The sequence below is a fragment of the Bufo bufo genome, chromosome 9 (genome assembly GCF_905171765.1).
Source record: "Bufo bufo chromosome 9, aBufBuf1.1, whole genome shotgun sequence".
NCBI classification, from domain to species: domain Eukaryota; kingdom Metazoa; phylum Chordata; class Amphibia; order Anura; family Bufonidae; genus Bufo; species Bufo bufo.
Window position 1 is genome coordinate 11,739,161 of NC_053397.1, and position 288,358 is coordinate 12,027,518.

The 288,358-nt window shown below is 45.0% G+C and overlaps 4 protein-coding genes and 1 long non-coding RNA gene across 7 annotated transcripts; 2 read left to right on the top strand and 3 right to left on the bottom strand.

Annotated features, from left to right (window-relative positions):
* Positions 1–24,156: 24,156 nt before the first annotated feature.
* Positions 24,157–41,673, top strand: RBSN (rabenosyn, RAB effector). Its single transcript, XM_040408366.1, has 12 exons — positions 24,157–24,289; positions 25,724–25,922; positions 26,455–26,598; positions 26,895–26,995; positions 27,698–27,743; positions 27,852–28,013; positions 28,192–28,436; positions 29,200–29,270; positions 29,662–29,748; positions 31,694–31,796; positions 32,035–32,139; positions 39,942–41,673. The coding sequence occupies exons 2-12, from the start codon at positions 25,760–25,762 to the stop codon at positions 40,992–40,994; spliced, it is 2,280 nt and encodes a 759-aa protein (XP_040264300.1). The 5' UTR covers positions 24,157–24,289; positions 25,724–25,759; the 3' UTR covers positions 40,995–41,673.
* An 8,976-nt stretch (positions 41,674–50,649) lies between these two features.
* On the bottom strand, positions 50,650–55,286 carry MRPS25 (mitochondrial ribosomal protein S25). Its single transcript, XM_040408380.1, has 4 exons — positions 55,065–55,286; positions 52,703–52,809; positions 52,316–52,403; positions 50,650–51,050 (listed from the first exon to the last, which is right to left on the bottom strand). Exons 1-4 carry the CDS (start codon positions 55,196–55,198, stop codon positions 50,858–50,860), a joined length of 522 nt encoding a protein of 173 aa, XP_040264314.1. The 5' UTR covers positions 55,199–55,286; the 3' UTR covers positions 50,650–50,857.
* Positions 55,287–64,637: 9,351 nt separating this feature from the next.
* On the bottom strand, positions 64,638–89,684 carry NR2C2 (nuclear receptor subfamily 2 group C member 2). Of its 2 annotated transcripts, none has more exons than XM_040408375.1 (14): positions 89,378–89,684; positions 84,651–84,740; positions 83,658–83,855; positions 83,471–83,573; positions 82,641–82,820; positions 77,453–77,600; positions 76,923–77,016; positions 76,713–76,846; positions 76,273–76,444; positions 76,031–76,152; positions 75,434–75,573; positions 75,216–75,353; positions 74,785–74,890; positions 64,638–65,687 (listed from the first exon to the last, which is right to left on the bottom strand). In XM_040408375.1, exons 2-14 carry the CDS (start codon positions 84,720–84,722, stop codon positions 65,513–65,515), a joined length of 1,782 nt encoding a protein of 593 aa, XP_040264309.1. In that variant the 5' UTR covers positions 84,723–84,740; positions 89,378–89,684; the 3' UTR covers positions 64,638–65,512. The 2 variants fall into 2 exon arrangements, with proteins under 2 accessions (XP_040264309.1, XP_040264308.1); XM_040408374.1 differs by having other exon boundaries at positions 76,713–76,849.
* On the top strand, positions 89,057–102,219 carry LOC120979568. Its single transcript, XR_005774319.1, has 2 exons — positions 89,057–89,133; positions 99,207–102,219. It is a non-coding gene; the product is annotated as an uncharacterized LOC120979568 (long non-coding RNA).
* Positions 99,852–218,351, bottom strand: FGD5 (FYVE, RhoGEF and PH domain containing 5). Of its 2 annotated transcripts, none has more exons than XM_040408361.1 (21): positions 218,103–218,351; positions 211,272–214,299; positions 174,994–175,120; positions 156,270–156,325; positions 155,780–155,810; positions 143,136–143,287; positions 141,698–141,854; positions 141,089–141,176; positions 128,686–128,736; positions 127,866–127,924; positions 124,800–124,871; positions 122,624–122,692; positions 119,096–119,179; positions 117,028–117,107; positions 113,763–113,859; positions 109,353–109,490; positions 109,028–109,130; positions 108,633–108,766; positions 104,417–104,545; positions 102,754–102,908; positions 99,852–101,239 (listed from the first exon to the last, which is right to left on the bottom strand). In XM_040408361.1, the coding sequence occupies exons 1-21, from the start codon at positions 218,152–218,154 to the stop codon at positions 101,203–101,205; spliced, it is 4,899 nt and encodes a 1,632-aa protein (XP_040264295.1). In that variant the 5' UTR covers positions 218,155–218,351; the 3' UTR covers positions 99,852–101,202. The 2 variants fall into 2 exon arrangements, with proteins under 2 accessions (XP_040264295.1, XP_040264294.1); XM_040408360.1 differs by having other exon boundaries at positions 104,384–104,545.
* Between the last annotated feature and the right edge of the window lie 70,007 nt (positions 218,352–288,358).

Sequence of the window (288,358 nt, forward strand, 5' to 3'; positions counted from 1 at the left end):
TATATAACCACCGAGCCAGCTCACTACACCTTATATACCCACCGAGCCAGCTCACCACACCTTATATACCCACCGAGCCAGTTCACCACACCTTATATACCCACCGAGCCAGCTCACCACATCTTATATACCCACCGAGCCAGCTCACCACACCTTATATACCTACCGAGCCAGCTCACCATACCTTATATGCCCACCGAGCCAGCTCACCACACCTTATACCCACCGAGCCAGCTCACCGCAGCTTATACCCACCGAGCCAGCTCACTACACCTTATATACCCACCGAGCCAGCTCACCACACCTTATATGCCCACCAAGCCAGCTCACCACACCTTATATACCCACCGAGCCAGCTCACCGCACCTTATATACCTACCGAGCCAGCTCACCACATCTTATATACCTACCGAGCCAGCTCACCACATCTTATATACCTACCGAGCCAGCTCACCACACCTTATATACCCACCGAGCCAGCTCACCACACGTGACCTCCTTCATGAGCTACGAGCTGCCGACTGCAAAAGTACTCAGAATAATGGGATACAATTGTGTATGTGTATATGACACTGATATTAACAAATATATTAACAATAACTGCTCAGCAGCAACTATCAAAGTAAACATGATAATACAAGTAATAATAATAATAATAATAATAATAATAATAATAATAATAATAGTAGTAGTAGTATTAATACTAATAATACTGATAATAGTAGCAATAACAGTATCAATACTAATAATAGTGATGATGATGATGATGATAATAATAATAATATAAATAACGGTATTAATACTAATAATAGTGATAATACCACTAGTAACATTACTGTAATCAGCTTCTTCCTGTCACGTGACGGAGCTGACATCTGGGGCCGCCCTCTTCTGCCAGGCCTGACAATGGATTGCTCGGCACTCTACTTTCTCTGTCAGGCGACCTAAGGTCGAACGTCGAGTGACAGCTATGGCGTCGGTTGTGACTAAATACTATACTCCGTAAGGACCTGGTCCTTACCAGTGATAGTAAATAGCCGCCTCAGTGTGAGCTGGCTATTTCCTATCACCGGGAAGGACCTTTTTGCCCCCTAGTGGTCAGGTCCTGAACTGAAATAGTATATAGCCAGTTCACACTGAGTCGGCTATTTACTATCACTGGTAAGGACCAGGTTTTCCCCCTAGTGGTCAGGTCCTTAACTGAAATAGTATTTAGCCAGTTCACAGTGAGTTGGCTAAATACTATACTTCGTAAGGACCTGGTCCCTGATCTGGTTATTGAACTGTGTTAGGATTTAGTTGATTTTTGATGACTTGGTGAAATCCCCTTGTCTATTAGGACCTGGTCAGTAACTATGTCCAGTAACACATATTCTACATGGATACAGTGTTATAGTCTCCAATGAAGTTATATAGGTGACTATAGTAGTAGAATGAGCCTCTTTTATGTTTATTTTTATATTTGAAAAATCTTTAAAATAACCAAAAAAACTGTCATGTGACTTTGGAGTACTTGTATTGGTAGAAATGTCTGGTCCTATGATATTCATGGTAAAGCGCTTTCCAGAAACATCTGCCCATGTGATCTCTGTTGGCTATTTCCTATCACAGTTAAGGACTAGGCCCTTAAGGAGTATAGTATTTAGCCAACTCCCTGTGAACCGGCTATATACTACTCTGTAAGGACCTGGTCCTTGCCAGTGATAGTAAATAGCCGACTCAGTATGAGCTGGCTATTTCCTATCATGGGTAAGGGTACTTTCACACTTGCGGCAGGACGGATCCGACATGCTGTTCACCATGTCGGATCCGTCCTGCGGCTATTTCGCCGTGCCCCCGGGCCGCCGCTCCGTCGCCATTGACTATATTGGGGACGGAGGCGGAGCTCCGGCGCAGCACGGTGGTGCACGGCGGCCCAGATGCACGGCGAAATAGCCGCAGGACGGATCCGACATGGTGAACAGCATGTCGGATCCGTCCTGCCGCAAGTGTGAAACTAGCCTAAGGACCTTTTTGCCCCCTAGTGTTCAGGTCCTGAACTGAAATAGTATATAGCCAGTTCACAGTGAGTTGGCTAAATACTATACTCCATAAGGACCTGGTCCTCACCAGTGATAGGAAATAGCCGACTGTAGAGGAGCTGTCTATTTCCCATAATTTGTAGGGAACTCTTCTTCTGCTTCGTTGATCTGGTTATTGAACTCTGTTAGGATTTAGTTGTTTCTCAATGACTTGGCTAAATCCCCTTGTCTATTAGGACCTGGTCATTAACTATGACCAGTAACACATCTACAGTGTTATAGTATACAAAAAAGTTATATAGGTGACTATTGTAGAATAAGCCTCTTTTATGTTTATTTTTATTTCTGAAAAATCTTTACAATAAAAAAAACCTATCATGTGACTTCTGAGCACTTGTATCTTCAGAAATGTTGTTCTTGTGATATTCATGGTAAAGCGCTTTGCAGAAACATCTAATCATGTGGTCTCTGTACTTTCCTTGTATGTATTATACTTACCTGCTCATTGGCACCCGTGTCGCTGTGGATTTCTGCATGGCCACTGCTGCTTCTCCATGTCGTTCGGATAAAAAGATTCAGTGACGGGGGAGCAGCCAATAGCAGGCCGCAACGGTGACCAGACCCAAGGGGGCTCGTTCCAGTCGCGGCCTGCTATTGCCTGCTCTCCCCGTTGCCAGATATTTTGATTTGAGTGACGGGGAGATGCAGCGGCGGCCATGCAGGGATCGGGAGCGACGCGGGTGCCCTGAGCACGTATAATCCATACAAGGGGCCCGGGCATTAGCGGAGATATTTTCGATATCAGATAACCCCTTTAACATTATTTGTTTAACCACCTCAGCCCCCAGTGCTTAAACACCCTGAAAGACCAGGCCACTTTTTACACTTCTGACCTACACTACTTTCACCATTTATTGCTCGGTCATGCAACTTACCACCCAAATGAATTTTACCTCCTTTTCTTCTCACTAATAGAGCTTTCATTTGGTGGTATTTCATTGCTGCTGACATTTTTACTTTTTTTGTTATTAATCGAAATTTAACGATTTTTTTGCAAAAAAATGACATTTTTCACTTTCAGTTGTAAAATTTTGCAATAAAAACGACATCCATATATAAATTTTGCTCTAAATTTATTGTTCTACATGTCTTTGATAAAAAAAAAATGTTTGGGTAAAAAAAAAATGGTTTGGGTAAAAGTTATAGCGTTTACAAACTATGGTACAAAAATGTGAATTTCCGCTTTTTGAAGCAGCTCTGACTTTCTGAGCACCTGTCATGTTTCCTGAGGTTCTACAATGGCCAGACAGTACAAACACCCCACAAATGACCCCATTTCGGAAAGTACACACCCTAAGGTATTCGCTGATGGGCATAGTGAGTTCATAGAACTTTTTATTTTTTGTCACAAGTTAGCGGAAAATGATGATTTTTTTCTTTTTTCTTTTTTTTCTTACAAAGTCTCATATTCCACTAACTTGTGACAAAAAATAAAAACTTCCATGAACTCACTATGCCCATCACGAAATACCTTGGGGTCTCTTCTTTTCAAAATGGGGTCACTTGTGGGGTAGTTATACTGCCCTGGCATTCTAGGGGCCCAAATGTGTGGTAAGGAGTTTGAAATCAAATTTTGTAAAAAATGACCTGTGAAATCCGAAAGGTGCTCTTTGGAATATGGGCCCCTTTGCCCACCTAGGCTGCAAAAAAGTGTCACACATCTGGTATCTCTGTACTCAGGAGAAGGTGGGGAATGTGTTTTGGGGTGTCATTTTACATATACCCATGCTGGGTGAGAGAAATATCTTGGCAAAATACAACTTTTCCCATTTTTTTTATACAAAGTTGGCATTTGACCAAGATATTTATCTCACCCAGCATGGGTATATGTAAAATGACACCTCAAAACACATTCCTCAACTTCTCCTGAGTACGGGGATACCAGATGTGTGACACTTTTTTGCAGCCTAGGTGGGCAAAGGGGCCCATATTCCAAAGAGCACCTTTAGGATTTCACAGGTCATTTACCTACTTACCACACATTAGGGCCCCTGGAAAATGCCAGGGCAGTATAACTACCCCACAAGTGACCCCATTTTGGAAAGAAGACACCCCAAGGTATTCCGTGAGGGGCATGGCGAGTTCCTAGAATTTTTTATTTTTTGTCGCAAGTTAGTGGAAAATGCTGATTTATTTTTTTTTTTTTTTTCATACAAAGTCTCATATTCCACTAACTTGTGACAAAAAATAAAAACTTCCATGAACTCACTATGCCCATCAGCGAATACCTTGGGGTCTCTTCTTTCCAAAATGGGGTCACTTGTGGGGTAGTTATACTGCCCTGGCATTCTAGGGGCCCAAATGTGTGGTAAGGAGTTTGAAATCAAATTCTGTAAAAAATGACGAGTGAAATCCGAAAGGTGCTCTTTGGAATGTGGGCCCCTTTGCCCACCTAGGCTGCAAAAAAGTGTCACACATCTGGTATCTCCGTATTCAGTAGAAGTTGGGGAATGTGTTTTGGGGTGTCTTTTTACATATACCCATGCTGGGTGAGATAAATATCTTGGTCAAATGCCAACTTTGTATAAAAAAATGGGAAAAGTTGTCTTTTGCCAAGATATTTCTCTCACCCAGCATGGGTATATGTAAAATGACACCCCAAAACACATTCCCCAACTTCTCCTGAGTACGGAGATACCAGATGTGTGACACTTTTTTGCAGCCTAGGTGGGCAAAGGGGCCCACATTCCAAAGAGCACCTTTCGGATTTCACTCGTCATTTTTTACAGAATTTGATTTCAAACTCCTTACCACACATTTGGGCCCCTAGAATGCCAGGGCAGTATAACTACCCCACAAGTGACCCATTTTGGAAAGAAGAGACCCCAAGGTATTCGCTGATGGGCATAGTGAGTTCATGGAAGTTTTTATTTTTTGTCACAAGTTAGTGGAATATGAGACTTTGTATGAAAAAAAAAATAAAAAAAAAAAATCATCATTTTCCACTAACTTGTGACAAAAAATAAAAAATTCTAGGAACTCGCCATGCCCCTCACGGAATACCTTGGGGTGTCTTCTTTCCAAAATGGGGTCACTTGTGGGGTAGTTATACTGCCCTGGCATTTTCCAGGGGCCCTAATGTGTGGTAAGTAGGTAAATGACCAGTGAAATCCGAAAGGTGCTCTTTGGAATATGGGCCCCTTTGCCCACCTAGGCTGCAAAAAAGTGTCACACATCTGGTATCTCCGTATTCAGGAGACGTTGGGGAATGTGTTTTGGGGTGTCTTTTTACATATACCCATGCTGGGTGAGAGAAATATCTTGGCAAAAGACAACTTTTCCCATTTTTTTATACAAAGTTGGCATTTGACCAAGATATTTATCTCACCCAGCATGGGTATATGTAAAATGACACCCCAAAACACATTGCCCAACTTCTCCTGAGTACGGCGATACCAGATGTGTGACACTTTTTTGCAGCCTAGATGCGCAAAGGGGCCCAAATTCCTTTTAGGAGGGCATTTTTAGACATTTGGATACCAGACTTCTTCTCACGCTTTGGGGCCCCTAGAATGCCAGGGCAGTATAAATACCCCACATGTGACCCCATTTTGGAAAGAAGACACCCCAAGGTATTCAATGAGGGGCATGGCGAGTTCATAGAAATTTTTTTTTTTTGGCACAAGTTAGCGGAAATTGATATTTTTTATTTTTTTCTCACAAAGTCTCCCGTTCCGCTAACTTGGGACAAAAATTTCAATCTTTCATGGACTCAATATGCCCCTCACGGAATACCTGGGGGTGTCTTCTTTCCGAAATGGGGTCACATGTGGGGTATTTATACTGCCCTGGCATTCTAGGGGCCCTAAAGCGTGAGAAGAAGTCTGGAATATAAATGTCTAAAAATTTTTACGCATTTGGATTCCGTGAGGGGTATGGTGAGTTCATGTGAGATTTTATTTTTTGTCACAAGTTAGTGGAATATGAGACTTTGTAAGAAAAAAAAAAAAAATTCCGCTAACTTGGGCCAAAAAAATGTCTGAATGCAGCCTTACAGGGGGGGGGGGGGGGGATCAATGACAGGGGGGTGATCAATGACAGGGGGGTGATCAGGGAGTCTATATGGGGTGATCACCCAACTGTCATTGATCACCCCCCTGTAAGGCTGCATTCAGACGTCCGTATGATTTTTACGGATCCGATCAGTCTATCAGTGGATCCGTAAAAATCATGCGGACATCTGAATGGAGCTTTACAGGGGGGTGATCAATGACAGAGGGGTAATCAATGACAGGGGGGTGATCAGGGAGTCTATATGGGGTGATCACCACAGTCATTGATCACGCCCCTGTAAGGCTGCATTCAGACGTCCGTATGATTTTTACGGATCCGATCAGTCTATCAGTGGATCCGTAAAAATCATGCGGAAATCTGAATGGAGCTTTACAGGGGGGTGATCAATGACAGAGGGGTAATCAATGACAGGGGGGTGATCAGGGAGTCTATATGGGGTGATCAGGGGTGATCAGGGGCTAATAAGGGGTTAATAAGTGACGGGGGGGGTGTAGTGTAGTGTAGTGGTGCTTGGTGCTACTTTACTGAGCTGCCTGTGTCCTCTGGTGGTCGATCCAAACAAAGGGGACCACCAGAGGACCAGGTAGCAGGTATATTAGACGCTGTTATCAAAACAGCGTCTAATATACCTGTTAGGGGTTAAAAAAATCACATCTCCAGCCTGCCAGCGAACGATCGCCGCTGGCAGGCTGGAGATCCACTCGCTTACCTTCCGATCCTGTGAACGCGCGCGCCTGTGTGCGCGCGTTCACAGGAAATCTCGCGTCTCGCGAGAGGACGCACCGGCGCGTCCACCCAGAACAACAGGACCGCCGCAAAGACGCAATCCTGCGTACGGCGGTCCTGAGGAGGTTAAAAAACTAATTAGAAATGTCCTATATTCTCAAAAGGACCTTTTCCATCTATTTTGTACTAGGGAGGAATCATACTGCTGAGGTCCTTTTCAAGGATAGGATTTAGCCGACTCGCATTGAAGTGACTATTTCCCATACCCCAAAAGGACCTTTTCCCCTCTATTATGGAGGATTCATACTTCTGAGGTCCTTTGCAAGGATAGGATTTAGCCGACTCAGACTGAAGTGACTATTTCCTGTACTCCAAAAGGACCTTTTCCCTCCATCATGTACTAGGAAGGATTCATACTGCCGAGGTCCTTTTCAAGGATAGGATTTAGGCTCCATTCACACGTCCGCAAAATAGGTCCGCAATTTTGTGGAACGGGTGCGGACCCATTAATTTCCAACGGGGACGGAAAAGATGCGGACAGCACACTATGTGCTGTCCGCATCCACACTTCCGTTTCCGCCAAAAAAACATATTACTTACCGGTAATTTCCTTTTCCTGAATCCTCCATGATGGCATACCGTGAGAGATGACCCGCCTCCAACCAGGTAGGGACAGGAAGAATAAATTTGATCCTCCTCCGGCTCCTCTTCAGTGTCTTTCTGAACCGACGGCCTAGAGAGTTTTTCCCTTCTTTTTTTCCACACCTATATATACCAAATATTTTTTTTTATTTTTTGGGGGGAAAACCATGCCATCATGGAGGATTCATGAAAAGGAAATTACCGGTAAGTAATATGGTTTTTGCCCTTCATCCTCCATGACAGCATACCATGAGATATAACAGATTAATCCTTTAGGGAGGGACTATAGCCTGCAAAACTTTCCTTCCAAAGGAAAGCTCTTGGTTTGCCGTAGTATCCACTCTGTAATGTCTGGTAAATGTGTGAGGACTTGACCATGTTGCAGCCCTACAAATTTGTTCTATGGAGGCACTTGCTTTTTCCGCCTAGGATGTAGAGACTGATCTTGTAGAATGGGCTTTCAGATTTCCTGGTGGGGTCTCACCCAGGGTATTGTAGGACTCAGATATAGGCATTTTTATCCATCTGGACAAGGAATTTGTTGTGGCTTTATGACCCTTATAAGTCCCTAGGAACTGTACAAATAGGTAGTCTGATCTCCTGAAGGGTTTTGTGGCTTCTAGATAAGCCGGGATGGCTCTCCATACATCCAGTTTGTGGAATTTAACTTCCCCTTCAGATTTTGGATTAGAACAGAAAGAGGGAACCGTCATTTCCTCCTGTCTGTGGAAATTAGTAACAACTTTAGGTAGGAAGGAATTGTCTAACCTGAACACTACTTTGTCAGGGAATACCGTAAAGAAAGGGTCCACGATTTTCAGGGCCTGAATTTCACTTACCCTACGCGCTGATGTAATTGCCACTAGGAATAACGTTTTCAGTGTAATATATTTTAACGGGACTTCTAAAAGAGGCTCAAAGGGGCCTAAAGTTAACACAGACAAGACTAGATTAAGATCCCAAGGGGGAACCGCGGGTCTTAATCTATCTGCTCCTCTCAGATATCAGATGACCCAAGGATGGTCTGCAATATTTTTATCAAACACGGAACATAAAGCTGATATGTGGACACTTAAAGTATTTGGGCGCAACCCTTTCTGAAATCCAGAATGTAAAAATCCCAATATAGTTTGAATAGAGAACTCCTGGGATGAATATTTGGACCGGTAACACCAGCCGCAGAATCTTTTCCAGATCCTGGAATAAATCCTGGAGGTAATCTCCTTCCTGCTGGCTGCCATGGTGTTAATTATGGAATCTGATAAGCCTTAAACTCTTAAAGTTAGCCTCTCAGATTACAGGCAGCCAGATGTAATTTTTCCACTTTGGGTTGGTGAACTGGACCCTGGGACAATAAATCTTGCTTCCAGGGAAGTATCCACGGGCTCTGTACTGACAGGAGTTTTAGAAGAGGGAACCAGCACTTTTTGGGCCATAATGGCGCTATCAATATCACATGGGCTCTGTCCTGACGTATCTTTTTTAGTACCCTGGTTGTAAGGACCGTTTCAGCAGACAAGGGGTTTAAAATCCGTTTAGGCGATAAGCCCCTTTCTGAGAGACAGGCACAGCTACTTGCAGTACACCAAACTCCTGAACTGGATACAAAGTAGCACTCCAAACTGGAACCTCACGAATAGCTGCTAGCAGACGAACAGGAAAAGCATACAATCCTGGCAATCGGTCCTCTAACAGCATACAGCGAATCCCCCCAATAACGAGACAAGGCTCCGTGTTGAGGGTCAAACAGTGGTCTGACTGTACTTCACGTACAGCCTCTTTTATTCATAAACCACAAACATAGTACTGCCCACAGGGGTTTGAAATACAACCAATCAGTATATACAAGACATACAATGTAACTACAGCAACCAATCGTTCACGCCCCCAGAGGACCAGAATGAAGACTGTGACATAGGACAACATATCCCCACAATGCATCATGGTCTCCTCCTCTCTGTCCCGGAGACAACCTGAGGAGCAATCCAATTATCTCCGAGGACAAAGGGAGATCGCCAATACACATGTGAGGACAACAGAACAGACATCACCATTTTAAACACACAATGGGACAATAGAAACACACCCAGCATATTCCCTCCCCTTATCCTGAGAGGAGACTCAATTATACATACAGTTAAACATACTTTCTACCCAACTTTCATAACTCTAAAACCATACATCACATTCACATAAAAATTACATATTCGCAATCAATCCATTCAGGGGAACAACATATTAAAAAATGGCATGACTCAGACCAGGGGTTCAAAAGTTAGTATATGGCCCATAATCCAGGGGCAAGAGGCCAGCAGCCAGTCCTCTCCAAAGCCCAGTGGCGAGGTTGGTTTCGCCACACTGGTTATCAGAGGAAAAGCATATACCAGATGAAAGTCCCATTTTTGGGACAGGGCATCCATCCCTATGTTCCCGCCGAAGGGGTTTAGGGAAAATAATGTTTTTAGTTTTGTGTTCACTGCGGAGGCAAACACATCCACCTGCGGGATCGCCCCTAAGGAGGTTATCTGTAGGAAAACCTGCTCCTCTAGACTCCACTCTGTCGACTTCAGTGATACTCTGCTTAAAAAGTCTGCTTTTGTGTTTGAAGACCCTTTTAAATGTATCGCTGACAGGGATTTTAGATGAACCTCTGCCCAGGAGAATATTTTTCCACTATTTTGCTTAGCCCCACACTTCTTGTTCCTCCTCGATAGTTTAGATAGGCTACTACGGTTGTGTTGTCCGATCCTATTTGTATGTCCTTCCCCACTATATATTGGGATAGTACTTTTAGAGCTTTCCAAACCGCAGAGAATTCCCTCTGGTTTGAAGAGAGATCCATCTGATCTCTGGACATCTGGTCTTGACAGGAGTGATGAGAGCACTAAGCTCCCCATCCCCATAGACTTGCATCGGTTGAAACAATCTGTAGATGATCGGGAGACCAGGCAACTCCTTCCCTCAGGTGATCTGGATCTATCCACCACTGTAGGGAATGGTTTACCCAAGAGGGAATTTGAACTATCTGATATATAGATTCCTGATTTCTGTCCCAACATCCCAATAACCACTGCTGGAGGATCCGAGTGTGGAATTGGGCCCATTTGACTGCGGGAATACATGATGTTAGTGTGCCCAACAGTCTCATAGCTTCTCTGATCGTACAAACTGACTGATTTTGGAAGTTTGAGACCTTTCCTATTACTCCTGTCACCTTTTCGGTTGGAAGAAAGGTTTTTTTGATGGGTGGACTCCAGACGAACCCCTAGGAAAATTAAACTCTGTTAAGGGCAGGGGCTTGATTTCTCCCAGTTTATCACCCCACCTGTTTGAAACAGAGTCTGGCAAGTCTGAAATAAAGTCTTCTCTAGACATTCTCTTGAATCTCCCACAATTAGAAGATTAGGGGATTATTAAGACATTTCGTCTCCTCAAGTGAGCCACTACATCTATCATTACCTTTGTGAACACCCTCGGAGCTGAGGTGATCCCAAAGGGGAGGACTTGGAACTGAAAATTATATAACTTTGTTCCCAGAAAGACTGCAATACAAAGACATTTTTGAGCTCTTTCACATACCGGAATATGGTAATACGCATCCTTCAAGTCTATTGATGTTAAAAAGTCCCCTTCTTTTAACAGGTTTATGGTGGTGTTTATGGATTCCATCTTGAACTTTTCGTATTTTATAAATCTGTTCAGACTCTTTAGGTTTATTATCAACCGAAAAGTTCCATTCGTTTTTTTTTTACCAAAAACATGGTTGAATAGTAACTCAACTTTTATTGATGAGGAGGGACTGGGATTATGTCCCCCGTCCAGGATTTCAACCATAAAGCCCTTCTGGCCACTACTGTTAACCCAGTGGTTCTTGCCGCCATCCTAACTGATTCTGCCGTAGAATCAGACAAGAAATCTACCGCCTTTAGTAAGAGAGGACAAGAGTCTTTCAACGTATCATAAGACGTCCCTTCTCTAAGAAGAGATTCTAATTGTTGTAACCACTTTTTAAGGGACCGAGACACAGAGGTGGCGGCTAGATTGGGTTTGAAAATACCCGTGGCAGCTTCCCAAGTCTTCTTTAGGCGTGAATCTACCTTTTTATCCATGGGGTCTTTTAAGGACCCCATGTCCTCAAAGGGAAGGGCATTAGAACCTTTAACCAACTTGGAAAGTGACATCTATTTTAGGGCATGAAGTTAAAGGGTGTCTATCATCACAAAATTCGTTATGTAGCTGGCTGACATTAGCGATGTGCTAGTGTCTGCAGTACATAACTGTGTAACTTATCTCCCTAAATGCTGCTGTTCGCCCAGAAAACTAACTTTAAAAAAATGCATATGAGCCTCTAGGTGCTATTGGGGCGTTGCTGCAGCACCTAGTGACTCCGTCTCCTCACCGTTCGGCACGCCCATTTTGCTTTGATGGACATCTTTGCTCTTTGAAAGTAAAATCCCACGTCTGCGCCGTCCCGTTTAGTATTCGGCGCAGTGAGTGAAGGACGCTCACCTGCTTCCTCACTGCGCCTGTGTCGAATAGGTCACAGAGCTCCCCGGAAGTGAAGACAGCCGGCAGCAGGCGAGCGTCCTTCACTCACTGCGCCGACTACTAAATGAGACGGCGCAGGATTTTACTTTAAAAGCGCAGAGCAGAGATGTCCATCAAAGCAAAATAGGCGTGCCAAACGGTGAGGAGACGGAGTCTCTAGGTGCTGCAGCAACGCCCCAATAGCACCAAGAGGCTCATTTGCATATTTTTAAAGTTAGTTTTCTGGGCGAACAGCAGCATATAGGCAGATAAAAGTTACACAGTTATGTACTGCTGACATTAGCACATCGCTAATGTCAGCCAGCTACATAACTAATTTTGGGATGATGGAAACCCTTTAACAAGGCTTCATCTTCCTCACTAAAGGGAAATCTACGTCGTATTGTTTGGGAATAAATAATTTCCTATCTGGCGTCTTCCATTCCCTTTTTATCATATCATGCATATTTTTATGGACTGGGAAGACTCGTTTTTTCTTATGTTCGAGTCCACTAAACAGTTCGTCCTGGACGGACCTATGGACTTTTTCGTCTGAGAGGTCAATGGTCGCCCTAATGGCTTTAATCAATTCTCTCAATTAAAATCTGTATCAGATCCAGAGGAATCAACAGAGTCAAAACTTCCTTGGTCGGCATCCTGCTCTGAATCTGAGGAGCTAGAATACATCATTTTTTGTTCCCTACGTTTAGAGGTAGACGGACCCAGGCTGTTTGGATAAAGCTGAGCGCATCTCCTCTCTAATTACGTCCCTTAATTCCTCCGATAGATGGAACCAAATCTTTGGCCATATTTGTAGTACATGTTTCTGGTAATTTTACCAAACACACTACACATTTCCTAATTTTAGGGGTGGAGGTTAGAATAAGTACAAGATATACAGCATCCCCCAAGTAAAGTACCCCACAGCAGCAGGACCCATGGCGGACTCCATCTGGCCTGATCCCAATTCCAACGTACTGTCAGACCTCTGCCATGTTTGTCCCCCTTTTTATTTCTCCTTACCTGCAGACCTCAGATCAGAGGGTGACTTCCGCCTTGATCTCCACCCCCTACGTTAGTCACACAACCAGAAGTACCGCTGGAACGCATGCGACTTCCTGTTACGTCATAGTCATGCACCGAAGATTCGGGATGCCATGAGGAGCGCTGAAAAGACAGGAGGAACTAAGTGTCTGGTTGGCACATGGACCTCCACCCCGGCACGCAGAGCAGGGTCCCTTACCTACAGACTTCCAGCACCCCAATGCCCAACTAGGGAACGGGTGCTGCCTGCATCCCTCATGTGCCTAGGCATAATGACAGTAAAATCGCCACCCCGCCTGCCGGCACAAAAGTGGACCCACAGCAAGTGCCGTGAGGAATAACCCGTCTACCACCAGGAGGGACAGGAAGACAGTGAGGAGCCGGAGGAGGGTCAAATTTATTTTTCCTGTCCCTACCTGGTTGGAGGCGGGTCATCTCTCATGGTATGCCATCATGAAGGATAAAAGGGGAAAAATAGAACATGTCCTATTCTTGTCCGCAATTGCGGACAAGATTAGTCATTTTCTATTATAGTGTCGCGATGTACAGTCCGCAAATTGCTGTGTCCTGCGGATCCGTAAAACACTTACGAACATGTGAATGGACCCTTAGTCACTTCAGTGTGAGTCGGCTATTTCCCATAGCCCAAAAGGACCTTTTTCCTTTATTATGGAGTATTCATACTGCTGAGGTCCTTTTCAGACATAGGATTTAGCGACCCTGCCTGGCATACTGTGCAGGAGCGACAGTGTAAATGTCTCTCCCAGTATTGATTTTGGTGGAATTTGGTTATTGATTTGTGTCTGCTGTTTCCATGTGTTTTTGTCTGTCCTGGCTCATTTGGTTTCCGCTTAGTTTTTACTTGATTTTGGCTGATCTGTCACTAGTCAGTTATTTTGACCCCACTGTACCTTCCCCGTATAGGGGAATTAAGGAGTGACTGTGGACTAGGAGAGATTGTGCAGTTAGGAACATTGTTAGAGTAGGTGAGCATCAGAATTGTCCTTTCTGTGACACATGATTGAAGCATCGTACAATGCAGGGAGTCCCCTCGTAGCAGTAGATGCTGCTCCCTAGTAGCAAAGGTCACTAAGGCTGTGTAATGTGTGTGTCTGTTACATCATACATAGGCCCTGATTTATCAGAACTTCCCTCCAGAATTCTGGCATCAAAAAGTGCAAAATATGGCTTTTGCAACTTTTGTTTGCCATTAATTGCGCCAAATTTTGCATTTTTACACAACTCATGCCAGTTTTGTAATATGGATGGAAAAGTGGGTGTGGTTAGCTATGTTAATGAGCTTCACTCCAGATTTATCATTGAGACTTTTTTTTAAAAGTCGCAATCTCATTCCAGGAGGGAAAAAATAGGAAAACGGGAGGAGCTTCTCTAGAAGAAGTGTTGGGTGTAAGAACAAGCCACATTTATCAGACAACCTGTGACGTGTGATGAATGTGGAATAAAGTTCTCCAACCCAGACTCAAGCAAAACTGACTTCAAATATTCTCCTCATGATCAATTCCCCCAGAGTGTGCCATCGGAGACACATGCACGGCTACAGTTTCCCAAAGTATATAGTTATTAAAAAATAAAAAAAAATACAATTATTTGAAATGTTTACATATTTTATTTATCTAAAAATATTATTTATTTAACCACAAATTATGGTTATCCCTATAAAAAAAAATATGCAGGATTAAAAATAGTAAACTAAACAGCATTGTAGGGCACGTCACACTCTTTCAAGCAGGACTTTTTTTTATCTGGTGAGATGCTCCCATATTGAGACATATGTGCCGCCCGTTCCATGCACTGGGGACCGGAATAACCAATGTAATCTTGCCCATGTCAGCGATTTGTAATCTTCTACAGAGGAGTGGCAATATTCTAACACTTCTGGTCCCCCATGTACCCCCCACCCCACTGGTCCCCCATGTACCCCCAGACTACACCCACTGTTGTCCTCCTCCCTCTGGCACCTCTGCACCCACAGGACCCATTCCCTCTAGCTTTGCTACTCCAATTCCATCTCCTTTTAGTGCCTCTGCTAAATAGCCCTCTAACCTCAGGCCCTCTTACCTATAGTTGCCCTGCTCTAGGGTGGTCCTACATGTTGTGCCTTTACTAGGTACTGCTCACCCTAGTACCACTACAGCAGGATCCCCTCTAGTATCTCTTCCCTCGAGTGCATTTGTTCCAGATCCTCCTCCCTGTGGTACATCTGCTCTACACCCCCCTCTAATACCTGTGCTCTAGGTTCCTCACAGCCTTAGGCCTCATGCACACGACCGTTTTTTTTTGCGGTCTGCAAAAATGGGTTCCGTGTCCGTTTTTTCTTCTGTGGGTCTTCCTCGATTTTTGGAGGATCCACGGACATGAAGGAAAAAGTCATTTTGGTGTCCTCCTGGCCGTGCGGAGCCAAACGGATCCGTCCTGACTTACAATGCAAGTCAATGGGGACTGATCCGTTTGACGTTGACACAATATGGTGCAATTGCAAACGGAGTCCCTATTATACCATCGGATCTGAGTTTTCTCCAATCCGATTGTATATTTTAACTTGAAGCGTCCCCATCACCATGGGAACGCCTCTATGTTAAAATATACCATCGGATTTGAGTTAAATCTGAAAACTCAGATCTGACAGTATATTCTAACACAGAGGCGTTCCCATAGTGATGGTGACGCTTCAAGTTAGAATATACTAAGAACTGTGTACATGACTGCTCCCTGCCAGCACCTGATCTCTTACAGGGGGCTGTGAGCCGCACAATTAACCCCTCAGGTGCCGCACCTGAGGGGTTAATTGTGTGGATCACAGCCCCCTGTAAAAGATCAGGTGCTGCCAGGCAGGAGGGGGCAGTAGGGGTTAATGCAGGGGTAAATAGGGTTTGGTGGCAGTAGGTAATGCTGAGCAGGGGTTACTTATTCCAGTCCAAGGATATCTTCTGAGCGCTAACTGCGCTCTCCTTCTTCCTCCCAACCTTGAGTGCTGCTTGCGCTCTCCTTTCTTCTGGGGGCAGGTCAGGGTTCTCCTCTGAGAGCCTCCTGCACTCTTCCTCTTAGGGCTGCTTCCTGAGCGCTGCCTGCGCTCTCTTATGGGGAGGGGGGGTGTCCGGAGCGCTGCCTGCGCTCTTCTTCTCTCAAGAGCCGGACGCATTTAAATTCATTGGTGGCCAGTGCGGTCCCCCTCCCTCCCCTGTATTACATGTATTGGTGGCCAATGCGGCCCCCCCACCCCCCATCATTGGTGGCAGCGGAGAGTTCGGATCGGAGTCCCAGTTTAATAGCTGGGGCTCTGATCGGTTACCATGGCAACCAGGACGTTACTGCAGTCCGGGCGCTCCTCCTACTGGTAAGTGACAGGTCTGTGCTATAAGCAATGCACCGCACAGACTTTTCACTTACCCAGTAAGAGGAGGGCCCGGCCGGTCACAGACAGCGCAGGTAAGTATAATGCTTCTAAAATTGCTAAGTAACCATGGCAACCAAAGCTGCAGTAGTGTCCTGGTTGCCATGGTAACCGATCGGAGCCCCAGCGATTAAACTGGGACTCCGATCGGAACTCTCCGCTGCCACCAATGATGGGGGAAGAGGGGGGGGGGGGGGGGCTACCAATAAATTAATACAGGGGGAGGGAGGGAGGTGGGGCCGCACTGGCCACCAATGAATGTAATACAGGGGAGGGAGGGTCTGCCCCCTCCTGCCTGGCAGCATCTGATCTCTTACATGGGGCTATGATACGCACAATTAACCCCTCAGGTGTGGCACCTGAGGGGTTAATTGTGCGGATCAGAGCCCCCTGTAAGAGATCGGGTGCTGCCAGGCAGCAGTCATGTACAGTTCTTAGTATATTCTAACTTGAAGCGTCCCCATCACCATGGGAACGCCTCTATGTTAGAATATACTGTCGGATCTGAGTTATCACGATCTAACTCAAATCCGATGTTATATTCTAACAGAGGCGTTCACATGGTGATGGGGACGCTTCAAGTTAAAATATACCCTGACTTTACATTGAAAGTCAATGGGGGACGGATCCGTTTGCAAATGCACCATATTGTGTCAACGCCAAACGGATCCGTCCCCAAGAAAAAATGGACGGTTGTGTGCATGAGGCCTAATACCGCCGATGAGCAAGCAAAAGGCAGATTGTGCTAATTACAGTCTGCCGCTTACAAATAACTGTACAGCATTGAGACAAGCGATGGTATAACGATCGCTGCATGTAATAGCAGTGGTCTCCTCAGCAAGCAGGCGATTCCTTCCTTAGTGCCTGGAAAATCTGCCTCTGTAATACAGCCTTTACACACACTACCAACAACATACAATCCCACACACTGCTGTCCCCCTTCACATACAACCAGATACCCCCTCCCTCAGCATCCACACAGCTGCCCCCCCATACAAGATACCCCCTCCCTCAGCATCCACGCAGCTGCCCCCCCATACAAGATACCCCCTCCCTCAGCATCCACGCAGCTGCCCCCCCATACAAGATACCCCCTCCCTCAACATCCCCCCATACAAGATACCCCCTCCCTCAACATCCCCCCATACAAGATACCCCCTCCCTCAGCATCCACACAGCTGCCCCCCATACAAGATACCCCCTCCCTCAGCATCCACGCAGCTGCCCCCATACAAGATACCCCCTCCCTCAGCATCCACGCAGCTGCCCCCTAATACAAGATACCCCCTCCCTCAACATCCCCCCATACAAGATACCCCCTCCCTCAACATCCCCCCATACAAGATACCCCCTCCCTCAACATCCCCCCATACAAGATACCCCCTCCCTCAGCATCCACACAGCTGCCCCCCATACAAGATACCCCCTCCCTCAGCATCCACGCAGCTGCCCCCATACAAGATACCCCCTCCCTCAGCATCCACGCAGCTGCCCCCATACAAGATACCCCCTCCCTCAGCATCCACGCAGCTGCCCCCTAATACAAGATACCCCCTCCCTCAACATCCCCCCATACAAGATACCCCCTCCCTCAGCATCCACGCAGCTGCCCCCCCATACAAGATACCCCCTCCCTCAACATCCCCCCATACAAGATACCCCCTCCCTCAACATCCCCCCATACAAGATACCCCCTCCCTCAGCATCCACACAGCTGCCCCCCATACAAGATACCCCCTCCCTCAGCATCCACGCAGCTGCCCCCATACAAGATACCCCCTCCCTCAGCATCCACGCAGCTGCCCCCTAATACAAGATACCCCCTCCCTCAACATCCCCCCATACAAGATACCCCCTCCCTCAGCATCCACGCAGCTGCCCCCCCATACAAGATACCCCCTCCCTCAACATCCCCCCATACAAGATACCCCCTCCCTCAACATCCCCCCATACAAGATACCCCCTCCCTCAGCATCCACACAGCTGCCCCCCATACAAGATACCCCCTCCCTCAGCATCCACGCAGCTGCCCCCATACAAGATACCCCCTCCCTCAGCATCCACGCAGCTGCCCCCTAATACAAGATAGCCCCTCCCTCAACATCCCCCCATACAAGATACCCCCTCCCTCAGCATCCACGCAGCTGCCCCCCATACAAGATACCCCCTCCCTCAGCATCCACGCAGCTGCCCCCCATACAAGATACCCCCTCCCTCAGCATCCACGCAGCTGCTCCCCATACAAGATACCCCCTCCCTCAGCATCCATGCAGCTGCCCCCCATACAAGATACCCCCTCCCTCAGAATCCACGCAGCTGCCCCCCATACAAGATACCCCCTCCCTCAGCATCCACGCAGCTGCCCCCCATATAAGATACCCCCTCCCTCAGCATCCACGCAGCTGCCCCCCATATAAGATACCCCCTCCCTCAGCATCCACGCAGCTGCCCCCCATACAAGATACCCCCTCCCTCAGCATCCACGCAGCTGTCCCCCCCCATACAAGATACCCCCTCCCTCAGCATCCACGCAGCTGTCCCCCCCCATACAAGATACCCCCTCCCTCAGCATCCACGCAGCTGTCCCCCCCCATACAAGATACCCCCTCCCTCAGCATCCACGCAGCTGCCCCCCATACAAGATACCCCCTCCCTCAGCATCCACGCAGCTGTCCCCCCCATACAAGATACCCCCTCCCTCAGCATCCACGCAGCTGTCCCCCATACAAGATACCCCCTCCCTCAGCATCCATGCAGCTGCCCCCCATACAAGATACCCCCTCCCTCAGCATCCACACAGCTGCCCCCCATACAAGATACCCCCTCCCTCAGCATCCACGCAAGATACCCCCTCCCTCAGCATCCACGCAGCTGCCCCCATACAAGATACCCCCTCCCTCAGCATCCACGCAGCTGCCCCCATACAAGATACCCCCTCCCTCAGCATCCATGCAGCTGCCCCCCATACAAGATACCCCCTCCCTCAGCATCCACGCAGCTGCCCCCATACAAGATACCCCCTCCCTCAGCATCCACACAGCTGCCCCCCCCCATACAAGATACCCCCTCCCTCAACATCCCCCCATACAAGATACCCCCTCCCTCAGCATCCACGCAGCTGTCCCCCCCCATACAAGATACCCCCTCCCTCAACATCCCCCCATACAAGATACCCCCTCCCTCAGCATCCACGCAGCTGCCCCCCATACAAGATACCCCCTCCCTCAGCATCCACACAGCTGCCCCCCATACAAGATACCCCCTCCCTCAGCATCCACACAGCTGCCCCCCATACAAGATACCCCCTCCCTCAGCATCCACGCAGCTGCCCCCCATACAAGATACCCCCTCCCTCAGCATCCACGCAGCTGCCCCCCATACAAGATACCCCCTCCCTCAGCATCCACGCAGCTGCCCCCTAATACAAGATACCCCCTCCCTCAACATCCCCCCATACAAGATACCCCCTCCCTCAGCATCCACGCAGCTGCCCCCCATACAAGATACCCCCTCCCTCAGCATCCACACAGCTGCCCCCCATACAAGATACCCCCTCCCTCAGCATCCACACAGCTGCCCCCCATACAAGATACCCCCTCCCTCAGCATCCACACAGCTGCCCCCCATACAAGATACCCCCTCCCTCAGCATCCACACAGCTGCCCCCCATACAAGATACCCCCTCCCTCAGCATCCACGCAGCTGCCCCCCATACAAGATACCCCCTCCCTCAGCATCCACGCAGCTGTCCCCCCCCATACAAGATACCCCCTCCCTCAACATCCCCCCATACAAGATACCCCCTCCCTCAGCATCCACGCAGCTGCCCCCCATACAAGATACCCCCTCCCTCAGCATCCACGCAGCTGCCCCCCATACAAGATACCCCCTCCCTCAGCATCCACACAGCTGCCCCCCATACAAGATACCCCCTCCCTCAGCATCCACGCAGCTGCCCCCCATACAAGATACCCCCTCCCTCAGCATCCACGCAGCTGCCCCCCATACAAGATACCCCCTCCCTCAGCATCCACGCAGCTGCCCCCCATACAAGATACCCCCTCCCTCAGCATCCACGCAGCTGCCCCCCATACAAGATGGCCCCTCCCTCAGCATCCACGCAGCTGCCCCCCATACAAGATACCCCCTCCCTCAGCATCCACGCAGCTGCCCCCCCATACAAGATACCCCCTCCCTCAGCATCCACGCAGCTGCCCCCCATATAAGATACCCCCTCCCTCAGCATCCACGCAGCTGCCCCCCATACAAGATACCCCCTCCCTCAGCATCCACGCAGCTGCCCCCCATACAAGATACCCCCTCCCTCAGCATCCACGCAGCTGCCCCCCATACAAGATACCCCCTCCCTCAGCATCCACGCAGCTGTCCCCCCCCCATACAAGATACCCCCTCCCTCAGCATCCACACAGCTGCCCCCCATACAAGATACCCCCTCCCTCAGCATCCACACAGCTGCCCCCATACAAGATACCCCCTCCCTCAGCATCCACACAGCTGCCCCCCCCATACAAGATACCCCCTCCCTCAGCATCCACGCAGCTGCCCCCCCCATACAAGATACCCCCTCCCTCAGCATCCACGCAGCTGCCCCCCCCATACAAGATACCCCCTCCCTCAGCATCCACGCAGCTGCCCCCCCCATACAAGATACCCCCTCCCTCAGCATCCCCCCCATACAAGATACCCCCTCCCTCAGCATCCACGCAGCTGCCCCCCCCATACAAGATACCCCCTCCCTCAGCATCCACGCAGCTGTCCCCCCCCCATACAAGATACCCCCTCCCTCAGCATCCCCCCCATACAAGATACCCCCTCCCTCAGCATCCACGCAGCTGCCCCCCCCATACAAGATACCCCCTCCCTCAGCATCCACGCAGCTGTCCCCCCCCCCCATACAAGATACCCCCTCCCTCAGCATCCCCCCCATACAAGATACCCCCTCCCTCAGCATCCATGCAGCTGCCCCCCATACAAGATACCCCCTCCCTCAGCATCCACGCAGCTGCCCCCCCATACAAGATACCCCCTCCCTCAGCATCCACGCAGCTGTCCCCACCATACAAGATACCCCCTCCCTCAGCATCCACGCAGCTGCCCCCCATACAAGATACCCCCTCCCTCAACATCCACCCATACAAGATACCCCCTCCCTCAGCATCCACGCAGCTGTCCCCCATACAAGATACCCCCTCCCTCAGCATCCACACAGCTGCCCCCCATACAAGATACCCCCTCCCTCAGCATCCACGCAGCTGCCCCCCATACAAGATACCCCCTCCCTCAGCATCCACGCAGCTGCCCCCCATACAAGATGGCCCCTCCCTCAGCATCCACGCAGCTGCCCCCCATACAAGATACCCCCTCCCTCAGCATCCACGCAGCTGCCCCCCATATAAGATACCCCCTCCCTCAGCATCCACGCAGCTGCCCCCCATACAAGATACCCCCTCCCTCAGCTGCCCCCCATACAAGATACCCCCTCCCTCAGCATCCACGCAGCTGCCCCCCATACAAGATACCCCCTCCCTCAGCATCCACGCAGCTGCCCCCCATACAAGATACCCCCTCCCTCAGCATCCACACAGCTGCCCCCCATACAAGATACCCCCTCCCTCAGCATCCACACAGCTGCCCCCCATACAAGATACCCCCTCCCTCAGCATCCACACAGCTGCCCCCCATACAAGATACCCCCTCCCTCAGCATCCACACAGCTGCCCCCCATACAAGATACCCCCTCCCTCAGCATCCACACAGCTGCCCCCCATACAAGATACCCCCTCCCTCAGCATCCACACAGCTGCCCCCCATACAAGATACCCCCTCCCTCAGCATCCACGCAGCTGCCCCCCCATACAAGATACCCCCTCCCTCAGCATCCACGCAGCTGCCCCCATACAAGATACCCCCTCCCTCAGCATCCACGCAGCTGCCCCCCCCCATACAAGATACCCCCTCCCTCAGCATCCACGCAGCTGCCCCCCATATAAGATACCCCCTCCCTCAGCATCCACGCAGCTGCCCCCCATATAAGATACCCCCTCCCTCAGCATCCACGCAGCTGTCCCCCCCCCATACAAGATACCCCCTCCCTCAGCATCCATGCAGCTGCCCCCCATACAAGATACCCCCTCCCTCAGCATCCACGCAGCTGCCCCCCCATACAAGATACCCCCTCCCTCAGCATCCATGCAGCTGCTCCCCCCGGTGTAAAATCCCTCACAGCACATCCCCAACAGTTTCAGTACCAAATAAGTTACTTAATCAGTAGGCTCTGCGCACTTCTACAACGCTGCAGGAGTTTTTTAGTTCACTCCCCGCGCTGCTGACCCTAGCGAGCGCCATGATACATGTGAAAAAGAGCGCGGCTCTCCTATTTCCGATCCACGTGATCTTGGAGTGCCACCTGATGCAGTGACGTCAGGAGGTCCTTACGGAGCATAGTATTTAGCCATTACCGTCCGTCTGGTCCGGAGCCCCAGACGCAGTAGGTTCTCTGCACTGTTGTGTTAGACTCACGTCTGGTGCCCCTGGGTCATTTTGGGGTGAGCTGCTCCCCTGTAGGGTGTCCTCCGCCCTCACGCAACTTCATAGCTTACGTTCACACCTTATATACCCACTGAGCCAGCTCACCACACCTTATATACCCACCGAGCCAGCTCACCACACCTTATATACCCACCGAGCCAGTTCACCACACCTTATATACCCACCGAGCCAGTTCACCACACCTTATATAACCACCGAGCCAGCTCACTACACCTTATATACCCACCGAGCCAGCTCACCACACCTTATATACCCACCGAGCCAGTTCACCACACCTTATATAACCACCGAGCCAGCTCACTACACCTTATATACCCACCGAGCCAGCTCACCACACCTTATATACCCACCGAGCCAGTTCACCACACCTTATATACCCACCGAGCCAGCTCACCACATCTTATATACCCACCGAGCCAGCTCACCACACCTTATATACCTACCGAGCCAGCTCACCATACCTTATATGCCCACCGAGCCAGCTCACCACACCTTATACCCACCGAGCCAGCTCACCGCAGCTTATACCCACCGAGCCAGCTCACTACACCTTATATACCCACCGAGCCAGCTCACCACACCTTATATGCCCACCAAGCCAGCTCACCACACCTTATATACCCACCGAGCCAGCTCACCGCACCTTATATACCTACCGAGCCAGCTCACCACATCTTATATACCTACCGAGCCAGCTCACCACATCTTATATACCTACCGAGCCAGCTCACCACACCTTATATACCCACCGAGCCAGCTCACCACACGTGACCTCCTTCATGAGCTACGAGCTGCCGACTGCAAAAGTACTCAGAATAATGGGATACAATTGTGTATGTGTATATGACACTGATATTAACAAATATATTAACAATAACTGCTCAGCAGCAACTATCAAAGTAAACATGATAATACAAGTAATAATAATAATAATAATAATAATAATAATAGTAGTATTAATACTAATAATACTGATAATAGTAGCAATAACAGTATCAATACTAATAATAGTGATGATGATGATGATGATAATAATAATAATATAAATAACGGTATTAATACTAATAATAGTGATAATACCACTAGTAACATTACTGTAATCAGCTTCTTCCTGTCACGTGACGGAGCTGACATCTGGGGCCGCCCTCTTCTGCCAGGCCTGACAATGGATTGCTCGGCACTCTACTTTCTCTGTCAGGCGACCTAAGGTCGAACGTCGAGTGACAGCTATGGCGTCCGGCGGAGGAAAAGGGAGGGACACCGATAACCGGGGGTAAGAAAGGGATGATACGGAGAATGAGGGCACAGCTCAACGGCAGGAGAGACGGATACCGAGAGTGTACAGCGTATGGTGAGACAGCCGTGTGACTGGAGAGACTGAGGGTGTATGGAGAGACAGCTGTGTGTATGGAGAGACTGAGGGTGTATGGAGAGACAGCTGTGTGACAGGAGAGACTGAGGGTGTATAGAGAGAGACAGCTGTGTGACTGGAGAGACTGAGGGTGTATAGAGAGAGACAGCTGTGTGACAGGGGAGACTGAGGGTGTATAGAGAGAGACAGCTGTGTGACAGGAGAGACTGAGGGTGTATGGAGAGACAGCTGTGTGTATGGAGAGACTGAGGGTGTATGGAGAGACAGCTGTGTGACAGGAGAGACTGAGGGTGTATAGAGAGACAGCTGTGTGTATGGAGAGACTGAGGGTGTATGGAGAGACAGCTGTGTGTATGGAGAGACTGAGGGTGTATGGAGAGACAGCTGTGTGTATGGAGAGACTGAGGGTGTATGGAGAGACAGCTGTGTGACAGGAGAGACTGAGGGTGTATAGAGAGAGACAGCTGTGTGACTGGAGAGACTGAGGGTGTATAGAGAGAGACAGCTGTGTGACAGGAGAGACTGAGGGTGTATGGAGAGACAGCTGTGTGTATGGAGAGACTGAGGGTGTATGGAGAGACAGCTGTGTGACAGGAGAGACTGAGGGTGTATAGAGAGAGACAGCTGTGTGACTGGAGAGACTGAGGGTGTATAGAGAGAGACAGCTGTGTGACAGGAGAGACTGAGGGTGTATAGAGAGAGACAGCTGTGTGACTGGAGAGACTGAGGGTGTATAGAGAGAGACAGCTGTGTGACAGGGGAGACTGAGGGTGTATAGAGAGAGACAGCTGTGTGACAGGGGAGACTGAGGGTGTATAGAGAGAGACAGCTGTGTGACAGGGGAGACTGAGGGTGTATAGAGAGAGACAGCTGTGTGACAGGGGAGACTGAGGGTGTATAGAGAGAGACAGCTGTGTGACAGGAGAGACTGAGGGTGTATAGAGAGAGACAGCTGTGTGACTCTCGGCATATTTGGGGTCACCCCATTTTTGGGGGGCACTGGGTCTGATGAGAACTGTACTGACTGTCGCCCAGCTTGTGTGTCACTGACCCCTCTGGATAGACAGATGTGCCCTGTCCCCCTGTAAGTGAGGTGACTGCCCCCCCCCCCCCCCCCTCCGATCAGTGCTCCTTGGCGGGGCTCCCCGACATTGATTATTTATACTTACAGCCTGGCAGCGTTCATCTCAGCGGGCACCCGTATAGTACACCCCTCTGCAGCACCCCTGCCAGTCCCAGCAGTGCCCAAACAGGACCGATATGGTGACCCCATAAATCAGCCCCCGGACCCCATAGCTCTGTACAGTGACAGGACTTTACCTTCTGCCTCCGCAGGTGCGTCTGAAGAGGTGGGGTGCGCCCGGGACACTCATGGCGGCGCACTACAATGCCCCGTTTGATGAACAGGGTGAAGTGCGTGAAGGGTTCCTGTGCCCGTTGTGCCTGAAGGATCTGCAGTCCTTTTACCAGCTGCAGTGCCACTACGAGGAGGAGCACTCCACTGAAGACCGTGAGGTCAAAGGGCAGCTCAAAAGTGAGTGTTACGTCCCCGGTATAGAAAAACTCTGCTGCTTTCTTTTACAAACAGCGCCACATCTTTCCACAGGTTGCACCTGGTATTGCAGCTCAGTACCATTCAGTAGAACTGAACACAAGCCATAGACCAGGGATGGTCAACCTGCGGCTCTCCAGCTGTTGCAAAACTACAACTCCCAGCATGCCCAGTCTGCCTACAGCTATCGGCCTACAGCAGGGCATGGTGGGAGTTGTAGTTTTACAACAGCTGGGGAGCCGCAGGTTGGCCAGCCCTGCCATAGACCAACCCAAAGATCCTGTCCACTAGGGACCTCTGGGGGAGTGCTCGTTTCTCCTGCAGCAGCCCCTACAGGAGAAATGTGGTATTACATGGCATGGGTTGAATTCATTCAATACATGGTCCTCTAGAGTCCTCCACTCTTTGTAGCGGCGCCTCTGGGGCTTCCATATGACCTGATAGGCAGGACCCTCCCTAATCTTGTATCGTGACTCATGGCTCTGTCTGATGGTATTCTCTTCTGCTCTTTAAGATCTGGTGCAAATTGCTAAGAAAGCAAAGAACAAACTGCTGAAGAAGGATGGAGGCGAGCGGGCCGAAGGTGGATCCCAGGATCGCTATGAGGCATTCAGCTATGGAGGAGTGGACCCGTGTATGTGGGACCCACAGGAAATTGGTGAGTTCATTTAAAGGGGTCCTCGTGGCTGGAACTCAAAGAGGAGGCAATCCAGACTCTACGTCTGCAGACTGGAGTACACTGGACACAGCACAAAGGAGCAGGGGCAGGATGGGGGTGTATCTTTTAAATGTGCACCCCCATCCTGATTCCAGCCTCGGTGGCAGTGCTGTGTCACAGGCTGGTTCTCTGTACATAAAGGGTCATGGTATCTCGCCATATTGCTTGCTTGCATCCCCTCTCCTGCGATTTTGGGGGATTGACTTCTTTAAACGTTTCCTTTGGCCTTTTCTCAGGGGCAATGCGGAGTCACCTGTCTGACTTTAAGAGGCACCGAGCTGCTAGAATCGATCACTACGTAGTGGAAGTCAACAAGCTAATCATACGCCTAGAAAAGGTGCGTTTCATCTGGGTTAGCGCCGAAGTTCACCTTCGCTACTATTTTTATTTATTTTTTATTGCCTTAATGTCTCTCCGATGAGAAATGAAGCCGCTTTATGATAAGTTCCTCTTAAAAATTTCCAAGCGTTTTGTGTCTACAGCGCCTAAACAGACCTGTGTGTCTCCATGGTAACAGACAACCAACTGTGTAGTCTGATCTTGCAGACACGGCCCTTTCTGTCATCATAAAGTCGCAGATTTTTGTGCAAGCATCATTTATGCAAAAATACGCAGCTCTCGTCTCTTTTTAAAAAGTGGGTGCCGCTTAGAAGGAGGGCGTGACCAACCACAGTCTAACGGATTTACTATAACTTCTGCACGAAGTTGGCGTGAATTATAGGGCAAATCAGCGCCAGCGTTTCTGGCTCATGGACTATCAGAAGATACATCAATGTTATTAAGAGGACTGATACTCCACCTCTGCTGTTCAGACACTGCCCCGGTCCCTGGTGCTCTCTACTTCCTGCTTCCTTCCTACGTGCAGGAAATGCCTGGAAATGGCCTCTTTAATTTTTGCTTCCTGTCTGTCTGTATTATATGGGAATGAGTAAATAAATAAAAGGAATAAAAATTCATCTAACGTATATAAGATCATAAATAGAACTTAGCAGCAGAGTCAGCATTCAGTCATTAACGCTCCCTGTCTGTTTGTCTCCAGCTAACATCGTTTGATCGCACTAATACGGAGTCTGCCAGGATCAGAGGTACGGCTCTGCTCCTCTAAGGACTGGGGTAAAGGGATATTCCGATGACTAATGTTGATGTTTTTTTGCCTGACAACCCCTTTAACTTGTGTGTTGCTTCTCTCCCAGTAATAGAGAGGTCTGTGGTGCCGTGGGTCAGCGACCAAGATGTGCCCTTCTGTCCAGACTGCGGGAACAAATTCACCATCCGCAACAGGCGCCACCATTGCCGGCTTTGTGGGTCCATTATGTGCAAGAGATGCACAGAGCTTATCACCATTCCATTTGCCAGTGAGATATGAGATAATTTTGTCCGTCGTCTGTGTCCGCCAGCCGCCTTCAGGCTCCGTGTGTTGATGTTCTTCCAGAATTAGTCTATATTTTCACATTTTTACCGCTTGTGACTGTGATAGAAGAATTTACAGTCTCAGTAAAACTTTAGTTCTGTCTCTTGCTTTTGCCTTGACAGATAAATTGACCAGCGCCAGCAAACACTCCATCTCTGCCCACGGCAGTCCTAACTTATCCCCCAACACTAGCGCTCAGACCTCCCGTCGGGGCAGCATCAGCAGCCTCAGCAGTGTCAGCTCCGTCCTGGAGGAGAAGGATGATGATAAGATCCGCTGCTGCCAGCACTGTAAGGACACACTACTAAAGAGGGAAATGCAAATGGATGAGAAAGAGCACACACCAGAAATCGTCAAGATCTACCAGGTAAATCTGCATGTGTCAGATGGGCAGGGGAGCAAAGAAAATGTGCATCACCCAAGTGTTTTCTAGTTATGGGCTTTATGGTGCTTTAAGATCTGATACAATGACACTTGGGGTACAGGATAAGGACACTGACACTTGGGGTACAGGATAATGACACTGACACTTGGGGTACAGGATAATGACACTGACACTTGGGGTACAGGATAATGACACTGACACTCGGGGTACAGGATAATGACACTGACACTCGGGGTACAGGATAATGACGCTGACACTTGGGGTACAGGATAATGACACTGACACTTGGGGTACAGGATAATGACACTGACACTTGGGGTACAGGATAATGACACTGACACTCGGGGTACAGGATAATGACACACTGACACTCGGGGTACAGGATAATGACACACTGACACTTGGGGTACAGGATAATGACACTGACACTTGGGGTACAGGATAATGACACTGACACTTGGGGTACAGGATAATGACACTGACACTTGGGGTACAGGATAATGACACTGACACTCTGGGTATAGGATAATGACACTGACACTTGGGGTAAAGGATAATGACACACTGACACTTGGGGTACTGGATAATGACACTGACACTCGGGGTACAGGATAATGACACTGACACTCGGGGTACAGGATAATGACACTGACACTCTGGGTACAGGATAATGACACTGACACTTGGGGTACAGGATAGTAACATTTGGGGTACAGGAAGATGACACTTTGACTTTTTATTACAGAGACTCCGGGCCTGTATGGAGAGGGTGGATGAAAAGGCCCCTGAATACATCAGGATGGCGCAGTCTATAAAGTACGTGTTCATTATATCTCTGTCTCTCCTTAGAGGTGACATGATTTCCTGATGTGTCCATGGGATGTAATAAAAACGTGATTAGCAGGGATTCAGCCATTCGGACCCCAGAAAATCCTTTTTTTCCCCCCATATTCCCATTTATGTGTCTTTTTATGGCCTCTGGTTGCCTCAGCCGTGTGCCCGGACCCCGGAGCATGGCGTTCTCTAATATCTGTTATATTCCAAATCAAAGTCTGCTGAATGTAAACTAATCTGTGAAAGTCTATGTGGGTGGGAGCGGGGGCCGGCCGCATCTCTCCTGCTCTCCCTCATATTGTGCACCCGTGACAAGGGGTAATTATCTGACAAACAGTCTGCAAAATGTTTTGTGTTTTATTTGAATCCGCAGCGCTGGCGAGACAACCTACAATTTGGGCCATGCCAACAACCTGAGAATCGAGGTGCAGAAACTCTATGAGTTAATAGATGCTTTAAGGTGAGACGTGGGGGCACTGCTGAAGGGGCCTGTAAGGAGGGGGCTGTGTACGAGAGGCATAAATATCTAGTTTCATTCATTAATGTTCATGTCGCCAGTTGCACCTCAATCCTGTTCTGTTTTTGTCGCGTCTTTTTATAGGGCTTCGTTCACATCACCGTTCAGCCTTTCCGTTCTCCTGCTCCGTTTAGATGCAGGAGAACGTAAAGGACAGAAAAGGCACATAACTGACGCCAAACTGAGTCAAACTTAGCCCTTAGGACCCCATAGACTATAATCGGGTCCGTTATGTTTCCGCTCAGAAGATGATTTTAAATCTGAGACAAGTCCTGCGCGCACAACTTTTGTCTCCGCTTCAAAATCATCTTCTGAGCGGAAACATAACGGACCCCATTATAGTCTATGGGGTCCTAAGGGCTCAGTTTGGCGTCAGTTATGTGCCTTTTCCATCCTTTACGTTCTCCTGCTCCTAAACGGAGCAGGAGAACGGAAAGGCTGATTGGTGATGTGAACTCAGCCTAAATGGCATCAACCCCACACATGTGAATACATAGTTGTGACCTTTTAAAGGGGTTTTCCCAAACAAGACTTAAATATTGATGACCATCAGTGTTTATTTCTTTGGGGGGAGTGGGGGGGGTGGATTGACCTCTGAACATCCACAAATCGGCAGAATTAAGAAACCCAAGTGCCGTCACTGGTACCACAGCTCCGTCACATTGAAGTAAGTGGGACCAGGTTCAAGTGACCCTATGGCCATGCTGCTGTGCCCCTGTGTGAGCAGTAATGGGGACAACTTCATTCTACCAATCACTGGGGGTCCCCACCGATCAAACATTGATGGCGTCTCCCTTTTAAAGCCATTTACATTCTCATACTATAGAATACTATAGAATTCTCATACTATAGAATGTAACATTACAATAAAGGAGTCTTAAAGATTAGCAAAACACAGCTGCTTCTTCTGAAAAATAGCACCACACTTGTCCACAGGTTGTGTGTGGTATTGCAGCTCAGTCCTATTCACTTCAATGGAGTCAAGCTGCAATACCAGACACAGCCCCCGGGCAGGAGGGGCGCTTTTTTTGTTGGAAAAAAGCAGCCATGTTTTTCTATTCCTGTGTTGCCCTAGGAAGGAGTGAAATCCTAATGCAAATTATTTGTAGCAAATAAGGGGAAAAAAACATAAAACATTTAGGATGTAATTTATCAAGACTGGTGTTTTAGACGCCGTGTGCGCTGGCGGTGGATCCGCCGTATGAAGAGGCGTCGCCCGTCCTTGCTAGCTTAAGGTACTTTCACACTTGCGGGAGAGGATTCCAGCAGGCAGTTCTGATGGAACTCAATGCCGGAAAAGAATAACGCTAGTGTGAAAAGTACCCTTAAATGTAGACCTTTTCCTACACGTAGAAAATGATAAATAAGATGGACCTGCCGGCTCGTCCCCTTCCCCGCTCTCGCCACGCCCCCCTTTGTTTAGATCTGATGTGAACAGGTAAAAGTCGCAGATTGCAACGCAAATAACCATTGCAACGCAATCTGTGCCAGAAATATGCCAAAGATAGGCAAACTTCTGCTAGTAAATGACCCCCTTAGTCTTAAAGAGGTTGTCCAGGATTTTTTCTTTAAATCCACCCTGCGGTACCAGTGAAGTCTATACCTCCCTGCTCCCCGCAGCTTCGTTCTCCCTTGGTGGGCCGTGGGCTGTCTACACTGGACATGTCCACAAGCAGCATATCGCCGCTGGGTCATGTGATTGTTGGTCCAGGGGCCACGGAGACGGAACAGAGCAGTGGGGACCAGGTAAGTATAGGTTTCTTTACAGGTACCTGGAAAACACCCTTTAAATAGTTAACTCTTTCAAAGCCTCAGCATTCTTACCTGAATTATTTGATGCAATGACTATAATTTATAATTCTTTTTTTTTTTTTTGTATTCGTCACAGTAAGAAAATACTAACCCTGGGACTGAATGAAGAATCCAAACCTCACCCCAAAAATCTACAGCTGCAGAAGATGATCAGATACTCGGCGACGTTATTCGTGCAGGTAAATGACCTTTACATCAGGAATGGAAGACATGTCTGATGATCAGATTGGCTGTGGCTGTATGTTTACATCAAATACCTAACGATTAGGAAGCTCAATATGTCCCTATTGGGGTAAAAGTCACACTACAAACACAAGAATTACGACATGATTACCCCAATTTCAGAAGATCCCCATCAACCAGTCTGACTCCAGGGATTTTTTTTGTGTGACCTTTTTAACTGTTTTATATCCTCAGGAGAAACTGCTAGGATTAATGTCACTGCCAACGAATGAGAAGTATGAAGAGTTAAAGGAAAAACGCAAGCAGGAGAACGAGCAGAAACTACAACGGGAACGACAGGTGAGGTTATACGTCTTTAACCCCTTCAGGACACAGCCATTTTTCACCTTTAGGACGCAGCCTAATTTTGCAAATCATGTGTCACTTTATGTGGTAATAACTTTTTAAAACGCTTTTACTTATCCAAACCATTGTGAGATTGTTTTCTCGTCACATATTGTACTTCATGACAGTGGCAAAATTGAGTCAAAATATTTCATTTTTATTTTAGCAGAGATGATGGGCGGGTGCTGAGAGCCGGCGGCATTTGGGGGGCGGGGCTTGTGTTCGCCCCGCTCCAAGCCAAGAGCAGAGGGAGAGTAGGCTCCGCCCACTTCCGGGATTTTAAGCACCTGGCGGGACGCTGATTGGAGGGACACAAGCTGGGTGAGGGTAGTTTGTCCCTTCTTACAGGGCCTAACCTTCCCTTTTTCCTTATTGGGGTGCCAGGGGTGCCATTATGTCTGAACCCAGGTCCAGAAGCAGGCGGTCCCTTTGGTACGTAATTTTTGCCTGTGCGTCTTGTCACGCAAAATTTCCATCCCCTCAGTCAGACTCCCTCTACTTTGCGTGTGCTGCGCCGCAATCAAGTGGCTCTGCTCCGGAACCGTTGCTTCCCGCTGCCCAAGCTACGGAAGAACCGGAATGGGCGCGTTCCCTGTCTAGGGTGGTGCAGGATGTCTCTATTACCAACAAAGCTATTGGGGCGTTTGTCGGCAAGGCAGTTCTCTGACCGGTCCGAGTCTGGGGATCATGGGGTGCGTGCCCATCGCGGCCGTCCCACAAAACGGGCCAGAACATCCTCCCACAAAACGGTGTCTGTGTCTCCCGTTTCCTCGGCCTCTTCTCCTCCTACTAGAGGGTCTCACTCCGACGTGTCCTCAGTTGAAGAGGCATGTTCCGAGGAGAGAGGGTCAGATGAGGATGTTGTCTCACCGGAGGTTCAGTCGTCCAAACTGTCCTCCATGGTGGACAATTTAATTACGGCAGTTATTGAGACGTTGCAGTTTGAGGATCCAGCTCCGTCATCGCATCATTCGCACAAGTGTTTCCCCTGCCACCAGGAGTTTGATTCCTTTCTCTCCAAGGAGTGGAATTTCTCTGATAGATATTTCATGTGGCCAAAACGCTTGAATGTCCTTTATTCTTTTCCGGAGGATTTGACTAAGAAATGGTTGGCTCCACCTATAGTGGACCCGCCAGTTTTCCGCTTGGCTAAACATACTACCTTGCTAATGGCGGATGGGGCTTCTTTTTCTGATATCAAAGATAAGAAGCTGGAAGAGTTTGCAAAATCTGCCTTTGAAGCAGTGGGCACAGCGCTGCAGCCGGTGTTTGCCTCTACATGGATGAGCAAGGGTATGGGAGAGTGGGCATGTAATTTACGTCAGGGTCTCGACTCAGGAGTCCCCTCGGGGGAACTTGCAGATGTGGCCCTGCAGCTCTCGCATGCCAGTGAATATATTTGTGAAGCATTTTTGGACGCGGCCAGGTTTATGGCTCGCGCGTCAGCCCTGTTGGTGGCTATTCGCCGTACCCTATGGCTCTCCTGCTGGGCGGCAGATAATGCTTCAAAGCGGACCCTGACGGCCCTTCCCTTTACCGGCGGCAGACTTTTTGGTAAGCGCCTAGATGAGATAATTTCGGACGCTACAGTTGGTAAAAGCACCCATTTATCACAGAACAGGCGGTCTAGTAGGTAAAAAAAAACTGTCCTCAATAGACATCAAGGACACTTATCTTCACGTGCCCATATGCATCAGAGGTTTCTCCGGTTCGCAGTGGGTCCATTTTATAGCCCTCCTGTTCGGCCTGGCCACGGCTCCCAGGGTCTTTATGAAGGTTCTGGCAGCAGTCATGGCCCTGCTCCATGCCAGGGGGATCGTGGCAATCCCTTACTTAGACGACATCCTGGTGAAGGGTCCGTCGTTCCGGAGGGGTTGTCCGGTGCGGGTGCAGTCCGGCAACTCCACGGCGGTGGCGTACATCAATCACCAGGGCGGCACCCGGAGCCTGGCAGTCATGGAGTCGGAGCTGATTCTCAGCTGGGCAGTTCACATACCCAGCGTCAACAACTGGATCGCAGACTTCCTCACGAGTGGGCTCTTCACCCGCAGGTCTTTCGGGACATCTGTGAGAGGTGGGGTCAGCCGGATGTGGATCTCATGGACTCACTCTTCAACAACAAGGTCGAGGACTTTGTCGCGCGGTCCAGGGACCCCATGGCCCTGGCATGCAACGTGCTGGTGATCCCGTGGAGTCGGTTCATGTTTCCTTACGTGTTCCCGCCTCTTCCTCTCATTCACGGGTCTTCTCCGGAAGATGAGGTCCGAGGGACTGCCCGTCATTCTCGTGGCCCCAGATTGGGCACGCAGGGTGTGGCACGCATCCCTAGTCGCCCTTCTCGCTGACGAACCTTGGCGTCTTTCTCTTCTGGAGGATCTGCTGTCGCAGGGGCCAATCTTCCACCCGAATTTAGGGTCGCTACATTTAACGGCATGGCTGTTGAAGCCGCCGTACTGAAAGCTTGTGGGTTTTCGGATGTAGTGGTCCAGACTATGATTCGGGCCAGAAAGTCGTCGTCTTCCAGAATCTACGACAGGACCTGGAAGTCCTACTTTAGTTGGTGCGAGAGGCGACAGCTGTCTCCCGTTCGCTTTTCTTTGCCGCGACTTTTGGCTTTCCTGCAGTCGGGCATGGACCTAGGGCTGGCTCTCAGCTCACTTAAAGGGCAAGTGTCGGCTCTCTCCATTCTTTTTCAACGAAATTTAGCTTCGCTTTCAGCAGTTCAGACTTTTCTGCAGGGGGTGGTGCATGATGCGTCCTCCATTGGATCCTTGGGAACTTAATCTAGTGCTCAACGCTCTCCAATCTTCTCCGTTTGAGCCTTTGCAGCAGGTGTTGCTGCGCTTCCTGTCTTATAAGGTTGCTTTTTTGGTTGCAATTATTTCTATCCATAGAGTTTCAGAACTCGCGGCTCTGCCATGTCAGTCGCCCTTCCTGATCCTCCATCAGGATAAGGTGGTCCTTCGCCCTGTGCAGTCCTTCCTGCCGAAGGTGGTGTCGGCATTCCATCTAAACGAGGAGATTATTCTCCCTTCATTTTGTCTGGACCCGTTGGAAGGCAGATTTCACTGGGATAATTTTCAGTTGCCATGTCACATTTGATGACCCCCTGATGCACCCCTAGAGCAGAAACTCCAAAAAAAGACCCCATTTTGGAAACTACGATATAAGGTGGCAGTTTTGTTGGTACTAGTTTAGGGTACATATGATTTTTGGTTGCTCTATATTACACTTTTTGTGAGGCAAGGTAACAAAAAATAGCTGTTTTGGCACAGTTTTTATTTTTTGTTATTTACAATGTTCATCAGACAGGTTAGATTATGTGGTATTTTTATAGAGCAGGATGTTACGGACGCGACAATACCAAATATGACAACTTTTTTTGTTGCTGTTTGTGTTTTACATAATAAAGCATTTTTGAAAAAGAATGGCTTTTTTTGACACACTATTTATTTTTATTTTTTTTGACGGTGTTCACCTGAGGGGTTAGGTCATGTGACCTAGAGCCGGTCGATACGGACGCAGTGATACCTAATATGTATACTTTTTTTATTTTTTAAAGTTTTACATCATAATATTTTTGAAACAAAAAAAAATCATGTTTTAGTGTCTCCATATTCTGAGAGCCATAGTTTTTTTTTTTTTTGTGTGATTGTTCTAGGTAGGGTCTCATTTGTTGCAGGATGAGATGACTGTTTGATTGGTATGATTTTGGGGTGCGTATGAGTTTTTGGTCGCTTGGTATTAGGCTTTTTGTGATGAAAGGTGATTTAAAAAATGGCTTTTTTTACACCGTTTTTTTTTTTTTTTTGAGGGGTTAGGTCATGTGGTATTTTTATAAATCAGGTTGTTACAGATGCGGCGATACCTAATATGTAAACTTTTTTTTATTTATTTTTTTTTACATTTAACACAATAAAAGCATTTTTGAAACTAAAAAATCATGGTTTTAGTGTCTCCATAGTCTGAGAGCCATAGGGCCAGATTTATCATTAGCTCAAGTCAGAATAATGGAGTGAAAAAGTCTCTAAAAAATGCGCAAACGCTAAAACTGCGCACAAATTTGCGACTTTTTTTCTGCTCTGCACTATGCTCGCCAGTTTTCTGAAAGTGGGCGTGTTTTCTTATGTAAATGAATCTCTAGACAGATTTACTATTGGGACTATTTAAAAAGTCGCAAAAAAATGCGCAATTTCACTCCAGTGAGGACCATGCTTATGAGACTTTAATAGAACATGCGACTTTTTCATAAAAACGTGCGACTTTTGTAAAGCTGCTTACTGACGGATAAACTGCTACCGTCAAACCACATTTATTACAGTCTTAGGCTACATTCACACGACCGTATGTGTTTTGCGGTCCGCAAATTGCGGAGCCGCAAAACACGGATACCGGCCGTGTGAATGTAGCCGGCCCTATGATAGAAATGCCTATTCTTGTCCGCGATTGCGGACAAGGATAGGACATGCTCTATCTTTTTTGCGGGACCGCGGAATGGATCTACGGATGCGGACAGCACATTGTGTGCTGTCCGCATCTTTTGCGGCCCCGTTGAAATGAATGGGTCCGCACCCGGAACGGATGCGGAGTAAAAAATACGGTCGTGTGAATGGAGCCTTTAAAGGGCCGATCATAAATCTGACTTGGCTAAAACTGACTTTAGCCATATGTGAAAGTGGAGCGAGCGGTCAGTCATGATAAATCTGGCCCATAGTGTTTTAATTTTTTTGGCGATTGTCTTAGGTAGAGGCTCACTTTTTTTTGCGGGATGAGGTGACGGTTAGATTGGTACTATTATGGGGCATACGCCTTTTTGATCGCTTGTTGTTGCACTTTTAGTGATGTAAGGTGACAAAAAAAAATTTCATTTTATTTTTTTGACGGTGTTCACCTGAGGGGTTAGGTCATGTGGTATTTTTAAAGAGCCGGTCGATATGGACGCGACGATACCGAAATATGTCTACTTTTCTTTTTTGCCCTATTTTATCCTTTTTTTTTTTTTTTTTTTTTTTTTTACTTTTATTTTGGGAAAAGGACGCTTTTATTTTTTATTTTTTTACTTGAAACTAATTTTTTGATTATAAAAAAAAAAAAATATATATATATATATATTTTTTAAACTTTTTATATTTGTCCCACTGTGGGACTTCACGTTTTCAAGGTTTGATCCCCGTTTCAATTCGGTACAATACATTTGTACAATTGAATTGAATTGTCAGCGTCTTACACAGTAAGACGCTGACAGTTGCCTAGGAGACCCAGCACTCAGGCTGGATCTCCTGGGCTTCCGTAGCTGGCAGGCTCTGATGCCTGTGTAAGGCATCGGGGCTGCCATGGCAACCATCGGCCCCCTGCCAGCGCAGCGCGGGGGGCCAATGGAGTCGGAGGGAGCCCCCTCCCTCTGTAAACCCTGCACGTGACCGCGATGCCGGCGGATGCAGTAGGGGCCTGGCTATCAGTAACAGCCGGGCCCGTGCTGCAGATCGCATCACGTACATGCACGTGGGAATGCGGTAAGGCACCACATTCCCCCGCGTACTTGTACGTGATAATGCGTGAAAGGGTTAACGGGATTGTCCTACAGTCACATTTATAATTTATCCTGTGGAGAGGTGATAAGGAGTCTGATTGCTGAGGGTCCGAACATTTGACCCCCACCAATCACCGGTCACATGCACCCTGCTGCTCCATTCCTATGGGACCGGCAGAGGTGGCCCAGTGCAGCGCATCTTCATGGAGTGACAGTAGACATGTATGAATGGGAGACATGTGATCACTGTGAGTTCCAGCATTGGGACCCCCCTGCGGTCAGAGACCTATCACCTATTCCGTGAACCCCTTTAACCCCTTAGAGACCAGGCCTATTTTTTCATTTTGACATTTTTAGATTTTTCCTCCTCACGTTCCAATAACCACAACCCATAACTTATTTTTTATTTCTCCATTCTCATAGCTATATGAGGGTTTATTTTTTGCGAGACAAGATACCGTACATTTTTTTTATTTCACCATTTAATTTACCATGTCTTGTATTGGAAAATAGGAAACAAAATTCTTTTTGGGGTAAAATTGAAAACAATTCTGGCAAGGTTGTGGTTTTGTCATTCACTGTGCACTAAAAATGACCCGACGCCCTTATTATGTGGCTCAATGCGATTGCGGCGATACCAAACTTTTAAATAAATAAAAGCCTTTGAAAACATCCATTTTTTTTTGGCATTGCCGTATTCTAACAGCCATAACTTTACAGAGCTGTATGAGGGCTTGTTTTTTGGCGTAATGAACTGTAGTTTTTATTGCTACCATGTTTGTGGTAGGTATGACTTTTTAATCACTTATTCAATTTTTTGCAGGGGACAAGATGACAAAAAATGTCAAATCGCATTTTTCTGTTTTTATATTTTAATAGTTCAGACATTTTCGGACGTGGCGATACCTAGTATGTTTGTTTATTTTTTATATATTTTTTCATGTAAAACTGGGAAAGGGGGGCGATTTAAACTTTTAATATTTTGCTGCTTTATATTTTTTTTTTTTACTTTTTATTCATTAACTATTAGCCCCTAGGGGGCAGAACCTGGGGTCTTTTAATCCCTTCTCTCCTATTCACCCTAATAGAGATCTATTGAATAGGATGTTACACTGTCCCTCCTGCGCTGTGCCTCGTGCACAGAGCAGCAGGGAACTTACTTTTCACTGTGGAGCCTCCAAGTCAGGATTCATTGACAGAAAGCAGAGTTCAGTACTGAATTTAAAGGAGGAGATTTATTAAGACTGGTGTTTTGTTTTTTTTTTAAAGATTTTTATCAGAAAAGTTTAAGTCCCAGTTTGTGTCAAATATGCAACTTTTTGCCACATTTCTTAAAAAAATAAAATTGGGTGGGAAAAGACAGGCAAGACCTAAAACACTTAACAACGTGCGTCAGACAACTGGTGCACATTAGACCTGAAATCTACTCCAGCTCCTGGCTGCAGTAGATTTCAGCTCTGGTGCTTGGATGACCTGAAATGCATCACAACTATTAAAGGGCATCTGTCAGCAGTTTTGTACCTATGACACTGGCTGACCTGTTACATGTGCGCTTGGCAGCTGAAGGCATCTGTGTTGGTCCCATGTCCATATGTGCCCGCATTGCTGAGGAAAATGATGTTTTAATATATGCAAATGAGCCTCTAGGAGCAATGGGGGCGTTACCATTACACCTTAGGGCTCAGCTCTCTCTGCAACTGCCGCGCCCCCTGCACTTTGATTGACAGGACCAGTTGTGATCACATTTACACTGATTGGTCCTATCAATCAAAGTGCAGAGGGTCAGCAGTTACAGAGAGGGCAGAGCCTCTAGGTGTAATGGTAACACCCCCGTTGCTCCTAGAGGCTCATTTGCATATATTAAAACATAATTTTCCTCAGCATTGCACATATGAACATGGGACCGACACAGATGCCTTCAGCTGCCGAGCGCACATGTAACAGGTCAGCCGGTGTCATAGGTACAAAACTGCTGACAGATGCCCTTTAATAGTTGTGATGCATTTCAGGTCATCCAAGAACCAGAGCTGAAATCTACTGCAGCCAGGAGCTGGATTAGATTTCAGGTCTAATGAGCACCAGTTTTCTGACGCACGTTTCCGAGCCAATTTTTTAACCTTTTTTTTAAAAGAAATGTGGCAAAAAGTTGCATATTTGACACAAACTGGGACTCAAACTTTTCTGATAAAAATCTGCAAGGTTTATTAAAGACCCTGTTTATTGGCAGGCTGCTCTTGAAGTACAGCGGAGAAGAGATGAGAAGAAAAAGGACACCCTTCCCCGCACCTCTGACGCACTGAACGGAAAGCCGAAGCAGACAGGTCGTATTCGGAAAGTGGAAGGATGGTTGCCAACATCTGGTGTACCTCGAAATCGGGAGACCTCTGACCCTCTCCTTCAACAAATCGAGAACATTACTTCCTTCATCCAGCAGGCTCAGGCGGCCGGACGTGTGGATGAGGTTCATATGTTAGAGGAGAATCTGAGGCAACTGCAGGATGAGTACGACCAGCAGCAGGTGGAGACGGCCATAAGGATGTCCACAGAGCTAGCAGAGGAGGAGGCCATGCAGAGAGAACAGCTGGACTTGCTCAGGAAGAGGGAGGAAAGCAGGGAGCTGACGAAGGGTTTGTCCCAGCACAGTCGAGCTCACTCCCTGGACTTTCGAGACCATCGACAGCTGGCGGGATGGCAGGATAAAAACACAGCAGCGCTAGATCTGCAGCTTCCTAGACAAGACCTCATCCCTGTGCAGCCTCAAAGTCCTCCAGACGCAGGGCCGGTCCTCCCCTTACGTATCTCTCCTGTTCTCCCCAGCCAACCTGTGACCTTAAACCCCTTTGAGGATGAAGAAGAGGAGTCTGAACCGGCCCCTTCAGACCAGATCCAGCAGAACGGCAACAAGGAATACAACCCATTTGATGAGGAGGATGAGGAACATCCAGAAGAGCAAGCAGTAGGTGCCCATGAGGTCACACAGGCCTCGTCCAATCCCTTTGAATCGTCGCCAGATCGTGACTACACGCCACCAGTTCCAAAAAACCCATTTGAAGAGGATGATGGAGCCTGCGCCGGGAATCCCTTCAAGGAGGCGAATGATTTGAGGGCAATCGAGGAGGAGGTGATTGAGGAGGATCTGCTTCTACAACAGATCGATAACATCAAGGCCTATATATTTGACGCCAAGCACAGTGGACGACTGGACGAGGTGGAACTCCTAACGGAGAACCTGAGAGAACTGAAGAAGACGTTGTCCAAACAGAAAGGACAGACCAAGTGACCAACCCCCCAAAGCTCGGGGGTCACCCTCCAGTTCTCCTTTACAAGTTTCTTACCAGCAAAGCCTGTGTTGTATCGGCGTGCTTCAAAATGACCAACGGAACCGCTATTGGATCAGTGCAGTGAATCTCTGGTAAATATATATATATATACCACAGAGGAACGGAGGTAGGAGGGCTGGAACATTAACCCTTATGCTGCCTAACCTTATCGCCACTGAATGTGAAGAGCCTTTTAGAGTTTTTGTTAATCTCATGAGCCCATTATGTGGATCAATCTGTAGGGAAATTAGCGACTGCCCATAGGAACAAAGCTACATGGACCATAATATGGTGTGAAGAGATGTGAGGTGTGGATGAATGATCTGTGATTATAACACTACAGGACATAGGATGCTATACGGCAGGAAGCTGCTGGCGGTGGAAAACATGAATGATGTCTGGTATAGCCTGAAGCTGAACTACAGGAAAGAGTTGTGACATTTAAAGGGTATGTCCACCTTTTGAACACCTCATTTCTATATAAAGTCTACATAAAAAGGGAAGTCACTGTACAAACATTTACATTACTTATCCTGTACTGATCCTGAGCTACATCCTGTATTATACTCCAGAGCTGCACTCACTATTCTGCTGGTGCAGTCACTGTGTACATACATTACTTATCCTGTACTGGTCCTGAGTTACATCCTGTATTATACTCCAGAGCTGCACTCACTATTCTGCTGGTGGAGTCACTGTGTACATACATTACTTATCCTGTACTGATCCTGTGTTACATCCTGTATTATACTCCAGAGCTGCACTCACTATTCTGCTGTAGGAGTCACTGTGTACATACATTACTTATCCTGTACTGATCCTGAGTTACATCCTGTATTATACTCCAGAGCTGCACTCACATTAGATAAGTAATGTTTGTACACAGTTACTCTACCAGCAGAAAAGTGAGTGCAGCTCTGGAGTATAATATAGGATGTTAGGATCAGTACAAGGTAAGTAATGTTATTTACACAGTGACTTAGGCTATTTTCACACTAACGTTAATATTTTCCGGTATTGAGATCTGTCATAGGGTCTCATTACCGGGAAAAAACACTTCCGTTTTGTCCCCATTCATTGTCAATGGGGACAAAACGTAACTGAACAGAACGGAGCGCTCCAAGATGCATTCTGTTCCGTTCTCATACTGGAGAGAAAACCGCAGCACGCGGAGCAAAACGGATCCGTCGTGACCCACAATGCAAGTCAATGGGGACATAATAGAAAAAGGTCCCCCGACGAATTTCAATGGAGTTCATGACGGATCCGTCTTGGCTATGTTAAAGATAATACAACTTCCGTTCATAACGGATGCAGCCGGTTGTATTATCAGTAATGGAAGCGTTTTTGCTGAACCCTGCCGGATCCAGTAAAACCTCTGGTATACCACTGCCACTGCACCCATGTCACGTGACGACTGTGCTGCACACGGGGCTTCGGAGAGAGATAGATGCATCATGTCGTCTAAACGCGTTCGTTCTGCGGTGCCCAAACCTGTACGTATTTGGTCCCTGCATAATTCCCTGCCCTTTATATTCATCCAGCAGCTTCCTGACAGTGGATTATAAAGGGGTGGTGTCACCAGGATCCCTTTAAATTAGGCCATCTCTACAATGATTAGCTGAGCTGCACTACTAGGCTTTGCTACAATGTATCAGTCCAGGCTTTTTTACCTGGTAGGAGATTTGTCTAGACTGGATACAATTGTAGCAAACCCTCACCACCAACAGTTGGTGTCTAGAATGTTCCGATTCACTGACAGCTAGCAGACAATTGAAATGTAAAGAAATTCAAAAGTTTTATAACTTTATGCAGTATTTAAACACTTAATTTAAAAGAACCTGCCCTCAGGACAAGTAACTGGAAATGAATGAATTAAAGTGAAGACCCCCCCAACATTGAGACTATTAGTGAGGTCCCTGAACTGACACCTCCACCGAGTGCTACAATTAAGGGGGTCGGTGGTCGTGCTGAGCGTGACCCTTCTGTCCCGATACAGGCGGGCCCTCACTTTACTGCCTGTTGTGCTGCATGTGATTGTGGTATCTGAAGGAGATTTTGCAGCGTTTTGCTTTGAAGCACAATTTTATCTTTCGTCAGTATTTTTTGGACTGTATTATTCGACGCGCCAGTATTACTGTGTGTACGTGTGTGTATAACGTCTGTGCCCGTCGTCGGCGTACTTGTACTTCTTCCTGATTGGCTCGGAGGCCCGCTCTCTGTCAGAGAATCCCTGAGGCTGGTGCGGAAATAGACGACTACGGGAAGGAAGCTGAGGAAGGGCCTCGTCGTCCCGTTCATAGATCAAAGCGCCCCGGCCATGACTGTACAATGCCCTTCTCCCCCCTTCCTCATTAATGGAGAAGAGTACGAAACCCCAATAACTTATGTTTAATATATTATGGCTTATACTCCGGTTCCATCCAAAGCTGCTTTCAAAATTCCGTAGGTTTTCTGCAACCTCCGCCCAGCAGGTTATGCTGTATAGCATTGCGGGAGATGTAGTGTTACTATGTATACCGGGCATTTTTCAGTAAGACGTAGCACTACCCCTCCCTGAATGCAATGCATTATGGTTAGTCGTTAGCATTGTGTCTGTCATATGAACAGTGTTGAACTATTTCTAGCGGCAGCTACCAGCAGAATTCGGAATGCAGCTCTGGATGTGACTGGAGTGTAAGACAGAGTTTCCCTGCTACCAATTTTATGGCTTGCAGAAGAGGTGGGGGCAAACATTTCTAAAGGGCCCTTTACACGGGCCGAGAATCCTAAAGATAATCGCTAACGACCGTTCATAGCGATTATCTGGCAGTGTAAATGTACCGCTGATTACCCGATAAACGAGCGTAACGGTCATTCATCGAGTAATCTGATAGTTTGTGCACACACAAAAATCGTCATTTGCCGGCAGCAGATTGTGCTGTGTAATCACGCTAATCTGCTGCCGGCAAACAACGACTCAGTATGGGGACGAGCGATGGCGTAGCGATGACTGCTCCCTATAATGTGGAGGAGATCGCTGCAGGTAATAGCCGCACTCTCCTCCACTAACGAGCAAGCGATTGCTGAGAAGAAACGCTTCCCTCCCGACAATCTGCTGCTCCGTCTTCCCGTGTAAAGGGACCTTAGGGTCCATTCACACGTCCGTTGTGCATTGCGGATCCGCAGTACACCCGGCCGGCACCCCCTTAGAAATGCCTATTCTTGTCCGCAATTGCGGACAAGAATAAGACATTTTCTATTTTTTTCCGGAGCCTCCTACCGGAAGATCGGCGGCGCGCTCCGGAAATGTGGATGCGGACAGCACACTGTGTGCTGTCCGCATCCATTCCTGCCCTATAGAGAATGAATGGGTCCGCAATTTGCGGAACGGATGCGGACCCATTATTACGGACGTGTGAATGGAGCCTTATCGAGGAAGTACTCTAGTAACGTAGTTTGGTGGCCCTTGTCCTCTTAGGGCTAAACTCAAGGAGAAAGGAGTATTATTTCTGACGTTATTATACTTTGTGCCGTCTGTTGCTGTTAATAGGCGGCCTCTCTGATTTCATTACCCAGCGCACGTACACGTTACACGACGGACGACCTGCGCCGCACAAATCGTTACAACCAATCAGCATGACGATGCAAGGTCCACGCTGCATGCTGATTGGTCCCTGTGCAATGTAGTAAATGATTGGCAGATTATTATTATTATTGTTAACACTTTTTATATATCATATTATGCTGAGCTGCGTGCGGTGCTGCTGTACGGAGACTCTAGGGGGCGCTGCTTCCTTTGTTGAGATGCTGCTTTGCCTTTAAAGGCTGTGTTCACATTTGCAACCATAACATTTTCTTTCCTCTAATTCGTAATTTAGAATAAATAAAGTAATTTAGTTTTGATTTAAAAAAAAAAAATAATCCATTGTTTTGGGTACACAGCCACTCTGAAGAACTGTGTCTCCATGGTTACAGACTACAAAAAAAAACTGTATATAGTCTGTATTCCTCCTCCTGCAGGACTCTGTGGACAGTGCCGATCAGCGTTTGATATCTGAGCCGAACTGTCCCCCTGGAATTGCAGCTAGCAGAGCCATGTTAATGTGAGAGCAGGCAGGAGATGGAGGCGAGAGCAGAGAGAGCAGAGAGAGAGGAGGAGAAGTTGGGAACACCCACTGAGCTCTGAACCTGCAGCTCCATAAGGAGGGAATGCCCACTGAGCCCAGAAACTGCAGCTCTACAAGCAGAGAACATATACTGAGCTAGAGAATACCCACTGAGCTCTGAACCTGCAGCTCCTCAAGAAGAGAACTTAGGCTACTTTCACACTTGCGTTTTGTGCGGATCCGTCATGGATGGATGCGTTCAGATAATACAACTGTCTGCATCCGTTCAGAACGGATCTGTTTGTATTATCTTTAACATAGCCAAGACAGATCCGTCTTAAACACCATTGAAAGTCAGTGGAGGACAGATACGTTTTCTATTGTGTCAGTGAAAACAGATCCGTCCCCATTGCCAGAACGGATCCGTTTGGCTCAGTTTCATCAGACGGACACCAAAACGCTGCAAGAATGGAGACTAAACTGATGCATTCTGAGCGGATCCTTTTCCATTCAGAATATATTAGAATGCAAACTGATCCGTTTTCGACCACTTGTGAGAGCCCTGAACGGATCTCGCAAACGGAAAGCCAAAACGCCAGTGTGAAAGTAGACAAATACGGTTCTCTAAACCTGCAGCCCCATAAGGAGGGAAGAGCTGCTGAGCTCTGACCCTGCAGCTCCACAAGCAGAGAACGCACAATGTGCTATGAACCCGCAGCGCCACAAACAGAAAGCACTCTCTGAGCTCTGACCCTGCAGCTTCACGAGCGGAGAACATATACTAAACCTGCAGCTTAACAAGCAGGGGACACTCATTGAGCTCTTCCCCTGCAGATCCATAAGCAGGAGTCAGCCACTGAGCTGTGAAACGGCAGACCCACAATCGTGGAGCATCCACTGAGCTGGGAACCTGCAGCTCCAGAAGCAGAATGTCAGAGGAGCCCGATCTAGAAAATAAAAGATGCAAAATATGAATTGTCTCCTCTAGCTGAGCGCTCAGCTCTCTGCCCTAATAAAGTTCCCCATCCCGATCGTCACCTAGCAACCATGGGTGAAAATCGCACCGCATCCGCACTTGCTTGTGATTTTCACGCAGCCCCATTCACTTCTATGGGGCCTGCGTTGCGGGAAAAACGCACAATATAGAGCATGCTGCGATTTTCACGCAACGCACAAGTGATGCGTGAAAATCACCGCTCGTGCACAGCCCCGTTGAAGTGAATGGGTCCGGATTCAGTGCGGGTGCAATGCGTTCCCCTCACGCATTGCACCCGCACGGAATTCTTGCCCGTGTGAAAGGGTCCTTAGAGTTGATCGTATGAAAACGCTCAATGTCGGCATCAGATCTGCACAGATCTTGAAGAAAACCTGCAGCGAGACCTAAAAACCTCATCATAGTTGAAATGCAGATCAAGAAATAACAGCACAATAACTGCAAAATGTGAACCAGGCTCCAGCAGAGAAGTTCTCGGTGTATTGTATTAACATAGAGCAGCAGCCGCCGATGGCGACGCCGCACCGCTGCTCACTAATAAATCAGCTACTTACTAACGAGATCTTCACTGTAATCAGCCCTAATATCCCTAATTTATTGATCAAACGCATTATCATCCTCAGCTTTAAAGGGTCTGTGCTCTACAGTATACTCTTTGCTTCATTTTCTTGCCAGTTTCAATATCTCTGCTTGCAGTCTGTGAATGGGAATACTTCTCACACAACTGAAGCTTTGATACAATAGTATCCAGTTTTAAACAATCGTCCCTGAGCTAATTCCATACTGATACATTGTAACAGACATTTTTGCTGGCTGGATACAATTGTAACAAGCGGTGAGACATATTAGGCTACATGCAAAACGGACATCACGTGTCTGTTTTAAGACCAATGATCGTCTATGGGGTTATTCACACGGCAGTTTTTTGGACTGTCAGTGAAAAACGGACGTAGAAAATTAGAACGTGCGCTATCTTGTCCGTTTTTCACTGACAGACTGCCCCCATACAATTGAATAGGTCTATTTTTAACGTCCATTTCTCAGAAAGGCATCGGTGAAATAATTAAGTTTTTAACGGACGTTTTTTTTTTTCACGGTCGTGTGCGTGTAGCCTTAGGGTCTGTTCTGTGTGTTCAGCCTCTGAATGTAAAGAGAAATGTTCCTATTCCTTGAAAGCAATTAGAGATCTTGAAAAGTATGTGAAGAAGTTGCATAACTTTTCATTATCATAAGACTGGACTGCACCTTTAAGAGTCTGTTTAGTCTATGGCTTGTGGAGGCCCTAAATTAAAGGGGCGTGTCCTGGCCCCGGCCATGGTCCGTATCACTAGTCCTAAGGACACTATACGGCTCCGCCGCCCTCCGCTCTTGTGCGGTGAACATCCCGTAGTGACGCCGTGAGAGTCTGAATGTGAGTTATGTATTTATGCTGCAGACGATGCATGTGATAACTTCTCCGACTGCTGGAAACTTTTCTATAATTAAAAATAAAATAAAAGTTAACTAAACCATGTTGGCGTCATTAACAAAACCTCGGAAACGTCAAAACGAATGTGTAACCCGTAGATGTAGGGTAAGTCCTGGATTAGAAAAACAGCGCCACACCTGTCCTCAGGTCGGGGGTGATATTGCAGCTCAGCCCCAGAACTGCACTACCAGACACAACCCGTGATCAGAGGTGGCGCTGTTTCTAGAAAGGCATGTTTTTCTAATTCTGGAAGCCCCTTTAAGGTGGATTTTTGTGCCTGTTATTCCTTAAAATCCGCCTTCTATTGTCAGTGGGAAATTTAGTCCTTACTGCACACATTAAGTGGATTTTTCCGTGCTCCGATTGGATATGTCCCGTCTTGGTGCGGAATCCATGCTGGGTGGTCACGTGCAGATTAACCCCTCTGAAGAGGACTAAATCCATGTGTGGATCCGTGGCATGTGTAACTGCAAATCCGCAGCAGAAATCCATGGAACGTTCGGTGGTGCTGAATCGGCGCTCCCTCACTCTCAGGATCCAGGTCAGATCCCATACCCCTTTAAGACTGCAGATAGAGACTGTGGACTCCCCCAGGACCTACGGTCGTGAAGCGCTAAGACCATATCCAGGCCGGGCATGTATCGCGGCCCCTGCAGGGTAAATGTATAGTCAGTAGGTGCACCCATCTCCCCCAGACTCGTCTTGCTTGACCCACTGCCACAAATTGTGCCGCCAGCCCCAATATGAACCCCAACGTGCCAGTCAGGTAGCTTCTCATACATGCCCGATCAGCCTCCTTAGTCAGACGACACTTCCCAGACTCCATGAAGAAGTCGGTTTAATAGGAGCGGTGGGAAACGCCCCGACTTATTTTCTATTTTTATCTAAAAGGATCCTTCCTTAGTGACCTAGTCCCTTTTAAACAATAATCAGCCAAAAATATCCAACATGGGGGCAATGCAAATATTCAACTGGCCACACGGGGTGATCTGCTGGGGCTTGTAGTTCTGCAGGAAGAGCAGAAGGGGTTAAAGAGCAGGATATCTGCGGGAATAAAGAGCTGCCCTACTTGGAGAGGGAGGCAGAAGGTATCTCTCTGATCTACCTCCGTATCTGCGGCCCCTTTCACTCTAATTTACTGAGCGCCAGACATGGAAATGAGACGGTAATTACTGCTCGCTGCGACATCAAAAGACCCCGGAGAAGGCGCTGATCAAAAGCATCGGAGGATTCAAATGGAAATCGCCCGGATTACCTGCCATTACTCCAGCGTCGGAGGTGTCACGGGAACGACTGACGGAATCCGGGAAAACTTCCTTAATTACATTTCACTCCAGACATTTCCCCCGTAATAATATATATAGATGTACAATTTCACCAACTCTATGTTTTTACTCCTATCACACGAAGTTGGTGGTCTCCAGCATGGCGACAGATCTTCAGGCTAGTAGGCTGAGAAGGGAGACTACGGCTGCGGCGCCATGATATAAGTTGGATGGGGGCCAATGCAGCGGTCCTCACCCTGCGGGGGGCCAATGCAGCGGTCCTCACCCTGTGGGTCTCTAGATGATGCAAAATAGCAACAGCACAGAGTCCTGTCAAATTCTCATGCGTCTCCTTTCTTGGTCCTGCAGCTGTCATGTCAGGGCATGCTAACACTAAAGCCCCACTGCACAGGGTCCTATCAAACCTGTCTCATGGGACTGCAGCTCTGGTCTCCCTTCTCCGCCCACAAGGATGCAGCTAAGGCATGCTGGGAGTTGTAGTATTGCAATAGGTGGAAGAACACTGCACATGGTCCTGTCAGACTTGGTCTCCCTTCTCATCCTACAAGCCAGTGCCATAAAAGAATATTCCCTGGGCTCACCTGCCTGCTTTCCTGATGGGAGAGAAAAATGGTGGAGCTCCCCAGCTGCTGCAGAACTTCAGCTGCACAAGGTCCTGTCTAACTGCACAGGTCATGAGTCTCCTTTCTCAGCCTACAATCCTGCGGCTGTTAGGACACACTGGATGCTGTAGTTTTGCAACAGCTGGAGAGCCGCAGGTTGGAGACCACTGCACAGGGTCTTATCAAACCTGTGGTCTCATGGGACTGCAGCTCTGGTCTCCCAGTCATCTTTCTCAGCCCACAAGCCTGCAGCTGTAAGGGCATGCTGGGAGTTGTAGCTTTGCAGCAGGTGGATAAACACTGCATATGCTGCCAACATTGGTATTTCACTGAGTTGCAAGCCTAGGTCTCCTGTCTCATCCTACAAGCCTAAGAGTTAGGCCTCATGCACACGACCGTATGTGTTTTGCGGTCCCGCTAAAAAAACTGATGACATTCCATATGGCATCCATTTTTTTTGCGGATCCATTGTAATAATGCCTATCCTTGTCTGCAAACTAGAAAAAAATAGGACATGCACTATTTATACTGATGCGGACAGCTGTCCACTTTTTTTGCGGATCCATTGAAATTAATGGGTCCGCTATCCACAAAAAAAACCAGAACGGAAACAAACAACGGTCGTGTGCATGAGGCCTTATCAGAATATTCTGTGGGCCCACCTGCCTGCTTTCCTGATGGAGACAGCAAAACCTCAACTGTCAGACTTGATATCTCATGGGTCTCTTCTCTGCTGACAAACCTGCATCTGCCAGGACATGCTGGGAGTTGTAGTTTTCACTCAGCTGGAGAGCCGCAGGTTGGAGACTTTATAAATCCCGGGGTTGCAGCCTTCTTCTCCTGCCGGCAGCTGTTTGGACACACGCTGGGAGTTTATAGCTAGAGACACTATACAGGACCCCGTTAGATCTTCTCCCACGAGGCTTCAGCCTTGGTCTCCCGCTCTTCTTCCTCAGCCTACAAGCCTGTGTGATATACAGAAAGCTTTCTGGGTTCTCCCCCTTATGGAGAATCAGAGGCACAGACAGAGCCAAGGGCTGCAGAACATTTTCGTTTTTCCTGGTGAGGTCTGTGAACAGCCTGGTGCTAAGATATTTCCAATGACATGGAATACAAAAATCACAAAACAAAAGTAAATGCCCCCCATCCATCATGTACTGCTACAGGTGTTTTTTTATTTTGAGGGTCCCCTCCTGAAACTCTCATTGATTGCCCCTCTTTCACTAGATATTTCTGACGAGGCGGCGCACGACCCGCCACCAGAGGATAAAATAGTCGTGAAAATAACAGTCTTTTAATTTATAAAACAAAACAAAAAAAAACAGCAGTGATGACAGCAGGTAAACCGCCCCCGCCGCGGTGCCCCCTGCATCGATACGGGCGGGTCACACCTCAGTCCCAGCTCTCAGTTTAGCTTTGTACTTCCCAGTCATTTCTTTTGGCAGCGGCACCAGCCCGGGGCACGGGACCTGCCCATCCACCTCACACATGCACTTGCGCAGGTAGTACTTTTTGGGGCCAAAGTTGGCGGGATTGGACGACACCATTTTTGCCTTTTCTTCTGCTTTTAGAGTCTCTCTGTGGGGAGAAAATACAAGATACTTACATGAAATAAACCTGGTGGAGGGTCGTGGACAAGGGCCAATTGTGAGCACCCCCCATATTGGCCTAAAATCTGTGCTCATTTAAGGGCACTTTCACACTAGCGTTATTCTATTCCGGTACCGAGTTCCGTCCCAGGGGCTCAATACCGGAAAAGAACTGATCAGTTTTATCCTAATGGAGAGCAATCCGATCAGGATGCATCAGGACGTCTTCAGTTCAGTCACTGTACGGTTTTTGGACGGAGAAAATACCGCAGCATGCTGCGGTATTTTCTCCATCCCAAATCCCGGAACACATGCCGGATCAGACATTCTTTTCCATTGAAATGCATTAATGCCGGATCCTGCCCCAAGTGTTCCGGAAAAACGTATCCGGTTTAAAAATGTGAAAAAGATAAATACCGGATCCGTTTTTCCGGATGACAACCAGAGAGACGGATCTGGTATTGCAATGCATTTGTGAGACAGATCCGCATCCAGATCCGTCTACAAATGGTATCCGTTTGCATACAGGTTGCCGAAACGGCGACGGAACTGCCTGTCGGAATCCAACAACGCAAGTGTGAAAGTACCCTAATCTGTAAAACATAATTACAGCGGTCGGAGTTACGTTTTTCTGATACACAGCTCCAAATCCCCTGCATGGCCACAGTGTTAGATGACTGAATTGTCTACCTGCGGCCACCACTAGGGGGAGCTCACTACATACTGTGCTATGATTGATAATCTGCATACAGGGAGCTCCCTCTAGTGGTGGCTGTAGGAAGTCAGGATTTTATCAGGTAACGGTGACTATGCAGGGGATTTGGAACTCTGTATCAGGAAAATGGAGCTCTGATTACTATGAAGATAAGTAAACAATTAACCAGTATGACACTGGCTCAAAATTGGATCCAACAGGTTTTGTGTGTGATATTCCTGCGGTCAATAAATCCCGATGGAAAGTCGATAATATAAGTGTGAACAGAGACTAATTGTTCTCACAGCAGGATTTGTTACTACTGTATCCAGTCTAGACAATACTCTGTGAGCTAAACGGTCTGAACTCCAGACTGATGGTTTGTTACAATGTATCAGTGCAGATAAAATGTATCAGTCTGGAATCCAGACTGTTGAGCTCACAGCGAATTGTGTTAGATTGGATACAACTGTAACAAACCTTCAGCTGTGAGGATTCCAGCTTCTGGATGTAAAAGATGAATTCACTGACAGCAAGCAGAGAGGTATTGGTGGTCTTACTCTGTCTTTCCCAGGATTTTCTTCACATGCTCTAAGATCTCGGTCCGGCTTTTGTCTTCGATATCCACCAGGACCTGATCCCCGTCATCTGCCGAGACAAGACACGCGGACTGTAAGCGAACGGGGCGGAGACTGCTCAGGGTTTATACAGAACCCCCCCCCCAGAGATAACAGCATTGATACTGGGATTAATACAGTGCAGATTAATAGGATCATTCAGTGTATTGTCCAGAAGGGACTCGTACATCTCTTCATCCTGAGCTTCCTGGTTCATGAACAGTGAGGACTGCCACAGTCAGGGCAGCAGTACAGGGTGATATAGTAACGGTGACCACCCCGCAGATATCAGGGAAAGCTGATTAGTAACTGAGCGGCCCCCGCACTCACCCAGGTAGAAGCGCAGGAAGGGCGAGGGGGTCATGTTCTTCAGCAGCATAATCTGCAGCCAGGGGTTCTTGTACTGGATCTGAGGAATGTTAAAGAAGACAAATTTCCTGCAAGAAGACGACGAGAATGAAAGGGAAAATGTGAACAACCCAAGGTCTCACCCACCTCGCCCCAATATTATTATACCCCTAAGCCTGTGCCATCAACACCCTCCTCGTACCCCTCATCCCACTGATGACCCCTCGTCGCCCTGTCATACTCCTCAACCCGTTACTTCAGGTGCTCTTTCTCCACTAAGCCTGTCTGTACACCCCTCACCCTGTGCCCCAAAATATACATGAGCCTCACCCTCTGTTACCACTCTGTGCCCCCAGTGTCCTCACCCTCTGTTACCACTCTGTGCCCCCCAGTGTCCTCACCCTGTTACCACTCTGTGCCCCCAGTGTCCTCACCCTCTGTTACCACTCTGTGCCCCCCAGTGTCCTCACCCTCTGTTACCACTCTGTGCCCCCCAGTGTCCTCACCCTCTGTTACCACTCTGTGCCCCCCAGTGTCCTCACCCTCTGTTACCACTCTGTGCCCCCCAGTGTCCTCACCCTCTGTTACCACTCTGTGCCCCCCCCCCCCAGTGTCCTCACCCTCTGTTACTACTCTGTGCCCCCCCCAGTGTCCTCACCCTCTGTTACCACTCTGTGCCCCCCCAGTGTCCTCACCCTCTGTTACCACTCTGTGCCCCCCCAGTGTCCTCACCCTCTGTTACCACTCTGTGCCCCCCCCAGTGTCCTCACCCTCTGTTACCACTCTGTGCCCCCCCCAGTGTCCTCACCCTCTGTTACCACTCTGTGCCCCCCCCCCCGTGTCCTCACCCTCTGTTACCACTCTGTGCCCCCTCCAGTGTCCTCACCCTCTGTTACCACTCTGTGCCCCCCCCCAGTGTCCTCACCCTCTGTTACCACTCTGTGCCCCCCCCCAGTGTCCTCACCCTCTGTTACCACTCTGTGCCCCCAGTGTCCTCACCCTCTGTTACCACTCTGTGCCCCCCAGTGTCCTCACCCTCTGTTACCACTCTGTGCCCCCCCCAGTGTCCTCACCCTCTGTTACCACTCTGTGCCCCCCAGTGTCCTCACCCTCTGTTACCACTCTGTGCCCCCCAGTGTCCTCACCCTCTGTTACCACTCTGTGCCCCCCAGTGTCCTCACCCTCTGTTACCACTCTGTGCCCCCCCAGTGTCCTCACCCTCTGTTACCACTCTGTGCCCCCCCCAGTGTCCTCACCCTCTGTTACCACTCTGTGCCCCCCCCCAGTGTCCTCACCCTCTGTTACCACTCTGTGCCCCCCCCCCAGTGTCCTCACCCTCTGTTACCACTCTGTGCCCCCAGTGTCCTCACCCTCTGTTACCACTCTGTGCCCCCAGTGTCCTCACCCCTAACTGTACATTTTTTATTAAATTTTCTGAACATGATTATGGGGGCGGCCATCTTGCCTGAGCTGTTCTTAACAGCATTAAGGAAATTGCTTTACGGCAGCCCCATGGGCTACAAACACAATGGTCAGGAGGGGACCTCATTGACTTCTATGGCAGAGTTTTCTAGGCTCTGTGACCTGTGCAGAGGTCATTGTGCAGGGAGGTGGAGTAGACAAGCTGCGATATCACCTATTGTTAATGGTGGATCCTGTCTTATCTGTCATTCTAATCCTGCCTATAATGATAAGCAGATAACTGCAGTAAAGTGATCCATACAGACCAAGAAGTGGCGCCTATTATTAGGCTTAGTGGCCGGTGCTAAAAACTGCAGGATTTTATAGTTATTGTTTTAATATAGACAGTGACCTGGAAAATAATGTCACCAAAAATTCTTTAAAAATGTTAAACACATTTCCTTTAAGTGTCTGTACACCCCTCGCCCTGTGCACCCATCATCTGCATATCCTGAGCCCCTCACCCTCCTAATACCCTCAACCTGTGCCCTAAGTATCTTGACACCCCCTCTCTCACCCTGTGCCCTCTATCAGTGCACCCCTCGCCCTGTGACCTCTCCTCACCTGGTGCCCTCTGTCCCCCTCACCCTGTGACCTATCTATGGGTGCACCCCTCACCCTGTGACCTATCTATGGGTGCACCCCTCGCCCTGTGACCTCTCCTCACCTGGTGCCCTCTGTCCCCCTCACCCTGTGACCTATCTATGGGTGCACCCCTCACCCTGTGACCTCTCCTCATCTGGCGCCCTCTGCCCCCTCACCCTGTGACCTCTCCTCACCTGGCGCCCCCTGCCCTGTGACCTCTCCTCACCTGGCGCCCTCTGCCCCCTCACCCTGTGACCTCTCCTCACCTGGCGCACCCTGCCCTGTGACCTCTCCTCACCTGGCGCCCTCTCCATGCTCCCCCCGGGTGTTGTAGTTGACGGTCATGATCTTGACGCTGTTCTTGAAGACGACCTCCCCGCTCTGCAGATACTGCAGGGTGCGGCGGATCGGGAAGGGCCCCTTCATCGGCATCTTGGCGCTCGGCCGGGGACACTTACAGGAGCATGGCCGCACGGCACGCCGGGAACTGCAGCTCTCACACGCAGTGCATGCTGGGAGGAGCGAACTGTCAGCGGCCGCCGCACGGCACGCCGGGAAGTGTAGTCCTGTCCTCGGCTCAGTGACGTCACGTGCGCTCTGCTCTGCGGCCTGACCATTGCGGGGCGGTCACCTGTCCCCTGATCACGTGACTGCTCAGCTCTCCTAAAGATCTGAACAGAAAATCTAATTATATGGCGATTCTGCAGACCGGGAGCCCCCGTCACATAGTGAACCCCCGCCCGCATCACTTCCTAGAGAAACGGGGGCCCTGTTCTGACTGATATGCTGAGTAGCAATCTGCATTGAGTTTGTGAGTTCTCATAACAGTGCCTTATAGGTTATTTTCTGCTCCAGAGCTGCATTCATAATTCTGCTGGTTGTCATTGGAACCAGTCAACATCCCTCTAACACCTAGCCAGGAAATCACCAAGTTCTGTGCAGACCAGAGGGAATGCTGGAAGATTTCAGCTCAGAAGAATACAGTAACTCAGGATCAGTACAGAATAAGTAATGTATGTACCCAGTGACTGCACCAGCAGAATAGTGAGTGCAGCTCTGGAGTATAATACAGGATGTAACCCAGGATCAGTACAGAATAAGTAATGTATGTACGCAGTGACTGCACCAGCAGAATAGTGAGTGCAGCTCTGGAGTATAATACAGGATCAGTAGAGGATAAGTAGTGTATGTACACAGTGACTGCACCAGCAGAATAGTGAGTGCAGCTCTGGAGTATAATACAGGATGTAACTCAGGATCAGTACAGGGTAAGTAATGTATGTACACAGTGACTGCACCAGCAGAATAGTGAGTGCAGCTCTGGAGTATAATACAGGATGTAACTCAGGATCAGTACAGGATAAGTAATGTATGTACACAGTGACTGCACCAGCAGAATAGTGAGTGCAGCTCTGGAGAATAATACAGGATGTAACTCAGGATCAGTACAGGATAAGTAATGTATGTACACAGTGACTCCTCCAGCAGAATAGTGAGTGCAGCTCTGGAGTATAATACAGGATATAACTCAGGATCAGTACAGGATAAGTAATGTATGTACACAGTGACTGCTCCAGCAGAATAGTGAGTGCAGCTCTGGAGTATAATACAGGATGTAACTCAGGATCAGTACAGGATAAGTAATGTATGTACACAGTGACTGCACCAGCAGAATAGTGAGTGCAGCTCTGGAGTGTAATACAGGAGGTAACTCAGGATCAGTACAGGATAAGTAATGTATGTACACAGTGACTCCAGCAGAATAGTGAGTGCAGCTCTGGAGTATAATACAAGATAAGTAATGTATGTACATAGGGTACTTCTGGGGCTCTATGGTGATTGTCACCCCGCGAGTCGCCACCATCATGAAATAAATGAAAAGACGCTGAGATTTGTTAAAGGTTATTATCCACTTTAATAGTATAAACCGCATTCAGGAAGTTATTATGAAGCAACGAGAAAACAACGCCACAAGGAAAGAGCATTTAATGAAATGCATCAGCTAATCCATGCACTGCAATACTCTATATACAAAACAACAATGCAGATCTCTCCGAGACGAAGACCATGATTAGACAGAAAATAGATAGAAAATGAGAACACACATGCCGTCATCTACAACATCACAGAAAGAAGGCTGGTGACAGGAGGACTGACGGAGGGGCCGTCGGGGGGCGCGATCAGACCTCCTGGCAGCGTATAATATACAATGCAGCAGCTGACAGATAGCGGTTCGGTCCTCCAGATCCCGTAGCCACTAGAGGGAGCCAGAACCAACAAACACTAATGCAGCAAAACCTCGGCGGGCTCGTAATACGTCTGGTAGCAAATTGTAGAAAACAGTACGGAGTGAAAATGACAGGAGCAGAGTCCTCAGTGCAATCAGTCCGGGGGGTGGGGTGACAGGTTAGGAGTCCCTATGGATGACGGTGACCACCTACAGGGTGGGATATGTGTGTATCTGGCCCCATACATCACAGGCTTCATCTGTAGCCCCAGCTTTTGGCTGACCACCCCCTATATTGGCTTCAATATGGAGCCCGAGGTGTAGTCTGGAGTGTGACTGCAGGATCAGGGAGTCAAATAGCTATGCATAGGAGCTGCATACACAAAACGGTAGGGGCTTTCCTAACCTCAGCCAATGTCTCCTGAGCCTCATTTTGCAAGCCTTGGCATATGCACTTAAGCCTAGACACATGGGAGGTTGCAGTATGGGAATTGTGGACCCCCCTCCCCCAGTCATCAGACCCCCACCTATGTTATGTCCTGTGGATAAGATGGGAATGGAGTCTATGGGGCTGACGCAAACTGCAGAGAGCTCTACTTGGCTGTGTCCGTGGGACCTTGTTGGGGGTCTCCATCAGACGTGGACAGGTGATAAATGTCCATCTTGGGACACGTGATCTAAATGCAAGACAAAAGCTTGTTTTCCGTCCCCCGGTCTTATATGGGGTGTTACAGACCAGCCCGTGGGTCGTGCCCCAGACATGGCTTCTGAGCAGCGCTCATGTGTAATGCAGCAGATAAGGCACATTACTGTCCTGTGAATACTGCCCCCTTCTGGCTGCACCTGATGGTCGCAGGGAGTAACAGAACAAGTCATGGCAGTGCTTAAATAACAACTCCGAAGGGCTCAGAGTCAAGACAAGGCCAAGTGCCCAGGCCACGGGGTGCCACGTGCTGCATAGGTGTCTCCATAGGACACTGTATCCCCCGCTGCATCTTTCTTTTACACTTTATGTTTTAATAATTTCCCACGTTCTCTGCTTACTGTCAGGGAATAAAACATTCTGCCATACAGTCAAAAGTCTGAATATCAGCACAGACCCAATATATATTTTTTTTACAGCTGAGGGTTTGTTACAATTATATCCAGCCTAGACATGTCTCTAAACACATCTCTCCCGTCCTGATAGTTTGTTACAATGTATCAGTGCAAGTAAATTGTATCAGGCCAGAGTGCAGGCTGTTTAGCTCACAGAGGATTGTCTGGACTCGATACAACTGTAACAAACCCTCGCTATGAGAAGTATAGGGTCTGTACACCAATGTTCCCATTCACTAACAGCAAGCAGAGATCTTGAAGATGCAGACTATTCCATTATAACCAGGAGACCTCATTTAAAGGGGTTTCCCAGGTGTTAATATAGAGGACTTATCCTCAGGTCATCGATATCAGATCGGTGGGGTCCAACTCCCGCCACCCCCGGCGATCAGCTGGTTGAGGAGGCAGCGGCGTCCTGTCAGCGCCCCAAGCACAGCGCCGTCCATTGTATAGTGGCTGTGCTCGGTATTGCAGCACAGCCCTATTCACTTGAATGTGACCGGGCTGCGCCGAGGCCACGTGACGTCACTGGCCTAGAAAGAAGCCGTGGCGCTCAGCATCAAATAGCTGATCGATGGGGGCGGGGGGGGGGGGGGCAGGAGTCGGACCCCCACCAATGAGATATTTATGACCTACCTTGAGGATAGGTCATCAATATCAAAATCTCAGAGAATCCCTTTAATTTATTCGATAACCTATTCTACAAGGCGTCCCCTGACCCCAAGAAGGGTACGAAACAGAAAACAGCGATGTGCGGCGCCGCTCGTCTCTTCCTTTCGTTGACATTGAGCTGCCCTGTCCATTAACCCTTCCAGTGCTGCTGGGAGGCAATTTCACATTCACTCTTTTCATTGCCAGTGGTCGAACAATACTAAATGCATCTCGCAAACAGTCACGCTATGATGGGAGTTGTACTTCTGCAACAGTTGGGACGGCCCGCTGGGGACCATGGCGGGGGAGGAAGGGGGGATGACGATTGTCAGATGCATCGTATGGACTGCTGTATATACAGAGGTTATTCGTGCGGCAGGTCGGCCACGGCCGGGTCTGGGTAACAGAAGCTGCATATTAAGAAAGTGCTCGAGTCGCAAGGTAAATAACAGTTCAGAGAAGAGACGGGGGGTGGGGAACGACAAAAAGTCTGCAGATGATCCGGGGAAATGTAGCGTCACCGGACCCCGGGCCCCTGTCAGATCAGTGGTAGCCTGTGACTCTCCAGGAGGTAGCAGCTTACTAACAGTTAACGTTTAATCAATTAAATAAAATACTAGGATGCTGCCCGTTCCCGTATTGCGGACCGCATTTGCGGATCCACAATACACGGGCACCGTTCCGTGTGCATTCCGCATTCACTTCAATGGGTCCGCAAATCCGGAGATGTGGAACGGAAGCACAGAACGGAACACTACGGAGTGCTTTCTGAGGTTCCGCTCCGTGCCTCCGCACCGCAGAATGATAGAACTTGCTCTATCCTTTTGCGGAACGGACGGATCGCGGACCCATTCAAGTGAATGTGTCTGCAATCCCCATGCGGCTGCCCCACGGACGGTGCCCGCGCATTGCGGACCGCAGGCTTCACACGGTCTTGTGAACGAGCCCTACGTTTTAGTAAGCTCTCACCTCCTATGTTTTTCAGTTAGTGATTTGTTGTGTTCACAGAGAAAGTCTTCATTATACCTCCTGGTATAACTCCTCTGGTGGCATCTTTCTGTTTGAAAACTACAACTCAAGCCACTGACTGTCAGCGCACGTTGGGAGTTGTAGTTTTCAAACCGCTGGAGAGACACAAGGTTTGGATCTCTCAAAACAAGTAATGGGGTGCAACAGACAGATCCTGGTGCAATAGACAATGAAGTTCCTTTTATCCGGTGCCCAATAATCCAGAGACCGGAGAACCATTAGGAGACCATATATCAATTTCTCACTGTCTTTACTAACTCTGTTTCCTGTCAATGAACAGAAATTTATTGTCTCCATCCAGAGCCATCCTGACTTAGGGCTCATGCACACGGCCGTGCCCATATTGCGACCCACAAACCCATTCTCTATGGAGCGCTTCCGTGGGGTTTCTGTCCCTGCCTCCGCAAGTACTTTATTGCGGTATGGACTGTCGGATGCGGATCGCGATGGGGCACATTTATCAAGCTCAACTTTTTTTTGGAGTGATGTCTGTCTTTAATTTGAGCCTCCTTTATTATCCCTTAATAAACCAGGCTTTTCTTTTTTGGTGTAAGGCCTCTTTCACATGTCCTTTTTTTTTTTTTTTGTTTGCAGGCCGTTTTTTGCGTTCCATATACGGTCCGTATACGGAACCATTCATTTCAATGGTTCCGCAAAAAAAAACCGGAATGTACTCCGTATGCCTTCCGTTTCCCTATTTCTGTTCCGTTGAAAGACAGAACATGTCCTATTATTGCCCGCAAATCACGTTCCACGTTCCGTCGCTCCATTCAAGTCAATGGGTCCACAAATAAATGGAACCCATACGGAATGTACTCCATATGTCTTCCGTATCCGTTCCGTTTTTGCGGAACCATCCATTGAAAATGTTATGCCCAGCCCAATTTTTTCTATGTAATTACTGTATACTGTATATGCCATACGGAAAAACGGAACAGAAAAACAGAGCGGAAACGGAAACACAACGGAAACGGAACAACGGATCCGTGAAAAATACTGAAAAAGCCGTACGGTCGTGTGAAAGAGGCCCAAGTCTGACCTCTTGTGGTTGTTTTCTTGTAAGACAGGTTCATATTCACTAAGACTGATCTAATTAGAATGCGCATAAAATTGTGGCGCAAGTGAGCTGAAATTAGGCATACGTCTCTATAAAAGTAGGCAAATCGTGGCGCAACTCACCACTCAAAACAGAGGCAGAAAAGTACGCCAGCCCTGGGGTGGAGTAGAAATTAGACTGTTTTTACGACTAAATCAGGCGCAAAATTAGGTGCACGGAAAATAGACGCAAACATGGCTCCTATGGATGTCCTTGCAAAACTTTATGAACCCATAAAGTGTGACTAGTACCCCCCAGACATCTTGAATATTTAAGGAATATATTAGGGGTCATTTACAAAGTCTTTGTCCCCCCTGCGCTGCTGGAGGATTCGGCTAATTTATGACGCGGTCCATGCGCCTGGAGTGAAAACTACTTTACTTGACTGGTAAAGTTTTTGCTTCTATTTTGCGTAAAATATGGTAAATTAGTCTGGGCCGAGGCACCAGCACCGGCCCGGCTCCAGCCACTCCCAGGTAGCAAGGACGGCGCAAAACATGCCTGTGCTACAGAACACTGTAGTACAGGCATTAAAAAAGTTGCAACGCAGGGTCTGCCGATTTAATAATATATATTAAAAAATCCTTTCTATAAAAATGCATTAAAAACAGCGCTATGCGTCACTACAAATGGCGCAGACATTATTCTGGTACCTAATATTATACAAGAAACAGGTGGAATTTCCACCGTGTCCCAATCCGCAGCGGACCGCTATACGCTTGCTGTATTGCCTGCCTGCATTGCACACAGGGTAAACGGACACGCTGCCAGTTTGCATCAGAGGTAAATTTCCGCTGCGGGTGTTTTTCTGCGCCGTGTGGACGCGGCTACTGCAATATGCCACGGATCTTTCGACCTGCAGTTCCACAGAGTGAAATCCGCGGCCACGTGTGAACATACCTTCAGCGTATCAGAGCTCAGCAACTGCGTGAGCAGGACTAGGGCAGGGTGGGGTTTCATCCTCTCGATAGAAACAATCACGTTCCTAATCACTGACAGCAAGCAGAGAGCTTGAAAACTGTGAGGTAGCAGGATACAAAGCTGAAAGACATCTCGTGATACAATGAATGAACTTGGACGCATCACTGGTGCCGGATTCAAGGAATATTTAAAAAAATGATATTACATGGAAAAAAAAAAGACCAGAGTCTTATAAGTGCATTTGTCTACAGAACCCTTGTCCATGAGGGGTTAAAGAAATGGGAGTCAAGTGCATCATTTTAAGGGTCAAAATGTTCCTCAGCATTTTAAGTGGACCTCCGTAGTCCTTTATCAATCTTCAGTTACAGCTTCCCTTCTCCTGTCACATCCAAAGCTAAATTCAAGATTCCGCCTGTTGGAACTCCGCCGACTGTTCCCCAAGTCACATGACCTACAGAGGGAAGGAGCTAAATCTCTGCCTGTTTACAGGTTAGCAGCAGATTTTTTTTAAAGCAGCTTTGGATGTGAATGGAGAAAACAAGAATAACTTCTTTTTTGCAGGACTGCATCTTGCATTAGTTTACACCTTAGTAAATAGCCTTCGGTGAGAAATGCCCGGTATGAGAAATGTCTGAAGGAATCTGAAATGAGACTGACCAACGGAAATGTTTCACCAAGATGGACACCACTGCCCGTCTCCAAGGCTGTGGCCCGAGTATGGTGCCCATCCCCAGTGCTGGACTACAACCCCTGGTGTGTGCACTACATGTCCATAATCTCCACAGTACAAGCAGTATGTGCAGGTCGTGTCCAGGGAGTGACGGTTCTCTGACCGCTCCATCTAACGGCGCCCCCTACAGGCAGCAGGATTTAATGCACTAAATGGGCTGAAATCAAAGTTAAATCAGTTATCCAAATTGCCCAATTTCAAATCAATAAAGTTTCATCATGGTGCAAGTTCTGCATCAAGATCTCTGCTTGCTGTTGGCAAACATTCTAGTTTACATCTGGCGGAAGAAAACCAGTCTTGCCCAAATATATTTTATAGCTGAGGGTTTGCTACAATTGTATCCAGTCTAGACACTCCTCTGTGAGCTGAACACAACAGCGCCACAAATCTCCTTCCTGTCCTGATGATTTGTTACAATGTATCAGGGCAGGTAAAGTGTATCAGTCTGGAGTCCAGGCTTGTCAAGGCTGGATACAAACCCTCAGTATCGGGGGGAGTTCACACATGGCAGATTATGTTGCAGAAATGATGCTACCGGGTATCGGAATGTGCTTGACTTGGAAGCAGGTGCAGGGATTACTGCATTGATAACTGACATTTCTGCAACAATTATGTCTTAGGTCACTACAGGTTTTCAGCCTCTGGGCATAAACAGGAATATTTTTTTCACTGACAGCAAGCAGAGTTATAAAATTGGTGAGGAATTGGAACACAAAATATCTTAGAAAGTTGTTGAACAGATTTAAAGGGGTCGTCTCACTTCAACAAATGGCATTTATCATGGAGAGAAAGTTAATACAAGGCACTTCCTAATGTATTGTGATTCTCCATGTTGCCTCCTGTGCTGGCTGGATTCATTTTTCCATCACATTATACGCGGCTCGTTTCCAGGCGTTACGGCCACCGTTGCGGGACAGATACGGGAGCTGCTGCGCATGCGTGCCTATGTGAGTCCCATGGTCCAGGCCAGCGCTTTTTCCTATAGTGTGCAAGCACGACCACCACTGCTGATGGATTTGGAGGGTGGTCGTAACCCCTGGATATGGGCCATGTATAATGTGATAGAAAAATAAATGAAGCAATATGGAGAATCACAATACAGTAGGAAGGGCCTTGTAGTAACTTTCTCTACATGATAAATGGCATTTGCTAAAGCGAGACAACCCCTTTTAAGGGTTTTTCAGGGCTCAGAATACTGATTGTCTACCCTCAGGATCAATATCAGAACGGTGGGGGTCCGAGTCTTGCTGTTTGACGGGGTCCCAGTGCTTGTGTGACTGCTGCAGCCTCTTCGCTCTTTCTGTGGGTCTGCACGACATCTATTTAGTAGCTGCAGAGCCAAATACTGCAGCTTCATCCCGAGATGAAGCTGCGGTATCCTGCACCGCCGTCAATAAGTAGATGCCTTGTCCACAATGAAGAGGCTGCGGTGGTGGCACAAGCACTGTGGCCCCTTCAAACAGGCTCTGACGGAGAGTCGGACATACTGATAACCTATTTTGAGGATACTCTATCAATATCCCAAATCCAGAAAACCCCTGTAAAGGATTTTTTTCACTGATGATCTATCAGTCTCTGATCGGTGGGGGTCCGACACCTGGGACCCCTGCTGATCAGCTCTTTGAGAAGGCTGGCAGTAGCACCGCAGCCTTCTCTCAGCTTTTCCTAGGCCAGTGATGACATGTTCATCGGCCACATTGCCTAGGAGCAGCTCAGCCCCATTCAAGTGAAGAAGGCTGAGCTGCGATACCGAGCGCGGCCGCTATACAGTGTACAGCGTTGTGCTTAGTGAGCGCAGAGAAGGCTGTGGCGCTCACAGGTGAGCCGGTGGCTTCTCAAATAGCAGATCAGCGGGGGTCCTGGGTGTCAGACCCCCACCGATCAGATACTGATGACCTATCCTGAATTTTAAAAAAATCCCAGAAAACCCTTTTAAGCATTCTTTAGGTAAGAGCTCATGCAAATGACCGCGATCGGCCCGGGAAGCATGGCCCGTGTGTTGACTACATCTCCCCTGACCCAAACTGACCATCATTATGATACAGTCAGTTTATATGTGTTAGTACACAACAGGGGTGAACTGGGAACTTAAAAAAATGGCCCTGGGAAAAAAAATAAAAAAGTGGCCCCATGTTGTAGGCAGGGCCAGCAATACCATAGGGCAGCACTAAATACTGATGTACCCCGCTGCAGTATTCAACTGTATTATCGTCTTATGGATGGTGATACAGTGGAATTCATGAGGGCACCTGCCAGCCGGGTACAGAAGTGCTGATTCATGCTGAGAGCAGCAGATCACTATGTACCCGGCGGTCGGCAGCAGTAAGGAAAGCTTGGGCATCACTTACCTGGCTGGCGGCTGTGACGACCGCCACGGCATCAGCCCACAGGGAAGTTCCCCTGTCCGCCCCTGGTACACAGCATTAGCCCTGCGATCAGATAGAGACTGACTGTGTGTATCATACATTCGGGTCAGGGGAGCTGTAGTCTCAAGACATCGGCTGTGTTTCCAGGAACATCTAACTAAAGGGGAAAATGTGACTGGAAATGTAAAGGATTGGAAAATAATAAGTGACCTGCTTCCCTCTGTGAAATGACGGGTTTACCTCTAATACTGCCTTTCTAAGGCGCGCTTCTGCAATCCTGTCCCACATATGGAATAATACATAGTCTTATAGTTACAATAAAAAAGGGGGGAGGGGTAGCTGGAAATAGTCACTGATTCTGTTAGGATATACAAAGGTAGGTACACGCCTAGAAAACATTGACCTGTAATAGATGAACGCTCCTACCTGATCATCGGATTATGGCTGTTTACATGGTGTCTTTGCGGTAATGGAAAAAGGGTTACGGCTACTGAAATGTTCACTGGCGGGGGACGCGTTTACTCCTGAATGGGATCTAAGTACATGTTCCCCAAGTGTTAGTGCGCTTTCTCACGCCCTGGAAGGTACGTTGAAAAGTGCTTGATCCGTGCACAAGTGCTATTTCCGGCTATACGCTGGTCCCTGTGATCTGCCCGTTGTATTCCGCCGTCTCCATCTTCAGGATGTAGGGGATGATGCTGTCAATGGGAACGTTGCCAATAAGGCCGGTAAAAAAAAGTTCCTCCGTAATGCTGGAGCTCATAAGCCTGAGAGCTGGGAGCCGCACCAGGATTCGGGCCAGTCTGCGGGGGTGAGGGGAGACGATGAGAGAAATAACAGAGAATCAGAAATTACCCTCGTTATAGGTTATAGAAATAATATACATAAAAATAGGATAACTGTACACATACATTCCATTATATATCCTGATTTACATCCTGTATTATACTCCAGAGCTGCACTCACTATTCTGCTGGTGCAGTCACTGTGTACATACATTACTTATCCTGTACTGATCCTGATTTACATCCTGTATTATACTCCAGAGCTGCACTCACTATTCTGCTGGTGCAGTCACTGTGTACATACATTACTTATCCTGTACTGATCCTGAGTTACATCCTGTATTATACTCCAGAGCTGCACTCACTATTCTGCTGGTGCAGTCACTGTGTACATACATTACTGATCCTGAGTTACATCCTGTATTATACTCCAGAGCTGCACTCACTATTCTGCTGGTGCAGTCACTGTGTACATACATTACATTACTTATCCTGTACTGATCCTGAGTTACATCCTGTATTATACGCCAGAGCTGCACTCACTATTCTGCTGGTGCAGTCACTGTGTGCATACATTACTTATCCTGTACTGATCCTGAGTTACATCCTGTATTATACTCCAGAGCTGCACTCACTATTCTGCTGGTGCAGTCACTGTGTACATACATTACTTATCCTGAACTGATCCTGAGTTACATCCTGTATTATACTCCAGAGCTGCACTCACTATTCTGCTGGTGCAGTCACTGTGTACATACTTTACTTATCCTGAACTGATCCTGAGTTACATCCTGTATTATACTCCAGAGCTGCACTCACTATTCTGCTGGTGCAGTCACTGTGTACATACTTTACTTATCCTGTACTGATCCTGAGTTACATCCTGTATTATACGCCAGAGCTGCACTCACTATTCTGCTGGTGCAGTCACTGTGTACATACATTACTTATCCTGTACTGATCCGGAGTTACATCCTGTATTATACTCCAGAGCTGCACTCACTATTCTGCTGGTGCAGTCACTGTGTACATACATTACTTATCCTGTGCTGATCCTGAGTTACATCCTGTATTATACTCCAAAGCTGCACTCACTATTCTGCTGGTGCAGTCACTGTGTACATACATTACTTATCCTGTACTGATCCTGAGTTACATCCAGTATTATACTCCAGAGCTGCACTCACTATTCTGCTGGTGCAGTCACTGTGTACATACATTACTTATCCTGAACTGATCCTGAGTTACATCCTGTATTATACTCCAGAGCTGCACTCACTATTCTGCTGGTGCAGTCACTGTGTACATACTTTACTTATCCTGTACTGATCCTGAGTTACATCGTGTATTATACGCCAGAGCTGCACTCACTATTCTGCTGGTGCAGTCACTGTGTACATACTTTACTTATCCTGTACTGATCCTGAGTTACATCCTGTATTATACTCCAGAGCTGCACTCACTATTCTGCTGGTGCAGTCACTGTGTACATACATTACTTATCCTGTGCTGATCCTGAGTTACATCCTGTATTATACTCCAGAGCTGCACTCACTATTCTGCTGGTGCAGTCACTGTGTACATACATTACTTATCCTGTACTGATCCTGAGTTACATCCTGTATTATACTCCAGAGCTGCACTCACTATTCTGCTGGTGCAGTCATTGTGTACATACATTACTTATCCTGTACTGATCCTGAGTTACATCCTGTATTATACGCCAGAGCTGCACTCACTATTCGGCTGGTGCAGCCACTGTGTACATACATTACATTACTTATCCTGAACTGATCCTGAGTTACATCCTGTATTATACTCCAGAGCTGCACTCACTATTCTGCTGGTGCAGTCAATGTGTACATACATTACTTATCCTGTACTGATCCTGAGTTACATCCTGTATTATACTCCAGAGCTGCACTCACTATTCTGCTGGAGCAGTCACTGTGTACATACATTACTTATCCTGTACTGATCCTGAGTTACATCCTGTATTATACTCCAGAGCTGCACTCACTATTCTGCTGGTGCAGTCACTGTGTACATACATTACTTATCCTGTACTGATCCTGATTTACATCCTGTATTATACTCCAGAGCTGCACTCACTATTCTGCTGGTGCAGTCACTGTGTACATACATTACTTATCCTGTACTGATCCTGAGTTACATCCTGTATTATACTCCAGAGCTGCACTCACTATTCTGCTGGTGCAGTCACTGTGTACATACATTACTGATCCTGAGTTACATCCTGTATTATACTCCAGAGCTGCACTCACTATTCTGCTGGTGCAGTCACTGTGTACATACATTACATTACTTATCCTGTACTGATCCTGAGTTACATCCTGTATTATACGCCAGAGCTGCACTCACTATTCTGCTGGTGCAGTCACTGTGTGCATACATTACTTATCCTGTACTGATCCTGAGTTACATCCTGTATTATACTCCAGAGCTGCACTCACTATTCTGCTGGTGCAGTCACTGTGTACATACATTACTTATCCTGAACTGATCCTGAGTTACATCCTGTATTATACTCCAGAGCTGCACTCACTATTCTGCTGGTGCAGTCACTGTGTACATACTTTACTTATCCTGAACTGATCCTGAGTTACATCCTGTATTATACTCCAGAGCTGCACTCACTATTCTGCTGGTGCAGTCACTGTGTACATACTTTACTTATCCTGTACTGATCCTGAGTTACATCCTGTATTATACGCCAGAGCTGCACTCACTATTCTGCTGGTGCAGTCACTGTGTACATACATTACTTATCCTGTACTGATCCGGAGTTACATCCTGTATTATACTCCAGAGCTGCACTCACTATTCTGCTGGTGCAGTCACTGTGTACATACATTACTTATCCTGTGCTGATCCTGAGTTACATCCTGTATTATACTCCAAAGCTGCACTCACTATTCTGCTGGTGCAGTCACTGTGTACATACATTACTTATCCTGTACTGATCCTGAGTTACATCCTGTATTATACTCCAGAGCTGCACTCACTATTCTGCTGGTGCAGTCACTGTGTACATACATTACTTATCCTGAACTGATCCTGAGTTACATCCTGTATTATACTCCAGAGCTGCACTCACTATTCTGCTGGTGCAGTCACTGTGTACATACTTTACTTATCCTGTACTGATCCTGAGTTACATCGTGTATTATACGCCAGAGCTGCACTCACTATTCTGCTGGTGCAGTCACTGTGTACATACTTTACTTATCCTGTACTGATCCTGAGTTACATCCTGTATTATACTCCAGAGCTGCACTCACTATTCTGCTGGTGCAGTCACTGTGTACATACATTACTTATCCTGTGCTGATCCTGAGTTACATCCTGTATTATACTCCAGAGCTGCACTCACTATTCTGTTGGTGCAGTCACTGTGTACATACATTACTTATCCTGTACTGATCCTGAGTTACATCCTGTATTATACTCCAGAGCTGCACTCACTATTCTGCTGGTGCAGTCACTGTGTACATACATTACTTATCCTGTACTGATCCTGAGTTACATCCTGTATTATACGCCAGAGCTGCACTCACTATTCGGCTGGTGCAGCCACTGTGTACATACATTACATTACTTATCCTGAACTGATCCTGAGTTACATCCTGTATTATACTCCAGAGCTGCACTCACTATTCTGCTGGTGCAGTCACTGTGTACATACATTACTTATCCTGTACTGATCCTGAGTTACATCCTGTATTATACTCCAGAGCTGCACTCACTATTCTGCTGGTGCAGTCACTGTGTACATACATTACTTATCCTGTACTGATCCTGAGTTACATCCTATATTATACTCCAGAGCTGCACTCACTATTCTGCTGGTGCAGTCACTGTGTACATACATTACTTATCCTGTACTGATCCTGAGTTACATCCTGTATTATACGCCAGAGCTGCACTCACTATTCTGCTGGTGCAGTCACTGTGTACATACATTACTTATCCTGTACTGATCCTGAGTTACATCCTGTATTATACTCCAGAGCTGCACTCACTATTCTGCTGGTGCAGTCATTGTGTACATACATTACTTATCCTGTGCTGATCCTGAGTTACATCCTGTATTATACTCCAGAGCTGCACTCACTATTCTGCTGGTGCAGTCACTGTGTACATACATTACTTATCCTGTACTGATCCTGAGTTACATCCTGTATTATACTCCAGAGCGGCACTCACTATTCTGCTGGTGCAGTCACTATGTACATACATTACTTATCCTGTATTGATCCTGAGTTACATCCTGTATTATACTCCAGAGCTGCACTTACTATTCTGCTGGTGCAGTCACTGTGTACATACATTACTTATCCTGTACTGATCCTGAGTTACATCCTGTATTATACTCCAGAGCTGCACTCACTATTCTGCTGGTGCAGTCACTGTGTACATACATTACTTATCCTGTACTGATCCTGAGTTACATCCTGTATTATACTCCAGAGCTGCACTCACTATTCTGCTGGTGCAGTCACTGTGGACATACATTACTTATCCTGTACTGATCCTGAGTTACATCCTGTATTATACTCCAGAGCTGCACTCACTATTCTGCTGGTGCAGTCACTGTGCACATACATTACTTATCCTGTACTGATCCTGAGTTACATCCTGTATTATACTCCAGAGCTGCACTCACTATTCTGCTGGTGCAGTCACTGTGTACATACATTACTTATCCTGTACTGATCCTGAGTTACATCCTGTATTATACTCCAGAGCTGCACTCACTATTCTGCTGGTGCAGTCACTGTGTACATACATTACTTATCCTGTACTGATCCTGAGTTACATCCTGTATTATACTCGAGAGCTGCACTCACTATTCTGCTGGTGCAGTCACTGTGTACATACATTACATTACTCATCCTGTACTGATCCTGAGTTACATCCTGTATTATACTCCAGAGCTGCACTCACTATTCTGCTGGTGCAGTCACTGTGTACATACATTACTTATCCTGTACTGATCCTGAGTTACATCCTGTATTATACTCCAGAGCTGCACTCACTATTCTGCTGGTGCAGTCACTCTGTACATACATTACTTATCCTATACTGATCCTGAGTTACATCCTGTATTATACTCCAGAGCTGCACTCACTATTCTGCTGGTGCTGTCACTGTGTACATACATTACTTACCCTGTACTGATCCTGATTTACTTCCTGTATTATACTCCAGAGCTGCACTCACTATTCTGCTGGTGCAGTCACTGTGTACATACATTACTTACCCTGTACTGATCCTGATTTACTTCCTGTATTATACTCCAGAGCTGCACTCACTATTCTGCTGGTGCAGTCACTGTGTACATACATTACTTATCCTGTACTGATCCTGAGTTACATCCTGTATTATACTCCAGAGCTGCACTCACTATTCTGCTGGTGCAGTCACTCTGTACATACATTACTTACCCTGTACTGATCCTGATTTACTTCCTGTATTATACTCCAGAGCTGCACTCACTATTCTGCTGGTGGAGTCACTGTGTACATTATCCTGTACTGATCCTGAGTTACATCCTGTATTATACTCCACAGCTGCACTCACTATTATGCTGGTGCAGTCACTGTGTACATACATTACTTATCCTGTACTGATCCTGAGTTACATCCTGTATTATACTCCAGAGCTGCACTTACTGTGTACATACATTATTTACTTATCCTGTAGTGACCCTGACATACACCCTCCAGAGCTGCACTCACTATTCTGCTGGTTGTCATTGCAAATATGCAGCCAGTTTGTGTACCACTGTGCTCCTAACAGCTGTTCTGAGCTCCTACAATGCTGAAGGGCAGTGAGCTTCATTACATGAGAGGACTTTAAGGTCTGGTGTAAAATTTGCGCATCACCAGGACAAGCTCTGTGCGGACATTGAGGGGATGCTGGAAATCTACTCTGAACTCTGCAGAATTCAATGCAGCTCTGGAGTCAACTATATAAACTACTGTCTACTTAATGTATGATTCAACTAGATCGACACAGCCTGTTATATAACAGGGATGTACCACCTAAATATATATCGACATAATGAGGACCGGTACTATGTAGTATCCATTAAATAATTTCTTTATTATTAAAATGACATAAAAGACATAAACCAATACATAAATTAGAGACCATTCAGAGTGCCAACAGAGGCAGTCCACATGTAAATCACTATACCAGCAGCAGATAGTAGCTATACCATCCAGCTGTATTGCTCAGGAAGGGCTATGTGTCAACCGTCAGGTCAGCATAAAATATCCAAGCTGGCTCTGGCAGTGTGTGCAGCTCCCTAACTCCAAAGACACATACAGCTGGGGTATAGACAGGGTGTAAACAGTGTGGTTATATTGAGGCAGACATCTTATACAATGTATCACAAATACTATTATGGATGTAGTCAGGCCGATCAACGTCTCATCTCTTACCCTATATCCAGTGTGGTATAAGTGTGGGCTAGCTTCGTTTGGCGTGCTCCTCGACGCACGTTTCGCCTTTAATGCTTCATCAGGAGGGGCTAGTTTTTTAATGAATCCTGAGGTCTTTTAATATGGTACTTGACCAATGGCGCAGTCGCTCTAGTGTCACGTGACTCCACTGACGTAAACTTCTTTTCCGGCGCGGCATGCGATGGCTGGATTGGGAAGTATAATGGGGCTTCCGCCCTTCCGTCTGCGCGACTCAAGGCGAGGGCAGAAAGCGTCTGACGTCACCCGAATCTCGCCTGACGGGACGGCGAAAGCCCTCCCATCTGCAATCCATGACGCGCACTGAAGTATAGGTCTGGGTTTCCCATATACATGTATATATATAGAAGAAAAAGGGTAACATATATATTCAGATAACATAAGATAGGGTAAGATAACATATATATTCAGTAGGTGTTTTATATTGAAGACTTAGATCGCCCCAACTACAGGCAACCACATATGATATCGCCATATCAGCATACAGTCTATATAGTTATCAGCATACATATATCAGCATACAGTCTATATAGTTATTACATGCTCAATGCATATAAAAAAAGGTTCAGAAGTGCATATTTGCAATTATATAAGTGAAATATCAAGTACAAATATAGTGAATACAACAATTCAGCATAAAGTGTCCTGTGCATATATATCCTATATGATATCGTGTATAAATCATCAAATTTTATTTGATATAGTATCGTGTATATATCATCAAGTTATATTTGATATATATCGTTCAGTGCAATAATATTATTATAATCGTATTAAAGTGATATGTGTCAGTGTGGTGTATTTTAGATACATTTATCTATTATTATTAGTACTACTAAATAAAGTGTCATGTGCTAGTGGCAGTCTAAAAACATGTACATATCTAATTTATATATAGAGTGTACATAACCAGTTAATATATAAGGTGTCCTGTGCATGCATATCAATCAGTTCATTATTATTTTCAATATAGATTTCATATAGTAAAGTAATACCTCAGATAATTTAATATGTTTGTTGGATGTCCAATTTTTCCTATTTTCTATATACATTATTACATTCATATACACATATATATACATGTACACATATATGTCCTTCTTATCTATTTATCTTTTTATCTGAGGTATTACTTTACTATATGAAATCTATATTGAAAATAATAATGAACTGATTGATATGCATGCACAGGACACCTTATATATTAACTGGTTATGTACACTCTATATATAAATTAGATATGTACATGTTTTTAGACTGCCACTAGCACATGACACTTTATTTAGTAGTACTAATAATAATAGATAAATGTATCTAAGATACACCACACTGACACATATCACTTTAATACGATTATAATAATATTATTGCACTGAACGATATATATCAAATATAACTTGATGATATATACACGATACTATATCAAATAAAATTTGATGATTTATACACGATATCATATAGGATATATATGCACAGGACACTTTATGCTGAATTGTTGTATTCACTATATTTGTACTTGATATTTCACTTATATAATTGCAAATATGCACTTCTGAACCCTTTTTTTATATGCATTGAGCATGTAATAACTATATAGACTGTATGCTGATATATGTATGCTGATAACTATATAGACTGTATGCTGATATGGCGATATCATATGTGGTTGCCTGTAGTTGGGGCGATCTAAGTCTTCAATATAAAACACCTACTGAATATATATGTTATCTTACCCTATCTTATGTTATCTGAATATATATGTTACCCTTTTTCTTCTATATATATACATGTATATGGGAAACCCAGACCTATACTTCAGTGCGCGTCATGGATTGCAGATGGGAGGGCTTTCGCCGTCCCGTCAGGCGAGATTCGGGTGACGTCAGACGCTTTCTGCCCTCGCCTTGAGTCGCGCAGACGGAAGGGCGGAAGCCCCATTATACTTCCCAATCCAGCCATCGCATGCCGCGCCGGAAAAGAAGTTTACGTCAGTGGAGTCACGTGACACTAGAGCGACTGCGCCATTGGTCAAGTACCATATTAAAAGACCTCAGGATTCATTAAAAAACTAGCCCCTCCTGATGAAGCATTAAAGGCGAAACGTGCGTCGAGGAGCACGCCAAACGAAGCTAGCCCACACTTATACCACACTGGATATAGGGTAAGAGATGAGACGTTGATCGGCCTGACTACATCCATAATAGTATTTGTGATACATTGTATAAGATGTCTGCCTCAATATAACCACACTGTTTACACCCTGTCTATACCCCAGCTGTATGTGTCTTTGGAGTTAGGGAGCTGCACACACTGCCAGAGCCAGCTTGGATATTTTATGCTGACCTGACGGTTGACACATAGCCCTTCCTGAGCAATACAGCTGGATGGTATAGCTACTATCTGCTGCTGGTATAGTGATTTACATGTGGACTGCCTCTGTTGGCACTCTGAATGGTCTCTAATTTATGTATTGGTTTATGTCTTTTATGTCATTTTAATAATAAAGAAATTATTTAATGGATACTACATAGTACCGGTCCTCATTATGTCGATATATGTCTACTTAATGTAGCAGAAGCTTTCTATGCGATTACCGCGCTGTCTACCTGTATGTGTCTTCTGGGTATGTTTTCTGTACATAATCTTGAAGCTCCATTTGTGCCTTTTCCTGAAACTTCTCGATTTGCACCGTACTGCTGAGCCCAGGGTGATCTGTAGAGACGAAAAGCAGAGGATTAAATATTCAAGTCTCCAAAAAAGAAGCTAAAACGTTCAGGACTAAGTCAGTATAAAACAAAACCGTGATAGCAAGAAAACAGCAGCTCGGGGCCCATATCTGCACCGGTCTATGGCATGGCGACAGGCATTGTTGTCTTAGGGGCTCTAGTATTTGTTAGTCAGGGGAAGAAATTTAGCGGACATCTTGCCCCTCATGTTTTGTGAGTGCACAGACTGCAGCCTGCAGCACAGACCTGAGTTTTTGGAACTCATGGTAGTGTGTGTTTTGCTGCAAACCAAATGGAGGAATACTTCTAACCTGGACTGAAGAGGACCACAGCCTTCAGATAGGCATACTCGTAGCCATCGATGTCCAGTTTCGCCATACTGTTGCAGAACTCCTGCAGCTTCCATATGTGCTCCATCACCTGCTTCACCCGCTCACCAGACAGTTTATCTGAAAACAGGAAAATGGATGAAGTGAAGCTGAGACGCCATCTCCTCCTCAGCTAGCGGCTGGACGCAGCCAGGACCCACCTTCCTGTATGCTGTTTTGCAGGTGGTTGACTATGGCGGCCAGAATGGTGGAGAGGCTCATCACCTGCGAACACTGCGCGAGACCCAAGGTGAACAGCTCGTTCCAGCAGGCACGTACGAGGCTTGTGTTACAGTCCTGCCTGCAAGAAATCAAGGACAATGCATATAAGATATCATGGGGGTGACATGGGGGAGTTTGGATATCACAAAGGACAATATCTATAAATCATGTTGAAGGCTTTGGACATGGAAGAAATGATTTATACATAGGCTAGCAGTAAGTTTCAGGCTAATCTTTATTCATTCTCAGACCCCATGATGTTCGGTTTTCAACCTTCTCCTAGTTTCAGTCTTTTGTCATGTTGACGTGTCCCTCCCAGTAATACAGTCTGGGTGTAAGATCTGTGTGTCCAGGATTCTGCTGTCTTCACTAGTTCTCGTGTATCAGCAGAGCCTTATTCCTAGACTGATTCCCGGAATGGATACCGGAGTTATGTGCCAGAGATGTGAACCTACCCTTATACAGGTTTGTGCTCAGAACATGTATGACCTCTTGTGCATTGTATTTCACAGGACAGGCAGGAGGAGAGTACTTACCCCAGAACCTGGAAGGCAGGTATGGACCGAGCCCAATGCATGGAAAGGAAAAGCAAACGAGACGCAGACTCACATATATAGTGTACGTTCAGGTATTCTGGCATCGGGCTGGGCATTGTGAGCTGCAAGAGAGTCAAAATATCAGAAGACCTCCCCACAGTTCTTAGAGAGGAAAGCTGAGACGTATGATGCTGAACAGTAAATGGTTAATAATTCATGTTAATTCTTACTATTAGACTGACCTTGAAAGTGACATGCGTGTCTGAGAGGAGCGGTCCTTCCACTTCGAGGATAGGGGTGGCATGATCCCGACTAATTACATGAATGTTCCCTCCTGACACCGTGTCCGCCCCTTCCGACAAGTTCTGTCCGGCGTCTGTTGTGTTAAGTGCTTTTGCTAAGGTGTCAAACGCTCTGAAATAGAGTCAAGTCTTACACCAAAGTGCCTCACTACAGTCTGCCCCTAAAATTTGAACTTTGACAACCCCTTTAAGTCATCCTTACATACTGTGCAGGCAGAAATCCATTATAACTAGCCCCGGGTAGTAACAAGGTGGCTGATGCAGGATTTCTACAATGGTCATAGATCTGGTGACATGGTCCAGACTCATGTAAATGACTGATACCCAATACAGGCAGCACTGACTCTAATCACGGTGCAAGACAATTCTGAAGGGCTCACCGGGTGATCTCACTGGAGAATTGGTCCTCTTGTTGGACATCCAAAGTGTCCCCGTTATTCAATGACTCTGACAGGTTGGCGAGAGACGTTACCACGTTTGCCAGGGTTCCCAGCCCGCTCTGATTCGACTCTGACTGTTGGTGACAAGTTCATGGATTCTTATAATCTGTCTATAACACAATCTAGTGAAGAAAGGGAGATTCTCCTCACCTTGGAATCTGCAGACAGGACCATGGTGCCGTCATCACGGATTAGAGGCTGCTGGATATTCACCAACATCCCTGGATCTAGGAGTCCGGCTTGTCTGTGACGCATCAACACAAGGAGAGAAAGCAGCATGAGGACGGGCTCATACTAGGACTGATAAAATCGGTGCTGATCTCCACTGGTGGAGACTGGGTAATACGCCGTTGCCCAACTCCTTATCACATGGTGCAGCCAGCCGCCCACCACATGTCCTGGAGATGGATAGTATGGATTCTTATTCTATGCTCCCTTTTGTATGTAACCATACATACTGATACAGTGGCAGCCCATGCACGCTTGCCATACCTGCAGCAGGCCATGATTGGTGACATCGGTATGTAGGGTACATCGTAACATAAGCAGAAGCCGGCAAGCACAGATAGTGTCAGCAAAGGTCCAAAGATGATTGCATGCATATACACTGACAGCACCAGTTACAAAGCAGGACAGCCCATCCAGAAGAGCACATATGATGCAGGGCAGAGGACACTCACCTCCCTCCTTCTTTGTCAGTCACAAATGTGGGTGTTGCTATGAGAGGGCTCCTAAGGTCCTTTCGGATGTAGATCTTCTCTGTTGAGGCTGCACAGTTTAAGGGTTTCTCCCGTTGTATGTCAAAGGGTTTTCTCTCACTCTGCACCGCTGAAATACACAAGCACAACGGTAGCATATCAGGATCATGAACTGTACAGGGACTGGGCATCCAGAGCCGGCAATGTAAACGCGAGGTCCGTGAGAGCGCTGTACGGGTTCAGAGAACGTGGCCGTCTAATGTGAGTGGAGCCGGGCATTTATACTCTCTGCTCCTGTCAGAGTGGAAGGGGTTCAAAATACACAAGGACAGTATAGCCAGCAAAGGATTCCATAGGTCCAAAGGTATAAATGCCAATGTGTTTTATAAAGCAATGTGGCCCCCTCCTGAGTTGTATCTGTATTATACTCCAGAGCTGCACTCACTATCCTGCTGGAGTCACTGTGTACATACATTACATTACTTATCCTGTACTGATCCTGAGTTACATTCTGTATTATACTCCAGAACAGCACTCACTATTCTGCTGGTGCAGTCACTGTGTACATACATTACTTATCCTGTACTGATCCTGAGTTACATCCTGTATTATACTCCAGAGCTGCACTCACTATTCTGCTGGTGCAGTCACTGTGTACATACATTACATTACTTATCCTGTACTGATCCTGAGTTACATCCTGTATTATACTCCAGAGCTGCACTCACTATTCTGCTGGTGCAGTCACTGTGTACATACATTACTTATCCTGTACTGATCCTGAGTTACATCCTGTATTATACTCCAGAGCTGCACTCACTATTCTGCTGGTGCAGTCACTGTGTACATACATTACATTACTTATCCTGTACTGATCCTGAGTTACATCCTGTATTAAACTCCAGAGCTGCACTCACTATTCTGCTGGTGCAGTCACTGTGTACATACATTACTTATCCTGTACTGATCCTGAGTTACATCCTGTATTATACTCCAGAGCTGCACTCACTATTCTGCTGGTGCAGTCACTGTGTACATACATTACATTACTTATCCTGTACTGATCCTGAGTTACATCCTGTATTATACTCCAGAGCTGCACTCACTATTCTGCTGGTGCAGTCACTGTGTACATACATTACTTATCCTGTACTGATCCTGAGTTACATTCTGTATTATACTCCAGAACAGCACTCACTATTCTGCTGGTGCAGTCACTGTGTACATACATTACATTACTTATCCTATACTGATCCTGAGTTACATCCTGTATTATACTCCAGAGCTGCACTCACTATTCTGCTGGTGCAGTCACTGTGTACATACATTACTTATCCTGTACTGATCCTGAGTTACATTCTGTATTATACTCCAGAACAGCACTCACTATTCTGCTGGTGCAGACACTGTGTACATACATTACATTACTTATCCTATACTGATCCTGAGTTACATCCTGTATTATACTCCAGAGCTGCACTCACTACTCTGCTGGTGCAGTCACTGTGTACATACATTACTTATCCTGTACTGATCCTGAGTTACATCCTGTATAATACTCCAGAGCTGCACTCACTATTCTGCTGGTGCAGTCACTGTGTACATACATTACTTATCCTGTACTGATCCTGAGTGACATCCTGTATTATACTCCAGAGCTGCACTCACTATTCTGCTGGTGCAGTCACTGTGTACATACATTACATTACTTATCCTGTACTGATCCTGGGTTACATCCTGTATTATACTCCAGAGCTGCACTCACTATTCTGCTGGTGCAGTCACTGTGAACATATATTACATTACTTATCCTGTACTGATCCTAAGTTATATCCTGTATAATACTCCAGAGCTGCACTCACTATTCTGCTGGTGCAGTCACTGTGTACATACATTACATTACTTATCCTGTACTGATCCTGAGTTACATCCTGTATTATACTCCAGAGCTGCACTTACTATTCTGCCGGTGCAGTCACTGTGTACATACATTACATTACTTATCCTGTACTGATCCTGAGTTACATTCTGTATTATACTCCAGAGCAGCACTCACTATTCTGCTGGTGCAGTCACTGTGTACATACATTACTTATCCTGTACTGATCCTGAGTTACATCCTGTATAATACTCCAGAGCTGCACTCACTATTCTGCTGGTGCAGTCACTGTGTACATACATTACTTATCCTGTACTGATCCTGAGTTACATCCTGTATTATACTCCAGAGCTGCACTCACTATTCTGCTGGTGCAGTCACTGTGTACATACATTACATTACTTATCCTGTACTGATCCTGGGTTACATCCTGTATTATACTCCAGAGCTGCACTCACTATTCTGCTGGTGCAGTCACTGTGAACATATTTTACATTACTTATCCTGTACTGATCCTGAGTTACATCCTGTATTATACTCCAGAGCTGCACTCACTATTCTGCCGGTGCAGTCACTGTGTACATACATTACATTACTTATCCTGTACTGATCCTGAGTTACATTCTGTATTATACTCCAGAGCAGCACTCACTATTCTGCTGGTGCAGTCACTGTGTACATACATTACTTATCCTGTACTGATCCTGAGTTACATCCTGTATTATACTCCAGAGCTGCACTCACTATTCTGCCGGTGCAGTCACTGTGTACATACATTACATTACTTATCCTGTACTGATCCTGAGTTACATTCTGTATTATACTCCAGAGCAGCACTCACTATTCTGCTGGTGCAGTCACTGTGTACATACATTACTTATCCTGTACTGATCCTGAGTTACATCCTGTATAATACTCCAGAGCTGCACTCACTATTCTGCTGGTGCAGTCACTGTGTACATACATTACTTATCCTGTACTGATCCTGAGTTACATCCTGTATTATACTCCAGAGCTGCACTCACTATTCTGCTGGTGCAGTCACTGTGTACATACATTACATTACTTATCCTGTACTGATCCTGGGTTACATCCTGTATTATACTCCAGAGCTGCACTCACTATTCTGCTGGTGCAGTCACTGTGAACATATATTACATTACTTATCCTGTACTGATCCTGAGTTATATCCTGTATAAAACTCCAGAGCTGCACTCACTATTCTGCTGGTGCAGTCACTGTGTACATACATTACATTACTTATCCTGTACTGATCCTGAGTTACATCCTGTATTATACTCCAGAGCTGCACTCACTATTCTGCTGGTGGAGTCACTGTGTACATACATTACATTACTTATCCTGTACTGATCCTGAGTTACATTCTGTATTATACTCCAGAGCAGCACTCACTATTCTGCTGGTGCAGTCACTATGTACTGTACATACATTACTTATCCTGTACTGATCCTGAGTTACATCCTGTATAATACTCCAGAGCTGCACTCACTATTCTGCTGGTGCAGTCACTGTGTACATACATTACTTATCCTGTACTGATCCTGAGTTACATCCTGTATTATACTCCAGAGCTGCACTCACTATTCTGCTGGTGCAGTCACTGTGTACATACATTACATTACTTATCCTGTACTGATCCTGGGTTACATCCTGTATTATACTCCAGAGCTGCACTCACTATTCTGCTGGTGCAGTCACTGTGAACATATTTTACATTACTTATCCTGTACTGATCCTGAGTTACATCCTGTATTATACTCCAGAGCTGCACTCACTATTCTGCCGGTGCAGTCACTGTGTACATACATTACATTACTTATCCTGTACTGATCCTGAGTTACATTCTGTATTATACTCCAGAGCAGCACTCACTATTCTGCTGGTGCAGTCACTGTGTACATACATTACTTATCCTGTACTGATCCTGAGTTACATCCTGTATAATACTCCAGAGCTGCACTCACTATTCTGCTGGTGCAGTCACTGTGTACATACATTACTTATCCTGTACTGATCCTGAGTTACATCCTGTATTATACTCCAGAGCTGCACTCACTATTCTGCTGGTGCAGTCACTGTGTACATACATTACATTACTTATCCTGTACTGATCCTGGGTTACATCCTGTATTATACTCCAGAGCTGCACTCACTATTCTGCTGGTGCAGTCACTGTGAACATATTTTACATTACTTATCCTGTACTGATCCTGAGTTACATCCTGTATTATACTCCAGAGCTGCACTCACTATTCTGCTGGTGCAGTCACTGTGTACATACATTACTTATCCTGTACTGATCCTGAGTTATATCCTGTATAATACTCCAGAGCTGCACTCACTATTCTGCTGGTGCAGTCACTGTGTACATACATTACTTATCCTGTACTGATCCTGAGTTACATCCTGTATTATACTCCAGAGCTGCACTCACTATTCTGCTGGTGCAGTCACTGTGTACATACATTACATTACTTATCCTGTACTGATCCTGAGTTACATCCTGTATTATACTCCAGAGCTGCACTCACTATTCTGCCGGTGCAGTCACTGTGTACATACATTACTTATCCTGTACTGATCCTGAGTTACATCCTGTATTATACTCCAGAGCTGCACTCACTATTCTGCTGGTGCAGTCACTGTGTACATTACATTACTTATCCTGTACTGATCCTGAGTTACATCCTGTATTATACTCCAGAGCTGCATTCACTATTCTGCTGGTGCAGTCACTGTGTACATACATTACATTACTTATCCTGTACTGATCCTGAGTTACATCCTGTATTATACTCCAGAGCTGCACTCACTATTCTGCTGGTGCAGTCACTGTATACATACATTACATTACTTATCTTGTACTGATCCTGAGTTACATCCTGTATTATACTCCAGAGCTGCACTCACTATTCTGCCGGTGCAGTCACTGTGTACATACATTACATTACTTATCCTGTACTGATCCTGGGTTACATTCTGTATTATACTCCAGAGCAGCACTCACTATTCTGCTGGTGCAGTCACTATGTACATACATTACTTATCCTGTACTGATCCTGAGTTACATCCTGTATAATACTCCAGAGCTGCACTCACTATTCTGCTGGTGCAGTCACTGTATACATACATTACATTACTTATCTTGTACTGATCCTGAGTTACATCCTGTATTATACTCCAGAGCTGCACTCACTATTACATACATTACTGATTATCTGGAGTATAAGACATATTTATACGGAGACTCGGATTTCGCCTGGAACTCACATTCCATTTTCATGCCCATTTCTAAGCATTTTTTAAGCCGGCAAAACTGGCAGCGGTTCCTGTGGTGTTTGTTGATGACGCAGTCCTGGCTGCTGCGGCAGCTGTAGGTCAGGCTCTTGCGGACGCTTCTCTTAAAGAAGCCCTTACATCCTTCACAACTAACAGCGCCATAATGACGGCCTGCGGGAGAAGAGCAGAACATGAGAAGAGGAAACGAACACTTATTTCTAAACGTTCGGTTGAAGCCACTTTGCAAACAGACTTCCTGCAAACTCTGCTACTATTTTGTGTCTACAGCTTCTGTGCAAACCAATGTGTTTCCATGGTTACAGAGTACAAACAGACCCTGTGCAGCCTGCCGCGGCACACTCCCTCCTGCCTGTCCCCGGCTTCTATCCAATGTAATAATGCATAGCAGCCACCGGGACAGTGTGCGGCCTGTTAGCCTTGGTGTTACATGGTTCTGCATAGGAGCTGTCGACACAGAACAGTAGGGGATTTTTTTTATCAGGACTGCTTGCAAAGTTTCTTCATCTTTTATTTTGGATGTGCCGGACCAATAAAGTAAGGATGCAATAGCTCATGGATCCAAGATCTCTGCTAGCTGTCATTGAGTGATAGAGAAATCTGATCAGTGTAAGGAGCCCTGCATCTGAGAGATCATCACATGACCAGGACTGAGCATCATCCTCTGGAAAAGTTCCCATGTGTAGACAGCAAGCAGAGATCTTGAAATCCATAAAGAATCGATGCACGAAGCACATAACTTTTCCCAGTTGTGCCCCCCATCTCCCTGTGATCGCCCCGCATGATGCCTGCTCCACCCTCACCTGACGCTTTGTCCCCGCAGACGACGCAGTACTCTACGATCTGCGGCCGCTGGACGTCTGCCTTGCCCAACAGTCTCTCCACGGAGGCGGCATCTGTCACTATCTGCAGAAACCCGAAACAGAGAAAGTAAGAACCCCGACAACAGACCTCTGGCGAGTGAGCGGCCTCCTGAACCTCGCCCGGTACCTGGATCCTCCCTGGCACTAGGTTTTCCGTGGTGAATATCAGCTGCTTGGCATTTGGAGACTCGGGGGTCGCCAGGATCACCTTCCCTGCTCCAGATCCATCGGGGCTGGCCAAGATAAACTGCTGCTTGGGCGACACAGAGGAGTCGACGGCCGTCACGATCTGGATCTTCTGCCCGGTCTGCTGATCCGTCACAATCTGCAAAGGTTACAAACCACCGTGAGATTCGGGGGTGCTGCTCTGTTACCCCATGGGTGAAGTCAGTGCTCCAGATTACACACATTGTCTGCTGGAGTCTGAGATCCACCTCCTGTATCATTACAAGCGCAGGTTGCTGCTCTGCCCTTACACCATGCTTTACACTGCAGCTCTGGTTCATTAGGACACAGCTATGATCTGTGACTACAGCTTATTTGCATTGCCTATTGGAGTCTGAAATTCACCTCCTTTCTTAATAGAGGCTCAGGCTGCTGCTCTGCCCTTACACTACGCTTTACACTGCAGCTCTGTTCCATCATGAATACAGCTTATTAGAATATGAGGCCTTCTTTCTCATCAGAGGCTAAGGCTCCCTCTCTGCTTATCCCCCATGCTTTACACTGACTGCATCTCTGCTCCTCTAGGACATAGCTGTGCTCTATGGCTGCAGCTTAGTTGCGTGATCTTTTGGAATATGAGGCCGTCTGAAATTCTCCCTCTGTCTCATCAGGGGCTCAGGCTCCTTCTATGTCCATCCCCCATACTTTACACTGCGTGTCAGATTACCAAGAGGTTAGCGTATAAGAAAGGGGTTTGCATCACAGCAAGGACCGAATGATTACATAAGCTACAGACCACCTGTGAGAGAATCAGGAGGAGGAGCTTCATGGAGGGGGAGGAGCTTGGAGATAGGCTTTACTATTTGGGCAGTGGGAAACCTACCAGGTTTTGCCTTTAACCCTTTATGTGTTGAGTTACAATCCTGTTCCCGAATCTGTGACTCAGGTAACTTACCTGGATGCGCTGTGGGGTGGGTACGGCAGAGTCGGTGGAGATTATTTGGATGCGCTGGGAGGAGCTGGTCATCACTGAAGATTCCTGAACCTGCAGAAGAACATTGGGATGGAAACCATCAGCAAGAACAACGCGTCCAGCAGGAAGTGCAATGTGAAAGCACAATGTGTGGTCATCTTCAAGGGTATGAACACTTTTGAAAAAAAGTTTTTCTGAAAATGAAGCAACTCTGTGCATAGTGTAGATCAGGGACCAGCAACCGCCGGCTCTCCAGCTGTTCAGAAACTACAACTCCCAGAGTGCTTCATTCACTTCTGTGGGAGCTAGAAGAACAGCCGAGCATGTTTGCATGCTGGGTGTTGTAGTTTCACAGCAGCTGGAGTGTCGAAGGTTGCTGATCCCTGGTGTAGATTAAAAATCTCCTCCTGTTTTGAGTCCACAGCTCTGATGCAGAGCCATGTGTTCCTGACAACCTGCAGACGAGCGTTCCTCCCGCAGCGAGGCCGCATCTGACCTCCCAGCACTGACGGGATTCACATAGCATTATGCCAGCGTTATCCAATACATTCCAGAACTGTAAGGGTTACACAGCATCATAAATCAATATAATTAGGGCTGCAGCTAACGATTATTTGAATAATCGATTAGTTGTCGATAATTTAATCCATTAATCGGGAAAAAACACCAAAATTACAAAACATTTACTTGAAAAATTATGTTCAAAGGCCATATTAAAACAAATTGTGGATGGCGCTGTTATGGGGGATCTGTGGATGGCACTATTATGGGGGATCTGTGGATGGCACTGTTATGGGGGATCTGTAGATGGCACTGTTATGGAGAGGATCTGTGGATGGCGCTGTTATGGGGGATCTGTAGATGGCACTGTTATGGGGGATCTGTGGATGACACTGTTATGGGGGATCTGTGGATGGCGCTGTTATGGAGGGGATCTGTGGATGGCACTGTTATGGGGGATCTGTGGATGGCACTGTTATGGAGGGGATCTGTAGATGGCACTGTTATGGAGGGGATCTGTAGATGGCACTGTTATGGAGGGGATCTGTAGATGGCACTGTTATGGAGGGGATCTGTTGATGGCACTGTTATGGGGGATCTGTGGATGGCACTGTTATGGAGGGGATCTGGGGATGGCACTGTTATGGAGGGGATCTGTGGATGACACGGTTATGGAGGGGATCTGTGGATGGCACTGTTATGGAGGGGATCTGTGGATGGCACTGTTATGGAGGGGATCTGTGGATGGCACTGTTATGGAGGGGATCTGTGGATGGCACTGTTATGGAGGGGATCTGTGGATGGCACTGTTATGGGGGATCTGTGGATGGCACTGTTATGGGGATCTGTGGATGGCACTATTATGGGGGATCTGTGGATGGCACTATTATGGGGGATCTGTGGATGGCACTGTTATGGGGGGTCTGTGGATGGCACTGTTATGGAGGATCTGTGGATGGCACTGTTATGGGGGTCTGTGGATGGCACTGTTATGGGGGATCTGTGGATGGCACTGTTATGGGGGGTCTGTGGATGGCACTGTTATGGGGGGTCTGTGGATGGCACTGTTATGGGGGGTCTGTGGATGGCACTATTATGGGGGATCTGTGGATGGCACTATTATGGGGGATCTGTGGATGGCACTGTTATGGGGGGTCTGTGGATGGCACTGTTATGGAGGATCTGTGGATGGCACTGTTATGGGGGTCTGTGGATGGCACTGTTATGGGGGATCTGTGGATGGCACTGTTATGGGGGTCTGTGGATGGCACTGTTATGGGGGGTCTGTGGATGGCACTGTTATGGGGGGGTCTGTGGATGGCACTGTTATGGGGAGGGAGGATCTGTGGATGACACTGATATGTATATAGTGTCATCTATAGATGACACTATATAGCATCTTATGCTATATGTGTCATCCACAGATCCCCCTCCCCATAGCATTGCACAGATCCCCCTCCCCATAACAGTGCACAGATCCCCCATAACAGTGCCATCCACAGACCCCCCCATAACAGTGCACAGACCCCCTTCCCCATAACAGTGCACAGATCCCCCTCCCATAGCAGTGCACAGATCCCCCTCCCATAGCAGTGCACAGATCCCCCTCCCCATAACAGTGCACAGATCCCCCTCCCATAACAGCCCCGGCCCCGCTGCTCACAGCAGACTATTCCGGCAGTAACTTTTACTCAGCGCATCTTTACTACCTTACAATGAAGCTCCAGTAACAGGCAGAGCGGGCGGCGGCGTAACGTCACTCACTCACGTGACGCACCTGCTCCGCCCACTTTATGAATGAAGGAGGCGGAGCAGGTGCGTCACGTGAGTAAGTGACGTTACGCCGCCGTCCGCTCTGCCTGTTACTGGAGCTTCATTGTAAGGTAAAATAAAGATGCGTTGATATAAAGTAAACCGCCCGCCCGCATAGCAACGAATCGACGATTATTCGATAACTGGATTCGTCGACAACAAATCCCATTATCGAATATTATCAATAGAGTCGATTAATCGTTGCAGCCCTAAATATAATGCTAAGTGACCGGCGGCAGTGCTGGGAGGTCAGGCCGGACTCGCTGCGGGAGGAACGCTCTTCTGCAGGGGGCCTAACAGGTGAGCGCAGGATCTGACTGCACGCAGGGTTGTTGTCTGTAACCTCAGGGACACATCGGCCCGCACAGGAGCTGTATGCACAAAACGATAGGACATGTTTAATCAAGGCCGTTTGCATCGTTACAATTTCTTTCTTTTTTTTATATTCTTTTTAATGTTAAGTTTTTAATTATAATCAATAAATCATAACATTTGCATTGTTACATTTTCAAACATAATTGGCGAAAAGGGAAAGAAACGGGTTGTGTGGACAATTAATGAATCGTCTGTGATGGAAAAAGCGCAAGACGTGAAATGTCCAGTTCAATGACCGCACTGTAGAGGAGCTTCCGTTTATCTGCGCAGTCCATTCCCGCCCCCCGGCGCCGTATAGATGTTTTATTTCATGGTGAGGAGAATGTAGGACGAGCCTGGGGAGCGGTGAACATCAAGGTCTCGAGCGGAGTGTTACTCTGGCGCCCGTCACACTCGGAGTCCTCCAGAGATTCTCGCTGATCAGGGAGAGGCTAATTATCGGCTGAGAAGAACCGGCAGACGACTCGTTACTGCTCAACCATCCCGATGGAACGAGAGGAGAGCGGGGAGGGGGGCTGGTTATAGCGCCAGATATGCAGCTCTGCAATAGTACATCTGTGGGATTCCCCTTATAACAGTGGTTCTTCAGCTGTTGTGAAACTACAACACTCAGCATGCCCTGACAGCTTGCAGGCTGGGAATTGTAGTTGCATAACTGTTGGAGACCACTACCCTAAAATAATAGTAAATAAGGGCAGTCCTCACTTATTAAAGGACTTTTATTGCTTCAATTCTTCACCATTTTCATGATCTCTGCTTGCTGTCGGGGAATGGGAAGACTCCTGTTTGCATCCAGAAGCTACGATCTTGCCTTGACATAAAGCGGTTGTAACATGACAAACACGTATCCCTTGTTCACAGGACAGATAATAATTAATAGGAGGGGGTCTGACCTCTGGGGCCCCTGAATGAAGCTGTGGTCACGTGTGCATTCAAATCAATTGGACTGCAGGAGGTAGCCAGGGGCTCATGATCTGTGGGAGCCCCCACGGGTCAGACTCCAACCCATAGGACATGGAACAACCCCTTTAATAAATCTCACATCTTGCCTTTTTTTTTTTTTAGGAGGTGCTCTGCATCTAAGGATCACCGTGGGTCAGACTTTTAGCCACAGCATTACATTTGCATGAAGGCGCCCATGATTATGTCACAACATGGTGGGCAGCACGGTGGCTCAGTGGTTAGCACAGGGATTCTAGGTTCAAATCCGACCAAGGACACTTTCCTCCCACACACCAAGGACCTTAGATTGTGAGCCCCATTGGGGACAGTTGGATGCTAATGTCTGTAAAGCGCTGCGGAATATAGTAGGGCTATATAAGTGCATAAAATAATAAATAAAGTACAAGTGTGATCATCACAGATGTGACCCCTAAATCTAATGTCAGGAGTACTGAGCTGTGACAAACCATCATATAACCCCCTCCCCTTTTTTCCAGCAGTTCATCTGAGGTTACATGCCCTGAAAAAAAAAACAAAAAAAAAAAAACCTAGTTGCAATGATAGCTACCACCACTAGATGGCGATAATCACAGCCTCAGCGGTAGACAAACTAAGCAATTACGCCACGCCCCCGAAGCACATGATAAGTCAAGTGAACCGCCAGTTGTCAATAGACGCCGCCCACTTCCAAGAATCCGAAAGCTAATTGGCTGGTTGAATGTTCCCACCCACCTATCACGTCACAAAATAAATAAATAAAGGAAGCGCGTTTCGCAGAGAAATATGGCGGTTATTGGCGAGCTGCCAGCCGAGGAGACGGCGGGCACGGGCAGAGGTGAGCGGGCGGCACAGGCTCCGGGAAGGCAGATGGGGGAAGGGGTCGCTTAGAATGGGACTGTAGCTGAGCAGGTTGTCGATTAACGGAGTTGTCAGGTCAACTGAAAACGGTTGTCAGGTACGCCCGGTGTGAACGGAGGGATAGCAGCGTCCGCTCAGGCGTTCAGTCGCTTAGTAGAAGCCGTTTTAGGTCAGGCGGGCCGCTCCGGGGAGGCCTCTGAAGCGGCGGAGAGTCGTCTTACCTCACCCCAACGGAGGTTCTTGTCACAGCCGCATCTCCTCAGCTCCTGGCGGCCCCGGCAGCTTCCCGACCCCGGGAATAACCAGTGAACCCCTATTCTTTCGGTTGTTTTGAGTTTTTCTCCTCGGTGAGAGGTCAGAGGTCGTGACCCCGCACTCCGCCGCCTCTTTCCCCCCCTCTCCTGCTTCCTCTTCCCTCTCGCTCGGATTGCAGGCGGGGGTGACGTCACCCTACAAAAGGCTTCGATTGGATAATGCCCTATGTGGGCGTGGTTACTGTATGTCCTTCCCTTCCATAGCCAGGAGCTCTCGTTTTCTTTTTTTTTCCCCTATAAACTTTATAAAGATCTGCTTTATTGGCAAAGAACAAAAACTTCCCAAAGTGGGTTTTATTTGGACAACCTGTTTACCTGCTGTTGTGGAACTAAGTGTCATCAATTCTTCTGACTCATTATAGTGTCCGACAACCCCCGCAGTGACAGTCCGACAACCCCCGCAGTGACAGTCCGACAACCCCCGCAGTGACAGTCCGACAACCCCCGCAGTGACAGTCCGACAACCCCCGTGGGAGAGGAGTGCTGCCTGTAACTAAAGCTAAAGAGTGGGGGGCAAACACATCCCTGCTATACATAGGAGGCAGTATTATAGTAGTTATATTCTAGAAACCTAGAATGTGTCGGCAGATAAGAACCATTTGGCCCATCTAGTCTGCCCAATATACTGAATACTATGGATAGCCCCCGGCCCTATCTTATGTGAAGGATGGCCTTATGCCTATCCCATGCATGCTTAAACCCCTTCACTGTATTTGCAGCTACCACTTCTGCAGGTAGACTATTCCATGCATCCACTACTCTCTCAGTAAAGTAATAGTTCCTTATATTACTTTTAAACCTTTGCCCCTCTAATTTAAAACTATGTCCTCTTGTAGCAGTTTTTCTTCTTTTAAATATGCTCTCTTCCTTTACCGAGTTGATTCCCTTTATGTATTTAGCAGTTTCTCTCATCTCCCCTCTGTCTCGTCTTTCTTCCGAGCTATACATGTTAAGGTCCTTTAATCTTTCCTGGTAAGTTTTATCCTGCAATCCATGTACCAGTTTAGTAGCTCTTCTCTGAACTCTCTCTAGAGTATCAATATCCTTCTGGAGATATGGTCTCCAGTACTGAGCACAATACTCCAGATGAGGTCTCACTAGTGCTCTGTAGAGCGGCATGAGCGCCCCCCTCTGTCTACTGGTAATGCCTCTCCCTATACACCCCAGCATTCTGCTAGCATCTCCTGCTGCTCTATGACATGGTCTGCCTACCTTTAAGTCTTCTGAAATAATGATCCCTAAATCCCTTTCCTCAGATACTGAGGTTAGGACTGTATCACTGATTGTATATTCTGCTCTTGGGTTTTTACGCCCCGGGTGCATTATCTTGCACTTATCAACATTACATTCAACAATATGGGAGTCCAAGCCCAAAGACTGCACTTTATTGATAAGACTTCTGTGTGGGACATTATCAAAAGCCTTACTAAAGTCTAGATAAGCGATGTCTACTGCACCTCCGCCATCTATTATTTTAGTCACCCAATCAAAAAAATCTATAAGATTAGTTTGACATGATCTCCCTGAAGTAAACCCATGCTGTTTTTCATCTTTCAATCCATGGGATTTTAGATGTTCCACAATCCTCTCCTTAAGTATGGTTTCCATTAGTTTCCCCACTATTGATGTCAGGCTTACTGCCCTATAGTTGCCCGATTCCTCCCTACTACCTTTCTTGTGAATAGGCACAACATTTGCCAATCTCCAATCTTCTGGGACGACTCCTGTTGCCAGTGATTGGTTAAATAAATCTGTTAATGGTTTTGCTAGTTCACCGCTGAGCTCTTTTGATAGCTTTGGGTGTCAGGGCCGATCCTACACGGGGTGCAGTGGGTGCCCCGCACCCCAGCGCTGTCACCCGAAAGGCGCCGAGCGCAGGGCCGGACTGGCCTGCCGGGATAGCGGGAAATTTCCCGGTGGGCCGGCAAGCCTGAGTGCCGCAAGGCCGCGGCCCTGGTGACAAGTGGGGGCGGCCGCGGCCGGCGGCAGGGCAGAGCAGGAGATGAGCGCCTCCATTGCGGAAGCGCTCATCTCCATAGTCATCTGTATTGCCGTCCTCAGGACGGCAATACAGATGCCTGTGCTGCGGCAGAGGAGGGAGAGGTGTGTCCCCTCCTGTTCCTCTGATAGGCTGCCGGCAGCCTATCAGAGGCCGGTGCAGGCGGCGCGATGACGTCATCGCGTCGCCTGAGCCGTATAGCGAGGGACACAGACGGAAGAGGCGACCTGCATCGCATCGCATTGCTGGAGGTAAGTATAAGTGTATTATTTTTTTTAATTTTTTTATATAGGTACAATACTGGGCTGGCACATGATAAGGGGGGACTACTGGGCTGGCACATAAGGGGGGACTACTGGGCTGGGCTGGCACATGATAAGGGGGACTACTGGGCTGGCACATGATAAGGGGGGACTACTGGGCTGGCACATGATATGGGGGGCTACTGGCACATGATATGGGGGCACTCTGGCTACTGGCACATGATAAGGGGGTCTACTGGCACATAAGGGGGTCTACTGGCACATAAGGGGGTCTACTGGCACATAAGGGGGTCTACTGGCACATAAGGGGGGCTACTGGCACATAAGGGGGGCTACTGGCACATGATATGGGGGGCTCTGGCACATGATATGGGGGGGCTCTGGCTACTGGCACATGACATTTATTTTGACTTGTCTAAGCCGTTGACTAAGTTATTGTCAAAGCAAATTGGTGGGGCTGAAGTTGTTGCCATAGAAACATTGTAAAGGGGAGGAGTTAGTAAGATAACCACGCCCATGTGGGGGGCGCCAGAAATATTTCTGCACCCAGGCGCCTGTGACCCTAGGATCGGCCCTGTTGGTTGTATCCCATCAGGCCCCTGTGACTTATTTGTATTCATTTTAGACAGCTGACTCAGAACCTCTTCCTCTGTAAAGACACATGCATCAAAAGAGTCATTAGTCTTCCTTCCTAACTGAGGTCCTTTTTCCTTTGTAAAACCTGAACAGAAGTATTCATTGAGGCAGTCAGCTAGTTCTTTATCTTCTTCCATATACCTTCCTTTTGTTTTTAATTTGGTAATTCCTTGTTTTAGTTTCCTTTTTTAATTTATGTATCTGAAGAATGTCTTATCGCCTTTTTTCTCTGACTGAGCTAATTTCTCTTCTGCCTGTGCTTTAGAAGCTCTTATAACTTGTTTGGCCTCTCTCTGCCTAATCTTATAAATTTGCCTGTCATCCTCGTTTTTTTTATTTTTATAATGTCTAAATGCTATCTTTTTGTTTTTAATGATTTTGGCCACTTCTGCCGAGTACCACAGTGGTCTCTTCCTTTTTTTGCTTTTACTGACAAGCCTAATGCAACTTTTTTTTTGTTGCCTTCAATAGTGCCACTTTTAAGTAGTCCCATTTCTCCTGGACTCCAATGAAACATAGGAACAGTATTATAGTAGTTATATACTTGTACATAGGAGCAGTATTATAGTAGTTATATTCTTGTACATAGGAGCAGTATTATAGTAGTTATATTCTTGTACATAGGAGGCAGTATTATAGTAGTTATATTCTTGTACATAGGAGCAGTATTATAGTAGTTATATTCCTGTACACAGGAGCAGTATTATAGTAGTTATATTCCTGTACACAGGAGCAGTATTATAGTAGTTATATTCTTGTACATAGGAGCAGTATTATAGTAGTTATATTCTTGTATATAGGAGCAGTATTATAGTAGTTATATTCTTGTATATAGGAGCAGTAGTATAGTAGTTATATTCCTGTACATAGGAGCAGTATTATAGTAGATATATTCTTGTACATAGGAGGCAGTATTATAGTAGTTATATTCTTGTATATAGGAGCAGTATTATAGTAGTTATATTCTTGTATATAGGAGCAGTATTATAGTAGTTATATTCCTGTACATAGGAGCAGTAGTGTAGTAGTTATAGTCTTGTATATAGGAGCAGTAGTATAGTAGTTATAGTCTTGTATATAGGAGCAGTATTATAGTAGTTATATTCTTGTATATAGCAGCAGTAGTATAGTAGTTATATTCTTGTACATCGGAGCAGTATTATAGTAGTTATAATCTTGTACATAGGAGGCAGTATTATAGTAGTTCTATTCTTGTACATAGGAGGCAGTATTATAGTAGTTCTATTCTTGTACATAGGAGCAGTATTATAGTAGTTATATTCTTGTACATCGGAGCAGTATTATAGTAGTTATAATCTTGTACATAGGAGGCAGTATTATAGTAGTTCTATTCTTGTACATAGGAGGCAGTATTATAGTAGATATATTCCTGTACATAGGAGCAGTATTATAGTAGTTATATTCTTGTACATAGGAGCAGTATTATAGTAGTTATATTCTTGTACATCGGAGCAGTATTATAGTAGTTATATTCTTGTACATAGGAGCAGTATTATAGTAGTTATATTCTTGTACATAGGAGGCAGTATTATAGTAGTTATAATCTTGTACATAGGAGGCAGTATTATAGTAGTTATATTCTTGTACATAGGAGGAGTATTATAGTAGTTATATTCTTGTACATAGGAGGCAGTATTATAGTAGTTATAATCTTGTACATAGGAGGCAGTATTATAGTAGTTATATTCTTGTACATAGGAGGCAGTATTATAGTACAGGGCTGTGGAGTCGGTAGATAAATGCTCCGACTCAACTCCTCAGTTTTTGGTACTTCCGACTCCTCTGTATTTAATATGCGAGTGTATTTTATACATTCCTTGAAGGAAAGAAAGGCAACATACATGTCATTACCACAGAACTACTGGCTAGGAAGCTGCTGCCTTCTCCTTTGTGTGCTGATCTTCTGCTGAAGATCGGGCAGTGCGAGGATCCAGGACTGGGCAGGGGAAGGGGCATTTATTTTAAAACATGATTTCCCTAGTAGATTCCCATAGTCATGTTTAAAGTTTAACCACCTCCCGTCCGCACTTGACTATAAACGTCCGGGAGGTGGTTCTCCATTTCTGAATGGACATTCCAGAATGTCCGTTCAGAAACTGCAGCTGCACGCTAATCGTGCAGCTGCTGATCGGGTTGCCCGCTGTCAGTGACAGCAGCGCAACCCAGAGAAAAGGCAGGGACAGTGCCCAGGTGTCCCTGCCTTCTAGATCGCTGCAGACACAGCGCTCACCGAGCGCTGTGTATACAGAGCAGGAAGCGCTATGTGCTTCCTGTTCCGGCGGTCATGTGACCGCCGGGAAGTGCAGGAGCTGTGAGGTCTTTCACAGACCTCGATCAGCCCTGCACTGAGGCTGTACAGCCTCTCTGGGGGGTGTATTTCCCCTGTAACTGGGGCTACTATGTCACCCCTAGTTACATGAGAAATCAACAGAGAAAAAAGAAAAAGTGAAGTAAATGTCCCCTAGAGGTCTTGTATGACCTTTATGGGGGACGAAAAGTGTAAAAAAAAAAATCCCCAAGTAAGGAATAAAAAAAAAAATGGAAAAAATAAAATAGACATATTTTGTATTGCCGCGTCCGTGATGGTCGGCTCTATAAATAAATATATCATATAATCGACCCAGTCCAATAAACACTATAAAAAATAACTGTCAAAAAAAGCCATTTTTGTCACCTTACATCACAAAAAGTGCAACACCAAGTGATTAAAAAGGCGTATGTCCCACAAAATAAAACAGTCACCTCATCCCGCAAAAAATGAGCCCCTACATAAGAAAATCTCGCAAGCAGCGTTCGGGTGTCCGCTTGCGGAGCGGAGGCTGAACGCTGCCAGACTGATGCATTCTGAGCAGATCCGCATTGGGGCAGTACGGATGCGTTCGGGGCCGCTTGTGAGACCCTTCAAACGGAGCTCACAAGCGGAGCCCTGAACGGTAGTGTGAAAGTAGCCTAAAACATAATTTTTTTTGTTTCAAAAATGCTATTATTGTGTAAAGCTTTAATAAATAAGAAAAAGTATACATATTGGGTATCGCCACATCCGTAACGATCTGCTCTATAAAAATGTCACTTGACCGAACCCCTCAGGTGAATGCTGTAAAAATAAATAAAAACTGTGCTAAAACAACCAATATTTTTGGTCACCTTGCCCCATAAAGTGTTATAATGAATGATCAAAAAATCATATGTACCTAAAGATAGTACCAATAAAACTGGCACCTTATCCCCTAGTTTCCAAAATGGGGTCACTTCTTGGGAGTTTCTACTGTGAGGGTGCATCAGGGGGGCTTCAAATGGGACATGGCATCTAAAAACCATGTGGAGTTCCTTTTCTTCTGCGCCCTGCCGTGTGCCCATACAGCAGTTTATGACCACATGTGGGGTGTTTCTGTAAACCGCAGAATCAGGGTAATAAATATTGAGTTTTGTTTGGCTGTTAACCATCGATGTGTTAGAGAAAAAATTGGATTAAAATGGAAAATCTGCCCAAAAAGTGAAATTTAAAAAAGATTTGATCTCCATTTTCCTTTAATTCTTGTCGAACGCCTAAAGGGTTAACAAAGTTTGTAAAATCGGTTTTAAAGAGGACCTTTCACCGATTCTTACCCTATGAACTAACTATACAGACATGTAGAGCGGCGCCCGGGGATCTCTCTGCACTTACTATTATCCCCGGGCGCCGCTCCGTTCTCCCGCTATGCCCTCCGGTATCTCCGCTCACTAAGTTATAGTAGGCGGAGATTCCAGTCCCTAAGTTATGGTAGGCGGAGTCTGCCCTTGTTCTGCTCTAGCGCTGGCCAATCGCAGCGCAGAGCTCACAGCCTGGGAGGTTATTTTCTCCCAGACTGTGAGCTCTGCAATGCGATTGGCCAGCGCTACAGAAGAACAAGGGCAGACTCCGCCTACCATAACTTAGGGAACGGAGATACCGGAGGGCATAGCGGGAGAACTGAGCGGCGCCCAGGGATAACAGTAAGTGCAGGGAGATCCCCGGGCGCCGCTCTACATGTCTGTATACTTAGTTCATAGGGTAATAATCGGTGAAAGGTCCTCTTTGTAACTTGAGGGGTGTAGTTTCTACAATGGGGTCATTTATGGGGGTATCCACTATGTAGGCCCCACAAAGTGACTTCAGACCTGAACTGGTCCTTAAAGTGGGTTTTGGCAATTTTTTAAAAAAAAATTGAAGAATTACTTCTAAGCCTTCTAACGTCCTAAAAAAATAAAATGAAATACAATGTGTCACGAGAAAACAATCTCTGAATGACTTGGATAAGTAAAAGCGTTCCAAAGTTATTACCACATAAAGTGAGATATGTCCGTTTTGCAAAATTAGGCCTGGTCAGGAAGGGGGCAAAGGGCCCGGATGTGAAGTGGTTAGGCTACAATCTGAGGTTACAGGTTTTATAGCCTTAGCTGAATGACAGCAGTTTTTCCGATGGTTTACAGCTTCAGTCTTGAGCTTTTGACCATCCATTCCCGTCACTGATACAAGTGTCTCTAGTCCTGCAAAAAAACTCTTTACTTGACCAGTTATCAGTGAGAGGCGAGGTTACCCATGGACGCTGCGTTCCCTGTAACAGCGGAACACAACACAATGGAAAGTATAAGTATTGCCGCTTTTAACTGTGCGTTGCGTGCCATATAGTGAAGCATATGAAAAGCTTCTTCATGATCACTTAACGTGTTCGTTTTGCGGTAACGTGACGCACTGCATGCATTGGCCTTTATTCTTACAGCAGAGAAGTACCGTATTTTTCACAAAAGTGGGGGAACATAGCAGTGCGTCTTATGGGGGCGAATGCTGCGACCATCCGGTGAATAGGCTGAGAGGGAGATGCCGGCCCCCAGCCCCTCCTGTTTCTGTAATGGCAGCGGGGCCCGGTGCAGTCACTGTTTTCTACTACACCGGGCCCCGCTCACTGTAGTATACAGTAATCATATCTAACTTGTGGGTATTGTTAAAGTATTCCAATCATCTTAAACCTAGCGCTGTACTGCTTACTACTAACTGCTTGGCATCAGGAGGCCGGGTGGGCACTCGTAGCGTAGCTCACTACGTCACGTGCCTGCTCCGCCCACTTTATGAATGAAGCGGGCACCGGGCCCCGCTGCCATTACAGAAACAGATGCTGGCCCCCATTCACTACACAGGGACACTGTTATGGGGGGGATCTGTGGATGACACATAAGATAAGATGCTATATATGTGTCATCCACAGATGCCCCCATTAGTTCAAAAGCACACCTTTTGGTTCAAAATATATTTTTTCTTATTTTCCTCCTCAAAAACCTAGGTGCGTTTTATAGGGCGAAAAATACGGTAATTAATTATAATTTTTTGTGAATTGGGACATTTAAACTTTATATTATTTTTTTTTGTATTCCAATTTAAATCTAAGTCTGTTCATTTTTTGCTGACTCCAGGTACCCAAAATTGCCTCCGACTCCACAGCCCTATTATAGTAGTTATATTCTTGTATATAGGAGCAGTATTATAGTAGTTATATTCTTGTACATAGGAGCAGTATTATAGTAGTTATATTCTTGTACATAGGGGGCAGTATTATAGTAGTTATATTCTTGTACATAGGAGGCAGTATTATAGTAGTTATATTCTTGTACATAGGAGCAGTACTATAGTAGTTATATCCTTGTACATAGGAGCAGTATTATAGTAGTTATATTCTTGTACATAGGAGCAGTATTATAGCAGTTATATTCTTGTACATAGGAGCAGTATTATAGTAGTTATATTCTTGTACATAGGAGCAGTATTATAGTAGTTATATTCTTGTACATAGGAGCAGTATTATAGTAGTTATATTCTTGTACATAGGAGCAGTATTATAGTAGTTATATTCTTGTACATAGGAGCAGTATTATAGTAGTTATATTCTTGTACATAGGAGCAGTATTATAGTAGTTATATTCTTGTACATAGGAGCAGTATTATAGTAGTTATATTCTTGTACATAGGAGAAGTATTATAGTAGTTATATTCTTGTACATAGAAGCAGTATTATAGTAGTTATATTCTTGTACATAGGAGGCAGTATTATAGTGGTGGCACTTACTTGCTCCCGGTATTTTGCAGCGTTTGATAGGCACAGTAATATGTATTCTGCTTGTGTGTTACATATAAACTTTTCTTGATCTAGACATAATGGGAGTGATTGTGAAATGTCACTTTCACTCCTAGTATGTGATGAAGGCTTTAACAGCTAAACAACCTTAGGCCTGTATTACACCAACTGATTATCAGACCAATAGTTGTGTATATAACAAGATCTGTGTGTAATTGGCCATCTGAACAATGATTGGTCAGAATATCTGTCGGTGTAATCTGTCGGTGTAATACCGGCACCGCAGCATTCGATATTACAATGATCCAACACAAGACGTCCAGAAAGGTTGATGCGTGTATAATATGCAGCCGCTCGGGATGTTTGTCATCAGTCGACCAGTGATGGCGGCTTATTAGATTTTAGGGCCTCTATACATAATGACATTTGTCGCGCAGCATTTTTTGTATTCCTAGTCAATGGTGACGCGATAATCGCACAAAAATCTGTCTAAGTTGGCTTTTGGCGCAGTATGTCAGTGCGACTCCATTGAATATCCTTACAAAATATGTCCCAGTGTCGTTGTGCCCTGAATCTTTCTGGACATTAATTTAATAAAGCTTGTTTTTTGTTGAATCGATGCGATATTGGTTCTTATAATGGCGGTGACCGTCGGACACAATTGGGAGACTGAGTGATGAAATTTGACTATAAAGCGTTGATCCTGGGAGTAACCTGTGCTCTTATTTTAGGCAGAGCGACACAGATATTTGATGCATCACCATAGAAGTGCGGTTCCGTGATTCAGTCCGGTTTTCCGGCGTGAGCTGTATCCACGTCCCTGCACCCATTGGGAAGCAGAAAGGTCAGGAGGTTATTCAAGGTCAGCAAGGCGGAAAGCCCAGGGAATAGGCGAGTGGTCTGAGGAGGAGTCTGGGAAACCGAATGTTGGAGAGGAAAGCTTCACAGGGACGCCACATGTAGATTTTGGAGGAAATATGACTTCTCGCCTCTTACTGAGGCTCATTTCTCTGTGCTGTAAACTGGCACATGGTTCCTGTTGTTGTGCGTATAAATCAAATCTAATGTGAACAAGAAGAGCTGCAGTGTAAAGCACAGAGGGCAGAGCTGCAACTGCACTTTGGATGTTCCCAATATCTGACCTTTAAAGTAGCTCAAGTCCTGGATTTAATCCGTTGCTGTACAGACTAATCCGTAAATTTTACCATTTGTGAATTTAAAGAAACAGGCGCACGATTCATTATAATGAGAACAATATTTATTTATACAGCTATTTCTTACAGATCCTCAGATTCTGAATATGAGGTGAATCCGGCTTCATATGTTACTTTTGAATCGGACTCAAAGAACCAACAAGTCTTCTTAAGGCTTTCGTATTGTAAGGTATAGCAAGTCCTCTGTAAACAAGGGCAGAGCATAGATTGCTTTTATAATGGAGGGATACAGGGTGTTTGCAATGCACTTATCATAGGAAATTCGGAATACAGCGGATGTATTCTGCATAGAGGGGGGGGGGGGAGACTACTAGACCCAGCATGGCCTGTGAGCACCCCCATCCCCTGCAGTAGCAGATTCAGTATTGTTGTGTCCTCCTACATGCACTGCAGCAATCCCCTCTCTGTGTGAGATCTGAAACGAGATTCATCCTGAGCTTCCTGGTTCATGAGTTATAATGCCAGAACTGCAGATGGGTGGGGGGGGGGGGGTAATGTAACTGCATAGCAATGCAGATGTGTATTGCATTCAGGGTTTGTGGAAAGCTGGGGGACAACCACCATGGATGCCGTTAGTGGTTCACACTAGGGATGAGCGAATTTCATATCTTGAAGTTTGTGTTGTGGTATTTACTGAATTCCGTTACCACGGACCATGACGGAGGCGTTCCGTTATTCATTCAGTCTATAGCCTGCTTAACGGATTCGCCTGGTTTCCGTTCTGCATTCCGTCATGGTCCGTGGTAACTGAATCCATAACTCAATTCAGTAAATACCACAACACGAACTTCAAAATATGAAATTTGCTCATCCCTGGTTCACGCCTTTTGATATCCCAGATCCGAGCGGAAGGCGTTGGGACCTATACGCCCTGACCTGCTCCTAATATTTCCAGCAATCCCAGTATGATGTGGTCCTTTAGAACTGGGCAGATCCCCTATCCCTCCATTACATAACATGAGCGATGAGGTTTGATAGATTTCTCATAGAGGTTTATCGGGTTGCTTAAAGGGGAACTCCACCCTTTGACATAAACGTCTTTAGGCGTGTGCCGACGGGTCGTCCTAGTGCATAGTCTGGTGCTTGCCAAAATAAAATAAGCCAGCGTGTCCTGGTCATGGACTCTGCTGCGGGTGGAGTTCCCCCATAGACTTTGATTTCACGGCTGACAAGCACCTTACCTCCACAGAGGCCGATAAAAACATTATAAAATCACCTGCTAAGTGTAAGTCATCAGGAAACTGTAAACAGGGCCATCTGGAGGGGGTTGTCAGTGTCCCATTAGATAAAACTAAGACTTTAACCCAAAAAGACCCTAAGTAGCGAGCGCCGCCGACACCCGCAATACATTCTACTGGAGACTGTAAGACATTGGAGTCCCATAGAGAGCTGAGGAGAAAGAACTTCCGGTCTGAAGCCAGCAGGGGGCGCCAGTCGACCCTCTCCTTGCAAACATTGTAGAATTTACATTCAGATAATAATGTTCATTGGTTCGGCAGAAGGAGAGCGGATGCTATAATACTGACGCCGCTTTAATGGCTTCAACCCACCTGCAAGAGACGAGGAGAGAGGGTTTATTGGGTTATTGCAGTAATGAACGGCCTGCAGTAAAGCGTGCCTGCTGCTGCTGCGAAGGGGTTTATGGGAGCATATATTTCTGTCATTTATGCTCTGGTAATTTTTTTAATTTATATATTTTTCATAGAATATTGAGTTCAGTAACTCGTAGAAGGAAAGTTAAATCTGTACAAGATCAACTTTCCATCATGTTTTATACTCCGTTCACACCCAAAGCTAGATGCCACTGTCTGATGGAAGGTGCACTATTAAAGGGGTTGTCCAGTTGAGAAAAACCATTATCGTGCACCCTATTAGGGAGTTGTGAGTTATGCGGGAGGAGTTCAGGGTGGACGGGGTTACACAGAACATGTCTGGCTGTAGAGGATTGTCCTGTCCTGCATTACACAGACGAGCCATTGATATGAATGGGCCTAGTCGGTGTAATGCTACATTTCACCTGTGGTGGCGCTGTAGGGAAACTGGGTTATCCAGGTTATCCCACGGATTACAGATGGGATCTTTTTGTGATGTGTGTTGGCGAGGGGCCCTTCTAACAAGTCGGCATTGTCGAAAGTGGAGAGCCCCTTTAATGTCTTGGCTGTGATGATATAATGGGCTTCATTGTATAGTGAGAGACAGATTCTACAGACCAGTGCACTACTTCTTTCTAGTTGTAGGAGCAAAAAAAAAAGTAAAAATGCAGCTTTGGAGGTGACTGGAGTATAAAGTCTACCTGGAATCGAGATTGGCGCTAGGTTAGTATTCATTCAAGAGGCAGCATGATCGGTGTGGTCTGCACATCTTTTATAACCACAAAGAAGTAGTGCTCCAGCTGTTGCAAAATTAGGACTCCAAACATGGCAGCACATATTGGGAGTTGTAGTTCTGCAGCAGATAAAACCCTGTGGGACTGGACATGCTGCAATTACACTTTGCAAAAGTGAGCGGCAGATATGACAGATCAGCAAGAGACGTGAGGGAAAAATAAGAAGGAAGAACAATGAGGATGAAGGGTGAGCGGTGAAGACGTCAGAGGTGAGCGGACCTGCAAAACATGAAATCTGCTCTGCACACACCGCAAGAGGCAGGAATCCCTTCAACACACTGTACTGATGACAGGGGCGGACTGGCCATAGACCCTACAGGGAAACTTCCCAGGGGCCCCCTGAGCCCTCCTCACGGCTGGCAGCCATGGTAAGTAATGATCTGACTTATGGCCGTGTGCAGGAGCCCTTAGAATGAGAAGTTATCACCTAAAGAGTTCAGCGGATGTGCACTTGCTTTACTGCTGCTGCTGCTGCGATGAAACTGGTGAGCTGATGCTAAACTTGTGCCACTGGCTGCAGTACTAGGTACATATGCCACCTCTGCTCTAGCACCCATGGACTCCCCGGCTGTAGGGTAACTACGACTCCCAGCATGCTCTGCGCTTCTAGAAGACGAGGACAGACTTGGAGCAGAAGGCTGAGAGGCAGCAGCAGACCGGAGGAGCGAGCGGCCGTACCTGATGGCTGCATTGGTGTCTGCTGCTTTGAAGCTATAGAACAGGGTCTGCTTGTGGTAAAGCTGAAACACTGTGCCCAGTTTGGGGTTCTGGTCCCAGTTGTCAGGCACAATATGGAAACCTAATAAGGGTAAACTTTCTGAGGCAATTTTTTCCTAGAAAGGATAAAGGGGAGAAAAAAGTGAATCATTCTGGACGCGGCGGCGGCTGCTGCAGAATTTTCTTGGAGTCAATGACGTGAGACTGATGTGGATGGAGAGGATCAAACTAAAAACCACAAGACAATAAATAAAATGATACATTGTTACCATAGAACAATCAGAATGGATACAGTTTACAGGAGGGGAGTACAGGTACCAACCAAACCCCGGGGTCACACCCTAGTCAATTAAAAGCCCATCTGTCAGCAGTTTTGTCTCTGACAGCGGCTGACCTGTCCCATGTTCATATGTGCCCGCATTGCTGAGGAAAAGCATGCTTTAATATATGCAAATGAGCCTCTAGGAGCAACGGGGGCGTTACCATTACACCTAGAGGATCTGCTCTCTCTGCAACTGCCGCGCCCTCTGCACTTTGATTGACAGGACCAGGTGTGATCATGTTTACATTGCCTGGTCCTGTTAATGTGCAGAGGGCGCAGCTGTTGCAGAGAGAGCAGAGCCTCCAGGTGTAATGGTAACGCCCCCGTTGCTCCTAGAGGCTCATTTGCATGTATTAAAGAATGCTTTTCCTCAGCAATGCGGGCACATATGGACATGGGACCAACACAGACGCCTTCAGCTGCCAAGCGCACATGTAACAGGTCAGCCGGAGTCATAGGTATAAAACTGCTGACAGATGGGCTTTTAATTGACTATGGTGTGACCCCTGTTGCTCCTAGAGGCTAATTTGCATATATTAAAAATTCGCAGCAATGCGGGCACATATGAACACGGGACCAACACAGATGCCTTCAGCTGCCAAGCGCACATAGAACAGGTCAGCCGGTGTCACAGGGACAGAACTGCTGACAGATGCCCTTTAATGCACCCAACATTAGAAGGATTCCCTAATTATGTACTTTTCAAGATTACTGCTTACTGTCAGTGAATGTAAACATTCTTGTTCACGTCCAATGGCAGAACTAATGCTTGCCACAGCTGAGGGTCTATTCCAGTTGCATCCTCTGTGCACTAAACATCCTAGACTCCTTCCTGATACACTGTAACAAACCATCAGGGCAGGAGAGAGATTTGTGTGTGTTTGTGATGCATGTAGCTCAGAGGATTGTCTAGACTGGATACAATTGTAGCAAATCCACAGCTGTTGGGTCTGTGCACATTCTGCTACTGGACTTGAGCAAGAATGGTCCTATTCCCTGACCACAAGCGGTGATCTTGAAAATGGTGACAAAGTACTTTCTAAATTTGCAGAGCACTTTCTGATCGATTCATCACATGCTGTGGGGGAAACTTTATCAGCACAATTCTGCACAATAATTGAGACCTCAGGATCTTCTGCTGCTCACGGTCCTGTTCTACAAGTGGGGGGGGGGGGGGGTCTGTTGAGGGTTATACAGTGAATCTGATACAGAAGGGAAGAGCTAGTTAAGCAGTTCCCCCTGCTCGTGAGTTGGGTGTGTAGTTTTCACCTTGGTGACATCTGGAGGACGAGCGCCCCTCACCTCGCAGGCGGTGTACGTGTACAGCACTTTGCCCTTAATAACGAACCAGCGTTTCTTCCAGTATTTCTTGCCTTTTTTGCACCGATGTAAATAACCACTAATGGAGGAGCTTTCCCCGGACGCTGCGGCCTGTGGAGAAACAGACGTTAAAGGGGTTTGTTGCACACAAAAAAAAAAAATCTTCAGTTTTCAAACCAGCACCTGGAATGGAAGACCTTTGTAATTAAATGTATAGTATGGCCATTAAATTATTCAATAAAATGCATCTGTATAGCGCCACCTGCTGTTTGTCTTCCTAATTTCTCTGTCCACCTTGCAGAAGTGGCTGCACATGCTCGGTTCCATCCTTCACCGGCCACCAACCATAGCTACTATGAGAGCTACAGGGAGAGAGCTGCAGCAAGGACACGTACCCCTGAGCTGTCAGACTGCTGCAGCAGCAGAAGGGACACGCTCCCCAAGCAGTGATAGGGAGAGAGCTGCAGCAGAAAGGACATGTGCCTGAACTGTGATAGGGAGAGAACTGCAGAAAAGACACACCCCCTGAGCTGTGATGGGGAGAGAACTGCAGAAAAGACACACCCCCTGAGCTGTAATAGGGAGAGAACTGCAGAAAGGACAAACCCCCTGAGCTGTGATGGGGAGAGAACTGCAGAAAAGACACACCCCCTGAGCTGTGATGGGGAGAGAACTGCAGAAAGGACACACCCCCTGAGCTGTGATGGGGAGAGAACTGCAGAAAGACACACCCCCTGAGCTGTAATAGGGAGAGAACTGCAGAAAGGACACACCCCCTGAGCTGTGATAGGGAGAGAACTGCAGAAAAGACACACCCCCTGAGCTGTGATGGGGAGAGAACTGCAGAAAGGACATACCCCCTGAGCTGTGATGGGGAGAGAACTGCAGAAAAGACACACCCCCTGAGCTGTGATGGGGAGAGAACTGCAGAAAGGACACACCCCCTGAGCTGTGATGGGGAGAGAACTGCAGAAAGGACTGCCAGCCTGAAGAAGTTCTAGTAGAGATTTCTGGATCCATGTGAGGTACAGGGCTGGGTATAGTTTTGTTAGAGATTGTTATGTACATTATTGTGTAATTTTTAGTTTTTACATCCATCATGGCAAAACCCCTTTAAGGAAATTTCCAGTCTTGCAGGCGATCACATACAGTTATAATAAAAAGCGCAGGGGGTTGGCAGCTTTGGCTCAGCCCCGGCCCCTCTCCATCGGGTGGGGATACTGATGCATTTAAAGGAACACTCTGCACAAGACACAACGGGGTCTATGGGGCGGAGCATGACATGGATTCAAATACAAACACCATGGGGAGAATTTGTGTCAGGCCACGCCCCCTGCCCGTAGTGTAGAATCAGCTGATATCCTGTATAGTGGTTTGTGAAGGTGACAGGTGAGGAGCGGCGTGGCATTCATCAGTCCCTAAAAATCCGAGCACCAGCCATTGATCTTCTGTTTGTTCTCTCTAAGAAATCCAATTTTATTTCTAACCTATCAGGGAGGCAGAAGGTTTTCTCCTTCAGGACCTCGAATTAGAGCAGCTCTAAATAAAGGCTTTCAGGAGGCCCCAGGGTGCCTTAAAGGGGTTGTCGAAGATTAGAAAAACAAAGCAGTTTTCCGCTGTCCATGGGCTACTGGAGTCAGTGGGGCAGAGCTGCAGTACCGCGCGCCGCCTGTGGACAGATGTGGGGCTGTTTTTGGAAGAAAGCAGCCAGATTTAAATAGGTACCCATGTAATTCTTCATGTCTCCTGAGGTGGCGCTGCAGAGGAATTTGTCCCGTGCTAATTTTGGGGGAACTCTTCTAAGGGATTGTAATAAGTCAGACCCCCCCCCCCCCTCCCTCTTTAAAGTTTGGTTTCAAGAAGGGTGAGATTTTTTCCCCTCTCCAGCTCCATGTACGCCGAGAAGCTTCACACGTCATAAACGGGTAATTTTTGGTTTCATTTCCATCTCTTCTACCTCACAGCTGTTCTCGCACAATGGCGCAATGTGTGTGGCACTAAAAACCCACTCGTATGTTCCACTTGGAGACGCATGGACGTGTAATTACATATTTCCCCCGGGTGCGATTAGATATATTCCTGCAGTCTGCTGATATGAATATGCTAATTTGGGATTGCCGTCTTGCCAGGTGCTTAATCTGTAGAACTGCTAATCAAGGGCCACGTGAGCGGATAGAAATATTAGCTGTCGCCCCCTGGTGGGCAGGCTGGGCTGTACACTGTTACTGTAGGTGAGAGCCACCGCTACCTAAACCATTGTTTGCCTTTTACTGACTGCTTCTCTCTTCTAGAGCTGAGATCACATCTCTGCCACACAATACAAGGGCAAAGCTTCTGTGCGGGGTGCTCCTTAAAGGCACTCTGACCTCAAATGTGGCTGTTGCTTAGAATGTAGTTCCGCCTTTGAGCTACACTGTAAAGTCACACAGTCGTCAACCTGCAGACATATTCTTCCCTGCATTACTATAGCAGGATAAGTAATGTATGTGCACAGTGACTGCTCCAGCAGAATAGTGAGTGCAGCTCTGGGGTATAATACTGGATGTAACTCAGGATCAGTACAGGATAAGTAATGTATGTGCACAGTGACTGCTCCAGCAGAATAGTGAGTGCTGCTCTGGGGTATAATACTGGATGTAACTCAGGATCAGTACAGGATAAGTAATGTATGTACACAGTGACTCCACCAGCAGAATAGTGAATGCAGCTCTGGGGTATAATACTGGATGTAACTCAGGATCAGTACAGGATAAGTAATGTATGTGCACAGTGACTGCTCCAGCAGAATAGTGAGTGCTGCTCTGGGGTATAATACTGGATGTAACTCAGGATCAGTACAGGATAAGTAATGTATGTACACAGTGACTCCACCAGCAGAATAGTGAGTGCAGCTCTGGAGTATAATACAGGATGTAACTCAGGATCAGTACAGGATAAGTAATGTATGTACACAGTAACTGCACCAGCAGAATAGTGAGTGCAGCTCTGGAGTATAATACAGGATGTAACTCAGGATCAGTACAGGATAAGTAATGTATGTACACAGTGACTCCACCAGCAGAATAGTGAGTGCAGCTCTGGAGTATATTACAGGATGTAACTCAGGATCAGTACAGGATAAGTATTGTATGTACACAGTGACTGCACCAGCAGAATAGTGAGTGCAGCTCTGGAGTATAATACAGGATGTAACTCAGGATCAGTACAGGATAAGTAATGTATGTATACAGTGACTCCACCAGCAGAATAGTGAGTGCAGCTCTGGAATATAATACAGGATGTAACTCAGGATCAGTACAGGATAAGTAATGTATGTACACAGTGACTGCACCAGCAGAATAGTGAGTGCAGCTCTGGAGTATAATACTGGATGTAACTCAGGATCAGTACAGGATAAGTAATGTATGTACACAGTGACTGCACCAGCAGAATAGTGAGTGCAGCTCTGGAGTATAATACAGGATGTAACTCAGGATCAGTACAGGATAAGTAATGTATGTACACAGTGACTGCACCAGCAGAATAGTGAGTGCAGCTCTGGAGTATATTACAGGATGTAACTCAGGATCAGTACAGGATAAGTATTGTATGTACACAGTGACTGCACCAGCAGAATAGTGAGTGCAGCTCTGGAGTATAATACAGAATGTAACTCAGGATCAGTACAGGATAAGTAATGTATGTACACAGTGACTGCACCAGCAGAATAGTGAGTGCAGCTCTGGAGTATAATACAGTAGATAATAATGTAATCTGAGGTGACCTGTATAATGACTCTTTGTATTGGATCCGTGAGCGGAGTAGTATTAGTCATTAATAGAAATGACACATTTTACAGGGTTATAAAGTGAAGATCTAGGCGGACGGTTTATCTCCTGCTCACGTTGTTGCTGTGAAGTGTTTATGACGTTTTAACAGTGATTTATATTTCCCAGTCTCATTAATGTAATAACCTTTCTGGGCCATAATCCAGGGCTGAGCCGCCATTAGCTGCGTATATTCCCTCTCTATAAATTCCTGCACATCTTTTGCAATAATGATATTCCTTCCCTTCTCTGAGCATTAGTGGAGGAGCAGGGTCCTCAGCAGCACCGTGTGCATAGAGGTCTATCATTATACAATGTCAGAACATGTACAAAGCAATCACGTCACAACGCACATTCAGCTCTTGCCTTTTGTCAGACAGCCTTGGCCCTACCTCCATCAGAGCTGACGGCACTTTCTTGTGCCTCTTGAAGGCAGACGGGTGAAAACTGTGAAGCATTGATGTAAAAGTGCTGCTGGTGGACCTTGGCAGCTGCGGGGAGGAATTTGTGTTCGCCGAGGCAAGCTCTATGAAAGCAAATGGACCAATCAGACATTTCACAGAGAAGAGGGAGCAGATATTATGCAAAAGCGCCAAATGAACCTCCTAAAATGTATATGAATATATATTCTCTGCAAAGTGCTGTGAAACGGGTTGATAGTACATAAATATCCAGATATTAGGAATAAAAAATATTTAATATCCATTTTAGTCTATAACCTTCAATCCCTGAAGTGGGCCACTAGATGGCGCTGTGGTACAGGCAGTGACCTGCAGGCCTCGCTCACCTCTTTTCCGCAGCTCTGCATAGCAGCCATTGCAGACTTTAGACGGACGATCTTTCAGATACTTCAGAGGATATTTGTTTCTTGAGCAACTGCGGCAAACAATCTGTGAAAACAGGGACCAGACCCTGAAACTTGTCTGCATAATGAAATCTATTAATACAATAGCGATCTATCTTATCACATATTATTAGGATATTTCTCCGGATCCCACATGTCATTGCTCTGGGACCTTACCTCTGAGATCTCTTACAATTAGCGCCCCCTTCCCCCCCTCCATTGACCCTTGTTCCATGTGAGATAATTGGTATCGATCCCCGGTTCTCACCTTGCCGCAGGCGTGACAGTGATGGCGTCGCAGGGTCAGTGTGAAATCGCTGCCGCAGTTCATGCACATCATGACGTGAGACATGTGCGCCACGCTCGGCGGCCTCTCTCCCAGGAACATTCCTAATCGTTCCCTCATCTGCCGGAGAAAGAAAACACGGATCAGATTTCTTTTGTGATTCCGGACGGGTCTTACCTATAGGTAACGGGGCGCCCAGTCCAAAGGAAATAAAGCGCAATCACTTTTGATACTTTACAATATACTTCCAGTTCCGATTTTCCACAGTTTTCAACATTGCTGCTTGCTGTCAGTGAATAGGAGAATTCTTGTGTCATGAGGCAGAAAAACTATCTTACAGCTTTAGTTTGTTACAATGTATGAGTCAATCCTCTGAGCTACACACCACAGGTGTAACGGATATAAAAAAAACTATACAAGAGAGGCAAAAATGGCGCCAAATTTTACCACAGTAACGCGCGCTAATAAATTTGATACGTCTTGGTAGACAGATGTCAGACGCTTTCTCTCCCTTAGTTTATTTACATTAATATAATGCACCAAAAAGATGGTGCGAATACATTTCCCGCATTTTATAACTCCTCTTAGCCACACACCCTTTTCTAGACACGTGTCTAAGGCTAGTTTCACACGAGCGTTGTTGATTCCGGCAGGCAGTTCCATTGCCGGTAGTGCGCGTCTGCCAGATCTGCAAACAGACATAATTTGTTTCCGGATCCGTCTGACAAATGCATTGCAATACCGGATCCGTCTCTCCGGTATCATCCGGGAAAACTGATCCGGTATTTATCTTTTTTTTCACAGATTTAAAGGTCTGCGCATGCGCAGATCGGGAACCTGATCCGTTTTTCCAAAACACTTGGTACCGGATCCGACATTAATAAATTTTAATGGAAATTAATGCCGTTCCGGAATTTTGGCCGGAGAAAATACCGTAAAAGGGACTGAACTGAAGACATCCTGAACGGAATGCTTTACATTCACAATGCATTGGGACAAAACTGATCCGGTTTTTTTCCCAGTATTGAGCCCCTATGACGGAACTCAATACCGGAAAACTTTAACGCTAGTATGAAAGTAGCCTAAAAGACACCGTTTTTGATGCAATTTCAGCCAGAAACTCCCCCGCTGTCCTAGACTCCATGGCTGATAGCTTTGAAACATTGTAGCAAACTGCAGTGATTCATTTGTACAAAGCTGAAATACTCTGCACAAAATGATACAATGTGACATCTAGGGCAGGGCTCTGATGAAGTATAAGGCCTCATGCACACGACCGTTGTTTGCTTCCGCGTCCGTTCCGCCGATTTTAGCGTTTCAGGTGCGGACCCATTCATTTCTATGGAGCCGTTGAAAATGCGGATAGTGCACCGTTTGCCATCCGCATCCGTGGTTCCAGATCGTCAAAAAAAATAATATAACCTGTCCTATTCTTGTCTGCGGAAAACGGTTCGCGGACCTCGTCAAGTCAATGGGACTGCTAAAAAACGCGGAGGCACACAAGATTGTCGTCCGCGCCCGTTTTATTCCTATCATTTGCATGGCAAAACTGTCTTAGACATTTTTTTTTTTTTTTACCTTCCTTTATGTCTGCTGGTCCTCCAAAAATAAAGGAGGATGCACAGAAACGGATCACAACAACGGTCGTGTGCATGAGGCCTAACTCCGTTTTGCCTGGAGTGCTCCTTTTAATATCATTTTTCTCAAGCTGCAAATCCAGGGATTTTCCGTTTCCAGCTCGGCCACTAGGTGGCGATATTACACAGGCTGGGATCACATGGGGCCCTTCTTCAGGTTCCTGTGATAGGAGGAGACCAGATGTAACCTCCACAACCTCCTTCACATCAGCCGCACCAATCTCTGCTCTTTCCTGGTAGTTTGTTACAATGTATCAGTGAATGTACCACATCAGTCTGGGTTGTTTGGCTCACAGAGGACTGACTAGATTGGATACAGTTGTAACAAATCATCAGCTATGAAAAGTGTTAGGTCTGTACAGGTCTTCTGGGTCCGACAGTGTGCACATTCACTGACAGCAAACAGAGATCCTAAAATTGGTGAGTTATTTAAACACAGCTAGGGAAATATTAATTGATTAATTTAGTCGTTATCTGGAGTAAAAAGTCCAAACTGACGGAAATACGGAACTGGAGTGGGCGCCGCCCGTCTGACAATTTTACTATAATTTATGTCAGAAACTAACAAATTAGGGTCCATTCACACGTCCGTATGTGTTTTGCGGATCCGCAAAACACGAATTCCGGCAATGTGTGTTCTGCATTTTGCGGACCGCACATCGCCGACACTCTCCTAGAAAATGCCTTTTCTTGTCCGCAATTGCGGACAAGAATAGGACATGTTCTATTTTTTTTTTTTGCGGATCTGCGAATGCGGACAGCACATTCCTGCCCCATTGAAAATGAATGGGTCCGCACCTGTTTCGCAAAATTGCGGAACGGATGCAGACCCATTTTGCGGACGTGTGAATGGACCCTTATTGGGCAAAAGGCAGAAGATTTGGCAAATATACTGAGTCTATTGGAAAGTCCCAGAACCTTTTATTACACAGTAACCAAAATTCCCTGTAATGAGGCACCTTGTACCTCGCTCCTCTTGCTCTTCGTTCTTAAAGGGCACCAGTCAGCAGGATCAGCTTTATTAAAACGCCTATACTGCCCAGCAGGGTTGATCCTGCTTATTACAATGATAACCGTCTTGCGAAAAATTGGTTGTGGCATTCCCAAGAAAAAGAGACTTTTATTCTTTATTCAGATCAGGGCTTCTGTGCACTAAGAGGTGGAGTCTAGCCCATAAGCTCCTCCTATTTCCAGCATTGACCACGCCCCCATCTTTTTATTATTTCTCTGGAATACTGCAACTGATTTTGACAAGACAGGTATCATTTTAAACAGCAGGGTCAACCCTACTAGGCAGAGTTGTGGTCTAAATAAGGTTGATCCTACTGACACATCATACAGACTCCTGCATGAGATGCATGGCGTAACGATCACGGTCACAGGGGGTCCACAGGACTCTAGTTTCACCCCTGGTAGATGTTTCAGTGCTTGACCCTGTAGTGAGGGCACAGGGGGGGTCATATTAACCCTTTATGTCTCCCCTAGGCTCTCTGATCCTCCCCCGCTCCCCATATCAGGCTGTCTATGGCCCAGCTCAAGGCCTTCTCCTCCTAGTAATGATCCCGGGCAGGGGAGTAATATATAACCCGCGGGTTACCACTAAAGTACCCGCCTGGGGCACGCGATCACTAATCTGAGCGACATAATGAGTCCTGATCACAGGAGGATAACCGGAGGCCGGGGGGCGAGGATGATGGATCACTACAAATAGAAATCTCAGCAGCCGCCGAAATTACATCCGTTAATTGCTGCGTTCCCTGCAGCCGGTGTAAGGTGAATGGCAGAGAATGCAGCTCCTGACCGCTTCTTAATATAAATTGGGGAGGGGAGGTGCTCAGAACGCGGGGACAGATACTCATCAACCTCATCCCTCCCTATTCAAGATGGCGCTACAACCAGTTCTTCATTCACTCCCGTGTTTAGTAAGAAGAGAGGTGACTGGCTCTTCAGGTGCTATAAATACAGTAAGAAGGTACACGGAATCATCGTGGATGATAGGTACGTGTCACCGTGGGTCCTGGCCTCGTGGAGTAAGAGGCGGTTTTTATGTGTCAGCAGCAGTGGCTGTTTGACACCTTGATACTTAGCATGGCTGTAATAGCTGAACCGGAACGGCTCCTACTGGGAGTAGTCAAAGTGCTGGGTGGGTGACTACTCCCCATGTTCCAGGCCGGGTTTTGCCAGGCATAAAAACCAGTCAGCAGTGCCAGGTGGGGAGGATTTACCTCCGTCTGACAGTGGAGCTCGGGAGGTCTGTGTGCTGGGATCCGCGGCTGGAGGGCTGAGACCTGTGTGAGGGCGAACAGGCCGCCTAACGCCTGCCCGTGAACTTGACCAAGCAGAACTCCCAACAGGGTGTGAAGTAACACCCAGGAGAAAAGGTGACTGTTTTGCTTTCACGTGTGAATAAACACTGATGTTTTGAACCAAGAACTTGTACTTTGCCTCTGTGCTGCACCCGCTAATCCTAACTACCAGAGCGAATCCCCACAATACCCAAATCTGTAAACCGGCAGTGCTGCAATGTAAAGCAGAGGGGAAAGAGAACAAATGGGCGATATAACCAAGAAGCATGGAAGACGAAAATCTTTTAGTACAGACGTCCATCTTCTGTCCGTGGTCAGCAGACGTCCAGCTATGGTCCAGTCGTTCTATACTTGACGGAGGGGCCGGGGTATTAGGCGTACCCTCCTGTTTCCTCTATGCCCCCGCAGTACATACATTTCCTGGGCATGAGCACCGCCCCGTCACTTACCTCCACATTGTTATAGACGGACACGGTCGGCGCCTTGTAATATTCTTGAACAGTTCTGCTGATGCAACTGAACCAGTCGTCCCTCTCTGAGCAGGAGCTGCCGAGGAGAAGAACACAGGGCGATGAGATGGAGAGTGCGCCCACCCTGCACCCCGCACCCCAGCACCCCGCACGCTATCAATACCAACACTGTGTACAGCCCGGAGACTATCTATGAATGTGGTATCAATGCTTTGTCTCTGTTATTGTTTGCCTTTGTGTCAGTTTAAACGGTTGTTGTTCTGGCATTCTATTCATGATTAGGGGGCCTGGATGAATACTGTGCAAGGAATCACAGCAAATCAGGTAAGGAGTACAGATAAGGGCACTTTCACACTAGCGTTTTAGTTTTCCGGTATTGAGATCCGTCATAGGGGCTCAATACCGGAAGGAAACGCTTCAGTTTTGTCCCCATTCGTTGTCATTTGGGACAGAACGGAGCGCTCCAAACTGCATTCCGTTCCGTTTAGTTGCGTTCCCATACCGGGGAGCAGCATGCTGCAGTTTGCTTTCCGTCCTGGGATGCGGAACGCTTCCGTTACTGATTATACGACCATCTGCTTCCGTTATGAGCGGATCCGGTTGTATTATCTGTGACATCGCCAAGACGGATCCGTCATGAACTCCACTGAAAGTCAATGGGGGACGGATCCGTTTTCTATTGTGGCAGAGAAAACTGATCCGTCCCCATTGACTTGCATTCGGGGTCATGCCAGATCCGTTTTCTCTGACACAATAGAAAACGGATCCGTCCCCCAATGACTTTCAATGGAGTTCATGACGGATCCGTCTTGGCGATGTTACAGACAATACAACCGGATCCGTCCATAACGGATGCAGACGGTCGTATTAACAGTAACAGAAGCGTTTTTGCCGAACACCGCTGGTGTGAAAGTCGCCCTAGATTAGAATCATCAAGAGATGAGTGAATGTCAGGTTATGAAATTCGTTCACGCTTCGTTTACTGGTAAAAGGTGAATTGCGTTATGGAGTCCGTTACCACGGACCATAACGCAATTCTATGATGGAGGCATTCCGTTATTCATTCCGTCATAATAGAAGTCTATGGGCTGCAAAACAGATCCGTCCCGTTTTCGTTATGCATTCCGTCATAGAATTGCGTTATGGTCCGCGGTAACGGAAGCCATAACGCAATTCACCTTTTACCAGTGAATGAATTAAAAAAATATGAAATTTGCTGATCTGTAATTAGTATATTGCATAAAATATCAGTCTACGAGGGCCCTTTAAATTTTATAAGCAAAGAATACGCCCCGCAGCTGATTATGGCGCGGTTGTAATCGGTCGGTGGCTTCACGGGGACAAACATATGGTGCAGTTTAACAATCACCTTCAGAGCGATTTTCTAAATTTCATTAGCGGGGGTGTGATGCGCGGTGTCCGTCCCTGCATCATTTAACAGCTCCGGGTGATAACCGCACGTTGTAAGCTGCCAACGCGCGCTGCAAACACATGTCCCCCTGGCCTCCGGAGGTGAGTTATGTGCAAATTGGTTCCACCTTTTCTCAAACATATCAGCGATCAGAGCGGCCGGATCGCACGCGAAATGTTCAAGCGGTGACAACTCAGCAGCTTAATGAGCAGCAAGCCCCGGAGCAGAACTACTACCCTCATTATTGGAGAGATATTCATAAATGAGAGGCAGCGGCAGCAGAAATGTCATAATTAGGGACGAGGGAAGCGAGTGACGCACGTATGGCGCGGAAATTCTCAGTCAGTGCTGCCCGACTGCATAGGGTCCCTTTGTCACAGGGATATGGTAATACCCAGTTGTCATACATTTCCAGGAGGAATAACAGAGGGACAGCACAAAGCGGATGCTTCAGCGGGAGAATGGACAGATCCTCTCTAAGCTCAATCACTACAGGTCGAAACATTCCGCAACTTTCTAATAGACTTTATGTTTCAGTTGCTCAGTTTTATCAAGAGCTCTTCTTGCTGTCAGTGAGTGGGAACATTAATAGTTTAGATCTAGAGGCTGAATACTAATGTCTCTGAGTTAACCTCCGTCCTTTCCTGGTAGTTTGTTACAATGTGTCAGTCTGGAGTTTAAGCGGTTCCGTTTACAGAGAATTGTTTGTAAGAAGTATTAGGTCAGGACACGTTTTCAGCATAGTAAAGCTTTACTTCAATGACAGCAAGCAGGGATCTTAAAAATGATGAGACAATGAAAATGTTGCTCAAATGACTGGTCGCAGCGGTGACGTGTACCTCATGCGCCATATCACCGGATGTTGACGCAGGAAGACCTGAGAGCTGCAGCGGGGATCAGGTAGGTATGATTCTCTCCGTAGGTCCGGCCAAACTGGGGGTCTGCACGAAAGGCCCCAGGGGGGTGAACAATCCAAGGGGTATTCCGATTCGAGATTGTTATCCCTTATTCACAGGATAGGGGATAGCCATTAGATAATCCAGCGGAAGGACCCCCACCGATCATGGGAACAAAGGCCCCGTACACCATGGAGCGGCTGGTTGGAAATGCTGCTCTTGGCTATCTCTGGCAGTAAGACCCCAACCGATCTAATAGTTATCTCCTATCCTGAGGATACAGGATAACTTTCCTAAGGCCTCATACACACAACCACATGCATACGCAGTTTTTGCGGCTTGGATGCAGACCCCGCATCCATTACTCTGTTCCGTGGTCTGCAAAAAAAATATAACCTGTCCTATTCTTGTCCGCGTTTTGCAGACAAGAATAGGCAGTTATATCAATGGCTGTCCGTGCTGTTCCGCAATTTGTGGAACGCACACGGACGCCATCTGTGTTTTGTGGACCGCAAAACACACAACGATCGTGTGCATGAGGCCTAACCGGAATACCCCTTTAAATTTGCCTAAAACTGGGAACCCCACTATAAAAACTAAATGCCAGAAACTTCCTCTTATAGTCTATAAAAACTAGAAACGTACTTTGTGCCACACTCATCGTGATATCGTTTTATACTCCAGTGACATCCAGAGCTGCATTCACAATTCTGCCATTTTCCAGTTACCTGAAAGCAGTGCATTGTGGGTGCTCAGGTAGGTGACCATTACACAGGTTGCGCTAATCTAGGAGGTCGCATGAATGACATAAGCGATAAGCTGCTGTCTGTTTCCAGGGGGAACAAGGTGGTTTTTGACTGTAGCTTTGGATGTTACTGGAGTATAAAACAGTAAGAGCTTAGCATTTGGAGAACAGGTGTGTGTGACGCGGTGTTACCTGGCAGACAGCATGAGGCAGCACTCCATGCATTCAATCTTCAGGACGTGCTGAGCATTCTCCACAATAGGTCGACTCACCTACAGGGAAAGAAACCGGATGGATACATTCCCTCTACACGGAATATACAGGATGGATACATTCCCTCTATACGGTATATACAGTGTATACAGGACGGATACAGTCACTATATATACGATATATACAGGACGGATACATTCCCTCTACACAGAATATACAGGATGGATACATTCCCTCTATACGGTATATACAGTGTATACAGGACAGATACAGTCACTATATATACGATATATACAGGACGGATACATTCCCTCTACACAGAATATACAGGATGGATACATTCCCTCTATACGGTATATACAGTGTATACAGGACAGATACAGTCACTATATATACGATATATACAGGACGGATACATTCCCTCTACACAGAATATACAGGATGGATACATTCCCTCTATACGGTATATACAGTGTATATACAGATACATTCTCTATATATACAGGATGGATACATTCCCTCTATACGGTATATACAGGACAGATACAGTCACTATATATACGATATATACAGGACGGATACATTCCCTCTACACAGAATATACAGGATGGATACATTCCCTCTATACGGTATATACAGTGTATATACAGATACATTCTCTATATATACAGGATGGATACATTCCCTCTTTACGGTATATACAGGACAGATACAGTCACTATATATACGATATATACAGGACGGATACATTCCCTCTACACAGAATATACAGGATGGATACATTCCCTCTATACGGTATATACAGTGTATATACAGATACATTCTCTATATATACAGGACAGATACATTCCCTCTATACGGTATATACAGGACAGATACAGTCACTATATATACGATATATACAGGACGGATACATTCCCTCTACACAGAATATACAGGATGGATACATTCCCTCTATACGGTATATACAGTGTATATACAGATACATTCTCTATATATACAGGACGGATACATTCCCTCAATACGGTATATACAGTATATACAGGACAGATACATTCCCTCTATACGGTATATACAGTGTATACATGACTGATACATTCCCTATATACAGTGTATACAGGATGGATACATTCCCTCTATACGGTATATACAGTGTATACATGACTGATACATTCCCTATATACAGGATGGATACATTCCCTCTATACGGTATATACAGTGTATACAGGACGGATACATTCCCTGTATATACAGTGTATACAGGACGGATACATTTCCTCTATACGGTATATACAGTGTATACAGGACGGATACATTCCCAGTATATACAGTGTATACAGGACGGATACATTCCCTGTATATACAGTGTATACAGGACGGATACATTTCCTCTATACGGTATATACAGTGTATACAGACAGATACATTTCCAGTATATACAGTGTATACAGGACGGATACATTTCCTCTATACGGTATATACAGTGTATACAGGACGGATACATTTCCAGTATATACAGTGTATACAGGACGGATACATTCCCTATATACGGTGTATACAGGACGGATACATTCCCAGTATATACAGTGTATACAGGACGGATACATTCCCAGTATATACAGTGTATACAGGACGGATACATTCCTTATATATACAGTGTATACAGGACTCGCTGGATGTCTAGGATGGCGCTGACTCTACTGAGGAGGCGCCTGGTTTGGAGAACCCCCTTTCAGATTGTATGTAATGATCTGATACTCCTGAAAAACAACAGGAGAGCCCAAAGGATTGTCTACTGTGGATACAACTGTTACAAACCCCCAGCTGTAAGACATTAGGTTTGTACGGGTTTTTACCCTCTGGACGTAAATAAGCAAGCTTTCCATTCTGTGACTGCAAGCAGAGATAATGAAAATGGCAAGGAATTGATACACAACATTCTACTAGAAAGCTGCAGAGCTTGTCATTAGACCGTTATTACTGTAATCCCAGAGTCGTACAGAAAATTCCTGCTATTTGGATAAGCCTCAGGTAAGTGGCCACCTACCCGCATTCCTGGAATGGAGAGGGTATTTCTCAGCCTGTATTTGCCGTCCTTCTGTGCGTAAGTGTAAAGCAGAACGTCGTTCATCTGCGGAGGAAAGACACGACTGTCAGCCTGCTGATGTATCTAAGGCTTTCATATGTGATACTGTCTGCTGAGCTGCCGTATCTAATGCTATATGTGATACTGTCTACTGATGTATCTAATGATATATGATACTGTCTGCTGATGTATCTAAGGTTTTCATATGTGATACTGTCTACTGATGTATCTAACCCTATCATGTGTGATACTGTCTGCAAAGACTTGTATCTAAACCTATTGTATGTGGTACCGTCTGCTAAGCCTTGTATCTAAGCCTATCGTGTTATTCGGTCTGCTGAGCCATATATCTTAGCCTATCATGTGTGATACCATCTACTGAGCCTTGTATCTAAGCCTATCATGTGTGATACACCACAGAATCATTCTAATACCATTCCCATGATGTATCTAAGCAGAGGTGACCGCTCAAAACTCTGACTCACACCCGTACAGTACTCGCCGCTCTGACTCACAACCGTACAGTACTCGCCGCTCTGACTCACAACCGTACAGTACTCGCCGCTCTGACTCACAACCGTACAGTACTCGCCGCTCTGACTCACAACCGTACAGTACTCGCCGCCCGGCCGCAGTCGCCATCCCCTTCCATTTTCCTGGAGCATCGTGAACACAATGAGATCCTCCTCCAGGAGTCATCACCGGTGATGGACGACGTCATGGAAATTTTGGTCATTATGGAAGCCACAAGTGAATTTGTATCTGTGCGGCCCCGCCCCCTGCGCCATCTGTGACCCTGATAGCGCCGCCGCATTATACGCTGTATTCTGTATATGAATAATGGATGCTCCTCATATGTATTTAATAGGAGCATCCACATACAAGCTCACCGCCAACCGGGCAATGTCAGCCCTCGCCGCCTTCCGCCATGGGCCCAGGGGATTCACGTGCCGGCAAGTGACAGATGACAGGATGATGGCGGTATTATTCAGTTTACTTATTGTCCCATGAATTACATGCTTTGCTGACATTAATCTGATCACACGATCCTCCCAGGCTGGGGCAGAGGTATACATCATATAATAGGCGCTAGCGATCCGCACGCTACGTAAATGTTTTACAATCGCTCACATAAATAAAGCAAGTTCGGGGCTAAAGTCTTATGGCCCTCCTATTTATCCCAGTGAACCTGTCCCGTCTGCTTGCCAATTTGGATACAGTCTTGTAAGAAGGGTCACCCCTATGATAAGATCAAAGGGAGGGTGGACCGCCAGTGATTGGCTGTATTCTGTACGGGAAACCTGCAGCAAGTGTTCACCTTCCCTGCAGCACCCCCACAGGAGAAATGAAGTATTACACCAATCCCATTAAAATCAATGGTTTGTCAGTTTCGTGCATGGAGCTGCCATGGGAGTGAGACGGCATCCGCTGAATCTGAATCTCCACAGCTGCTGAAAAACTGCTGGCTGCCAGAGCATGCTGGGAGTAGTAGTTGTTGCTCTGATACATATTTTGCATCCTACTTGAGGGCGGATTGCGAGCTCAGCAGTATTCCGCTCTCCTGACAGGTCTGCACGAGGTTCATGTCATCCTGCATTAATTGTGTCCATTTGTCACGGGCTGTACAGGAGGGAGTCGGATTATTGTAATGAGCGTGTCCTCGGCGGCAGAGTTATGGATGACGAGACGCTGGCGACTCCCAGAGCGGCGAGCGACATTATCATAGACCATCCGCAAAAGTGTGCTCTTATATCTGTAACATTATTAGAGATGCTCGTAAACGGGGGAGGGGCTGTGACAACTGCTTCACTATTTTCACAGGGAGATAATTGGGGCGTCACTAGTGGACAGATTTATTTTTATCTATTCTCCCTCATTTCTCCCTTCCCCCCTCCTCTGTCTATAGTAATGAATCCCTTGAAAGGGACCTAATGGGGGATTCTAAATTAACAGAGGGGAGACCCTTGTACAGAGCGTCCATCAATTAGCAGTGAAGTTGTCTCTGGAGGACTCGCCATTTCCTTGCACTACGGCTACAGCTGATTTCAATAAACAGAATGTAATGCTTGATTTCTCCCGTGGGGGTGCTGCAGGGAAATCAAGCAGTTACTAATTGCTTCTCCTGACGATCATTGGTGGTGGCAGCAGAAGGACGACCTGCTCGGCTTATTTTAAGGGGGAGCTTTTTAAACAGAAATTGTAAAGTGGACAACCCCTTTAAGAGCTGCTAAAGGGAAGGAATGAATGTTTCACCCTTCAACACAATTTTTATTTATTTTTTAATCAAATTGTTACAAAATTCTAATTCGTGTCTCAATAAATCTTCCTAGAGGTTAAATCTCCAGTTTCCAGATACAGAGCTTCAAATCTCTCTCTACAGACATATGGAAGAATGTATCGAGCCTAGTGCGGCGGTTTTCTGCCACAAACAAAGTCGCAAATTTAGGCGCGTGAGACTTTTTGTGATTTAACCCCACCCTTTTTGAAAAGTGGGAGGAGTTGCGCCAATTTTGTTAAATTACACTTTAAAAAAAAAAGAGTTGCCAAAAATGTTGCAATCTCATGCCAATGCAGTGGAAAGAAAGATGCGCCAAAGTTATCAAATGATGTGTCACAGTTTATATTACGGCAACGCAAGCAATTTCCTTGTTACATTATAACATTGTTGCTGCCTGCGACCACCACTAGAGGGAGCTCATGGCAGACTGAGCATGCATAGCACTCAATAATAGAACAGTTTGCGGTGAGCGCCCTCTAGTGGCGATTTCAGACATAATGGCCTGATTTTGGGTGCATTTTTTTTTAGGTATAGATTAAACTAATAAAAGGGGAGGGGCTTCTTAATAATGAAAATATTCATATTAATTTTTTATTTTATTATGCTGCTACTGATCAGGATGGAATCCGATCCTGAACTGGAAGGTGAGAATGTTATCGCCTAGAACTAATTCCGATCCAATCTATTAACTCTTAAAGTGACGGTAACTACAGTTTCATCTGTGACAAGATCACAATTGATGTAGAAAGTCATGGCCATAAGCCGCCTCTGTGGAGAGATTCTTGGGGTCAGGGAAGGGTCCTTGTTTTGTATCTGAGAAGTTTTACCATCCCTGTAAACAATAGGCTGGGATCAGGAAGTCGGCTGCAGGAGCAGCGTACACTTCCTGCCAGGATGCTCTCTTACCTAGGAATGCTTGGAAGGGGACTACAGCGCCCAGGATGGCCTGAAGCCAACGGTGGGACCTAGTGACACAGGACAGACCGGCAGGGAAGCGGCCGGGAGGGTCTAAACAAGATGATGGAAAAATCTTTGGAGAGTTGCAGGTGTGTCCTATAGAGGTGAATGGGAGTGCGCCTGCCTGCGACTTCAACGCCATCAGATGTTGTTTCAGTATGAAAGGAACAGAAATGACCTTGAAGTGTGGATATGGGGCATGAATTCATTTTCAATGTCAGAAATCCCCCCCCCCCCATGTCTCATCATCTTACCAGGAACAAGTGTCGTGGATGGCGGTTTTTCCCGGACACCTTCATTAACGTCCCCTCCTTAACAAACTCCTGTGAGAATAGAAAGAGACGAGAGTGAGGACAATAACGAGAAGAAGAAGGAAACGTCACATGACCTGAGGACCGCAGACTGCGCCAATTATACCGCTATAAATAGCATCATTTACACCCAACCAGTGCCAAGAGTGCGAAATCCACTGCAAAGGCGCAAATCAGGACCAAATCATCAGTGTGTTGTTCTGTACCCCGAGTGTCAGTGTCATTATCCTGTACCCCGAGTGTCAGTGTCATTATCCTGTACCCCGAGTGTCAGTGTCATTATCCTGTACCCCAAGTGTCAGCGTGTCCTTATCCTGTACCCCGAGTGTCAGCGTCATTATCCTGTACCCCAAGTGTCAGTGTCCTTATCCTGTACCCCGAGTGTCAGTGTCATTACCCTGTACCCCAAGTGTCAGTGTCCTTATCCTGTACCCCCAGTGTCCTTATCCTGTACCCCAAGTGTCAGTGTCATTATGCTGTACCCCAAGTGTCAGTGTCATTATCCTGTACCCCAAGTGTCAGTGTCATTATCCTGTACCCCGAGTGTCAGTGTCATTATCCTGTACCGCAAGTGTCAGCGTGTCATTATCCTGTACCCCGAGTGTCAGTGTCATTATCCTGTACCGCAAGTGTCAGCGTGTCATTATCCTGTACCCCGAGTGTCAGTGTCCTTATCCTGTACCCCCAGTGTCAGTGTCATTATCCTGTACCCCGAGTGTCAGTGTCATTATCCTGTACCCCAAGTGTCAGTGTCATTATCCTGTACCCCAAGTGTCAGTGTCATTATCCTGTACCCCGAGTGTCAGTGTCATTATCCTGTACCCCAAGTGTCAGTGTCATTATCCTGTACCCCGAGTGTCAGTGTCATTATCCTGTACCCCAAGTGTCAGTGTCATTATCCTGTACCCCAAGTGTCAGTGTCATTATCCTGTACCCCAAGTGTCAGTGTCATTATCCTGTACCCCGAGTGTCAGTGTCATTATCCTGTTCCCCGAGTGTCAGAGTCATTATCCTGTACCCCAAGTGTCAGCGTGTCATTATCCTGTACCCCAAGTGTCAGTGTCATTATCCTGTACCCCGAGTGTCAGTGTCATTATCCTGTACCCCGAGTGTCAGTGTCATTATCCTGTACCCCAAGTGTCAGTGTCATTATCCTGTACCCCGAGTGTCAGTGTCATTATCCTGTACCCCGAGTGTCATTATCCCGTACCCCAAGTGTCAGTGTCATTATCCTGTACCCCAAGTGTCAGTGTCATTATCCTGTACCCCAAGTGTCAGCTTCATTATCCTGTACCGAGTGTCGGTGTCATTATCCTGTACCCCAAGTGTCAGTGTCATTATCCTGTACCCCAAGTGTCATTATCCTGTACCCCAAGTGTCAGTGTCATTATCCTGTACCCCGAGTGTCATTATCCCGTACCCCAAGTGTCAGTGTCATTATCCTGTACCCCAAGTGTCAGCGTCATTATCCTGTACCCCAAGTGTCAGCGTCATTATCCTGTACCCCAAGTGTCATTATCCTGTACCCCATGTGTCAGCGTCATTATCCTGTACCCCAAGTGTCAGTGTCATTATCCTGTACCCCATGTGTCAGCGTCATTATCCTGTACCCCAAGTGTCAGCGTGTCATTATCCTGTACCCCAAGTGTCAGCGTCATTATCCTGTACCCCAAGTGTCATTATCCTGTACCTTGAGTGTCATTATCCTGTACCCCGAGTGTCATTATCCTGTACCCCGAGTGTCATTATCCTGTACCCCCACATTTCTCTTTACATTCTCACAGCCTAACTATATGGGTTGTTAGAATTGCTATAGGGAGTGCAGGGGCAGCACTCACACCCAGGCCCTGTGCTGGAGATGGCCCGAGGGCCCCCATGTCACATATGACACCGGTATTATAAATGGCACAGTGGTTATAGATTCGGCCCCGGGCCCCGGAGCTTTGTGCCTCTGATTATCTGACATCACTGCGGAGAGGATCCTGCTGAAGTTCTTTAATTCCTGAATCCACATTTGTGTGAAGGAAAACCTTTCATAACCCGAGGCAGGGGGTGAGATTTCTCCATGACTGATGATGATGATGATGAGGAGGAGGATTCTGCGCCAGTCGTTACTTACTCTCCCGGGCTGCAGGAGACTGCGCTGTCCCCGGACGCTGTACTCGATCTGTACCAATTTCTGCAGATTCTCCTACAACAGACACAATGTTGCAGACAATTCATGACTTTTACATCCACAAAATGTTATTTTAATTGTTTCGCTTTTTGTTGTGAAGTATAAATCACGTCCGGAGCTGCTAACAATCCGCCGCTGACGGCAAAATGCGCCTCCTGCTCATCTGCTTAATAACAACGTTCACACCGCAGGTGGTGGAGCAGGAAGACGCTGGTGTGAATCGCAGCGTAGGCGCTGAATTTTTGCAAAGAATAAACAAGCGTCATTGTGTCCATCAATGTTAATTCAGCGGCTTCATCCCCACAGTCACTACGGAGGTGTCGTGGTAAACGAACAGTAACTTGCAGAGCATTGTCTTTATTTAAAGGGACAGTGACCTACTTAGAATTTGCGTAGGCAGTCAGAAATGTCTCATTAGGAAATTGTTGGGAATACAATTGTCTAATATTATATTTTATAGCATACCAGCAATGAAGGTGAACCCATATATAATATACTGTATATACAATTCCTGCCCAAGTTAGTGCAAAAATCATTCTACAGCAGCAATATGATTGGAATGCAAGGTTCTTGCACACCTGGTGGTCGATGGTGGTACTGCGAGAATTCAGCACTTTTTTGGAGCTTCCAGACACCTGCAGTACACGGTTCCCTCTACCCCCACAACACACACACTTGTAAAAAATCTGAGCTGCCTGTTATCAGTTTGTAAGGGTGGGGTGTAAAGGATTCCACAAACAGTGCCACACCTGTCCATAGATCATGTCTGGTATTGCAGCTCAGCTCCACTGAAGAGAATTGGGCTCAGCTGCAATGCCACGCACAACCTGTGGACAGGAGTGGCACTCTTTTTAAAAAGGAAACAAACTTAAAAAAAAAAAAATCTTTTACAACCCTTTAATTAAGACTCCTAAAGAGGAGACCATACTGGTCGCCCCCTAGTGGCAGCTGAAATGATCATAAAAGAAGCATGAACTGTGCTCTGTACTGAAAAAAATAAATAAATTATTTTTGGAAAAAGCTACTAATCTTTTATGCTGCTGGTTGGTAATGGTCGGTGTGCGGGTACAAGGCAGCCCCTTACCATAAATACACAGTTGCCCCCTGGCAAATTGATCGACAACTAGTGATTCTATCAGAATGTTCCTGTAAAGAATCTGCAGGTGCCTGAAAATCTCCCAAGTATTAATAAATGCCTGCAGTACCATTACGGACCTCCAGGGGCGCAGGAACCTTTCATTTTAATTGCACTGTTATGTGTACTTTGTGCACTGACTCGGGCCGGAGTGGTCTATACTCTGGGGGTGACTGAGCAGATAGCAAACACTATGCAGAATAGAATTCGAGGCAGCGATTTTCTGCTGTTATGTCACCCCCGCAGATTTATGTGTCGGTGATATTGTGGTCCATAGCCGACGAGTCCACCTCACAGTTACAGATGTATTTTTTAGCATCTCGTAAGAAAAGCATTACATCCTCGGTGACCAGATCTAAAGGACTTATTGATCTCGCCCGGCATCGACCCAGCAATGAGAAACTCTCCCCGCTCCCACGGGGGCTGACATGTTAGTGCTCAAGAAATTTCTCAATGTTGACATGTGGCCTCTGGGGAGAACGCCGAGAGGATTTTCTGACTATTTAAAGATAAAACCATTGTAATAAAAGACGATACCGGAGACTCTTAAAGGGGCAGTCCCTTCCAAGACATGGATGGTATAGGGCTGTGGTGGCTAACCTCCCGCCCTCCAGCTGTGGTAAAACTACAACCCCCAGGATGCACACTTGCTTGGCTGTTCTCAAAACTCCATAGAAATTAATGGAGCATGCTGGGAGTCGTAGTTTCACCACAGCTGGAGTGCTGGAGGTTAGCCATCACTGGTCTAGGGTCATACATGCCTATCAAGAGATCGAGTTGTTCCAGGTATCCAAACTCCCCCATTATCTGTTACTTAAAGGGGCTTTCTCATCTTAGACAATGGGGGCATATCGCTAGGATATGCCCCCATTGTCTGATAGGTGCGGGTCCCACCTATATCGAGAACGGAGCGGGGAGCGCTGTGGCTGGAGGACCCCAGATTTCCCGGGGTCCGTCCACCGCCAAGCGCTAATCTCCGCCTCTCCCATAGAAGTGAATGGGAGTGTGCCACGGCATTTTTGGCGGCCCCATAGAAATGAATGGAGGGCGGCTGCGCATGCGCAGTGTGCTCTCCTTCACTTTCGGGGCTCCGTTCTCGATATAGGTGCGGGTCCCAGCGGTGGGACCCGCACCTATAAGACAATGGGGGGCATATCCTAGCGATATGCCCCCATTGTTTGAGATGAGAAAACCCTTTTAAGTAATAGATAATGGGGGAGTTTGGATACCTGGAACAACCAATCAGAAATAGCTTCTAAGGTGTCCAATTAAAGGGGTTGTTCACTCCGTCTATTTGGGCATTTGGTGATAGAAGAGGGCACCCCCCTCTATAAATTGGGGGTACAGACCCTGACCAACTCCTACACTGGTGCACCCAGCTTGTCCATGTGTCCACCCATCAAATTCAATGGGTGCCATGCAATACTCCATTTCCCACTGAAAGGAGGCCATGTACTGGTAGTAGGACCCCCCCCCTGGAATGGGGGATCTGTCATCTATAATGAGGTCCCTAAAATGGACACCCCCTTTAAGATGATGTTTTAGACGACAAAAGGCTCTAAGTTCATTTTGTAACTGGAGACAGGAAGTTGTCACCATCGGCGGCCATTTTTGAGACTTCTGGTAGCTGCCTTTGGTCACTCGGTCACTGTGCATGCAGTGGCTTCTTCTGCTTTCCCCCCTCTATGCATGATATTTATAGTTAAATCCCTATTCTTTAGGGGGGTAGGAAGCCCACAGGACAGCCCACGGGCCCCCAGCTAGTACTGCAACTTTTAAAGTGATAGTGCGCAAATAATACTAGATTAGGGATGTTTCATCCGAAGTCAATTCAACTCATCCCTAGCGAAGATATAGTGGTGACTTTCACTTACCCCGTGGCGCATGCTCTCAATCGCCCGATCTGCAACTTCGGAGACAATGAGCAGGGCGGCTGCCAGAAAAGAGAAAAGGATTAGAATCCAACGTTTTATATATTCAATGTTCTATTTGCATAACACTTGGGACCGTGCTGTGTCCTTCCCCCGAGTCAGGGCGCCGGTCACCTTCGCGGCTGTGTATCTTTTTTTTTAAACGTTATTTTCACTCTGTTTTCAGCGCCACCTGTGTTTTCTTCCCCAGGTTTAACTCCACGTCCCATGAATTTTCATTGCCGCCATTGATTATGTGTCAAGGTGATGAAACAATTTTGCATCTCAGATTTTCCCCCCGTCTGCTTTTCTCTGCGCACATTTGAGTTTGATGAATTGACTGGAACAAAATTTTGCGCGGACGAGCAGGACGGCCGTCTGGAAGTTCCCTAAGTGTGACTTTGATGAAGAGACTGTGGCGGAGGAGGACTGCCGGGCATTAATTAACCCCTGCTAGTATAGAGAGCTTACCCATAGACTTCATACATGCACAGCGTATATATGTGAGGGTGGGTTCGCATCACGTTTTATGCCTCCATTTAACGTATACGTTAAAAAAAAAATAAAGGATACAAAAACGCAGCACACCCCGAGTCCGGTAAAAAACATACACTTAAAAAAAATTAAATATGGACCTCTATGGTGAACGGATGTCACTTTATGGCATCAGTCTGAGGCATCTGTTTAACGGATACGTTTTCTGTATCCGTTAAACAGATGGGAAAAACGTGATGTGAACCCAGCCTTATACACATAGTATATCTACATCTTGAGATTTACTGACCCTGAGTGTCTTCATACTCCACCAGGTCAGGACAGAGATTGTTCAGATAATCTGCAGGAAAAATTATTAGAAATGGTTCAGAACAAAAAAAATGAAATGATACAGCAACATAATATTACATCTGCTTTTATCTCCACTGTCTCCTATAGGCATAGAGAGCATAAAGGCAGAACATACAGTCCTGATCAAAAGTCTAAGACCACTTGAAAAATGGCAAAAAATCCTATGTATCATGGCTGGATCCTAACAAGGTTCCAAGTGGAGCCTCAACATGCAACAAGAAGAAATGGGAGGGAGACAAAACATTTTTTGAGCATTCAATTTAATGAAAACAACAAATAAACTGAAACAGGCTGTTTTTGAGCTGATCAAAAGTTTAGGACCACACCTCCAAAAAAATACTAAACCCCCCCAAAACAGAAATCCAACCTCCAAACATGAGCTCAGTAATGAGTAGCTCCGCCGTTATTGTTTCGGCATGCTTGATGCAAGCGTTTCCATGAGGTGAGTGGGAACATTTCTCCAAGTGGTGAAGACGGACGCACGAAGGCCATCTACTGTCTGGAACTGTTGTCCATTTTTGTAAACTTCCCTTGCCATCCATCCCCAAAGGTTCTCAATTGGATTTAGATCAGGGGAACACGCAGGATGGGCCAAAAGAGTGATGTTATTCTCCTGGAAGAAGTCCCTTGTCCTGCGGGCATTGTGCACTGTAGCGTTGTCCTGTTACCACACAGACGAGGGCCGTCAGTCATGAGGAATGCTCTCTGCCACATCTGGACATAGCCAGCGGCCGTTTGACGCCCCTGCTCTTCCTGAAGCTCCATTGTTCCACTGAAGGAAGAAGCCCCCCAGACCATTATGGCGCCCCCTACACTGTGGCGCGTAGAGAACATCTCAGGTGGGATCTGCTTGTCATGCCAGTAACATTGGAAACCATCAGGACCATCAAGGTTACATGTTTTCTTATCAGAGAATAAACCTTTCTTCCACCTTTGAATGTCCCATGTTTGGTGCTCTCTTGCAAAGTCCAAACGAGCAGTTCTGTGGCGTTCAAGGAGACGAGGTCTTTGAAGACGTTTTTTGTTTTTGAAGCCCTTCAGTCCCAGATGCCGTCTGATGGTTATGGAGCTGCAGTCAGCACCAGTAAGGGCCTTAATTTGGGTCGAGGATCGTCCAGTGTCTTGACGGACAGCCAATTGGATCCTCCGGCTCAGTGCTGGTGACATTTTTTTGGGTCTTCAACTTGACTTTTTTGTTCCATAACCCTCAGGATCATTTAAGAAATTCCAAATGACTGTCTTCCTGCGTCCCACCTCAGCAGCGATGGCGGCTGTGAGAGACCCTGCTTATGCCGTTCAACAACCCGACCACGTTCAAAAAGGGAGAGTTTTTGCCTTTGCCATCACAACGTGTGACTACCTGACAGAGAATGACAATGAATCCACATCTTTGCACAGATTTGGCCTTTTTAGGATTTGGTCCTAAAATTTGGATCAGCTGAAAAACAGCCTGTTTCAGTTTATTTGTTGTTTTCATTAAATTGAATGCTCAAAAAATGTTTTGTCTCCCTCCCATTTCTTCTTGTTGCATGTTGAAGCTCTACTTGGAACCTTGTTAAGATCCAGCCATGTAAAATATGATTTTTTGCAATTTTTCAAGTGGTCTTAAACTTTTGATCAGGACTGTACAACCACCATAGTCCCCATTTCAGATTGGATTTATGCTGATGTGTTTAATTCACAGGATGGAAACAATTATAACAAGAGACCTAGGACAACTCGGATGTTTATCCTCTGCCTGTAAACAATGTATCTTTCCATTTACTGAAGTAAACAATCAGGAGAAAATGGAATAAGGAATATTAGAAAGCGGTAGAACTTTTTATTGTACAAGGATTAGGGTACATGCACACGTTCAGGATTCATGTGCGGAGCATCCGCACTGAAATCCGCAGGTGTTCGCAGGCAAATCTGTGCGGTCAATCCGCATCAATTGGTGCAGATTTGCATGCGGATTTGGTGCGGTTTCGGTGCGGATTTTCCACATGCGGATTTTACTAAGTGAATGAAGAAAATCCGGTCAGGAAAAATAAAATAAATTGACATGCTGCGGATTTTAAAATCCGCGCGGAAAAAAACAGCATTGTGTGCACTGAGAATGAAAAATTCTCATAGAAAAAAAATGTACATGGCCTACAGTGCGAATTTTCCGCGCGGAAAATCCGCACGCAATCCTGATCATGTGCATTTAGCCTAGGGTTTCTTTATAGAAAACTGGAGAATTCCTTTAAGTGACGTTTTCAGTTTTTTAATGTTATTTCAAGAAACTCAACAATCTCTGTAATTTCCAAACTTCTATGAATATTTCCTGAACTTGGGGATGAATCTTTACCTAGTAATATTGTATATTCTATCTTTTATTAAAAATCAAGAGCATGACACCAATATGTCAGAGTGAGACGCGGCCCTCATATATCTGCTCCTGGCTCTGCATCACGCTGATAATCTAGAGGAACAATATTACATTTCTCAATTGTCAGAGGACGAATAAAGGAGTGAAACTGCTGCTCAAGACAATTCATTACTGACACAGACACAGGTGTCCCCGGGGTGCCGACCAACTCACAGTCACATACGGTATGTCAGTGGAGATTTATACAAAATATATAACTTTATTAGAAAAGTGATACTTCTTTATTGGATAAAAGTTGCATTTGGTGGGTTATCTAAAGGGCAACAGTAGCCACATATGGGGTAGCATTATACTAGTTATATACCTGTACACAGAAGCAGTATTATACTAGTTACATTCTTGTACATAGGAGGCAGTATTATACTAGTTATATTCTTGTACATAGGAGCAGTATTATAGTAGTTATATTCTTGTACATAGGAGCAGTATTATAGTAGTTATATTCTTGTACATAGGAGCAGTATTATAGTAGTTATATTCTTGTACATAGGAGGCAGTATTATAGTAGTTATATTCTTGTACATAGGAGCAGTATTATAGTAGTTATATTCTTGTACATAGGAGGCAGTATTATAGTAGTTGTATTCTTGTACATAGGAGGCAGTATTATAGTAGTTGTATTCTTGTACATGGGGGGGCAGTATTATAGTAGTTATATTCTTGTACATGGGGGGGGCAGTATTATAGTAGTTATATTCTTGTACACAGGAGGCAGTATTATAGTAGATATATTCTTGTACATAGGAGCAGTATTATAGTAGTTATATTCTTGTACATAGGAGGCAGTATTATAGTAGTTATATTCTTGTACATAGGAGCAGTATTATAGTAGTTATATTCTTGTACATAGGAGGCAGTATTATAGTAGTTATATTCTTGTACATAGGAGCAGTATTATAGTAGTTATATTCTTGTACATAGGAGCAGTATTATAGTAGTTATATTCATGTACATAGGAGGCAGTATTATAGTAGTTATATTCTTGTACATAGGAGGCAGTATTATAGTAGTTATATTCTTGTACATAGGAGGCAGTATTATAGTAGTTATATTCTTGTACATAGGAGCAGTATTATAGTAGTTATATTCTTGTACATAGGAGGCAGTATTATAGTAGTTATATTCTTGTACATAGGAGCAGTATTATAGTAGTGATATTCTTGTACATAGGAGCAGTATTATAGTAGTTATATTCTTGTACATAGGAGGCAGTATTATAGTAGTTATATTCTTGTACATAGGATCAGTATTATAGTAGTTATATTCTTGTACATAGGAGGCAGTATTATAGTAGTTATATTCTTGTACATAGGAGCAGTATTATAGTAGTTATATTCTTGTACATAGGAGGCAGTATTATAGTAGTTATATTCCTGTACATAGGGAGCAGTATTATAGTAGTTATATTCTTGTACATAGGAGCAGTATTGTAGTAGTTATATTCTTGTACATAGGAGGCAGTATTATAGTAGTTATATTCTTAACCATATTTCTTTTTATTGAAAGAAAATCAGGGCCAGGGCCCACACATGACATTACAAGATGACATTAGAGTACAAAGTAGTTATCAAGCATACACATATCCTGTGTGAGCATTACAAGTTACAATTCCCATTAATCAGAAACTGATACTCAAAAGAAAAAGGAAAAGGAAAGGGGAAAAGGAACAGTAGGTAGGAATAGGGGGGAGGGAAACAGGAGGATGAAACCTCTGCTCTTTTATGTAAAATTCCTATAAGCTTTCCATGGAGACCACAATTTTAAGAAGCGAGAGCGTGAGTTATTTTCCCAGTTCGCAAGCTCCTCAAAACGATATATCTGGTCCACCTTATCAGTCCACATTGGAAGAGTCGGTGGGGAATCATTCTTCCACAGAAAGGGAATATATAGTAGTTATATTCTTGTACATAGGAGCAGTATTATAGTAGTTATATTCTTGTACATAGGAGCAGTATTATAGTAGTTATATTCTTGTACATAGGAGCAGTATTATAGTAGTTATATTCTTGTACATAGGAGCAGTATTATAGTAGTTATATTCTTGTACATAGGAGGCAGTATTATAGTAGTTATATTCTTGTACATAGGAGCAGTATTATAGTAGTTATATTCTTGTACATAGGAGGCAGTATTATAGTAGTTATATTCTTGTACATAGGAGGCAGTATTATAGTAGTTATATTCTTGTACATAGGAGCAGTATTATAGTAGTTATATTCTTGTACATAGGAGGCAGTATTATAGTAGTTATATTCTTGTACATAGGAGGAGTATTATAGTAGTTATATTCTTGTACATAGGAGCAGTATTATAGCAGTTATATTCTTGTACATAGGAGCAGTATTATAGTAGTTATATTCTTGTACATAGGAGCAGTATTATAGTAGTTATATTCTTGTACATAGGAGGCAGTATTATAGTAGTTATATTCCTGTACATATGGAGCAGTATTATAGTAGTTATATTCTTGTACATAGGAGCAGTATTATAGTAGTTATATTCTTGTACATAGGAGGCAGTATTATAGTAGTTATATTCTTGTACATAGGAGGAGTATTATAGTAGTTATATTCTTGTACATAGGGGGCAGTATTATAGTAGTTATATTCCTGTACATAGGGAGCAGTATTATAGTAGTTATATTCTTGTACATAGGAGCAGTATTATAGCAGTTATATTCTTGTACATAGGAGCAGTATTATAGTAGTTATATTCTTGTACATAGGAGCAGTATTATAGTAGTTATATTCTTGTACATAGGAGGCAGTATTATAGTAGTTATATTCCTGTACATAGGGAGCAGTATTATAGTAGTTATATTCTTGTACATAGGAGCAGTATTATAGTAGTTATATTCTTGTACATAGGAGCAGTATTATAGTAGTTATATTCTTGTACATAGGAGCAGTATTATAGTAGTTATATTCTTGTACATAGGAGCAGTATTATAGTAGTTATATTCTTGTACATAGGAGGCAGTATTATAGTAGTTATATTCTTGTACATAGGAGGAGTATTATAGTAGTTATATTCTTGTACATAGGGGGCAGTATTATAGTAGTTATATTCCTGTACATAGGGAGCAGTATTATAGTAGTTATATTCTTGTACATAGGAGCAGTATTATAGCAGTTATATTCTTGTACATAGGAGCAGTATTATAGTAGTTATATTCTTGTACATAGGAGCAGTATTATAGTAGTTATATTCTTGTACATAGGAGGCAGTATTATAGTAGTTATATTCTTGTACATAGGAGCAGTATTATAGTAGTTATATTCTTGTACATAGGGGGCAGTATTATAGTAGTTATATTCCTGTACATAGGGAGCAGTATTATAGTAGTTATATTCTTGTACATAGGAGCAGTATTATAGCAGTTATATTCTTGTACATAGGAGCAGTATTATAGTAGTTATATTCTTGTACATAGGAGCAGTATTATAGTAGTTATATTCTTAACCATATTTCTTTTTATTGAAAGAAAATCAGGGCCAGGGCCCACACATGACATTACAAGATGACATTAGAGTACAAAGTAGTTATCAAGCATACACATATCCTGTGTGAGCATTACAAGTTACAATTCCCATTAATCAGAAACTGATACTCAAAAGAAAAAGGAAAAGGAAAGGGGAAAAGGAACAGTAGGTAGGAATAGGGGGGAGGGAAACAGGAGGATGAAACCTCTGCTCTTTAATGTAAAATTCCTATAAGCTTTCCATGGAGACCACAATTTTAAGAAGCGAGAGCGTGAGTTATTTTCCCAGTTCGCAAGCTCCTCAAAACGATATATCTGGTCCACCTTATCAGTCCACATTGGAAGAGTCGGTGGGGAATCATTCTTCCACAGAAAGGGAATATATAGTAGTTATATTCTTGTACATAGGAGCAGTATTATAGTAGTTATATTCTTGTACATAGGAGCAGTATTATAGTAGTTATATTCTTGTACATAGGAGCAGTATTATAGTAGTTATATTCTTGTACATAGGAGCAGTATTATAGTAGTTATATTCTTGTACATAGGAGGCAGTATTATAGTAGTTATATTCTTGTACATAGGAGCAGTATTATAGTAGTTATATTCTTGTACATAGGAGGCAGTATTATAGTAGTTATATTCTTGTACATAGGAGGAGTATTATAGTAGTTATATTCTTGTACATAGGGGGCAGTATTATAGTAGTTATATTCCTGTACATAGGGAGCAGTATTATAGTAGTTATATTCTTGTACATAGGAGCAGTATTATAGTAGTTATATTCTTGTACATAGGAGCAGTATTATAGTAGTTATATTCTTGTACATAGGAGCAGTATTATAGTAGTTATATTCTTGTACATAGGAGGCAGTATTATAGTAGTTATATTCCTGTACATAGGGAGCAGTATTATAGTAGTTATATTCTTGTACATAGGAGCAGTATTATAGTAGTTATATTCTTGTACATAGGAGGCAGTATTATAGTAGTTATATTCTTGTACATAGGAGGAGTATTATAGTAGTTATATTCTTGTACATAGGGGGCAGTATTATAGTAGTTATATTCCTGTACATAGGGAGCAGTATTATAGTAGTTATATTCTTGTACATAGGAGCAGTATTATAGCAGTTATATTCTTGTACATAGGAGCAGTATTATAGTAGTTATATTCTTGTACATAGGAGCAGTATTATAGTAGTTATATTCTTGTACATAGGAGCAGTATTATAGTAGTTATATTCTTGTACATAGGAGCAGTATTATAGTAGTTATATTCTTGTACATAGGAGGCAGTATTATAGTAGTTATATTCTTGTACATAGGAGCAGTATTATAGTAGTTATATTCTTGTACATAGGAGGCAGTATTATAGTAGTTATATTCTTGTACATAGGAGGCAGTATTATAGTAGTTATATTCTTGTACATAGGAGCAGTATTATAGTAGTTATATTCTTGTACATAGGAGGCAGTATTATAGTAGTTATATTCTTGTACATAGGAGGAGTATTATAGTAGTTATATTCTTGTACATAGGAGCAGTATTATAGCAGTTATATTCTTGTACATAGGAGCAGTATTATAGTAGTTATATTCTTGTACATAGGAGCAGTATTATAGTAGTTATATTCTTGTACATAGGAGGCAGTATTATAGTAGTTATATTCCTGTACATATGGAGCAGTATTATAGTAGTTATATTCTTGTACATAGGAGCAGTATTATAGTAGTTATATTCTTGTACATAGGAGGCAGTATTATAGTAGTTATATTCTTGTACATAGGAGGAGTATTATAGTAGTTATATTCTTGTACATAGGGGGCAGTATTATAGTAGTTATATTCCTGTACATAGGGAGCAGTATTATAGTAGTTATATTCTTGTACATAGGAGCAGTATTATAGCAGTTATATTCTTGTACATAGGAGCAGTATTATAGTAGTTATATTCTTGTACATAGGAGCAGTATTATAGTAGTTATATTCTTGTACATAGGAGGCAGTATTATAGTAGTTATATTCCTGTACATAGGGAGCAGTATTATAGTAGTTATATTCTTGTACATAGGAGCAGTATTATAGTAGTTATATTCTTGTACATAGGAGCAGTATTATAGTAGTTATATTCTTGTACATAGGAGCAGTATTATAGTAGTTATATTCTTGTACATAGGAGCAGTATTATAGTAGTTATATTCTTGTACATAGGAGGCAGTATTATAGTAGTTATATTCTTGTACATAGGAGGAGTATTATAGTAGTTATATTCTTGTACATAGGGGGCAGTATTATAGTAGTTATATTCCTGTACATAGGGAGCAGTATTATAGTAGTTATATTCTTGTACATAGGAGCAGTATTATAGCAGTTATATTCTTGTACATAGGAGCAGTATTATAGTAGTTATATTCTTGTACATAGGAGCAGTATTATAGTAGTTATATTCTTGTACATAGGAGGCAGTATTATAGTAGTTATATTCTTGTACATAGGAGGAGTATTATAGTAGTTATATTCTTGTACATAGGGGGCAGTATTATAGTAGTTATATTCCTGTACATAGGGAGCAGTATTATAGTAGTTATATTCTTGTACATAGGAGCAGTATTATAGCAGTTATATTCTTGTACATAGGAGCAGTATTATAGTAGTTATATTCTTGTACATAGGAGCAGTATTATAGTAGTTATATTCTTAACCATATTTCTTTTTATTGAAAGAAAATCAGGGCCAGGGCCCACACATGACATTACAAGATGACATTAGAGTACAAAGTAGTTATCAAGCATACACATATCCTGTGTGAGCATTACAAGTTACAATTCCCATTAATCAGAAACTGATACTCAAAAGAAAAAGGAAAAGGAAAGGGGAAAAGGAACAGTAGGTAGGAATAGGGGGGAGGGAAACAGGAGGATGAAACCTCTGCTCTTTAATGTAAAATTCCTATAAGCTTTCCATGGAGACCACAATTTTAAGAAGCGAGAGCGTGAGTTATTTTCCCAGTTCGCAAGCTCCTCAAAACGATATATCTGGTCCACCTTATCAGTCCACATTGGAAGAGTCGGTGGGGAATCATTCTTCCACAGAAAGGGAATATATAGTAGTTATATTCTTGTACATAGGAGCAGTATTATAGTAGTTATATTCTTGTACATAGGAGCAGTATTATAGTAGTTATATTCTTGTACATAGGAGCAGTATTATAGTAGTTATATTCTTGTACATAGGAGCAGTATTATAGTAGTTATATTCTTGTACATAGGAGGCAGTATTATAGTAGTTATATTCTTGTACATAGGAGCAGTATTATAGTAGTTATATTCTTGTACATAGGAGGCAGTATTATAGTAGTTATATTCTTGTACATAGGAGGAGTATTATAGTAGTTATATTCTTGTACATAGGGGGCAGTATTATAGTAGTTATATTCCTGTACATAGGGAGCAGTATTATAGTAGTTATATTCTTGTACATAGGAGCAGTATTATAGCAGTTATATTCTTGTACATAGGAGCAGTATTATAGTAGTTATATTCTTGTACATAGGAGCAGTATTATAGTAGTTATATTCTTGTACATAGGAGGCAGTATTATAGTAGTTATATTCCTGTACATAGGGAGCAGTATTATAGTAGTTATATTCTTGTACATAGGAGCAGTATTATAGTAGTTATATTCTTGTACATAGGAGGCAGTATTATAGTAGTTATATTCTTGTACATAGGAGGAGTATTATAGTAGTTATATTCTTGTACATAGGGGGCAGTATTATAGTAGTTATATTCCTGTACATAGGGAGCAGTATTATAGTAGTTATATTCTTGTACATAGGAGCAGTATTATAGCAGTTATATTCTTGTACATAGGAGCAGTATTATAGTAGTTATATTCTTGTACATAGGAGCAGTATTATAGTAGTTATATTCTTGTACATAGGAGGCAGTATTATAGTAGTTATATTCCTGTACATAGGGAGCAGTATTATAGTAGTTATATTCTTGTACATAGGAGCAGTATTATAGTAGTTATATTCTTGTACATAGGAGCAGTATTATAGTAGTTATATTCTTGTACATAGGAGCAGTATTATAGTAGTTATATTCTTGTACATAGGAGCAGTATTATAGTAGTTATATTCTTGTACATAGGAGCAGTATTATAGTAGTTATATTCTTGTACATAGGAGCAGTATTATAGTAGTTATATTCTTGTACATAGGAGCAGTATTATAGTAGTTATATTCTTGTACATAGGAGCAGTATTATAGTAGTTATATTCTTGTACATAGGAGCAGTATTATAGTAGTTATATTCTTGTACATAGGAGCAGTATTATAGTAGTTATATTCTTGTACATAGGAGGCAGTATTATAGTAGTTATATTCTTGTACATAGGAGGAGTATTATAGTAGTTATATTCTTGTACATAGGGGGCAGTATTATAGTAGTTATATTCCTGTACATAGGGAGCAGTATTATAGTAGTTATATTCTTGTACATAGGAGCAGTATTATAGCAGTTATATTCTTGTACATAGGAGCAGTATTATAGTAGTTATATTCTTGTACATAGGAGCAGTATTATAGTAGTTATATTCTTGTACATAGGAGGCAGTATTATAGTAGTTATATTCTTGTACATAGGAGGAGTATTATAGTAGTTATATTCTTGTACATAGGGGGCAGTATTATAGTAGTTATATTCCTGTACATAGGGAGCAGTATTATAGTAGTTATATTCTTGTACATAGGAGCAGTATTATAGCAGTTATATTCTTGTACATAGGAGCAGTATTATAGTAGTTATATTCTTGTACATAGGAGCAGTATTATAGTAGTTATATTCTTGTACATAGGAGGCAGTATTATAGTAGTTATATTCCTGTACATAGGGAGCAGTATTATAGTAGTTATATTCTTGTACATAGGAGCAGTATTATAGTAGTTATATTCTTGTACATAGGAGCAGTATTATAGTAGTTATATTCTTGTACATAGGAGCAGTATTATAGTAGTTATATTCTTGTACATAGGAGCAGTATTATAGTAGTTATATTCTTGTACATAGGAGCAGTATTATAGTAGTTATATTCTTGTACATAGGAGCAGTATTATAGTAGTTATATTCTTGTACATAGGAGCAGTATTATAGTAGTTATATTCTTGTACATAGGAGGCAGTATTATAGTAGTTATATTCTTGTACATAGGAGCAGTATTATAGTAGTTATATTCTTGTACATAGGAGGCAGTATTATAGTAGTTATATTCTTGTACATAGGAGCAGTATTATAGTAGTTATATTCTTGTACATAGGAGGCAGTATTATAGTAGTTATATTCTTGTATATAGGTGCAGTATTATAGTAGTTATATTCTTGTATATAGGCGCAGTATTATAGCAGTTATATCCTTGTACATAGGAGCAGTATTATAGTAGTTATATTCTTGTACATAGGAGCAGTATTATAGTAATTATATACCTATATGGTAGCTATATTCCTTAAAATTTTCTGATTTCATTCTGGTTTAATAATATCTGTAAGAACTGGTTAAGTACGGCTGACGGCTGAGGTGAGATATGAATGCAGTAAATGCCTCTGCCACTCTGGGTAGACAGTACTGAGCAGTGACCTGTTCCATTGCAGGCAGTTTTATGGACAGTACGGTAATAATACACCCTGTAACCAAACACGAGAAATTGCGATTATGTCAGTGACTGTAAATATAAGAAAGAGGCTGAACCCGGAAAAAAATTAATATCCAGTTACAGTCCAGGAAGAAATTAATTTTCGTCCTCTGGGAATGGTCTGACAGCTGGCACAGTATAGTGGTGCTGCCACCTCTGCCACATTAATATTATGTTACTGAGCAAAATATAAGCTCAAAAGTTAGTAGTTTATTGCTGAAACTGCTTAAAGAACATTACACTTGTGAAATGGAAACATTCTTACAAAATGTATAAAAGAAACAAGTCTACAATAGGCTTTGATTAAAAATGTCCTTCCGTTTTTTTATTAATAGCTCTTTTCAGGTCACATCATATCTGTAGATCAGGGATCAGCCTCCTCCGGCACTCTAGCTGTTCTGAAACTACAACTCCCCAAATCCTCCTCTCACTTCTATGGGAGTTACAAGAACAGCAAAATAAGTATGCATGCTGGGAGCTGTAGTTTCACAGCGGCTGGAGTACCGAAGGTTGCTGATCCCTGCTGTAGATTATCAAGACAGGGGAATGACTGCAGGATCTGACTACACAGAGTTTGTTTGTAGTCTGTAACCATGGAGACACATAGGTCTGCAGAGGAGTGGTTACTGAAAATGGTAGATTTTAACTGAATACTATTTCTGAATTTACTTAGCTTTGATTCAGATGCGTCGGAGCAATTAAAACACATTACTGCAAAAGTGAACATGTCCTTTAAAAACCAGAAGAGTCTCACCTGTGAGGATCATGTGATACTGGAAAATTCTCTGCACCACTTTCACCAGTTTGTGTTTAACACTCGATTGTCCGCGCTGGAAGTTCCTCTACTCTCCGGAAAGAAAGAGAAAAAAAAGAAATGTTCCAATATTATTACCTGTATATTTATTACCCAGCTTTCCTAAAGTCAAGAATGGAAAATATGCTGGATTGTGCAATAATACACAAGCAGAGGATGAATTACTATATAAATGAGCAGATCTGTAAATCAGACGCACAGGAAAGCTAAGTGACAACCCCTTGGTGACATGTCGGCTATTACCCAACTTTTCCAGAAGCAGATATGACAAGGGAGGGCTGAATAAAATCTGAAGAAGAACGAGATCAAGGTTTTACATTTACTGGAATACTCAGTTTGGGATCCATCTGCTTAACACCATTTTGAGGTTAGTTTTGTGAAGCGATCTTGAAACAAGGGACAGCTGGAAGGTAGTACTACTCCTACTCTTACTACTACTCCTCCTCCTAATCCTACCAAGAGATAAACTGGGCCTTGCACCCTATAATCAGCAAGAATAACCAATCACAGAGCAGATTTCATTTTATCAGCCCCTGGATGGTCACTCACCTCAAAGTCTCTGATGACGGCGGTGACCTGGGGTTTTTTGAGGCTACAATCTTCAAGGGCTGCTGTGGTCTTGTCAAATGAAACAATAAAGGCCGTATGGTGCTGGAATTTGGATTTCCGGCTTAAAAACACATCTGCAATTTTCTGGTTTTCCTCCCTTTGAATAAAGAAGTCCTATTTAATTATATCATAATGTAAACCACAGTGTCTGTATATATATATATGAATTTGTATGGAATCATAATTAACAAATGGAACGGAGCAAAATAGATGCTGCATTTCATTACTGACTCAGAATTATATCCTGTATTATACTCCAGAGCTGCACTCACTATTCTGCTGGTGCAGTTACTGTGTACATACATTACTTATCCTGTACTGATCCTGAGTTACATCCTGTATTATACTCCAGAGCTGCACTCACTATTCTGCTGGTGCAGTCACTGTATACATACATTACTTATCCTGTACTGATCCTGAGTTACATCCTGTATTATACTCCAGAGCTGCACTCACTATTCTGCTGGTGCAGTCACTGTGTACACACATTACATTACTTATCCTGTACTGATCCTGAGTTACATCCTGTATTATACTCCAGAGCTGCACTCACTATTCTGCTGGTGGAGTCACTGTGTACATACATTACTTATCCTGTACTGATCCTGAGTTACATCCTGTATTATACTCCAGAGCAGCACTCACTATTCTGCTGGTGCAGTCACTGTGTACATACATTACTTATCCTGTACTGATCCTGAGTTACATCCTGTATTATACTCCAGAGCTGCACTCACTATTCTGCTGGTGCAGTCACTGTGTACATACATTACTTATCCTGTACTGATCCTGAGTTACATCCTGTATTATACTCCAGAGCTGCACTCACTATTCTGCTGGTGCAGTCACTGTATACATACATTACTTATCCTGTACCAATCCTGAGTTACATCCTGTATTATACTCCAGAGCTGCACTCACTATTCTGCTGGTGCAGTCACTGTGTACATACATTACTTATCCTGTACTGATCATGAGTTACAGCCTGTATTATACTCCAGAGCTGCACTCACTATTCTGCTGGTGCAGTCACTGTGTACATACATTACATTACTTATCCTGTACTGATCCTGAGTTACATCCTGTATTATACTCCAGAGCTGCACTCTCTATTCTGCTGGTGCAGTCACTGTGTACATACATTACTTATCCTGTACTGATCCTGAGTTACATCCTGTATTATACTCCAGAGCTGCACTCACTATTCTGCTGGTGCAGTCACTGTGTACATACATTACTTATCCTGTACTGATCCTGAGTTACATCCTGTATTATACTCCAGAGCTGCAGTCACTATTCTGCTGTGTACGTACATTACATTGCTACATTTCCTCCTCCCCCAGTATCAGAATAACTTGTCTTCGCTCTTGGGTCTCACCAGTGCTTTATTCTTTCTTCCAGTTCCTCCAGAACCTCTTCATGTAATAGGTAGACATACTGCAGCTGGCTTAGTCCATGCCTTAGCCTTAGCTCTTCCTCCTCATCTTCCTCTTCACTGCCGAGCACCCTGAGCATTGATGCATGGAATTCCTGGAAGGAAATATAATAAGTTGTGGCTATGGAATACTCCTGCTGTATGTACCAACTAAGGGGGCATCATCTTTCCCCTGCCACCTAGTGCCATCTATAAAATGTAGATTCCAGGTATTTGCATAAATGGCAGAACCCTATTATATGTGATCAGTTTTGCTGCCTTCACTAGCCGGAGTGATCCATCATTGTCCCGCAGCAGCAGAATCTACAGTCGTGGCCAAAAGTTTTGAGAATTACATAAATATTGGAAATTGGAAAAGTTGCTGCTTAAGTTTTTATAATAGCAATTTGCATATACTCCAGAATGTTATGAAGAGTGATCAGATGAATTGCATAGTCCTTCTTTGCCATGAAAATTAACTTAATCCCCAAAAAAACTTTCCACTGCATTTCATTGCTGTCATTAAAGGACCTGCTGAGCTCATTTCAGTAATCGTCTTGTTAACTCAGGTGAGAATGTTGACGAGCACAAGGCTGGAGATCATTATGTCAGGCTGATTGGGTTAAAATGGCAGACTTGACATGTTAAAAGGAGGGTGATGCTTGAAATCATTGTTCTTCCATTGTTAACCATGGTGACCTGCAAAGAAACGCGTGCAGCCATCATTGCGTTGCATAAAAATGGCTTCACAGGCAAGGATATTGTGGCTACTAAGATTGCACCTCAATCAACAATTTATAGGATCATCAAGAACTTCAAGGAAAGAGGTTCAATTCTTGTTAAGAAGGCTTCAGGGCGTCCAAGAAAGTCCAGCAAGCGCCAGGATCGTCTCCTAAAGAGGATTCAGCTGCGGGGTCGGAGTGCCACCAGTGCAGAGCTTGCTCAGGAATGGCAGCAGGCAGGTGTGAGCGCATCTGCACGCACAGTGAGGCCAAGACTTTTGGAAGATGGCCTGGTGTCAAGAAGGGCAGCAAAGAAGCCACTTCTCTCCAAAAAAAACATCAGGGACAGATTGATCTTCTGCAGAAAGTCTGGTGAATGGACTGCTGAGGAGTGGGGCAAAGTCATATTCTCCGATGAAGCCTCTTTCTGATTGTTTGGGGCATCTGGAAAAAGGCTTGTCCGGAGAAGAAAAGGTGAGCGCTACCATCAGTCCTGTGTCATGCCAACAGTAAAGCATCCTGAGACCATTCATGTGTGGGGTTGCTTCTCATCCAAGGGAGTGGGCTCACTCACAATTTTGCCCAAAAACACAGCCATGAATAAAGAATGGCACCAAAACACCCTCCAACAGCAACTTCTTCCAACAATCCAACAACAGTTTGGTGAAGAACAATGCATTTTCCAGCACGATGGAGCACCGTGCCATAAGGCAAAAGGGATAACTAAGTGGCTCAGGGACCAAAACGTTGACATTTTGGGTCCATGGCCTGGAAACTCCCCAGATCTTAATCCCATTGAGAACTTGTGGTCAATCCTCAAGAGGCGGGTGGACAAACAAAAACCCACTAATTCTGACAAACTCCAAGAAGTGATGATGAAAGAATGGGTTGTTATCAGTCAGGAATTGGCCCAGAAGTTGATTGAGAGCATGCGCAGTCGGATTGCAGAGGTCCTGAAAAAGAAGGGCCAACACTGCAAATACTGACTCTTTGCATAAATGTCATGTAATTGTCGATAAAAGCCTTTGAAACGTATGAAGTGCGTGTAATTATATTTCACTACATCACAGAAACAACTGAAACAAAGATCTAAAAGCAGTTTAGCAGCAAACTTTGTGAAAACTAATATTTGTGTAATTCTCAAAACTTTTGGCCACGACTGTACATAGTTTAGGGCAGGCATCCTCAAACTGCGGCCCTCCAGCTGTTGCAAAACTACAACTCCCAGCATGCCTAAACAGCCTACAGGTATCAGCCTACAGCAGGGCATTGTGGGAGTTGTAGTTTTACAACAGCTGGAGGGCCGCAGGTTGAGGATGCCTGGTTTAGGGTCAGATTATAGAGATGCCAAAGGCGGAAATTGTCCAAAGGCAACACCACCAAGGCGTCTTCACCTCTCAGATTTGAGTTTCTGTACTTAAATGAACACAGTCATAGAGCACTCAGGTTTACTGCTACAAAGAGAAAGGGATAAGTGGCTGCCAGACACTACTGACGCCGCTTATGCTCCCTGGAAAAAATGGTGAAATCTGACATGCTTGAGATTGTTGGTTTTGCTTACAGTTATCTAATTTGTATGGCCAGCTTAAAGGAACACTCCAGACAAAGCGGAAACCATGTGTTACACCTTGTGCAGGGCCTAAGAGGGTGGAGCATGACACAGGGATTCAAGGGGCAGCAGCCAGGTCACACGATGAGCTGTGCCATGCACTAGGGGACAATGCTGCGCAGGTTTGGACCCCCACCTCGGTGGTGCTGTCGCCATTCTGCGTTACGCAGCGCAGTCTATATAAACCCCATCTCTGCTCTCCACTCTCGAGGTTCAGAGCAGGTTAAGAGATCAGTTCTAGCATCTAATTTGCTCAAGAAATCCATAAAGCATTAACTGGCAGAACACGAAACAGCTGACATGTTCCCCTCGAGACGCGCTGGGTGCAGAGCGCTTAAAGACGTTTTATCTGGATGGAAAAGCCTCATTTACAGGCAAATGCGTGAATATATCATAACGAAAGGAGCTGCTAATAACAGGACTCGGTCTCTGCACCATCGCTCTAGAGAACACGTTATGTGAACAAATTACAGCCGCACAGCCCCAATTCTTCTAGGAATTCTCATTTAAGGTGTACTTCCCCTTTAAAAAAATCCTAACACCAGAAGAAACATTGTAACACAATGTCTAATCACTGTATATGGCAACTTTCTAATATACTATATAATATACACAATGGCAATTATTTGCCATTTTGACAAGCGCTGCTTGCTGTCAATGAATTTGAACCTTTTTGTTTATATCCAGAGGATGACAATAGACCTAATACTTCTCACAGCTGAGAGTTTGTTACATTTATATCAAGTCTACACTTCAGCAGCACAAAACTCTCCCGGGTCTTGATGGTTTGTTACAATGTATCAGTTTAGAGTCCATACTGTGCAGCCTACAGCGATTGTCTAGAGTCTAGACAATGCAACTGAAACAAACCCTTAGCTGTGAGTAGCAAGATGCCTTTAGGTTCATATAAGGCATGCTGAGACCTGTAGTTCACCACGGTCCATGGCGTCACTGATCACCTACGCCCACTAAAAATCAGCATTTCTTCACATGAGTAAAGCTGCAAAGCATTAGATAACTACTCCATTACCAACAACAGCCCATTGTCCTAAGTGCAGATTCACAAAATCACCAGGACGGTCGGAAATGTCACGTGACCGCCATGGCACTCAGGAAGCTGCCGTCTTTCCTGCTATACATTTCTTTCTGTGCTTCTAGTGGAATGTAAGGTGGAGGCTGGGAATCATGTAATTCTGACATTCACCGACCTTCACGCTGCCTTTACGCTTGGTTATTCCTGGAATATAGTGAGATTTGCGCAGGGATGAACTCTGACCCCCACCAAAAAAAATATATAAAGGCAAAGTGTCTTCTACTTTATTAATAAAGATACACAATATCTGTGGCTTTCAGGTCTAAGCTGCTGAGGATTCATGGTCTGGGGGTCAAGTGAGAATCTCTGCATCTTATTAATCAATCAGCACCCGTAATTGCGCGATATTGTAAACAGAAGGGCAAAGGCGGAGTACTGTCGTATGGCGGTGAATGAGAAAAATATCATCTGTAACGGATCCTCACACGCATTTCCATTCGGCTCATGCACACGACCGTATGGCTTTTTCAGTGTTTCGCGGGCCGTTTTTAACGGATCAGTTTTTCCGTTTTTTGTTTCAGTAGTGTTTCCGGTTCCGTTCCGTTTTTCCGTATGGCGTATACAGTAATTACATAACATTTCCAATAGATGGTTCCGCAAAAACTGAACTGATACGGAAGACATACGGAGTACATTCCGTATGTGTTCCGTTTTTTTTTGCAGACCCATTTCACTTGAATGGAGCCACGGAACGTGATTTGCGGGCAAAAATAGGACATGTGCTTTCTTTGTACGGGACGGAAACGGAATGCACAAGGAGACACTTCGTTTTTTATTTTTGGCTGACCTATTGAAATGAATGGTTCAGTATAAGTAACGCATACTGAACTAAAAAAACGGACAGTATACTGAACGCAAAAAAAACGTTTGTGTGCATGAGCCCTTAGTGTATACCGATGAGCAGAGGAGATTTGGCATTATAATCTTGTTTGCTAATAATGCAGTTCCTTTGGGGAGATGAGTCCGGCACAGTCACCACCCAGTAACAGGATAAGACAGGGGTGCGCCGCCGATGAGGCGAGGGGAGGCAGCACCAGGTAGGGGCAGCAGAAGGGGGATTATCTGTTTCTGCGGTATAGTATTGGGAAGCAGAGTGGGCACAGTATGTGGCGGTGCATTACCCTGTATGTTTTGTAGCGCTGTATGTAATGTTTTCTAAGTATGTCTTTAACAGTAGGGCCGGAGCAAAGGGGTTAGGTTAAGAAATTGGCATTGAGGGGTTGGGGGGCCGTTTCAGTTTTTGCCTCAGGCAGCAGAAAGGCTAGGTGCACCCCTGGAATAAGACCAGCCTGGGCCGGGCCCCTCTGTCTCCAGTGGCCAATTTTCAGCTTGTACAGTGTGTCTGCCCATGGGCCGCTCTGACACATGCTCGTCTGAGCAGTAACCCAGCTGTATTAGAGCCCTGAAGGTCAGAGGTGAACTCGGAGGTGGCACTCCGCGGTTATGTAGACATGTCAGCAGATCACTTAAGGTGGATTTCTCCTTTTAAGTGATTTAAGGCAGCAAAACGAGAAGAGTTAAATCAGCAGAAAAGAATTGGCCTGATGATAAAAGCAGCCAGGGGAATAATGAAAGCAGTTAGCGGAGCGGTTCCGGGAGCGTGAGGCGGATTTATGGGATCAGTTAACAGAACTCATATTTTTAACGTATTTAATTATTTAATTGATCTGATTATATCCACACTGACAACGGTGAGCGGGAATACTAGGTATAGAATTCCAATAATTGCCCCGATGATTGCTCTCATGGCCATGACTAGAACATTATCTGGTGGAAGACCTTATGCAGACTTCTCTTAAAGGGGTATTCCCATCTTCAGTTTTCATACTTACCTTCGTCCAGCGCGACGTTCACTTACTGGATTCGGCGGTGCTTGATTGACGTCTTCCCCCGGCCAGGCAGAAGGCTGAAGTTTTTCTCCCGGCCGGGCCATGTCCTGAACGTGCACACCGCCGCGCATGCGCCATGGCGACTTATTCCTGGCCTGTATAGTACAGAGCCGGCGTGCGCGTTCGCGGCTCTGTACTATACTGGCCAGGAAGAAGTCATCGTGGCGCAAGTGCGGCGGCGTGCGCGTTCAGGACATTGCGCGGCCCGGCCGGGAGAGAATCTTCAGTCTTCTGCGCAAGCGTGGCCCGGCGGGATTCGACAGGAGAGGTGGCCGTAACCAGGCGAGACGAAAGACAAAAATCAGGTAAGAGGGGACTTATTTTCTCAAAAAGGGTGGGAATTGGGTAATAAAATGTATTTAGAAAAATGATCACTGTCAAATCATTAAGAGATTTAACAGTGATCATTGTGATGGGAATACCCCTTTAAGGTGATCCCTTTAAATCAACTCTTAAAGTGGAAGGATCCCTTTGGCACAAGACTCGCTCATCGGTCACCGAAACCCAGCAAGCTGATTGGATGATACCATCACTGATCACCCAAACCGAATACAAAGCAAAATTACCTGTCCTGGACTTAAAGCTGTTGTCCAGGACTTGAAAAAGAGATCTACAGTACTTTCTTCCATAAACAGCCCCACACCTGTCCACAGGTTGTGTGTGGTATTACAACTCAGCCCCATTCACTTCTGTGGAGCTGAGCAGTAATACCAGGCACAACCCATGGACAGGTGTGGATCTTGTTTTGGAATAAAGCGCTGTGGGGATTCGCTCTGGTAGTTAGGACTAGCGGATGCAGTATAGAGACAAAGTACACAGTTCTGGAATCAAACAGCGGTGTTTATTCACACATTGGTGGATCACAAAGTGCAGATAAGGTGCATCACAAAACGCAGGCGGCTTGGTGTTTATTCACACACAAGGAAAGTCCATAAACAATGAAAGTCACCTTTTCTCCTGGGTGTTAATTCACACCCTGTTAGCCGTTCAGCCTCATCAAGTCCATAGGCGGCCTGTTCACCTTTAGAGGGGCCTGAGACCTCCAGCCCAGCACAGCACAGCCCTCAGTTCACAGCACACAGACTCCTGAGCTCCACTGTCAGAGGGAGGTAAATCCACCAAACCTGGCTGTTTTTTTATGCCTGCCAAAACCCGGCCTGGAACATGTGGAGTAGTCACCCACCCAGCACTTTGACTACTCCCAGTAAGAGCTGTCCTGGATCAGCTATGACAGCTATTGATTAAAAAAATTATAATGGAGGAAAATAAATTAGAATAAACACATTTATAAATAAACAGAAAATGTGTTTATTGTAATTTATTTTCCTTCATAATTTTTTTTTCTAATGATAATTATGATAATGCTGTTATCCCATACAGTGTACTGATATCTGGAGATATCGGAGATATCAGTACTTTATACATGGGAGGAATTCTCTTGAGGCTTTTAGTCACAGAAAATCGCATCATTGACTACAGTTAAGCCTGTGGCTCAACTGCTAAGGTTTCTGTCTATCATACAGCAGGTAATCTGGGGAAACTAGGAATAAAAGCACTTACATATACAGATCTATCTGTCTGCCTGCCTATCAATCTATCATTATCAAATCTATCTATCTTATGGCAGGCACATATCACAATATCAACAGGAATTGGTGCACTATGTATGCAACATTGTAACACTTATAGATTAACCGTTATTAACCAGACACCCAAAGTAAAATAATCCTAAATTCAAAGTAATCCTAAAGTATATAAAACCGGCGCGATGGTCAGCCATTGACACTAGGTCCACTACCTACTGAAGAGAGTAATTTCTTTGAAGACTGGACTGAATTATTCCAGACATGGAAAAACATTTTACAGTTAAAGGGCCAGCGACAGGAAGCTGAATTATCAGGCCAGATACTGTTCATCCTGTGATTATCTAGGACAATGGACGTCCTGACCTCCCACACACAGCGTTCAAACCAACCCAGTCTCTGCAGCTTGTCTCACAATGGTAATGTGAAGGTGAAAAGTAGTGTTGCACTTATCAGCCCATCACACAGCACTAAAAATGACTCTGACCGAAGTTCTAAATATAAAAACTTATAACAAGCACTTACCCATGTAAATTGCAAAATGATCCCCACTACCTGGTCACCAATACATACATACCGTTTACACCAAGAATTAATTCCCTGTATTATACTCCAGAGCTGCACTCACTTTTCTGCTGGTGCAGTCACTGTGTACATACATTACATTAGTTATCTTGTACTGATCCTGAGTTACATCCTGTATTATATTCCAGAGCTGCACTCACTATTCTGCTGGTGCAGTCACTGTGTACATACATTACTTATCCTGTACTGATCCCGAGTTACATTCTGCATTATATTCCAGAGCTGCACTCACTATTCTGCTAAGCTGTTGAGGCCACATAACACATTTTTACTACTACATTTGGCAGCCAGTAATAACACCCTGGACTAATGGCGGTTTTGACTGTGAGATATTTGAAGACTTGGGATTTCCAGGTACATAAAGCACTGGAGGAAGGTCTCGTGGGGTCAGCAGCAGATGAGACGGTGCCGAGACAGGACCCGCATGCATCTACCATAGACGTGACCTGACTGCCTGGAAGCATGCCAGCCCAGTGGCACCTCTGACTCCCACGCTGTGCCATTCAGCTGAGACAACTGGCATTGTCCTGCTCACGCCTGGTGCCCATAGGAAGGACAGGGAGGGGATGTGGCATTAAACCTGGTACCAGCTGATGCCACATTCTGTGAACATTATTAGAATTTTCGTCACACCCATCCACTGAACGGCGACCCCAAAGCAGCTCACCCATAGGACACCCCTAATAATCCAGCATTTTACAGATTAAGGGATTTCTACCACTCTATGTGGTTTGCTTCGCTCTTGATTTACATCATATTCAAGCCACATCCAAAGCTGCAATTCTGCTGTTAGGCCTGTGTCTGCTGGCTCAGGGCTCATGCAGGACATGCTCTGCTGTCACACCTCCTGGAAGATGTATTGTGTACATGCCATACTGGTCAAAATCTACAGTTTTGGATGTGACTGGAGTATAAGAAATGATATGAAAGAAATGAGAAGAAAGCCAATACCATTCCAGATGTTCAAAAATGGAGCAGCATTTGCAATCAACAGGAATTTTCTTCCCCATTTTTAAACTTTCTGCTTGCTGTCAGTGAATGAAACCAGCCCAGTACAGTCTATCCCTGCCCCACAGTATGTGTGACATGCTCCTGTCACCATGACGACCCTTCATTCGTCACTGCTACATTAATGCCATCTTCATTACCATACGCAGCCTACGTTCCGCTATGTTGGGGTGTAATGACTGATTCTATTATGGAATCAAATAACTGGGCTCCGAGCGGAGGGGCGAGGGGGGCGAGAGGAGGTCAGGGGAAGCGACGCGTCCAAGCTGCTTGAAATTCCAAAGTAGACAGAGGAACTATTAGCCACATAAGCCCTCCATTGATCGTCTCCCAAATCCTTGCCCAGGACTTGTTCTGCCAGGATACAGGCCCGGACATCCAGCTCTGCAAATTACCATGGGACAGCTGGCACAGACCACAGAGCGGGAGGCAGTATTATAGTAGTTATATTCTTGTACATAGGAGCAGTATTATAGTAGTTATATTCTTGTACATAGGAGGCAGTATTATAGTAGTTATATTCTTGTACATAGGAGCAGTATTATAGTATTTATATTCTTGTACATAGGAGCAGTATTATAGTAGTTATATTCTTGTACATAGGAGGCAGTATTATAGTAGTTATATTCTTGTACATAGGAGGCAGTATTATAGTAGTTATATTCTTGTACATAGGAGGCAGTATTATAGTAGTTATATTCTTGTGTATATGAGCAGTATTATAGTAGTTATATACTTGTACATAGGTGGCAGTATTATAGTAGTTATATTCTTGTACATAGGAGCAGTATTATAGTAGTTATATTCTTGTACATAGGAGCAGTATTATAGTAGTTATATTCTTGTACACTGGAGGCAGTATTATAGTAGTTATATTCTTGTACATAGGGGCAGTATTATAGTAGTTATATTCTTGTACATAGGAGGCAGTATTATAGTAGTTATATTCTTGTACATAGGAGCAGTATTATAGTAGTTATATTCTTGTACATAGGAGGCAGTATTATAGTAGTTATATTCTTGCACATAGGAGGCAGTATTATAGTAGTTATATTCTTGAACATAGGAGCAGTATTATAGTAGTTATATTCTTGTACACAGGAGGCAGTATTATAGTAGTTATATTCTTGTACATAGGGGCAGTATTATAGTAGTTATATTCTTGTACATAGGAGGCAGTATTATAGTAGTTATATTCTTGTACATAGGAGGCAGTATTATAGTAGTTATATTCTTGTACATAGGAGGCAGTATTATAGTAGTTATATTCTTGTACATAGGAGCAGTATTATAGTAGTTATATTCTTGTACACAGGAGGCAGTATTATAGTAGTTATATTCTTGTACATAGGGGCAGTATTATAGTAGTTATATTCTTGTACATAGGAGGCAGTATTATAGTAGTTATATTCTTGTACATAGGAGGCAGTATTATAGTAGTTATATTCTTGTACATAGGAGCAGTATTATAGTAGTTATATTCTTGCACATAGGAGCAGTATTATAGTAGTTATATTCTTGTACATAGGAGCAGTATTATAGTAGTTATATTCCTGTACATAGGAGCAGTATTATAGTAATTATATTCTTGTACATAGGAGCAGTATTATAGTAGTTATATTCCTGTACATAGGAGCAGTATTATAGTAGTTATATTCTTGTACATATGAGCAGTATTATAGTAGTTATATTCTTGTACATAGGAGGCAGTATTATAGTAGTTATATTCTTATACATAGGAGGCAGTATTATAGCAGTTATATTCTTGTACATAGGAGCAGTATTATAGTAATTATATTCTTGTACATAGGAGCAGTATTATAGTAGTTATATTCCTGTACATAGGAGCAGTATTATAGTAGTTATATTCTTGTACATATGAGCAGTATTATAGTAGTTATATTCTTGTACATAGGAGGCAGTATTATAGTAGTTATAATCTTGTACATAGGAGCAGTATTATAGTAGTTATATTCTTGTACATAGGAGCAGTATTATAGTAGTTATATTCTTGTACATAGGAGCAGTATTATAGTAGTTATATTCTTGTACATAGGAGGCAGTATTATAGTAGTTATATTCTTGTACATAGGAGGCAGTATTATAGTAGTTATATCCTTGTACATAGGAGCAGTATTATAGTAGTTATATTCTTGTACATAGGAGGCAGTATTATAGTAGTTATATTCTTGTACATAGGAGCAGTATTATAATAGTTATATTCTTGTACATAGGAGGCAGTATTATAGTAGTTATATTCTTGTACATAGGAGCAGTATTATAGTAGTTATATTCTTGTACATAGGAGCAGTATTATAGTAGTTATATTCTTGTACATAGGGACAGTAATATAGTAGTTATATTCCTGTATATGGTAGGCAGTATTATAGTAGTTATATTCCTGTACATAGGAGGCAGTATTATAGTAGTTATATTCTTGTACATAGGAGGCAGTATTATAGTAGTTATATCCTTGTACATAGGAGCAGTATTATAGTAGTTATATTCTTGTACATAGGAGGCAGTATTATAGTAGTTATATTCTTGTACATAGGAGCAGTATTATAGTAGTTATATTCTTGTACATAGGAGGCAGTATTATAGTAGTTATATTCTTGTACATAGGAGCAGTATTATAGTAGTTATATTCTTGTACATAGGAGCAGTATTATAGTAGTTATATTCCTGTACATAGGAGCAGTATTATAGTAGTTATATTCTTGTACATAGGGGCAGTAATATAGTAGTTATATTCCTGTATATGGTAGGCAGTATTGTAGCACAGTTTGTCTTAGAGACCCTTTTGTTCTTTAGTTTCATTTGCAGGAATACAATGGTCACATTTTTTTCTCTCTACACCTACATTGATCTTCGTCTTCCCAGTCCTCAGGACATGTTTTACCCTCTGCTATATTGTCCCTATCTCTCTGTTATCTTTCCAATGTACAGCAGGGTCTCCTGAGGGCCCCTATCTGTGTCTCTTTGCCAGCTCGATGTGGACGTCCTTCGCTCATCTCTGTGATAAAGCCTTTTGATGATAACGGCTGCAATTTGCTGGACGTTTAATTATGTATGTGATGATGTGTTTAGCGCTCTCGCTTTCAGGCACATTAAAGCTGTTGGTGAACGTGTTTTAACATTGATTATTTATGGCGCCATCTCCTGTGTGTTGTTATGGCCGTCACCACCAGGTCGTTGTATCACCTCTTCCCTTTATTTATATGGCAGCTACTAGGATACTTGGACATCCTGGGCCTCATTGCCCTCGCTACGCTCACATAACTAGCAGTGATGTCACAGACTATGGTATCCAGCGATGACGAGCTCCTTATTATATAATCTACAGGATGTACATGATGTCATATACAGGGCCCCAGTTGTCAATAGTGTCTCTCAGTCTTGTTGCCCACAGCAACCAATCAGAGCTCAGCTTTCATTTTTCCAGAGCAGTATAAGAAATGAAAGCTGAGCTGTGATTGGTTGCTAGGGGCAACGCAGTTTACCTGTTAATGCCCATTCACACAGCAGTTTCTTTGTATGCAGATTCCATGCAGTAAATCCGTTCCCACTGTTTGCTTGGCTCTGCAATTCTCACATTTGAAGTGATTTTCCATACTGTGCCAAAAAAGATAATGGGGGTCATTTATCAAAAGTGGTGCAAAGGAAAACTGGCCCATAGCAACCAATCAGATTGATCATTTCATTTTCAAAAAGAGCTCTGAAAAATGAAAGGTGTAATCTGATTGGTTGCTATGTTCACCACTTTTGGTAACTCTCCCTCCATGTTTTTTCTTGGTGTGTTTTCTGCGCAGTGTTGGCTGCGGGTGTCTGGTCGCAGATCAACCTCATTAAATCGGTCTAGAGCCGCCAGCGGATCCGATGCCTTCGAACTGCAAAATTGAGGTACAAACCCAAGGTTTTGTGTTGTGGGTTTTGTGTGGTTTTTGCCGTGGAAATGCCCACCCGCTGTGTGAACGAGCCTCTAGTCAGTTTTGATGAATCTCGTAATGTATTATTCCTATAGCGAGATAGCTCCGTTCACCACAACTATGGAGCCACAGTGGAACGTAGCCATCATGGCTGACGCAGGACATCTCCTATAGCAGAAAATTCACTTACCGTGCACAGATGCCGCAACGTTTCCACATACCTGGAAGAAAGCACAAAAGGCGAATGTTATCCAATTCAATTGCCCAGAAATTCCGATCATACGCGGCGTACGAATCCAACAATTTAGGATTCCAGGAAATTCCTCTTTTATCTTATGTTTTTTTTAGATTTTACTCCCATGTAGATGAGGATTAGGAAGAAGAACATGGAGCTTTGATTTCACACTATAACCCCCAGCATGGTCTCAGGCATGCTGGGAGATGTAGTTACATGACAGCTGGACAGCCATGGTTCGGCTGTTTTCACATCATGCTTTGTAAGGCTCCTGGTGCATGCGCTGACTGTACCCTCAGGCCCCCATTGACCCCAGGGTCAAATGCTACAACAGGCGGTATACTAATAGCCGCCATATACCTGCACTGATGTGAACAGGGCCTTACTCGTCCTATAGGTTCCTGCACAGACTATGCATGTCGGGGGTCATATCTCGTGTACTTACCCCCTCTCGGAGGTCACCAGCTCCTCCACGATGTTCAGAGCTCTCGTCGGGCCGTCCTGCGGAGTCAGAGAAGAGTCAGCATAATATTACCCACAATGGCGGGATACATCCGTCACTTCTCAGCTTTCCCAGAATCCTGACATACACTTGACCATTACTGGGGGGTCAGGGCTGATGACCCGGCCGCGCTGTCTGCTGTATCCTCTGCTATCTGCTACAGAGACCCCTGACTGACCCCCGTCCTGGTCATTAGCCGCTCAGCAGGGAGCCTCATGAGAAATGCTGGATAGATACTGAACATCCGTAATCTCCAGGAACACTTCGGGGCGGGGGGTTCTTCTGGATAAAGCCTCATGCACATGACCGTATTTGTTGTCCGCATGTCTGCATTTTTTGTATACCATGCGCTTTCCGCATCTGTATGTCCGTCCCGTGGCTCCGCAAAGAAGATAGGAGATGTCCTATACTTGTCCGTATTGCAGAAAAGAATAGACGTTTCTACAATAGTGCAAGACGGGAAAGTCCAGTCCTGGTATCTGTGTTTTTTGCGGATCTGTGGTTTGAGGACCGCAAAACGGATACGGTTGTGTACATGAGGCCTTATCAAGATTCAATTAATAAGAAATTATTTATAAAACTCAGGCAGTATCACAAATTAAAGGCTTAGATACAGCAGCTCAGCAGACCGTATCACATATAATCTAAATACATAGAAGATTGTATCACATATGATATGCTTAGATACAGGTGGTGAGTAGACAATATCACACATGCAAGGCTTAGATACACGGCTGCTCTGCAAATGGTATCACACATGATAGGGTTAAATATACAGTAGTAGCTCAGCATACTGTATCATTCATTAAGGGCTTAGATACCCAACTCACCAGGCAGTATCACATACACTGCATCACTCTTTCGGCATACCTCCTAACTGTCCTGGATCCAGCAGGACAGTCCCACATTTCAGCGGCTGTCCCGCGGTCCCGGGAAAGCTGAGGTATGAGCCGCTTTATGCTGTATCTGTGTCCTGAGGATGCAAAGACAGTTGAATATAATGGGGAAGTAGAAAGCCGCCAGCTTCACTCCCCGACCTGTGCACTCCCAGCAGCAGCCACAATGCAGTGACGTCATTGCGCCTGCAGTTGCGATGCAGCATTTGTGTGTGTGTGGGGGGGGGGGGGGCACTAAGGGGATAGCAAACTGTGAGGGGGCACTAAGGGGCAGCACAATTGTGAGGGGGCACTAAGGGGCAGCACAATTGTGAGGGGGCACTAAGGGGCAGCACAATTGTGAGTGGGGAATAAGGGGGAGCACAACTAAGGGGGGGCACTGAGGGGCATCATGACTGTGAGGGGGCACTATGGGACATCACAGTTGTAAGGGAGCACTAAGGGGCAGCATAACTGTGAGAGGACACTAAGGGGCAGCACTTTTGTAAGGGGGGCACTATGGGAACGTCACTAATATGAAGGTGCACAAAAAGGGGGCAGCACTATTGTTAGGGGGCACTAAGGGGGCAGCACTATTGTGAGGGGGCCCTGAGTGGGTACCACTTTTGTGTGGGTGCACTAAGGGGTAAAAACTACTGTCTTGTGTCACTAAAGAGACTGACGGGATTGGGTCTGCCTAGATAGTCATTGGGCAGAGTTTAGCGTGACTTAGTGCAAAAAAAATAATTGTGTTCGTTTTATTGCTCCTTGGAATGAATAATGGCTAAAGCAGTATCACACATCATAGGCTTAGATACAGCAGTTCAGCACATTGTATCACCCACTGAGGCCCCGTACAGTGGACAGGATCAGATGTGATAGGCTCAGAACATGGTAGCATTGGATACACCAGCTCCGCACATTGCGCACTTTGATACACCCGCTCAGCAGACAGTATCGCACATGTATCACACTGTTCCTGGTAATCTGTTATATGAAGATCTTGAGACACAGGAATATGTTTTGTAAGGATTGAGAGCAGCCAGATATAAAATCATTTCCCACATCAGTCCGGCCATGTCTGCCTCAGTATAGAAGTAACCTCATATACAGACGCTGCAGCGAGATTTATAGGTCGTCTCACGGAACAGCGTCCTTTATTGACCGAGTGACAGATTATATGAGTTTTATATGGACGGCAAATTTCATTTCTTCCCAGGAGACAAACAGTAAATCTAAGGGTTATGGTGAGGGAAGAGAGACAAAGTAATGTAATCACTGCAGGAAAAGAGCAAGAAAGATAGACATAGATATTATATAGATAGGCAGACAGAAAGACAGACAGATGGACGGACAGATAGATAGATAGATAGATAGATAGATAGATAGATAGATAGATAGATAGATAGATAGATAGATAGAGAGATAGAGAGATAGATATGAGATAGATAGATAGATAGATAGATAATAGATAGATAGATAATAGATAGATAGATAAATAGATAGATAGATAGATAGATAGATAGATAGATAGATAAATAATAGATAGATAGATAGATAGATAGATAGATAGATAGGAGATAGCCACATAGATGAGAAAAAACAGCAGCATAGTCACTATGCGTGTCTGGTGCAATCCCTTCAGGACCCTATCCATCTCTCACAGGTTCAAAAGATGAGGCAGCGCTCCAATGTGCGGTGAATAAAGTTTTGGACCCAGTTTATTTCCTCAGCAACGTTTAAGCCCAGCTCAATGAGGCCTTTGTGAAGTTCATTGAGCTGGGCTGAAACGTTGCTGGGGAAGTAAACCAGGTCCAACACTCTATTCACCGTACATTGGAGCGCTGCCTTATCTTTTGCTATTAGATAGATTGATAGATAGAAGAGTTAGATACAGGCCTGGACTGGCCCACAGGAGTACAGTTGAGGCCCCTAGTCTCCCACCCCCTGCACAAGGGGCACATAACACAGTGGATTTGCTGCACTACAGACATATATTCAGTGTACGGCTCCTCATCAGCCGATATTCATGTAAAAAACGTGATTATTTAAGAATCTCCCCAGTTTATTATTATAGAGACGATCAGAGCAGAGATAACTTCTAGGTATAGAGGAAAGCCACCAGTGTCCTCCCCAGGACCTACCTTCTCAGAGTCGCTGCAGGGCCCCCCATATTCAATCATCTGGTAGCATCTTGCTGCTGTGTGAGCAGGGAATATTTGAACGTATCTGTACGGTGGGCCCCAAAATACATTTTACTGGTGAACCCTAGGCACCCCAGACCGACACTAGATAGATATGAGATAGATAGATAGATAGATAGATAGATAGATAGTGATGGACGAACATCAGCCGGGACGTTTTGCGAACGCATCAAATGTTCACAAACCGCGCGTTCGCAGCGGGCCCCATTGACTTTAATGGCAGGCGAACCTGAAAAACCTTCAGGTCATATTTGCAGCCACCAAATACTTACTAGAAGTGCACAAATAGTCCCACAACATGGACAGTGAAATACCAGAGGGGGATCATTGGCAAAAATTCCCACAAAAAATATGTATTTTAATCACGGGCCATTTTTATGCGTCTTAAAGGGAAATTCTCAAAAATGTCCCCTGCTGGAGCCTAGAAAGGTTTTATTTTAGGCCACAGGAGTACAGGCCCCAAAAATTAGGCATTTACCTGACAGAAAATAACTAGCGATTATGTGGCGGTCACTGAATAACAATTTTACTGTAGGCCAGTGGAGTACAGGCCCCAAAAATGAGGCATTCACCTGACAGAAAAGGCCTTTTATGCCGCTGTATTTACATGAGACAAGGACCATTCTTTGTTCTGGGTGGTGGCGGATATGTGAGGTAGGCGAGTGCGCTTATCGGTCACGATCCCCCCCTGCTGCGATGAACGTCCTTTCAGGCAGGACACTCGACGAGGGGCAAGCCAAGAGTTCCATGGCAAATTGTGCCAGCTCTGATCACAGGTCAAGCCTGCACACCCAGTAGTCCAGGGGTTCCTCGCTTCTCAGAGCGTCCCCATCGGCCGTTAACCCAATGTAGTCAGACACATGTCGGTCTAGGCGTTCCCCGAGGCTGGATCCGGAGGGCGGCTGTCAATGGGTTGGCTGCAAGAATAATCTCATATCTGAAGTGACCAACACATCTTCAAACCGCCCTCTTCTTGCAGGCGCAGTAGGATTGGTACCCGCACCTGTTTAGCTGTGGGTGGAAATTCCTCTGCCAGCGCCCGCAACAGCAGAATGCAGCATCTCTCGCAGCAAGGCCTGGAAATGCTGCATTCTGCCAGCCCTCTGTGATGCTGGTAATGCAGTGTCCCACATATGTGTGTAAATGGGACACTTTAAACATCTGCCTATGTATTTGCATTGTATGGTATTTCCTATTATCAGGCTGGCAATGTCATTGTACCCAGTCGCCCCTAGGTGGTGCTGGCACCACATAATATATATAGTGGGGTGTGTCTAGCTTAGAGGAGAACAGGAAGTTAGTAGTTGGTGAGAGGAGAAGAAGCAAGTTCATGGAGGAGAGAAACAGGCATCGTCCACCATGTAGTCTGCCATTTCTACCCCTTGTCATGGCCAGGCTAAGGGAGTACACCTAACATTTATCTACAGCAGCTTAGCACAGACAAGTATGTCTGGATATGGGGAGAGACTAGTGAGGGTTACAGCTGGATCTAGCTTATGGACCTCATTAGCACAAGTGCCTGAGAGCAACTTTCCGAGTGCCAGGACACAAATAGACAATTAATGCGCAAAGTTGTCTTTACCACTACAAAGCCTTCCGGGATATAGTGGACCCTGAATTCTATGATAGAGTATCCTGCAAATAATGAAGCAGATGTGTTTGCCTGCCACGAGGGGAACGCCCTTATTGGATAACTCAAAATATAAAGTAAGCAAATATAATATCCAGTACCAGAGTGCTAGAGTTGGAACTTAAAGTAAATCTTCAGTTTGCCTGTAGAGTATTAACAGTTGAAGAATCCCTCCATTGACAACTGCCACTACCTGATAATAGCAATTATGGCGAGAGAAAAAAAGGATGGGGAGAGGCGCTCATAGGGTGGTGGGTAACGATAATATGGTTTAGCGAAATGGATGAAGTTTGCTCACCTTTTGGTGTTGTGCGTGTGTTAGCACAACGTCCGTAAGGGCAGATACACAGAGAGAAGGGGGTCGGTGCTGCCAGTACCCGTTCGGTCCCTTTGGATGGAGTTGCCAAAAACTCCTAGGGACTGTGGAGGAAGTGGTGGGTGGTTTGTGTGCTGGCACACAGTAGGGTACTTCTTTGGCGCACAAAAGACGACCTCAGTTGGGGAACTTTTGGTGTAATAGCTGTTTATTGTGCAGTAGACAACGCGTTTCGGAGTTTATGCCCTACGCAGCAACAAGCACCAGAAGAGGCTCCCAGCCATTTGGCCACTCTTGTTGCTGACGCCCCCAAGACTTGAGAAAGGAGTTATAAACTCCAAAATGCGCTGTCTACTGCACAATAAACAGCTATTACACCAAAAGTTCCCCAACTGAGGTCGTCTTTTGTGCGCCAAAGAAGTACCCTACTGTGTGCCAGCACACAAACCACCCACCACTACCTGATAATAGGATTACAATTGAACTTATTATTACTTATGCTATACAAAAAGCTTTCCATTGATGATCTGTACCAACTGTCCAGAGACTATTGATTTGCAGTAAATGTTTAACTGGTTTACAACAACCAACTCCTCATCATTACTACTACTACACTCAACATTTGCACCTTACGGTGCTGGCGTCACGAACACAGGGGCCCAGCCGCCAAAGCACCTTAAACACCAATTACCATCAAGGGCACCACAACCAACATCTAGCTGGTGTTCCCTGCAACAGAGAGTGCCCGGGAGGATTTCGTGCTGTCTTCCCATCCACTGTACACCAGCCCAGGAAGGCATCTGCTAACCGTGAGTACAAACAACTACTACTCCCATCGGCCAACTGTGAGCCTCACGTGTTTCCCCTGTGGTTTGGTATGCTAAAAGAATCATAGCCGCCATTTTGTGTTTGTACCGAGGGTCTAAGTACGTTGCCACCCAGTATTGGTCATTGCCCTTTATGCTTTTTATACGGGGGTCCCTCTTCAAACACTGGAGCATGAAGGCCCCCATTTGCACTAAATTGGAAGCGGTGGAGCGCCCTGGCTCCTGCTCATCGCCCAGAAGAATGTCGCCCTCGGTCTCCTCCCCCCAGCCACGGACAACACCAGGGATCCCCGAAAAGTTTAAAGTCCCCCTTAAAGCCTGCTCTTCTTGCTCCTCCTCCTCCCCGGCACCATCCTCCTCTGACTCCTCTTCAGACTCCTGCTGACTTGTCTCAGATGAAGTAGTCCCCCCTGGGAATTCATCCAGCATTGTGACTTCCTCATCTTCCAGCTCCTGCATCTCGACGGCTTGATCAATGACACGACGCAATGCACGCTCCAGAAATAAGGAGTAACGTACAATGTCACTGATGGCGCCCTGGCTGCGACTGACCAGTTTGGTGATCTCATCAAATGGCCACAGAAGTCTGCATGCGTCGCGCATGAGCAGCCACTGGAGTGGTGAAAAGAAACCAAGCTCCCCAGAACCTGTCCTGCCGCAGAGTTCGTACAGGTAGTCGTTAACGGCACGTTTCTGCTGGAGCAGCCTATCAAGCATATACAAGGTGGAGATCCAGCGCGTCGGGCTGTCACAAAGCAGACGTCTGACGGGCAGGTGGTGTCGCCGCTAAACTCAGCAAGGCGAGCCATGGCCGTGTAAGATCTTCTAAAATGGGCAGAGATTTTCCTGGCCTGCCGCAAGACGTCCTGGACCCCGGGGTATTTGGCAACGAATCGCTGCACGACTAAGTTCAGGACGTGTGCCATGCACGACACATGTGTCATTTTGCCCTGTTTCAGCGCACTCAGCGCTCAGCAGATTGGCACCGTTGTCGCACACCACTTTACCAACTGTCAAATTGAGCGGGGTCGGCCACTGATCGGCCTGTGACCGAAGAGCTGAAAGCAGCGCAGGACCGGTGTGGCTCTTGGCTTCCAGGCACAACAGCCGCAGCACAGCATGGCAAGAGGCGGTAGCAGTGGAAAAGGAGGAGTCAGCTGAGGAGGAGACGGAGGATGGAGTAGGAGGAGGAGAAGAAGAGGCAGGCCTGCATGCAATCCGTGGCGGTAACACCAAATCCACACGGGTGCCACGGGTTATATGCTTGATGGCCGTCAGAAGGTTCACTCAGTAGGCAGTAAAAGTTATGTACCTTCCCTGCCCATGTTTTTTAGACCACGTGTCTGTGGTCAGATGTATCTTGGCACCGACACTGTGTGCCAAAGATATATGCCTGAACGTGGCCATATAGCTCTGGGATGCCCTTCTGGGAGAAATTTTTCCTTCCGGGGACCTTCCATTGTGGTGTGCCAATGGCCACAAATTTTCTAAAGGCCTCCGAGTCCACCAGTTTATATGGCAGTAGTTGGCGGGCTAGCAGTTACGACAAGCCAGCGGTCAGCCGTTGGGCAAGAGCGTTATCTGGCGTCATCAACTTTTACGCTCAAACATTTGGGCCACGAAAGCCTGCCTTCTGCCAGATGAAGACAACGACGGCATGGTGGAAGGTGGAGTGGAGGACAAATGGGAGGAGAGAGGAGAAGGAGAAGAGGCAGGACGTGGAGCGCTGGGAGTGTGGCTTTGTGGGTTCTGACGGCGTTGCTCCTATGTTAGAAAGTATATTATAAGTATATCACACCTATCGATAGCAGACCTATACCAGTCCTTAACCATCCCCCGTCCGCCCGTTGACTATAAACGTCTGGGAGGTGGTTCTCTATCTCTGAATGGAAGTTTCTGAACGTCCATTCAGAGATCGCAGCTGCACGCTAATCATGCAGCTGCCGAGCGGGAGCCGCTGTCAGTGACATCAGGGCAACCCAGAGAGAAGGCAGGGACAGTTCCCAGGTGTCCCTGCCTTCTAGATCGCTGTATACACAGCTCTCCCCGAGCGCTGTGTATACAGAGCAGGAAGCGCATGGCCCGGCAGTCATGTGACCGCCGGGGCCGGGAGAGTGCAGGAGCAGTCAGGTCTTCTACAGACCTCGATCAGCCCTGCACTGAGGATGTACTGCGCAGTATACCGCTGTACAGCCTCTCTGGGGTTGTGCATTTCCCCTGTAACTGGGGCTACTATGTCAGCCCCAGTTACAGGAGAAATCAATAGTGAAAAAAAAAAAAAATGTGAAGTTAAATGTCCCCCAGAGATCTAGTATGACCTTATGGGGGACGCAAAGTGTAAAATAAAAGATAAATAAAGTGTTAAAATAAAAAAAAGGTTTAACATGTAAAAAAAATAAGTAAGGAATAATTATTATTTTTTTAAAATAGAAAAAAAATTATAAAATAGATATATTTGGTATTGCCGCGTCCGTGACGGTTGGCTCTATAAATATATCACATGATCCACCCAGTCCGATAAACACCATAAAAAATAAAAACGGTGTCAAAAAAAGCCATTTTTGGTGCAACACCAAGTGATCAAAAAGGAGTATGCTCCCTTAAATGGTACCAATAAAACCGTCACCTCATCCCGCAAAAAATGAGCCCCTACATAAGAAAATGATGTAAAAAATAAAAAAAACTGTAGCTCTCAGAACATGGACACAATAAAACATCATTTTTTTGTTTAAAAAAAATGCTATTATTGTGTAAAACTTAAAAAAATAAGAAAAAGTATACATATTAGGTATCGCCACATCCGTATAGACTCTAAAAAAAATGTCACATGACCTAACCCCTCAGGTGAACGCTGTAAAAATAAATAAATAAAAACTGTGCTAAAACAACCAGTTTTTTTTGTCACCTTGCCCTATAAAATGTTATAACGAATGATCCAAAAATCAAATGTACCCAAAAATAGTACCAATAAAACTGGCACCTTATCCCCTAGTTTCCAAAATGGCGTCACTTTTTGGGAGTTTTTACTGTAAGGGTGCATCAGGGGGGCTTCAAAGCTTCCAGTTCAGCAAAATCTGCCTTCCAAAAACCATGTGGCGCTCCTTTTCTTCTGCGCCCTGCCGTGTCCCCTTACATCAGTTTACAACCACATGTGAGGTGTTTCTGTAAACCGCAGAATCAGGGTAATAAATATTGAGTTTTGTTTGGCTGTTAACCCTTAATGTGTTATAGAAAAAATGGATTAAAATGGAAAATCTGCAAAAAAAGTGAAATTTAAAAATGTGACCTCCATGTTCCTTTAATTCTTGTGGAACACCTAAAGGCTGGGTTCACACTTGAGCGTTTTAAAACGCTCAACACATGAAAACCAATGCTTCCCTATGGCCCTGGTTCTCACTTGAGCGTTTTACAGCGCGTTTGAACGCGCTGAAAAACGCCTTACGCTCCAAAAAGTTCTTGAGCTTCTTTGGGGTGTTTTGTCGCGTGTTTGCGGCCATAGGACACTGCTGTCAATCACACAAACGCGCGTAATACGCGCGTTGACTATGGACAAAAACGCGCACAAAAACGCGCGTTAAACGAGCATATCAAATACGCTCAAGTGTGAACCCAGCCAAAGGGTTAACAAAGTTTGTAAAATCAGTTTTAAGTAACTTGAGGGGTGTAGTTTCTACAATAGGGTCATTAATTGGGGGTTTCCACTATGTAAGCCCCACAAAGTGACTTCAAACCTGAACTGGTCCTTAAAAAGTGTGTTTTTGCAATTTTCTTAAAAATTTGAAGAATTGCTTCTAAACTTCTAAGCCTTCTAACGTCCTAAAAAAATAAAATGACATTTCCAAAATAATGCCAACATAAAGTAGACATATGGGGAATGTTAAGCAGTGATGGCCAGTTCACAGTGTTCGCCAGCCAACACATGCGGGCTGCCATCTTGACTCACCCGTCCGGCGATGCACAGGTAAGCCTTGTTCCAAGAACAGCCCGATGAAGGCCCCCAGCGGCTGTTCTCGGAACTGCCTGCTCCCAGTGACCGCATTTGATTTCAGACCGGCTCGCGGCACAGGCACAGGTAAGGGCTTACCTGTGCATCGCTGGACGGGTGAGTCAAGATGGCAGCCCGCATGTGTTTCCTGGCCATCACTGATGTTAAGTAATAAATATCATTTTCTGTTTTGAAAGAAGAGAAATAGAAATCTTGAAAATTGCGAATTTTTTATAATTATTTGGTAAATTTGGGATTTTTTCATAAATAAAGGTGAAATATATTGACTCAAATTTATGACTATCATGAAGTACAATGTGTCACGAGAAAACAATCTCAGAATGGCCTGGATAAGTAAAAGCGTTCCAGAGTTATTACCACATAAAGTGAGATATGTCAGATTTGCAAAATTAGGCCTGGTCAGGAAGGGGGCAAATGGCCCGGATGTGAAGTGGTTAAAAGGACTTTTGTGGCCCTATTAGCCAGCGTTTGGTGTCCCTAACAGTCTGTCCCTGCTCCACACAGCAACCTCTCCCTACACTGGCAAAACACAGAGTGTAAAATGGCGGCCAGATCGGGTTCTGTGATAGGGTGGGGGTACGTCCATGGGCTGAAACGTCTCAATTGGCTGTCCTGTCCCACCTGATGGATGTGTTATGTGTCAAAGTTCGGCGCAATGCAAAACAATATGGCGCCGGCGGACATCGCCATATGTTCGGCGAATCGCGAGCGCACCAAGTTTGCCGCGAAACGGCTGCCGTGCGAACCGCAAGGCCATCTCTATAGATAGATATTGTGTGGATTCGCTCTGGTAGACAGGATGTGCGGACGCAGTACAGAGGCAGATTACCAGTTCTTAAATCAAACTTCCGCGCTTATTCACACATAAAGCAAAAACAAACGTCACGTTGCAGTTTTGGTGTCAGTTCACACACAATGGAAAGTCCACATAGCAACAATCACCTTGTTGGCAGTCCTGCCTCCAGCAGTCCATAGCGGGCTTCTAGGGGGCCCGTTTCCCTTAGGCCTCATGCACACGACCGTTGTGTGCATCCGCGGCCGTTGTTCCATTTTCCGTGTTTTTCTGCGGACCCATTGACTTTCAATAGGTCCGTGGAAAAATCGGAAAATGCACCGTTTTTCATCCGCGTGATCCGTGTTTCCTGTCCGTGAAAAAAAATAGGACCTGTCCTATTTTTTTCACGGACAGCGGTTCGCGGACCCATTCAAGTCAATGGGTCCGTGAAAAACCACTGGTGCACACAAGATTGTCATCCGTGATCCGTGTCCGGTTTTTTTCAATCATTTTAAAGGCGAACTTGACTTTTTTTTTTCACTTTTCATGTGCGTGGATCCTCCAAAAATCAAGGAAGACCCACGGAAGAAAAAACGGACACGGATCTCTGAACTACATAACCCGTTTTTGCGGACCACAAAAAAAAAAACGGTCATGTGCATGAGGCCTTACAGACAGGTCTCAGCCCTCTGGCACAGCTCAAGCCTCAGATCCCAGCGCACAGACCTCCTGAGCTCCACTGTCAGACGGAGGTAATCCTCCTCACCTGGCAGCGCTGGAACATGGGGAGTATTGAGTATTACACGGGGTTCACACCTGAGCGTTCTGAAAGGAGCGCTCTGTATGCGCGATTGTACGGGCGTTTACAAGCGTGCATACAGAGACAAGCGAACGCCCATTGTCGCGCGTTCCCGAAAGTCTATGTACGGGAACGCGCGACAAAACGCCCCAAAGTCGCTCAAGTACATGTTTGAGCGTCGGGCGTTTTACAGCGCGATCGTACGCGCTGTTTAACGCCCAGGTGAGAACCATTCCCATAGGGAAGCATTGGTTTCTCCTTGTTGTGCGTTTTACAGTGCGTAGGAACGCGCTGTAAAACGCTCAGGTGTGAACTTAGGGTTAAGGTGTCAAACAGCAACTGCTGCTGACACGTAAAATATCGGCTCTTACTCCACTGAGGACCCTCGGAGACACGTACCTATCATCCACGATGATTCCTTGTACCTGCTTACACCAGATAGATATGAGATAGATAAATAGATAGATATTGTTAATCTCGCAATTCTATGGGATTCCCCAGTACGTGTCATGTACACAGCAGGCTATGGGCAGACTGGCATGACGCAGAGGCTATAACGAGGGTGCACTGGGCACTCCGCACGTCCTCATATCCCTACTGCTTTTCGTGCCAAGTTCTTGGGGAGGCCCCACTTCCACTACCCGTAGGCATGTGAGATTATCCTTAGTGCCCGGCAGATGACGTGCCCCTCAGACCGGGCACTACAGTCAGGAGTGGCCTTAATGGCATGTTGGGGAAGGAAATGCCCAGTGCTGCTGACAGTATCTAGAATTAACCCTTTAGCTGCCAGCATCGCCCTGCTCCTTTTCTGAACAACACGTCTCCAGTAAAAGTTGTCACCCAGCTTTCCCAGACCCCTGAATGGCAAACCTGCCCTGTTTTTCAATGAAAACTGCCGAGCTTCACCACATATTGTAAAATTGTAATTACAGGGCCCCGAGGAGGCAAAATCTTATACTGTAAACCCAGCTCTTTGACCAATGCACCTCTGCTCTACCTGACAAACCCTTTTTGCTACATTTTGCATATTAAGCTTTGTTATGTGTAGCAATTACAGCTCTACTACTTCTGACTTTTTATTTTTATTTTCAGTTTTTTTAATTGAAACTTTTACAAATTTTCCAACAAAGTTGACACATCTGGCAAACATAGCCCTGCTACATCTGGCAAACATAGCCCTGCTACATCTGGCAAACATAGCCCTGCTACATCTGGCAAACACAGCTTTATGACATTTAAGATACTTGGTTTGGCCATAGGTGACAGCTGCTGCATCTGACACACTCAGCCCTGCTACATCTCTGTATACAGATGTATACAATGCATACATAAACCACATTGACAGTCCCTGGACAAAATCAGTTCTGCTCCATATGATACATATCTCTGCTCCAAGTGACAAATTCAGCTCTAATAATTCTGACAAACACAACTCTGCTACATTAGGCAAAAATGGCTGTATGGCATTTAAAAAAACAACTCGGTTCTGCAACATCTGACCACTATAGCTTCACTACTTCTCACAAATTCAGCTCTTCTGCATCCGGCACACTTAGCCTTCCTAGATCTAACATGCTCAGCACTGCTACACCTGTATATGAAGACTTAGGCCTCTTTCACACGGGCGAGATTTCCGCGCGGGTGCAATGTGTGAGGTGAACGCATTGCCCCCGCACTGAATCCGGACCCATTCACTTCAATGGGGCTGTGCACATGAGCGTTGATGATCACGCATCACTTGTGCGTTGCATGATAATCGCAGCATGCTCTATATACTGCGCTTTTCACGCAACGCAGGCCCCATAGAAGTGAATGGGGCTGCGTGAAAATCGCAAGCATCCGCAAGCAAGTACGGGATAAGGGAAAATAATAGCATTCTTAATACAGAATGCATAGTAAAATAGGGATGGAGGGGTTAAAAATAAATAAAAAAATAATTTAACTCACCTTAATCCACTTGTTCGCGCAGCCCGGCTCGTCTTATTTCTTCTTCTTTGATGCCCAGGAGGAAAAGGACCTGTGGTGACGTCACTGCGCTCATCACATGGTCTGTCACATGATCCATCACCATGGTGATGGATCATGTGATGGACCATGTGATGTGCGCAGTGACGTCACCACAGGTCCTTTTTCTCCTGGGCATCAAAGAAGAAGACAGAAGAGAAGCCGAGCTGCGTGAACAAGTGGATTAAGGTGAGTTAAAAAATATATATTTTTTTTTAACCCCTCCATCCCTATTTTACTATGCATTCTGTATTAAGAATGCTATTATTTTCCCTTATAACATAATAAAATCTACACAACACCTAACCCAAACCCGAACTCCTGTGAAGAAGTCCGGGTTCATGTCTGGGTACCAAACATGCCGATTTTTCTCACGCGCTTACAAAACACATTAAAACGCTTTGCACTCGCGCAGAAAAATTGCGCATTTTCCCGCGACGCCCATGTGAAAGAGGCCTAAGAGTTTAAAATACAAATACAAACCCTATTTCTTATCCCTGGACATCAGGCCCACATATGTAGCCCCGGGAGGGTGGACTCATCCTCTTTTTATGCTCATATTAGTTTTTTTGGTTTCGTAAGAGGGTGAAACAAAATGTCATTAAATTCCGCCTATTGTCTGCATGTGATGCCCGCCTATTGTCTGCATGCTATTTACGGGGCCTGGGGGAGGGACAGTTGTATGATCTATGCGCGAAGGGATGGAGGGGTACATTTTATTAAAAACAGAGCATTTCTCCAGCTTTTTGCTACCACAACAAAGCATCTTCTCTACCAGGGCTTGGTCACAAGAGCTTTCAATCTAGATACAAAAACAATCCTTAGAAAGTATAAAATCCTATTGTCCTTTTCTCCTTAGTTATGTATATCTGGGAAAGCTGGGTGACAACCAATATTGTGCTTCCTCAGCTTTCCAAGACTCCAGAGTAAGCAGATGGCAATGTATTACATCACCCAGATAATAGGGGGCCCCATAGTAGGAATCAAAATAGGGCCCCCCTCAGGCTGGGTAATACCAAACTGATCCCTTATCTTCTTTCCAGTGTTGACCCCTCTTATGTCATATGGGACCCCCTCCTGTAACTAGAATACATTCCTTGTGTCAAAAATTTCAAACAGCAGTATAAGTAGCAATAATTAAAGGGGTCGTCTCACTTCAGTAAGTGGCATTTATCATGTAGAGGAAGTTAATACGAGACACTTACTAATGTGCTTTGATTTGGGCCCTATACAAGTGCAATGGCTGCTATGGCTATAGTTAAACCCATGCTGCTAAGGACACAGGACCGGGCTCTTTCTCCAGGGGCCCAACAGGGGGCTCATTAACTGCCAGAAAATCTGCAACATCAAGCCTTCCCCCATGTTATCCTCTGGGGATGGAAATTGCCCATCCCTGCGTCGTGTTCCCTACATAATGTTGTGCTGCGGATTTTCTGCATGAGAATATCTCCATTCAATTCAATGGGAAACTGATTCTGCAGTAGAAAATCCTGCGGAAAAGTCATGTTGGATTTGGTTGCGGATTTTTCCACTACAGAATCAGCTCCCCATTAAATTGAATGGAGAGATTCTCATACAGGAAATTCTGCAACAAAAAATCTGCACCTGCTGATTTCTGGCAGAAATTTCCTCCATGTACCATTCAGGAGCCTGGGAAAGCTGGGTGAGAAGCTCTGACGGGACGACATATGAATGCATCTGCATCCTGTAGCAGCCAGGAGCTGCACACCTAAGGGCGGGCGAGTCCTATGGTTGCCTGTCACTTCTAAATATCCTTCCCCGGCACAAGAAGACACATTGTGCATTAACCTGGAGGGTAACGGCTTCTCCAAAGAGCCCTGAGAGTGCTGACTGCGGAGCAATAATGTAATAACACAGTGACAGGCGCTGAAGGATGGGTCACCGGCGTGATACACTGTATCTATTATTCATGCTGGGACATGAAGACCCTGCCAGACGCACAATCTCCCCCTGTAGGCCTCAAGTTATGGCACGAAAGCTGAGAAGGCCGAGCAAAGACAGGACAAGTACAGAAGAGGGCGTAAAAGATGGACCAAAGATCCAAAATGCGCTTTCCTAGTGTCCTGGGTGGCAAATCTGCCTAGATCTAGCAGTGTGGAAGCAGAAGGTATCGCTGCATGATGTAGGCTAGCTCCTGCTTCATAACTGTATGCACATTCCTGGAGACATTCCCTCCAGCATCCGATAATCCAGAAACTCTGACAATAAACACATGTACATCTGGGCTGTGTAAGGACTTCTCCCTGTGCATTGCAAAAATGGTGAAAATCCGAAAAAATCTGCAGCATCAGCCTCAGATTCACCCATACTGGGGAATGTGGGAGAATTGAGGCTACTTTCACACTAGCGTTCGGAGCGGATCCGTCTGATGTTTCATCAGACGGATCCGCTCCGATAATGCAGACGTTCGCATCCGTTCAGAACGGATGCGTCTGCATTAAAACTTAGAAAATTTTCTAAGTGTGAAAGTTGTCTGAGCGGATCCGTTCAGACTTTACATTGAAAGTCAATGGGGAACGGATCCGCTTGAAGAATGAGCCATATGGTGTCATCTTCAAGCGGATCCGTCCCCATTGACTTACATTGTAAGTGTGGACGGATCCGCTCGCCTCCGCACGGCCAGGCGGACACCCGAACGCTGCAAGCAGCGTTCAGGTGTCCGCTCACTGAGCGGAGCGGGGGCTGAACGCCGCCAGACTGATGCATTCTGAGCGGATCCGCCTCCACTGAGAATGCATTGGGGCCAGACGGATGCGTTCGGGGCTGCTCGTGAGCCCCTTCAAACGGTGCGCACGAGCGGACACCCGAACGCTAGTGTGAAAGTAGCCTTAAGTAATCTGACTATATTTATATAAATATACCCACACGTACAGTACAGACCAAAAGTTTGGACACACCTTCCCATTCAAAGAGTTTTCTTTATTTTCATGACTATGAAGGCATCAAAACTATGAATTAACACATGTGGAATTATATACATAACAAACAAGTGTGAAACAACTGAAAATATGTCATATTCTAGGTTCTTCAAAGTAGCCACCTTTTGCTTTGATTACTGCTTTGCACACTCTTGGCATTCTCTTGATGAGCTTCAAGAGGTAGTCCCCTGAAATGGTCTTCCAACAGTCTTGAAGGAGTTCCCAGAGATGCTTAGCACTTGTTGGCCCTTTTGCCTTCATTCTGCGGTCCAGCTCACCCCAAACCATCTCGATTGGGTTCAGGTCCAGTGACTGTGGAGGCCAGGTCATCTGGCGCAGCACCCCATCACTCTCCTTCATGGTCAAATAGCCCTTACTTTCAAAGTTTTCCCAATTTTTCGGCTGACTGACTGACCTTCATTTCTTAAAGTAATGATGGCCACTCGTTTTTCTTTACTTAGCTGCTTTTTTCTTGCCATAATACAAATTCTAACAGTCTATTCAGTAGGACTATCAGCTGTGTATCCACCTGACTTCTCCTCAACGCCACTGATGGTCCCAACCCCATTTATAAGGCAAGAAATCCCACTTATTAAACCTGACAGGGCACACCTGTGAAGTGAAGACCATTTCAGGGGACTACCTCTTGAAGCTCATCAAGAGAATGCCAAGAGTGTGCAAAGCAGTAATCAAAGCAAAAGGTGGCTACTTTGAAGAACCTAGAATATGACATATTTTCAGTTGTTTCACACTTGTTTGTTATGTATATAATTCCACATGTGTTAATTCATAGTTTTGATGCCTTCAGTGTGAATCTACAATTTTCATAGTCATGAAAATAAAGAAAACTCTTTGAATGAGAAGGTGTGTCCAAACTTTTGGTCTGTACTGTATGTACACACATGTATATACTTACATAACACACTGACTCCCATACATACATAATACACATCTACTGTACACACAACACTGTGACTCTCATACACAATACACATCTAAGAACATAGGGGGTCATTCATTAAGGGCTAATTCAGACGGCCGTATGCTGTCCGCAAAAACAGTTCAGCATGTCCGCAAAAAATGATCCATAGACTTTAATAGGGCCATGTCCTGATTTATACGGACAAGTATAGGACATGTTTAATTTTTTTGCTGAGCCGTGCAATGGAAGAAAAGGGCCCCATAGAAGTGAATGGGACAGCATCTAATCTGCAAAAAAACGGATCCGCATTTTTGCGGACAGCATACGGCCATCTGAATGATCCCTAAGACTGGTGTTTTTTAGACGCTGGTCTTAATAAAGCCCCTATACTTGGCAGTGGATCCACCACCGCTTCTAAATGTAAGACAGCTTTCGAGCTGTCTAACATTTAGGCCTCATGCACACGAACGTTGTTTGTTTCCGTGTCCGTTCCGTTTTTTTGCGGATAGGATGCAGCCCCATTTATTTCAATGGGTGTGCAAAAAACGCGGACAGCACACCGTGTGCTGTCCGCATCGATATGTCCATTCCGTAGCCCCGCTAAAAAAATAGAACATGTCCTATTCTTGTCCGTTTTTGCCATTGTTACAATGTTAAATTAGACGTATTTCGGGCACAGATTGCGGCGCAAGGTTAGTTGTACCTGAAATACGTCTAATTTAGGTGTATTTTAGCTTGATAAATGACCCCCATACGATATTGACTCACATACATACATACACATCAACACACACAATACATTGACTCTCATACATACATAATGCAGATCTTCACACGCCCAACGTGTACATACATATCTACACACATAATACATTCACTCCCATACATACATAAAGACATAATAGATTGACTCTGTAGGGCAGAATGAGGATAATGGCGCAGTGTGCCCGCTGCCAGTGATAGGAGGCGTCCCATCAATGAAATCCTCTGTTTTCTGCCTCTTTGAGTAGTGAGAAGAAGACGATGTGCATCTGGAGGAAGGGGTTGAAGGACACATCTGCTGGAGGGACAGCGGCATCTGCATGTGAGTGCGGCGCTAGAGCTACAGGGGTGCAGAGCCAACAGTCGCACCACGAGGGCCACAATAGAATGGCGGGATGGGTTTTCATAAGAATTGCTATGCTATCTGACTGTTCACTGAATGTGTGTATATAATGTATACACAGTGAGAGGCTATAGATTATATTCACCTGCCCTATGGCCAGACCCTCCCCAGTCTGATAACAGGGAGCAGTAGATGTATGAAACCACTACAGATGAAGATGGATTAGACGAGCAGTAACATAAATCACCAGCATGACCAACATTACCTTGTGTACCCCATTTCCTCCAGAGCTGGACTCCTCGCCTTCAGAGCTCCTCTGATCCTCGTCAGACGTGATGTCCTCTATGTTGTTCATGGGGATGGGGCAGACTTTGTAGGGCTCCGTGTAAGCGCTGCAGATAGAGACATAATGGGTCAAAGACAAGCGGCAAAGCTATACACCCCCCATATATAACATCCCACAGGTGTAATCACATCCTTCACACTCCACAGCAAAGAAGCCATTGAGATCAACGTTAGAGATAAGAGAATCAAATTGTAAGAAGCAATTTGCCTCATCAAGCAGAGTTCTGAATTTGTGACAAGGTGTCCCCAAAGCTGACGATTGCCTCCTTCCCCGCAGCTTGAATGACAGGGCCAGACATCTTGACCAGCCCTGATAATCACGCACCTGTACCGGAGCAGCAACTGTTCATGTGTCATTTGCCGGAAGTGTAGCCAATCTCGCACAGTCACTGCTTTGGTAGCGGAAGCACAGCCTCTGCGGTGGGGCAGGCGCGGGATTGTCGGGGCTGGCCGAGATGTCCGGCCCTATCAATCAAACAGCAGGGACACCCATCACAAGTGCAGAACTCTGCTTGATAAGAGGAATCAATTCTTATTATTATGATTATTTATTATTAAAGCACCATTCATTCCACAGCGCTGTACATATGATGAGCGGTGCACATACATAATACAGACAATTGCACTAATCATAAACAAGACGAGTTACAGACTGGTACAGAAGGAGAGAGGGCCCTGCCCGTGAGGGCTTACAATCTACATGGTATGGGAGAAGGACGCAGTAGGTGCGGGTGAAGCTGGTCGTGGCGGTATAGAGGCAGCAGGGTCACTGGTTGTAGGCTTGTCTGAAGAGGTGGGTTTTCAGGTTTCTTTTCAAGGATTCGACCGTCGGTGAGAGTCTGATATGTTGGGGTAGAGAGTTCCAGAATGTGGGGGATGCACAGGAGACATCTTGGAGGTGATTGTGGGAAGAGGCGATAAGAGGAGAGAAGGAGGTCCTGTGAGGATCGGAGAGTGCGTGTGGGGGTGTATCGGGAGCTCAGAGATGTAGGGAGGGGACAGGTTGTGGACGGCCTTGTATGTATTTGTTAGTACTTTGATGTGAATTCGCTGGGCAATGGGGAGCCAGTGAAGGGATTGGCAGAGGGGAGAGGCAGAGGAGTAATAGGGGGAGAGGTGGATTAGTCGGGCAGCAGAGTGGAGGATAGATTGGAGGGGTGCGAGAGTGCTAGATGGGAGGCTACAGAGGAGAGTGTTGCAGTAGTCTAGGCGGGAGATGATGAGGGCATGTACGAGCATTTTCACAGATTCAAAGTAAAGGAAAGCGCGGATGCGGGAGATGTTTTTGAGTTGGAGGCGGCAAGTGGTGGAAAGTGCTTGGATGTGCGGTCGGAAGGAGAGGGTAGAATCCAAGGTCACTCCAAGGCAGCGGACTTGGTTGACCGGGGAGAGTGTGCAGCCATTGATTGTGATAGATAGGTCTGTTGGGGGGGTTGAGCAAGATGAATGAATTTGCTCATCTTTAGTCAACAAAAACGAGATAACAGGAGAGAGGAGAAGAGCTTACAGTTTAATTCACAGCAACGCAAGAGAGGTCAGTGTCTAACCAGTCTGTTCTCTGTATATATTGATAACCACTTAAAAGGAGTCTGTCAGCAGTTTCGACCATGCTAAACTGCTGGAAGCACTAATTAGGGGTTGAGGAGAGCAGGAAAACATTTGGAGCTTGTCTCATCAGGAGTAAAGTGAATACAGTGGGGAAAATAAGTATTTGATACACTGGGGATTTTGCAAGTTTTCCCACCTACAAAGAATGGAGAGGTCTGTAATTTCGATTGTAGGTACACTTCAACTGTGAGAGCCTGAATAAAATAAAAAAAATGTAGAAAATCTAGAAAATCACATTGAATTATTTTAAATAATGAATTAGCTTTTTATTGCGTGAAGTATTTGATACAATCGAAAAACGGAACTTAATATTTGGTACAGAAACCTTTGCTTGCAATTACAGATATCAGACGTTTCCTGCAGTTCTTGACCAGGTTTGCACACACGGCAGCAGGGTTTTTGGCCCACTCCTCCACACAGATCTTCTCCAGATCTTTCAGGTTTTGGGGCTGTCGCTGGGCTACATTGAGTTTCAGCTCCCTCCAAAGATGTTCTATTGGGTTTAGGTCTTGACACTGGCTAGGCCACTCCAGGATCATGAAATACTTCTTATGGAGCCACTCCTTACTGTCCCCAGCTGTGTCTTCCGGGTCATTGTCATCCTGGAAGACCCAGCCACGACCCATCTTCAATGCTCTTACTGAGGGAAGGAGGTTGGCCAAAATCTCACAATACATGGCCCCATCCACCTTCCTTCAATACGGTGCAGTCGTCCTGTCCCCTTTGCAGAAAAGCACCCCCAAAGTATGATGTTTCAACCCCTATGCTTCATGGTTGGGATCTTTCTTCTTCCTCCAAACACGGCGAGTGGAGTTGATACCAAAAAGTTCTATTTTGGTCTCATCTGACCACATGACCTTCTCCCATGCCTCTTCTGGATCATCCAGATGGTCATTGACGAACTTCAAACGAGCCTGGACATTGCTGGCGTAAGCAGGGGGATCTTGCGTGCCCTGCAGGATTTTTATCCATGACGGCGTAGTTTGTTACCCACAGTAATCTTTAAGACTGTGGTCCCAGCTCTCTTCAGCTCATTGACCGAGTTCTCCCGTGTAGTTCTGGGCTGATTCCTCACCTTTCTCAGAATCACCCTTACCCCACGAGGCGAGATCTTGCATGGAGCCCCAGACAGAGTAAGGCCGAGTTTACACGAACGTGTGTGACCCGTACCTGTGCTGCGGCCCGCAATGCACGATCGCCGGCCGTAGGTCAGCCGCATCGGATCGCGGACCTATTCACTTTAATGGGTCCGCGATCCGCCCGTTCCGCTAAAAGATAGGACATGTTCTATCTTTTTGCGGAACGGAAGTACGGGACGTAACCCCACGGAAGCACCCCGTAGTGGTTCCGAGGGGTCCCGTCCCGTGCGGCCGTTCCGAGATTCCGGATTTGCGGACTCATTGAAGTGAATGGGTCCGCATCCGTGATGCGGAATGCACACGGAACTGTGGCCGTGTATTGCAGCCCGCGATTTGCGGGCCGCAATACGGCCACGGATCACACGCGTTCGTGTGAACTTACTCTAAGACTGACAGTCATCTTGTGTTTCTTTCATTTTCTGATAATTGTTGCCTTCTCCCCAAGCTGCTCGCCTATTGTCCTGCAGCCCATCCCAGCCTTGTGCAGGTCGACCATGCTTTCCCTGGTGTCCTTAGACAGCTCTTTGGTCTTGGCCATGGTGGAGAGGTTGCAGTGTGATTGATTGAGTATGTGGACAGGCAGGCTCGGACTGGCCCACAGGGGTACAAGTGAATCGCCTGCTGGGCCCCTGAGCAAGGTGGGCCCCTAGTCTCCCACCCACTGCACAAGTGGCACATACCACAGTAGACTTACTAAAGTACATACATACATTCAATGTACAGCACCTCAATTAATTATTTAAAAATCATACAATTAGATTTTTTTGAATTTTATTTTTTAGATTCTGTCTCTCACAGTTGAAGTCTATCTATAATAAAAATTACAGACCTCTCCATTCATTCAATCGCCAGTGTATCAAATACTTATTTTCCTCACTGTATGAAGTTTTATTCTGCTCTGAGTGACAACCTTAGCATCCAAGCAGGAGACGACTACAGCCGTCACTCATAGCATAGCTGAGGTGCTGGGTTATGTGATAACATTGATGATATGTCGGTCCTTGGGCAAGAGAGTCAAACTCTCCAGTACTGTCATCTTGACCAAGATCATCTTTGGACCCCACCAATCCCAATAGGCCTTAGTATCTTCTTAGGTTTGTCCGGGACTGATCCAATCAGAGTCTAGATCTATCTACAGTACTCAGTGCAGATTTACTATTAAAAATGCACCAAAAAATGGGCATGCACCGTCCATGCTTTGCATAACATTTACTATTTTTGCGTGGCCACGGAATGGAGCAACGGATGCGGACAGCACACGGAGTGCTGTCCGCATCTTTTGCGGCCCCATTGAAGTGAATGCGGCTCGGATGCGGACCCGGAAAAAAAAGGGCGTGTGCATGAGGCCTAAGACTGTAATTCGCAGAGCAAAGTACAACACTATTAGTAAATGTGCCCCACTATGTTTCAATTTTTCTGTTTGCTGCCAATGAATGGAAACATTCCTTATTACGTTGAAAAGTTGAAAACATGTATTGATCTAACATTTCTCACAGCTGAGGGTTTGTTACAATTATATCCAGTCAACACAATCCTCCGTGAGCTAATCAGCCTGGACTCCAGACTGATGCATTTTACCTGCACTGATACACTGTAACAAACTAACAGAACAGGAGGGACATTTTGTGCTGCTGATGGGTTTAGCTCACAGAGGATTGTCTAGAATGGATACATTGTAACAATTGTTTCCAGTCCATAAACAAAGAGCCTGGAGGCGGATACAATGTATCAAACTATCAGGACAGGAGAGAGATTAGTGCTGCTGATGTGTTTAGTTTATAGGGGATGGTCTAGACTGGATAATAGTGTAGCAAACCCTCAGATGTGAGAAGTATTAGATCAGGATAGATTTTCAGCAAAACAAAAAAAAAAAAAGACTTGTTCGCCATCCAGCAGGGAGAAAATATTGAGCCATATACTGTAATGAGGTGATGTGGCGGTGGTGCGGAGATGCAGCGAGGGGCTGATAGCATTGTGTCTACCTGAGCAGCAATGTCTTCAGTTTGGGGAGTAAATCTCATTGATGATCGCCTGCAGACAGACTTCACACTGAGCAACGCTCTGCTACATGTATGCCATATTTAACACATTACGGTGTAACACTGCGAAGTGGGTCACATGACCTAATGATCGCACGCAGAGTTTCAGGATATAGCGGCCGCCGCCGGTGCTAATACAATTAAATCCTCGTCTCGGATGATGGACGGACACATTACGGCCATACAAGTGGAGCTAATAATTTCATCAGAAGGCTTCTGTCTGCCATGAAAGAAATGGAAATAAATAGTAATGATATAAGGGAGGTAATAAACAGCGCGAGCCATCCATAATCTTATTATTGAGGGGATAGAGAAGATTGCCCCCCTGGGGCGGCCGCTGATTTACTGACATTTACTGTATTGTGAAAAATACCTTCCAATTAGAACATGGTGTCCATGGGTGTTCGGGTCTTGTCGTGGGGGACGGGGGGGGGGGGGGGGTAATTTATGGCATCATCTTCATTTTTACTGTTGGGGGGACGTTAAGTGTCGGGAAGTAGTTGCCAACGTTTTGTAAATGATTCCTAGGGACTGAACCATTCTGACGCCATTTACTGATTATTGTTCAAACTATTTAATCCAAAATTTGTATCTAAGCCTATCATGTATGATACAGTCTCAGGGAACCGCGCAGCACTACATCTCCCATCATGGACTGATTGAAAATAATCTTCAGGTAGATTGGGCTAATCCAACCTTTCACATGTGATACTATCTGCTGATCAAGTGTATCTAAGCCCCTCCTATGTGATACTACCTGATGAGTAATGCTGCCTGCTGTGCTAGTGTATCTAAGCCTCTTACGTGTGGCCGTTTCTGATGAGCAAATGTATCTAACCCTATCATGTGTGATACGGTCTGCTGAGCTGGTGTCTAAATATACCATGTGTGATACTGTCTGAAGTGTATCTAAGCCTTTGGTATGCAATAATGCCTGCTGTTACTATGTGTGGTACTCACTGCTGAGAAAGTGTATCTAAACCTAAGGGCTTATGTACACAAACGTATTTTTTTTCCGTGTCTGTTCCGTTTTATTTTGCGGCCCGTATGTGGAACCATTCACTTTAATGGGTTCGCAAAAAAAACCCCAGAAATGACTCTGTTTCCGTATGTCAGCAAAAAGATATAACATGTCCAATTCTTTTCTGTGTTGCAGACAAGGATAGGCATTGTTACAATGGAGCCGCAAAAAAACGTATGCAATATGGATGTCACACAGACGTCATCCGTATTTTTTGTGGATCCGTTTTTTGTGGACAGCAAAATACAGACGGTCGTGTGCATGAGCCATCTTGTATGATACTGCCTGCTGAGCTGCTGTATCTAGACCTGAACATGTGTATATAAGGGCTCATGCACACGACTGTGGTTTTTATCCGTATCCAATCCGCATTTTTCCTGAATCAGATGCGGACCTATTCACTTCAATGGGGTCACAAAAGATGCGGACAGCACGCCGTGTGCTGTATGTCCGTTCCGCAGCAAAAAAGATAGAACATGTCCTATCCTTGTCTGTTTTACGGACAGGGATAGGGCAGTTTTATAGAGGGTAGGACACTCTGTTCTGCAAAATGCGGAACGCACACAGCCGGTATCCATGTTTTGCAATTGGCGGACCACAAAACGGCTACAGCCACGTGCATGGGCCCTAACTCTTTGTTGTATGATACTGTCTGCGGAGATGTGCATCTAATCCTATGATGCGCGTTGCTTTCTGCTGAGATTGTGTATCTAAGCCTATCGCGTGTGATACTGAGCTCCAGTACATACGGTAAGTCACTCACGCTTATTGTACTTCTCTGTGGGTATTCAGTCTACATTGTGCAGCAATGGGTTAATAATTAATTGGACGGCGATCTCTGGGAGAACTGTCAGATGACGGAAGGCGCCCGGAGCCGCTGCTCTCCATGGACAGCTTCATCCCCTGATAATTCTCCTGCTTGTAGTAATGATATGGCTGAGTGATACCAGATTGCAGCTGGAGGGCTGAGTGAGGCCAGGAGATCCGAAACGCCGAGCTAAAAATCCACCAGGAGCCAAGTCATCAGAGCAGCACTGACTGCATGCCAGCCGAGGATTTATACCACCTGCATGCCCAGGCCCAGAGAAATGCATGCCAGCCGAGGATTTATACCACCTGCATGCCCAGGGTCAGAGCAATGCATGCCAGCCGAGGATTTATACCACCTGCATGCCCAGGGCCAGAGCAATGCATGCCAGCCGAGGATTTATACCACCTGCAGGCCCAGAGCAATGCATGCCAGCCGAGGATTTATACAACCTGTATGCCCAGGCCCAGAGCAATGCATGCCAGCCGAGGATTTATACCACCTGCATGCCCAGGGCCAGAGCAATGCATGCCAGCCGAGGATTTATACCACCTGCAGGCCCAGAGCAATGCATGCCAGCCGAGGATTTATACAACCTGCATGCCCGGGGCCAGAGCAATGCATGCCAGCCGAGGATTTATACCACCTGCATGCCCGGGGCCAGAGCAATGCATGCCAGCCGAGGATTTATACCACCTGCATGCCCAGGGCCAGAGCAATGCATGCCAGCCGAGGATTTATACCACCTGCATGTCCAGGGCAATGCATGCCAGCTGAGGGTTTATACCACCTGCATGTCCAGGCCCAGAGAAATGCATGCCAGCTGAAGGTTTATACCACCTGCATGCCCAGGCCCAGAGCAATGCATGCCAGCCGAGGATTTATACCACCTGCATGCCCAGGGCCAGAGCAATGCATGCCAGTCGAGGATTTATACCACCTGCATGCCCAGGGCCAGAGCAATGCATGCCAGCCGATGATTTATACCACCTGCATGCCCAGGCCCAGGGCAATGCATGCCAGCTGAGGGTTTATACCACCTGCATGCCCAGGCCCAGTGCAATGCATGCCAGCCGAGGATTTATACCACCTGCATGCCCAGGGCCAAAACAATGCATGCCAGTCGAGGATTTATACCACCTGCATGCCCAGGGCTAGAGCAATGCATGCCAGCCGAGGATTTATACCACCTGCATGCCCAGGCCTAGGGCAATGCATGCCAGCCGAAGGTTTATACCACCTGCATGCCCAGGCCCAGAGCAATACATGCCAGCCGAGGATTTATACCACCTGCATGCCCAGGCCCAGAGCAATGCATGCCAGCCGGAGGATTTATACCACCTGCATGCCCAGGGTCAGAGCAATGCATGCCAGCCGAGGATTTATACCACCTGCATGCCCAGGGCCAGAGCAATGCATGCCAGCCGAGGATTTATACCACCTGCAGGCCCAGAGCAATGCATGCCAGCCGAGGATTTATACAACCTGTATGCCCAGGCCCAGAGCAATGCATGCCAGCCGAGGATTTATACCACCTGCATGCCCAGGGCCAGAGCAATGCATGCCAGCCGAGGATTTATACCACCTGCAGGCCCAGAGCAATGCATGCCAGCCGAGGATTTATACAACCTGCATGCCCGGGGCCAGAGCAATGCATGCCAGCCGAGGATTTATACCACCTGCATGCCCGGGGCCAGAGCAATGCATGCCAGCCGAGGATTTATACCACCTGCATGCCCAGGGCCAGAGCAATGCATGCCAGCCGAGGATTTATACCACCTGCATGTCCAGGGCAATGCATGCCAGCTGAGGGTTTATACCACCTGCATGTCCAGGCCCAGAGAAATGCATGCCAGCTGAAGGTTTATACCACCTGCATGCCCAGGCCCAGAGCAATGCATGCCAGCCGAGGATTTATACCACCTGCATGCCCAGGGCCAGAGCAATGCATGCCAGTCGAGGATTTATACCACCTGCATGCCCAGGGCCAGAGCAATGCATGCCAGCCGATGATTTATACCACCTGCATGCCCAGGCCCAGGGCAATGCATGCCAGCTGAGGGTTTATACCACCTGCATGCCCAGGCCCAGTGCAATGCATGCCAGCCGAGGATTTATACCACCTGCATGCCCAGGGCCAAAACAATGCATGCCAGTCGAGGATTTATACCACCTGCATGCCCAGGGCTAGAGCAATGCATGCCAGCCGAGGATTTATACCACCTGCATGCCCAGGCCTAGGGCAATGCATGCCAGCCGAAGGTTTATACCACCTGCATGCCCAGGCCCAGAGCAATACATGCCAGCCGAGGATTTATACCACCTGCATGCCCAGGCCCAGAGCAATGCATGCCAGCCGAAGGTTTATACCACCTGCATGCCCAGGCCCAGAGCAATGCATGCCAGCCGAGGATTTATACCACCTGCATGCCCAGGCCCAGAGCAATGCATGGCAGTAGAGGATTTATACCACCTGCATGCCCAGGCCCAGAGCAATGCATGCCAGCCGAAGGATTTATACCACCTGCATGCCCAGGCCCAGAGCAATGCATGCCAGCCGAGGATTTATACCACCTGCATGCCCAGGCCCAGAGCAATGCATGCCAGCCGAGGATTTATACCACCTGCATGCCCAGGCCCAGAGCAATGCATGGCAGCTAAGGGTTTATACCACCTGCATGCCCAGGCCCAGAGCAATGCATGCCAGCCGATGGTTTATACCACCTGCATGCCCAGGCCCAGAGTAATGCATGCCAGCACCCAGATAATATTTACCAACACCCAGACCATGTATGGCAGCACTCAAGAAAAGCCAAAAGAATAGTAAGTGCAGCTCTGGAGTATAATACAGGATGTAACTGAGGATCGGTACAGGATAAGTAATGTATGTACACAGTGACTGCACCAGCAGAATAGTGAGTGCAGCTCTGGAGTATAATACAGGATATAACTCAGGATCAGTACAGGATAAGTAATGTATGTACACAGTGACTGCACCAGCAGAATAGTGAGTGCAGCTCTGGAGTATAATACAGGATGTAACTCAGGATCAGTACAGGATAAGTAATGTATGTACACAGTGACTGCACCAGCAGAATAGTGAGTGCAGCTCTGGAGTATATAATACAGGATGTAACTCAGGATCAGTACAGGATAAGTAATGTATGTACACAGTGACTGCACGAGCAGAATAGTGAGTGCAGCTCTGGAGTATAATACAGGATGTAACTCAGGATCAGTACAGGATAAGTAATGTATGTGCACAGTGACTGCACCAGCAGAATAGCGAGTGCAGCTCTGGAGTATAATACAGGATATAACTCAGGATCAGTACAGGATAAGTAATGTATGTACACAGTGACAGCACCAGCAGAATAGCGAGTGTAGCTCTGGAGTATAATACAGGATGTAACTCAGGATCAGTACAGGATAAGTAATGTATGTACACAGTGACTGCACCAGCAGAATAGTGAGTGCAGTTCTGGATTATAATACAGGATATAACTCAGGATCAGTACAGGATAAGTAATGTATGTACACAGTGACAGCACCAGCAGAATAGTGAGTGCAGCTCTGGATTATAATACAGGATATAACTCAGGATCAGTACAGGATAAGTAATGTATGTACACAGTGACAGCACCAGCAGAATAGCGAGTGTAGCTCTGGAGTATAATACAGGATGTAACTCAGGATCAGTACAGGATAAGTAATGTATGTACACAGTGACTGCTCCAGCAGAATAGTGAGTGCAGCTCTGGAGGATAATACAGGATGTAACTCAGGACCAGTACAGGATAAGTAATGTATGTACACAGTGACTGCTCCAGCAGAATAGTGAGTGCAGCTCTGGAGGATAATACAGGATGTAACTCAGGATCAGTACAGGATAAGTAATGTATGAACACATTGATTGCTCCAGCAGAATAGTGAGTGCAGCTCTGGAGTATAATACAGGATGTAACTCAGGATCAGTACAGGATAAGTAATGTATGTACACAGTGACTGCACCAGCAGAATAGTGAGTGCAGCTCTAGAGTATAATACAGGATGTAACTCAGGATCAGTACAGGATAAGTAATGTATGAACACATTGATTGCTCCAGCAGAATAGTGAGTGCAGCTCTGGAGTATAATACAGGATGTAACTCAGGATCAGTACAGGATAAGTAATGTATGTACACAGTGACTGCACCAGCAGAATAGTGAGTGCAGCTCTGGAGTATAATACAGGATGTAACTCAGGATCAGTACAGGTTAAGTAATGTATGTACACAGTGACTGCACCAGCAGAATAGTGAGTGCAGCTCTGGAGTATAATACTGGATGTAACTCAGGATCAGTACAGGATAAGTAATGTATGTACACAGTGACTGCACCAGCAGAATAGTGAGTGCAGCTCTGGAGTATAATACAGAATATAATTCAGGATCAGTACAGGATAAGTAATGTATGTACACAGTGACTGCACCAGCAGAATAGTGAGTGCAGCTCTGGAGGATAATACAGAATGTAACTCAGGATCAGTACAGGATAATATGTACACTGTTATGTGATACAATGGAATCTCATCATTGTGGCGGTATGGGATAAAACCGTAGCACACTAATGATGATTAAGTCATAAAAAACTATCAGGAAATGCTATGATGTAATTAGCGCTGTCGCGAGGAAACGCAGCAATCCTCTTCTGGTAATAACTCGCAGCCATGAACCTGCAAAGTTTAACCCTCCCAATCGTTGTGCAGTCATGAAGGGGTTACAAACAATCAGTGTCCTTGTTAATGCACACGCCTTTCCCACCGCGCCGGAGACCCTTGTGCTGCATTTCCTGTAAACAGGGAGTCTTTTCCTCCCCAGAGATAACCTGGCAATGAACCGCAGGAGACTGACGTTGGGCGGGAGGCACACCCTGGACCACTCCAAGCCAAGGCCGACGCACAATGCCCTCTTAACCCCTCCACCTACCAAGGCAACTAATGAGTTAAATGGATATCATAGTGACAAACAAGATGGCGACAGAAATAAGCCGTTCCACATCGCCAATCTGACTGTGTACCACTCAACACAACATGGTGGTAACTGGGAGGCGCTTTCCGTTGTAACATCCCGTCCCGCATCACTTTGGTAGGGAAGGGACCCCTCTACTTGTCTGAGACGAAGACCCTTCCAGGCTTGGAGAGGATTGAGTTTGGTATTTTTCCAAAATGTATCAAGAGTTTGTATCTTGAGGACATGAAGAAGATATTCAAGAACTGCCTTAAAGCTTAGTCATTGTATGATGAAAAGTTCTGGAAGACTTTGACCTTGATTCATCCAGACTGGCCTCTGCTGTGCCAATCGCGGTGGGTTCTGCCGGAGAAGCCATGGCATTCATGACAAGGCGCTCCTCTGGCAGTCCATGCGCTGGAATGAAATCTACGGCAGCTCGGAGCTGCCATACATTTCAGTCAGTTGCTGGCATAGATAATGATGAATAAGCCACTCCGCCCGCACCACACACCCTTTTTTCGTAAAATTGGCAAGGGCGAAGTAAAATAATAATAAATAATAAATAATAAATTCCCCCCTTTATGTTTCAATTCCTCACTTTTTTCAAGATCGCTGCTTGCTGTCAGTGAATGGGAACATTTTGAAAGCCTGTTGAGAATATAAACCTTTCACACCTAAGGCCTCCTTCACATGACCGTTTGGCTTTTTCAGTATTTTGCGGTCTGCAAAAAACGGATCCTGCAAAAAATACGGATGACGTCTGTGTGCATTCCATTTTTTGCGGAACGGAACAGCTGGCCCCTGATAGAACAGTACTATCCTTGTCCGTTATGCGAACAATAATAGGACATGTTCTATCTTTGAACGGAATGGAAAAATGGAAATACAGAAACGGAAAACATACGAAGTACCTTCCGTTATGTTTTTTTGCGGATCCATTAAAATTAATGGTTCCATATACAGTCCATAAACGGAACGCAAAAAACGGAATGTAAATGGAAAAAAAAAACGTTTGTGTGCAAGAGACTTAAGAGTTTGCCAAATTGTGGTGTAGATAATAAATAGCATGTAAACGAATTTCTATTAGGCTTTGTGTTTCAATCCCTCACCATTTTCAAGAACTCTGCTTGCTGTCAACAACTGGAAATATTCTCGTTTTACATCCAGGGGATGAACCTGTACAGACCTTATACTTCTCACAACTCCATTGCTACAATTGTATCTAGTCTGCCTTAAGGTTTTTTTTCAAGGATATAGTCCAACCTCAGGACAGACCACCAATGATCGATCTGTGTGCCAACTCTAGACCCCCACGGATCCACAGGGTGCCACTGACCTATTACTTAGTGTGACGCATGGGGTCCTTTCAAGTGAATGGGGCTGAGCTTTGTGAAGCTGCAGTACCAGACCGTGTTAGGTGCTGCAGGTGAGGGGCTACGGGGGTGTCCCTTCTTTCTGCGTATTGGTCCTAGGGTTGGGACCCCCACTCACCATACAATGACGACATATCTTAAAGGGGTTGTTCAGGACCTTAATATTGATGGCCTATTTTCAGAATAGGCCATCAATGTGTGATCAATGAGGGTCCCACACCCCCCACCTCTGCCGATCATCAGAGGCGCTCCGGCGCCAGAACTACGTAGTTCCATCCATTGTGCAGTGGACAGAGCTGGTTACTATTCACTTTAGTGGGGGCAGCACTGCAGTAAGTACATAATGGACGGAGCTGTGTACATCCTGCGCCGTCTTCCAGAGCTGGAGCCGATCGGTGGTCGTGTGGAGTGTCGGACCACCGATGATCTGATATCGATGGCCTATCCCGAGCACAGGCTATCAATATTACAATTCTGAAATACCCTTTGAAGAGTAAACTATTAATGTTATATCCCTTAGGGCTCATGCACACGACCCTGTGCCCCCCGTGGCCGTATTGCGACCCGCATACAGCGGGTGCACAATACACTGGCACCGGCCGTGTGCATTCTGCATCACGGATGCAGACCCATTTACTTGAATGGTTCCGCAAATCCGGAGATGCGGAATGGAACGGAACCCTACGGAAACACTACGGAGTGCTTTCTGGGGTTCCGTTCCATGCCTCCGCACCGCAAAAAGATAGAACTTGCTCTATCTTTTTGCGGAACGGACGGATCGCGGACCCCATTCAAGTGAATGGGGTCGCGATCTGCATGCGGCAGCCCCACAGCCGGTGCCCGTGCATTGCAGACCGCAATTTGCGGTCCACAGCACGGGCACAGAGGGGCAACGGTCGTGTGAACAAGCCCTTAAAGGGGTATTCCGGTTATGCTACGTTATCCCCATATCCTGTGGAGTCCCCTGAAATGAACAGAGCGGCTGGTTAGGCATGCAAGCAACCACTCCATTCATTTCTATGGAAGTCCCGGAGATAACCTAGTACAGCACTCCGCTATGTTCGGAACTCCCATAAAAATGAATGGAGCAGCTGCCCAAATACCTGACCAGCTGCTCTGTTCATTTAGGGGGACTTGCAAGGAGGGGGTCCTCGTTCTTGGGATTGGTGGAAGTCCCAGCCGTAGGAGCCCCACTGATCTAATAGTTATCGCCTATTCTGTGGATAGTGGCCAACTTAAAGGGGTTGTCTCATAACAGACAATGGGGGCATATAGCTAGGATATGCCCCCATTGTCTTATACAGTCAGGTCCATAAATATTGGGACACCGACACAATTCTAACATTTCTGGCTCTATACACCACCACAATGCATTTGAAATGAAACGAACAAGATGTGCTTTACCTGCAGACTGTCAGCTGTAATTTGAGTTATTTACATCCAAATCAGGTGAACGGTGCAGGAATTAGAACAGTTTGCATATGTGCCTCCCACTTGTTAAGGGACCAAAAGTAATGGGACAATTGGCTTCACAGCTGTTCCATGGCCAGGTGTGTGTAATTCCCTCATTATCCCAATTACAATGAGCAGATAAAAGGTCCAGAGGTCATTTCCAGTCTGCGATTTGCATTTGGAATCTGTTGCTGTCAACTCTCAAGATGAGATCCAAAGAGCTGTCACTATCAGTGAAGCCATCATTAGGCTGAAAAAACACAACAAACCCATCAGAGAGATAGCAAAAACATTAGGCGCGGCCAAAACAACTGCTTGGAACATTCTTAAAAAGAAGGAACGCACCGGTGAGCTCAGCAACACCAAAAGACCCGGAAGACCACGGAAAACAACTGTGGTGGATGACCGAAGAATTATTTCCCTCGTGAAGAAAACACCCTTCACAACAGTTGGCCAGATGAAGAACACTCTCCAGGAGGTAGGTGTATGTGTGTCAAAGTCGAAAATCAGGAGAAGACTTCACCAGAGTGAATACAGAGGGTTCACCACAAGATGTAAACCATTGGGGAGCCTCAAACACAGGAAGGCCAGATTAGAGTTTGCCAAACGACATCTAAAAAAGCCTTCACAGTTCTGGAACAACATCCTATGGACAGATGAGACCAAGATCAACTTGTACCAGAGCGATGGGAAGAGAAGAGTATGGAGAAGGAAAGGAACTGCTCATGATCCTAAGCAGACCACCTCATCAGTGAAGCATGGTGGTGGTAGTGTCATGGCGTGGGCATGTATGGCTGCCAATGGAGCTGCTTCTCTTGTATTTATTGATGATGTGACTGCTGACAAAAGCAGCAGGATGAATTCTGAAGTGTTTCGGGCAATATTATCTGCTCATATTCAGCCAAATGCTTCAGAACTCATTGGACGGCACTTCACAGTGCAGATGGACAATGACCCAAAGCATACTGCAAAAGCAACCAAAGAGTTTTTTTAAGGGAAAGAAGTGGAATGTTCTGCAATGGCCGAGTCAATCCCCGGACCTGAATCCGATTGAGCATTTCACTTGCTGAAGACAAAACTGAAGGGAAAATGCCCCAAGAACAAGCAGGAGCTGAAGACAGTTGCAGTAGAGGCCTGGCAGAGCATCACCAGGGATGAAACCAGCGTCTGGTGATGTCTATGCGTTCCAGACTTCAGGCTGTAATTGACTGCAAAGGATTTGCAACCAAGTATTAAAAAGTGAAAGTTTGATTTATGATTATTATTCTGTCCCATTACTTTTGGTCCCTTAACAAGTGGGAGGCACATATGCAAACTGCTGTAATTCCTCCACCGTTCACCTGATTTGGATGTAAATACCCTCAAATTACAGCTGACAGTCTGCAGGTAAAGCACATCTTGTTTGTATCATTTCAAATCCATTGTGGTGGTGTATAGAGCCAAAAATGTTAGAATTGTGTCCATGTCCCAATATTTATGGAGCTGACTGTAGGTGCGGGTCCCCAGCCAGTGCTCAGGGACCCGCACCTATAAAACACAGTAAAAGATAACAGGTACCCAACCTTACCACAATAACTTTACCAAGGACACCACTTGACCAGCAGGGACAATGTGCTATAAGACAGTGCGGGTCCCCAAGCCAGCGCTTGGCTATTTTCGGTGGCCCCATAGAAAATGAATGGAGGGCGGCTGCGGATGTGCAGTGCGCCCTCCAACACTTACGGGGCTCCATATAGGTACGGGTCCCATTGTCTGTGATGAGACAACCCCATTAACTTCAGACTGATACATTTTACTTGCACTGAGATATTGTAGCAAACTAACATGATGCATATTGAGCTACAAACTGAATTGGCAAAAGTTTTTTCCATTCATTTGTACAGGGTCTGAGAGATGAGATGAACGTGGCAGAGTCAGGGTTAACGGTTTCTCCCAGTAACGAGTCCGGATTTGGAAACACAACGTTCCAAGTTAGCATTACAAAGTCCGAAACGGAAGAGAGAGGAACACGAGGGCCATAGACGGCTCATTATTTCACTGGGAGCGTGTTCAGCATGGACATTAATCAGAAGCTTTCAGTGTGACTTCATCCATCACCTCGCCCCTGGACACCCTGACTCTGCGCTACCTGTGTCTGCGCCATTCGTACACGCCGCTCTACGTAAATCATACAACCAGACAGACACTTTGTGGCCATGGATTCATGGTCAGAGGAAAAGCTATAGGGGGTGTAGGGGTGGCAGTGGCAGTCTGGCCCTGGTACCTGAGGGACCCTCTACCACATCAGACAATAACAATTATAGATGGCACCCTAACGATGTAGCTAGGTGCAGAGGCTGCAGTAATCTCTGTGCCCTGAGACCTGAGGCGGTCCACAGCAGCTCTATAAATAATATGTGATGGGTAGATAGTCCTGATGACCCAGGACCCTAAAGTTACACCATTGCTCACCTTCTCTACTTGACACCAGAGTATAACCTAGCTCTCCCACCAGACTATCAGGGGCTCTAACCTACCTCAGACCACCAGGGATTGTAAAGGGCTTAGACTTCCAAAGACACCATTTGACCAACAGGGAGAATGTTCTAAAATATAACAGGTCAAGATACTCTTATGGAGTCTGCAGATACTTGAGGGGGTCCAATGACCCCACCATCACAACAGTCCTATAAATGATATGTAGCTCTGTTATTTTACTTTATCACCCAGGACCTTTAATTTCTGTTCTCCCGGACACCAAGTTATATAACCTAGTTGTGCCCACCAGACCATAAGTGACTCTAACATACACTAGACCATCAGGGATTATAAGGTCCACCTTCAGAGATAAAAGGCACCCAACTGGGCCCTCAGAGCTTGAACCACCAAACATACCACTTGACCAGCAGGGACAATGTGCTACATCACAACTGTGTATGAATAATCTTATGGAGGAGGATACAATTTTAACAAAGTTTACAGGGAAGGTAGCCATGGTACATTTTTTTAACTTAGAACTCAGGACTATTAAATCTACACTTCTGCTTACCTCCCTACTGGACACCAAGAAATATAACCAAGTTCTGCCACCAGAGACACTAGAAACCGACACTAGACCGCCAGGAACTTTTATTAGGTCCCCACAGGGCTACATGGGAAAATAAAAGAGAATAAATGTTCCTCCGGATCATCATGGATAATTGGTGCAATAGTCAACCAAGGCTCAGACTACCAAAGACACCACTTGACCAGCAGGGACAATGTGTCACAGCTGTGTCAGAATAATCGTATGGAAGAGGATACAACCGAGTTTTCAGTCACTTCTGTACCCTGATACCTGGGGTGCTCCAAAGACTCCTTGACATTAGAGCTCAGGACCCTTACATCTACACCTCTGCTCACCTTCACTACTGGGCGCCAAGGAATATAACTTACCTTTCCCTCAATCAGAGGTTCTAAAAACCTACACTAGACCACAAGGGCTTATATATTCCCCACAGGACCACAAGTGGGTATAAAGGAGAATACAGTTTCCTCTGGACCATCAGGGGTAATAGCCACCACGGCTCAGACTACAAAATCCACCATTTGACCATCAGGGACAATGTCCTAAATCACATTTGGGCCAGGATACCCTTAGGGCTCATGCACATGAACGTTTTTTCTTTCCATGTCCGTTCCATTTTTTTTGCAGACAGTATGCGGAACTATTCATTTTAATGGGTCCGCAAAAAAAACAGAAGTTAGGGCTTCTTCACACGCAAAGTTTTTTGCGTTCCGTATACGGGCCGTTTTTTGCGTTCCGTATACGGAACCATTGATTTCAATGGTTCCGCAAAAAAACGAAATGTACTCTGTATTCATTCCTTTCCGTATTTCCATTAAAAGATAGAACATGTCCTATTATTGACCACAAATCATGTTTCGTGGCTCCATTCAAGTCAATGGATCCGCAAAAAAAAAAAACGTAACACATACGGAATGTACTCCGTATGTCTTCCGTATCCGTTCCGTTTTTACGGAACCATCTATTGAAAATGTTATGCCCAGCCCAATTTTTTCTATGTAATTACTGTATACTGTATATGCCATACGGAAAAACGGAACGGAACTGGAAACACTACTGAAATTTTTTTTAAAACGGATTCGGGAAAAACGGCCCGCAAAACACTGAAAAGACATACGGTCGTGTGCATGAGCCCTCGTGTGCTGCCCGTTGCCGTATAGTGGACCGCATTTGCGGATCCGCAATACACGGGCAGCATTCCGCATTACAGATGTGGACCCATTCACTTCAATGGGTCTGAAAATCCAGAGATGCGGAACGGAAGCACTGAACGGAACACTACGGATACACTACGGAGCGCTTTCTGGGGTTCCGCTCCGTGCCTCCGCACCGCAAAAAGATAGAACTTGCTCTATCTTTTCGCAGAACGGACGGATCGCGGACCCGTTCAAGTGAATGGGTCTGCGATCCCCATGCGCCTGCCCCACGGACGGTGCCCGTGCATTGCGGACCGCAATTTGCGGTCCACAGCACGGGCACGGGCTTCACACGGTCGTGTAAAGAAGCCCTTACTCCGTGTGCATTCCGTTTCCGTATGTCCGTTCCACAAAAAAATAGAACATGTCTTATTATTGTTCACATTGCGGTCAAGGATAGTACTGTTCTATTATGGGCCAGATGTTCCGATCCACAAAATACGGAATGCACACGGGCGTCATCCATATTTTTTGCGGATCCGTGTTTTGCAGACTGCAAAATACATACGGTCATGTGCATGAGCCCTTAGAGAGGAGAATACCACTGTTATTCTGAAGGCCATGACCACTGGTTAGGAGGCCGCGTGCAGCTCTCAGGAGGCTGAAGTTATGGATTGGTTTGTATGTTTTGTATGTTTTTTCTTTGCTTTCATGTAACCTTCACAGTAGCATTGTGCATGTTTTTACCTAGCAGAAAATGGGTTAAAGCAAATAAAGTCTTAATTAATGCACTTAATTAAGACCATGCAAAGGTTATTTCTGGAGCGCCTCCCATTCCGAACAGACATTGCTTCTTAAGTATATTTTACCATTCATTAATTCTAATTGATCTATAAAGTCGGGAAGCTTTCATGTCTGTCACAACGTTAAGAACTTAGAAGACCCTCCTCTTGTAAAACCTCAAATAAAACGCTCTTAATGAGCTAATAAACCAAAAATACAAACTGGATTTTTTTTTACGTAAAAATTCCTTTAATCTGACAACTAACGGTCCAGAAAAGTCAATGATCTGGCACTGACATTTAACTGGAAATGGACTAAAATCTAAATTGACAGACACCTGAGTGATCAATGCTCATAGTCTGTCACTGCTGTTTCCTTCACAGGTCACGGGTGCAATGGGGCTGTGCACATGAGCATGATCACCCCTTGTGCATTGCGTGATAATCGCAGCATGCTCTATATTGTGCGTTTTTCACGCAACGCAGGCCCCATAGAAGTGAATAGGGCTTTGTGAAAATCGCAAGCATCCGCAAGCAAGTGTGGATGTGGTGCGATTTTCACGCACGGTTGCTAGGTGACGATCGGGATGGGGACCCGATCATTATTATTTTCCCTTATAATATGGTTATAAGGGAAAATAAGAGCATTCTGAATACAGAATGCTTAGTACAATATCGCTGGAGGGGTTTAAAAAAATAAAAAATAATTAAACTCACCTTAATCCACTTGTTCGCGCAGCCCAGCTTCTCTTCTGTCTTCTTCTTTGATGACCTGGGAGGAAAAGGACCTTTGGTGACGTCACTGCGCTCATCACATGGTCCATCACCACGGTGATGGATCATGTGATGGACCATGTGATGAGCGCAGTGACGTCACCAAAGGTCCTTTTCCTCCCAGGTCATCAAAGATGAAGACAGAAGAGATGCCCGCTGCGCGAACAAGTGGATTAAGGTGAGTATAATTATTTTTTATTTTTTTTAACCCCTCCAGCCCTATTGTACTATGCATTCTGTATTCAGAATGCTATTATTTTCCCTTATAACCATGTTATAAGGGAAAATAATAAAATCTACACAACACCTAACCCAAACCCGAACTTCTGTGAAGAAGTCTGGGTACCAAACATGCCGATTTTTTTCATATGCGTGCAAAACGCATTAAAACGCTTTGCACTCGCGCTTAAAAATCACGCATTTTCCCGCGACGCACCCGCATCCTATCCGGCCCTCACACACGACGCCCGTGTGAAAAAAGCCTTACAACTGGCCCCATCTTACCTGCCTTGTCTACTGGTGTCTGAGGTAGTCTAGAATCCACCTTCTGTCTCAGATGTTTAGGCTGTTGCTATGTTCCTCATCCATGCTTTATACTGCTTTGCTTGTTGATGCTGCTGCATATAACCATGAACTTATACTTCTGACTAAGAGTTTGTTACAATTGTATCAAGCCTAGACAATCTGCGGGGAACTAATCTCTCTCCTGTACTGATGGTTTGATACAATGTATCCATTCCAGACAATCCTCTGTGAGCTAAACATATCAGCTGTTTGTTACAATGTATCAGTGCAAGTCCGGAGTCCAGGCTATTTAATGGAGGATTGTCTAGATGGGATATGATTGTAATACAAATAACCCAAGAGCGTATTACGTATTATTATCTGTGTATTACCAATGTGTCCGAGGATACTCCTAATCCTCACATAATGCATTTAAGTGCATTTACTTACTAAGTCCAAACTTTCAGCTCAAGCTCCAATAAACGATCACATAAACAATCTATTGTACAACCACAGAATCTGAATATTGCACTCAATAGTCCACAGATTGAAGAAGGGGGCGTGACCCCCGAAACGTCACTACTATTGCGTGTGAACACACTACGTCTACCCCTGGACTGAACTTGCTCCATGAAGTATCTGTGGACTATTATGTACAATATTCAGATTATGTGGATCTGCAATAGATTGTTTATGTGATCATTTATCTGATTTTGCGCTGAGAGCAGGGCGTTGCTAGGTTACAACATTCGGGGCCTGGGCCCCTGATGTTTTGTCCCAGGCCCCGAATGTACTGCCTGCCAGATAGATAGGACTGTATTGCCATCCTCAGGACGGCAATACAATTGAATCTAATCCGGGATCAGCGAATGGACTTCAGATAAAACACCCAAAGTCGATTCGTTAGAATACTGTACGGAGCGAGCGCTCTGTACAGTATTAGAATGTATTGGCTTCGATGAGCCAAAGTCATTACTTCGCGAAGTCTCGCATAATAACTTCAGAAATTGATTTATACTGTCAAAAACCATTTCCCTAATTCGGGGTTCAGTTCCAAGGTACCACTTGTAATAACTTCGGCTCATCGGAGCCAATACATTCTAATACCGTACAGAGCGCTCGCTCCGTACAGTATTGAAACAAAGTTTTATGCAAATCGACTTCGGATGTTTCATCCGAAGTCGATTCGCTCATCCCTAAATCTAATGTCCTGCAAGAGCTGACGGACCTGTGGTGACATCACAGGTCATGTGACCAGTAAAACAGACAGTGGTTGAGAAGGACCTGCGATGATGTCACCATCATGTGACCAGTGCAGGAGAGGCCGGCTCAGCAGTGAAGAGAAGTCCTGGGAAGAAGCTGTGGTGAGGTCTGTACATGAGGAGAGGTAAGTAAAGTGAGAGGCAGAGCAATGCTGGGAGTTGTAGTTATTTAACTGGGACTGTATGTTAGGACTGAAGTTATTTACATGGGACAGTGGGGTGGAGTGATTTTATTTACATGGGACTGCATGTTGAAGGTGTCTGGGGAGGGAGTGATGTTATTTACATGGGACTGAATATTGAGGGGGTGATGTTCTTTACATAGAACTGTATATTGAAGGTGGCTGGGGAGGGGGTGATGTTATTTGCCTGGAACTGTATATTGGAGGGGGCTATAGATAGAGAGGGATTTTATTAACATGGGACTGTATATTGGAGGGGGCTGGAGAGAAGATGTGATGGTATTTACATGGGACTCTATGGCGGAGGGAGGGAAATAATGTTATTTACATGGGACTGTATGATGGAGGGGCTGATGAATTATAATTTCTGAGGACACTAAATAGAGGAATATAACTACAGGGGGCACTGCAGGGGGCATTATAAATACTGGGGGGCTTTAAGGTGAGCATTAGAACAGTAGGGGGCGATATAAATACTGGGGGCACTGCAGGGGGCATTACAAATACTGGGGGGCTTCAGGGTGAGCATTAGAACAGTAGGGGGCGATATAAATACTGGGGGCACTGTGGGGGCATTTCAAATCCAGGGGACATTATAGACGTCTTATAACTACTGGGGGCTCTATAGGAGGGACTTATAGATCTGCATTATTTCTACTAAGAGCACTATGGGGGTCCTTATTACTACTGAGGGGTCTGTAGAGAGCTTTATTACCACTGGGGGAACAATAGGGTGGCCTTATTTCTACTGGGGGCTCTGTAAGGGCATTATTAATACTGGAGGGCAGCACTCTTGGGGAGCATGATCACTGTAGGGGGCAGTATTACTAATGGGGGCAGTATTACTAATGGGGGCATTCTAAAAGGGAATTACTATTGGTGGGACTCTGAGGAGCACTATTACTATGGGGGGCACAAATTTGTTTTTAGGATCGTATTTGGGGGTATTGGGGAGCACAGCGAGCAGCAGGATAACACTGTGGGGGCTCCAGGTTGGGGGATGATGATAGAAATGTGAGGAAGCTAAGATGTCCACGTGTCACACGAGGCGCAGCTGGAAGAAGTTGCCCGGACCGAATGGAGCAGATGACGACACCTGGAGGCCCTGGATGTGAGAGGTACCTGCTGCTGTATAGCAAGTACAGGAAAATGTCCACATGCATTGGGGCTTGGGGCCCAGATCTTTTGAGACCCTAGCAACGCCCCTGGCTGAGAGTTTGGATTTATTAAGTAAATGCACTTGATGTTGTGTCCTGTAATTTACAGGGATACGATTGTAACAAACCCTAAGCTGTGAGAAGTTTTAGGTTTGCCCCTATTTTCATCTCCTGGCCCGGGTGTAAGCAAGAATATTGCAAAGTTATTTTAAATGGGTTTGGTCTGCAATTAAATACAGTTTTTATTTTAAATGTCATCTTTCGAAGAAAAAAAAAGAAAAAAGAAAATAAAAATCTGGTATTGTTTGCCTTTTTTTTGCACAGACAAGCTTAGATGATGCGGTGACATGACCACTGTATGGACTTGCAATGCACAGGAGGACCCACTGCAGCCATGTCTCTTTGCAACTGAAGTCATTTAGATGTATGTCTAAAGCCTCAGTCACACGTCAGTATTTGGTCAGTGATTTTGAGTCAAAACCAGGTGCGGCTCTAAACACAGAACCCGGTGCAGATCTTTCCCTTATACCTTATGGCCTCTTGCACACGATCGTGGATTGGTTCTGCATCCGAGCTGCATTTTTTGCGGCTCGGGTGCGGACCCTTTCACTTCAATGGGGCAGCAAAAGATGCGGACAGCACTCCGCATCCGTTGCTCCGTTCCGTGGCCCCGCAAAAATTATAGATCATGTCCTATTCTTGTCCGTTTTGAGGACAATAATAGGCATTTCTATATTGGGCCGTCTGTTTCATTCCGCAAATTGTGGAAGGCACATGGGTGGCATCCGTGTTTTGCGTATCCGCTATTTGCGGACCGCAAAACACGGCACGTTCGTGCGCAAGAAGCCTATGTCTGTGGAGGCTCCAGTCCTGGTTTTGGCTCACAATCACTGATGGAAATCACTGACCAAATACTGACGTGTGAATGAGGCTTAGGCCCGGCCGCGGCTGTATTGTGGCCCGCAAACAGCGGGTCCGCAATATGCGGGCACCGGTCGTGTGCTCCCCGCATCACAGATGCGGACCCATTCGCTTTCATGGCTCCGCAATCCGGAGCTGCGGTGCGGAACGAAAACACGAAACCCCACAGAAGCACTACGGAGTGCTTCCGTGGTGTTTCTGTCCGTGCCTCCACACTGCAAAAAATATAACATGTTCTATTTTTTTGCAGTGCGGACAGATCCGTCCCAGCCGCCGCATGGACATTTCCCGTGCACTGGGGACCGCAAATTGCGGAACAGCCTGCTATGCTTCAAGGGGTCGTCTCTCTTCAGCAAATAGCATTTATTAGGTAGAGGGACGTTAATACAAGGCACTTACTAATGTATTGTTATTATCCAAATCGCTTTCTTTGCTAGTTGGATTCATTTTTCCATCACATTATACACTGCTCGTTTCCATGGTTACGACCACCCTTGAAACCATCAATGGTGGCCGTACTTGCACACTATAGGAAAAAGCACTGGACTATGTGCACATCGAAGGTCGCGGCCACTAGAGAGGAAGGCTCTTTTTTCAATAGTGTGCAAGCACGACCACCACTGATTGTTTCTAGGGTGGTCATAACCATGGAAACGAGCCGTGTATAATGTGATGGAAACATGAATCCAACCAGCAAAGGAGGCAACATGGATAATAACAATACATTAGGGTACTTTCACACTAGCGTTAAAGTTTTCCGGTATTGAGTTCCGTCCTAGGGACTCAATACCGGAAAAAAACGCTTCAGTTTTATCCTAATGCTTTCTGAATGGAGAGTGATCCGTTCAGGATGTCTTTATTTCGGTCTCTCTTACGGTATTTGGACGGAGAAATTACCGCAGCATGCTGCGGTATTTTCTCTTGCCAAAATTCCGGAACACTTGCCGGCATTAATTTCCATTGAAATGTATTAATGCTGGATCCGGTACCAAGTGTTCTGAAAAAACTGATCCGGTTTCCCGGCCTGCACATGCGCAGACCTTTAAAAATGTAAAAAAATAAAAATAAATACCGGATCCGTTTTTCCGGATGACACCGGAGAGACGGATCCGGTATTTCAATGCATTTGTCAGACGGATCCGGAAACAAATGCTATCCGTTTGCATACGGATTTCCGCATCCGGCAGGCAGTTCAGGCAACGCAAGTGTGAAATTACCCTTAGTAAATGTTATCTGCCAGATAAAACCAGATGGCGACACGTCTCCTTTTTTCCTAATCAGTTTTTATTTTCTAATTGCAGATTTCTTTATTCTATTACTTGAACATGATTCTGGGGGCGGCCATCTTGCCTGAGCTGTTCTTTAAAGCATTTAGAAAGTAAGCAGCTCCATGGCCCATAGACAAGGGGCTTCATTGTCTTCTATGGGAGAGTTTTCTAGGCTCTGTGACCTGTGCAGAGGTCATTCTGCAGGGAGGTGGAGTAGATAAGCTGCAATATCACCTATTGTGTTAACTGTTCTTCTAATCTTGCCTGTAATGATATCACCTCTGTGCATAGATAAGCAGATAACTGCAGTAAAGTGATCTGTACAGACCAAGAAGTGGCGCCTATTATTCAGCTTAGTGGCCGGTGCAAAAAAGCCAAATTTTTATGTTTTTAGTTTAAGTATAGATATTGACATGGAAAATCCAAAAAATAATGTCGCCAAAATATCTATAAAAATATGTTAAACATAAAAATGTGATTTAAACAATGTTATTTTCTGATGACACATTCTCTTTAAGTGTCCCAGGACTCACATACATGAGATATAGTTAACGCATCCAAACATTTGTTTTATATGGAGATAGGCGGCAAAATGTAAAGTTGTTGCCGCTGATCTCAGTCGGCCTATTAAAGCTGAGCCGAACGTGCCTAATAGGTAAAACTTCACAACTACTGGGTGACACCATATTGAATCATCTGTCCAGCATGTAGAGGCAGTCTACTGTAGGATGAATGCAGCCCTCCGCTTCGCACATGCAGGGGTCTATGGAACCCAAAATCCCACACCCCGCAGGATACTGCTTTAATAAGATGCCTAAACATGGATTCAATGTACAGGTGGTAGAGAAGCAACGGGCACAAGGGGCCCACAAGGTCCAGCTGCCCAATATCCGGGTACAAGTACTATTAGTGACATATAATAGGTTGAGGCCCTCTTACAGCTTTTGCACTGGGGCCCATGGTGTGTGAAAAAATAAATCACTGTATACATCACATAAGTAATCTATAAGGGGGTTATAGGCTGGTGCTGTAGCCCACCCACTTACTCACTGCTTGCATTGCATCTTCTGCTCCCTTACAGCACATTATCTCAGTACTGGGGAGATATGGTGCAATAAACACGATTCTGCTGCATTGCCATTAAATAGCTATTAAATAAGATACACCAATGAAAAGGAACAGTTGCAGTGTGGTTTCAATGGCAGCCCTGCAGCTGTTCTTAGTCGCAATAGCTTCTCTCAATAATAATCGCTATTGACACGCGCCTGTCCAGAATGTGTCTTTTTAACTAAAAGTGCTGAATTCTGGAAAGTGCAGATTAAACAGTGGAAAAGGAAATAGACAAGAAAATAACTTAACAATTGTATATAAATCCAATGAATTTCCTTAATTTCCAGAACCAAATGACATAAAGGCAGACATTGAAAAGCGCAGATATCCGATGTAAAATTATGTTTTTAAATAATAAGGTATATGATATACACTCACCTAAAGAATTATTAGGAACACCTGTTCTATTTCTCATTAATGCAATTATCTAGTCAACCAATCACATGGCAGTTGCTTCGATGCATTTAGGGGGGTGCTCCTGGTCAAGACAATCTCCTGAACTCCAAACTGAATGTCAGAATGGGAAAGAAAGGTGATTTAAGCAATTTTGAGCGTGGCATGGTTGTTGGTGCCAGACGGGCCGGTCTGAGTATTTCACAATCTGCTCAGTTACTGGGATTTTCACGCACAACCATTTCTAGGGTTTACAAAGAATGGTGTGAAAAGGGAAAAACATCCAGTATGCGGCCGTCCTGTGGGCGAAAATGCCTTGTGGATGCTAGAGGTCAGAGGAGAATGGGCCGACTGATTCAAGCTGATAGAAGAGCAACGTTGGCTGAAATAACTGTTGACTGGAAAAATGTTGCTTGGTCTGATGAGTCTCGATTTCTGTTGAGACATTCAAATGGTAGAGTCCCAATTTGGCGTAAACAGAATGAGAACATGTATCCATCCTCCGATGGCTACTTCCAGCAGGATAATGCACCATGTCACAAAGCTCCAATCATTTCACATTGGTTTCTTGGACATGACAATGAGTTCACTGTACTAGAATGTCCCCACAGTCACCAGATCTCAACCCAATAGAGCATCTTTGGGATGTGGTGGAACGGGAGCTTCGTGCCCTGGATGTGCATCCCTCAAATCTCCATCAACTGCAAGATGCTATCCTATCAATATGGGCCAACATTTCTAAAGAATGCTATCAGCACCTTGTGGAATCAATGCCACGTAGAATTAAGGCAGTTCTGAAGGCAAAAGGGGGTTCAACACCGTATTAGTATGGGGGCACTAATAATTCTTTAGGTGAGTCTAGATTGCAACTATATTACTGCCCTTAATTTGCAAGAATATAACTACTATAATACTGCCCCTATGTACAAGAATATAACTACTATAATACTGCTCCTATGTACAATAATATAACTACTATAATACTGCTCCTATGTACAAGAATATAGCTACTATAATACTGCTCCTATGTACAAGAATATAACTACTATAATACTGCTCCTATGTACAATAATATAACTACTATAATACTGCTACTACTTACAAGAATATAGCTACTATAATACTGCTCCTATGTACAAGAATATAACTACTATAATACTGCTCCTATGTACAAGAATATAACTACTATGATACTGCTCCTATGTACAAGGATATAACTACTATAATACTGCCCCTATGTACAAGAATATAACTACTATAATACTGCTCCTATGTACAAGAATATAACTACTATAATACTGCTCCTATGTACAAGAATATAACTACTATAATACTGCTCCTATGTACAAGAACATAACTACTATAATACTGCCTCCTATGTACAAGAATATAACTACTATAATACTGCCTCCTATGTACAGGAATATAACTACTATAATACTGCTCCTATGTACAAGAATATAACTACTATAATACTGCCTCCTATGTACAAGAATATAACTACTATAATACTGCCTCCTATGTACAAGAATATAACTACTATAATACTGCCCCCTTTGTACAAGAATATAACTACTATAATACTGCCTCCTATGTACAAGAATCTAACTACTATAATACTGCTCCTATGTACAAGAATATAACTACTATAATACTGCTCCTATGTGCAAGAATATAACTACTATAATACTGCCCCTATGTACAAGAATATAACTACTATAATACTGCCTCCTATGTACAAGAATATAACTACTATAATACTGCTACTACTTACAAGAATATAGCTACTATAATACTGCTCCTATGTACAAGAATATAACTACTATAATACTGCTCCTATGTACAAGAATATAACTACTATAATACTGCTACTATGTACAAGATTATAACTACTATAATACTGCTCCTATGTACAAGAATATAACTACTATAATACTGCCTCCTATGTACAAGAATATAACTACTATAATACTGCCTCCTATGTACAGGAATATAACTACTATAATACTGCTCCTATGTACAAGAATATAACTACTATAATACTGCTCCTATGTACAAGAATATAACTACTATAATACCCTCCTATGTACAAGAATATAACTACTATAATACTGCCTCCTATGTACAAGAATATAACTACTATAATACTGCTCCTATGTACAAGAATATAACTACTATAATACTGCTCCTATGTACAAGAATATAACTACTATAATACTGCCTCCTATGTACAAGAATATAACTACTATAATACTGCTCCTATGTACAAGAATATAACTACTATAAGACTGCTCCTATGTACAAGAATATAACTACTATAATACTGCTCCTATGTACAAGAATATAACTACTATAATACTGCTCCTATGTACAAGAATATAACTACTATAATACTGCTCCTATGTACAAGAATATAACTACTATAATACTGCTCCTATGTACAAGAATATAACTACTATAATACTGCTTCCTATGTACAAGAATATAACTACTATAATACTGCTCCTATGTACAAGAATATAACTACTATAATACTGCTCCTATGTACAAGAATATAACTACTATAATACTGCTCCTATGTACAAGAACATAACTACTATAATACTGCCTCCTATGTACAAGAATATAACTACTATAATACTGCCTCCTATGTACAGGAATATAACTACTATAATACTGCTCCTATGTACAAGAATATAACTACTATAATACTGCCTCCTATGTACAAGAATATAACTACTATAATACTGCCTCCTATGTACAAGAATATAACTACTATAATACTGCCCCCTTTGTACAAGAATATAACTACTATAATACTGCCTCCTATGTACAAGAATCTAACTACTATAATACTGCTCCTATGTACAAGAATATAACTACTATAATACTGCTCCTATGTGCAAGAATATAACTACTATAATACTGCCCCTATGTACAAGAATATAACTACTATAATACTGCCTCCTATGTACAAGAATATAACTACTATAATACTGCTACTACTTACAAGAATATAGCTACTATAATACTGCTCCTATGTACAAGAATATAACTACTATAATACTGCTCCTATGTACAAGAATATAACTACTATAATACTGCTACTATGTACAAGATTATAACTACTATAATACTGCTCCTATGTACAAGAATATAACTACTATAATACTGCCTCCTATGTACAAGAATATAACTACTATAATACTGCCTCCTATGTACAGGAATATAACTACTATAATACTGCTCCTATGTACAAGAATATAACTACTATAATACTGCTCCTATGTACAAGAATATAACTACTATAATACCCTCCTATGTACAAGAATATAACTACTATAATACTGCCTCCTATGTACAAGAATATAACTACTATAATACTGCTCCTATGTACAAGAATATAACTACTATAATACTGCTCCTATGTACAAGAATATAACTACTATAATACTGCCTCCTATGTACAAGAATATAACTACTATAATACTGCTCCTATGTACAAGAATATAACTACTATAAGACTGCTCCTATGTACAAGAATATAACTACTATAATACTGCTCCTATGTACAAGAATATAACTACTATAATACTGCTCCTATGTACAAGAATATAACTACTATAATACTGCTCCTATGTACAAGAATATAACTACTATAATACTGCTCCTATGTACAAGAATATAACTACTATAATACTGCTTCCTATGTACAAGAATATAACTACTATAATACTGCTTCCTATGTACAAGAATATAACTACTATAATACTGCTCCTCTGTACAAGAATATAACTACTATAATACTGCTCCTATGTACAAGAATATAACTACTATAATACTGCTCCTATGTACAAGAATATAACTACTATAATACTGCTCCTATGTACAAGAATATAACTACTATAATACTGCTCCTATGTACTAGAATATAACTACTATAATACTGCCTCCTATGTACAAGAATATAACTACTATAATACTGCTTCCTATATACAAGAATATAACTACTATAATACTGCTCCTATGTACAAGAATATAACTACTGTAATACTGCCCCTATGTACAAGAATATAACTACTATAATACTGCCTCCTATGTACAAGAATATAACTACTATGATACTGCTCCTATGTACAAGAATATAACTACTATAATACTGCCCCTATGTACAAGAATATAACTACTATAATACTGCTCATATGTACAAGAATATAACTACTATAATACTGCCTCCTATGTACAAGAATATAACTACTATAATACTGCTCCTATGTACAAGAATATAACTACTATAATACTGCTCCTATGTACAAGAATATAACTACTATAATACTTCCTCCTATGTACAAGAATATAACTACTATAATACTGCTCCTATGTACAAGAATATAACTACTATAATACTGCTCCTATGTACAAGAATATAGATACTATAATACTGCTCCTATGCACAGGAATATAACTACTATAATACTGCTCCTATGTACAAGAATATAACTACTATAATACTGCTCCTATGTACAAGAATATAACTACTATAATACTGCTCCTATGTACAAGAATATAACTACTATAATACTGCTCCTATGTACAAGAATATAACTACTATAATACTGCTCCTATGTACAAGAATATAACTACTATAATACTGCTCCTATGTACAGGAATATAACTACTATAATACTGCTCCTATGTACAAGAATATAACTACTATAATACTGCTCCTATGTACAAGAATACAACCACTATAATACTGCCTCCTATGTACAAGAATATAACTACTATAATACTGCTACTATGTACAAGAATATAACTACTATAATACTGCTCCTATGTACAAGAATATAACTACTATAATACTGCCTCCTATGTACAAGAATATAACTACTATAATACTGCTCCTATGTACAAGAATATAACTACTATAATACTGCTCCTATGTACAAGAATATAACTACTATTGGGGGCCTCATTACCCCAGTTCTCTCCCAGTCCAGGTTAAGGGACTGTTGTTCCTTTTTCCTTCCCCCTGTGCCCCCCTTTTCTGATTGGAACTTTTCCTCCTTCTACGGATGCTGGCGGTAGGAGCAAATAATGGTTCATCTCAGAAAACATGGTTGTCTAGTGCCTGCTGCCATATATACTTCTTAATAAAGCTTGCCTACGTAAGATACAATTAGGCTATGGGGCAAGATACTTCACAGGATCTGGGTAGCCGTAATATCTGTCGTACGACACTTATAATGTTAAATCTTATGACGATATAATCCAATGCACATTATAATGGAATGCATGCTTTACTCATAGTTAAGTACGCTATAAATGTGATGCCTTTGTCTTGTATGACAAAATGTGAAAATTGGAATGTTCCGATATTGTTTCTACTCTGCTACTTTTTCAATAAAAAGAAATTTGACAAAGAATATAACTACTATAATACTGCTCCTATGTACAAGAATATAACCACTATAATACTGCCTCCTATGTACAAGAATATAACTACTATAATACTGCTCCTATGTACAAGGATATAACTACTATAATACTGCCTCCTATGTACAAGAATATAACTACTATAATACTGCTCCTATGTACAAGAATATAACTACTATAATACTGCTCCTATGTACAAGAATATAACTACTATAATACTGCTCCTATGTACAAGAATATAACTACTATAATACTGTTTCTATGTATAAGATCATAACTGCTGTAATACTTGAACACTAACATGCATTGCAGGCAGTGACTAGGGAGTCAGTGAGGAAACCACAAGAATCACTGATATTGCTGATACGAGGTGGAATCAATCACGATGTCTCCACCTAATTAACCTGCCGGCACGTGCTGCGGTCTTCTATGAACATTGCCAGGTTATGAACTCCCTGAGGGTCAGTTTAGTAACCGCAGATGCATTATCATCTAGTGAGCAATATAATGCATTCTAATTATTCGACTCTATGTCTGGCTCCTCCCCTTGATTACATCACCAGTCATTATCCAATCAGTGTTCGGGGATAATCAGACTGGCGCAGCAGAACATCTAATTGAGCCGTGTGAGTTTTATGATGGAGTCTCAGGATAGCCCAGCGCAGAAGATAATAGGTATCACTGTATGTGATATTATCCGGCCGCTTCACGGAAAAAATGCATCGTATGAAACCCAAGGGGAAAGTTTCCTGGAGCTTAGTCAGCGGTTCAGCCTCCGGTTCTGCAGCACGGCCTGTCAGGCTCAGCAATTATTGTGCTGCAAAAAAACAATCACAGGCAGATCAACCCTGCGACAAAGGCGACTCACGCGTTCGCTGCCTGATAATTGTATCAAGACATCACGGATCAAGTAAAATCACATGTCTATTAGAGCTGATGGCTGCGCTGTCACAGGTGTAAATTGCAGTTTAAATCATGTGAAATACAGGCGTAGCTCAAAGGAAACGTGCAAAAAAGGGAGCACTGTGCCTTTAAGAAAGCTCTGCAGCACATTATGGGTAAGCCTGGCGGATACGCTGCGGATTTTCAGCAGAGCATGGGTGAGATTTGCTAAAATCAAATAAGCGCTGTGGATCTGACCGAAAATCCGCAGCATGTCAATATGCAGTATGTTGCAGGCTTTCTTTGCAGATTTTAGCCTTTGCAATGGAAAGAATCAGGGGCATCTACAGATCTCATAGGGCCCCATAGCAAAACTTTATATCAGGCCCCCTGCCCCAGCCAGTACGTGTGCGTCAATCACTCCCAGACAATGTAGAACGCAAAGGAATAACGCTCCAGATTTTTTATAAATTTAGTTTAGAAGAATTTTAACTAAACAAAATTTGCAATTAAAAAAGTCACCCTTGGCCTCACCCGCTTTATCCGTCAGTGGTTTTATAAATATGACGCTCGTTCTGAACACCAAATTTCTCAATGTATTTTACACCAGAAAACTGGCAGAAATACACTGATAACTCTACCACTTTTAATCTTTTACAAAGCTGTCTGCCTGCAGCCACCACTAGGGGGAGCTCACTACATAGGAAGTTATACAGTGACCATTTCTTCAATGGAAGCTGTAATCTGCTGTTTTCACTGAGCTTCCCCTAGTGTTGGGTGCATGACAATGCAGTGTTTTCACATCGGGAGAAGGAGTTCAGCTATTGGGCACCATAGTGGTTGTGTGGTCTGCTTCCATTGAAGGTATGACACTGGACAGAACAAAATCTATTCAAAGAAAAGTTGCATGTAACACAGATTTTGCGCTCGATTTTTTTCTGGATTTTGTTGCAGAATTCAAGCAAAATCCATTGCAGAGATTCTGCTCCGTACCATTAATTTAATGCATAATAGACGGTGTCCCACGGACCCCCACCTTCCACCCACCTCAGGACCTTGCTGTGAATCGAGACCAAGGCATGCCGGTTGGATATTTTTGTAAGACGTACAGCAGTGAATGGAGAGGTTGCCTCAAATGCAAGCAGTGTTCTTGATTCTTGGCAGGGCCCCATTCTTGAGATATCAGCGGGTCCCAGAGGTGGGACCAGCACCTAGCGGATATTTATGGCATATTATATCGATATGCCATACATGTCTAAATAGATTCTGTATCAGTGCGGGTGACATGTATCAGCAATGTCATGTCTGGATACAAATGTAACAAATTGTGACAGCAGTGAGAATAGGAGAGATCAGATTCATTACAGATACCTGGGAACTACCCCCAAAGTGCCAAGCAGGAGGGGCTCAAAAAATCACTTCCTGGTTCTGTGGAGTCACATGGTGTATCATATGATAATTCTTGTAACTTAAAGCCCATTTGTCAGCAGATTTGTCCCTATGACACTGTCTGACCTGTTACATGTGCTCTTGGCAGCTGAAGGCATCCGTGTTGGTCCCATGTTCATATGTGCCCACATTTCTGAGAAAAAGGATGTTTTAATATACAGTACAGACCAAAAGTTTGGACACACCTTCTCATTCAAAGAGTTTTCTTTATTTTCATGACTATGAAGGCATCAAAACTATGAATTAACACATGTGGAATTATATACATAACAACTGAAAATATGTCATATTCTAGGTTCTTCAAAGTAGCCACCTTTTGCTTTGATTACTGCTTTGCACACTCTTGGCATTCTCTTGATGAGCTTCAAGAGGTAGTCCCCTGAAATGGTCTTCCAACAGTCTTGAAGGAGTTCCCAGAGATGCTTAGCACTTGTTGGCCCTTTTGCCTTCACTCTGCGGTCCAGCTCACCCCAAACCATCTCGATTGGGCTCAGGTCCGGTGACTGTGGAGGCCAGGTCATCTGGCGCAGCACCCCATCACTCTCCTTCATGGTCAAATAGCCCTTACTTTCAAAGTTTTCAAAGTTTTCCCAATTTTTCAGCTGACTGACTGACCTTAATTTCTTAAAGTAATGATGGGCACTCATTTTTCTTTACTTAGCTGCTTTTTTCTTGCCATAATACAAATTCTAACAGTCTATTCAGTAGGACTATCAGCTGTGTATCCACCTGACTTCTCCTCAACGCAACTGATGGTCCCAACCCTATTTATAAGGCAAGAAATCCCACTTATTAAACAGGCACACCTGTGAAGTGAAAACCATTTCAGGGGACTACCTCTTGGAGCTCATCAAGAGAATGCCAAGAGTGTGCAAAGCAGTAATCAAAGCAAAAGGTGGCTACTTTGAAGAACCTAGAATATGACATATTTTCAGTTGTTTCACACTTGTTTGTTATGTATATAATTCTACATGTGTTAATTCATAGTTTTGATGCCTTCAGTGTGAATCTACAATTTTCCTAGTCATGAAAATAAAGAAAACTCTTTGAATGAGAAGGTGTGCCCAAACTTTTGGTCTGTACTGTATGCAAATGAGCTCTAGGTGCAACTGGGGCGTTGCCATTACACCTTGCTCCCAGAGGCTCATTTGCATATATTATGACATCATCGTTCTCAGCAATGCGGGCACATATGAATATGGGACCAACACAGATGCCTTTAGCTGCCAGGCGCGCATATAACAGGTCAGCCGGTGTCATAGGTCCAAAACTGCTGACAGATGCCCTTTAGTTAGGGGCAATATGACCCAAAGTTGTAGTTCTAGGAGGTGTAGAGGCAGCAGTCGCACCAAGTCCTGGGACCTGTATAGATTAGACTTTGAAACATTCAATGCTAAAAACATGACCCCCATATAACATGACAAGACCTCAGCACAGGTCACTTGTTGCAGGCATCGTACCGTACCTTTCAGCCTCCTGCTCCGATGTCTGCTGGTGCTTGACTTCAAAAGTATTGAAGCTGCTCATATCCACATATCCGTCATTCTCATTGGCAGAAGCCAAGGCTCTGCTGGGATCTTCAAAGAATTCCGTGAAGGTGCTGGCCCTGGCAGGTCTCCGAGGGGGGATCTGTATATTCTCATAATAAGAATTCATGGCTGGGATATTCTCATAATCTGAGGTGTCCGCGTTGGGAAAAGAAATAGACCTGGGTTTAGTTAAAGGTAAAGGCATAAATGGTGGTCGTGAACGATCCTCAAAAGATTCCACCCTCGCTACACTCCTGTTAAAGGCCTTGGATGTTCCTTTCCTCTTCATGTCCTTGTAGAAGAGCATGGCGGTTGGAGAATCTGGATGGCAAGGCATCCCGGAACGACTCTGCAACTGCGGAGAGTTCCCAATGCTTCTTCTGTCTAGGTCAATTAACCTGGATGAACCATGGTAACTTGACTCTGAAGACGTCCTAGAGGAAGACACATTGACGTCAACATGGACCTTGTTTTCAGTCTTCTTCTTGAACTTCAAGGTGAGGAAGCGTTTGAAAGATGACTTCTTCTTCTTGAAGCCTTTCTCGGAAGAGTCATTCTCAATAAAGAGCGAAGGGGAACTTTTGGTAATTGGCTTTTTCGTAATACTGGCGAGCTGGAAAGGTGGAGGAATGTCAACCAAAGAGGTCGGTGTGGACATCCCACTGTGTGTATGGTAGTTTCTCTGAGAAAAGCTGCCAGAAGAGCTAATGATGTATGGAGAGAAGTTGATATCGGACTCAATGTACATTGAGGCTGTGTTTTCTCTGCCTTCCACTGAGCAGGACCTTGGGTATATTATAAAACGACTTGGCTTTCTTGGTAGAGCCCTTATGAAATCTAAAGGCTTAGATTCCGGCTTTTCAGATTTGGCATTCATTAACAAGTGGGTATGACATGGCTGAGCCTCCATTTCTGCAACAGTCTCCTCAGGTACAGTCTCAGGAACGTTCCCTGGGATTTTTCCAGAGTAGGATCTTGTCCTTGTGACAATATTTTTTCTGTCTATGTTGAATAGATGGCCACCATCATCCTGGCCGAATTCTTCCATGATGGTCCCTTCCTCTTTCTTGTTGGGAGAAGTGGTCTCCTCTGTATTGAGCAGCTTCCTGCTCCTGGATTGTGGACTGTCCTCCAGGACATATGGGTTGCTGTCATCCTCTTCTGCCTCCGTAATGATCTCTGCACACTTCTTGACCTTTGTTTCCTGGTCTTCAGGTGACTGCTCTGCTGTGTCAGCTTCATCCTTTGGAAATAATACATCACCCTGAGTATCCACAGCTGGGTCTGCGTCATATTCGCTACTTCCTTCATCGTCTGCAGCTGTATCAATGACCTCAGAAGAGTCTTCTTCTTTTATCTGCTCCATTCTGGCCCAGGTGGTTTCTTCTTGTACATTTCCTGTGTCTTGTGTTTCTTCTGGTGGCTCCTTCACATCATCATTACTTTCACATTCAAATGGGATTATCTGGCAGCTGTCATCAGGGTTGTCATCTGCAGAGACTTCCTTGGTTTCTTCATTGTCTTGACCAAATTCAGTATCAACATAGGATGCTTCTTCAACAGCTTCAAAGATATTATTGACCTTTGTGTCTACATCACTTTCTTGCTGAATTTCCTTTTCAATACTAGGAGCTGATACAGCACTGTCCAAGTCTTCATTAAAGTCTTGCAATTCTTCATCATTGAATTTCTGGACATTATTATCCTCTATGGTCTCTACTTCATTGACTAAAACGTCTGTAGCAAGGTCCTCCTCAGTTTCTATATTTTCCTCACATTGGACTTCCTCATCAACAAATTGGGCTGTTGTATCCTCATTCTGGGTTGTCTCATCATCCCTTTGAACTCTCTCTTCCACACATTGAGTTGTCTCGTTATCACATTGAACTATCTCATCCACACATTGTGTGCTTTCATTATCACATTGAATCTCATCCAAATATTGGGTTGTCTCATTCTCACAATGGGCTGTCTCTTCCACACATTGAGTTGTTTCATCCTCATACTGGGCTGTCTCATCCACACTTTGGCTTGTCTCATTCTCACCATGGGCAGTCTCTGACAATATAGAATTTTCAGTTGATCCAATATCTAAATGTTCATGATCAGATGTCACATTAGATCCATCATCATCAGCGCGATTATTGCCCGGAGTCTCCTCCAAAGAGCCCTCATAGTCATTTTCATCATTGATGTTGCCATCAGATAGGTTATCTGCACTTGCGTCCTGTGTCAAAATAACCTCATCATTCCCGATATTAGATAAGTCCTCATCCCCGTGTTCTTCCCTAGGTTCTCCATTACATTCATTGCTGTCCAACAGTAAAAAATCATCTATATCTCCAAGGTCATTTTTAAATTGCATTGAGCCAGAATGAGGCACCAAGCTATCCGCCTCGGCAGTGGAGGAAGACCTCAAGCTGAGGGCATCAGTGTTGTCACTGTCATCCAACTCTGTAAAGTCTCCAGATTCTACCTCTTTTGAGGGTGCACTGTCTGGAAGTCCACTGTCTTCCTCCCCAGCTTGAGATGGGCTATAGCTTGTGATATCCCCTTCCCCAGATGTTGCATTCCAGAGGTCTACAGGGCCCTCAGAAGATGAACTTTTCTCACAATCAAAGTCAGTACATTCCTCATCTGTCAGCTGAGACTCCGGAACCGAAATATAATCCTCGAAGGTCATGTCATCACACACAGGTCTGTAGTGGTCCTCATCGTAGATCTCCACAGGACAAACGACATCACCATTGGAGCACTTATTTAGGGAATTGTTCTCATCCTCTATGCACCTCCTTTCTGTCGCCGGAGATAATATCGGTTTGGGGGCAATTGGAGGCTTGGGACCCCTGGACATAGATTTTGCTTGATGGACAAGACCAGTTTTTGAGAGCAGTGGAGAAGAACACTTGGGACTGAAGCTGTCAAGACCTTGTGGCTTTGGTGCAAGAGCAGGTTTGGTGAGTTCTAAAAGATAAAAAGAAAAGAAAATCAAGAACTTAGGTAAATCTTAAAGTGTAGGAGGAAGAACAGACAAGGAAGGTTAAGATTCTTAAGGGATCTCCTTCAGGTCAACAGGGGTCCCCGTACAAAAATCTAAATAACCATCCCCCCAATTAGGTTTCTGGGTTTTTCCACCCAGGACAGAAAGGTCCATTATCTTTTGAACCATGAACCAATTTCTCCCCTGCAGTTTGGAGGTGGACTGGCAAAGGTTCTCACCACCCAGCAGCCACGTGGCTTGCTTCTCTCATATGTATGCCCATAACAGGTTACTCTGAGGGTATCATTGCCACCTTGAAGTCCTGGGTTCAAATCTGACCCTTTGCACCAGTTGCATTGAATACTGGATCAACTGGTTTCCCATGAAGGTATAACCAATGGACCAGTATGAGGAAATCCCAGGAGCAAAAATAGACCATGCCACTAGAAAACTTGCCAATGGTGCCCAACTTTTTGGGTTCTTTTACCTTTGGCCACCATGTGTGCTCTTTTAAGGTGGTATTCCCTAAATGATTGTTGTATCTGAATTATTAGATGACATATTCTATTATTCCAGGGCCGTCAGTGGCTCACTAAAGCCTCCAGTGATAGGAAACTGCTTTATTTTATAGAAAAAATTCCCAGTTTTTGAAATTGCATATTTAATGAAGCCCTAAAAACCGCGCCATGGTATAAAATGATGGAATTTTGAATACATGAAATACATTAATAATATATATTGTAGAACAAACAAAATCAATTCCCTTTTTGTATATCACAGTCCTGCAAGGATTTGTCCTCAGAAACCTCATTATTTCTCCTTTTTAGTGCATATTTTAACGTCAGGATTATAAGGGAATGTGATTTATCATTTCTATGGGCCCTAATCTGGTTATCCGCAGAACTATATGAGGAATTTGTATGCATCAGCCTCCAGGGAAATGCTTCCTTCCTGTACCCCTGGGACATATGATCTAGTTTCCTAGTAAACAGCATGGCGGGTCGGACTGATTGTTGGCAGGAAGTTGTGTAGGACAATAAATAATCAGTCACTGAGGTCACTTCCTGCCCATAATAACATTTTGTGACATTCTTCACTGCGGCTCTGGAAATCAGTCAGAACTTGCAGCGGACTCCATTATAACTCCCTGACATTGTGTGATTCATCAATCATAATAAGAAGGCTATAATATGACATCAGTATAGGGACTTTTAATAGAAGCCCTTTAAATGCGTCGGGCAATGGCTGGTGGGAAAAATAAGTCATAGGGGGACATAATGGAAATCCTGAGCTGTTGTGTTTACACTGAGGGAGGGACTGATAACATGAACCTCACGGGTCCTAATGAAAAATTTGGACCGCTACCTCCTATGTGCCATTTATAATAGTGGTGCCTTGTTATGTGCCCTTCAGAGCACCAGGGGCAATGGTGCAAATGCCTTCTCTGCACCCCCTATCGCTTTGCCCCTGGCCCTAGTTCAGACTCTGACGCTGCAGGTAAGGCATCTGTATGGCAATTGAACATTGCAGTGCAGTAGGGACTGTGTGTGCCGCCATATGGAATTCTTCCCTGGGAGCAATGCTTTCAGTGAAGAGTTCCTCCATAATGTAGCATCCAACAGTTCACGCCAAATGGTGGAATTGGTGAGAAAAAACATGGGTCAGTAAGGAAATCAAGGCTCAAAGGCGGTAGATCAAGAGCTCAAGGATTTCAACATGGGATGTATTAGGACTCTGGCTGTGTGCATTTAGGCGAACGCCCCTGGATATGACAGATATCAGCCCTATGGTTTGGCAATAGATAATTAAAGGGCAGTTCTATGTCGTGTCCAAGGGCAACTAATTGTATCCAGTTAATAAATATAGAAAATATAGGATATGTGATTTTAAAAAATATATATTTTTGGGACAAATCGATGGCTAATGTTGTCAGCCGTGGCTATTGTCACCCAGCTTTCCCAGGCTCCTGAATGACAAAAAGCAAATGAACTGCAAGAGTTGGGGACACATTACTACTCAGCTAGACAGACTCGCCACCCAGCAGTCTGTGAAAGTGACTCGACCACCCCTATGGTGTCTATCTGTCCGTCACCCAGCTTTCCCAGGTACAGATATAAATAAGACACAGCGGAACAGAACTATACAGAAGCGAATGGGTCAAGGTCTTGTACACTTTGATGGAGATTAGAGAATGGGGAAAGGCTCAAAAATAATTTTACGGGGCTTATTTTAGGATTTATGGGGTAAGGGGGTGATGATGAGTGATGAGTAAGCAGGTCCAATCAAGATGCTGAGGGTTATAATGCACATCTGTCAGTTTCTATTCACTGCTGGGGGGAGAGACTTGTGATGAAAGTGGTTCTTAGAATTAGCTCCTATCTTTCTAAGTAAACGCAAAAACAATAGGCTGCCACTTAAGACATCGCCGGCGCCTACGGGGTTAAAACACTCCAGAGACTTTTAGCAATAGCAGGAAGGAAGAAATGGATCTGTAGGCCACATCCTGTTACTATGACCCACTCCCAAATCTCAGGGACACACTCACAGAGAGAGGCTCTGTCCCCAGGACATGGCATGTACTGCACAGCTCTCCTGCTGCCCCCTGCTGGCCAGACAGCATGCCTGCAGCCAGATATTACTATAGAAATTGGGATTAATGGTTTTATCTTCTGAAGTGCACCTGTGTCATTAAGAATTCATTCACTCTGTGCAGTTAGATAAACGAGGCTGTGCTATGAGGATCTGCAAGGGGAATATCAAGTATAATGTACTCGGCCTCCAGAGAGAAGACAGAGTCCAAACTTTATGTCAAAGGAGCAAAAATGTGTCTGCAAACTTCCCAATTATTTAATGTCACATCAGTATAAATAGTCACATATTGTACATGAATTATAATATCTATCTCATATCTATTTATCTCAAATGTATCTATGTCACATTATCTATCATCTATCTAATATTTATCTATTTATTAACTATCTATCTATTATCTATCTATCTATCATCTATCTCATATATTTTTATCTATTATCTATCTATCTATCTATCTATCTATCTCATATCTATCTATCTATCTATCTATCTATCTATCTATCTATCTATTATCTATCTATCTATCTATCTCATATCTATCTATCTATCTATCTATCTATCTCATATCTATCTATCTATTTATCATCTATCTCATATTTATCTATCTAAATCTGCAATTACATAAAAAAAATTAAAATATCATGCAAAACCCATTCCCATCATGACTCCTCTATTCAACCAGCTCCGTGCCTCACAATGCCTATGTGATAATGTAGCAGAGATGAACCTGTATCCTGATAACCAGTCAAAAAGATTCGGGTTTTGCCTGCAGTCCTAGGAGAATCCATCAAAGATACATAAGCCCCGCTAATTGGCAAACTCAGCTCCGCTACATCTACCAGGCTTCTCTATGAATCTAGCATCAGACATAATCCACACCTATCCAGGCTGTTAAACAAAAGCAAGTTCAGTCTGCTAGCAAAGTGCAACCCCAGAGCCTTCCCTGGTAACCATCCCATGAGATGACAACCCGCAGAGCTGACAATCTACAGTATCACTGTACCAATAGTGAAGACAATGAGGTAGGGATAGACTATAGACAGGGAAAATATTGAAAATGCAAATTGTAACAAATGTATCACATTGTGACCCATCTTCTCCATTCTTTCCACAGAGCTGTTGCACCTGTCCATATAATAGCACATACAGGAGGAGCCCTCACACTACACCTTACACACATCTCAGCTGGACCTACCTGTGCTCATCTTCCCTGCTCCTGAGAAGTTCTGCAGAGCTGTCCCCAGCATTCACATCATCCCTTGGCATCTGCTGGGCACACACAGCCCTGGCACTGGCAGCAGCTCCTCTATAGACTGAGCCACTGGAACAGGCATGTCCCTTCCTGCAGCACACAAGGACTGTGAATTAAAGGGACAGCACTTCTTCTAGTGACTGGATGCAGCAGCTGGAGGGTCACGTGTCTCACTGCACAGCCAGAGCTTCACCCCCAAATGCAAGCAGCACAACAATGTAGCGAGTAGATGGAGAAGTCATTAACTGTAGGCTGAGCTCATTACAGGCGCCACAATACACACTGCGCTCTGCTATGTCATCACTCACACAGCCCCAGCCAGTAATGCACAGGGATCTGCATCAGGAGCCCGAAAATGTGCAGCTATTTTATCAGAAGGAATGTAGGAGATTTAATGTATGGATCCAGGGAAATACTTATAGAGGCTTCTATGCCTCCCTGACCAGTGGGACCACGAAGGGACTGCATTATTCATCTCCACACCAGGTTCACTTCAGTCCTGGATCTTAGAACACCCAGGTATGACTTTATCTCAGGGTCTTCATTGTGCAAGGAAAAAGGCAAAAATGCAGCAGGAACCCATGGGTGCTAATACTGTGTATATGGAATCCAGGAATATTGGAGTCATTGGAACGGCATTACTGCTCACGATCAGGATGGCGTGCGGATTTTCTGCGTGGATCATGTACATTGTATTCTATGAGAATTTGAAATTCTCACGCACACGATGCAGATTTTTTCAGTGCGGATTTTGACCTATGGTGCTAATTTTAAAATCTGCAGCGTGTCAATTTAGTTTATTTTTCCTGTCCGGGTTTTCTCCATTCACTTCAATGGGGAGAGTAAAATCCACGCCAAATCCGCACCAATTGATGCAGATTGACGGCGCGTCCCTGCTCATTTCAGTGCCGATAATCCATACATAAATTCTGAATGTGTGATTTTACCCTAAGGGCTCGTTCACACGACTTATGGCTTTTTCAGTGTTTTGCGGGCCGTTTTTTAACGGATCCGTTTTTTGTTTCAGTAGTGTTTCCGGTTCCATTCCGTTTTTCCGTATGGCATATATAGTACCACAAGAAAATTTAGACTAGAACCTTCAGAATCACAGGTGCAAATCCATGAAGCAAACATAATGATAAAAACCAAGATGGCTGCACACCGTTATACATACAAACAATAGAGCTAAGAAATGGGGGTCATTCTAGATAAAAGTGGTACAATACCGACTATAAATGAGTTAATGGAAGCATTTAGCGCACATACGTGTCGGGCCCATCTACCAGGCGTCAAGGTGGCTTCCGCAGATGGGTCCCTAAGGCAGTATATTTAGTGTTAGGGACCCATCTGCGGAAGCCACCTTGACGCCTGGTAGATGGGCCCAACACGTATGTGCGCTAAATGCTTCCATTAACTCATTTATAGTCGGTATTGTACCACTTTTATCTAGAATGACCCCCATTTCTTAGCTCTATTGTTTGTATATATAACGTTGTGCAGCCATCTTGGTTTTTATAATGGCATATACAGTATACAGTATTTACATAGAAAAAATTTGGCTGGGCATAAAATTTTCAATAGATGGTTCCACAAAAACGGAACGGATACGGAAGACATACGGAGTACATTCCGTATGTGTTCCGTTTTTTTTTTTTGCGGACCCATTGACTTGAATGGAGCCACGGAACGTGATTTGCGGGCAATAATAGGACATGTTCTATCTTTGAACGGAAATACGGAAAAACGGAAATGGAATGCATACGGAGTACATTCCGTTTTTTTTTTTTTTGCAGACCCATTGAAATGTATTACGGACTGTATACGGAACACAAAGAACGTTCTTGTGAACAAGCCCTAAGTGTCAGTGCACATTCTGATCACATTGCACGACACCCCAGAGATGGCGACCTCGTTCAGATGGGTACCCACACTGCTGCGGTGCAGGAGGCTGACCTTGCTCAATGTGTGCACTGAGAAGCTCAGATGGTAAAAGCATTGATGATGATGATGAAGGGCTTTAAAGCCTTTCTAATATTCACTGGTGCCTCGCAGCGCTGGCGTCCTAGGAATCCGACCAGGCACAACATCTGCACGGAGTCTGTATGTTCTCCCCGGGTTCCCGTGGGTTTCCTCCGGGTTCTCCGATTTCCTCCCACACTCCAAAGACAGACTGATAGGGACCTTATTAGATTGTGAGCTCCTGGGGACAGAGATATGATAATGTCTGTAAAGCGCTGCGGAATATGTCAGCGCTATATAAGTGCATGAAATAAATATTCATTGATTACATTTAGTGGTCCGCAAAACACTGGCACCGGCCACGTGAACTCCGTCTCGCGGTGCAGACCCCCTGACTTGAATGGGTCTTTTGCAGTGCAGAGGCATGGATCAGATGGCCACAGAAACACTTGGAAGCCCTTCCGTGGACTTTCGGGTCTGTGTCTCCACACCGCAAATGATAGGACATGCCCTATCTTCAAGGCAGTGGGTCCACATCCATGATACAGAGTTCACACGGCCGATGCCCGTGTTTTTTGCGGACCAATTGCGGACAAGAATAGGAGATGTTCTATTTTTTCAGGAACGGAATTGCAGATCCCAGAAATGCGGATACCGATCCCGGAAATGCAGATGCGGATCCCAGAAATGCGGATCCGCATCCATTCCAGCCCTATTAAAAGTGAATGGGTCCACACCCGTTCCCGCAAATTGCGGAACGGATGCGGACCCAAATTACGGACGTGTGAATGGACCCTTAGGCCTCTTTCACACGGCCGTTTTTTTTTTCCGTTTACGGGCCGTTTTTTGCGTTCCATATACGGTCCGTATATGGAACCATTCATTTCAATGGTTCTGCAAGAAAAACGGAATGTACTCCGTATGCATTCCGTTTCCATATTTCTGTTTTTCCGATCCATTGAAAGACAGAACATGTCCTATTATTGCCCGCAAATCATGTTCCCTGGCTCCATTCAAGTAAATGAGTCCGCAAAAAAAAACGGAACACATACGGAAATGCATCTGTATGTCTTCCGTATCCGTTCCGTTTTTGTGGAACCATCTATTGAAAATTTTATGCCCAGCCCAATTTTTTCTATGTAATTACTGTATACTGTATATGCCATACGGAAAAACGGAACAGAAACAGAAACACAACGGAAACAAAGAAATGGAACAACGGATCCGTGAAAAACGGACCACAAAACACTGAAAAAGCCATACAGTCGTGTGAAAGAGGCCTAATACTGAACCAAACTTAGGTCACCATAGAACCCGTCATACCTACAGTCACACGTGGTTTGGTCACATGATAAACCTGGAATAGGAATCCGTTGATCCCTTTACTAAATCTCCCATAGACCAGCACTACCCATACCAAGTTGATGAAAGAATACTTTGAAACATTGTTGCAATCAAATACTGTTACATTCATAGTGCTGGATTCTTGGATGGAAGATCGACATTGGAAAATGGCTTCATGCTGTGTGCGGAATACGAAATCAGTGTAGGAAACGCTCCGCGAAATGATAATTCGAGTTCTATCTGATTTTCTGGGGTCCTGTGTAATTACCAAGGCTGTATCCCGGACAGGAGATTGGAAAGTGGAGCCGGCGCTCTTATCATAAATTGTTGGGGACTGAAAGTGGGTGGAATTAATTGAAAGCCGCCCCCGCCCCGCATACGATATAAATGACAGGGCTTTGAATTACATTACTTGTTTCGTGCTAGTGACTTGCAGGCGAACAGCTAATTCCCAGATCAAATCCGTCACCTCCGACATAGTGGACATAAATATTTAATTTGCTAACAAGTTGCAGAACAATAAGGAGTAAAAGAATTAGAGAACTGAATGAATAGCAACAGGCAAGAGGTTAACCCTTTAAAAGGCAACATAAGCATTAGAAATGCATCAAATTAACTAGATGCTCGGGTTATACCAGCACGGTCTATATCACTATATACAAGAGGATGTATAACTTATACCAGCTGTACATATATAATTATATACTGGAGATGCCCAGGTTATACCAGCTGTACATATATAATTATATACAGGAGATGCCCAGGTTATACCAGCATGCTCCATATCACTATATACAAGAAGATGTATAACTTATACCAGCTGTACATATATAATTATATACAGGAGATACCCAGGTTATACCAGCATGCTCCATATCACTATATACAAGAAGATGTATAACTTATACCAGCTGTACATATATAATTATATACAGGAGATGCCCAGGTTATACCAGCATGCTCCATATCACTATATACAAGAAGATGTATAACTTATACCAGCTGTATATATATAATTATATACAGGAGATACCCAGGTTATAGCAGCATGCTCCATATCACTATATACAGGAAGATGTATAACTTATACCAGCTGTATATATATAATTATATACAGGAGATACCCAGGTTATAGCAACATTCTCCATATCACTATATACAAGAGGATGTATAACTTATACCAGCTGTACATATATAATTATATACAGGAGATACCCAGGTTATACCAGCATGCTCCATATCACTATATAAAGGAAGATGTATAACTTATACCAGCTGTACATATAGAATTATATACAGGAGATGCCCAGGTTATACCAGCTGTACATATATAATTATATACAGGAGATACCCAGGTTATACCAGCTGTACATATATAATTATATACAGGAGATGCCCAGGTTTTACAGCAAGACACGGAGGCTCCTATTGCTATCTCCTTCTTTACTGTCCACCAATAGCAGCAAAGAAAAATTTACATAACATGACGTAACCATAGTAACATCCCCTCCCCTCACAGTCCATATAACAGACGGCTCCTCCTATAGATCCTCCTCTTTCTTTGCTGCTGCCACCAAGATAAGTACTCATTTTGGCAGCTCCTTATATATTCTGATTGTGTATTTATTTTATATGCTGTAATTTATGATTTTGCTTTAGCTGCACGCTTCTCTTAAGGTTTATGGTGCTGGTCATTGCTTGGGGCTAGCCCCCTGCGGCCATCGCCACTACTGGTATTTTGTTTTATGGGGATCGTTCTGTTTTTCCCCCCATAGCCTCCGCTTCTTGCGGTTTACTCTGTGCGCCCATATAGTTTTCTATTTATTGCTGCGTCTTACCGCCATCGGCGCATCGCTTCCCGCGCTTTGCCCGGTCTTCTCCTATGGCCGCGTGATCTCGCGAGATCTCGGCGGCCATTTTGGTACACCTCTTTGCCGCCTCCCGCTCGATATCGTGAGATTGCGGCGCCCATTTTGTTTTTTCATCTGGTATTATCGTCGGGCCTCGCGAGACTTCGGCGGCTCTTGTATTTTCGCCGCATCGTCCTGTGTTCCAGTCGCCTGTCTCCGGCGCTCCTCACAAAGCGGGTGAATAACCCAGTTTTAGCTACTTTCTCCCAGTGGCCCATCTATTGAGCTCCCTCCGATCCCTCAGTATATTAGGATCAATCAGATTTCCCCTGTATTAGATAGATAGTATACTCACCTTTGCCATGCCTCTATCAGACCCAACCCCTGAGGCCTCAGCACCTTCATCCCCTGTGAGGGATTCATATATGGGTAGTGACACTCAGGCAGTAGCGCTGCAGCGCTCTGTCTCGGCCGCAATTACTGCTGCTATGGACTCCATGTCCTCTGTGCTGTCGCAGACTATTTATTGCACAGGCACTGGCTGGTCGCCCTGTTTCAGGGTCTGTGCAACCTGCGGCCCCCACAGCTCAGCAACCTCCTATGAATAGTCCTGTGTCACAGGTACAATTGACTGGTGCGCCTCCGGCCACCCTTGAACACGCGCATAGATCGCGTAAGAGAGCCTTTCCGCGCCAGGCAGAACGGGCGCGGCCTTGGAAATGCGCTAGAGCGCAACAATTGAGTGATTCTGACGCCGAGATTGGGTCAGATGAGGAGGCTTTTGCTGGAGCTAATGCTGATTCTGAGGAAGAAACGCATGCGGGGCCCAGTTCCCCCCACTGCCCCACTCCTTCCACTTCTCAGGTGAAGGATTCCTCTACTAGGGCCACTCCGGCTTCCTCCCTTGTCGACCATTTGGGAGAGCCCATGTTTGACCCTAACGCCCTCCACCATCCCAGATCGGCGGAGTGGCTGCCGACGGACCATGTTGGCAAATACTTGGAACATTGGGTCCGCCGCCCCCTTAGCAAGGAGGCGAGAAATAAGATGAAGGCTGAATGCCCTAGGCCCATTGTGCCTAATAAGGTATGTGAGACCCCTGTGGTAGATCCCAAGGTCACACAATTCCTCGCCAAGTCCGGCTGGAATCCCCGTAAGGGGTTAGACTCAGCTCTGCGTAGCTGTCAGGACAAGCTCCTAGATGTCTTTGGTCCTCTGGCCAAATTGTTTGATATGGCTGAGAATGCCAGATCGGATGGGTCCCCTATTGACCCTGAGGAAATGAGAGGCTGGATCCAGCGTGCAATCTGCATCGCTGGCAACGCCAATTCCTCTCTAGCAATTGAGAGAAGGAAGGCAATTCTATTTAAAATAGACCCGAAACTGGCCAACCTGGCCCTTACTGAATCAGGCGCAGATGCTCAGGGTCATCTCTTTGGCAATTCCTTTATTAAGGATTTGAGCCGGTTCGTGGGAGCTTTCACTGCCCTAGATAAGGCCCAATCTTCAATTAGGAGAGTATTCCAGGGACGGGTCTCCACCAGGGCCGGCAGTATTAGGGGCCGTCTGTCCGGCCGTTCCAATTTTCAAGCCCGCAACGCGGGCAGAGGCTCCTTTCATCAACACCCCGCCTTCCAGGAACAGAGGTTTCCATCACCGTTCTTCCCTGCCAGAGGTGGACAATGGCGTGCCAGACCCTACAGAGGAAATCAGTCCTCACGACGACATTTCGGTAAGTCCTCCCCCAATGGGGGCTTCTTTGGAGCATTGCATAGGGGGCAGACTCCAGCATTTTTTCCCTGCTTGGGCGGAAATAACATCCGACCCTTGGATTTTATCCACTGTAGAAGGCTTCCACGTGGAACTCGTGGGTTCGCCAGACCAGATTCCACCCCACCCCCCCAACCTCCCTGCTGTCTCGCCCCGACGCCGCGCTGGTAGACCTAGAACTCACTTCCCTCTACCACAAGTGGGCGATCGAGAGGGCACCACCAGGCATGACGGGTGTCATCAGCTCTATCTTTCTGGTCCAGAAGAAAGGGGGTCAGATGCGCCCTGTTATCAATTTACGGGCTCTGAATGCGATTGTCCGCTATCGCCACTTCAAGATGGAGGGCATCCATCTACTCCGAGATCTCCTTATGCCGGGCGATTGGTTTGTAAAACTAGACCTCAAGGACGCTTACTTAACAGTACCTGTGTCCGCCCCATCCAGGGACTTACTTCGTTTCCTGTGGAGGGGAGAAATCTGGAGGTTCTCTTGCCTCCCTTTCGGCCTTTCCTCAGCACCGTGGTGCTTCACGAAACTTATGCGACCAGTGGTGGCCTGGCTCCGCAGTCGTGGGGTCCTCCTCATAATATACCTGGACGACATTCTTGTCATGCACCAGTCAGCCTCGACTCTGTTGATACATCTCCGCTGGACGACGGACCTTCTATCCCGTCTAGGTTTTCTCGTCAACCACGAGAAGTCGTGCTTAGAACCATCGCAGAGGATGGAGTTTTTGGGTTTTACCGTGGATTCGGTGTCCGAATCCCTCTCTCTACCCGCAACGAAGCTGCGTTCCATACGCAAGGAACTCAGACATGCCCTGTCTATGCCTCTGCTGTCCCTACGCCATTTGGCCAGGATCATCGGTCTTCTCGCCTCGTCGATCCAAGCAGTGTTTCCTGCCCCATTGCACTACAGGGCCCTTCAACGCTTGAAGATAGCACATCTCCGCTCTGGCGCTACGTTCGCAGACACTCTGACCCTGGACCCGGAATCTCGGGAAGAGATCGCTTGGTGGATCGACAACCTGGAAGCGTGGAACGGCAAAGCGATATTCGGTTTACAACCCGATTTCACTGTCGAGTCGGACGCCAGTCTTCACGGTTGGGGTGCCCACTGCAACGGGATCTCCACGGGTGGCCGGTGGTCCACAGAAGAGGCACGACTTCATATCAACGCGTTGGAACTTCTTGCCGGTTCCTTTGCCATTCGGAGTTTCACCAACGGGATGGCTCGGGCGTGCATTCGTTTGAAGATGGACAATGTGTCTGCAGTGCGATACATCAACCGGTTGGGAGGTACGCGCTCGGCTACCTTGGCTCGGTTAGCGAAAGATTTCTGGTCCTTTTGTCTCTCCAGGGAGGTCATGGTTCAAGCGGAATACCTCCCGGGACTCCACAACAGTCGGGCGGATTGGGGCTCTCGCTACCTTACGGACAGCGGCGATTGGATGCTAGCGCCAGAGACCTTTTCCGAGTTATCCAGGAATTGGGGTCCTTTTGCTATAGACCTATTTGCCTCACGTCTGAACACCCAGCTTCCACGGTTTTTCAGCTGGCGCCCGGATCCGGCGGCAGAGGCAGTGGACGCGTTTCTTCAACCCTGGTCCGGTCCGCTGATGTATGCATTCCCGCCATTTGCTATGATCCCGAGGATGATGTTGCATGTTCGTCGTCATCTGGCCGAATTGGTAGTGGTGGTCCCCTTCTGGGGGACTCAGGCTTGGTTTCCGTCGCTACTGGGTCTCCTGATAGATGTGCCGTTTCTTCTCCCGACTCGGATGGATCTCCTCCAGGACCCTCGAGGATTACACCACCCGCTCCTGTCGGACGGATCCCTACGTCTGATAGCCTGCCGGATCTCAGGACGCCTGGAGAAATCAGTGATATTTCAGAGGCAACTAGACGCCTTTTGGACAACGCATGGGCTCCCGGCACCAGAAAATCTTATCGGGCAGCCTGGCGATCTTGGTCTGGTTGGTGCATGGAACGGGACTTGGATCCCGTTTCGGCCCCTGTGACCCATCTTTTAGACTTTCTTACCTCCCTTTTCGTAGCGGGTAAGGCTTATCGGACAATTAATTTGTTCAGATCCGCTATTTCGTCTACGCATCAGGGTTTTGATGGTGTCCCTGCGGGACAGCACCCTTCCGTATCGCGTTTGCTTCGCGGTTCCCGCATGTCTCGTCCTCCCCGTCCTCGCTTTACCACGACTTGGGACGTGTCTTTGGTTTTGTCCTTTTTATCCAACTGGCCAGGTAACCCGGATCTCACGTTACGGCAGTTGTCGGCCAAATTAGTGGTTCTTTTTTGCCTGATATCCTGTAAGCGGGTCTCAGATGTTCGGGCGCTTGATCACGACGCCAGATCATTTACTCCGGAAGGGGTCACCTTCAATATATCCAGACGTACTAAGACCAACATTAGGTCGGTCTCTTACCCATCGTTTCCAGCTTCGCCGGTTCTTTGCCCGGTGGCTTGTTTGAAGGAGTATGAGTCCCGGACGCGTACTTACCGGTCGTCTTCGGTTCCTCAGCTTTTCTTGTCCATTCGACATCCGTTTGGTCCTGTGTCCAGCCCTACTTTGGCGCGCTGGATGAAGTGGATTATGTCGTTAGCAGGTATTGATACTTCCATATTTACAGCTCATTCCGCTAGAGGCGCATCAGCTACCGCCTTGGCTGTTTCAGGGGCACGATTGGAGGATATTCTACGTCTTGCGGACTGGTCTTCGGCATCGACATTCAGGGAGTATTATTTTAGACCGCCTCCACATTTGTTTTCTGCTGTTATTGCTCAACTTTAAACTTAGCAATAGGAGCCTCCGTGTCTTGCTGTAAAACTAGGTGATTTTCCTAGTCTATGACGGAAAGTCATGGTTTTATTAAAGACACGGAGGCGAGTATTGCCCACCCTGGGATTCCCTCCCTTACAATGTATTTTCTGTGGTTTTCACTCTTGATTTGCATGCTTTGTCTGCATAGTCGGCTTAAGATGTTTATGATGGCAGGATCACGTATGACTGGCGATGTATTCTTCTGCCCATTGCTTAATTTGTTTATTACTTTCAGGAGGAAGTTGATTCGCTACGGGCTTCAATTGCTCTGTTCCAGTTATAGCCATGTTGGCTTTCAAGGAAGAAAGGTTCCAGTGATCTCAGCTGATGATGTTCGTTCGGATGTTCCGGTGGTTCCATGCTGGTCGTTTTCCCGATTCAAGGTTCCGGTTTCGTGTTCGGTGGTTCCGGTCATGGTGTCAGGCTCGTAAAGAAAGAGGAGGATCTATAGGAGGAGCCGTCTGTTATATGGACTATGAGGGGAGGGTGATGTTACTATGGTTACGTCATGTTATGTAAATTTTTCTTTGCTGCTATTGGTGGACAGTAAAGAAGGAGATAGCAATACTCGCCTCCGTGTCTTTAATAAAACCATGACTTTCCGTCATAGACTAGGAAAATCACCTAGTTATACCAGCATGGTCAATATTACTATATACAAGAAGATGTATAACTTATACCATCTGTACATATATAATTATATACAGGAGATACCCAGGTTATACCAGCTGTACATATATAATTATATACAGGAGATACCCAGGTTATACCAGCATGGTCCATATCACTATATACAAGAAAATGTATAACTTATACCAGCTGTACAAATATAATTATATACAGGAGATACCCAGGTTATACCAGCATGGTCCATATCACTATATACAAGAAGATGTATAACTTATACCAGCTGTACATATATAACTATATGCAGGAGATGCCCAGGTTATACCAGCTGTACATATATAATTATATACAGGAGATACCCAGGTTATACCAGCATGCTCCATATCTCTATATACAAGAAGATGTATAACTTATACCAGCTGTACATATATAATTATATACAGGAGATGCCCAGGTTATAGCAGCTGTACATATATAATTATATACAGGAGATGCCCAGGTTATACCAGCATGGTTCATATCACTATATACAAGAAGATGTATAACTTATACCAGCTGTACATATATAATTATAAACAGGAGATGCCCAGGTTATACCAGCATGGTCCATATCACTATATACAAGAAGATATATAACTTATACCAGCTGTACATATATAATTATATACAGGAGATGCCCAGGTTATACCAGCATGCTCCATATCACTATATACAGGAAGATGTATAACTTATACCAGCTGTACATATATAATTATATACAGGAGATACCCAGGTTATACCAGCTGTACATATATAATTATATACAGGAGATACCCAGGTTATACCAGCATGGTTCATATCACTATATACAAGAAGATGTATAACTTATACCAGCTGTACATATATAATTATAAACAGGAGATGCCCAGGTTATACCAGCATGCTCCATATCACTATATACAGAAGATGTATAACTTATACTAGCTGTACATATATAATTATATACAGGAGATGCCCAGGTTATACCAGCTGTACATATATAATTATATACAGGAGATGCCCAGGTTATACCAGCTGTACATATATAACTATATACAGGAGATGCCCAGGTTATAGCAGCATGGTCCATATCACCATATACAAGAAGATGTATTACTTATACCAGCTGTACATATATAATTATATACAGGTGATGCCCAGGTTATACCAGCTGTACATATATAACTATATACAGGAGATGCCCAGGTTATAGCAGCATGGTCCATATCACCATATACAAGAAGATGTATTACTTATACCAGCTGTACATATATAAAGGAGATACCCAGGTTATACCAGCATGCTCCATATCACTATATACAAGAAGATGTATAACTTATACCAGCTGTACATATATAATTATATACAGGAGATGCCCAGGTTATACCAGCATGGTCCATATCACTATATACAAGAAGATGTATAACTTATACCAGCTGTACATATATAATTATATACAGGAGATACCCAGGTTATACCGGCATGGTCCATATCACTATATAAAGGAAGATGTATAACTTTAGATGTAGAATATAACTGCATGCAGTATACACTGGTTCTAGACAGATAAAAGGTTAATGCCACCCCCTCCGGGCACCTGGATGAGGATTATATTATGAGGTAATGTCACCTGTCAGATCTTATGGTGACACAAGGATCAACCATTATTTAGATTATTGACAAAACACAAGGAAAGTTCCGTACAGATTCCGCACATGAATGATGTAATCACCACCAACAATGAGGGGGGGGGGGGGGGGGAAATAACTTGTCTACAAAATCTGTTGAGGGCTATGTGGTGGTCTGAACTGTAGATACTGTTTGGCAGTTATTTGGCATAGTAGTAGTGTGCTGATTCTGGATTGTTATTTGACTTGTTGCTATTATGTGGGCGCAGTGTGGGGGGTTTTATGGCATGATACTGCTACGTAAGAACAACTCAATAGTTTTTTGGCACAGTTTTACAATACAGACCCTGTAAGGCATTATGTTTCATGTTATGGCACGGTTATTCAGTATGGTATATTTGTCATGTGTGACACAGTGAGAGGTTTGGTCTGGGAAAACAGGTATTTTCCTCCCAGCATGTGCTGCTGCGCTGATTTGCAGCCAGGTGAGGTTAAATGCCGGTCCGGGTTTTGGCAGCACCTGGCTGTCCTTAAAGAGGACCTTTCATCAGTTTTGACATTGGCTAATTATGGCTGCAGCCTGATGTGCTGAGTTCCACTGCTATGCTGGACCGTCTGTTGGCTGATGTATTCTGGAGGGCTTTGCCGTACCCTCTCCAGCACTGGATCGGCCAGGTGTCCCCTGGTAATGCCCTTGACATGGTCGACCTGATGGAGCGCTATGAGGCTACTAGGACTCTACAGGGGGATTTTTTTTGGAGGGGGGCAGTCAAACCCTGTAAATCTCCACCCCAGGCGACTGGTGCCAGCAAAACCCACCCGGGATATACCCCCGACAGGCCTAGCTCCGATAGTCTGCTGGCGGTGTCAAGAGCCTGGCCACATAAGGGCTGAGTGTCCCCATCGGGGCGAACCCATGGATACTAACTATGGCTACCGCCACTCCTTGTATGCCAGGAAGCTGTGTGCAACAGGTACCCCCGAGACTATAGACAACAGCCACCTGTATCAGGTGGAGGTGGGAGACACTCTGGCGGTAGCTCTGCTGGACTCAGGGAGTCTGGTGTCCCTGGTAAAAGCTTCCCAAGTGCAGCTCGCCGAGTATACTGGCCGAAAAGTGTGCATCCATGGAGACTTAAAGGACTATCCCACCGCCCTGGTGTTTCTGTCCACGGTGGCCGACAGGTGGACCTATGAGGTGGCCGTCGCCACCAATTTACATTATGAACTCAAAATAAGGAGAGACTTCCCGGGCTTCCCGGCACTGTGGCCTGCCATAAGAGTGACTGATACCCATGAGACAGGGGTAACCCTAGCAGAGTGGACCGGCTCAGGGGGAAGACCAGAACCCTGGGAACCTGAGACCGAAGGGCCAGCGGTAGGGGTGACCGCCACTTTGATGGAAGAGGGGGAGACAACCCGCTAAGTGTGATGGTGGGAGACGTGGAGGACTTGCCGCCGGGTCCTGAATTGGCAGACCTCAATGTCTCCGGGGATAATTTTGGTACATAAACGTCGGGACCCAACCCTATCCCGCGCCTGGGAAAATGTGTTAATAGTAGATGGTGAACCACAACAACCTGGGGCAGAGTCAGTGTTTCCCAGTTTTGTGGTTCATCAAGATATGTTGTATCAGGTAAACCAACTACGGGGTGAGCCTATTGAACAGTTGGTGGTCCCCAAGGCTTATCGCAAGCTTGTGTTAGATCTAGCCCACCAACACGTTCTGGGGGGTCACCTGGGGCTGCAGAAAACTCAGGATCGTATTCTACAGCGGTTTTACTGGCCCAGCATATTCAAAGAAGTGGAAGAGTTTTGTAAGCCTTGCCTGACCTGCCAGATAACTATCCCCCAGCCACATTTCCGTAGTCCCCTAGTACCTCTCGTGAAGTACCGTTTGACCGAATAGCTATGGACCTTATAGACCCAGTACCGAAGTCCGCCAGAGGGCATCAGCACATCTTAGTCATTCTAGACTATGCCACGCGGTACCCGGAGGTGGTGCCACTGCGACATACCTCGGCCAAACTCATAGCTAAGGAGTTAATGGAGATGTTTTCCCGAGTAGGACTACCTAAAGAGGTCCTGACCGACCAAGGGACCCCTTTTATGTCCAAGGTGATGAGGGAACTCTGTAAGTTGCTGCACATAAAAGAACTACGGACGTCCGTTTACCATCCGCAAACGGACGGTCTGGTAGAACGGTTTAACCAAACATTAAAAAATATGTTGAAAAAGGTAGTGTCTAAAGATGGGAAGGACTGGGACCTCCTTCTGCCCTATCTCATGTTCGCAGTGCGAGAGGTGCCCCCAGGCCTCTACTGGGTTCTCACCCTTCGAACTGCTATATGGCAGACACCCTCGCGGTCTCTTGGACGTGGCCAAAGAGGCGTGGGAACAACAACCCACTCCGCATAGAAGTGTCATTGAGTACGTCACCCAGATGCAAGATCGGATAGAGACAGTGTTGCCTCTTGTCAGGGAGCATATGGAGGCCGCTCAGCGAGCCCAGAGTCGGGTCTATAATCGGCAGGCTCGGGTCCGGATCTTTAACCTGGGTAATCAGGTTTTGGTTCTGGTGCCGACCGTGGACAGTAAGTTCTTGGCTAGGTGGCAGGGGCCCTACGAGGTACTCGAGAAAATTGGAGAGGTAAACTACAAGGTACACCAGCCGGGGAGGCGAAAGCCGGAGAAGGTTTACCATGTGAATCTACACAAACCATGGAAAGATAGGGAAACCTGTACGGAAGACCGCGGCCGGGTTTTCTAGGGGAAGAGGTTCCGGCCCCTCTGTCTGATGTAAGAGAGGCGGCTGCCACAGTAAAAGTTGATGACAGTCTCTCCTCTAAACAGACTCAGGAGGCCAGGGAGTTCGTTAGTCGGAACACGGATGTGTTCTCGGACCTCCCTGGAAGCACTTCCATAATCCAGCATGACATTGTCACTGAGCCTCAGGCAAAAGTCCAATTAAAACCATACCGGGTGCCCGAGGCTCGGCGACCAGCCATATCGGAGGAGGTGCAGCTAATGTTGCAGCTAGACGTCATTGAGGTGTCAAAAAGTGAGTGGGCCAGTCCTATAGTATTTATACCCAAGCCGGACGGGACTTTGCGGTTTTGTAACGACTTTCAAAAACTTAACGAGGTTTCAAAATTCGATGCGTATCCCATGCCCCGGGTGGATGAGCTCATCGGGAGGTTAGGACATGCCTGGTATTTTTCTGTTTTGGACCTCACAAAAGGGTACTGGCAGGAGCTCTTAACGGAGGCTGCCAAAGAGAAAACTGCCTTCATCACGCCTGAGGGGCTGTATCAGTACAAGGTGCTACCCCTTGGTCTGAATGGCGCCCCCGCCACTTTTCAACGTCTAATGGACATCGTGCTTCGTCCACATCGTCAGTACGCTTCGGCTTACCTGGGCGATATTATCATTCACAGTACCGACTGGGCGAGTCACCTGCCCAAAGTGCAGGACGTAGTGGACTCCCTTCAGAAGGCGGGACTAACCGCTAACCCAAAAACATGTGCAATAGGATTAGAGGAGACTAAATACCTGGGGTATGTGGTTGGGCGCGGAGTCATCAAACCCCAAGTGAACAAAATAGAGGCGATACGGAATTGGCCCCGACCTGTCACCTCTAGGCAAATAAAGTCATTCCTGGGAATGGTGGGCTATTACATGAGGTTTGTTCCCCACTTTGCTACGGTGGCCGCGCCATTGACAGGACTCTTGAAGGGACACAAGTCAGTAATGGTCGCTGGGATGATCGGGTGGAAGAGGCTTTCTCCGCTTTGAAGTCGGCCCTGTGCGGGGCCCTGGTTTTGGTGACGCCCGACTTCAGTAGGTAGTTTATAGTACAGACCGATGCCTCCGAGGTGGGCCTCGGTGCTGTACTGTCTCAGGAAGTCAACGGGGAGGAGCATCCCATTGTCTTCCTAAGCCGAGACCCGGTATAATATAGTGCAGAGTGCCTGGCTATCAAGTGGGCACTAGAATCTCTCCGCTATTATTTATTGGGGAGAAAGTTCCGCCTGGTGACCGACCACTCTCCTCTCAAGTGGATGAACCAGGCCAAGGACAGAAATGCCCGGGTCACCCGATGGTTTCTCTCCCTACAAAACTTTAAGTTTTCGGTGGAACACAGGGCAGGCCGGTTACAGGGAAACGCGGATGCCCTGTCCCGGGTACACTGTCTGGCGTGTGCTCACCCCCTCACGGTTGAAAAAAAAGGGGTGGGGGTATGTTACACAGTGAGAGGTTAGGTCTGGGAAAACAGGTATTTTCCTCCCAGCATGTGCTGCTGGCTGATTTACACCCAGGTGAGTTCAAATACCGGACCGGATTTTGAATGCTGGTCCGGGTTTTGGCAGCACCTGGCTGTCCTTAAATAGGCAGCTGGGCATGAAAACAGGTTGGTGCTGCTATCAGCAAGGACTCTTTGAGGCAGAATTGCCGCATGGTGTGAATTACCACCAACACCACAAGGTGACTTTTGTTTGAATATGACTGTTTTGTCACTTGCCTAAAGTCTGAATAAAACACTGAACTGTCTACTAGAGCGAGTCCCCACACATGGTACTGGCATACAGTACAGTAGTTTTTTTTATATTTTAGTATTAGCAGTTTTTCTGACATGGTTTTTTGGTATGGTACTGTCATGTGGGTACTATATGGCTGTCATTTGGCACATTAAGGTATAGTCAATGACATGGTACTGTTGTCATACTAGATGGTAGCTATTTCCATGCTACTACTACTTCAGTACTTTGTGGTATTTGTTGCTGTCTTACTATGTGTGAATGCTCTTTGGTTTTATGACATGGCATAGTACGACCACATACATACTGTAGGTACTATATGGTTGTCATTTAGCATGGTACTATCATGGTATGTCACTATATGGTGTTATTTTCATGGTACTAATGTGGGTGCTATATGATGCAATTAAACATGGTACTATCATGTGGGCACTATATGGTTGTCATTTTCATGGTACTGTAATGTGGGTACCATATGGTATTATTTTCATGGTACTGTAATGTGGGTATTACTGTATATAATGTCATTTAGCATGGTACAATCTTGTTGACATTTAGCATGGTACTATGGTATCATATGAGCACCATATGGTTCTCATTTTAATGGTACTATTATGTGGATACTATGGGGTGAAATTTACATGGTACTATCATGTGGATATTATATGGTGTCATTTTGATGGTACTGTAATGTGGGTACCATATGGCATTATTTTCATGGTTCTATCCTGTGGGTACTAAATGGTGTCATTTTCATGGTACTAATGTGAGTACTATATGATGTCATGATTTAGCATAGTACTATCATGTGGGTACTATGTGTTGTCATTTTCATGGTCCTGTCATGTGGGCACTATATGGTGACATTTCCATTGTACTATCCTGTGGATATAATATGGTGTCATTTTCATGGTACTATTATGTGGGTACTATATAGTTATCACTTGATGTGCTATTATCATGTGGGTACTATATGGTTGCCATTTTCATGATACTATCATGTGGGTACTACATGGCTCTATAGCACTGTTCTTTGTAAGTTGGAAATATTTTGGCACAGTTGGCAAAATAATGGGAATCTGTGAGCGAAGTCCGGGCTACAATGAACCCGCCCTATGTTGTATGAAATAATGCTCATATTATTGCAGATGGGATTCTGCCCAGCCACCAGCTCCAGATCTGCAGCGCCAGCACCGAGCCTGCACTGTCACCGTTTCCTGCCCATGTCCACTGTGTATGATTGGAGTGAAGTAACCCTGCAACCTTCATAACAGGAAATGGCCCTTTTAGTTTCCTGAGGGCAAGGAACCATTTCTCAGGCGAGCCTGGAAGACAGGAGTTAACCCCTGCTGCTCTGATCTACAGGACACGTAAAACAGGAGCGAAGTAGAGAAGAAAAGCCTCACATTTGTAATTGACGCGTTACCTCTTTTTTTCACTTTGGTCGTTAGATGTAAATTAAATCTTTTGAGCAAATGAATGAACCTCAACTGTGAGAGCAAAGAATTATGCAGCGACACTCCAGAGCCGAGACGCCACAAAGAGTCTTCTGAGGGTATGATCCGGGTAAAAAAGCAAATCCAATCCAGGCAGTATTATAGTAGTTATATTCTTGTACATAGGAGCAGTATTATAGTAGTTATATCCTTGTACATAGGAGCAGTATTATAGTAGTTATATCCTTGTACATAGGAGCAGTATTATAGCAGTTATATTCTTGTACATAGGAGCAGTATTATAGTAGTTATATTCTTGTACATAGGATGCAGTATTATAGTAGTTATATTCTTGTACATAGGAGGCAGTATTATAGTAGTTATATTCTTGTACATAGGAGCAGTATTATAGTAGTTATATTCTTGTACATAGGAGGCAGTATTATAGTAGTTATATTCTTGTACATAGGAGGCAGTATTATAGTAGTTATATTCTTGTACATAGGAGCAGTATTATAGTAGTTATATTCTTGTACATAGGAGGCAGTATTATAGTAGTTATATTCTTGTACATAGGAGGCAGTATTATAGTAGTTATATTCTTGTACATAGGAGCAGTATTATAGTAGTTATATTCTTGTACACAGGAGCAGTATTATAGTAGTTATATTCTTCTACATAGGAGCAGTATTATAGTAGTTATATTCTTGTACATAGGAGGCAGTATTATAGTAGTTATATTCTTGTACATAGGAGGCAGTATTATAGTAGTTATATTCTTGTACATAGGAGGAAGTATTATAATAGTTATATTCTTGTACATAGGAGCAGTATTATAGTAGTTATATTCTTGTACATAGGAGCAGTATTATAGTAGTTATATTCTTCTACATAGGAGCAGTATTATAGTAGTTATATTCTTGTACATAGGAGGCAGTATTATAGTAGTTATATTCTTGTACATGGGAGCGGTAGTATAGTAGTTATATCCTTGTACATAGGAGCAGTATTATAGTAGTTATATTCTTAAATATAGGAGCGGTAGTATAGTAGTTATATCCTTGCACATAGGGAGCAGTATTATAGTAGCTATATTCTTGTACATAGGAGGCAGTATTATAGCAGTTATATTCTTGTACATAGGAGCAGTATTATAGCAGTTATATTCTTGTACATAGGAGCAGTATTATAGTAGTTATATTCTTGTACATAGGAGGCAGTATTATAGTAGTTATATTCTTGTACATAGGAGGCAGTATTATAGTAGTTATATTCTTGTACATAGGAGGCAGTATTACAGCAGTTATATTCTTGTACATAGGAGGCAGTATTATAGTAGTTATATTCTTGTACATAGGAGGCAGTATTACAGCAGTTATATTCTTGTACATAGGAGCAGTATTATAGTAGTTATATTCTTGTACATAGGAGGCAGTATTATAGTAGATATATTCTTGTACATAGGGAGCAGTATTATAGTAGTTATATTCTTGTACATAGGAGCAGTATTATAGTAGTTATATTCTTGTACATAGGAGCAGTATTATAGTAGTTATATTCTTGTACATAGGAGGCAGTATTATAGTAGTTATATTCTTGTACATAGGAGGCAGTATTATAGTAGTTATATTCTTGTACATAGGAGCAGTATTATAGTAGTTATATTCTTGTACATAGGAGGCAGTATTATAGTAGTTATATTCTTGTACATAGGAGCAGTATTATAGTAGTTATATTCTTGTACATAGGAGCAGTATTATAGTAGTTATATTCTTCTACATAGGAGCAGTATTATAGTAGTTATATTCTTGTACATAGGAGGCAGTATTATAGTAGTTATATTCTTGTACATGGGAGCGGTAGTATAGTAGTTATATCCTTGTACATAGGAGCAGTATTATAGTAGTTATATTCTTGAATATAGGAGCGGTAGTATAGTAGTTATATCCTTGCACATAGGGAGCAGTATTATAGTAGCTATATTCTTGTACATAGGAGGCAGTATTATAGCAGTTATATTCTTGTACATAGGAGCAGTATTATAGCAGTTATATTCTTGTACATAGGAGCAGTATTATAGTAGTTATATTCTTGTACATAGGAGGCAGTATTATAGTAGTTATATTCTTGTACATAGGAGGCAGTATTATAGTAGTTATATTCTTGTACATAGGAGCAGTATTATAGTAGTTATATTCTTGTACATAGGAGGCAGTATTACAGCAGTTATATTCTTGTACATAGGAGCAGTATTATAGTAGTTATATTCTTGTACATAGGAGGCAGTATTATAGTAGATATATTCTTGTACATAGGGAGCAGTATTATAGTAGTTATATTCTTATACATAGGAGCAGTATTATAGTAGTTATATTCTTGTACATCGGAGCAGTATTATAGTAGTTATATTCTTGTACATAGGAGGCAGTATTATAGTAGTTATATTCTTGTACATAGGAGGCAGTATTATAGTAGTTATATTCTTGTACATAGGAGCAGTATTATAGTAGTTATATTCTTGTACATAGGAGGCAGTATTACAGCAGTTATATTCTTGTACATAGGAGCAGTATTATAGTAGTTATATTCTTGTACATAGGAGGCAGTATTATAGTAGATATATTCTTGTACATAGGGAGCAGTATTATAGTAGTTATATTCTTATACATAGGAGCAGTATTATAGTAGTTATATTCTTGTACATCGGAGCAGTATTATAGTAGTTATATTCTTGTACATAGGAGGCAGTATTATAGTAGTTATATTCTTGTACATAGGAGGCAGTATTACAGCACTTATATTCTTGTACATAGGAGCAGTATTATAGTAGTTATATTCTTGTACATAGGAGGCAGTATTATAGTAGATATATTCTTGTACATAGGAGCAGTATTATAGTAGTTATATTCTTATACATAGGAGCAGTATTATAGTAGTTATATTCTTGTACATCGGAGCAGTATTATAGTAGTTATATTCTTGTACATAGGAGGCAGTATTATAGTAGTTATATTCTTGTACATAGGAGGCAGTATTATAGTAGTTATATTCTTGTATATAGGAGCAGTATTATAGTAGTTAAATTCTTGTACATGGGAGCAGTATTATAGTAGTTATATTCTTGTATATAGGAGGCAGTATTATAGTAGTTATATTCTTGTACATAGGGGGCAGTATTATAGTAGTTATATTCTTGTACATAGGAGCATAGTAGTTATATTCTTGTACATAGGAGCAGTATTAGAGTAGTCATATTCTTGTACATAGGGGGCAGTATTATAGTAGTTATATTCTTGTACATAGGAGCAGTATTATAGTAGTTATATTCTTGTACATAGGAGCAGTATTATAGTAGTTATATTTTTGCACATAGGAGGCAGTATTATAGTAGTCATATTCTTGTACATAGGAGGCAGTATTATAGTAGTTATATTCTTGTACATATGAGCAGTATTATAGTAGTTATATTCTTGTACATAGGAGCAGTATTATAGTAGTTATATTCTTGTACATAGGAGCAGTATTATAGTAGTTATATTCTTGTACATAGGAGCAGTATTATAGTAGTTATATTCTTGTACATAGGAGCATTATTATAGTAGATATATTCTTGTACATAAGAGGCAGTATTATAGTAGTTATATTCTTGTACATAGGAGCAGTATTATAGTAGTTATATTCTTGTACATAGGAGCAGTATTATAGTAGTTATATTCTTGTACATAGGAGCAGTATTATAATAGTTATATTCTTGTACATAGGAGGCAGTATTATAGTAGGTATATTCTTGTACATAGGAGGCAGTATTATAGTAGTTATATTCTTGTACATAGGAGGTAGTATTATAGCAGTTATATTCTTGTACAAAGGAGGGAGTATTATAGTAGTTATATTCTTTTACATAGGAGCAGTATTATAGTAGTTATATTCTTGTACATAGGAGGCAGTATTATAGTAGTTATATTCTTGTACATAGGAGCAGTATTATAGTGGTTATATTCTTGTACATAGGAGCAGTATTATAGTAGTTGTATTCTTGTACATAGGAGCAGTATTATATTAGTTGTATTCTTGTACATAGGAGGCAGTATTATAGTAGTTATATTCTTGTACATAGGAGCAGTATTATAGTAGTTATATTCTTATACATATGAGCAGTATTATAGTAGTTATATTCTTGTACATAGGAGGCAGTATTATAGTAGTTATATTCTTGTACATAGGAGGCAGTATTATAGTAGTTATATTCTTGTACATAGGAGGCAGTATTATAGTAGTTATATTCTTGTACATAGGAGCAGTAGAAGAGATGCTTCTGTGACTTCCATAAGTCTTAACCGGTAAAGGGCAGACAATGTGGCCTGTGGGGGCTGCATTTAGTATACAGAGTAAGGCTACTTTCACACTAGCATTTTTTGCGGCTCCGTCATGGATCTGCAGAAACGCTTCCGTTACAATAATACAACTGAATGCATCCGCCATGAACGGATCTGGTTGTAATATGTCTTATATGGCCATGACGGATCCGTCTTGAACACCATTGAAAGTCAATGGGGACGCAACCAAATGGAATGGAATGCATTTTGGTGCATTCCTTTTCGTTCAGTTCAGTTTCGTCCCCATTGACAATGAATTGGGACAAAACTGAAGCTTTTTCTTCCACTTTTGAGATCCTATGACGGATCTCAATAGCAGAATTGAAAACGCTAGTGTGAAAGTAGCCTAAGGGAAAATCGGGTAAATTTTGACCACTAATAAAAAGCTGCAAGAACAATGTTCTGATAAATCCTGTACAAAAAAAAAAAAAAACATTTCAAATTATTGATTTGCAAAGAAATTAATTTCAAATGATCAAATGATGGAATTAGAATAGTTTTTATTGTTTCTAAATTTCACAATTGCCAATATCTTCATAGTAGTCACGATAGCTGGACAATAATTAACTCCTGTCAAAAACTGAAATTTCTGTTACTGATGCATTTTTGCTTTTTACATTTTCTAAGAGGTACCTAACTGAAACAGCATTAGTTTATAGGGATCAGAGCTCAGTTTTTATGATGCAGAGATTGAGATCCCCTGGCTCTATCTGTAGTCACCACTAGGAGGAGCTTAGGAACTGACTGCATAGAGATTTATAACTGTATAAATAGATATGTAGTGAGCTCCCCCTAGTGGTGGCTGCAAACAGCCAACATTTTATAATGTAACTTCCTGTAAATATTCTGTCTCCATTTGGCCCAGGCTCTGAAACAATAAGGGGACCTAAAGGTGCAGCAGGAGACAACCCTAGTTAACTTTATAGCTGACACTTTAGGGTTTATTTTTATAGGTTGATTCACAAATAACCTTTTGATTATGTGTCCTGTGTGTGCAATGTTAGCTACATATTCTGTATAGATAGATGGTGGTCCTAAGAATTTTTCCCTTGCAGGTGGCTACAAAGAACCCCAGCCTGATATCAACTGGTTCCCTTTAAGATATCAGCTGTATACTAGGGCACCTATCACATAAATAGTGGTTCTTAAAAGGATATGTTTAACTTCACATCCAAATTTTTTAATTTCCCCAAAGTATCTAATTTTGAAAATTAAGAAACTTGAAAAACTATAATTAAAATGATCACTGTTTAATGTTTATAGTGGATCAATATGTCTCCATGGTAACAGACTGCAAACAAACCCTGGGTAGTCTGACCCTGCAGTCATACCCCCTGCCATCTGTCCCATCTTCTTTCTAATATACATTAGGAGATGGGAACATATAAAAGATATTGATTGCAGAATCAGACTGCACAGGGTTTGTTTGTAGTCTGTTACCACGGAGACACAGCGGTCTGCATTGGGGCTGTACACACAAACAATAAGACATTTTTCATGTAGTCTATTTGAAAAGTTACTAAATGTAACTATCACACTAGATTGTGTGTGAAGGTGTGCATACTCTTATAAAAAAATAAAAAAAAGGATACTATGTAACCCCTTGAAGAAAGTTACAATTTCCAAATATCAAACTACAGGGAAGCCGTTCTGGAATATTCCAGGCTCCGGGGTTGGGATTGGGCAGCAAGGCTCCTGAAGGATATAAAGTAACAGACTTGGAATTAGATGTTACCACCTTGATCCTAAATTATACAAAAAGTAACCGAAATAACAAAAACAATCGAAAAGTGAAAAACAAGTGACACAAATAAGTTTTTGGCGCCGGCTGTTCTCTCTGTTTTGGAAAGTAAGCGTATTTTCGTTTTCTGACATTTTATTTTTCGTTTTTCCTCCCACTTTAGAGGAATCACTTCTGACCTGCGGATGGATATTGTATGAAAACATGTTGTGCTGTTTGAGAGACGACTTCCTCACTTGTCACCAAAATAAGACTCTGTCCAATAAGGGAAGCGGAGAGGTCGCTGACACTGTATATATATATACACACACCTTGTATTCTCCGGGGCTGGAGACGGGGAGACGTGTTTTGAATGAGTATAAAACCATCCGGAACTTGGATCGTGTATAAAACCCTGTGACATGAAGCCAAGCGGTAACGATTCACATCTTAAGTGGCCTCCACAACGGGGCTCTTTGTCAGTGAGAAGCGATGGAGCTGGGAAATCACACACACAGTGACCAGATGACGCCCAATGCGGAACAGAGCAGGCAATCGCTTACATAGCAATTCCCTTGTACAATATGGGACTTGGCCCCTTTACTATGATGATGCTGGCAAAAGTTATGGGGACATTTATATTCCCCATAACCTTTTTTTCAATGGTCTCCAACCTGTCGCAAAACTACAACTCCCAGCAACCCCCAAGGCATGCTGAGAATTGTAGTTTTTTAACAGCTGGATTGCTGTAGATTAGATGAACACTACTATATAGGCCGCAATCAATTTAGGATTTTCTTCTATTACAGTTTTGCCCTGTTCCACCCCTCTGTTATACCTCCTGGAAATATATGAATACATTGATAGCTAGATGTAACCAGTGCATTGATTGGATTGTGTCAGAATGCATAGGGGCATGCCCCATTGACAAGAGGACTGGTAATGCTCATTTATTCACATTTCCAAGAACAATAACTGGGAAATTTACTAAACAAACTGTCCGCATTCTCAGTATGGGTTTTATTTGGTTCGCTACACAGCGGAATTGTCTGGAAGATGGAGTCTCAGTTATTAGTGATATTTGAAAATAATATTAGAACTTGTTTACTTACAACATTGTGCAGTCCCTCTGTTAGTCCTCCTGGAAATACATGAATAAATTACCATGTAACTTGTCAGCGGGGTGTATCTACTGCTTGTATAGTGTCAGGGCGTGTAGGGACGCGTCCCACGGACTAGGGGAAGGGTAACACTCAGTTGTCAATTTATTCGTACGTTTCCAGGAGGAATAACTGAGGGTTTTACTAAAACTAGACAGGAGTGCTTGTGGAGGGAGGGGGGGGGGGGGGGGTCATCCAAACTGTAAATGTCGGTTCTTCTTGTATTACTTTAAGTCATAATCAGCCATCGCAGCAGCAGCAACTGACCTGCCTGTGGATGGTTTCCATTTACAGCCCATTGGAGAAAAGGTCATGGTAGTATGGACAGATCACCCACTGTACCCCAAAAAATTCTTGGCCCTACCTTTGGCCCCCATCTACCTTTGGAACCGGAGGATTATAACAGGATTAGAGGCTCTTTTTTTCTCGTTTATTGTGTCTGCCCAGAACCATTAACGATTCTGTTGACTGGATCTTAGCGTCGCTCTCTTTTCTCAGGGTCCGGGGTCAGGTTCAGATCTGTTGACATAACGTGGATTTTATCAGTGGAACATTTCTGGAATTTCCCCCGTAGGAAAAATCTGCGCAAATAGCCTCTGACTAGAATATAATCACTTGTTGTTTTGGCAGCGGGAGCCAGGCATGACTAGAGGATGGTGCCAGCAGCGTGTGCCGCTCCAGTGGTGGATTTTTCGGGTTCCTCCGTTACGCCTTGAGGAGGGCGTGCTGCTTTTTTTTTTTTAAGGTCGGGAAATACTTAAATAAAGTAACCGCGCTGCCAGCTCGCGTGTTTTTGGCTGCAGATATTGACGTAAACAGCAGATAATCATCTCGCTCTGCGGTGCTGGATGGAGCTCGCATTCAAACACATTGCTGGCCCCTTCCTGTGTCTCGATCAGACGCCCGCTTGGGCTTCAGCGTCCTCCGGTGATGCCCAATTTAGAAAGGTTATATTTGGCGTGGCATGTGCAAAAACGCAAATTGTAAGAAGCGCCCGATTATGGTGCGAGGACCCTACTGCAACGCTAAAGGGGGCTGCACGATATTAGGGTGGCCAATGCCCAGGTGGGTGGTCACCCAGGATCAGGGGGTAGTGCGGCGGATTTAGACACTGTATCTCAGCTTATCATTAATCCATGTACGGCATTATCTTTGGCGGTTTGGTGGCCCATGCGGTATTTGGTACGCAGCACTATGTGGCGCTGAGTTTGGGTATTGTTGCTCTATACGACACAAATCTGGGGCTCTGTATGGTGGTATAATTTGGGCACTATATAATAGTATTATGTGTACTGTATGTTGTATAGTGCAGTATGACACTGCTGGACACTATATAGCTCTGATATTGGTGGTATGGTATGGTAGTACTGTGGTATAGTCCAGGTCTCTATCATATATGTTACTACTGTTGGGTATTGTGACTCCATACTATATGGTACTCTTATTAGCACTTTATGATTCACTAAATATTATATTAGCAGTATATACTGTTATAGAGCACTATATGGTGGTACTATGGTGTATGATGTATAGCATTATAGGGTACGGCTTTAGAGCATTATATGGCGCTGGTGTTGGTGGTACTACAGTATATGGTACAGAGCACTAAATGGTGCTGAAGATGGCGGCACTGCAGTCTACGGTATAGAGCACTATATGGTGCTACAGTTGGCGGTACTGTATGGTGGTACTATGGTGTTTGGTGTAGCATTATATGTTATGTGAGCACAAGGTGGCGGAATTATGGTATGTGGCAATATTTGAGCAATATATAATAGAATTATATGTATGTTATACAGCACTATATGGCTCTATTTTTGGGGATTGCCGATACATATTCGAGCACTATATGGTGCTTCTGTAGCTAATTGACACAATACGGTAGTAGTATAGTGCATAGCACTGTATGGCTCAGTTCTTATGAAGAAGCTTACAATGCTATGACTTTAGGGTGCAGGAAAGTATTTGCCCCCATCCAGATGGTCCCTGTTACTGCATTTGTATCATACCCAGTGCAAAAAAAAGCCTAGCAACTTGGTCTGAATGGGACACTGCTAGGAAAGAATAATAAGGAGGGGGGGGGGGGGGGCGCAATAGCAGAAAATTAGCAAATATTAGGGGACATTTGGAGTCAAACTGCGCAACTTCATGGGATCAGTCGCGTGTACTAACTGCGATTTTTATGGTGCGATTCTGCTGCAAGAAATAGCAAGACCAAAGTCACAGAGTCGCCCTATAGCCTGGGCCACCAACTGAACCTCTCCATAGGCAGATGTAGCAACAGTGACACCTGAAGGCTATGGCAGGAACTGCACTGGCAGCAGCCTGAGAAATGTGACCAATGTATAAAATTCATTAATTTATTTCTGTCCTATATTTTATTATTATTATTAATAATGGATTTTTATTTAATGTTTTTATGACTCACGATTGCTCCCTGCCTGATGCATTCATGTCCACAGCCTGGGGTAGGATGTAGCACATGGCCCCACAGGATTTCCAGTCACACAGCTGTTTCCTGATGGGCTCTCTCCATATGGTAACGTTACCCAAGTAAAATGAAGGATAGATTGCACCCATGGCCTTCTTCACCTCTTACGTCAACTAGTCCAGGTATACAGCTGCCATTTTATTATCTGAGCCAAAAAAATAATATATATTTAAAAAAAAATGTTGCTTTGCTGGAAGAATATTCCAAACATTATTATTTTCCCATTAGTTTTCCTTTAAAATTCTCTGCAAAACGAATGTAGGATTGTAAAATGCCTCCACTAGGGGGAGCTCCCTGCACACAAATGTACAGACTCCAAATACAGGGAGCTCCCCCTAGTGGTTGCAGCATGCAACAAGGATTTTATGAACTTGCTCAAGAAGGGAATGTAAAGCTCTGTGTCAGAAGTCCTTTTACAAGTAATATCTGATAGTCCAGAGTCTTAGGGGTCTATGATGTGCTGGATTATAGGAAGAGATACGGCAAAACATGAGAAAACTTTCTAAATAGAATTTTCCATTACAAGAAATAACTAAGATCTACTAATTACATAGGAAAAGGAGACCAATCAGTCATGTCATATCATATCATATCAGACCCCAAGAACGGACCCGTCACTTCCTATAAAGAAGCCTCTGGACACAGGAGCTGTCAGCAGCCATTAATTCTTCCTCATTGTCAGACGTTCCAGGATCATTAATGGAAAGGTTAATGGAACCTGAAGTCAGCGGGTTATAACAGTGCTGGAGCGTTATAGGAGGAGCAGCTGATATCAGTCACAGTAATCCTCGTGAGGTGCACTCCAGCCTGAAATGGCTGATAACAGGGGGCAATAGTTTGTATTCTCCTGTCCTACAGTCATCCTCTCCTCTGAAATGGCTGATAACAGGGGGCAATAGATTGTATTCTCCTGTCCTACAGTCATCCTCTCCCCTGAAATGGCTGATAACAGGGGGCAATAGATTGTATTCTCCTGTCCTACAGTCATCCTCTCCTCTGAAATGGCTGATAACAGGGAGCAATAGACTGTATTCTGTCCTACAGTCATCCTCTCCCCTGAAATGGCTGATAACAGGGGGCAGTAGACTGTATTCTCCTGTCCTACAGTCATCCTCTCCCCTGAAATGGCTGATAACAGGGAGCAATAGACTGTATTCTCCTGTCCTACAGTCATCCTCATCCCTGAAATGGCTGATAACAGGGGGCAATAGACTGTATTCTCCTGTCCTACAGTCATCCTCCCTCTGAAATGGCTGATAACAGGGGGCAATAGACTGTATTCTCCTGTCCTACAGTCGTCCTCTCCCCTGAAATGGCTGATAACAGGGGGCAATAGACTGTATTCTCCTGTCCTACAGTCATCCTCTCCCCTGAAATGGCTGATAACAGGGAGCAATTGACTGTATTTTCCTATCCTACAGTCATCCTCTCCCCTGAAATGGCTGATAACAGGGGGCAATAGACTGTATTCTCCTGTCCTACAGTCATCCTCTCCCCTGAAATGGCTGATAACAGGGAGCAATAGACTGTATTCTCCTGTCCTACAGTCATCCTCTCCCCTGAAATGGCTGATAACAGGGGGCAATAGACTGTATTCTCCTGTCCTACAGTCATCCTCTCCTCTGAAATGGCTGATAACAGGCGGCAATAGATTGTATTCTCCTGTCCTACAGTCATCCTCTCCCCTGAAATGGCTGATAACAGGAGGCAATAGTCTGTATTCTCCTGTCCTACAGTCATCCTCTCCTCTGAAATGGCTGATAACAGGGGGCAATAGACTGTATTCTCCTGTCCTACAGTCATCCTCTCCCCTGAAATGGCTGATAACAGGGGGCAATAGATTGTATTCTCCTGTCCTACATTCATCCTCTCCCCTGAAATGGCTGATAACAGGGGGCAATAGACTGTATTCTCCTGTCCTACAGTCATCCTCTCCCCTGAAATGGCTGATAACAGGGAGCAATAGACTGTATTCTCCTGTCCTACAGTCATCCTCATCCCTGAAATGGCTGATAACAGGGGGCAATAGACTGTATTCTCCTGTCCTACAGTCATCCTCCCTCTGAAATGGCTGATAACAGGGGGCAATAGACTGTATTCTCCTGTCCTACAGTCATCCTCTCCCCTGAAATGGCTGATAACAGGGGGCAATAGATTATATTCTCCTGTCCTACAGTCATCCTCTCCCCTGAAATGGCTGATAACAGGGGGCAATAGACTGTATTCTCCTGTCCTACAGTCATCCTCTCCCCTGAAATGGCTGATAACAGGGAGCAATAGACTGTATTCTCCTGTCCTACAGTCATCCTCATCCCTGAAATGGCTGATAACAGGGGGCAATAGACTGTATTCTCCTGTCCTACAGTCATCCTCCCTCTGAAATGGCTGATAACAGGGGGCAATAGACTGTATTCTCCTGTCCTACAGTCATCCTCTCCCCTGAAATGGCTGATAACAGGGGGCAATAGATTGTATTCTCCTGTCCTACAGTCATCCTCTCCCCTGAAATGGCTGATAACAGGGGGCAATAGACTGTATTCTCCTGTCCTACAGTCATCCTCTCCCCTGAAATGGCTGATAACAGGGGGCAATAGACTGTATTCTCCTGTCCTACAGTCATCCTCTCCCTGAAATGGCTGATAACAGGGAGCAATAGACTGTATTCTCCTGTCCTACAGTCATCCTCCCCCCTGAAATGGCTGATAACAGGGAGCAATAGACTGTATTCTCCTGTCCTACAGTCATCCTCTCCCCTGAAATGGCTGATAACAGGGGGCAATAGACTGTATTCTCCTGTCCTACAGTCATCCTCTCCCCTGAAATGGCTGATAACAGGGGGCAATAGACTGTATTCTCCTGTCCTACAGTCATCCTCTCCCCTGAAATGGCTGATAACAGGGGGCAATAGACTGTATTCTCCTGTCCTACAGTCATCCTCTCCCCTGAAATGGCTGATAACAGGGAGCAATAGACTGTATTCTCCTGTCCTACAGTCGTCCTCTCCCCTGAAATGGCTGATAACAGGGAGCAATAGACTGTATTCTCCTGTCCTACAGTCATCCTCTCCCCTGAAATGGCTGATAACAGGGGCAATAGACTGTATTCTCCTGTCCTACAGTCATCCTCTCCCCTGAAATGTCTGATAACAGGAAGCAATAGACTGTATTCTCCTGTCCTACAGTCATACTCTCCCCTGAAATGACTGATAACAGGGGGCAATAGATTGTATTCTCCTGTCCTACAGTCATCCTCTCCCCTGAAATGGCTGATAACAGGCGGCAATAGACTGTATTCTCCTGTCCTACAGTCATACTCTCCCCTGAAATGACTGATAACAGGGGGCAATAGACTGTATTCTCCTGTCCTACAGTCATCCTCTCCCCTGAAATGGCTGATAACAGGGGGTAATAGACTGTATTCTCCTGTCCTACAGTCATCCTCTCCCCTGAAATGGCTGATAACAGATGGCAATAAACTGTATTCTCCTGTCCTACAGTCATCCTCTCCCCTGAAATGGCTGATAACAGGGAGCAATAGACTGTATTCTCCTGTCCTACAGTCATCCTCTTCCCTGAAATGGCTGATAACAGGGAGCAATAGACTGTATTCTCCTGTCCTACAGTCATCCTCTCCCCTGAAATGGCTGATAACAGGGGGCAATAGACTGTATTCTCCTGTCCTACAGTCATCCTCCCCCCTGAAATGGCTGATAACAGGGAGCAATAGACTGTATTCTCCTGTCCTACAGTCATCCTCTCCCCTGAAATGGCTGATAACAGGGGGCAATAGACTGTATTCTCCTGTCCTACAGTCATCCTCTCCTGTGAAATGGCTAATAACAGGGGGCAATAGATTGTATTCTCCTGTCCTACAGTCATCCTCTCCCCTGAAATGGCTGATAACAGGGAGCAATAGACTGTATTCTCCTGTCCTACAGTCATCCTCTCCCCTGAAATGGCTGATAACAGGGAGCAATAGACTGTATTCTCCTGTCCTACAGTCATCCTCTCCCCTGAAATGGCTGATAACAGGGGGCAATAGACTGTATTCTCCTGTCCTACAGTCATCCTCTCCCCTGAAATGGCTGATAACAGGGAGCAATAGACTATATTCTCCTGTCCTACAGTCATCCTCTCCTCTGAAATGGCTGATAATAGGGGGCAATAGATTGTATTCTCCTGTCCTACAGTCATTCTCTCCCCTGAAATGGCTGATAACAGGGAGCAATAGACTGTATTCTCCTGTCCTACAGTCATCCTCTCCCTTGAAATGGCTGATAACAGGAAGCAATAGACTGTATTCTCCTGTCCTACAGTCATCCTCTCACATGAAATGGCTGATAACAGGGGGCAATAGACTGTATTCTCCTGTCCTACAGTCATCATCTCCCCTGAAATGGCTGATAACAGGGAGCAATAGACTGTATTCTCCTGTCCTACAGTCATCCTGTCTCCTGAAATGGCTGATAACAGGGAGCAATAGACTGTATTCTCCTGTCCTACAGTCATCCTCCCCCCTGAAATGGCTGATAACAGGGGGCAATAGATTGTATTCTCCTGTCCTACAGTCATCCTCCCCCCTGAAATGGCTGATAACAGGGAGCAATAGATTGTATTCTCCTGTCCTAAAGTCATCCTCTCCCCTGAAATGGCTGATAACAGGGGGCAATAGACTGTATTCTCCTGTCCTACAGTCATCCTCCCCCCTGAAATGGCTGATAACAGGGGGCAATAGATTATATTCTCCTGTCCTACAGTCATCCTCTCCCCTGAAATGGCTGATAACAGGGGGCAATAGATTATATTCTCCTGTCCTACAGTCATCCTCTCCCCTGAAATGGCTGATAACAGGGGGCAATAGACTGTATTCTCCTGTCCTACAGTCATCCTCTCCCCTGAAATGGCTGATAACAGGGGGCAATAGATTATATTCTCCTGTCCTACAGTCATCCTCTCACCTGAAATGGCTGATAACAGGAAGCAATAGACTGTATTCTCCTGTCCTACAGTCATCCTCTCCCCTGAAATGGCTGATAACAGGGGGCAGTAGACTGTATTCTCCTGTCCTACAGTCATCCTCTCCCCTGAAATGGCTGATAACAGGGGGCAATAGACTGTATTCTCCTGTCCTACAGTCATCCTCTCCCCCTGAAATGGCTGATAACAGGGAGCAATAGACTGTATTCTCCTGTCCTACAGTCATCCTGTCCCCTGAAATGGCTGATAACAGGGAGTAATAGACTGTATTCTCCTGTCCTACAGTCATCCTCTCCTCTGAAATGGATGATAACAGGGAGCAATAGACTGTATTCTCCTGTCCCACAGTCATCCTCTCCTCTGAAATGGCTAATAACAGGGGGCAATAGATTGTATTCTCCTGTCCTACAGTCATCCTCTCCCCTGAAATGGCTGATAACAGGGAGCAATAGACTGTATTCTCCTGTCCTACAGTCATCCTCTCCCCTGAAATGGCTGATAACAGGGGGCAATAGACTGTATTCTCCTGTCCTCCAGTCATCCTCTCCCCTGAAATGGCTGATAACAGGGAGCAATAGACTGTATTCTCCTGTCCTACAGTCATCCTCTCCTCTGAAATGGCTAATAACAGGGGGCAATAAATTGTATTCTCCTGTCCTACAGTCATCCTCTTCCCTGAAATGGCTGATAACAGGAAGCAATAGACTGTATTCTCCTGTCCTACAGTCATCCTCTCCCCTGAAATGGCTGATAACAGGGAGCAATAGACTGTATTCTCCTGTCCTACAGTCATCCTCTCCCCTGAAATGGCTGATAACAGGGGGCAATAGACTGTATTCTCCTGTCCTACAGTCATCCTCTCCCCTGAAATGGCTGATAACAGGGAGCAATAGACTATATTCTCCTGTCCTACAGTCATCCTCTCCTCTGAAATGGCTGATAATAGGGGGCAATAGATTGTATTCTCCTGTCCTACAGTCATTCTCTCCCCTGAAATGGCTGATAACAGGGAGCAATAGACTGTATTCTCCTGTCCTACAGTCATCCTCTCCCTTGAAATGGCTGATAACAGGAAGCAATAGACTGTATTCTCCTGTCCTACAGTCATCCTCTCACATGAAATGGCTGATAACAGGGGGCAATAGACTGTATTCTCCTGTCCTACAGTCATCATCTCCCCTGAAATGGCTGATAACAGGGAGCAATAGACTGTATTCTCCTGTCCTACAGTCATCCTGTCTCCTGAAATGGCTGATAACAGGGAGCAATAGACTGTATTCTCCTGTCCTACAGTCATCCTCCCCCCTGAAATGGCTGATAACAGGGAGCAATAGATTGTATTCTCCTGTCCTAAAGTCATCCTCTCCCCTGAAATGGCTGATAACAGGGGGCAATAGACTGTATTCTCCTGTCCTACAGTCATCCTCCCCCCTGAAATGGCTGATAACAGGGGGCAATAGATTATATTCTCCTGTCCTACAGTCATCCTCTCCCCTGAAATGGCTGATAACAGGGGGCAATAGATTATATTCTCCTGTCCTACAGTCATCCTCTCCCCTGAAATGGCTGATAACAGGGGGCAATAGACTGTATTCTCCTGTCCTACAGTCATCCTCTCCCCTGAAATGGCTGATAACAGGGGGCAATAGATTATATTCTCCTGTCCTACAGTCATCCTCTCACCTGAAATGGCTGATAACAGGAAGCAATAGACTGTATTCTCCTGTCCTACAGTCATCCTCTCCCCTGAAATGGCTGATAACAGGGGGCAGTAGACTGTATTCTCCTGTCCTACAGTCATCCTCTCCCCTGAAATGGCTGATAACAGGGGGCAATAGACTGTATTCTCCTGTCCTACAGTCATCCTCTCCCCCTGAAATGGCTGATAACAGGGAGCAATAGACTGTATTCTCCTGTCCTACAGTCATCCTGTCCCCTGAAATGGCTGATAACAGGGAGTAATAGACTGTATTCTCCTGTCCTACAGTCATCCTCTCTCCTGAAACGGCTGATAACAGGGGGCAATAGACTGCATTCTCCTGTCCTACAGTCATCATCTCCCCTGAAATGGCTGATAACAGGGAGCAATAGACTGTATTCTCCTGTCCTACAGTCATCCTGTCCCCTGAAATGGCTGATAACAGGGAGCAATAGACTGTATTCTCCTGTCCTACAGTCATCCTCCCCCCTGAAATGGCTGATAACAGGGGGCAATAGATTGTATTCTCCTGTCCTACAGTCATCCTCCCCCCTGAAATGGCTGATAACAGGGAGCAATAGATTGTATTCTCCTGTCCTACAGTCATCCTCTCCCCTGAAATGGCTGATAACAGGGGGCAATAGACTGTATTCTCCTGTCCTACAGTCATTCTCTCCCCTGAAATGGCTGATAACAGGGAGCAATAGACTGTATTCTCCTGTCCTACAGTCATCCTCTCCCCTGAAATGGCTGATAACAGGGGGCAATAGACTGTATTCTCCTGTCCTACAGTCATCCTCCCCCCTGAAATGGCTGATAACAGGGGTCAATAGACTGTATTCTCCTGTCCTACAGTCATCCTCTCCCCTGAAATGGCTGATAACAGGAGGCAATAGATTGTATTCTCCTGTCCTCCAGTCATCCTCTCCCCTGAAATGGCTGATAACAGGGAGCAATAGACTGTATTCTCCTGTCCTACAGTCATCCTCTCCCCTGAAATGGCTGATAACAGGGAGCAATAGACTGTATTCTCCTGTCCTACAGTCATCCTCATCCCTGAAATGGCTGATAACAGGGGGCAATAGACTGTATTCTCCTGTCCTACAGTCATCCTCTCCCCTGAAATGGCTGATAACAGGGGGCAATAGATTATATTCTCCTGTCCTACAGTCATCCTCTCCCCTGAAATGGCTGATAACAGGGGGCAATAGATTATATTCTCCTGTCCTACAGTCATCCTCTCCCCTGAAATGGCTGATAACAGGGGGCAATAGACTGTATTCTCCTGTCCTACAGTCATCCTCTCCCCTGAAATGGCTGATAACAGGGGGCAATAGATTATATTCTCCTGTCCTACAGTCATCCTCTCCCCTGAAATGGCTGATAACAGGGGGCAATAGATTATATTCTCCTGTCCTACAGTCATCCTCTCCCCTGAAATGGCTGATAACAGGGGGCAATAGATTGTATTCTCCTGTCCTACAGTCATCCTCTCCCCTGAAATGGCTGATAACAGGGGGCAATAGACTGTATTCTCCTGTCCTACAGTCATCCTCTCCCCTGAAATGGCTGATAACAGGGGGCAATAGACTGTATTCTCCTGTCCTACAGTCATCCTCTCCCTGAAATGGCTGATAACAGGGAGCAATAGACTGTATTCTCCTGTCCTACAGTCATCCTCCCCCCTGAAATGGCTGATAACAGGGGGCAATAGACTGTATTCTCCTGTCCTACAGTCATCCTCTCCCCTGAAATGGCTGATAACAGGGGGCAATAGACTGTATTCTCCTGTCCTACAGTCATCCTCTCCCCTGAAATGGCTGATAACAGGGAGCAATAGACTGTATTCTCCTGTCCTACAGTCATCCTCTCCCCTGAAATGGCTGATAACAGGAGCAATAGATTGTATTCTCCTGTCCTACAGTCATCATCTCCCCTGAAATGGCTGATAACAGGGGGCAATAGACTGCATTCTCCTGTCCTACAGTCATCCTCTCCCCTGAAATGGCTGATAACAAGGGGCAATAGACTGTATTCTCCTGTCCTACAGTCATCCTCTCCTCTGAAATGGCTGATAACAAGGGGCAATAGACTGTATTCTCCTGTCCTACAGTCATCCTCTACCCTGAAATGGCTGATAACAGGGAGCAATAGACTGTATTCTCCTGTCCTACAGTCATCCTCTCCCCTGAAATGGCTGATAACAGGGGGCAATAGACTGTATTCTCCTGTCCTACAGTCATTCTCTCCCCTGAAATGGCTGATAACAGGGAGCAATAGACTGTATTCTCCTGTCCTACAGTCATCCTCTTTCCTGAAATGGCTGATAACAGGGAGCAATAGATTGTATTCTCCTGTCCTACAGTCATCCTCTCCTCTGAAGTGGCTGATAACAGGGGGCAATAGACTGTATTCTCCTGTCCTACAGTCATCCTCTCCCCTGAAATGGCTGATAACAGGGGGCAATAGTTTGTATTCTCCTGTCCTACAGTCATCCTCTCCCCTGAAATGGCTGATAACAGGGAGCAATAGACTATATTCTCCTGTCCTACAGTCATCCTCTACCCTGAAATGGCTGATAACAGGGGGCAATAGATTGTATTCTCCTGTCCTACAGTCATCCTCTCCCCTGAAATGGCTGATAACAGGGAGCAATAGACTGTATTCTCCTGTCCTACAGTCATCCTCATCCCTGAAATGGCTGATAACAGGGGGCAATAGACTGTATTCTCCTGTCCTACAGTCATCCTCCCTCTGAAATGGCTGATAACAGGGGGCAATAGACTGTATTCTCCTGTCCTACAGTCATCCTCTCCCCTGAAATGGCTGATAACAGGGGGCAATAGATTATATTCTCCTGTCCTACAGTCATCCTCTCCCCTGAAATGGCTGATAACAGGGGGCAATAGACTGTATTCTCATCTCCTACAGTCATCCTCTCCCCTGAAATGTCTGCTAACAGGGGGCAATAGATTGTATTCTCCTGTCCTACAGTCATCCTCTCCCCTGAAATGGCTGATAACAGGGGGCAATAGACTGTATTCTCCTGTCCTACAGTCATCCTCTTTCCTGAAATGGCTGATAACAGGGAGCAATAGACTGTATTCTCCTGTCCTACAGTCATCCTCCCCCCTGAAATGGCTGATAACAGGGGGCAATAGTTTGTATTCTCCTGTCCTACAGTCATCCTCTCCCCTGAAATGGCTGATAACAGGGAGCAATAGACTATATTCTCCTGTCCTACAGTCATCCTCTACCCTGAAATGGCTGATAACAGGGGGCAATAGATTGTATTCTCCTGTCCTACAGTCATCCTCTCCCCTGAAATGGCTGATAACAGGGAGCAATAGACTGTATTCTCCTGTCCTACAGTCATCCTCATCCCTGAAATGGCTGATAACAGGGGGCAATAGACTGTATTCTCCTGTCCTACAGTCATCCTCCCTCTGAAATGGCTGATAACAGGGGGCAATAGACTGTATTCTCCTGTCCTACAGTCATCCTCTCCCCTGAAATGGCTGATAACAGGGGGCAATAGATTATATTCTCCTGTCCTACAGTCATCCTCTCCCCTGAAATGGCTGATAACAGGGGGCAATAGACTGTATTCTCATCTCCTACAGTCATCCTCTCCCCTGAAATGTCTGCTAACAGGGGGCAATAGATTGTATTCTCCTGTCCTACAGTCATCCTCTCCCCTGAAATGGCTGATAACAGGGGGCAATAGACTGTATTCTCCTGTCCTACAGTCATCCTCTTTCCTGAAATGGCTGATAACAGGGAGCAATAGACTGTATTCTCCTGTCCTACAGTCATCCTCTCCCCTGAAATGGCTGATAACAGGGAGCAATAGACTGTATTCTCCTGTCCTACAGTCATCCTCATCCCTGAAATGGCTGATAACAGGGGGCAATAGACTGTATTCTCCTGTCCTACAGTCATCCTCTCCCCTGAAATGGCTGATAACAGGGGGCAATAGATTATATTCTCCTGTCCTACAGTCATCCTCTCCCCTGAAATGGCTGATAACAGGGGGCAATAGATTATATTCTCCTGTCCTACAGTCATCCTCTCCCCTGAAATGGCTGATAACAGGGGGCAATAGACTGTATTCTCCTGTCCTACAGTCATCCTCTCCCCTGAAATGGCTGATAATAGGGGGCAATAGATTATATTCTCCTGTCCTACAGTCATCCTCTCCCCTGAAATGGCTGATAACAGGGGGCAATAGATTATATTCTCCTGTCCTACAGTCATCCTCTCCCCTGAAATGGCTGATAACAGGGGGCAATAGATTGTATTCTCCTGTCCTACAGTCATCCTCTCCCCTGAAATGGCTGATAACAGGGGGCAATAGACTGTATTCTCCTGTCCTACAGTCATCCTCTCCCCTGAAATGGCTGATAACAGGGGGCAATAGACTGTATTCTCCTGTCCTACAGTCATCCTCTCCCTGAAATGGCTGATAACAGGGAGCAATAGACTGTATTCTCCTGTCCTACAGTCATCCTCCCCCCTGAAATGGCTGATAACAGGGGGCAATAGACTGTATTCTCCTGTCCTACAGTCATCCTCTCCCCTGAAATGGCTGATAACAGGGGGCAATAGACTGTATTCTCCTGTCCTACAGTCATCCTCTCCCCTGAAATGGCTGATAACAGGGAGCAATAGACTGTATTCTCCTGTCCTACAGTCATCCTCTCCCCTGAAATGGCTGATAACAGGAGCAATAGATTGTATTCTCCTGTCCTACAGTCATCATCTCCCCTGAAATGGCTGATAACAGGGGGCAATAGACTGCATTCTCCTGTCCTACAGTCATCCTCTCCCCTGAAATGGCTGATAACAAGGGGCAATAGACTGTATTCTCCTGTCCTACAGTCATCCTCTCCTCTGAAATGGCTGATAACAAGGGGCAATAGACTGTATTCTCCTGTCCTACAGTCATCCTCTACCCTGAAATGGCTGATAACAGGGAGCAATAGACTGTATTCTCCTGTCCTACAGTCATCCTCTCCCCTGAAATGGCTGATAACAGGGGGCAATAGACTGTATTCTCCTGTCCTACAGTCATTCTCTCCCCTGAAATGGCTGATAACAGGGAGCAATAGACTGTATTCTCCTGTCCTACAGTCATCCTCTTTCCTGAAATGGCTGATAACAGGGAGCAATAGATTGTATTCTCCTGTCCTACAGTCATCCTCTCCTCTGAAGTGGCTGATAACAGGGGGCAATAGACTGTATTCTCCTGTCCTACAGTCATCCTCTCCCCTGAAATGGCTGATAACAGGGGGCAATAGTTTGTATTCTCCTGTCCTACAGTCATCCTCTCCTCTGAAGTGGCTGATAACAGGGGGCAATAGACTGTATTCTCCTGTCCTACAGTCATCCTCTCCCCTGAAATGGCTGATAACAGGGGGCAATAGACTGTATTCTCCTGTCCTACAGTCATCCTCTCCCCTGAAATGGCTGATAACAGGGAGCAATAGACTATATTCTCCTGTCCTACAGTCATCCTCTACCCTGAAATGGCTGATAACAGGGGGCAATAGATTGTATTCTCCTGTCCTACAGTCATCCTCTCCCCTGAAATGGCTGATAACAGGGAGCAATAGACTGTATTCTCCTGTCCTACAGTCATCCTCATCCCTGAAATGGCTGATAACAGGGGGCAATAGACTGTATTCTCCTGTCCTACAGTCATCCTCCCTCTGAAATGGCTGATAACAGGGGGCAATAGACTGTATTCTCCTGTCCTACAGTCATCCTCTCCCCTGAAATGGCTGATAACAGGGGGCAATAGATTATATTCTCCTGTCCTACAGTCATCCTCTCCCCTGAAATGGCTGATAACAGGGGGCAATAGACTGTATTCTCATCTCCTACAGTCATCCTCTCCCCTGAAATGTCTGCTAACAGGGGGCAATAGATTGTATTCTCCTGTCCTACAGTCATCCTCTCCCCTGAAATGGCTGATAACAGGGGGCAATAGACTGTATTCTCCTGTCCTACAGTCATCCTCTTTCCTGAAATGGCTGATAACAGGGAGCAATAGACTGTATTCTCCTGTCCTACAGTCATCCTCCCCCCTGAAATGGCTGATAACAGGGGGCAATAGACTGTATTCTCCTCTCCTACAGTCATCCTCTCCCCTGAAATGGCTGATAACAGGGGGCAATAGATTGTATTCTCCTGTCCTACAGTCATCCTCACCCCTGAAATGGCTGATAACAGGGGGCAATAGACTGTATTCTCCTGTCCTACAGTCATCCTCTCCCCTGAAATGGCTGATAACAGGGAGCAATAGACTGTATTCTCCTGTCCTACAGTCATCCTCTCCCCTGAAATGGCTGATAACAGGGAGCAATAGACTGTATTCTCCTGTTCTACAGTCATCCTCTCCTCTGAAATGGCTGATAACAGGAAGCAATAGACTGTATTCTCCTCTCCTACAGTCATCCTCTCCCCTGAAATGGCTGATAACAGGGAGCAATAGACTGTATTCTCCTGTCCTACAGTCATCCTCTCCCCTGAAATGGCTGATAACAGGGGACAATAGACTGTATTCTCCTGTCCTACAGTCATCCTCTCCCCTGAAATGGCTGATAACAGGGGACAATAGACTGTATTCTCCTGTCCTACAGTCATCCTCTACCCTGAAATGGATGATAACAGGGGGCAATAGACTGTATTCTCCTGTCCTACAGTCATCCTCTCCCCTGAAATGGCTGATAACAGGGAGCAAAAGACTGTATTCTCCTGTCCTACAGTCATCCTCTCCCCTAAAATGTCTGATAACAGGGGGCAATAGACTGTATTCTCCTGTCCTACAGTCATCCTCTCCCCTGAAATGGCTGATAACAGGGAGCAATAGATTGTATTCTCCTGTCCTACAGTCATCCTCTCCTCTGAAATGGCTGATAACAGGGGGCAATAGACTGTATTCTCCTGTCCTACAGTCATCCTCTCCCCTGAAATGACTGATAACAGGGGGCAATAGATTGTATTCTCCTGTCCTACAGTCATCCTCTCCTCTGAAATGGCTGATAACAGGGGGCAATAGACTGTATTCTCCTGTCCTACAGTCATCCTCTCCCCTGAAATGGCTGATAACAGGGAGCAATAGACTGTATTCTCCTGTCCTACAGTCATCCTCTCCCCTGAAATGGCTGATAACAGGGGGCAATAGACTGTATTCTCCTGTCCTACAGTCATCCTCTCCCCTGAAATGACTGATAACAGGGGGCAATAGATTGTATTCTCCTGTCCTACAGTCATCCTCTCCCCTGAAATGACTGATAACAGGGGGCAATAGACTGTATTCTCCTGTCCTACAGTCATCCTCTCCCCTGAAATGGCTGATAACAGGGAGCAATAGATTGTATTGAATTCTCTGTATACTATGCAGAGGGAGCTATGTAACATGTACCCCGGTACTATGCAGAGGGACCTGTGTAATATGTACCCCAACACTATGCAGAGGGAGCTGTGTAACATGTACCCCAACACTATGCAGAGGGAGCTGTGTAACATGTACTCCGGGACTGTGCAGAGGGAGCTGTGTAACGTACCCCAACACTATGCAGAGGGAGCTGTGTAACATGTACACCGATACTATGCAGAGGGAGCTGTGTAACATGTACCCTGGGACTGTGCAGAGGTTGGGGGGGCAGAGGTTGCTGTGTAGCTAGTGCTACATATGATAAAGCTGCAGCTATGAGGCCCGGTAACCATAAGACGATGTTCTCCAGCAGCTGAATCTCCACCGTCCATTTATATTAGTAGAAACACAAAAAAAAACAAGAACAATCATCCCTGTGGACTGCACACCGCAACCCCCTGTGACATGCTGACCATCTCCAGCCCCCCAGGGGTTAATATAATGCTACAGGTGACATCTCATTAGGAGTTCTGGTGTGCGGTCACCGACAGAGGAAAGAATGCGACCGAACACGAATATTGTGAATCAGTAATCGCCCCCGAGGCGCAGAATTACCCTCAGCCTAATGACTGCACAATAAACAAGTGGGCAGAGAGGGGTACAGACATTTCACTGACACCCCCCCCCCCCCAACCTGATGGATGCACCTCTGGGGTTTTGGTTGCCAGAGGGCATTCTGAGGTACCGAGGTCCTGCTGTCTCCTTTATACTAATATTATTCTATTAGAGCGGTGCTCTCCAATCCCCTCTAAATATTCTTAAATACTCTGTGCTGCTCAAAACTCTAATTTTACTTATCATGTGACATTTAGTCTATGACCTCCCACAGGATTAGCACCTACCTCTACTGAAATACTCTGTGCTGCTGTCACACCATGACACTACACCTGTCTCATACAGACCTGGGATCACAGGAGTAGACAGGTGTATTTTATTGCACTGCATTTAATGATTAGGTACATTCTATTGTTTTTCCTGATACAATGCTCCAAATCCCCTGCTTCCCTTCACATAGCCTTAGAGAGGCAGGATGGAATTCACTGGGGAGAGCTCACTGCATGCGGATTCCTACCACTTCCAATGAAGTCATTGATAAATGTGCCTTTAGTAAGATCCTGAGCTCCCCCTAGTGGTGGCTACAGGCAGCAGGATTTTATCCTGTAATTCTATGTCTATGCATGGAATTTGGAGCTCCCTCTAGTGGTGACTGCAAGCAACGGCATTTCATCATGTAACTCTGTATCTGTGTAGAGGATTTGGAGCTCCCTCTAGTGGTGGATGCAGGCAGCGGTATTTCATCCTGTAATTCTATGTCTATGTAGTAAATTTAGAGCTCCCTCTAGTGGTGGCTGCAGGCAGCAGCATTTTGTCCTGCAATACTACATCTATGCAAGGGGTTTGGAGCTCTGTATCAAACTAATATATAGTTTATATACGTTATATCATTACAAAAGGTTTGATACAAAGCTCCAACTCTGCTTCTCTTCAAATAGCCTTAGAGATACATGATGGAATTCTGCCTATCACCACTAGGGAGAGACACTATCTGCTGATATATACTACTTCCATTGCAATTAGTGATAAACCTACCTTTAGCAAGCTCCCAAGCTCCCCCTAGTGGTGGCTGCAAGCAGCTGAATTTTCTGTCTATGTAGGGGATTTGGAGCTCTGTATAAGACTATATATATATATATAAGAAAAACCACCAGCAGTACCATATAGGAGGAAAAAAGGTAAAAAAGGAGGGTGCAAGGCCCAAGTATGGCAATAGGTGCTTACCCACTTGTATAAGACACAAATTGGACTGCACTCCAAAGGACTTTTCAATGAGTCAATGTGCTTTATTCACCCATCAAGTAGCACAGAGCGACGTTTCGGCTCATACATGAGCCTTTCTCAAGCATTGGTACAAAATGAACAGCACACATATAAAGGTGTAACAATCAAGGTAATCAGTGAAAAAACATGATTGGTAATTAGAATAAAAATACAGATAAAGAATATATCAAAATACATAAAGAATCAATTATCATCCCTGGAGGGTAAAGTGACAAAGTGCATGTTATGAGTTAAATACATTGTATAGTACATTACATACAACACCATATAATGTGGATAATTAGATCCATCTGTATCGCATCTATGTGCAATCAGTGCATAAACTTTAATCAATGTGATCATAAGTGGGAGGAGGAAACAAATTAGTACCTGGATGATCGACGAGGCCCACACATACCATCGCTCCGATAGGCGCGTCTGCAGATTACCTCTGCGCATGTTCCGGCTGCATTACATCATCAGAGTCCGGCCGAATGGAGACACGAGTGAGCCACAGAGTCGCCAGCCGATGACCTGAGCGGCGCAAGCGTGAATCACATTCATATATATATAGTTTATATACATTATATGATTACAAAATGTTTGACCTAAAAACATGATAATGTTTGTAGCTGGAGGTGCACTTTACTAGTGATGTCACTTTTTTAATGTAACATAATACATAAGGCCGAAAAAAGACATTTGTCCATCCAGTTCGGCCTGTCATCCTGCAGGTTGATCCAGAGGAAGGCAAAACATCCCCTGTGAGGTAGAAGCCAATTTTCTCCACTTTGGGGGAAAAAATTCCTTCCCGACTCCAATCAGGCATCAGACTAACTCCCTGGATCAACGACCCCTCTCTAGTAGCTATAGCCTGTAATATTATTACGCTCCAGAAATACATCCAGGCCCCTCTTGAATTCCTTTATTGTACTCACCATCACCACCTCCTCAGGCAGAGAGTTCCATAGTCTCACTGCTCTTACAGTAAAGAGTCCATAGTCTCACTGCTCTTACAGTATAGAGTCCATAGTCTCACTGCTCTTACCGTAAAGAGTCCATAGTCTCACTGCTCTTACAGTAAAGAGTCCATAGTCTCACTGCTCTTACTGTAAAGAGTCCATAGTCTCACTGCTCTTACAGTAAAGAGTCCATAGTCTCACTGCTCTTACCGTAAAGAATCCATAGTCTCACTGCTCTTACAGTAAAGAGTCCATAGTCTCACTGCTCTTACAGTAAAGAGTCCATAGTCTCACTGCTCTTACTGTAAAGAGTCCATAGTCTCACTGCTCTTACAGTATAGAGTCCATAGTCTCACTGCTCTTACCGTAAAGAGTCCATAGTCTCACTGCTCTTACAGTAAAGAGTCCATAGTCTCACTGCTCTTACAGTAAAGAGTCCATAGTCTCACTGCTCTTACAGTATAGAGTCCATAGTCTCACTGCTCTTACAGTAAAGAGTCCATAGTCTCACTGCTCTTACAGTAAAGAGTCCATAGTCTCACTGCTCTTACAGTATAGACTCCATAGTCTCACTGCTCTTACAGTAAAGAGTCCATAGTCTCACTGCTCTTACAGTAAAGAGTCCATAGTCTCACTGCTCTTACCGTAAAGAGTCCATAGTCTCACTGCTCTTACAGTAAAGAGTCCATAGTCTCACTGCTCTTACCGTAAAGAGTCCATAGTCTCACTGCTCTTACAGTAAAGAGTCCATAGTCTCACTGCTCTTACCGTATAGAGTCCATAGTCTCACTGCTCTTACAGTATAGAGTCCATAGTCTCACTGCTCTTACAGTATAGAGTCCATAGTCTCACTGCTCTTACCGTAAAGAATCCTCTTCTATGTTTGTGTACAAACCTTCTTTCCTCCAGACGCAGAGGATGTCCCCTCGTCACAGTCACAGTCCTGGGGATAAATAGATGATGGGAGTGATCTCTGTACTGACCCCTGATATATTTATACATAGTTATTAGATCTCCCCTCAGTCGTCTTTTTTCTAAAGTGAATAACCCTAATGTTGATAATCTTTCAGGGTACTGTAGTTGCCCCATTCCAGTTATTACTTTAGTTGCCCTCCTCTGGACCCTCTCCAGCTCTGCTTTGGTTCCTGCGCTGTGGTCTTCTTCCGTCTTTTACAATCTGCAACTTTATGGCTGAACCCATTAAGAATTATGCAGTTATAAGCTGTTTGTGAGCAGAGTCGACACATCTCACCTGCAATTATAACATCATCAAAAATGAAGAGCTTCGCTCCTATTACAGGCATCCTGGGGACAGACGTCTATGAGCCATTCCATCATATATCATGATCTGATGCAATACTAACAAAAAGAAGCGTTTACATTATATGAGATGAAAGATAGGCTAAAGAACAATGACACTACCCCTCCCCCACCATGTGTAGTCATCACTGCTGCATGGATACCCATTGAAATTCTAAGATGACATGGGGTAAAGGGTTGTCCTGGTCCAATATGTAGATATAGTAGATGGAGTTCACTTGTTTTGATAAAGAGCTCCAAAACATAAACATAGAATTACATGATAAAACTCAGACTTCCTCCAGTCACCACTAGAGGGAGCTCAGAGGCTGACTGTATACAGATATATACAACAATCACTAGAGGGAGCTCAGGAGATTACTACATACATATATATACAACCACCACTAGAGGGAGCTCAGGAGATTACTGCATACAGATATATACAGCCGCCACTAGAGGGAGCTCAGGAGATTACTACATACATATACAACCACCACTAGAGGGAGCTCAGGATATTACTGCATACAGATATATACAGCCACCACTAGAGGGAGCTCAAGAGATTACTGCATACAGATATATACAACCACCACTAGATGGAGCTCAGAGGCTGACTGTATACAGATATATGCAACTACCACTAGAGGGAGCTCAGGAGATTACTACATACAGGTATATACAACCACCACTAGAGGGAGCTCGGGAGATTACTGCATACAGATATATACAACCACCACTAGAGGGAGCTCAGGGGATTACTGCATACAGATATATACAACCACCATTAGAGGGAGCTCAGAGGCTGACTGTATACAGATATATACAACCACCACTAGAGGGAGCTCAGGAGATTACTACATACAGGTATATACAACCACCACTAGAGGGAGCTCAGGACATTACTACATACAGATATATACAGCCACCACTAGAGGGAGCTCAGGAGATTACTACATACAGATATATACAACCACCACTAGATGGAGCTCAGGAGATTACTGCATACAGATATATACAGCCACCACTAGAGGGAGCTCAGGAGATTACTACATACAGATATATACAGCCATCACTATAGGGAGCTCAGAAGCTGACAATATACAGATATATACAGCCACCACTAGATGGAGCTCAGGAGATTACTAAATACAGATTTATACAGCCACCACTAGAGGGAGCTCAGGAGATTACTACATACAGATATATACAGCCACCACTAGAGGGAGCTCATGAGATTACTACACACAGATATATACAACCACCACTAGATGGAGCTCAGGAGATTACTGCATACAGATATATACAGCCACCACTAGAGGGAGCTCAGGAGATTACTACATACAGATATATACAGCCAACACTATAGGGAGCTCAGAAGCTGACAATATACAGATATATACAGCCACCACTAGAGGGAGCTCAGGAGATTACTACATACAGATATATACAGCCACCACTATAGGGAGCTCAGAAGCTGACAATATACAGATATATACAGCCACCACTAGAGGGAGCTCAGGAGATTACTACATAAAGATATATACAGCCAGAACTAGAGGGAGCTCAGGAGATTACTACATACAGATATATACAGCCACCACTAGAGGGAGCTCAGGAGATTACTACATACAGATATATACAGCCTCCACTAGAGGGAGCTCAGGAGATTACTACATACAGATATATACAGCCACCACTAGAGGGAGCTCAGGAGATTACTACATACAGATATATACAGCCACCACTAGAGGGAGCTCAGGAGATTACTGCATACAGATACATAAATCACCACTAGAGGGAGCTCAGGAGATTACTACATACAGATATATACAGCCACCACTAGATGGAGCTCAGGAGATTACTAAATACAGATTTATACAGCCACCACTAGAGGGAGCTCAGGAGATTACTACATACAGATATATACAGCCACCACTATAGGGAGCTCAGAAGCTGACAATATACAGATATAGGCAGCTACCAATAGATGGAGCTCAGGAGCTTATTGCATATGGGTATTTACCGCCACCACCAGGTGCGTAGCTATAGGAGTCGCAGCGGTTGCAATTGCGGCCAGGCCGCTAAGCCAAGGGGGCCCGCAGGGCCCATCTTGCCAGTGGCACACTGCCAATTATGTACAGTTAGATGCTCTGGACCTGACTGCATACTGGGTTGTTATTGAGGTCAATGCATATACAGTATGCAGAAAGCTCCCTCTGGTGGTGACTACAAGGAGCTACAACTTTATCATCTCGCTCTATGGCTATGCATGGGGAATTGGTGCTCTGTTTCAGCAAAATAGAGCTCCGACCACAATAAATATATCAGAATGTTGGACCTAAAAATGACATGATGTCAAAAAGGTGGTGATTTTTACTGCTGACCAAAGTGTCCCTCCTATATTGTGTGTGGACCAGCTCCAGACACAAAGCCAGGCTACAGTCGGAAACCCAATGAATCAAAGGTCAATGTGAAAATGAATAATATCATTTATAAAGAAATACCAATCTGTATGGAATGTCATATTCTAATTATCACAGCGCCATCTACAGGCCAAAATGACAGAAAAAGCTGAACTTTCTTCTCTTCTTCTGCCTTTCTACATGTCTGAATACATTGTTTTCTCCATAAACCATTTTTTATTATTATCTCCGGGATGAGCTGCGGAGATGACAGCGCAGCCGCCTCTGCACAATATTGGCTCCCGAGCGGTATCTATAAAAGGCTTATGGAGGAAGATCCGATATGAATAACAATAACTCCCCCATTATCATCGCGCCTCACACTAGGAGCATCCATTACCCCTCTCATTTTCTAAATGAATCTGGATGTGCATGTGGCAGCCGCTAAGAGGGTTCGATAAGGGTCGAGAATAATTCGGGAAGTGAAACGTCTCTCCCATCGCCGGAGATGATGATTCACTGACACGGACGGGACTTCTCTATAAATCTTTAATGCTAAACATGCGGAGTCTGGAAATAATGGACACTAAAACTATCAGAAATATCCCTTACAGAGGGGCAATAACCAGTGCCGGATTATCATATATTCTGGGTTATCCAATGAACATGAGGTCAGGGCGCCCAGGGACAACCAGTATCTACCATCTTGGTCTTATACAGCCGTGGTGATACATTGTAACATATTGTAATACGTTTTACCTTCAGCCGCCACTAGATGGAGCTCTGCATGAGGATTTCACAGCTCCAATTGAGTTTTGGGCTGTGCTAGCCTAAAAGGTGATTCTCCGGTATTTACATAGTGATAGTTCGATAGTCCGATCCTCAAATTAGGTCATCAATATGAGACCGTCAGGGGTCCGACTCCCGGCACCCCTACCGATCAGCAGTTTGAGGGAGGGGCCTTCTCGCAGCTCACCAAGCCCAGCGTTGTACATTGTAAAGCGACTGTGTTTGATATTGCAGCTCAGCGCTATTCACTTGCATGGGGCTGAGCTCTGCCAGATGATCGGCGGGGGTCCCGGAAGTCGGCCCCCACTGATCTCATATTGATGACCTATCCTGATGATAAGCCATCAATATGTTAAACCCCTTTCAAAATCAATATGTAGTGAGCTCCCCCTAGTGGTGGCTACAGACAGATACAATTTTATCCTTTAGATCTATAGATCAATGGAGGAAAGCAGAGGAAAGAGTACTGACCCCTAGACAGAAATATTATGGCATTATGGTGGAGCCTCATGGAGCGGGGGAGCGGGAAATTCCAAGTTTTGCTCTTGATCCTAGCTGGAGGGAGTAAGGATGCACAGGGCTGTTAATAAATGTGGCGCCTCTTGTGGCAGTCCATTCGCCAAAAAATAGCATCTACTATGAGCTGGCATAGATTTGCGTCATAAATTACGTCAGACCTAAATTAAAGGCAATCTGTTGGACTGTGATAGGCTACACCCACTTTTATTTAAGCGTTGAGAGCGGTGTAAAATTTAAAAAGTCTCAAATTTGCAACCACAAAACTGGTGCAAGCGTCCTGAACAATCCTATGCAGCATTGATAGGCAGCTGCCTCTGCTCCCAGAGGGCAGATTTCAGCTTCCTGTTCCCACCACTAGGTGGCAATCTACATATAGAAAGTAGATGCTTATATAGATCACCCCCTAGTGGTGGCAACTGGGAGATGATTTTTTTTGCATTTAAGTTTGTATATTATTATTAGTATTTATTATTAAAGCGCCATTCATTCCATAGCGCTGTACATATGAAAAGGGGTGTACATACATAATACAGACTGCTACAGGAGGAGAGAGGGCATGAGAGAACAGGGGTCCAGGGCTCTGTATAAAATGAACAGAGGGCCTTAGCACTGAAGGATGCTCTGAATATTGCATTCTGCTGAGAAAAAGATGAGATCTCCAGGAGAATGCCCTTTAAATGACTGGAAACCCCTCCAGAGCTGCGCTCCTCACCTGCCCTCATGTGTTATCTCACTTTATATTCATGTACGCAGCTCCTGTTATATTTAGCTCGGTGATTGCAGCTCCTCCGCAGGGTCTCTCAATGCTCGTGGTATAGGAGGGGTGACCCCGCTGTATCCTCGGGACAAGCAGACACCAGCTATATGCAGGCAATCATTCACACACATCACCCTGCTGCAGCCGTCCTGACCGCACAGATATCGCCACAACTGTCATCCATTAGCTGCTCAGCCATGAGAGAGAAATGGAACCTCAAAATTAAAGGGACGGGAAGATGAAAGATGCACTCCGACTCACGTCTCTTAAAGGGGAACTCTGCTGAAACACAGAACCAATTATATTATAAAATACTAAGCTTGATAGGTAAGAAACAAATAGACCTGGGTAGCTGCATGACTACTGGCACCGGTGGCACAGCCAGATATCCACAATACAGTGTAGATCTGATGATGTCAGTCCATATAGAGAACTGGACAGCCCATTGGCAGACATATAATACTTTCTTTCCCCTGTGGTGGCGCTGTAGGAAAATTGAACATTTTCCTGCTGGTTTCATTAGCTTAAACTGTGACAACTGGTACTGTGTTGCAGAAATGCGCCTAGACTAGTTGTCACTTCCTCCACTCATGCAAAGGAATGGAGGAAGAGGAGCATGACACAAGGATTCTCTCATTAATATATGTGTCATGCCCCGCCCACTCGGTCCAGCAGGTACCAGACAATGGACCAGCTAGATATGTGTGAAGACCATTCAGTTGGGTAAAAAACATTGAATTGCCGGCACAGAAGGGGTTAATGCGGATCATTAGTGTCCCATAGCGTGTAATGTGTGCATTGGTCTCACTTGCGTGTACATTATCACCCTGGAGGCGGCGGCGGCGTGGTCGTGTGGCACGCTGCTAATTAAACTGTCTCTCGCATCTGGAAGATACATATTCCCAGGGAGACAATCGTGCTTAACCGGCGCCGAAAAATCACATTATAGTCCGATCAATAAGATAATCGCGTTCTGTACACCGCAAAGCGAGCGCAACGATAACGCGAGACACAAAAGCAGAAAAAAACAAAGTCATTGAAGTTAGAGGAAGAGGTACACAGACAGATAGATAGTAATAATGTAATGTATGCACACAGTGACTGCACCAGCAGAATAGTGAGTGCAGCTCTGGAGTATAATACAGGATGGAACTCAGGATCAGTACAGGATAAGTAATGTATGTACACAGTGACTGCACCAGCAGAATAGTGAGTGCAGCTCTGGAGTATAATACAGGATGTAACTCAGGATCAGTACAGGATAAGTAATGTATGTACACAGTGACTGCACCAGCAGAATAGTGAGTGCAGCTCTGGAGTATAATACAGGATGTAACTCAGGATCAGTACAGGATAAGTAATGTATGTACACAGTGACTGTACCAGCAGAATAGTGAGTGCAGCTCTGGAGTATAATAGAGGATGTAACTCAGGATCAGTACAGGATAAGTAATGTAATGTATGTACACAGTGACTGCACCAGCAGAATAGTGAGTGCAGCTCTGGAGTATAATAGAGGATGTAACTCAGGATCAGTACAGGATAAGTAATGTATGTACACAGTGACTGCAGCAGCAGAATAGTGAGTGCAGCTCTGGAGTATAATACAGGATGTAACTCAGGATCAGTACAGGATAAGTAATGTAATGTATGTACACAGTGACTGCACCAGCAGAATAGTGAGTGCAGCTCTGGAGTATAATAGAGGATGTAACTTAATGATTTTCCTAGTCTACGACGTAAAATCATGGTTTTATTAAAGACACGGAGGCGAGTATTGCTATCTCTTCCTTTACTGTACACCAATAGCAGCAAAGAAATTTACATAAATAACCATGTAACCATAGTAACCATCGACCCTCCCAGGCAGCTCCTCCTCTGGGTCTTCCTCTTTCTTTGGACCTCTGACACCATCACCAGAACATCAACTGGAACCGTAACTGGAAACCGGAATCTGGAAGCGAACCTCTCAGCTCCATCCGAACATCAGAACGAAAGCCAACGTGGCTAACACTCCTGGAGAACACACAGAAGGATGTAGATCCATAAAGCCAGCAGAACATCAGCCTGAAACGAAAATAAATAATATGGCCAGTGTGAAAACCAGGCGGAAAACCCACAAAGTCAGGCAGCCGTTAATCGGTAAAACCATATATTCCTCTAATAAATCAATCAATAAATAAATAAATGGGCGGGAAGAACCCGAGATGGGCAATACTCGCCTCCGTGTCTTTAATAAAACCATGACTTTACGTCATAGACTAGGAAAATCATGTAGTTTTACAGCAAGACACGGAGGCTCCTATTGCAAGTTTAAAGCTGATCAATAAGAGACGAGAACACATGAGGAGGAGGACGAAAATAAAATTCTCTAAACGTCGTGACTCTAGACCAGTCGGCCAAACGCAAGATGCCCTCCAACCGAGCCCCCGATATCGCCAGGGAAGTGGCAGTCGCGCCTCTGGCCGAATGCGCAGTAAAGACAGAGGTATCTACACCAGAAAGGGACATAATCCACTTCATCCATCGCGCTAGAGTTGTCTGGATACCGGTCCAAAAGGATGACGAATGGAGAGAAAAAGTTGCGGAACCTCAGAAGACCGGTGAGCCCTCGTCCGAGACTCATATTCCTTCAAACAGGCCACAGGACAGGTGTCGGCGTAGATGGAAAACCGGAATAAGACACCGACCTGATGTTAGTCTTAGTGCGCCGGGAGATGTTAAACGTGACGCCCTCAGGAGTGAAAGACCTGGCGTCATGATCAAGGGCCCTCACATCAGAAACTCTCTTACAGGAGATGAGGCAAAAGAGCGTCAATAATTTAGCCGACAGTTGACGGAGGGAGAGATCCGGATTATCCGGCCAAGCGGAGAGGAAGGAGAGGACCAAAGAGACATCCCACGTAGTTGTGAAGCGTGGTCGGGGTGGGCGAGCCAAACGAGAGCCACGCAACAAACGAGAAACAGAAGGATGCTGTCCCGCAGGGACACTGTAGAATCCCTGATGAGTGGAGGAAATAGCCGAGCGGAAGAGGTTGATAGTCCTATAGGGTCTCCCCGCTTCAAAAAGGGAAGTAAGGAACTGCAAGAGTTGAGTCACAGGTGCCGAAATGGGATCCAGGTCCCGTTCCAAGCACCAGCCAACCCAAGTTCCCCAGGCTGCCCGATAAGATTTTCTGGTGACGGGAGCCCAAGCGTTGTCCAGGAGGTGTCTAGTTGTATCCGAAATACCTTCGACTTCTCCGGGCGTCCTGAGATTCGGCACGCCAGCAACTGAAGCGAGCCGTCAATCAGCAGAGGATGGTGTACGCCTTGAGGTCCGTGGAGAAGATTCGTCTGACACGGAAGGAGTAGAGGTACGTCCACTAGAAGTTCCAGGAGGATCAGGTACCAGGCTTGAGTCCCCCAAAATGGAACCACCGCCACCAATTCCGCCTCCTGACGACGAATCTGCAACAGCATCCTCGGGATCATAGCAAAAGGTGGAAACGCATAATGCAGAGCAGCCGACCAGTCCTGAAATAATGCATCCACCGCCTCCGCCTCCGGGTCCGGACGCCAACTGAAGAACCAGGGAAGTTGAGCATTGAGTCGCGAGGCAAAGAGGTCTATGGCAAAAGTACCCCAGACGTCCAACACTGTAGAAAACACCTCCGGTGCCAGTCTCCAATCGCTGCCATCCGCGAAGTATCGGGAGCTCCAATCCGCCCGGTAGTTGTGTAAGCCCGGAAGGTATTCCGCCTGCACCATGATGTCCCTGGACAGGCAGTAAGACCAGAACTCCTTCGCCAGGCGCGCCAAGGTTGCCGAATGGGTTCCACCCAATCGATTGACATAACGGACTGCCGAAACGTTGTCCATGCACAACCTGATACACGCATGGGCGACTCCGTTGGTAAAGCTCTGAATGGCAAATGAATCCGCCAGTAGTTCCAGCGCGTTGATGTGGAGGCGGGCTTCGTCTTCCGACCACCGACCTCCTGTGGAGATTCCGGCGCAGTGGGCCCCCCAGCCCTGGAGGCTCGCGTCCGATTCCACAGTGAATTCCGGTTGACAACCGAAAATCGCTTTGCCGTTCCATGCCTCCAGGTTGTCTATCCACCAACGAAGTTCCTCCCGTGCTTCCGTATCCAGGACCACTGTGTCCGCAAACGTGGCACCGGACCGAAGGTGTGCGATCTTCAGCCGCTGGAGAGTGCGATAATGGAGAGGGGCTGGGAACACCCCCAGAATCGTGGAGGCCAACAGGCCGATGATGCGGGCCAGGTGACGCAGGGACAGGCATGCAGCCGATAGAGCGTGTCTCAGCTCCTTGCGGATCGAGCGCAATTTCTCTGCCAGAAGGCTGAGGGATTCTGAGATCGAGTCCACCGTAAAACCCAGGAACTCCATCCGCTGTGACGGGGTGAGGCAAGATTTCTCCACGTTCAGGAGAAACCCGAGACCCGCCAGGAGATCCGAAGTCCAGCGAAGATGCTCCAACAGGACCAACCGAGATTGGTGCATGATGAGGATGTCGTCCAGATATACAATAAGACGGACTCCTCGACTGCGCAGCCAGGACATGACCGGGCGCAACAGTTTGGTGAAACACCAAGGCGCCGAGGACAGGCCGAACGGGAGGCAGGTGAATCGCCAGATCTCGCCTCTCCACCGGAACCGGAGCAGATCCCTGGACGGTACGGCAATCAGAACTGTAAGGTAAGCGTCTTTGAGATCCAACTTCACCATCCAATCCCCAGGGATCGACAAATCTCGGAGCAGGTGAATCCCCTCCATTTTGAAGTGGCGATAGCGCACCACTGCACTAAAGGCGCGGAGATTTATAAACGGGCGCATTTGACCGCCCTTCTTTTGCACGAGAAAAATGTTGCTGAGGACTCCCCCGGGAACAGGTGGAGCCCTTTCTATTGCCCTTTTGTGAAAAAGGGACACGAGCTCGATGTCTATGAGCTTTACGTCTGGCTGCGATAGCGAGAGCGGAGGGGGAGGAGGGATGAGAACCGGAGAGTCCGTGAGTTCTATGTGGAATCCCCTCACCGTAGTCAACACCCATGGGTCTGACGTTATGTTTGACCAGGCGTGGAAAAAGTGACAAAGTCTGTCCCCTACACAATGAACCAAAGAAGTCCCCACCGGGGATAGACTTACCAAAGGATTTGCGGAAATTAGGGTTCCCTCTAAAGGACCTTGATTGCCATTGGCCACCTCTGGCCGGGAAGAAGGGAGACGGGTTCCTCTGCTCCTGGAAAGGCAGTCTCTGGGTGAAGGAGCCTCTCCCCGATCTGCAGGCTTGAAAGCTAGATCGGCTGGACAGGTGGCCCCGCGATACAAATCGCCCTTTGGACCCAGCCGGTAAGCTCCTCCAGATCAATAGGAGAGCCTTCAACTCTGGCCACCTGGGCCATCTCAAATAGTCTGGCTAGGGGGCCAAATATATCAAGGAGCTTATCTTGGCAGCTCCGTAAGGCAGAGTCCAACCCTTTACGGGGGTTCCAGCCCGTTTTTGACAAGAACTGTGTCATTTTAGGGTCGACTACTGGGGTCTCACAAACTTTGTTGGGGACCAGGGGTCTGGGGCACTCAGCCCTGAGCTTGCTACGAGCCTCCATGCTGAGGGGGCGGCGAACCCAGTGTTTAAGATAATTGCTCACATGAGCAGCTGGCAGCCACTCTGCCGACCTAGGGTGGTGGAGGGCATCAGGGTCAAACAAAGGAGCGCCCGAGGGGTCCACCAGGGAAGAGGCCGCATCCGCGGCGGTGGAGGCTGGATCCTTAGCTAAAGAGGTGGAAGGAGTGGGGCACACAGGGTCTGATATAAGATCAGGAGCCTCTTCCTCTGAGTGACAATTAGCCTCCGCAAAAGCCTCCGTCTCAGACCCAAAGTCTGACTCAGAATCACTAGTATGTTGTGCTCTAGCACATTTCCACATACGCGCCCTTTCTGCCTGGCGCGGTAAGGCTCTCTTGCGTGATCTAGGCACGCTATCATGGGTGGCTGTAATCACACCAGTCATATTCTCCTGTGAGGTAGGAGGTTCTAAATCGGTAGGCTGCAGACTAGGTAGTAGGGGAGTCTGCCGGGAAAGGCCAGGGGCATGGGCAGACAAGGCCTGCGAGATGGTCTGTGATAAGATGGAGGACATAGACCCCATTGCCTCCATAATAGCGCTGGAGACTGAGCGCTGGAGGTCTAAGGCCTGGGTGTTCAAATCAGAAGGCCTGGGATCCCCTGTGGGGGGAGGGGGGTTAGACATGGAGGGTGGTTGGTCTGCTGCCGACATAATCTAGAATAAGCACACAGATTTTGGGGTCCCTGGTGTGTAGGGAGTAAGTACCTGGATGTAGCTAACCTAAGGAAAGAAAAACCGAGGGGTTAATCACCCCAAAGACGAGCAGTATGCAGGAGCGCGCGCACCGAGCTTCCGGTACTATACAGGAGAAGATGGCCGCCGCGATCCCGCGAGATTAGGCGTGAGATGCGCCAAAAGATGGCCGCCGAGATCTTGCAACCACCGGGGAATGAGGAGATTAGGCACAGATGCGCCCAAGATGGCCGCCGAGATCTCGCAACCACCGAAGAGACGTACTACCCACGGGAAGCGACGGGGAGGAAAAGTAGAAGCCAAAGGGAAAAACGGGTGCAAAAGGAATGCGGGAAGGTCCCAGCAAATAAGGGGGGAAAAGCAAAAGCAGCGGTGGGCGCAACAAAGGGGTGGCCACAGATAAACCGCACTGGGGAAACGCAGGGGCCGAGGCCAGTCAAAACAACTTAGGTGCAGGGAAGACGTACAGTACAGAACCCCTGAACTAAGGGTTAACAGTTCAGGGGCAAAAATTGGGAAAAGAAAAACAAGATCAATCCAATACAGACGATACACATAAAGAGGCAGTGCACAGATGTTACTTATCTGGTGGCAGCAGCAAAGAAAGAGGGAGACCCTGAGGAGGAGCTGCCTGTTATAGGGGCCATAGGGGAGGGACATTGTGTTACTATGGTTACGTTGTTCATTATGTAAATTTTCTTTGCTGCTATTGGTGGACAGTAAAGAAGGAGATAGCAATATGAGCCTCCGTGTCTTGCTGTAAAACTCAGGATCAGTACAGGATAAGTAATGTATGTACACAGTGACTCCACCAGCAGAATAGCGAGTGAAGCTCTGGAGTATAATACAGGATGTAGCTCAGGATCAGTACAGGATAAGTAATGTATGTACACAGTGACTGCACCAGCAGAATAGTGAGTGCAGCTCTGGAGTATAATCCAGGATGTAACTCAGGATCAGTACAGGATAAGTAATGTATGTACACAGCGACTCCACCAGCAGAATAGTGAGTGCAGCTCTGGAGTATAATACAGGATGTAGCTCAGGATCAGTACAGGATAAGTAATGTATGTACACAGTGACTGCACCAGCAGAATAGTGAGTGCAGCTCTGGAGTATAATACAGGATGTAACACAGGATCAGTACAGGATAAGTAATGTAATGTATGTACACAGTGACTGCACCAGCAGAATAGTGAGTGCAGCTCTGGAGTATAATACAGGATGTAACTCAGGATCAGTACAGGATAAGTAATGTATGTACACAGTGACTGCACCAGCAGAATAGTGAGTGCAGCTCTGGAGTATAATACATGATGTAACTCAGGATCAGTACAGGATAAGTAATGTATGTACACAGTGACTGCACCAGCAGAATAGTGAGTGCAGCTCTGGAGTATAATACAGGATGTAACTCAGGATCAGTACAGGATAAGTAATGTACAGGGAGTGCAGAATTATTAGGCAAGTTGTATTTTTGAGGATTAATTTTATTATTGAACAACAACCATGTTCTCAATGAACCCAAAAAACTCATTAATATCAAAGCTGAATATTTTTGGAAGTAGTTTTTAGTTTGTTTTTAGTTTTAGCTATTTTAGGGGGATATCTGTGTGTGCAGGTGACTATTACTGTGCATAATTATTAGGCAACTTAACAAAAAACAAATTTATACCCATTTCAATTATTTATTTTTACCAGTGAAACCAATATAACATCTCAACATTCACAAATATACATTTCTGACATTCAAAAACAAAACAAAAACAAATCAGTGACCAATATAGCCACCTTTCTTTGCAAGGACACTCAAAAGCCTGCCATCCATAGATTCTGTCAGTGTTTTGATCTGTTCACCATCAACATTGCGTGCAGCAGCAACCACAGCCTCCCAGACACTGTTCAGAGAGGTGTACTGTTTTCCCTCCTTGTAAATCTCACATTTGATGATGGACCACAGGTTCTCAATGGGGTTCAGATCAGGGGAACAAGGAGGCCATGTCATTAGATTTTCTTCTTTTATACCCTTTCTTGCCAGCCATGCTGTGGAGTACTTGGACGCGTGTGATGGAGCATTGTCCTGCATGAAAATCATGTTTTTCTTGAAGGATGCAGACTTCTTCCTGTACCACTGCTTGAAGAAGGTGTCTTCCAGAAACTGGCAGTAGGACTGGGAGTTGAGCTTGACTCCATCCTCAACCCGAAAAGGCCCCACAAGCTCATCTTTGATGATACCAGCCCAAACCAGTACTCCACCTCCACCTTGCTGGCGTCTGAGTCGGACTGGAGCTCTCTGCCCTTTACCAATCCAGCCACGGGCCCATCCATCTGGCCCATCAAGACTCACTCTCATTTCATCAGTCCATAAAACCTTAGAAAAATCAGTCTTGACGTTTCAGCTTGTGTGTCTTGTTCAGTGGTGGTCGTCTTTCAGCCTTTCTTACCTTGGCCATGTCTCTGAGTATTGCACACCTTGTGCTTTTGGGCACTCCAGTGATGTTGCAGCTCTGAAATATGGCCAAACTGGTGGCAAGTGGCATCTTGGCAGCTGCACGCTTGACTTTTCTCAGTTCATGGGCAGTTATTTTGCGCCTTGGTTTTTCCACACGCTTCTTGCGACCCTGTTGACTATTTTGAATAAAACTCTTGATTGTTCGATGATCACGCTTCAGAAGCTTTGCAATTTTAAGAGTGCTGCATCCCTCTGCAAGATATCTCACTATTTTTGACTTTTCTGAGCCTGTCAAGTCCTTCTTTTGACCCATTTTGCCAAAGGAAAGGAAGTTGGCTAATAATTATGCACACCTAATATAGGGTGTTGATGTCATTAGACCACACCCCTTCTCATTACAGAGATGCACATCACCTAATATGCCTAATTGGTAGTAGGCTTTCGAGCCTATACAGCTTGGAGTAAGACAACATGCATAAAGAGGATGATGTGGTCAAAATACTCATTTGCCTAATAATTCTGCACGCAGTGTATGTACAGTCGTGGCCAAAAGTTTTGAGAATTACATAAATATTGGAAATTGGAAAAGTTGCTGCTTAAGTTTTTATAATAGCAATTTGCATATACTCCAGAATGTTATGAAGAGTGATCAGATGAATTGCATAGTCCTTCTTTGCCATGAAAATTTACTTAATCCCCAAAAAAAACTTTCCACTGCATTTCATTGCTGTCATTAAAGGACCTGCTGAGATCATTTCAGTAATCGTCTTGTTAACATGAGAATGTTGACGAGCACAAGGCTAGAGATCATTATGTCAGGCTGATTGGGTTAAAATGGCAGACTTGACATGTTAAAAGGAGGGCGATGCTTGAAATCATTGTTCTTCCATTGTTAACCATGGTGACCTGCAAAGAAACGCGTGCAGCCATCATTGCGTTGCATAAAAATGGCTTCACAGGCAAGGATATTGTGGCTACTAAGATTGCACCTCAATCAACAATTTATAGGATCATCAAGAATTTCAAGGAAAGAGGTTCAATTCTTGTTAAGAAGACTTCAGGGCGTCCAAGAAAGTCCAGCAAGCGCCAGGATCGTCTCCTAAAGAGGATTCAGCTGCGGGATCGGAGTGCCACCAGTACAGAGCTTGCTCAGTGTAACGGAATGCCTAGCACCCCGACCGGGTACCTCCATCGATAGATTCTGCTAGTGCTTCCCGAGGACTCCAAGCACTCCACGAACCGCCGAAGCTTGGTTGAGGTCTCACTGTCTCCTACCCACCCTGGACCTACGACAAGGCTCCAGGCTCCAGTGGGTGAACCTCTCCCAAATCCAGAGATCAGGAACAGCCCTTACAAGAGCTAGTAGTTATAGCCAGGGGAGTATAGCAAATCTCCCAGCGTATAGCAATCCCCCAGTGTCGATCAGTTACCCAAACACCAGCCTCAACATGATGAAGGATATAACAGGAACTCTTTATTGAGGGCTACCCGCCCGTATTTATGCAGGTCCCCATCTGGTGGACACGCCCCTAGGGGACCAGAAGGAAGACTGTGACACAGGACAGATATGCAGCAATTCAGGATACACAGACACCACACATCCCCACAATGCATCATGGTTTCCTCCTCTCTGCCCTGGAGACACCCGAAGAGTAATTCAATTATCTCTCAGGACAAAGGGAAATCGCCAATACACATGTGGGGACAACAGGACAGAAATCACCATTTAAACCTGCAATGTCACAACCCTTACAGTAAACACAGACATTTAACATATCCCCAGATAGCTCAAGTCTGAGTGCATATTATTAGGTGAATGGCACTCAGACTACACGAATACAATAAAATTAGCTATCTGGGTGCCCTCACATAACATAAAATACAATTCCAAAGACAGATTTAAGCTGTGCGGCCGGTCTGTCTTCTCCTTTAAAGTTAGTATGGGCCATAATCCTGAGGCAAGAGGCTGGTAGCCAGGCCCCTCCGAAACCCAGTGGTGAGGTTGGTTTCGCCACAGTCAGGAATGGCAGCAGGCAGGTGTGAGCGCATCTGCACGCACAGTGAGGCCAAGACTTTTGGAAGATGGCCTGGTGTCAAGAAGGGCAGCAAAGAAGCCACTTCTCTCCAAAAAAAACATCAGGGACAGATTGATCTTCTGTAGAAAGTATGGTGAATGGACTGCTGAGGACTGGGGCAAAGTCATATTCTCCGATGAAGCATCTTTCCGATTGTTTGGGGCATCTGGAAAAAGGCTTGTCCGGAGAAGAAAAGGTGAGCGCTACCATCAGTCCTGTGTCATGCCAACAGTAAAGCATCCTGAGACCATTCATGTGAGGGGTTGCTTCTCATCCAAGGGAGTGGGCTCACTCACAATTTTGCCCAAAAACACAGCCATGAATAAAGAATGGGACCAAAACACCCTCCAACAGCAACTTCTTCCAACAAGTTTGGTGAAGAACAATGCATTTTCCAGCACGATGGAGCACCGTGCCATAAGGCAAAAGTGATAACTAAGTGGCTCGGGGACCAAAACGTTGACATTTTGGGTCCATGGCCTGGAAACTCCCCAGATCTTAATCCCATTGAGAACTTGTGGTCAATCCTCAAGAGGTGGGTGGACAAACAAAAACCCACTAATTCTGACAAACTCCAAGAAGTGATTATGAAAGAATGGGTTGCTATCAGTCAGGAATTGGCCCAGAAGTTGATTGAGAGCATGCCCAGTCGGATTGCAGAGGTCCTGAAGAGAAGGGCCAACACTGCAAATACTGACTCTTTGCATAAATGTCATGTAATTGTCGATAAAAGCCTTTGAAACGTATGAAGTGCGTGTAATTATATTTCACTACATCACAGAAACCACTGAAACAAAGATCTAAAAGCAGTTTAGCAGCAAACTTTGTGAAAACTAATATTTGTGTCATTCTCAAAACTTTTGGCCACGACTGTACACAGTGACTCCACCAGCAGAATAGTGAGTGCAGCTCTGGAGTATAATACAGGATGTAACTCAGGATCAGTACAGGATAAGTAATGTAATGTATGTACACATTTTACATTGGCACTGCCCAGTCCACTATGCTTTAATGGCACCTCTACTATCTCAGACATCACTAGTTTTTAGAGTAGGACTGGCTGCACATACAGAGCTGTTTACCTATAAACCCTGACTAAAGAGCTGGGAAGCACCTGGAAGTGAGATCTTCATTCAGCTCCTGAAATAATTTACTACTTTCTATTATCACCACTTACTGCACCATCTGCACTCAGCACTTCCTGAGGCTGCGGAGAGAAGACGCCGCTCTGATCTGCAACGTCTGGTAAACTGCTGAAGATATTATAAAGTGATTAGTGCAAGATGGAATTTATAGGCTCATGGGGGACACTGAAAGCAGGAGGCAGAGCTCTGAAGGGTCAGCAGGAAAACCCAAAGAGCAGAGGATTACTGGAAATCCAGAACGTGCACATTCCCCTGTGCAAGGCTGTATGTAGCATGAAAGTGGCCCCTGCAGCTAGTGTGGTGCCAATGGAAACGGGGGCCCCAACTAACACTGCACAACCACCTAGCACGGTTAGTGAGGAGAACCAGTAAATGGCTACCCTCTATACAAATGCTTCATCGTGGTGGTATTGTAGCAGTTATATTCTTTATCAAATTTCTTTTTATTAGCAGTTATATTCTTGTACATAGGAGGCAGTATTATAGTAGTTATATTCTTGTACATAGGAGCAGTATTATAGTAGTTATATTCTTGTACATAGGAGGCAGTATTATAGTAGTTATATTCTTGTACATAGGAGCAGTATTATAGTAGTTATATTCTTGTACATAGGAGCAGTATTATAGTAGTTATATTCTTGTACATTGGAGCAGAATTATAGTAGTTATATTCTTGTACATAGGAGGCAGTATTATAGTAGTTATATTCTTGTGCATAGGAGGCAGTATTATAGTAGTTATATTCTTGTACATAGAAGCAGTATTATAGTAGTTATATTCTTGTACATAGGAGCAGTATTATAGTAGTTATATTATTGTACATAGGAGCAGTATTATAGTAGTTATATTCCTGTACATAGGAGCAGAATTATAGTAGTTATATTCTTGTACATAGGAGGCAGTATTATAGTAGTTATATTCTTGTACATAGGAGCAGTATTATAGTAGTTATATTCTTGTACATAGGAGCAGTATTATAGTAGTTATATTCTTGTACATAGGAGCAGTATTATAGTAGTTATATTCCTGTACATAGGAGCAGTATTATAGTAGTTATATTCTTGTACATAGAAGCAGTATTATAGTAGTTATATTCTTGTAGATAGGAGCAGTATTATAGTAGTTATATTCTTGTACATAGGAGGCAGTATTATAGTAGTTATATTCTTGTACATAGGAGCAGTATTATAGTAGTTATATTCTTGTACACAGGAGCAGTATTATGGTAGTTATATTCTTCTACATAGGAGGCAGTATTATAGTAGTTATATTCTTGTACACAGGAGCAGTATTATAGTAGTTATATTCTTCTACATAGGAGCAGTATTATAGTAGTTATATTCTTCTACATAGGGGCAGTATTATAGTAGTTATATTCTTGTACATAGAAGCAGTATTATAGTAGTTATATTCTTGTACATAGAAGCAGTAATATAGTAGTTATTTTCTTGTACATAGGAGGCAGTATTATAGTAGTTATATTCTTGTACATAGGAGGCAGTATTATAGTAGTTATATTCTTGTGCATAGGAGCAGTATTATAGTAGTCATATTCTTGTACATAGGAGCAGTATTATAGTAGTTATATTCTTGTACACAGGAGCGGTATTATAGTAGTTATATTTCTGTACATAGGAGCAGTATTATAGTAGTTATATTATTGTACATAGGAGGCAGTATTATAGTAGTTATGATCTTATACAAAGGAGGAGTATTATAGTAGTTATATTCTTGTACATAGGAGCAGTATTATAGTAGTTATATTCTTGTACATAGGAGCAGTATTATAGTAGTTATATCCTTGTACATAGGAGCAGTATTATAGTAGTTATATTCTTGTACATAGGAGCAGTATTATAGCAGTTATATTCTTGTACATAGGAGCAGTATTATAGTAGTTATATTCTTGTACATAGGAGGCAGTATTATAGTAGTTATATTCTTGTACATAGGAGCAGTATTATAGTAGTTATATTCTTGTTCATAGGAGCAGTATTATAGTAGCTATATTCTTGTACATAGAGGGCAGTATTATAGTAGTTATATTCCTGTACATAGGAGCAGTATTATAGCAGTTATATTCTTGTACATAGGAGCAGTATTATAGTAGTTATATTCCTGTACATAGGAGGCAGTATTATAGCAGTTATATTCTTGTACATAGGAGTCAGTATTATAGTAGTTATATTCTTGTACATAGGAGTCAGTATTATAGTAGTTATATTCTTGTACATAGGAGCAGTATTATAGTAGTTATATTCTCTTATATATTACATTGTTTCTCAGAGCCGTTATTATTTTCTGGAATGTGCTGATTCTCCATATACATGTGACTTAACAGTACCCGGTGACTATAACTGATGCCGGATTATCATATATATTACAAACTTGGTATAGCACGCGGCGTAGGACGTCCGGACATAAGTTATTCTCTGACTCCATGTTGTAATTCTATGGTAATTGCTCTAGTACAGATCCATCACGCTGCGCACACAGGCTTTGATTAGATTATATAGTTATTGTTCGTTTGACGGTGATGAAATTATGTGGAGAATTTACATTAAATCCTATTCTCAGCTCGCCCTTCCCCCCCAGGGATTCACACGATGTTCTCTCAGTAAATATTCCTATGTGTTGTACCAGTGTCACACCAGCACTGATATACTGGTGAAATTAACAGGTATTGATGCACAAAGCAGAGTGTGATATGTCTGGGCTGCGGGGGGTGCACGTGTCTCCTATCTCCTATATGTCTTCCAGCCATTTCTCTGTAGGCCCCTTAGTCATGTTTGCTGCAGAACTCGTTGGCTCTGTGTTTTTTTTCTAAGAAATCTGCAAGGAGAGCTGTAAACATAAGCTGCATTGTTGAATACTGAAATATTTACAGTATCACAAAAAGTGAGTACGCCCCTGAGATTTTTGTAAATATTTTATTAAATCTTTTCATGGGACAACACTGAAGATGTGACACTTTGATACAATGTAAAGTAATCAGTGTACGGCTTGGTGTGTAAATCTGGTGTGCCCTCAAAATAACTCAACACACAGCCATTAATGTCTAAATCGCTGGCAACAAAAGTGAGTGCACCCCTAAGTGAAAATGGCCAAATTGTGCCAAAAGTGTCAGTATTTTGTGTGACCACCATTATTTTCCAGCACTGCCTTAACTCTCTTGGGCATGGAGTTCAGTAAAGCTTCACAGATTGCTATTGGATTCCTCTTCCACTCCTCCATGACGATATCATGGAGCTGGTGGATGTTAGAGACCTTGCGTTCCTCCACCTTCCGTTTGAGGAGGCCCCACAGATGCTCAACAGGGTTTAGGTCTGGAGACATGCTTGGTCAGTCCAGCACCTTTACCTTCTTTTTCTTTAGCAAGGCAGTGGTCGTCTTGGCGGTGCGTTTGGGGTCGTTATCATGTTGGAATACTGCCCTGCTGCCTAGTTTTTGAAGGCAGGGATCATGCTCTGCTTCAGTATGTCACGGTACATGTCGGCATTCATGGTTCCCTCAATGAACTGTAGCTCCCCACAGCCGGCAGCACTCATAAAGCCCCAAACCATGACACTCCCACCACCATGCTTGGCTGTAGGCAGGACACATTGTCTTTGTGCTCCTCACCTGGTTGTTGCCACACACACTTGACACCATCTGAACCAAAAAGTTTATCTTGGTCTCATCAGACCACAGGACGTGGTCCAGGTAATCCATGTGCTTAGGCTACTTTCACACTTGCGTTCGGTGCGGATCCGTCTGGTATCTGCACAGATGGATCCGCACCTATAATGCAAACGCTTGCATCCGTTCAGAACGGATCCGTCTGCATAAACAGCTTTTTCAGATCTGAGTTTTCACATCATGAAAACTCAGATCCGACAGTATATTCTAACACAGAGGCGTTCCCATGGTGATGGGGACGCTTCAAGTTAGAATATACTAAGAACTGTGTACATATCTGCCCCCTGCTGCCTGGCAGCACCCGATCTCTTACAGGGGGCTGTGATCCGCACAATTAACCCCTCAGGTGCCAGTGCGGCCACCCTCCCTTCCCAGTATTAAATTAATTGGTGGCCAGTGCGGCCCCCCCTCCCTCCCTCCCCAGTATTAAATTCATTGGTGGCCAGTGCGGCCCCCCCTCCCTCCCCAGTATTAAATTCATTGGTGGCCAGTGCAGCCTCCCCTCTCCCCCCCTAATTAAAATCCCCCCCCCCATCATTGGTGGCAGCGGAGAGTTCCGATCAGAGTCCAAGTTTAATCGCTGGGGCTCTGATCGGTTACCATGGCAGCCAAGACGCTACTGCAGTCCTGGCTGCCATGGTTACTTAGCAATTTTAGAAGCATTATACTTACCTGCGCTGTCTGTGGCCGGCCGGGCGCTCCTCCTACTGGTAAGTGAAAGGTCTGTGCTATAAGCAATGCGCCGCACAGACCTTTCACTTACCAGTAGGAGGAGCGACCGGCCGGTCACAGACAGCGCAGGTAAGTATAATGCTTCTAAAATTGCTAAGTAACCATGGCAGCCAGGACTGCAGTAGCATCTTGGCTGCCATGGTAACCGATCGGAGCCCCAGTGATTAAACTGGGACTCCGATCGGAACTCTCCGCTGCCACCAATGATGGAGGGGTGATTTTAATTATGGGGGGGGAGAGGGGAGGACGCACTGGCCACCAATGAATTTAATACTGGGGAGGGAGGGGGGCCGCACTGGCCACCAATGAATTTAATACTGGGGAGGGAGGGGGGCCGCACTGGCCACCAATGAATTTAATACAGGGGAGGGAGGGGGGGCTGCACTGGCCACCAATGAATTTAAAACTGGGGAGGGAGGGGGGTCTGGCCCCTGCTGCCTGGCAGCACCTGATCTCTTACAGGGGGCTGTGATACGCACAATTAACCCCTCAGGTGCGGCACCTCAGGGGTTAATTGTGCGGATCACAGCCCCCTGTAAGAGATCGGGTGCTGCCAGGCAGCAGGGGGCAGTCATGTACACAGTTCTTAGTATATTCTAACTTGAAGCGTCCCCATCACTATGGGAACGCCTCTGTGTTAGAATATACTGTCGGATCTGAGTTTTCACGATCTAACTCAAATCTGATGGTATATTCTAACATAGAGGCGTTCCCATGGTGATGGGGACGCTTCAAGTTAAAATATACCATCGGATTTGAGAAAACTCCGATCCGATGGTATATTAATAGGGACTCCTGACTTTACATTGAAAGTCAATGGGGGACGGATCCGTTTGCAATTGCACCATATTGTGTCAACGTCAAACGGATCCGTCCCCATTGACTTGCATTGTAAGTCAGGACGGATCCCTTTGGCTCCGCACGGCCAGGCGGACACCAAAACGCTGCAAGCTGCGTTTTGGTGTCCGCCTCCAGAGCGGAATGGAGGCGGAACGGAGCCAAACTGATGCATTCTGAACGGATCCTTATCCATTCAGAATGCATTGGGGATGAACGGATCAGTTCGGGGCCGCTTGTGAGAGCCCTCAAACGGATATCACAAGCGGAACCCCAAACGCAAGTGTGAAAGTAGCCTTAGTCTGCTTGTCTTCAACAAACTGTTTGCAAGCTTTCTTGTGCATCATTTAGCAGAGGCTTCCTCCTGGGACAACAGCCATGCAGACCCATTTAATGCAGTGTGCAGTGTATTGTTTTCGCTCTGACAGGCTGACCCCCCCTTTATGCTGGCAGCACTCATATGTCTATTTTGAAAAGACAACCTCTGGATATGACGTTGAGCACTTCTTTGGTTGACCATGGTGAGGCCTGTTCTGGGTGGAACCTGCCTTGTTAAACCACTGTATGGTCTTGGCCCCCATGCTGCAGCTCAGCTCCAGGGTGCTGGCGATCTTCTTATAGCCGCGGCCATCTTTATGTAGAGCAACAATTCTTTTTTTCAGACCCTCAGAGAGTTCTTTGCCATGAGGAGCCATGTTGAACTTCCAGTGACCAGTGTGAGAGTGATAACACCAAAGTTAACACACCTGCTCCCCGTTCACACCTGAGACCTTGTAACACTAACGAGTCACATGACATCGGGGAGGAAAAATGTCTATTTGGGCACAATCTGGCCTTTTTCACTTAGGGGTGCACTCACTTTTGTTGCCAGCGGTTTAGACATTAATGGCTGTGTGTTGAATTATTTTGAGGACACACCAGATTTACACCGTTATACAAGCCGTACACCGACTGCTTTACATTGTATCAAAGTGTCAGATCTTCAGTGTTGTCCAATGAAAAGATATACGGCAAAAATGTGAGGGGTGTACTGACGTTTGTGAGACACTGTATATATAGTGTCCTTATTTGCAATAGACTGGCCAATGACCCCACAATAAAAGCTAACTTTTCTCCTGAAACACTCTGTGCTGCTTAGAATCCCTGCTTTTTTCCTATGCAGACTCCTCTGCTGAAATACTCTAAAATACTGCCAGCTACCCTCCTTCTTCTGTATGGTAGCTCTCAGTTTGGGGTGTCCCATTTGTTTCCTTTCCCCTTCTCTCATCATGTCACTGTCTCACCACTGTATTCCTAGCCTCCTGAAATACTCTGTGCTGCCAGTACATCATTGCTTCGTGTGGTTCCGGTGGTTGTATGTTTTATATGTTTAAAATGATTATTTGTTTGTTTTACGTAGTTACAGTGATTGTGTGTTTTATTTGTTTACATTGATTGTGTGTTTTATGTGGTTACAGTGATGGTGTGTCTCAAATGGTTTTAGTGATTTTGTGTCTCATAAGTTTTACAGTGATTGTGTGTTTTATTTGGTTACATTGGTTTTCTGTTTAATGTAGTTGCAGTGATTGTGTCTCATATGCTTAAAGTGAGGTTGACTGGACTAGACGTTGAGTGGTTCTTCTTGGCCTTGGAACAGAGAAAACTGCTCCCCTCACACAGAGAATGGGATCCAAAGGGGTTTGGCTCTGACACTGTACCAAGCTGAACCCTTTGGGTCATTCCCCCTCCAAAGTGTCATCTTATTAGAATTTGTGCTGACCTCCCCAGACGTGATCACAGCTGTCAGATATGTGGGCCAAGGTTTTCTGCTTTGGATAAATTAGCTAACAGGATCTCCCCCTTCTGGAACCAATATTGATTAACTATAATCTGCTGGGGAGCCTGGTAGCAAGTGGTCATTCTCCCTGCAGCACCTCCGCAGGTGGAATGAGGTATTACGATGTTCTAATAGAAATCAATAGGCTGTTATCCAAACTCATGGCTGACCTTGGCTGAGTCTTAAATGATGACACCTCTATTATCTCAGACTTCCCTTTTAAAATGGGTTTTCTAAAGCAGACAGCCCCTTCAGTTTTCACAGTTTGCAGCAGGTGCCTCTTATCATAAGAGCGTTCTCAAGATATTTTTCAGTATACTTGCCTGAAAATAACTGCTAGACTTGGAGAATCCTCAGCGAGACTATAATCTGCGGGCAAAGTGCAATATATCCAAGCACTTGTGTGAAGAGGCGGCCATTATAAATATTCAGGACTCTGGTATTTAAGCCGTAACTAGATAAAGGGATGAAAGATGCTTCAATATTCAGCGTCTGTGGGACATAGATCATCACATATGAGGAACCAAGGGATATAGCTGGAATAGGAAAAGCAAACCTTAATCAGAACAAACACAAGTTATTATGTCCGGGAGAGGCGATCCCATATAATGGATCAGATGATCATACACCCCTGTGGCTCCCACCAAATGCTGCAATGTACACATATGCAGAGCTGTGATGTGCAATTACATAGATAAATCAGGGACCACTCTGCCCCTG

What these genes read in the sequence shown, in the direction of transcription:
- RBSN (XM_040408366.1), top strand. Translation starts at nt 25,760, where the DNA reads ATGGCGGCGCACTACAATGCCCCGTTTGATGAACAGGGTGAAGTGCGT. An exon ending in AAATCGTCAAGATCTACCAG is followed by an intron (nt 28,437 to 29,199) that starts GTAAATCTGCAT and finishes TTTTTATTACAG; the next exon opens with AGACTCCGGGCCTGTATGGA. An exon ending in AACTACAACGGGAACGACAG is followed by an intron (nt 32,140 to 39,941) that starts GTGAGGTTATAC and finishes GTTTATTGGCAG; the next exon opens with GCTGCTCTTGAAGTACAGCG.
- NR2C2 (XM_040408374.1), bottom strand. Translation starts at nt 84,722, where the DNA reads ATGACCAGCTCCTCCCAGCGCATCCAAATAATCTCCACCGACTCTGCC. An exon ending in AATGGGCATGAAAATGGAAT is followed by an intron (nt 77,601 to 82,640) that starts GTGAGTTCCAGG and finishes TGTGTATTTCAG; the next exon opens with CGGTGCAGAGTGAGAGAAAA. An exon ending in CCTGCCTTCCAGGTTCTGGG is followed by an intron (nt 75,574 to 76,030) that starts GTAAGTACTCTC and finishes GATTTCTTGCAG; the next exon opens with GCAGGACTGTAACACAAGCC.
- FGD5 (XM_040408360.1), bottom strand. Translation starts at nt 218,154, where the DNA reads ATGCTGGGGACAGCTCTGCAGAACTTCTCAGGAGCAGGGAAGATGAGC. An exon ending in GTCTCCTGCAGCCCGGGAGA is followed by an intron (nt 122,693 to 124,799) that starts GTAAGTAACGAC and finishes CTATTCTCACAG; the next exon opens with GAGTTTGTTAAGGAGGGGAC. An exon ending in TGCAGAGCTGCGGAAAAGAG is followed by an intron (nt 108,767 to 109,027) that starts GTGAGCGAGGCC and finishes TTGCTTTCATAG; the next exon opens with AGCTTGCCTCGGCGAACACA.
- MRPS25 (XM_040408380.1), bottom strand. Translation starts at nt 55,198, where the DNA reads ATGCCGATGAAGGGGCCCTTCCCGATCCGCCGCACCCTGCAGTATCTG. An exon ending in GAGCATGGAGAGGGCGCCAG is followed by an intron (nt 52,810 to 55,064) that starts GTGAGGAGAGGT and finishes GTCTTCTTGCAG; the next exon opens with GAAATTTGTCTTCTTTAACA. An exon ending in AAAATCCTGGGAAAGACAGA is followed by an intron (nt 51,051 to 52,315) that starts GTAAGACCACCA and finishes TTCTCCCCACAG; the next exon opens with AGAGACTCTAAAAGCAGAAG.